At 35.9% G+C, this 243,268-nt stretch overlaps 17 protein-coding genes across 22 annotated transcripts in view; 12 read left to right on the top strand and 5 right to left on the bottom strand.

Annotated features, from left to right (window-relative positions):
• Positions 1 to 6,375: 6,375 nt before the first annotated feature.
• Positions 6,376 to 7,866, top strand: LOC136803103 (uncharacterized; the record flags this gene model as incomplete). The annotated part of the gene is given in 2 exon segments (XM_067059855.1): positions 6,376 to 6,498; positions 7,095 to 7,866. Coding segments are annotated over 2 exon segments (286 nt in total), but the record flags the coding sequence as incomplete, so codon positions are not given.
• A 26,862-nt stretch (positions 7,867 to 34,728) lies between these two features.
• LOC136803121 (DNA mismatch repair protein Mlh3-like) lies at positions 34,729 to 36,636 on the top strand. Its single transcript, XM_067059873.1, has 3 exons — positions 34,729 to 34,882; positions 35,384 to 36,258; positions 36,580 to 36,636. The coding sequence occupies exons 1-3, from the start codon at positions 34,729 to 34,731 to the stop codon at positions 36,634 to 36,636; spliced, it is 1,086 nt and encodes a 361-aa protein (XP_066915974.1).
• A 640-nt stretch (positions 36,637 to 37,276) lies between these two features.
• Positions 37,277 to 40,258, top strand: LOC136803102 (RWD domain-containing protein 4-like). The gene is made up of 3 exons (XM_067059854.1): positions 37,277 to 37,611; positions 38,698 to 38,864; positions 39,751 to 40,258. The coding sequence occupies exons 1-3, from the start codon at positions 37,419 to 37,421 to the stop codon at positions 39,943 to 39,945; spliced, it is 555 nt and encodes a 184-aa protein (XP_066915955.1). The 5' UTR covers positions 37,277 to 37,418; the 3' UTR covers positions 39,946 to 40,258.
• Positions 40,259 to 40,648: 390 nt separating this feature from the next.
• On the top strand, positions 40,649 to 44,922 carry LOC136803101 (uncharacterized). 2 transcript variants are annotated; one of them, XM_067059852.1, is made up of 5 exons: positions 40,650 to 40,944; positions 42,108 to 42,294; positions 43,240 to 43,336; positions 43,847 to 43,928; positions 44,168 to 44,922. In XM_067059852.1, exons 1-5 carry the CDS (start codon positions 40,727 to 40,729, stop codon positions 44,181 to 44,183), a joined length of 600 nt encoding a protein of 199 aa, XP_066915953.1. In that variant the 5' UTR covers positions 40,650 to 40,726; the 3' UTR covers positions 44,184 to 44,922. The 2 variants fall into 2 exon arrangements, with proteins under 2 accessions (XP_066915954.1, XP_066915953.1); XM_067059853.1 differs by lacking the exon at positions 43,847 to 43,928 and having other exon boundaries at positions 40,649 to 40,944.
• A 3,435-nt stretch (positions 44,923 to 48,357) lies between these two features.
• LOC136803100 (DDB1- and CUL4-associated factor 10-like) lies at positions 48,358 to 50,536 on the top strand. Its single transcript, XM_067059851.1, has 2 exons — positions 48,358 to 49,464; positions 50,037 to 50,536. The coding sequence occupies exons 1-2, from the start codon at positions 48,411 to 48,413 to the stop codon at positions 50,345 to 50,347; spliced, it is 1,365 nt and encodes a 454-aa protein (XP_066915952.1). The 5' UTR covers positions 48,358 to 48,410; the 3' UTR covers positions 50,348 to 50,536.
• Positions 50,537 to 56,661: 6,125 nt separating this feature from the next.
• On the bottom strand, positions 56,662 to 58,959 carry LOC136803098 (uncharacterized). Its single transcript, XM_067059849.1, has one exon. The coding sequence runs from the start codon at positions 58,663 to 58,665 to the stop codon at positions 57,655 to 57,657; it is 1,011 nt and encodes a 336-aa protein (XP_066915950.1). The 5' UTR covers positions 58,666 to 58,959; the 3' UTR covers positions 56,662 to 57,654.
• Positions 58,960 to 59,124: 165 nt separating this feature from the next.
• On the top strand, positions 59,125 to 71,287 carry LOC136803096 (probable serine incorporator). Its single transcript, XM_067059848.1, has 7 exons — positions 59,125 to 59,446; positions 65,090 to 65,315; positions 65,796 to 66,128; positions 66,496 to 66,567; positions 68,601 to 68,741; positions 69,040 to 69,241; positions 69,702 to 71,287. The coding sequence occupies exons 1-7, from the start codon at positions 59,234 to 59,236 to the stop codon at positions 69,838 to 69,840; spliced, it is 1,326 nt and encodes a 441-aa protein (XP_066915949.1). The 5' UTR covers positions 59,125 to 59,233; the 3' UTR covers positions 69,841 to 71,287.
• Positions 71,288 to 75,919: 4,632 nt separating this feature from the next.
• LOC136803090 (G-protein coupled receptor-associated protein LMBRD2-like) lies at positions 75,920 to 78,956 on the bottom strand. The gene has a single exon (XM_067059841.1). It carries the CDS (start codon positions 78,832 to 78,834, stop codon positions 76,777 to 76,779), a length of 2,058 nt encoding a protein of 685 aa, XP_066915942.1. The 5' UTR covers positions 78,835 to 78,956; the 3' UTR covers positions 75,920 to 76,776.
• A 388-nt stretch (positions 78,957 to 79,344) lies between these two features.
• LOC136803094 (E3 ubiquitin-protein ligase RNF10-like) lies at positions 79,345 to 99,785 on the top strand. Its single transcript, XM_067059846.1, has 16 exons — positions 79,345 to 79,860; positions 90,206 to 90,321; positions 91,667 to 91,836; positions 92,531 to 92,624; positions 92,918 to 93,037; positions 93,281 to 93,345; positions 93,476 to 93,548; positions 93,808 to 93,880; positions 94,114 to 94,229; positions 94,431 to 94,475; positions 95,143 to 95,274; positions 95,747 to 96,023; positions 96,309 to 96,442; positions 96,681 to 96,894; positions 97,349 to 97,624; positions 99,170 to 99,785. Exons 1-16 carry the CDS (start codon positions 79,719 to 79,721, stop codon positions 99,433 to 99,435), a joined length of 2,313 nt encoding a protein of 770 aa, XP_066915947.1. The 5' UTR covers positions 79,345 to 79,718; the 3' UTR covers positions 99,436 to 99,785.
• A 7,584-nt stretch (positions 99,786 to 107,369) lies between these two features.
• Positions 107,370 to 118,469, top strand: LOC136803089 (carboxypeptidase D-like). 2 transcript variants are annotated; one of them, XM_067059839.1, is made up of 8 exons: positions 107,370 to 108,901; positions 112,265 to 112,815; positions 113,626 to 113,726; positions 114,469 to 114,635; positions 115,092 to 115,694; positions 116,121 to 116,351; positions 116,599 to 117,059; positions 117,251 to 118,469. In XM_067059839.1, the coding sequence occupies exons 1-8, from the start codon at positions 107,494 to 107,496 to the stop codon at positions 117,803 to 117,805; spliced, it is 4,077 nt and encodes a 1,358-aa protein (XP_066915940.1). In that variant the 5' UTR covers positions 107,370 to 107,493; the 3' UTR covers positions 117,806 to 118,469. The 2 variants fall into 2 exon arrangements, with proteins under 2 accessions (XP_066915940.1, XP_066915941.1); XM_067059840.1 differs by lacking the exon at positions 107,370 to 108,901 and adding an exon at positions 108,923 to 110,212 and having other exon boundaries at positions 117,251 to 117,907.
• A 3,019-nt stretch (positions 118,470 to 121,488) lies between these two features.
• On the bottom strand, positions 121,489 to 149,124 carry LOC136803092 (chitin-binding domain protein cbd-1-like). Of its 3 annotated transcripts, XM_067059842.1 has the most exons (25): positions 148,864 to 149,122; positions 143,771 to 144,136; positions 143,186 to 143,575; positions 142,393 to 142,752; positions 141,048 to 142,151; positions 140,169 to 140,357; positions 137,915 to 138,103; positions 137,237 to 137,409; positions 136,682 to 136,859; positions 135,695 to 135,901; positions 135,195 to 135,389; positions 133,948 to 134,079; positions 133,114 to 133,569; positions 132,289 to 132,471; positions 130,647 to 130,754; positions 129,658 to 130,152; positions 129,206 to 129,388; positions 128,152 to 128,355; positions 127,472 to 127,651; positions 126,969 to 127,133; positions 126,228 to 126,422; positions 125,572 to 125,751; positions 123,205 to 123,396; positions 122,383 to 122,562; positions 121,489 to 121,967 (listed from the first exon to the last, which is right to left on the bottom strand). In XM_067059842.1, exons 1-25 carry the CDS (start codon positions 148,910 to 148,912, stop codon positions 121,915 to 121,917), a joined length of 6,306 nt encoding a protein of 2,101 aa, XP_066915943.1. In that variant the 5' UTR covers positions 148,913 to 149,122; the 3' UTR covers positions 121,489 to 121,914. The 3 variants fall into 3 exon arrangements, with proteins under 3 accessions (XP_066915943.1, XP_066915944.1, XP_066915945.1); XM_067059843.1 differs by lacking the exon at positions 126,969 to 127,133 and having other exon boundaries at positions 148,864 to 149,121; XM_067059844.1 differs by lacking the exons at positions 129,658 to 130,152; positions 130,647 to 130,754; positions 132,289 to 132,471 and having other exon boundaries at positions 148,864 to 149,124.
• A 371-nt stretch (positions 149,125 to 149,495) lies between these two features.
• On the top strand, positions 149,496 to 169,845 carry LOC136803093 (enolase-phosphatase E1-like). Its single transcript, XM_067059845.1, has 11 exons — positions 149,496 to 149,718; positions 163,546 to 163,661; positions 163,984 to 164,040; positions 164,725 to 164,832; positions 165,032 to 165,132; positions 166,002 to 167,267; positions 167,578 to 167,805; positions 168,042 to 168,117; positions 168,406 to 168,569; positions 168,819 to 168,982; positions 169,324 to 169,845. The coding sequence occupies exons 1-11, from the start codon at positions 149,595 to 149,597 to the stop codon at positions 169,518 to 169,520; spliced, it is 2,601 nt and encodes an 866-aa protein (XP_066915946.1). The 5' UTR covers positions 149,496 to 149,594; the 3' UTR covers positions 169,521 to 169,845.
• Positions 169,846 to 170,140: 295 nt separating this feature from the next.
• LOC136803088 (peroxisomal sarcosine oxidase-like) lies at positions 170,141 to 193,612 on the top strand. Of its 2 annotated transcripts, none has more exons than XM_067059838.1 (9): positions 170,141 to 170,393; positions 172,463 to 172,611; positions 173,257 to 173,476; positions 186,585 to 186,714; positions 189,813 to 189,865; positions 191,072 to 191,209; positions 191,838 to 191,981; positions 192,824 to 192,899; positions 193,219 to 193,612. In XM_067059838.1, exons 2-9 carry the CDS (start codon positions 172,547 to 172,549, stop codon positions 193,353 to 193,355), a joined length of 963 nt encoding a protein of 320 aa, XP_066915939.1. In that variant the 5' UTR covers positions 170,141 to 170,393; positions 172,463 to 172,546; the 3' UTR covers positions 193,356 to 193,612. The 2 variants fall into 2 exon arrangements, with proteins under 2 accessions (XP_066915939.1, XP_066915938.1); XM_067059837.1 differs by lacking the exon at positions 170,141 to 170,393 and adding an exon at positions 170,910 to 171,096 and having other exon boundaries at positions 193,219 to 193,430.
• Positions 193,613 to 196,789: 3,177 nt separating this feature from the next.
• Positions 196,790 to 212,306, top strand: LOC136803119 (uncharacterized). The gene is made up of 7 exons (XM_067059871.1): positions 196,790 to 196,841; positions 199,173 to 199,359; positions 200,061 to 200,136; positions 200,593 to 200,758; positions 200,973 to 201,135; positions 201,498 to 201,724; positions 210,789 to 212,306. Exons 2-7 carry the CDS (start codon positions 199,200 to 199,202, stop codon positions 212,304 to 212,306), a joined length of 2,310 nt encoding a protein of 769 aa, XP_066915972.1. The 5' UTR covers positions 196,790 to 196,841; positions 199,173 to 199,199.
• On the bottom strand, positions 203,206 to 208,657 carry LOC136803095 (uncharacterized). Its single transcript, XM_067059847.1, has 4 exons — positions 208,435 to 208,657; positions 205,208 to 205,990; positions 204,625 to 204,876; positions 203,206 to 204,203 (listed from the first exon to the last, which is right to left on the bottom strand). Exons 1-4 carry the CDS (start codon positions 208,486 to 208,488, stop codon positions 203,904 to 203,906), a joined length of 1,389 nt encoding a protein of 462 aa, XP_066915948.1. The 5' UTR covers positions 208,489 to 208,657; the 3' UTR covers positions 203,206 to 203,903.
• Positions 212,307 to 215,721: 3,415 nt separating the features above from the next.
• On the bottom strand, positions 215,722 to 217,239 carry LOC136803099 (LHFPL tetraspan subfamily member 7 protein-like). The gene is made up of 2 exons (XM_067059850.1): positions 216,757 to 217,239; positions 215,722 to 216,131 (listed from the first exon to the last, which is right to left on the bottom strand). The coding sequence occupies exons 1-2, from the start codon at positions 217,154 to 217,156 to the stop codon at positions 215,812 to 215,814; spliced, it is 720 nt and encodes a 239-aa protein (XP_066915951.1). The 5' UTR covers positions 217,157 to 217,239; the 3' UTR covers positions 215,722 to 215,811.
• Positions 217,240 to 235,679: 18,440 nt separating this feature from the next.
• Positions 235,680 to 243,268, top strand: part of LOC136803087 (superkiller complex protein 3-like) — a 61,039-nt gene continuing 53,450 nt past the window's right edge. Inside the window, exon 1 of the mRNA XM_067059836.1 lies at positions 235,680 to 235,853. Within this exon, the coding sequence (XP_066915937.1) occupies positions 235,773 to 235,853 (81 nt within the window). The 5' untranslated portion in view covers positions 235,680 to 235,772. The remainder of the gene's footprint in view (positions 235,854 to 243,268) is intronic.

Below are 243,268 nucleotides of genomic sequence, written 5' to 3'. Positions count from 1 at the left end.
CGTGGCCGAGCTTTGTAATAAGGGCAAAAAAATCTAACTCCATGGCGATGATTGTAATAGCGGGCCGCGTGCGGCCGCAGGTGGCGGGAGCGGACGCGGTCGCGCGCGAGATAGCAAATTTCCCGCCAAATTTTCCACGCGTGATAATCTATCGCCGTGGTCAGTTTTACTACTATAACACCAAACCTACACAATGCGTTTTTCCTTTAGTAAGTGAAACAAACACTGAAATTTAGAAAAATTAAAAAAATTTTTTTGAGCGCGACTGCCTGAAGTCCAACCATCCACACGTGTAGTGGAATGTTTAAAAAGTAAACCTTTTCCATCATGTCATGAACAGGTAGTTTTATGGGCAACTAATTGGACCTGGAGGATAATGGTGTTTGTTGGTATGACTATACTTCCAGTTTTGTCTTGATAGTTTGCTTTGGGGAGGGACTCTGATCAGTCAGGCTAATTAGGCTAGATTCCCCCGTCGGATCGGACCGATTGAGGCCTCTACAGCTCTCCACAGCCCCCATAGGCTTTCAGACCCCTTCGGATACCCTCTGCCTTGCTCTCACTCAAAGCAAGCACTCTCCATCAGTCATCCGAAGCCTTCAAAAGGCTTGGAAAAGCTTGGAAAGGCTTGAAAATTTGCGAAAATTCGTCAAAATTGGATAAAAACGGTACCGCCGCGGTCGGCCCCTGGGGGTCCCAGCCGGGTGTCCAGGGAGTCCGACCGGTGCCCACCGGTCAGGAGCATGTGAGGGTACACCCCTGCATCATTGGGGGTCCTTCAAAATTCCTCAAAGTATCGTCAAAAGCCGGCAAAAATCGTTCTAGGTCGCTCCGTGGACCGATTTTGGAACCTCCCGGACACCGAACGGGGGTCCCCGAACGGTCCCCCGGACCTGGGCTGAAAAGGGTGGCACACATGCTTTGCATGTCGACCGGTTTGGATGTCTGGGGGGTCCTGGGGGTCTCGCTATAAAGGGATTTCCGCATGCCCAAAAATCGCCATTTTGACCCGCTGGACGGCCCTGTCCGGGTCAGGACCGGGCCACCGGGGGTCGTACGGGTCGGGACTGATGCCCTGCGTCCATCCAAGCCCATCAGAAGATTAAGGAAGGCCGTCTGGCTTCAGGCGTGCCCTTAAAACCGGAGATTTAGAAAGTTGACATTAACGGTTTTCCGGATTCGTTCCGGACTTTCGCCGGGACTTCAGAAGACTCATCCGGGCTGGAATGGTCGAAGGCACCCTTCTGCTTTGCTGTCAGACCGTTTTCAACGTTAAGGAAGGCTTACAGGACTTTTGGGGGCCTCCAGACCGAGCTATGGTTACGGTACTCTTAAAAACGGCATTTCCGGACTTTCCTGAGCCGGGAAAAGCCGGTATAATGCCCCAAACGACCCAAATCGTCGGTCTTTATGCCCGGACATCTTTTCCACTTTTCGAGTTCATTATAACAAGCCTTGGGGGCCTTGCAGGAGCCCCCCAAAGCTTGCAGAAAGTCGCGAGTTCCGGAGGCTTGCCGGGGAGTTCCGGAGGGGTACGAAAAGTCCGGAACACCCGGATTGGGTCGGGCCACACCCAAGGAAGGTGTGGTCCAAATATGAAGCATAACGGACTAGTGGTTGGTGAACTACACATACCAGACAGGACAACACTGATATTCTAGGAATTATGTAGTATGGTTCCTACGCCGTCCGCATTGGCAATGGCTAAATTTACGGCACCGTATTACAACGCTCGGCCAAGGGGTTTGAAATTTGCCCTTATTACAACGCTCGGCCACGCGCAAATTTTTTTTTCAAAAAATTTTTAAAATTTTTTTTGCTATTACAATCCTCGGCCACGGAAATAGGATTCTTGCCGTTATTGCAACGCTCGGCCACGCGAAAAATAATTTTTCAAAATTTTTTTTAATTTAAAAAAAAAATTTTTTTTTTTTTTTTTCAAATTTTTTTTTTTTTTTAATTTTTTTAAGTTTTTTTTTTTTTTTTTAATTCAAAAAATTATTTTTATTTTCTTTTTTTTTAAATTTTTTAATTTTTTTTTTTTCAAAAAAATTTTTTTAATTTTTATTTTTCAAAAAAAATTTTTTATTTTTTTTTTCAAATTTTTTTTTTTTATTTTTTTTTATTTTTTTATTTTTTTTTTATTTTTTATTTTTTAATCTTTATTTTTTAATTTTTTATTTTTTTTTTATGTTTTTTTTCAAAAATTTACTATTACAACGCTCGGCCACCATACAAGTCTGGGATAATCCCTCTGATTGGAATGTTTTACTTAAGAAACTCTTCTAAACAGGGTTTCACGGTTTTAGCCTCTACAAAGGAGAGTTTTAGAAAATATAAAATCGTTCTGTAAATTACACAATACTATTATGCATTATGCAATATGCATTATGTTTTATGCATTTTGTACCTGCCGGATCAACAATACGCTTCTGAAACGGCCGACGTTGCCCGATCGACAAGAAGAATAGAGCGCCGTACAGATATTTATCACAGACGTTTCTTGAAAACATAACGTCTTCCGCCTCGAAAAAAGAACATCCTACTGGTTTTTACCGCCGGAGCTTGATTTAAAAAGAGACTCATGTACAAACTCACGAAATTGACCAAAACCGGCGTTAGACTTGAAGGAGAAGGAGAAAAATTACCGTTTTAACAAATATTTCCTATATAGATAGGAAATATTTAATAACATTATAACACCATCAATTCCCCCCTAGAGACAAACAAGAAAAATATGTTTTTATTGCAAAAACTAATAAAAAGCAGCAATGAAAAGTATCAGAAAATTCAACATAAACAAAAACTTGAGCAAACGGCTTTAAACCTTTAAGAGATGTAGAAAAAGAATCCCCTTGATGAAAATCATGTGTTTAATTTGCCGAGTTAAAAAAATTAAAAAAATAAATGACAGAAATTGAAGCTTGCAACAGATTTACACTGGAAATACTTTGGTACAACCATGGATTTATTATAGAGACTCTGGATAAACATCGAATGAAACGGTGGAGAGCGGAGTATTGTCTTTCTATTGTTTCAGAAAACAATCGATGTTCTAGCTTTGTCCGCAAAGGACAACTGTCATGGCGGCTCGAAGGACTGTGATTTTGAAAAATGATTAATACTCTTTATTTTTAAAAAGTTCTCTAACTTTTTCTGATCGTGCTTTTGCTGGCTAAAAGTTTGAAAATAAATGCTAGAATACCAAGCGAATACAATTATGAAATCTGATGTGAGAAAAACATCATCAGTCGAGTAAAATCAAACAAAATGCTTATAATGGCACGAAATTTTGAATTCGGAATATCTTTCCAATATATCTCCGAGAAGAGCTGAGATTGATATATATTAGACGTGAGTCTCATAGCTCCACTGTGGTATGAAAATCTTTTGGTGGCACGTGGTGGCACGGTGGCTTTTTTTAGGTTGAAGTTTAAAAATATCTGGTGTCAATATTCAATTTCTTATACATAGCATGTTTTTGCATCTTTCTCGAAATTTTAAACGTCATAACGAGGTATAATTAGTAATTAACTAAATGAGTTTGAATCTCGGAGGAGAACTTAAAGTCTCATTTGGGAATCAAATAATTGTATTTTGATGAGAAATGCAATTAAGATGCTACGAAAAATTATTTAATAGTGGAAGGAGGGTGAACAATAATGTCGTTACTGCGGACAAGGCTTGTACATGAGAAATTGGCAAAATTCAGCTCATTGTTTTTCCAGTGTCTATAATAATTCCATGGTACAACACTGACTTATCACATCTGACTTATCGCTTGAGCCGCCATCTTGAAACACCACAATGATCTGTAAAAACAACGCACGCTAAAAGTACCCAAAAAGTTAACCCGATTGGAAGAAAGTTTAGAAATCAAAGTGGGATCGGGAAATCGGATTTTTTTTTTGCCGTCTTATGATGATGGAAGAACTGAATTTTACCTGTTAGAATGCTCAGCTTAGGCTGACCAATAAGAAAAGAAAAAAAAACACATAACATAAAAAGAAGCCTTATAATTAATAATAAGAAAACAAATTCTTTTTTGCGTCATATCCAATAGTTAATAAAAGATGCTTTTGCATTGTAAATAAAGAGAGCTAATTATAGAGAAAGCATATATGGAGAAAGTGAGTATATCAAATTTTTTTTCCTTCGAATAATGTTAAAAGTTATATACCACTTGTAGACTATTTCTTCTATCTGGGTCTTTTATTATTGTCATGGAAAGAGTATAACAACAACGGAATAAATCTTTTTCACCGACTTCTGCTTTGGATACGGATTCCACTATGCACTGCTCTGTTTTCTTCTGAACGTTTCAAGCAAAGAGTTACGTTCTTTCAAGCTGCTCAGATTTTAACAAAGCCAGATTTCTTATCTGTACTTCCTATTAATCATTCTAAGCCTTCTAAGCATTTTGGGCTGACTTTCCAGCGCAGCTGGTTTATTTTAACTAATTTCAACAAATTTTATCCCATTTCTAAGAACTTTGTTAGAGCATTCAAGAGGCCCCCCCAGCGGACCCCAAATTCACGCCATCACGCCAATTTTTTTTCGATTTCACGCCATCACGCCTGAAAAATTTAGTTTTCACGCTCATATTCTCTGGATTGATTCAGCTTTATTTTAGACAACGTTTATTTACATTGGTATGGATAAAATGCCGCTATAAAAACTTAATTTTTGCCTATAAATATGTGTTTGATCGTCAATCAGTTTTTTGGCATTCTCATTCGCGTAAGTCAAGTATAAATATATCATTTTTCTTATCGGAAACACCCGATAAATCTGGAAGGAATTTGACCTGTTTTTCTATTTTTTCGGATTTTCGTATTTTGGGGAAATTCCCTTTAACCAAATAAGAAAATATAGCTTTTCTCAATGTTGACTCGTAATTTTTTTCTGATTTTTTGCACAATGATGCAAAATAGCAAAGCCCAAAATGTGACGGAGCCAAATTTTTAAGGAAATTTTTTTTGGGAAAATTTAGGCCAAAAACAGCTTAAAAGGTTTTTTGGAATGGTTTAAGTGATTTTCGTATTTGGGGAAATTCCTTTTTACCATTTTACATTATTCAACACACAAGCTTTATTTTTCCATTCTGAATTTTTGTACAATTATTTTCACTTTTCATCTGATGTTAATTATTAGGTAGGTCCATTCAGCATGTTGCTTGTTAGGGCTGAGGTATATTTGAGCAAATTGACAAAGCCCACCATGGTTGGGCAACGGAGAAAATTTTTGAATTTTGAAGGGTTCAAAGTGGTATTTTAGGACCCATTTCAATTCAATTTGAAAAATAATTCATGTAAAAATAATGGAAATCTTTTAAAAGTACAAAGTTTTTTGGTAAAACATGAGGGGCCATGCCCCCTCTGGCCCCCTGTTGACGGGACCCATGGGCATTAATTGTGAATTAGCGTGAATAGTTTTCAAATGGGGAACGGGGAGGCGCAACCATGGTTTGCGCCGACGGGAGAAATTTTCAATTTAATATGGCTACAATCGCCCTCGTTTACTCTCTTTTTTCCAAAATATGGTTTAAACATCACAGGATTCCTTTGATCAATGCCAATCTGCTCAAAATTACACCTCATAATAAACCTGTTGCTTCTTTCTGTTTAAGGCTTTGCTATAAATATATATTTTCCTGAAATAAAGGACCCGATGTCTTTGATGCTTCAAAGAATAAGCATCTAAGAAAGAGAGGAAAATGTTAGCTACGGAGGAAACGCAACCATGGTTTGCGCCGACGGGAAAATTTTTAAATTTTGAGCCTCTCTCTCATAGCATTCGACTTTATTTTGAAGACTAGCTAACAACTGCTAAAGACAATTGGATGTTACAAGGATAAATGGCAGATGTTTAAAACTGTTTGCACCGCTTCTTTTATGTTTTAAAATGAGAGCTATAGGCGACCAAGAAAATTTTGAAATTTAAACCCTCTAAATTGGCTAAAATGGACATTACGATTCAAATAATAAATATAATTTCCACGATCACGCTGAACTGCAAATTTCACGCCATCACGCCTAAAAAAGCTCGATTTCACGATCACGCCGGTACTTCATTTTCACGCCATCACGCCGTTTTTTTCAAAATTTCACGCCATCACGCCATGAAAAACCCTCCATCACGCCATCACGCCAACCGCTGGGGGGGCCTCATTCAAGCCTGAAAGATTCAAAAAATTAAGAACAGACCAGTCTGAGCCATCATTGACTGGTTCTTATAAAAAAGCGTGGATCTGCGTAAAATATCTATAGTCTCAGCCTCAGAGATTTCTATTGTAATACCCCGAAACAATCCCACAATGCATAAAAAACTCCGATAAGATCTATTGATGTGTTTCAACAATTTGATTCGTTTCAGCGTGGAAAAAGGTGGTTACTACTTGGTGGGTTACAAAAAGAAAAAAGGAGCTGATAATTGGCATTGGGTGGACGATGATGATGATGATAAGGCTTACAACGGCAATGTGTGGAACTTTGAAATGTAAGTACTACCAGACCATTTTTAGACGTTACGGTTTCGTATCGCTCCGCTAAGGTAATTGTTGCGAATAGGAGATGTTTATACTAACTTGGAACGTTTTGGTGCAACAAAAACGGAGCAGTTCCGTTCCGATGAAAAATTTGTTATGGATCGAGAGTGCGCATACTGATTTCAGAACGTTTTGGTGCAACGAAACGGAGCAGTTCCGCTCCGATGAAAATAGTGAAGCGAGGCCGTTTCGATCTGTTTTGCTTTGTATGGGAACGTTTTCTTTTTTAATGTTTTGAATTTTGACATTCGCACAGTGTTTCGGAATTGTTAGTGATAGCGGGTTTATGAGGTATTTCTAACTTAAGTGACGAGTTTTAGAAGTTCAATGGATACTCCATTTCATGATACAGTGAAGTCCCCTTAACTCGAATGTTTCCTTAACTTGAACAAGTTTTCTCCTCCATTCAGTTACATAACAATGCCTTATAAAACCCTACTCTATATCTCGAAATTTCCCATGTGCGTATTCGAATTATGGAGACTCCACTATATCATAAAAATAGTTTTTCTCATTTCTAGGTCATAATCTTTCTTTTCATTTCTAGACCATTGTGTTCTGGGGAAGCATGGTGGATCAATTCCAATAACAACACTGTCGAATGGTTCGGCAGGATCCGTCAGAAACAAGCTTGCTTAGAAGCGAGCATGGAGAGCAGGGGCAATTTCGTCTGCCAAAAAAAAACTATTAAAAGTTTTAGTTTTACATAAGTGTTCTCATCACATATCAGGCCAGTGTCTCACACCATTCCAGACAATTCTATCCAGTGCCATATCATACCAATCAACAATATCAACATTAACTTTTCTTGGAGCTTTATAAATGCCTCGGCCATATGTAAATTTAACATGTAGTGCATACCTCAGCGTATTTAAGAAATATCGAGCAATGATGTTCATTTATATATGGATAAATCGCACGTTCAGGAGTGAAACATTGTCAAAACAACTCAATCAAGAAAACAAACTGATCGCATTTCGAATTGAGGCGTTCCTCAACACCCAACAGCTAATCATCATCGATCAAGAAAGCAAACAAATCACGCATTTCTATTGCAAAGTATCTCAAAGGTAGGAGGGACAGTAACAGATTGCCTTAATTCTAAAACAAACTCATCATCACTATAATTAAACTCAAAATCATCTGCGAACCCCTGAGAACCAAAATTCTATCACAACCGCACCCTATTTTGAGAATATCAACCAATAAGATTCAAGCAGTGAAATCCCATTGTTGTTATAAACCAATCCGATCCAAACACACACCTAGCACGAACAATAACTATTATCTGCACTTATTGTAATATTAATAAACCAGCTGCGCTGGAAGGTCAGCCTAAATTGCTTAATATGATTAGAAAGATATGTTGTTAAAAATTGATATGATTTACTAAGACGAGAGTAAAAAAATCATCAAATTTACGTTTGTACACAATATGGATTAACGAAAATATGCCATGTTACAATCTGTATGACAGAATAATTATTTGTCTCTTAATTAGGATAGATATTTAGATATACAGATGAACAGCAACGAAAAGACTACATCAACAACAGATTCAAGAAAATAAAAATCCTTGCAAGGAAGTTAAATGCAAGTACTTTTCAAAAATCACAAAAAATTTATACACTTATTATTTTTTACCAAGCTTAGACTTATAATTATATTCAAGCTCAAGCTGGACAAAAAATCAAAAAAGTTTCAAAAACAAAGATGCTGTAAATCAGTAAAAGTTAAAATGGTGTCATTCTTATTCATCTTAACTGCAGAAAATAGTTTAGCTTAAAACTACATGTTTTTCAAAATTCAAAAATAAGGTTTTACACTGACATCTAAAATTTATTCAAATTTAAAGTTTTATGATTAGCATACCCGCTGTCGTCCCAGAAAGACTGTAATTATTGTACTGTATTTTCCCTAACCTGAGCCTAAATATATATGCTTAAACGTGCAATATTTATCTATTAAAAAATATTTAATCCATTTATATACATTTATTATTTATCATTATTAGTCCAGAATGTATAAATGTCCGCCATCAAATCACAGTGGAAAAATGAAGTCTAGAAAAACATAATTTTTGTCAATAATTTGATGAAGAATACTTCAGCCTTTCTGAAATTTACACAGGAGTTGCACTTTAAATACCGTAAGACGGGGTGATTCGGATAGATTTCGACTGTTTTCCAAAAATTTGTTCTTCCAAAATGAGTCTACCTCTAAATGAAGTCGTTTTATTTTACCACTGGGGGTCTAATTCGCGAGTGTAGAAAATTTCATTTTCAAAAGTTTCTTCTACGAGGAACAATCTTCAATCGAATACAAGAAAATCGAGTCACTCGTTTCGGGGTGAAGTGGATAGAAATTGACGGGGCGCCATTCGGAACATAAACAAACACTCTCTATATTCTGTGGTGGAGCAATACCATTTTTCAAAAATTACGTTTTGCCGAAGTTATTTGAATTCATGCAATTCTCACAAAGTAATTATTCATTAGATGGAGCGTCATAAAAATGTAATACTTAAGGGATATATATTTGGGTAGTACGTTTAGTATCATTGATAATAAAATTTTGATTAGTGTGCGCTATGAAAAGTGTTGGTTGAATGCACGATAGAAAGTGCAATGTAAGAAAATGAAACGTCTCTGAAAGGTCTGACTACATTAGCTAAATCCAAGTTTGTTTTTTTATCTAACGTTTGCGTTTCGTTCCAGATAAATTGAAAAGGGAGAAGTAAATAAATGATTAAAAAAGAAGGGCATTAGAGAAACTGGACAACTTACGAAAATATCAAATTTTTATCGAAGCATCGACCGATAGAGTCAACACAAACACATGGTCGTTATATTCCGCGGTTACGATAGATAGCATTGAATTTAAAAGCAGAAAAATATCATACCCAGCAGGTGCGTATTTCTTTTAATCCCAGAAGAGTCTAGCATACCCACACTTCTGTTTCACATTCACTGGCTAGGTTAGGTTAATAGAAAATTCGCCCGATAAAAACCAGTGTACATATCCCGTTGTTTTACGGACGTTATAAAAGAACGTTGTTTTGACGTTTAGCGTCCATAGAATACCCCTGTCTCAAGTATCCACTGAACTTCTACTAATGCCCCATGAAAAGCTAACTTTTTCCAGTTTCGCAGCAGCGATACTGGGTGTGATATAGCTGGGCCGATAAAAAGAGTAGAGAAAATTTACCTGATCATCGTATATTTTTGTTTTTCCGTTATTTCAGGTGGTACTGAACAATCTTAGATACTTGAGAGAGGAGGAAGATTATCAATAACGCTCTGGTTGACTCTAAGATTTGTCGACAAAATGATAAGAGAAAACGTATGATACACCCCTGTATCAGTGACCCGGTCACAGATCCCGTCTCGATGGAAACCGGTGAAAAAATTACAAAGAATAACCTAACTCTAACACGTTCACTGTCAAACCATTTTCAGAAATTTGACTTCATTGAATTTCATCGAAAGTTTGACTTTCAAAGGCTCCGGTGGCCTTGGTTCTGCTTTAAGTGCGTACCGATCGACGCAGAATTTAAGGAAGATTCCAAAATGCAAAAATACAAAAACGAAGCAAGCAAAAGTATCTGTATCGAAGGTTACGGCCCTTGGAGAACTGTCGGTATTTTGACACCTCTACTGCAACAAGGTCAACCCGGTCAAAATCGAAAAAAAATTATTAATGAATTCTAGGAATAATGCTTGAAAGTGAATTTTTCCATACTCCAGCGAGAATTGAGAGATTACAAATACAGACCAGGTGTGTGTGACGTTTTACTTGTTTCATAACTTCTCCGCTGGTCGATTTCAAATTTTCACTGAGTTACTGAGACAGGGGTGTTACAGTGGCACTTAAAGAATTCAGAACCAGCGTGGAATCGCCATGAACACAAAGATAGAAGACAGTATTAATTCTATATGGTATTCAATGCACAAATGCATAGTATACTCGTAGTTGGCAGCAAACTTTTTAAGCTTTTATTTGGAAAATATGTACTTTTTATTCTTTTCTTAGCGAAAGAAATTACTTTATAACATTGTCTCTCTCAGTGCCCGGTGAGAACTTTTATACCCTTTGGGAAAATGAAGAATAAAAAACGGTAAGGAATATACAAAATAAAAATTTCTCGTGTTCTTAAATATCTGGGGCATATTTTCTCACCGGGCCGATTATTTATTGCCAATTGTTCCACTAGGAAGGGGCTCCACCGTGTCATACTTTTTTGCCCCTTTTTCCAATTTCCGCTTGCAGAAATATTTACACCCCTGTCTCAGAGTCAGAGATGATTTAAGCCAGGGGATGCGAGACCTCCGAGAGAATGAACAGCATATGAACGAACGGAAAATTATGTCTTGCTTCATACTGTACCATGTCTCATTATCAAGCCTTTAGAAATAATCCCTTTCGTCAAAGATATTTCCTAGGAAGGACGAGAGATCGAGGCGTCCATTTCTTTAATAAACGTTCTTATCCTGGTGTTGTAAAGTGTCTGTAGCCTTACCCTTCCCACTATCTTCTTCTGGAAATAACATAACACATAAACTCCTAAATTATCACTATACAAAATATACAAAGACATTGTATTCATATGAACAACAATGAACAATGACTGACTATTAACATTTGAACATTTATTCCTAGCTACTCTGAACACTAACAAGCCTCTTGGGATAGTGTGGCAGTAATTAAAAATGACATGATGACGGCATTTGATATTTTTTAATTGTTGGTGGTTATTCTATATTCAAGTCCAAAATGAAAAACTATGTTTTCATGCTACAAAATAATGAGGTCTAGCATCATAGGTAAAAGTAGCCTGGATATCCAAGCTCAAAATTTTAGAAAAAACAAAATTTACCTCAACATACAAAGTTCTAAAATTATAGAGCTTGGTCTCCCTAGAGAATGAAAGTGAGAACCCATGTTTCCAAGCCAACCCAGGGCAGCAAAACAGAAATTAATAAAAAGCAGTCTTACAAGATCTAAAACTATTTAAAACATCCAAAGATTACACCAAAGTCCATAAAAAAGTTTGCATGCATTATCATGACCAACAATATTTTCTTGAAAAATGAACTTGCCTCTGTTTTCTTCTTTTTCATGTTTTCGTGTAACAGAAAGCCCTATCTTCACTAGCAACTGGAGGACTATCCTATTTTTGCTTTAGAATTGCTCAACGCCGTGTAGATTGGCCCTTACGGTTTTAGCGAAGTGAGCGCAAGCAAGCGGACTGCATTCTCTTAAAGAGAATGCAAATTGCTCTAGGGAGACCAGGCTGTAAACCAGAGCATAAAATATCAAAAACTAGACTGTGAAATAGTTTACAGCCTGGATATCCAGGCTAAGGTAAAAGAATAACTCACAATTCAGGAAAAAACTTGAGCAAATAAGTTAAAATCTTCATACTTTAAAGAAAAAAACATCCTAATAATCTAACTCCAGTGTTGTATCTTCCTTAGTTATAAGTTTAAAAGCCACTTCAACAAAATATAATGATTGTATATAAAATAAAAGCTGGCAAGAGATAAACAACGAACGAACGAAAAAGCACCGCTTTGGCAGCCATATTGAATTGTTTTTAACACATATCGGGAAACCAAACTTAGCCCGATTGGATGAATTGAAAGCGTATCCCAACCGGAACACTGCCCTAAAAAAGCTTGAGAGTAAATACACAGATCGGGAGACCAAACTTAGCCCGATCGGATAAAAACTTTAGAAATCGGAATAAAAAAACCAAACTCTTAAGCGGCGGCTGGAAAAAAGGGATTTGAAGGGTCATCGGGGCTGACCAATTAGCATAACTTATAAATAGTTAAAATAGTTAAAATGTATTTAAACTGCGGGTTTATGAATTGTAACTTAGTATTGTAGTTTTACCATCTTGAGATGGACATAAGCTGTAAATTAAAGAAAGTATATCACATTGGAGAAAATGAAAATGAAATTGTTCAAGTTACTTGCTAAAGTAAGCTAGTTGCCTTAATTTAGGTGGTTAATGATCATTGCTTTAGAACTCGAATATAGTTGAATTGCTTATTTATGTTTCGGACAAATCTTTATATTTCGACCTACATTCAAAAATAGCTCAAAAACCATAGAACGCGTGTATATCAGCCCAGATAAATACGACATGGAGGTTCAGACCCGAGATTCTAGCCTTGATAATTAACCACATTTAAGAAAATAATTGTTTTAGTTGGAAGTTGAATAAATTGTTTTGTTTCTTTCTTGTTTACTTCTTTGTATTGAGATTTATTTTCTAATCGTTGAACCGAAAATAACCTTATTTATTTACTAATCCTTTAGAAAAAACGCAAGTACTGTTAAAGGCCTTAAAAGCAAAATCTAAGAAAATGAAGAAAATGAAAACGAGATAATTTGTTGAGACAGGCTTGTACCCTTTTATTTAGTTTAGTAGTTAGGCGTTTCAAGGCTCTCGTGGGAAATAGGCCCGTGGCAACCTGGAATACGATAAAAAATAAATACTGTACGAAAAATTATTCTACGAAACTTACTCTACGAAATTATACACCTTGATAAAAAACACTACTTTCCTTTGAAATAAAATGTTACTTTTGCCTACTGTCAAAATTAAATAAACATCTTATTCTTTACAATAATTACCGATACTCGAGGTCCTAAAAAACCTAATTCTACGAAATTATACATCTTTTTCATACACCAATTTCTCTGGGATATAGAGAAATAAAATGGTACTTTGCCTACCGTCAAAATTGAAGTTATCGATAAAAGTTAGACAGCAGTTATCAATGTCAATATACTTGAGGTCCTAAATAAACCAAATTTTGATAAAATACACTACTTTCCCTTTGATATAAAACGCTACTTTCCTTTTGAAAAAATACCCTACTTTCCTCTTGATAAAAAAAAAAAACTACTTTCCTTTTACCAATCCCTGTGGGATCAATCCAATTAAAATATTACTTTCAAAATGGAATAAATACCACCTAATTTACATCAATAACCGATATTAAAAAATTGAGGTCCTCTTAGGCACTTCTTTTAAATTTTTTTTTTTTTTTTTTTTTTATATCAAATTCACTTACTTTGAGCTTTTTTATAGAAGCCGTTATCTTCATGCTATCTTGTTGACTTAGACAACGGATTGATCAAGTCCCCCCGGACAAAAACCTCCAGACCCCGGTGGTCAAAATTGGGTGCCCAGGCTGTCTCAAATTTTAGCTGGGCTGTCGTAGAGGAAACCGTAAGGGCCTCGAAAAATCCGTTCGGTGTACTCGACAAAGGTTTTCGTTTTGTAAGTGCCCGAAAGGAGTCTTTATTTACATAGAAGCTTTCTACTGAAATACTCATCAATGCACCCTCGCATTGTCATCTCTTGCTGCACCCTCACAGCATTACTCATAAATTCTTGCTGCACCCTCACAGCATAAGATATATTACTCTTGCCGCACCCTCACGGCGTAAAATATATTACTCTTACCGTACCCTCACAGCATAAAATATATTACTTTGCCGCACCCTCACGGCATAAAATATATTACTCTTGCCGCACCCTCACGGCATGAAATGTATTACTCTTGCCGCACCATCACGGCATAAAATATATTACTCTTGCTGCACCCTCACAGCATAAAATATATTACTCTTGCTGTACCCTCACGGCATAAAATATATTACTCTTGCTGCACCCTCACGGCGTAAAATATATTACTCTTGCTGCACCCTCACGGCATAAAATATATTACTCTTGCTGCACCCTCACAGCATGAAATATACTAGAGAATATACTAGAGAGCTTGAAAGACGTGTGATGAGTTCGGAAATAGCTACCATTTTTATTAGCACGCGAAAATCTTTCAAATTAGTAATTTACAGAACGACTTTCTCTTGACATGTCTTTCGGAACCGTAAATAAATTCACTTATCTTTCATTATAAAGCAATGTTGTTCCAAAAGTATCTTTTAGACTTCAAAGAAATAGCAAATTTTCATATGCATAATCTGTAAGTGATCATTTTGTTTCTACTTCAAATTTTGTTACGCAAGAGAGAGAGAGTGAGTGAAGAAGATTTGCCTTTATATTTGATATCATATTTCTCTCGAGCTTAAATAAAGACATTCCTCTGAATACCCGAGGAGTTGATATTCACGAAATGTTTTTATATGATGGCTCGAATTTCATTTCATGTTTCTGTTCTTAAAATGGAAACATGATATGAGAGGAGGAGGAATTGTGAGAATGTGAGAGCCAGGACAGGAAGAGTTGTGGGATTGCGTAATAAATTTTTATAAGAATATTACGGTCCGATTGACCAAGGCTCTGTTTCTTTCACATTGCAATGTTTCTATTAAGTAAGGCAAAGTATTTCAATCGAACCAATAGGTAGTGTTTTACATCTGTCTATGGTCCCGCAGGCGGAGACGTTAGATGGATAGCAAACACTGCGTGTTTGTTCGAATTCTTAGAGTTTGTACATATAATAAATGCTTTGCACAGGATATTACGCGCTGAGAGTGAGAGTTAGAGTTTCCCCAAATCAGAGAGAATGAAATTGAAAACCTAGGTAGGCTGTATGTATATGCCCGATTGGCATAGGTTCGCGGTATCGACAGATAACTGAGTAGAGATTACTTGGTTTATAAGCCTAATCAAAATGTAATATCAAATCAACGAGTTGAACATCCCGATGCGCAGAGTGATGTCAACGTAAAGGTTGAAAGGATATTGTATTTTGGTTCGGTAATTTGAATTCGCGGGAAAGATATGATTTTACTACGATGGTATCCCTGTCCGGAGACAGAGGAGTTGATTTTGTTTAAATACCGATATTACGAGATTACATTTTATACCGAATAAGTTACGCTATTAGAGAGAATTGTTTTATTAACCGATTTGTACCGATACTCGATGATGCAACGATCGAATCCACCTTTAATCGCTAAAATCGTGTACCTTCAAAACGTAAAGAAACGAATATTGATACCGCAATCACCATCTAAATCGTATCGCTATCCAAATCAAAATCAACCCAAAACGAAATCGAACCGTGATAAAACGATCCGCAACCAAAAGAGACGATTTGATGCAACCAAGACCATGGCAACAACAACAAAAACAACAAGAAGACGATGCACCACAAGATATGTACAAATTAATAATAATAAACAGTAAAGGAGTATAAAAGTTACAGAAGAAACTCCTAAGTAATAGCTGGCGCAGAAGTTCCAAGAAGACAACTTCTCAGCTACTACGAGTCGAGTCTGGGATTCGATTGGAAGAAGAAGTATTGAAAATTATATTGAAACAAACATTCGAGAACAATTGAAATTCGTAATAAAGCAGCTCCTGAGCCTCCTGTTTGAAATTCGTCGACGTCAGGACGCGTTACGATGCATCAAAAGAATCGAAAGAAATTTTTGTTTTTTTTAGAGATAGAACAATTAAATGAAAAATTATAGTATTGGAACCTTTAGATGAACCAACCGATTGACGAAACATCATTAGAAGAAACACAACAACGAACACTGAGAGCGATCCAAAATCATTTGAACATTCAAGAACCAGATCGAGACAGTGGAGGATTCCCATTGTCGGAAGAAAGACCGCCAGTAAATCTAGAATACCTGGCAGAATCTTCACATCCTACAGACTTAAAAACCATTCAAAAGGAGTATAAGACGCTTAGTTCCTTGAAAAAAGAACAAAAACAACTTATTATTGAAATAACTTCTGTGATAAACAGTCTTATATTGACGCAGTTTCAACTCATCGAACAGTTATCAATTACACTTTTGAACTTACCAGATCAACGGTCACCCAAGTTTACCAGTTTCAAGACAGAATAAGTCAAATAGAGGGGACACTTGCAGACTTAATTGACAGAGAACAGAGACACACCCCAACGTTTCTTGCCGAAAGAGAGAGTCTCCTCCAGCAGCTTTCCACTCTAAGAGAAGTTGAACTGAAATCCTTAAAGACTTACTTTCATCAAACGAACAGTATTCCTCTCAAGTATATGAGCACAAAGGCTTATTGAACGTATTGAATAATTGCGTTCAAGCCAACAAAGATTTTATCGAACAAAGAAGAAATCTTCTTGAACAAAGATTACGTGACAACACAGAGTCACCAGAGCCCATTGAACTTTCAACAAGAGAAATTTTAGAACATTTAGATCCAGATCTTCCAGACCAAGTACACCAGCAAGACCGGGAAATCAATTTATTCCACAAATTGTTCCAATTCACCTCGAGCAAGCAGAAATGGCCATAGCCGCAGATGAAGCCGCTGCAGCACAAATAGTTATACCTAGACAAATCGAGATATCTTCTCTACCTGTATTTGGACTCAGCCCGACGGATGACGTAATTTATTTCTTCAGTCAGTCTGAACTGGCACTCGGGTTTTATGAACTAACAGACGAGTTGAAAGCTAAGCTCCTTGCTCGATTATTGAGGGATAGGGCGCTCACCTTTTATCGTACCCTTGACCCAGCTGTCCGTGATGATTACGATAACTTAAAACAGGCACTCACTAACGAGTTTGACGTACCACAAATTAAGTACAGGAAACGTCAACTTTTACATCAGATCTCACAACAAGGAGACCCCGTCAGCACATATTTGAGCAGACTGGAGAAACTGTCCCAGAATTTGGAAGTCCCTGAGCAAACTAAGATGGACATCATGATTGCAGGCTTGGATACTGGTTACCGTAACTACATCCAAATGAAACAGCCGAATACATACAGCGAGGCTACTCATGCCCTACTGCTTAAAGAAGCCGTCAACCCGCCTAACGACGTCATGAAGGATGTGCTGAAGACGGTACAAGCGATCCATCAAAACCAGAACACCAAAGGAAAGCATAATGCTGACACCAGAAGAGTAATCGACAATCGAAGGAGCCACCAACAGGAAACTCAAAGAAGAATTGCGTGTTACTACTGCCAAAAACCCGGTCACGCTATGGCGGACTGCAGGAAACGTATCCGAGACGACTCCCGTCCTAGATTCATTCCATCTCAAGTAAACCGATACAACACACCAAACCGATACAACACACCAGATCCATATCAGGCTCCAAACCAATACCGAAATGCTGCTCCACCCGCATACAGCTCAAAGACAAGGCAGCCGAAACCTGAAGTGACGTGCTTCAAATGCAAGAAAACCGGACATTATGCGAGAGAATGTCCCGTTAACGTCAAGTCAGAATGACTAGGTAACCGAAAAGACAATGAAACTTTATTATTAGACATTAAAAGTAGTGATAATATACATAAATTGAGAAGTATCTTCTGGACCTCCGTAAATAAGCTCCCAATCCAGACTTTAATTGATACAGGCTCAACCGTTACCGCCGTATCCTTATCGACGATAAAAAGCTTGACGGAAGAAACACTACTTCAAGAAGCTGACATAGCCCCAGCAGAAGTTGAAGTAGCAAATGGGAATATCGACCGAGCAATTAAAGTAGTGACTTTGCCAATTAGTATTGGTTCTAACACGTATTTTCACAACACCCATGTATTCAAGACATTACCAGTACCGTTACTTATTGGAGACGACTTTTTACACGCTCACCAAGACACACTATCGTTCAATGGCTCAACCGCTAAATTGACTTTATTGAATGCTGTTGAAAATAATATCAAGTATATAAACAACAACCAAGTCTCCAAATCAACCAAACATATACAAGAAGAACAAAAGGATGATCCTATAGTCTGGAGAACTTTAACAAACCCACCAAATATTCCTCCAAAAACTTTGCAGAAAGTCACAATAAACGCTGAACCAACAATGGTAGATCAGATGCAGTATATGATTGAACCAGAGACCGAAGAAGATGAACTTTTTATCACCCTACCACAACTGGTAACTTGCAATAATAGAACTATCGATGTTTATATCGCAAACCCACATAATAACCCAACAAAAGACCTTGTACTCACAATGTCTGCATCTCCGATAATAACCGCCAAGGAGTGTACGACAAAACCAATATCCACTAAATACAAGCCGTATCCATTATCTCACGAACACAAAGAAAAATTAGATAAACTATTGTTAGAATACAGTGACGTTTTAGCCGATAAAAGTGACCCATTAGGAACAACCGATAGAGTACGCCACATCATTGACACTGGTAACGAGAAACCTATCCGGCAAAAACCGTACCGTTTATCGCCAAGTCAAAAGGACGCACTCGACAAAGAAATTGACCACCTTTTGGAGAAAGAAATAATACGCCCAAGTAACTCACCCTGGTCCAGTCCAGTAGTTATGGTGCACAAACCAGACGGCTCCATCCGCGTCTGTATCGATTATCGAAAGCTGAATCATATCACCAAAAAGGATGCCCATCCACTCCCAAAAACAGAAGAGATATTAGACCAGTTACATGGCGCAAAAATATTTTCAACAATTGACTTGTTATCCGGTTTTTACCAAATTGCAATGGACGAGAAGGATATTCAAAAGACGTCCTTCGCTACACATCGTGGATTGTTTGAATACTTGCGCATGCCGATGGGCTTATGTAACAGTCCAGCAATTTGAGCGTCTTGTAGAGCAAGTTTTCGCTCTAGAACTTTGGGTGTTTATGCTACTCTACATTGATGACCTCATTGTCTATTCAAAGACACCAGATGAACATTTGGAACATTTAAAAACAGTTTTACAAAGACTTAGGGACAACAAACTACAAGCAAAATTAGCAAAGTGTCGTTTTAGCATGTCCTAAGTATGCTTTCTTGGACATCTCGTAAATAAAGATGGTATCTTACCGCTCGACACCAATATTGAGGCAATCAAGAGCTTTGAGTTCCCGAAAACTCAAAAGGAACTCCGCTCTTTCCTTGGAATGACCAGCTATTACTGAAAGTTTATTCCAGGATATTCAAAGATATCAAACTCTTTAAACACCTTATTGAAGAAAGAGACTAAATTCATACTCACAGACGAAATGAAGGAAGATTTCTTAACCCTAAAAAGCAAGCTGGTAGAACCACCCATCCTCCACCCATCCAGATTTTTCAAAGGATTTCTTCGTGATTACTGATGCTTCGAAGAATGCAATCGGACATCTCATTGCACAAAAGGTAGATGGGAAATACATTCCAATACGCTACGGAGGACGAACACTCAAGGATGCAGAAATAAACTATGGAATCTCTGAAAAAGAATGTCTTGCCCTTGTTCACGCCATTCAAAAGAATCATGCCTTGCTTTTTGGCCGCCACTTCACGGTGTTTACGGACCACCAGCCCCTTCGATTCCTACTAACTACCCACGACCCCACAGGTCGTTTGAGTAGGTGGTTTTTGGTGCTACAGAAATATGACTATACCGTTAAGTACCTTCCAGGATCACAAAACTTTGTCGCTGATGACATAAGCAGATTAAACACAGTCTCTCCAGCGAAAGATGAAGAAGAAATACCAAGCGCTAATTTGGTTGATCAAGATGACCAACAGCCTGTTGCTCTAATCATACTACCAAACCCACACCTTGAAGAGGAACAAGACAAAGATCTAGACTTAGTCAAGATAAAGGAAGAACTTAGAACATCTGACAGCTCACCACTCCACGAGAAGTTTGTCCTGGATAACAATCTATTATTCCGAATCAACCCTGCTGACGTTGAACATGGAAAAAGACAATTTTGTTTACCAAGACACAAGCACCATCAAGTGATTGAAGAGTTCCATAAGCCAAACCATATGGGACATATGGGAATCAATGTGACTCTTAAGAAACTACAACAACGTTATTACTGGCGTTCGATGGCAAAGGACGTAGTACGTTTCATTAATAACTGTCTTACTTGCTGTGAAATAAAAGGCAAGACAACAAAAGCACCAATTTATTCCGTTCCCTTGACAAACGTCTTTGAACAAGTCGTGGCTGATGTTCTTGGACCATTTCCACCTACAAAGAAAGGAAATAGATATATAATTTCCTTCATGGACAGATATACCGCCTGGCCAGAAGCTTTCGCAACAAAATCGATCGAGACAGCTGTCGTCGCAGACCTACTTGTCGAGCAAATAATATTCCGTTATGGAACCCCAAGACAGTTTCTGACTGATCAAGGAACAAATTTCACTAGCAAATTGATGTCAGCTGTATGCCAGCGACTTGGGATTGAAAAGATCGAAACAACACCATATCATCCGCAAGCAAATGGATTTATCGAGCGAATGAACCAAGTTATTACCAAAGGCATTGCCCATCACATCAACCTTCACCATACTAACTGGGACGTGCTGTTACCAGGAGTGTTATTCGCGTACCGTACAACTGTGGTGAGAACTCGTAAGATGTCACCTTTCCAGCTCTTATTCGGAAGATTGCCAGTACTTCCACCTGATGTTGGCAACACGCCCATCGAAGTATTGACCACCAATCCAGATGATCATCTGAAAAGAATTTCAGCTAGCCTAAGTTACGCCAAAGAAACTGCCCAACAACACATGAACAGGTGTCAAGTAAAAGAGGATAATGACAATGAAAAGGAAGATTTCGAACAATACCCCTTATATTCTTACGTCTGGCTCACATCACACAAAAGAAAGAAAGGAAGATCACCAAAGTTCTTACAGAAATTTTCTGGTCCACATCAAATAATTGAGCTTATTCCGCCAGTCAATTATAGATTAAAGACACCAAACGGATCTGTGCTGAAAAGTCCTGTTCATCATGACCGTCTAAAAAAACACGTTGGCGAAGCTCCAGAACCAACGCTAACAGAAGCGCTGAAACCGATAGAGGAAGAAACGTGGGAGGAAGAGGATGATATATCATTAAAGGAACTAAAAAGGAGACTTAAGGAAGAAGAAGAAGACAACCTTACGCTCGCTGAGCTAAAACAAAAACTGAGGAAAGATTAATCGAAATTATTTTTTTTTAGACTAGAACAATGAAAAACTTTATATATCTATCAATAATCGTATCAATATGGTATCCAGCTTCGACGCAAACGTTGAAGGAAACTTGTTACACCGTTGGAAAATTAAGTAATTGCCAAACTATAACCCCTCTTGGCTATTATACCTTACCAAAGATAAAAGGATGTGCAGATATTGACAATAAACAAGACAGACTCGAAACTTTCAAAGGTAGAGTTCTGAGATATAAACCGACCATGACGACCTTTACTCTTTGGAAATGTAAATTAATTTATGTACGAACAGAATGCTCCGTTTGGGGAGAAACTTCTATTAAAACTCTGTTCACCACCGTCACAAGAAACGATTGCCATGACATGATCAAGCTGGAAAGAACAACTGGATATTATAAAGAAACACTCCACAAATTTGGACGCCACTATTACAAGAGCATGCCAAGGAAACCTGCACCTTGCCACACCTTTTCTAAGGCAAATACTCATTACGCAGCTCATTATGAGATCCAGGGATACACCGTCGAAGTAATTGGAAATTCAAGTATAATACAACAGACTATCACACGAGATAGACTTTATCTGGATAAATCGAATCCAGAATTACTAGACTTTCATGTACCTTCAGAACAACCAAAAGTAATGTTGGCCTGGTATCTTGCCAATGCACGAAGCCATGACTGGATCGATCTCAAACCAATTTCAGACCTTACCACCATCCAAAAGATTGGTGAATTCATCCACGTACCAAGCCTTGAAGTAGGTAGTCTAGCAAGCTAGACGACTAATTTATACATAGTAGAAATAAAGCAAAAAGTAATGAATGGAACAATTTTAGTCGTCTAGAAAACTTTGTGCACTAACTCCAAACAAAAGAAAAGTGTCAATATTTGCGATTATATTTTTTTCCTGCTCAAAATAATTCTTGAGAAAAAAAATATGTGTGGATTTGTGTATTGAAAGTTTTTCATTTGAGTTGATTTCGTTTTGAGAGTTTGTTGTTGCTTGATAAATTGTTTTCTCGCTACGCAAGTTTCTGCGTAGCTAGCCCCTGTATCTATAAGGCTGGAACACCGGATTCTTCCAGTCGTTTATACAAACTAAATCCCGTATTATTATTATTAGTGTTGGTATTATTAGTATTACATGCATTATAAACGACTCCAGTCTATGAAGTAGGAGGACAAATATTGTATGATCATCCAATGAAGCCAATCAACAGTCACATGAACTGGTTTGCGTTAGATAACGGTATCATCATCGAAGGAAATGGCAGTAGAATTGATTATCGGCAGTCTCAAATGAAAGAGATCGTTTAGCAAAGAACAAGGACTACCACTCATACAGGCACATCTTGTTGAGGGGGGGGTTCATGGTTGGCGGAGGAGCGGAATCGGCCCTTTTTTCGGACGGAGTGGCGGAATTTGGCGAAAATTTAGACGGAATTACGGATATTGGGTTCTCTGACGGAGACGGAAAATTAGACAATTTTAGTGCGGAAAAACGAAATTTAGCAAAAAAATTTGCGGAATTTCGGAATTGATAAAAGATTTTCAAAATTTGCAGAATTTTCGACAAAAATATTGAATTTCAAAGGAATTTTCGGTGACAGAATTTTGGTTCAATTTAAGACGGTTTGACGGAAATTGGAGACAAAATTGGCGGAATTACGGAATCAGGTACCCCCTGAAACCCCCCCCTGTTGAGAACCTGATTGGACCTAAAAGACAAGCGATCATCGAAGCCAAACGGACATGCTTTATTCAAATTGAGATTCGTCATATCCATCGATGGCTGTCCAATCATTTCTCTGATATAGTTTCGGAATTGGTATTTGGAAGAAGAGATATTGTTGCACAACCGGCAGGAGATGCTTATGCAGTTGGAGAATGCTTGACAGTCCATTATAGATGCATTAAACTAGATCGGCGAAACCTAAAAAGTACCGTAAATGACTCTTGCTTCCAGTATTTTCCACTTGATATACCGGATGCTGAAACAACGCAGTATGTCGAAATACCGTCACGCAGAGTATACAGCCATTCCCCAGAGATCAAATGCAGCAAATTACCACGAGAAACGATCGTTAATACTGAACAATCAACCATCGCGGTAAAAGCAGATGGAGAAGCAAGATTGGTTGAAAATCTCACTACAACGACCTTCTCACCGAAGTTATGGATGACACCTCTCAAGCATACGTATGGTTACAGTGCACAGATATTTGTGGAACTCCAAAACGTGCCGAACCGTATCCGTTATTAGGAACGATGGCCGAAATGCATAACGACTTACGGACGCTTCAAGACCAAATCGAACAATTATCTGACCGATCAAACTCTGGAATATTTGCTGGAAGTGAGCCGGTATAGAAACAATGCTAGAAAAGGCAGGTGAAGGAACCAGCAAGATTGTCACTGCCTTGGGAACAAGCTTAAAATCCGTAACCAAAGGAGTTGGTGAAATGTCGAAAGACGTTATTTCCAGTTCGGGAGATGCGTTAGCCGAAACCATTTCAGCCAGTGGATCCGCCATTAAAGATGTCGACGAGGGAGGGGCAGATGTTTTAAATAGTGTATTTGGAGGAATACCAAGAATACTTGGAATGTTATCCTTATTGTGTGTGTTTGTGGGTATTTGTTGCTTAAACGATTTGTGTTTAATAGACCAAAGGAGCCCGAGAAAATCACCTGCCCAATAGATGAGTGTAGACCTACAGCTCCACTCAACCCAGACAGCCCCAAGTCCCCAGTGAATTCCAACATGATTTATGAACTTATTCATGATAAAGAACTGCTTGGGGAAGTGGCATCAAAACTTGAAAAAGAAACTGAACTTTAAGATATTTTTTTAACTTTAATATAATTGGGATAACGTTTTCATTTCTTTAGAGACAACATGAGTCAATACAAAATAGGAGATAGATATATTATCCGTGACGGTTTTAAAATCGACGTCCTTGAGCGATTATTCGGAGAAATAGAATTATCGCCACAGGAAGAGGCCTTGAGGCCGGAACCATTAATTCCGTTCACCGAGGAAGATACGTACATTTACAATGTTACGGAGGACCCAACTGGTCCTCCACGCTCAATCATTCTTCCACAAATGACGAACTCCATAACCCCTGATGTACTAAAATTACTATATCTCTGCCATGTTCAAAGGGAATATTTCTTAAGGACAGGGAAGGCAGCACCAATGTGGACATTTGATAGATCGATGGATGTGTATTGTCAGGAGTTACTTTCTGAAATTAATGTTTGACTTATGATTTTTTTTTGAAGAAGACAATATATAACAAGTAACGTAATTATTTAAACAAAAACAATGGAAAATATAAAAATTGAACTTGATGACATTACAGTAGAAATTAAAATTGAAGATATTATGGGGTATGATTTTAATGATATGCCGAGCAATGGAGTAAACGGAGTTCAGCAAATGGTAACTGAGAAAATCGAGAACGAAATTGGAATTACTTTTAATTCGTCAGACCAAACGAACACTTGCAATGTTATTGTTAATAAACTCACAGACAATGAAATTACTGGTATAATGCAAAGACTATTGGATAAACAATATTATAATTTAAGGAGATCAAGGAGAGTGTCTGGCACATGAGGCTTGGTCTCTTTAAATATTATTTAATTGCACTTGCACTATCCCCACCCACTTTTGCAATGATGAGGACATCATTTTTATATCGCGGGGGGATGTGGAATAATTACTTGATTTTTATAAAAAAGGTGGATAAATCGCACGTTCAGGAGTGAAACATTGTCAAAACAACTCAATCAAGAAAACAAACTGATCGCATTTCGAATTGAGGCGTTCCTCAACACCCAACAGCTAATCATCATCGATCAAGAAAGCAAACAAATCACGCATTTCTATTGCAAAGTATCTCAAAGTTAGGAGGGACAGTAACAGATTGCCTTAATTCTAAAACAAACTCATCATCACTATAATTAAACTCAAAATCATCTGCGAACCCCTGAGAACCAAAATTCTATCACAACCGCACCCTATTTTGAGAATATCAACCAATAAGATTCAAGCAGTGAAATCCCATTGTTGTTATAAACCAATCCGATCCAAACACACACCTAGCACGAACAATAACTATTATCTGCACTTATTGTAATATTAATTAGCATAACTTATAAATAAGCTAAAATGTATTTAAACTGCGGGTTTATGAATTGTAACTTAGGATTGTAGTTTTACCATCTTGAGATGGACATAAACTGTAAATTAAAGAAAGTATATCACATTGGAGAAAATGAAAATTAAATTGTCCAAGTTATACTTGCTAAAGTAAGCTAGTTGCCTTAATTTAGGTGGTTAATAATCATTGCTTTAGAAACTCGAATATAGTTGAATTGCTTATTTATGTTTCGGACAAATCTTTATGTTTCGACCTACATTCAAAAAGAGCTCAAAAACCATAGAACGCGTGTATATCAGCCCAGATATATATGACACATTGTTTGAATGCCTTTCTGTCTACTACCACTACCAGGTATAAGATGAGGGACAGTAAAGCAGCAGAAAACACTCGATTCAAAAACTACCATATGTTTGGAAAGAAAAATAATTTGGGTCTCAAAATGAGACACTTGCAGTGCAAAAAAAATTTAGTTAAATCTCTAAGAACCGCACCTATTCTAACTCACCTACTTTAATCGTAGAAATTTTAGCAAGACTAATTTTAGCGTTTTAGCGAGTTTTCCCTATTTTCGCTAAAAAAATCTCGCTAAAACACGCCGAATCAACAGATCGCTAAAATTTATCCGCGCCAAATCTCTGGTTACATTGCCTTGATACATTTTTATCAATAGGAAGGTTTCAGTGCAAAGAAATGCTAGAAAACGAATTCAGTCAATAATGTTATACAATTATTCGCTAAAATTTATCCACGCGAAATTTTTTGAAATCGTGATTCGCTAAAAAATAAATCCAAAAAAAATCAAGATTTTTCTGACTCGCTAATATACGCTAAAATTAGTCTCGCTAAAATTTCTACGATTAAAGTACCAAAAGCGTCTACCCCCCCCCCCCCCCTATGGCAGAAAGACGACCATCTGAATGTAAGAGACAGGCGGGTAGGCTGCACACATCACCTCTGATATGTTTTGGTATAGGGGATGCTAATCGTATACAAAATTCCTGTCCGAGAGTTACCCCAAATTAGTGTTTTCGAGTTTTAGGAACTTGATTTGCTTGATTAGTAAGTTTTATATAAAGAATATTTAAATTTCATTACATTTGAATTGGAACTGAACTGGCAGTTCAAAAAACGTACTTTTAGAGACACAACAGTCTTGTCCCACACAGCTCTTGTTGTGTAATAGTTATCGGACAGCTGCAAGTACAACAATATGAGCAATATTCCAAGATTTTTCCGTACAAAATATACGGAAAATCCGGAACGATATTTCCATATTGTACGAGCAAATGTCTGATAACTGGTTTATCGGTCACCCAAAAAATGCGCACTTTTGTAGCAAAGTGACGTTAGATTGCTGCTACCGCTGCAATGCAATAACATCTTTTCGTCAATTTATATTTTGTACATGTAAAATACAAGATATTCATGATAGAGATTCATGAAGCGTTACCGGATACTCTATTAGTCTCAACCCAGAAGGTCCTGCTGTCAGTTGGAAGTCTAAGAAGCAGTCGTCTGTCGCTTTATCAACGTGTGAAGCTGAGTACATGGCTATATCAATTACTTGTCAAGAGACAATTTATCTCAATCGTTTGATCAACGAATTACTCCAATCAAAAACGCAACCAATTATTGTCAAAAATGACAATCAGGGTGCCTTAGCACTCGTAAAGAATCCTGTGAAGCATACGAAAGCAAAGCATATAGATATCTGCTACCACTTCATTAGGGAATGTTATGATGAAGGAAGTATTTTGTTAGATTATGTCCCGTCCGGGGACAATGTTGCTGATATCTTTACGAAACCACCAAAGAAGCAGTATCTACTCAAATTCGAACAATTTCTCTTTGGACAAAAGTAAAAAGGAGAAAGTTGCCCTCAAGGGGGGATGTCATCCACAGATGCATCGTGAATCGTTGGATCGCGCATCGTAAATTACACAAACCGTTTACTTTGAGGGCTGAAATTTTTCTAAAAGTTTATAATCCAGCAGAGTAACTTTCATGTTTCATATCGTTTTGAAATCTTTGAATCTTTTGATGGTCCTATCCTGCCTCTCTCTTTGTTGACTATGTTTTCATAGGGAGTCTTCAGAAGTCCGGCAGCTAAAAATCCCAACAATGCAATCAAAAATTGCGCCAGTTTTCCAAAATATATCTTGTCCGACAGTGAGTGGTGATGTCTGATGAAAAAAAAAGTGTTTCACACCCCGCAAAAAAACATTAGTAGCCTGCCTGAATAGCCAGCCAGCCAACCATGTGAATTGTTTATTTTATCACTTTGTTATTGTAACAGGTGAAAGGTCTAGGCTACGTCATATCTTCCTTTGTTTTGAGCGTAAAACTCCTACTCTTCAGGCTATGAGCACTGATGCTCTTGTTTTGAATATTGAAATTCTTTGAATAAATCGCATGCGCACTGAGGTTTTAATGAAATAATAGAGAGTTTCGAAACCCAAACCAATCAGCTGTGTTTTAAACACTCTTTTATTTGAAATCTTTATTTTTTTCATTTTTGGATATGTTGTTAAGTACAATGAACTGAGTAAAATCCCAAAATATTTTGGTCTGAAAATCCGTAATGGCGGATTTATGCCAATTTGAAGTTTTTGACATTTTTGGGCATTGCACTTAAAAAGTTTTTTGATATAGAACCATGCTTTCTCAAATCAAAATGAGGAATTGATTTTGGGTGATTCTGAAACTATGGCCAGTAAACTATACAATTTTCCAAAAAAATCAAAATTTTCAAAATGGTAGCTAGAATTGAAAATTTCAATAAGGGTACATGAAAAAACTCAAACGGGACTCAATGTGTGTTAAGTAAATAAAAACTCGTAGCGAATGATGATTCAAAGAAGTGCTTAGCTATCAAAAACTTTTTCCGACATTTTTCCGACTTGTCCGACTCAGGATTTATGTTTTGAAGTTGAGTCGGTCGGGCGACGCGAACGGAACATATTTTAGATAGCCGCCTTACTAGTGGCCGCATATAGCAGTGCCTATAGAAGGCCTAAAAGCCTGGAGCTGTCTATTGTGTAGACTGTGAAAGGTAGTTGTCCGTTTGGTTTTTATATACATTTTAAACGGCTTATCTCTAAAATAAACTTGTTGAACAAGTTGTTCTTTTAAGTAATTTGAAAATATTATTTGTTGGCTCACCAATTGCTAAAAGTTTAGGTGATTGTAAAAAAAAGTTCAAAGGGACTCCTCTCAGTGGAGAATTTTCCATTTCTTATAGATGCCTTGCTTTGGGGTTGGCCGCCCGTCAGACAAAAATATGACTCATCAAAGATCGTGGTGGGACTTAGCCTGGATATCCAGCCCGTAAACTTTTTTTGATTTTGATGTTTCTTATGTTACGGTCTGGTTTACCTAGATCGTCTGCATTCTCATCTGAGGATGATTATGCGGATATTCTGATTGGTTGGTCCAAGCGAATCAGAGATCTGAATGGTGGCGCGCGTATAAGAAATTATGCGAGCCGACTTGAAAGTGTTCGCCTAAATATTTAGGTGGACCGCGCGGGCGATCAGCAAGGCGCATACGCTGCTTTGCAAATCTCCCTGACTTTTCTTCTTCGAATCAAATAACAATAGAATATCTAATTATCTCCCTTTCCCTTGGGTGTTTGACCACGCATCCAAATAAAAATAACAATAATGGTAGGGAAGAAGTGTGAAGATCAAAACATGGGAATTTTTGATGTTCTGGTTGTTTTCTTTTCAATTAGAGTCCCCTGCCCAGTTGGCGACCGGTCTAGTTGGCGACCGAACGTCTTTGAACCCAGAAAAGTCATACAAAAACAAACCTCTGGAGAATTTCTTTTGTAGTTATCTGCCTTGACCTATTTCCCGTACTGTGTAAAAAAGGTTTTAGAAAAAAACGAGTAGAATCCGAAAGATCCAACTTTGCACGGATCCTGATCAATTAATATGACCTGCAATTAATATATACCAGCCTTGCTCGATGGAAGACCAGTGAACGAAAACGAACGTGAATTACTCTCCCTACCGGTAAAACTAGGAGGGCTCGGTATTACCAACTTTACCAGAATCGCTAAGCACGAGTATGACAAATCAAAGTCGTTGACACAGAAGCTATGTGAAAAGATAACCGACATAGCCCAACCCCCCGAAAGCCCTGATATCGTGACAACCAAACAATACCTAAAGATCAGAGCCAACCATCTACGTGAATCTATGAGCAGAGCTGACTTAAAAGCAAACGACATCGGACAGACAGACGCCTCCATATGGCTTTCCGCATTACCGCTCAAGAGTGAGGGATTTAACCTATCAAAGCGAGAGTTTGTGGATGCAATCTTCATCAGGTATGGGTGGCCACCAAATCGTCTACCAACCGAATGTATCTGTGGAGCAGCCTTCCATGTTGATCATGCTTTATGCTGTAAAGTAGGTGGTCTGATTACTCTACGTCACAACGAGATACGTGATGTCACTGCCGAGCTTTTATCCACCGTATGCAAAGATGTTCGTAAAGAACCACCAATTGACGAAACAGCTGATAATGACATGCGCGCAGATGTGAGTGCAAGAGGATTCTGGCAGAGAATGCAAAGGGCATTTGTTGATGTTAGGGTATTTTACCCATTCGCCCCTAGCTACCGAAACCAGTCTCTTCAAGCCTCATTCCGTGCAATGGAGAAAGAAAAGAAGAGGAAATACAACAAGGACGTGCTTCGTCAAAATGCCACATTCACTCCGTTGATATTTTCCTCGAATGGCGGCATGAGTAGAGAGACAGCCCGATTCTACCAGAGGCTTGCTGAGATGCTCTCAGAAAAACACTCGACATCTTTCTCCTGCACCTCATCCTGGGTGAAGAGGAAAATTATGTTCAGTCTAATTAGAACTGCGGTTGTATGTGTTTAGAGGTTCCCGTGGCCTCAAAAACATAAAGTTAGGCGACCTAAACGAACTTGACAATAGAGACAGAGGATGTGAAATCAAATAAATTTTATTTCTTGACGGTATGATATATATTTTAAGCAAAAACGAAAATGTGAATTTTATAAATACTATATATATATTTTAACTGTACATATAATGTATATCACGTTTTTAGACCCAGTCAACTGAGGCTCTGGGAAATATATTGTTTATACGTCTAAAAAAAAAATTAATATGACCTTACCTGCAAGTAGAGCACTGATTTTCTCTTTTTAACGATCGGTCGCAGACTGGTACGTCGGTCGGGAACTGGGCACTAGTACCGCTCGCTTCGAAAGTTTTTTATTCTAAGAAGATCGCCTCAAATAAAAAATCAAAACAAACACGAAGAACATGTTAAAAGTTGTCTAACCGTTGGTTGAAAAGGATTTTCAAAAAAGTTAAAAGTAAGTGAAAAATTTGAATCCAAAAATTTCGGTCGCCAACTGGGCAGGGTACTCTACTTGCTTAGATATTCTTGTTTTAATCTTCTTAATGACTTGGTTGCATCGTGTAAAGAACTAAAGGTATATCTTTCTTTTGCTTCAATTCTTCTTTTCTGTTTGCCAATTTTGTAGTGCTGTTTTGGGTTGGATATTTTGAAAAAAATTTTCTCCAAAATTTACTTTGCACTTTCTGTCTAACAGACTTTCCACCACACTGTCTATATTTTATGGTCAAGGATGCCATTCTAAATTGATTTATCACTGCTGGGGTACCATCTTGAAATTATGCATGTCATTATGTGCATATATTTATTTGCAGCCATGGGGTTCATGCAGGAAAATCTGTCAACAGGGGTTCACCTGATTTCTAGGTGAACCAAGCTCTATAATTTTAGAACTTTGTCTGGCTGAGGTAAAACTTATTTTTTCTAAAATTTTGAGCTTGGATATCCAGGCTAGGTGGGACTGTTTTCGGACAAAAAAACAGTCAGACAGTCAGAGTCGACAAATTTCCGTGCTGATTCCATTTTGGTGAGATGCACCTGTTTTCATTAATTCTTTCTAGTATGACAAGTTGGTGCCATTTGCTTGATCCTGTTTTATCCTTGTTTTTGTTTTCCTGTGTTTCTTTTTTTAATTCTATTTTACATTTTCTTCTCTCTTTTCAATCTGAGTGTACAGCCCCAAGATGTGACCCCTGCCCCAAGATGTAAAACCTGCCCCAAGATGTGACCCAATTGCCCCAAGATGTTAAACCTGCCCTAAGATGTGACCCGTCAGATAGGGAAACCATCCAGGATCCTGCCATTCTATAAGCCAGCAAAAACTAAATGACACTTGTAAACTTAAGTTTCTCATCATTTTCCGTTGAAAACAACCAAAAACATTGCTACTTCCCAAAGCCGGAGACCAAAACAAATTATCTTCCAAGATACCGTAAGATTGGGTAACTTGCATCAGTGGAGGCTAACATGCATAGCCCTCAAATGAAAGACCTGGCTGGTCATTAAAATACAACTACGCAGCTCCTCTCGCAGCTCTAGTCTACCATTTTTGTTTTGACTTAACTTTGTATTTTAATGACCAGCTAGGTCTTTCATTTGAGGGCTATGCATGTTAGCCTCCACTGATGCAAGTTACCCAATCTCACGGTAACTCTTAGGTGCCAAATAAACGGGCCCCCCCGCTTGTTAATTTTTCGAAAATTTTCCAACCCCCCCGCACCTTATTAGGACCCCCCCGTTTATTAATCTCTAAGAATATTTTCAGCTGTTCAAATAGAAGGCCCCTTATTTTGCTCTAAATAGCCTGATTTTAGCCTATTTTTACCTTATTTTTGGGTTTCAGAAGTACAATTTCCAATCCCCCCCCGGCAATTAGGCACCCCCCCCCCCCCCCCCCGTTTATTAAAATCTAGAAAATTTTCCAACCCCTCGTTTATTCGAACCCCCCCCCCGTTTATTTGGAACCTAAGAGTATGGCCCCTTTTGGATCTATTGTTAAGGCCATAAAATGGTGGAAAGAGTTGCGGAAAGACAAAGTTGTCCGCTGCTTCGAGGGTGGTAACACCAAAATACCTAATTATTATCTTCCAACAGAAGCGAGTTAGTTGACGCGCAAGTTACATCATGCACTCCACCGCAGCGCACAACAAAGCATGTTTCAATGAATATCGTTAATTATAAAAATATCTTATGTGCTTACCTTCAGTAAAACTGTGAGTGCTTCATTGAAAATGAAGAAGGTTTAAGAAGATAAAAAATGCGCTGGATAATTTTCATTGTAACAGTTTGGTCAATCATCACTGAAAGTATGAAAAAGTTTTTCAGACGCAAAAAAATTTTTAGCTGATTAAAAGCACAGTGTGCTTATACTTATTATGTTTATTATTGTTTATTTTTTTCCCCACGCAAGAAAACGTTGACATGCGAGAGAGTTGACAGCTATGCGAATGTTTTTTAATCCAAAAAAGTCATATTTACAAAAACAAACCTCTAAGGAGAATTTCTTTTAGTAGTTATCTACCTTGACACTTTCTGCTTTTCTCAAATAAATTTTCAATATCTATCATTTCTAGTCTCCTTCTCATAGTTTCAGTTGCCTCTCTGAGGCCCATTCTGTTAAGGTATCCTTTCCTTTGCGCTTTGGTATTCTTGTCCCTTTTTTGTGTCTTGTCTTCCTCATATTACTTACTTGTGTTACTTGTGTTGGTGTTCAAGCAAAGTGCTCAGGTTAGATTTTGGTGAACCGCGCCTCTATTTGATCAATCTGTCAAGAGCAAAGAATCTCAGCAGATATTTTTCAATTCATGTCAAGTATTGAATTTGAATTAGCTCTCCTGCACCCAGTATATCCATGAATTTGGAGTTCATCCGGGATCGACTTTAAGTGAGTGTCAAGGGCATTTTTAAATTTTTCAGTTGAAGTTTTTTTTAAAGTTTTTTTTGTTCATTGGCATTGCATTAAATAGTTTTGCACTTTGTATATACAGAAAGAGTACAATCTCTAAGCTTGGGTAATGAATCAACGGATCCTGCACTAATGTACTTCCCAGTTTTCTCAAAGGTAACGAATCGAGTGGGGATTGAACCCACGACCTCTCGCTTGCCGGGCAATTGCTCTCCCAACTGTGCTATCGCTATCTAAGCTTGGATTTTGGACTTTGGTGGTGCATAGAACCCCCCCAGAAAACGAAAACATTCTTTGTCCCCCTTTTGTAGATTCCCCCCAAAAAAACCCTTATTACCTTATTACCCTTATTGTGTTTTTGGTGTCTTGTCTTCCTCATATTACTTACTTGTGTTACTTGTGTCTTGTGTTGGTGTTCGAGCAAAGTGCTCAGGTTAGATTTTGGTGAACCGCGTGCCTCTGTTTGATCAATCTGTCGAGAGAAAAGAATCTCAGCAGATATTTTTCATGTCAAGTATTGAATTTGAATTATCTTTCCTGCACCCAGTATATCCATGAATTTGGAGTTCATCCAGGATCGACTTTATATGAGTGTCAAGGGCATTTTTAAATTTTTCAGTTGAAGTGTTTTTTTTTTAATTTTCTTTCACTCTTTGGCATTGCATTGAATAGTTTTGCACCATTTATATACAGAAAGAGTACAATCTCTAAGCTTGGATTTCGAATTTTGGTGGTGCATAGAACCCCCTCCCCCCCAGAAAATGAAAACATTCTTTGTCCCCCTTTTGTAGAATTCCCCAAAAAAAAGTATCAAAATTTTGTACAAAGTACATTTCCTCCTAACGTTAAAATGTTCACCCCTATTGCAGACCCCCCCCCACATTTTTCATTTTTTCTTTCCACTATCTTTTGCAAAAATTTTTCCAAGAAAAATCCCCAGCAGAAATAAGGGGGACAGGAAACTATGGCATAAGTTGGTTTTATTTCATCAATCCCGTCTTATCCTTCTTCAGAGATAAGTAAAATAGAAAAAGAAAAGATGGGCAGAATTACTGATCTAAAAATGATTGTTTTTCTCTTTAACCGCTAAGTAAAGAATTTAGTCCCAGTCATTGACTTCCTATTTCTTCCTATCTGTAAAAAAGGTTGATAGAAAAAAGAAAGGGTTGCCAAACATTAGACAAACTTAGGGTAGTGGTGCACTGAACATTTTGGAATGTTTTATTGGTAATAAGTTTCTTGATATTTTTCAGTGGATGATAAAATTTAAAAAAAGCAAATGATTCAAAATGACCAACGCATATTCATTTGACGGTGTTATTGTCCTTGGATTGTTGTTGATTTGCACATGTGCGTACGTTAGAAGAGTACCAAAACTTAAACAATTTTTCTTAACCGAAAAGAAAGGCTTGTGGGGTGTCTTTTACAAAGCTTCTGTTATTGGTATTCGTCTACACTGGTTGGTTGCTATATCTTGTATCACCATGGGTTTATATATTATGTTTTTAAAATAGATCTTTTGATTTAATCATCCCTGTTTTGTTTTTGGTGCTGGTTTACTGTGCATTATGAATCCATCACATTCTACACCCTCATCAGATACATCCATAAAACGAAAGACTTCTACACCAAATAGTTGTTTCAATAGCAAAATTGGAAAATTTGTTAATGTTAACCACTCAACCATTTTACCATCAACCTGCTCACAAAAAGCTTATCGGACCCATCAACCAGACTCTGCAGACAAGACTCCCCAAACTTCCAAGATTTCAATACATGACACTTTAATGCAGTCTTTTATAAAAAGACAAAGCTTGCACAATGACACCTCCACCAGATCTGATTTATCAGTAAAAGAAACAGAATCTACATGGTCTGTTTTTAGAAAATCGAAAACCCTTAGCAATGTCAATTGTATAGAACACATCAAACATTTTGATTCAGTTAACAACTCTGCTGACATTAGCCAAAACAAATTAATCAAATATAGACCAGGAACTACAGCTCCTGTAAATTCATCTAAAATTGATTGGGAGAACCCAATTCTCGGTACATCAGACCAGAGACTTCCAAGTGCAACTTCGACCAAAGTCTTATCAAGAAATAATTTTGACAGAATATACAGCTCTTTTCGATTCAATAAAGAAATGCTGCTTGGTGCTAAAGTGATAGGTCAAGTTGACAATAGATTTATAGCGTGTTTATTGCCAGATGATGCTGAGGCTGGTGAAAAAATTCTTGTTTTGATGGACCAGCATGCAGCACACGAGAGAGTTCGATTAGAAAAACTTCTAAAACAAATTGGATATTATGAACCAGAGACATGTCGACAGAATTTGAAATCGCAAATATGTTCACTCTCTCCACCCGCTGAAATGTTTTTCACTGATAGCAATATTGACCAGCTTCTTCATTTCAGCACAGAGTTCCACAAAGCTGGTATCTATTTCACCACTATGAAGACCAAAAACCACTCCAATACAGATCTTAGTCATTCTTATAGAGTACTGGTCTCCTCCGTACCATCCATCTTTGTCAATGTGTGTCAACCGCAATCTAAAGCTAGAGGTACATCCATCAATGTGAATCTCCTGAAAGAATACATACTTGAGCAAAGTAAAATGATGAGAACGTGCGCCAGTAAATGTAGTATAGTGTCACCAGTTATATTTAAGGTTTTAGCATCTTACGCTTGCCATGGTGCTATTAAATTTGGGGACCCACTTGAGCATGAAACTTGCATCAAAATAATAAACGAGTTGTCACAATGCCAGCTACCCTTTCAATGCGCGCATGGCCGACCTTCTATTGCACCTTTGGTAAGATTATCAATGCTGAAATCATTTCTTGATCGAGCTGGTTCCAAAGGTAAAAGAAAACCTAATTTACAAAATCTAAAAAGAAGAATGAAGCAGTGATGTCTTATTTGAATGAATTGTTAGCAATAATTTATTTTCCTCTTGACATCACAAAGGTTTGACCACATTTTTTTTTGAAACTTGGTTAAAAATGTTTTTCTAGAGTCCTTTCGATTTTGAGCTTTTTCAGATGATTGTTTTCGATTTTCTTCATAATTGGTAAAATGAGCTTTCTTTCACAGCAGAATTGAGATCAAACTTTTGAAATTAAATTTATTCTAGTTGGGTTTAGTTGTAGTTGATTGTAATGGTGGATTTTGTGTTTACGAAATACTTTGATATTTTATATTTATTGCCCATAATTAATTATTCCTATTTTATATATATTTTAATATCATAAAATGTTTTTAGAATATGAAATACGTTTTTTGTCTGTTTTTATAGATGAATAAAAAATTCTGAAATTCAAAAATGGTTTTGACAAGGGTCCTCAAGGCTGAAAAAAAAACAACAGATCTGTTTTGCAAAATAGGAGTTGATTAAGGTAACTTATGGGTTGGCCATGATAAGATTAAATAATGTCAATTTTCAATTCATTAAAATTGAAGATTATATATTGTATTCAATATTTAACGTGGATAGCCCAATAATCTAGGACTTTTAGGCAGTTTTTCAATCGTTTTCGACCAGCCAGCTCAGCTACTTTAAGTGGATAAATTTTCGCGTGGATTAATTTTCGCGGTTTTCGCGAATTTTGGCCCTTTTCGCGAAATTTAAATTCTCGTCTCGCGAAAATTAGTCCACGCGAAAATTTATCCACTTAAGGTATCTGAACTTGACAAGACATAAGAACTCCTTCTTATGTGGAATTCTGACCGTTTAGCCCTGATTTCAGGCACTGACCATTCGGTCATCACTCCTTATAAAGTTCGTTGTAAGCTGATTTTTAATTTTGTTTCCATTTTGATATTTTCATGACAGAAAAAAAAGAAATGATGACAATTAAATAATACAACAACAAAATACTGAGAAAAAGGATTCACAAAAAAAACCCGGCGAATAAAACCAATTTACCAAAACCACCAAACACACCAGAGAGCACCAACACACTCTCCCCCACAATGTCAAATTTCGAAGAAGAACAAGAAGAAGAGCTGGAAGTTTTGAGAAGCATCTACGAAGGAGATGAGAAATTCAATGAAATCAACACCAAATGTTTTCAATACAAATATGGCACTGAAGACAATAAGTCCATCCTCGTTGAAATCTCGTGGCCGGAAACATACCCCTCTGTTCTTCCAAATGTCAGCTTAGGTAATTTCCAAATCATTTTCATAGTTTCTAGAGGGGTCAAGGATGCTAATCAAAAATTAACCCCCGTTTTGTGACATTTTTTATGTCATCCACTATTTTGCTCATAGAATGAGGCCATCATGTGGCTTACATGTCAAAATACATCCATGGTTAAGCTGAATAATTTATCTACCTGTTGCAAAAAGAACAAAATTTTGTGGCTTCCTCTACTTAAATATATTAAAGCATGAAGTGTGAGTAAAATATGTGGCTGACAAAAAAGCCACAAAAAAGTACATTTAACAACGCAAAAGTATGTACATTTAACACTTTTTGGAAAATTCAGCCTTTCTTCTTTCAAGTCTAGAAGGTCTCGTTCAGAGATCACTTTTCAATATCGTGTGGCTTACACTTTAAAAAAAACTAGAATTTTTAAACAGCAGCCACAATTTTGACTCAAATAACAAAATTTTTTTTTTAATCATATCTGAGTTGATTTTGAGCATTTTTTACAATGTCACACTATTTTTGATTAGCATCCAAGACCCCCCCTTAGGTAAGAGGACCCCCCTTAAGTGCTTACCCCCCCTTTAGGAAATTAATTTAAAGTTTCACACCCCTCCCCCCCCCTGCCGCACGCAAACTTTATTGGAAAAGAAAAAAATTGAAATTTTGCCTAATTTAAGGAAGATCCCCCTTATCTAAGAAGACCCCCCCTCTTAGGTAAGAAGACCCCCCTCTTAACTGGCAACCCGGGGGGGGGGGGGTAGAAACTATGATTTTTATCATTTTGTGAACCACTCTCTAAAAACCGGCTGATGCAGGCTGATGATCTAAAGTATCAATTGACGTAAAATGAGCTTAGTAATAATAATAAAGTAAAGCTCAAATTGCAGATATGCTTTTAATTCGTCATCTATAATCGATGAGTAATCAGAAATTGCATCTTTCATTGTCCGCAAGCTAGGATATTTCTTATCATTCCTTTTCACTGGGAGTTCATTGGCCTCGGCCTCATTCGGGTAAGACCGATATTCCTCTAAATCTTCAAGTTTTATCAAATCTTTGGTTTTCGTGATTTTTATTTTGTTATTTTTATCATGACAGATTTGTTCCATAACAAGTACTTGCCGCCAGACTTCAAGAATGAAGTACGTGAGAAAATCCTGGAGCAAGGGCAAGATTTTCTTGATTGTGCGATGACGTACTCTTTGTTTGATTGGATGAACGAAAATGCTGACGACTTCATTAATCGAATCCCAGAGATGGAGAAGGTAATTGTTTGTTTTAGACCACAGCATGATGTGGTTTTCGTTTTGCCGCTCCGTCTTTGTAATTCTTCAAGTCCGTATTCAAGATCTACATAAGCAGGGCTATTATTGTGCATAGTTTACCGAATAAGTTAAGTCTCATTGTATTGCATTATGTAATAATAAAGTGGGCTGTGCAATAACTGATGTGATATTACACGGTTGTGAGTAACATTGACAATTATTATATACCTGTCAACCTTTTTCATCTTCCAGAAAATTTCTTACATAGGAGGGTAAACTAGCTCTGTTTGGGGGTAATTTTGAATGTCCAGGGGGTCAACTGATGCTTGTCCGGTGGTCAAAAGTCACATTTCCGGGAGTAAATTTCCAAAAAATGTTATATCCTCCACCCCCGTATTCAATTTTTTTCTGGAAAAGCCCAATATCACATCCGTTAGATGTTAGAATTTATTAGGTAGAATGTATTATTACACGCTTTGCTTCTTTGAATATCGCTCACCCTGAGTTAATAAATCGGAATATCTAATGAAAGGACATGCAATATCTGCTGAATATTGCACCATTACAATGGAGTAACTTAATTACCAGAGTAACTAATATCACGTTTATCGCTCCGTAGTACACTCTGTGCGCTTAATAAGAACATTCCGTACAGAGACCTCTGCGATGAAGTATAATTTATAAATAGCAACACTTCTCTCGTCGTCTCCCCTCTCTCACCAACACTCCATCGCATAGAAAAATCTCAAATGAGAAAAGACAATGATCACAGACACTCTACGGCAATGAATTTTGAAATCAACCGTAGATACTTGGTCTCTGTGTACTGAAAATATATTAGTTGGCTTGTAATTTTATAATCCTGCTCTGTAATCTTTCCAATCAGCGTCAACAAGTGGAGAAACCAGAACGCGATGAAAGCGATCAACCGGTGAAAGTTGAAAAACAGAGGAAAGAGCAATTAACGAAAGCACAGAAGAGGAGGATCACCGAACGAACCAATCACAAAGGAGAACGGGAACGAGGCTGGAATTGGGTTGACGTCATTAGACATCTATCGCAAACTGGAGGAGGTGCTTGAGAGTCTGTTTGTGTGAATCCATCCTCTCCTGTTTAAAACGTCCTTTCTAAAAGTCGTTCTTGGAATGGAGAAGATAATCTCGAGATTCTTTTGCGAGAAATCCGACCATCAAAATAGAAAATGATTTAGAGTTCTGACGTTTATGCTGGCGTAAACAATTTGTATGCTCATTTGTGACATTGTGACGATTTCCATGCAAACAGCCCATATATTAAATCCGGCGACTTATGCCTTGTACTATGGAGTATTTCTTACTTTTAATATACCTCGACTTTTTTTATACTTTTCAAAGTATTTTCAAAGTTTGGATTAACGGCTAAACGCTTTATTTACTTTTCTGATATTATAAACTTTTGACATCAAATTGATAAAAAAGTGCAGTAAACTATCTGTTTCAATTTTTTTTTCGTGTTTCTAGAGCTGTATATTATTAAAAGAGGGGTTTTTGGATAGAGGACCTTATTAATACGAATATATTTTTCGAATCTTAAAAAAACACGTAAACGTAGAAAATGTGTTACAGTTTCCGTTAGTTTTAATCACCTCAACTCGCAGCATCAAAAGAGGAGCCTTCGGGTCGCCTCCGACTGCAGTCGCAGACTTACTACTACTTATGTCGGGTTACGAAAACTCTACTGTGTTTCTCATAAAACTGTCTCAATAATCAATCTTTGGCAGAACAATGGATTTGAACTGTACAGTTGTATTTGTCTTCTATTTTCTCTTATTTTCCAGCAACAAAAAATAACGATAGAATATTGTGAAAGAAAGATTTTGAACCATGGAAGAATTATTTCAAAAATATCAAATGACAGAAGTGCAAAAGGGCTTAGTAAATGGCATTAAGAATATTAAGAATTTACCGACCTTCATTGAAGAGATGGATGATGTGGAACAATTGATTTGGGTCGTTGCTGTGGCAACTATTGACATGCCCAAAGAACCTACGGACAATGATTTGAAGTTTTATAAGAATGCTGTTGATGAAAGAGTTAGAAGGTTTGTGATGTTAACGTACCTCGGAAACAGGCTTTATTTTTTTGGCTCGGCCTCTCCATAAATCTTTTCAATGTTTACCACTACACTCTTTTTTTTCTTTACAAGCGTACGGCATGGTGGCCACGCTCCTGGAAATTCCTGGAATATCCTGGAATTAATGTTTTCTCCTGGAAAGTCCTTGAAACTCCTGGGATTTCTTGTAATTTTTCAAAATGTCCTGGAATGTCCTGGATATTCTAAATTCTTTGAATATATTTTTTTTTCAATCGACTTTTTCGTTTCGCATTCTAAAATTGGAAAAATCTTGACTGTAGTTGCATTCATTTTCCTTGCTGAGATAGTAATATTTTATTTTTTTATCCTGGAAAATCCTTGATTTTTTCTGTTAAATGCTATTTTGTCCTGAAATATCCTGGAATTTGATGATCTAAAGTCCTGGAAAAAGTCGAAATTTGTCCTTGAAAGTCCTTGAAAGTCCTGGAATTTGAAAAAAATAATTCTGTGGCCACCATGTACGGGAAATTCGGGCTGAGACTTATTATGCTTAGCAAATCTTCATTTTCAGCCTCAAATTATGTTTTTTCAAAACACGTTAATTTTGGCTGATTTTCATTTTTCCCTTATTATGAACTCATCCACTCTGATAGTCAAAACACTTAAAAGTTTTGTTTTTAAACAAGAGTGATATCGTTTACTTACTCATCAATTTCAATTTACAAGCTTTTTCACATTGGATTGACACGGATGTGGAGCAAGATTGGTCAGAAAGAGGAAAAACAAAACATTTTTTGCTTATATCAGCATAATATAACAAAAGGCAGACACTGTCCTGATATGAAATATGTGTCTGATATGAAACGGGAATACTTATGTAAAAATATAACCTTTAAGGATCATTGTTTCGTCTATCTCCCTGTATCATTGATAACATTTTCAAAACAAAATTTGAATGATGAATTTTCCTAGTTTTGAGCTACGCTAAGCATTTTTTCTGCAAATTTAAGCCACAGTATACCTTTAAACAATATGCTTATATAAAAAATAATTAGAACCAGAAAAAGGAGACTGAAATTCACAAATCTAATGTCCATAAAAAACATTGCAAACATTTAAAGCGTTGCGTGGACGTTGAAACGACTCATGGTTTTATCTTTCATTATTAGGCTTGAAGAAGCAGAAAGGCGTTACAAATGGTTTTCATTGGAGTGGAACAAAACATCAATGCGTCGCTTGATAACAAATTGGTTTTGTGGTATAATGGTCATCGACCCAAACCTCAAGACCAAAGATGGCTCACCAATGCAATTCGTTTATGAATATTACGGACCAGAATCAAAATATCCTGACAAGGTTTGATCCATTTTGACCCTTGGTAAACTTGACCTTAAAATGACACTCCTCTTGTTTTTCTGGCTTTCTTTCGTTATTCGACTTATACGTAAATAGAGGTATTGTACTATTCCTATTTCTCGGTTGAATATGACACAGATCTTTCTTGACTGAGAGGTCTGAGATAGACTTGCGTCAAATTCTCTGAATAACCCTCTCTCGCCAAAAAATATAAGATATGAATACATTTAACGTTTCTTTTTCATTGCCAAGTTGCAAAAACTTTCAATATTCAGATTCTCATCAACCATTGTATTTATCAAGAGAAACCCAACGGGTCGTCGGGTCGAGCTTCCTCCCTTCTTTTTCTTTTTGGGAGTTGAACAAGAAGTAGAAAAGAGAGAAACGTTTCAAGGGCAAGTCTGGGACAAAGATATTTTCTGAGAGGGACTTGAAGTTCAACAAAAAAAACATAAAAATAATGTGGAACTGGGTTAGCAATAGTTTTGGCAAATCTCATCACGTTAAAAAGATTGATTTGCAATTAATTGAATATTTAGCTTAATCACCTTTCGTGGTTTATTGGTAATGCTAGACATACCTACATATAACTCTTAAAAGAAATGACACTTAGGCTAAAAATTAGAAAAAAGGGACTAAATGGACGAGTGTTTTGGGCGAGACGTCGGTAGCAGTTAAATTTATGCATTTAAAGTTCAGTCTCCACTTTCGAGCAAAATGAGCGAAAACTTTTTAACGCTTTTGTAAGGTCATTGATCGGTTGAAAAATGAAGCAATTCCATTGGTCAAAATTGTTCGCGCGAAACTCTTTTATGACGTAATCTTTTCTTGAGGCAAAAAAATTTGATAAAAAAATTGTCACCCATTTCGCGTGAAATTGGAGACCAGCCTTAACTGATGTATGCTCCTCTTTAATGACTGAATTTCATTTTCTGTATTGTCTAGGAGCATCAAACAGATGCTTGGAAAAAAGAAGGGATTGACTTTTATGTGTTGATGGCTCGAAGCATTTGTAGAACATACCCTGAAGCTACTTCGAAAGGTCAGTATTGCAAAAGTCATGGGAATTAGCTTTTATCACGGAATTCCGTACTTTTATTCATTATATTCACGACGTAATGTTTTCTAAGGAAACGTGTGTGAACCATCCGGTGTCCCTAATAAAAATTCATTATATTAATCATAATGACATAATATTTTCTACGGACCCCGGCTTTTGCCAGTTGTGGCAAATTTGAGCTAGAGAGAATTGCCACTACTGACCAAATCCAGTGTCCTTAGAAAACATTACATAATGACTATCATGAATCTTTAGGAACACCGGATGGTGCACACGTTCAACAACAGGCTACCAGTCAAGGTTATGTTCAAATTAGCCGATCGTCGGTTGTTTAGCCGCAAAATACAACACAAATTTTTACCAATTATCATTGCTTTTCACGAAATAAATATGATGGACAGAATTCGTTTTACTTCACTAAAAAAGTGGTCAAATTGCCCAGTTTTCTTTAAATACAGACCTTTTTATTTCATAATACTCATTTATTTCCAGGTATTGTATCATTTTCCGACATGTCGGCTTTTGATTGGGAAAAAATACGACATGGAAACGAAAACACGTCATTCAGAAATCGGTTCGTTGATTCCTAACAAGTTAACTCGCATGATTACTGTGCGTCCCGACGATAAAATGAGAGGTTTTTATAAAGACATGACTCCAAGAGTAAGGAAAAAATTTGGATTTGTTGTTTATGAGGACTTTGGAACCGCCATCGAGGCTGAAGGTGATCTTCTACCTGGAGAGATGCCACATTTTGTGGGCGGTACATTGAGGGTGGATATTTTGAAATGTTTGAAGCATTTATTTTCACAGGAACCAGACGCTTTGAAATTATTGTTGGAAACTTTTGACGAGATGGAAAAAGCTGGTGAAATACCACACCCCAAACACATGGAGTGATTTTTTTAGCTAGCTACGTGATCATTCGGGGTTCAGACATCAAAGTTTCGATAACTCAGGGAAAATGGAGGAGTTAATTTTTTCAGATCACTCGCATATAACAGAATTGTTTGTAATTTAGGGTCTTGTTAAACTGATTTCATAGCCCTTTTTTGCTTGTTTTTTGTCGACTGTTACGCTTCTTATGCGCATCAAAGAAAAAGTTTCTTGATAAACATTGAATTTCATGTATGAAATAAAGGTCCGAACCAAACGATTTGAATTCGAAATCTTCTTCAACCGAGGGGGGGGCAATGAATGAAAAAGTACCTACGTACTTACCAGGGGGTATAGCTATTTGCGTACGCTTGCGTACAGGGTCTTTTGTTTCTTTTGCTAAAAATATTAGAAAAAAGAATTCAAATCCAGTGCCTTTATAACTGTCGATTTTTCTCTGTGTGGGTTCAATTTTGAGACCCTATTTTTCGTCTTAATTCTATTGCCCCTCCCTGGGGAACTATTCTATCCTAGTAGAGTATTTTTTGCTTCATTTTTTTTAAATCATCCTTTTTAAGTTTTTTTAAGTTCACTTATATATGTTTTGTAAGTCAAGTTTTATTTGGTATTATGAATTAATTTATTAATGTTTAATTGGTGTATAAATGTAATTATTATTTTACTTCTTTTGTTCCCTCCTTGCTTCTTTTGTCTTATATTTCAAGAAATGAAATCTCTTCGTCAACCTCGTCCCCATGACGATTTGCTTTTTATATAGGATGTAGCAAATGGATCTTTTAAAAGACATTGACCTTCTTATATATATAAGCCATTTATCATCTGTATGTTTCCTTTTTCTCATTTTTATCCAGCCCAATCTTTACCATTCACTATGACTTCCATTTGCATCAGCCATTTCTATCTTTTTAATTTTTCAACTGACGAGTTTCGAAAAGCATACAGAGAAACGTATAAACTCATCTCACAATGAGGTAATGTTTTTATCGATCCATGCATCTGATTGGTTCTTAGTAGCTGTGACATCAATGCAGTCTCTCTTTGTTGTGTCTCATGGGATTGGATATTGAGTAGATAAATGCGAGCGTAACTGTTCTGCTGTCCGTTGTGTGGTAGGTGTTGTTGACAGTGTTATAATAAGTAAGTTTATCATTCTCTAGTTCTTCCTTGGAAATTTGTTGATCATTTCCTTTGTGTTTTTGTTATTCATACAGTTGACGCTCTCTGATTCAAGTTTTAAGAGGATGTTACAGCCGTGTGTAGGCAGCACATAGGACGTAACATATTGGCACTCCTTCGCCATGTTCCCCCAATTGTTTTGTATCGATTTTTTAATTAGGTTAATTATGCCGCTAATTTTGCCAGTCTTTGTATAGTCCTTTGAGCATTGGGTCTCATTATCTCGCGTTTGGGCTTCTTTGTACTTTATTCTTTTTTATTGTCTATCTTTATTGATTCCTTAGCGTCTTTATTGGTTATGCCATCTCTTGGGATATTAAAGTTTTTTCTGTAGTGTTTTGACAACATTTCTGATTTTATTATGAAATTATTTTTTGTAAAGTAGCTACTGTCTGTGCATGTGAACTGACGTGTTGGGTGGTACCGTCTAGTGGTTTTTAGACAGTGATTTTAGTAAGTATTTTTGTATTTTTTTTATTTGCTTAGCTTAGATTATTCTATGTAACAGTATTTGCCCCCCAAAACGTAGCTCAAATTTAATATTGCTCTCAAATCTAGAGGAAAAGAGGTTTTACAAAAATTTCTCGAGATGTCTTTAAGATATGACCACAGCTTTTTCTATACATGAATGGGACTATTTTCAAAAGACATTGATTTTCAGACACTTGATTAAGACGTTGTTAAATCTAAATTGTCATTTTGAAAATTTCTAAATTTTCAGTTTGGACTTTGCAATATCGAAAATCTTGAAATATTTCATAAAAATCATAAATTTTACATCTATCGGGTCGTAAATTTAAGGGTAAACACAAATATGTTCATAGTTTTTCCTCCTATTACCACTGGGCTTAATAATTTGATTTTAACTACACCTCCGTTTTGGGGGCCCCAAACCCGCATTTTGATAACCAGGGGTATACTGTAAAAATTTTATCAAAAAAATTTATTTACAAAGCCCTCTAAATCACATTTCAAAACTATGGTCAAAATTTTGTATTAATATCTTAAAGATATCTCGAGAAATCGCTAAAATTGCAAACCTCCGTTTTGGGGGCCATTAGAAAAAAGCTACCTATCTTTAAGCGATTGAAAAATATTTTTGAAATTGAACATTTTGAAAAAGAACTGTCGGGAAATAAAGTAGAGATGTTAAAGTTTTGCATGCAAGAAAAATTTTTGTAAAACCTCTTTTCCTCTTCTAGCTTTGAGAGAAATTTTAAATTTGATCGCCGTTTTGGGGGCCACATACTGTAACTGAAACTGAAAATATTAAGCTTTAAAGGTATTTTTCTCCTATATTTTGCAAAAAAATCACAGAATTTGCCATTTTTACTGATTCAGCGAAAAAAAAATTATTTATTGTTAATTTTTTGTTATAAACTATTAACTCAAGCTGATAGGAATGGAATTCCAAAATTCTTTGCTGTTTCTCATATTCAGAATTTTCGGTTTTATCAATGCTGACTCAAGGGCCCCAAAATACTGGTTCGAAAGCAGCCGGCGAGGCGAGCTTTTTTTCCGATGTGTTCTGAGAGCATGTTTCAGCTAGAAATTTTGATCTGTTCTGATCAGATCTTCGAAAATTAATCAGCTAGAAATGATGATGTGTTCTGGTGAGACAGGGGTATAATCAAGGTCATCTACCGTGTTCTTGTTGTCTAGGTAACCCTAGAAACCTTCAGAACACATCTTTTAAGTAGACAGGGGTATAATCAAGAGAAAATTGATGTAATCTTGTTGCCTAATAACCCTAGAAATTGTCAGAACACATCTTTCGCGGAGCAAAACAAATATCGTACAAGTTTATCGAGGCAAACAGCTTTTCCTAGATTTTAGAACACATCAAACCATAAAGTAATGATAAGTTTAGGGAGACAAATAATGCAAAAAAGGTTTCCTAGAGATCAGAACACATCATTTATATAAAAAAATTGAAGGTCATGACATGTGCTCAAAATTCTGTTCTATTCGTTGGGTAGGGGCATCAACATAGGAGTTGGGTTTTCATTAGACAGGAGACCCGTCCTGTATTTTAATAATCTGAGAATGAGAAACAAGCTTGATGAAAATCCTGGCCTCGAAAATGTACAAAAGAAGGAAAGGAAAGAGATTTCGGAAAGTGGATTTTCTGGTAAAGTTTCTTTCTTCAAAGAAGTAAATAAACGTGAGATAGGCTACCGTATTTGTCCAATATCTTTATAATCTGATGTATACAGAGTGGTATGACCTGTGAGGCAGATTTCTTTTTCAAACTTCAGCGGTACACCTCCGTCGGTCGGCAAGGGTAGTACCCCCCCCCCCTTGGCTAGCACAATCATGGTCGTAATATTTGAGAAAACGAAATCTTATAACCACACCATAAACAATGAGGAAGCGCTCTAAATTAGGTTGGAAGGGTAGAGTTTTAACTCTGGATAAGACTTAGCTTAGGATCTAAGGGGCCAAAAGCTCAAGAATATATGGTCAACCCATCCCGAATTGAAATACTCGCATAAATTTATCTATTAGAATTAACCAAAAGCGACTTTCTTGCCCGAAATCCAAATTTCGAAAAACAAGAAAATAAGCTAAATTCTCAATTTATTTTGGCCATGATTGCAGCTTCAAATATTTCGGCTTTTTATCTCAATTTATGTCCAAAATACCTCAGATTTGGTATTCAAATACCATGCATGGGCCCCCCATGCATCTGTAGACATATATTTTAATGCCGAAAATGCCTCTTGTTTTATAGATTATTGGTTGCTTTAATTTGATTTTCATCACAGTTTTGTCAAAATTTTATTGATTATTTCATTTTATTTTATTGACTTAAAAACTTATGCCTAGTTTCGTTAAAAAAGCCAGTTAGTTAACTCGTTAACTGGGGGGTCCTGGCAAAATATCTGAAAAATATTTTTATCTCCATTGTTTGTTACCTCCGTAGTTTTTCTATATCTGGTATTTTGATCCCGCTGTCCAATATGTAAACATTCCATTCAAGATGGCGGACGAAAAAGCTGAAAAATCTAAAAAGTGTAAGAAACACAAGCTTGAGAATGATGAAAATCCTGGCCTCGAAAATGTACAAAAGAAGCAAAGGAAAGGGATTTCGGAAAGTGGATTTTCTGGTAAAGTTTCTTTCTTCAAAGAAGTAAATAAACGTGAGATAGGCTACCGTATTTGTCCAATATCTTTGAGTTATCGAAAGAAGATTGAATCCTCATTTGATTGGTTTCTTCCTATCGACAGTGTAAAAGGAACAATAAGTACCAGAAAAATAACTGGACATGGAGCAGTATTCAACCTTGAGTTTTCACCAGATGATAAATATCTTGTTGCTGCTTGTGAGATGCACTCTGCAATGTTGTTTGATCCACACAGTCAAAAGAAAGTCGGTGATATTATGCATGCTCACACAGATAGTGTAAATTGTGTTACCTTCTTGGATATAAGAACATTTGCTACCTGCTCAGATGATAAAACTATTTCTTTATGGGATATCAGAAATACAAAAAAAGATCTAATGACCTTAAAGGGACACAAAAATTGGGTGAAAAGTATAAATTTTTTTCCAGAATCAAAGCAATTGATATCTTCAGCATTTGATGATACTGTTCGTGTTTGGGATATAAACAAATTTCGTAAAAATAAACCAGTCAAAGGAAAAAAGATAATGAACATCCCATACTTAACAAGGACTAAAATTTCAGTTGATAAATTTGGAAAACCAAAGTTAATAGCAGCGACAACAACAGGTGTCCTTTTTGTGGTACACAATCTTTGTTTAAAAACATTGATGCTTGACACGTGTCTTTCAATGAGAGATTTGCACAGTGCCAACTTCAATGAAAATGATTTTGCAGAACTGAATCAAAACAACATTAACATGGGTGAAGAAAACAGAATAGAGTTTATACCAACATTTGCTCCAGATACTGTTCCATGGTGTATAGCTTCTGTACAAGTCCACCCAAAGATTGACTCCATTTTGTCGAGATATACAACAAGAGGTCAGGATAATGATGAATGGACAACTGTGCACACTTTGAAAGAAGGTAAGAAAAAAGATATACCTTTAAGGGAATATTAATTAGACAATTGATTGTTGACAAATCAGAACAAATGTATCTACTGTGTTTTAAAAATAAATCAATACACCTTTTTTCCTGAGTTTATTTCGACTTTTTGACTTTGTATCACCAAAAGCTTCAAAAGTATCAAGTTCTCGTTTCAAACTGGAGAGGTCGAAAAAAATCGATAAACTTGCGAAAGGTGTATTCAGATTTTATTGTTGTTATTGTTGACAACCATAAATTCTGCTTAACATCGAAATCTTCTGCTATGCCACTGATTTGTTTCAATTACAATTAGATCAAAATTTTGTGATTGAATAAATCAGATTGATTGATTTATTCTTAAGCTGACTTTTGGATTGTTAATCGTAAACACTGTACAATTTGTCCATTTTGATTGTTAAGTTTTATCTTTTAGTTCAAAGCTTTCAGGGTTGTTTAAATAATGTGAAATAAAATATGACAATGGATTATTAAATTAACCAATTGTTTGAGAATAAATACAGGTATTTATATCAAGAAATGAGTTTTATTTATGGAATTTTATTTTTTAGAAAACTCAAGTAAAGACGATGGGTTTTATGAACTCGAAAGCTATATTGAGGAGTCAAACTTGAATTCAGATTATATCAAAGAGCTTTGTTACAACAACGATGGAAGACTTGTATGCTCACCTTTTGGCAACGGTGTTAGAATATTATCTTGTTACAAAGATGACTTTTCAAACAAACAATCACTGAAAGAGATAAAGTATATAACTGGTCATCGAAATACTGTTTTGACTACAAAATTTGCAACACATCTGAATATGTTTGCATCAGGGTGTCTAGATGGGCAAGTTTCCTTTTATAAACCTAAATTTTAATTTTGGAACCCCTTTCTTTATAAAAAATTATAACTTTTTGTTTTAGATACTTTTTTGTATAATATTTTTAAGTCGTTTATCCATCACACTTTTTCCAGTTAAAACAAAGTACACAATTTTTTAAGAAACTAGTTTTATCAAGCAGCCTCAATGTTTCTAAAGAAATCGGCCTTTTGGACTTTAAATGTTTCTTACATGTTTCTAAACTTTTTGACATAATAAATCATCCTGATGGGAAGACTGGATTGGAAGGTTCTTAGAAAAACCGAATTAAAAAATGTTATTTTCTCATTCTCAGCCTCTTTTTTTTTTTTTTTTTTTTTTTTTTTTTTTTTCTTTATTGAAACATAAATCACAGGGTACATTACGAAAATATACTACAAAATACTACTAAACATTAATATAGTTCCTCCCTCCGCTAGAAACTTAAGTTATATCGCCAGAGGTAAGACTATGAAGAAAGGAAAAAGTAAAACAAGGTGTGACGTGGAGCTATGGTTGTAGCAGACTAAAATAACGCACCGCTGAACCTTCCAGATTCATGGATATATTCAGCGACAGAAAGAATTATAGTTTGATTTAAAATTAAAGTCAAGCTTACATCACCGTATAATAAAAGCTGACAAAAATAAGAAGGATTTAGTGGGAGGAAAACAATACCTAAGTATTGTAGTTTGTCGAATAGAGATTGTCTCGCATGGGAATATATAGAGCAGTGCAGAAAAAAGTGCTGAGTTAGTTCGGCAACCACAGAATTGACAGAAAGGGTCTAAAGTATCACGAAAACTATGCCTAAATTTGTGCTCGTTGAGATGACTGAACCCTACCCGAAGTCGATTTAGAAAGACTACACCTTGATTGTCAGAAACATAAAAAACACGAGATAGTTTGGGTCTCAAAAATTTTAAAATCGCTTTCTTAAAAGTCTTAACAGAAGGTAGATCTCTTATATTCACGTCCAGGATATTCCACTGTGATTTATTCAGCTCTTCAGATTCAGCCTCTTAGATGTTTCTTAGTTTTTAGGCATTCTGAGCCTCATGTTTCTTAAAAGTGTATTTCTTAAAAAAAATGTGTATTAGTTCTGACTGGAAAGTCTTCTAAAAAAACCTGGTTTTGCGATGCACTAAGGCTGGAAATTTTGATTTGCCGTCAACTGACCGACTCTTCTCTAAACTTGCCGACCTAAAAACTTTTGCTATTTCGACAAAAATATTTTTTTTCTTCAAAAATTACAAAATGTAGACAAAAATTCCATAAATGACCAAATTAAAAAAATTTCTGACCGACTTATACCTTCCTCCATGCAAAATCTAGGGTCGGGTGACAGCTAACCAAAAAGTCCAGCCTAAGGAGTAAGAGCTAGGTGACATACATTTATCTAATATAAGCATCTAAACTTCTAGAAGAAAGAGACGATTTTAAGGTTCTATTGTTCAAAATAAAGTATATTGATAACCATAATGAGTAATTATTTTACACGTGCAAAATTTTCATTGTATAATATGCGAAAGCTTATTCGTAAGAATTGGATTGGGTCTCATGGTCAAGCAAAAAAAAATCAAAAGTGAGTCTTTCCAGCGAGATTTTAAGCCAAAAAGTCAAAAAAAATGTAAAACAGTCCGCCAGATTTTCGTTGTTTTTGCCAGGTAAAAAAGAATGAAGCAATGTTATTTGGGTTTCTACGATGGCTCTGAAAGCGGTTTTATTCTCTTTTTCAAAATTTCTCCGTTCCTTTTAATGAAAAGGAGAAGTGAATATTAAAAGGTGAATTTTTTTCTCCTTTTAAATTTAACACAAAAGGTGAATTTTTTTCTCCTTTTAACACAAAAGGTGAATTTTTTTCACTTCACCTTTTGACAAAATGGAAATGGGAATTCTAAGGGAATGCGCACGTGTGTGGACAATCATTCGTGTTGAATATGAACAGTACTAGCTAATAGCCAGGCCATGGCATGATAACCTTTATTAGATTTCCCAGAAACAAAACGGACCGCATTTAGAGTGAGGAAGGGAAAAATGAAGTAAAGCCGAATGATAGAAGTGAATCTCCTATGTAGAATTTGAAGCAAATTGTTTTCTACATAAGTTGCGCGGGCCGCATGGTTTTCGTTTGTCTGTACACAAACCCAATATCTATGGCTAATTTCAAAATTCATTGGTACGCTACGTTAATCGTGAGATACACTCTGGTACAGAGTAGGTTTTCGCACAAACGCCAGATTAAAGATGGTCCGAAGACATCGGGAAATACTAAGCTTTTCCTCATCAACTCACGATTAAGGTTAAGGTTAAAATTCAAGGTTAAAATGCATGATGACTAGTCTAAAAATCCTAATCCAAGCGATAAAAAAATTCTCCTTTTGACAAAAGGCGAAAAAAATTCTCCTTTTGACAAAAGGTGAAAAAAATTCACCTTTTGACAAAAGGTGAAGTGAAAAAAATTCTCCTTTTGACAAAAGGTGAAGTGAAAAAAATTCTCCTTTTGACAAAAGGTGAAAAAAATTCTCCTTTTGACAAAAGGTGAAAAAAATTCTCCATTTGACAAAAGGTGAAAAAAATTCTCCTTTTGACAAAAGGTGAAGTGAAAAAAATTCTCCTTTTGACAAAAGGTGAAAATAATTCTCCTTTTGAAATTCACTTCTCCTTTTGTTAAACAATAGAACCTATTGCTTGTTTTAAAAGGAAAAGAGAATTTGAAATGGAGAGGAAATTCTCCCTCAGAGCCATCGTAGGTTTCAAACATTTTTTTTCTCAAAATGGTAACTTCGCCAAACGCTCCTAGTCTACTTCACTGGACTCAGCGTCATAAAAAATCATTAGAAAGCAAAGTTCAGCCAGAAGTAGACTCTAGTCTATAGAATTACCAGAAATAACCTAAAGTCAATTAGAAATATTTTTTAGGGGGGAATTTAACAGTGACAAGTTTACAAAAATAAATTTCGACTGTTTTTCCAAAAGATTAGTAGAGGCCACTATGTCTTCCCGTGTGCAGCAGCTTGTGCAAAGGGATTTTATGATTGAATATTGTTCCTTGAATGTAGAAGATCAAAATTTGAGAGGTGGGGCCGGGTGTGACTACCCGTTGCCATGGTAACTGACGTCATTGGTTACTATGGCAACCAAAATAAAAAGTCGTCAAAATTGAAAATTTTTTGTTTCAGTCGAAAGAGCATGAAAAACTGATAAAGAAAAAGGTCACAACCTATATCTGAAAATGAATATATCAGGAGATATTAAAGAAATAAGGCAAAATGACGTCATAAAACGATGACGTCATCGAAAAATAAAAATTTGCCAAAATCATTTTTTGCCTGTTAAAGGTTGGAGCTTGCCCAAACACATTACAGGCAAAATTTAAAAATATCAATTTTGGCTCATAGACTTCTTAAAAAGGATTTTCAGACTTTTTCGTAATAATATTTTTTGTCCACTGGAAGGTACTCTTTCCAAAAAACCAAAAGTTTTTGAATTTTGGCAAATTTTTATTTTTCGATGACGTCATCGTTTTATGACGTCATTTTGCCTTATTTCCTTAATATCTCCTGATAAATTCATTTTTAGATATAGGTTGTGACCTTTTTCTTTATCAGTTTTTCATGCTCTTTCGACTGAACCAAAAATTTTTCAATTTTGACGATTTTTTATTTTGGTTGCCATAGTAACCAATGACGTCAGTTTCCATGGCAACGGGTGGTCACACCCGGCCCCACCTCTCAAATTTTGATCTTCTACATTCAAGGAGCAATATTCAATCATTAAATCCCTTTGCACAAGCTGCTGCACACGGGAAGCTTTTTCGCTACATAGTGGCCCCTACTAGATGATGAATCCAAATATGGAGTTATTTTTGAAATTTTCTTCTACAATACAATGGTATAAAATGACCCAAAATCCATCATATTTCCTTTTGATTTGACTTAATTAAACATAAGCTATCCCAGTAAATATACATTCTTTTAAACCAGGCCCACAAGATGGGTCCTGAAACGTACTAACTAAAAATTATTAATTGTATGTTAATAGAGTTTCGTTGGCTAGAGGGAATGAGAGGGTAGGGAAGCATCCGAGTTAGGTTAATGAATTAATGGGGAATCTGTACTGATTTTACTTTAGCTGTAAGTGCATACAAACTTTTGCGAGCAGAAACTTTTACTTTACTCGCTTTTACTTCAGCCCTTTCGTCGCTAACACTAGTGACCCTAGGGGCCGTGCCGTCCACATAGTACGTAGTACGCATTAAATGGGGGAGGCGGGGGTCTTCTCAAAAGCGTATGCTTGAGTACAGGGGGAGGGGAGGGGTCAAAGAAAAATGTACACACGCAGAGAAAATTTTTTCATAGCCCTTTTTCGAATTTTGTTTTAATATCATTTAGGGAGTGGTCAGAAAGTATCTACTGTCTACTAACCTTTTTAAGAAAAGCTGAAAATACAGTGCTTTTAGCGAACAAAGTGGTTGAAAATTGAAAATTTTTTACTGACGGCGCAAACCATGGTTCTCTGATAATATTATTGCCTTTATTTAAAAACAACTCAAAATATTACTCATGTGATATTAAGATATCGTATATGCAAAGAAAAGAAAAACGTTTAAATTCCATATGATTCAGGCATTGAAAACCTCATTTCTGGGCAGAATCAGTTCGAAAAAGCGCTATGTTTGAAGGAAATCAGGAGCCCAAAATCGAAATTTTCTCCTGTCGGCGCAAACCATACTCACAATCTGGAAATTTACTGCAGTTAAACCCGATTTATATGTGAAAAGCCGCCCTTATCCAAAAGTAGGTATAAGTACTCTCGGGTACCTTAAAGCCGCCCCCCCCCCCCCGCTAATTAATTTTTCGAAAATTTTCCACCCAGGACATTCTTATTCCAACCCCCCCGCTTATTAATTTTTGGGAAAATGTTTTTGAAAGTTCCCTCTTTTGTCCTAATTCTGCTGTATTAGCCTCCTTTTCAAAAAATTTCCACCCAGGACATTTTTATTCCAACCCCCCCCCGCTTATTATTAAGTTTTGAGATTTTTTCCAACCCCCCCCCCCCCCCCCCCCCCCCCCCCCCCGCTTATTCCAACCCCCCCCCGGCTATTAGGTACCCGAGAGTAAGTACGATACATGTTTTTTTTATAAGCAAGTGTATGCTCCTTGGTTAGGCTCGTGTATGCTTAAGTTCTCAAAGCATCCAGGCATAGATCTGAGTCTTCGTATGCTTATAAGCGTTATGCTTATAAAAAAACATGTAAGTATAACCCTCACCTTATTAATCAGTCAATTCGAGTGCAGGGGAAAATATTTTAGCAAGGTAGCTCTAATGTCACTAGTCATAATTTATCAATAAGAAGCCATTATATCAAATGGTTTGTCATGGGTTTGTCAACAATTGATGTTTTACCAAATATACCTTAAGGGAACTTATTTTGGCGAACGAGCTCGAAATTCCCCAAATTTAGTTCCCACTGATGACCAATAGGGTCACTGATGACCCATTTTGAAAAGCTGTACATAGAATAGAAAAGCATTGAAAAGACCAGACTGATATTATACTCAAAAGAAATCTAAAAGCTCCTATCTGGATATTTAGAAAACTTTTGTGATAATTTCAACTTTTAAAAAGAGTTTGGTAACTAGTAAACTAAGCCAAAGTTTCAGCTATTTTTCAAAAGTTACATGACAAAATTGTGACATCACTAACAAAAAAGATTTTTATGAATGAAAAGGAAAATATTTTCAATATATATCAACATAAAGTTAGTTCAACATTTTTTAAATCACTTGGATGAAAAGTTATGGAGCCTCTAATATCCGGGTCACCAGTAGCCCGGGGTCCACTTTAAAGCTTTTTTTATAGACTGGATGGCGCGATTAAGTGGCCCGGTAGTATATGGTAATCTGCTTTTGCTTAGGCGGACTGTAAAACAGTCCGCCAGATTTTAGTTGATTTTGGAAGGTAAAAACAGCATGAAGCAATATTTTTATAAGAGAATAAGGGATCGCAAATCTGTTAATCGTGTTTGTTTCTCATTTTTGATTATATCTTTCAACTCCAAGTAGCTTTATTGTTATTTGGATTTTTATATATTTTTTCTCAAAATGGCGACCTCGCCAAATGCTCCTAGTCTACTTCACTGAACTCAGCGTCATAAAAAATTATCAAAAAGCAAAGTTCAGCCAAAAGTAGACTCTAGTCTAGGTCACCAGTGAACCAACTAAAGAGTTAAAGAAAACATTTTGTTGATAAACTAACAGTTGAAAAACAAAATCATTTGAAATATATCCGCTCTAATATAAAACATTGAAAAGATTTATGTTGAAAGAAATTGTCATGGATTATAATCCATATAATAATTTTTATAAAGATAAAATCTTAAAATAACAAAAGAGCAATAAAATAAATAAATAGTCCGGATTAACTTCCTCAAGTGCTGAGCGTTTTTGTTGATCATAACAAATTCTTATGCTTAAAAATTCGAAACCTAATTGATTCTACGTTGGAAGCATGTTTGTGCAAAAATTTAACAATCATAATTACATCATGAAAAGAAAAATGTTATTAAAAACGAAAAAAATTCAATCTAAAATATTAAATGTAAAACAAATATAATTACAATAAAATGTACAAAGAATTAAAACCCCTTTAAAAATTGAAATCAATAAGAATCAAAACATCTAGATCGAGTTACAATATTGACAAAGAAGCATACCTATGCAATACCATTTTCTCATATAAAATCAAAAAATACTGTACGAAAGATGAAGAATTTAAATAACAGTATTATAGTACAAAAATATACTTTACATTTAATTGTAAGAACCTAAGTTAATTGTATTTTAAATCCCAATGATTTTTAAAATGAATGAACTTTTCAGTATTGATGTATATAAATCAGTTTAATTGATTACCAAAATTGTATCTTTTGGCAGACTTACCAGAAATCCAGCAAAAAAGCCAAGATTTATTTATCTACCGACACAGACCAACACCAAATTAAATTCTCACCAAATCAGATTTCATTTAGTTTTTGAACTTTTCCAACTCATTATTTTCAATTTTTATTTCTGCCAAAAATTCTTGTATTGTATTTTTTTTCTTAAGAAAAATTCTTTTCCCCAATTGCAAATCACTTTGATAAATTTTCACATAATTTCAGTTATCTCCTAGAAGTTTTTTGCCAAAATTAAGATCTCAAATTTTTCACAAAAAAGTAATTTTTCATGAAGATGCCCAAAATTTGTGAAAATTGCAAAAATTAATTCACCTAAAACTTAATTGACTTTGGTAGCATGCCCTGATATTGATTTTTAAGCAAATCATTCTCTATTCTTTCTTTCTAGAAGTCCTAATTCTTTGATCTTTTTGTATTGGTCTGGTATTTCCATTAAAGCGTGAAGCGCAAATGTCAATTCTGGAGATTTGGTTGATTTTTTTGTACATTCACTGTAATCAACAAATTGAAAATTGTCAAAAAGTCGAGATGGTAGTTTCTCATCATAAGTCACCATATTCTCCCAAGGACCATCTCCCACCCCAACAACAATGATTGAAAGAGGATAGTACGATGCTCTAATAATGGCTTGCTTTGTGATATAATCTGCTTCTTCTTCAACCTGTCCGTCAGCAACAATAATCAAAATATGATATCCTTCGCACTTTTTTGTAATTGCAACAGCTTTTTCAATTATTGGAACAAAGCTGGTCGGGCCACTGAGTTCCACCATTTTTACAACATTTTCATAGCATTCTAAAACATGTAAAAAACCTTTACAAGGTGATTCATCAGGTGTGAAACTGAAAACAGCTTTATCTTTTGTGGTAACATCCCCAAAACCATACGCTGGAATCAGATTATCATCGTCAAATACACTTAATGTTGATGCTATAGATGTGATGACTTTTTGATATGGATTCTTTTTACTTTTGGATATTGTGTGAAGTGATTTACGATCAAATGAATTCCTCCCTTGCCACTCATTTGAAGCTGTGAAATCTACACCAACTATTATGTTGCTTGAATCCAAACCAGCAGCTTTGATGGCTTCTGATAACTCTGAGAAATCTAAAAATCTGTCACTAATAGCATCAATATGGGGAACGTCATGCTCTTCCAAATCTAATACCTTCAAGGTAGCTTGAAACAGACTGCTTGATCTGAATTTTTCAGAACATTTGTCAGCCAATTGCTTTGCTTTGCTTTCTTGTGAGCGAAGGAATGAAAAATGATGAAAAAGTTTGTCCCAAAATATGTTATCTCGAAAAAGAAGTCGATAAGATATCAATAAGATGAATATCAAAAAGAGGAATGTCAACGATTGCAAGTCCATGTTTTCGCTAAACTTCTGGATTTTAGCAGCTGTTTATTGTTGCTTGTTGGTTGTTTTCTTGAGACATAATCTCTTACAATAACAAGGTAATTCAGCGACAGTGTAAACGCTCAGCACTCAAATAATGCTTTTGGCATAAAAAGCAAGCAGACATGTATGTCTGAGAGTTTCCTATCCCCTCTCAGTTCTTCTTTCCTGCAGTTGCAGACCCAAAACCACCAAACACCGACTAGTCGTACTTTCGTCGCTTCCTTTTACAACAAAGTTTACTAAAATAATTATACGGAAGCCGAAGGTTAACATTGAAGCTTCCGTGGTTAGCTTAGGCAATGCCTTATCTATTCGTGAGCGTAATGTTAGAAGTTATACTACGATTCAAATTGGCCTTTAATTCTTAAGCTGTGTTTTTCGGCTTTCGGGTGATTGACAATTGAGAAAGGACGAACGAAAACAATTTTTTTCTGCTCGATCAGCAAAATTTGAGATTCCGAAGAAGTGTCTAATTTTTCCTAAAACTATCTTCATCGAAAAGAAGCTGAACTTTATAGTTGAATATCAATAATTCGAAATGGGCTGTGTTATTAGTGCAGCATCTTTAGCATGTTGCTGTGGCTCAGCAGCATGCAGCTTGTGTTGTTCTTGTCTACCATCCTGTCATAATTCAACATCAACTCGTATTGTTTACTCCATATTTTTGCTCTTCACCACCATCATTTCATGCATTATGCTATCACCCTCTGTCGAACAGCAACTGGATAAGATTGATTGGCTTTGTGGAAATGTAAGTATTACTTCTATTACACTTATAAACAGATTTTGCATAAATGAGGTCCATCTTTTTTACAACCTTATAAAACTTTACATTTCATTGCAGAACGCAGAGTACAGAGTATTTGTTCCCTTAGGACCCTGCCGACGCACCGGACTTAACGAACACCGGACACACGAAAGTCCGGTGTAAAATAAGAATTTTGTTTACCACCGGAAATCTCTACACCGGACTTAAGGAAGTCGGATGTCCGGTGTCGGAGAAGGATATTTTTTTCCACCGGACAATCAAAACACCGGACATGACCAGTCCGGTGCATCTGGTGTTTCTTAATTTTGTATTTCGTAAATGTCCAGCGTCCAAAATTCCCTGTATGCAACACCGGACTGACACCGGACTTATTGCATCCGGTGTAGCGAAAGGATACTTTTTGCCACCGGACAAATACACCGGACAGTCCGGTGCGTCGGCAGGGTCGTGTTCCCTTAGGGCAGGACACCACTTTTATATCGGAAATGTACTTAAGTAGTGTTTACCGTAAGTTGGTCTAATGTCGACATCCGTCTTCTAATTTCGACACCCTTCTTTAGAGATAGGAACAATAGAAACTGGGGAAGGTCGGAATTGCTGATTGACTTTGTTTGATTAGCGCGATTAGAGGAAAAATCTTTAGTCTATCAGTGATTTCGACCTTCTTATTATTTTGAACATTTTTGAACATTTTGAATATATTTACTACCCAGGTGAGGTAGAAGGGACACCCCTTTTAGAAACTTAATTCTAATAAACAGGGCTCGAAATAACGGTCGGACATCGGACATTGTCCGACCCAATTGCTGAAATGTCCGACCCAAATCGATTCTAGTCGGACATCATGTCCGACCCAATTACTTTTGGTGCCTTCGAAAAATTTGTCAGATGTGTTGTGAAATTTTCAAAAGAAATTGTAATTTACATACTGTAGAATTAGTAACTTCTTTATTTACACACAAAAACTCTCAAAGTTGCGATCATTAGTGTTAGATATTCATTTTGTGTGATGCTTTTTCTCAACAAATGAAAGCATGCTTCAAGTAAAAATCATGGGCTTCTGACCATTAATTGACATTTGTTTAGCTTCTTCGTGATCAATGTAAAATTCTATCAGAAGCTTGTATTAGACATGAAGTATACCCCACATAAAAATCAATCGGACATGTCCGACCCATTTTACTTTAAAAGCCTTAGGACATGTCCGACCCAAATCAATTTTTGATCGGACAGTGTGTCCGACCACCTAAATATCGTTATTTCGAGCCCTGATAAAAATACAGAGGTCGACCTAAGAAAAAATATACATATATAACCGTAAAAGCTATAAACTTTGTTTGATATTTACATTTAAAAAATAGCCTTATTAGCTACAGGATTTATAAATATAAAACCAGTTACATCTGAGAAAAAAAAAAATAATAATAATTAAATAATAATAATAATAATAATAACAATATTTCTAAATCTCGTACAAGCTCATGCAGATAACAAAAGAGAAATTTTTCAATTCTTTGAGTTTAAGTTCTGAAAGATTATCGTCGGAAAAGATACGTTGAAGCTCATTCCATTGGTTTGAGGAAATCCTTGTGAAAGAGTGCAATCCATAGTTAGTGTGTTGACATTGGGTCGAAAAAATTAATTCAATGATTTTATCTCTAGTTCCAATCTCATGTTGGGTTTTCATGAATTTTAAAGTGTTTAGGGATTCCAGAGGAAGATTTTGGTTGAAATATTTATGAACATACATAATGTTCATAACTTTGACTTGATCAAAGATATTGAGAAGTCCTAGATTAGCTAGAAGAGGATTGGCAGATACCATAGGGCCATTGAAGGTCATGATTCTGGCCGCAATATTTTGAAGAGTTTGGATTCTGTGGGTTGTTGTATTGTCACGCAAAGCCCAGATTTGAGCAGCATATCTAGCATGTGAGGCAAAAATTGCATGATAGACATTGACTAAGGTTTTTGTAGGAACATAATGACGTATTTTTGAGAGAGCTCCGTTTGCTCTGCGGAGTTTAGTAGCAACGTTCGAGACATGTTGCTTCCAGTTAAGATGCTCATCAAGATAGACTCCAAGATATTTAACCCACTTACTGGGTGTTAGAACTTGACCGGCCAGCTTGAGTCGGGGAATGCAATCAGGGCGCTTCCAAGGAGATCGAAAGATAACAAATTCAGTCTTACTTGCATTGAGAGATATTTTGTTGGCCTTGAGCCAGCTGACCAAAACCCTAAGATCTGCATTAACTCGTCCACACAAAGACCATACTGTACTAGAAAAGTTAAGAAGATGAGTGTCGTCTGCAAAGTGGTAGGTTTCAGATGTCTTAATACAGGAATGTAGATCATTGATGTAGAGTAGAAAGAGCAATGGCCCTAGGACAGAGCCTTGAGGGACACCATGTCTTATAGGTAGAAGCTCAGAATTGGAATTAGATAGAGAGACAAATTGAGAACGGTCAGAAAGATATGACTTGAACCAAGCATTTTCGATGCCACGAATACCGTAGTGATCTAATTTAGCAAGAAGAATTTCATGATCAACAGTGTCAAAGGCCTTCTGGAGATCAACAAACACGCCACAGGCAAATTCTTTATTATCAAGTTTGTTTCTAATTCGCTCTGTGATGTTTATAAGGGTATCAATGGTTGAGTGAGCTTTCCGAAAGCCAAATTGTTTTGAGTAAATCTGGTTATACCGATTTAGAAAATTTATTACTCGAGAGTAAGCTACCTTCTCGTAAATTTTTTCGATATTAGAAAGCAGAGATATAGGCCTGTAGTTAGAAACATCCAGAGGTGATCCTTTATTTTTAAAGACAGGAACGACTTTGGAGATCTTAAGAGATGAGGGAAATATTCCTGTTTCAAAGGATTTGTTGATAAGGAAAGATATTTGAGTGGATAAATCTTGGTTCAAAAGTTTAAGTATTCTGACTGGGATGCTGTTCGGACCTGAAGATTTAGAGGGCGAGAAGGAATTAATTATTTTAGTGATTTCTTCTGGGGTCGTTGGCGCAAAAAAATATTGAGTTTTGATTTGGGTTTTTCATGAAGCTTGAGAAATGATGGTTAGGTGGCTGCATCTTTTCTCTGATAGAGTCCGCTATGGAAGTGAAGAAATCATTAAAAGAATTAGCAACTCTTTTGGGATCAGAGGTTACAGTGTCCCCAACTGAGATTGATATAGGGCAAGTTGACTTACCTGATTTTGAAGAAATAATGTCTCTAACACCAGACCATACTTTTTTCATATTTTTTAGAGTGTCGGTTGAAGTAATTAGTAAAATGAAGGTACTTACTCCGTCTAGTTAATGAAACAATTGTATTTCTATAGGTGTTATATTTATTTTTGTAATTTAGTTTTTCTTCTGCTTTTTTAGTTTTTAAGTATTTTCGTTGATAAAAATCTCGTTTTGACATAGATTTTACTATGCCAGGGGTGATCCAAGGTTTGAGCTGTGATTTGACTTGATTTTTTGTAAGTTTGACTGTGGGAATGTGTCTCTCCAGAAGGTCTTTGATTTCATTATTAAAAACATCAAAACAAGCACTGGGGTGGAGATGAGAGGTTTCATAAAGAGCAGCCCAGTCAATATCTAAGTAGTCAAAATATTCCTATCTATAAAGAAGGATGTCGAAATTAGAAGACGGATGTCAACATTAGACCAACTTACGGTACTTTTCTCAGGCAGTGATACTGTAAAAAGCTCTAGTAACATGAAGATCAGCCTTGCAGCCATCGCAGAGGCTAATCAATTTTAATGACTTTTTTGACTAATGACCAAGTTAAAAATTTTTAATTTTTTCATATTTGAGTATTAAAAAGGCATACATTCAAATAATTAAAGGTTTAAAATTTTTCTCTGGGCTTGTTAGTAAAATATCTCAAATAGGCTCTGTGATGGAGGGCAAGGCTGAAAGCCACATGAATATGGTTCATCCTATAAAAGGAAGTTCATTCTATGGTGTTCATTCTATGGTGGCCTATCTTGAAGTGAAGGTTGTTGAACAAAATGTTTTTGGCATATTGATGTAACTGATAAACATCAATATATCATATCTAACAAAATTATTAACGGCACTGTCATCATTTTGAAATAACCGGTTTGAAATAACAAATGAAACAGATATATACCAAGTCTACGGATAAACAAATTCCCAAATTTTTATAAAATGAAGACTCTCTATAGACTGCCACTCTCAAAACAAAACAAAAACTGACAAAAAATATGGCAATATGTAGAAAAATTCTGGAAAAAGCATGCCGAAGAGAAAATTGGCTATTAAAAAAAAAAAGAATGAGTGAAAAGAAATTTAATCCAGAAAAGTTTTTTCATCATCCTGATCAATTCACCGCTTGCTTTGAAGGTTTTTTATTCTTATAAGATAACCTCAAACAAAAATCAAAACAAACATGAAGAGCGTATTCAAAGTTGTCCAAACGTTGGTCAAAATGGGTTTTCAAAAAAGTTAAAAAATTTTGGGCTCCAACTGGTCAGGGGACTCTTAACACAAGATTTTCTCTATATACCTTTAACTAGATGACCCACAAAACATTGTTTTGATTCAAACACTGATGCCCAGTTTTTGGCTCCAAAATCCTGGCCCGAACACGCTTAGAATATGCACAGACCAGATTGGGTCATTTTCAGAACTTCTTGAACAAAGTTCAAGTACTGTGCCTCGTTAAGCTAGAAAACTTTCAGAAAATTTCCAATTTCATGCTTGTTATCCTGGGAAAAAATAGCAGAAAGATCCCAGAAAAGTCAGTCAAATCTTAGTGCAGGAAGTTGAATCATATGCAAAATGACAAACTCACACAGCAGGCTTGTGAAAACATAAATTTATCTGATAAAACAAAGGATGCGACACCATTTGTCCATGCCATATAATTAAAAACTCTACTGACTTCAGCATCAAAACAATGATAACAAAATATCAAGTTGTGCTTGTTATTTATTGTTCTGGTGCTGGAGTTTTCAAAATGATAAGTCCTAAAGAAGGTCTACATATCAATCAACAGTTTCCTTCAATGGGGAGATGCATAGAAGAAGCACTGGTATCTTGAAGTCTCCCTGCAGGGAGAAATTTCAACAACAGTCATATCAAAATTAAAAATGGGAAAAGTTTTGGCAAAAAAGGGAGCTAAAAACTGAATGCAGGATTGTCTATTGGTAAATTGTTCAACTTATCAAGCAAATATTGGGTGATTGGCTATTTGTTAGCTATCTGACAGATGAATTTCTTAGGGTTCATCAAGTAATATATCCCAATAAGTATAGTAGGACGTCTGTTTGAAAAAGATATTTTGATCTTTTCATTAAAAATTGGGGATTGCATTTTTTAAACTGCCTCAGAATTTTAAGTCTTAGTTTGAGATGAAGTTTTTTTTACATGTATATGGTTTGATTTGGGTAAACCAGAGGTAACACCAAGTTAAATTTGTTTTTAAATTTTTAACCAAGCAATGAATTTCTTAGGAATTATTGAATTTGTATAAAGGATACTTTTCCCATCAATTGAAAATTTATTAAGAAGAATTTTTCATTCTTGAAAAGTTTTGTATTTGATTTCAGTTGAATGTTTTAACAATGTTATCTACTCTTACTTCAGGCGAATGTCGATTGTAAAGCAGTTGTTGGTTACATGGCTGTCTACAGAGTTGAATTTGGGACTGTGATGTTTTTCCTGCTTCTAGGACTTCTCATGATTGGTGTCAAATCTAGTCGTGATCCAAGATCTGGTATACAAAATGGTTTTTGGGCAATCAAGTTGGTAGTGCTGGTTGGATGTATTGTGGGAGCATTTTTCATTCCAAAAAGTGATGCATTTGTTCAAGGTTTGTTTGATTCACTCGCTATTAACAGGCTCGGATACAGAGGGAGGCTATAACCAATGGAGGAGAGTGAACTTTATTATCGTATTACCTTTATATGGAAACTAATTACTCTCTATGAATAAGATAGCCTACCTCCTGTATCCGACCCTGATTAATCCATTTACAGGCAAAACGGAAGCTTTTTAAATCTGGTACGGCGATTGAGGAAATTTAAGCGATTTTACCGACGAATAGAAATTTCGGGATTTTCTGAAAATCTGGTACGGCCGTACCTAGTGCCTGACTTAAGCCTAATAAAGTATAAAGGCTTATTTCGAACTAAAACAAGTCTTAATAAGGCACTCAGTTTCAAACACCAAATCATACATACATACCATCATATTTTAGTTTCCCTCTTTGGAAAGTCCATACAAGCCCCTATTGTGGGAAATGTTTGATATCGTCTTTTTCAAGGTTTCATCAATATTCTTCTTTATTCAGGTTGGATGATAGTTGGTTTGATTGGTGCCTTTATGTTCATATTGGTACAATTAGTGCTCTTGGTAGACTTTGCTCATTCGTGGAACGAATCATGGGTTGAGAAGATGGAAGATAACGACTCTAAATGTTGGATGTTTGCACTCTTATTTTTCACATTCGCAATGTATGGTTTATCCATTGCTGGCATTGTCTGCATGTTTATCTATTATGCTCAGTCTGACACTGATAGCTGTAAAATAGAGAAGTTTGTTGTCAGTTTCGAGTTGGTTCTTGGTATTGTCATTTCGGCCATTGCTATACATCCAAAAATTCAAGAAAGACAAGCTAAATCTGGTAAGTTTCTTTCAGATGTTCTGAAAAAGGTTGATACCGTGAATTCTCGTTAATTCAAACTTAACTGTTCAATTCAAATTTGTTTTCATCTGAACAAATTTTTCATCCTCGTCAAGGAGACACCCTCCATAATACTTTCTAAATCTGTGGTAAATTCTAACAAATTACCGTTTTTCGACTTTGATTTGAACAAGCGAGACGCGAACTGTATAAAGTATTAGACAACTTTTCACTTACCGCAACAATCTTTTTCTGAGAATAGCTTTTTGCTGACCTGTCCGTCTTTTGAATTTAAAAGTCTTGTGTTTTCTTTTCGAGGAATTTATCATTAACCAGCTAGTTTTCAACATTCTTTTTTGCATTTCAGGTCTTTTACAAGCGTCAGCCATCACATTATACACAACATATTTAACATGGAGTGCTCTTTCTTATCGATCAAGTAAGTTTTTAAATCACTTTTTTTGTCTCAAGCATTCTTCATATTTTGAATAAAGTTTGTAAAAGTGTTACAACTTTTCTGTTTCTAGACGAAATTCTTTCGGTTGAGATTTTTGGACCTACCTCGGAGGTCCTATAAATTACCGATGTCCGTTCGTCCGTTCGTTCGTTCGTCCGTCTGTTACCAGCTTTTCTCAGGATTGGCTCATTAGTTTTTTCTGATTTTTGGCACAAAGATGCAAAATGGCAATTCCCAAAATGTGACGGAGCCCGATTAAAAAAAAAAAAATTTCCTGGAAAAACTGTTTTTTTGGCATTTTCTCGAGATTTTATCATTAGTTTGTTCTGATTTTTTGCTCAAAGATGTCCAAAACATGGCCGAGTCCGATTTTTGAGAACAAAAATTTTCCGGCCGGAAATATGCCGGAAATCGCCGTTTTTCTGGATTTTCATTGGACTTTTTCCTTATAATTGGTTGTTTTTTCATTCAATAGCAATGCTCACCATCAAGCATGTTTCAATTTTCAATAAAATTGATTTTTGAAGCCGGAACTATTTAAAAATCACCGGAACAACCTATTTTCGCCGGAAAGACAGTATTTCTTGAATTTCTCGAGCTGTACATTATATTGCAAAATGATGCAAAATGACAATACCTAAAATGTGACGGAGCCCGATTTTCGAAAACATTTTTTTCCGGCCGAAAATGACGGAAATATGCCGGAAAAACCGGTTTTTTGGCATTTTCTCGAGATTTCTTCATTAGTTTTTTCTTTTTTCACGCAAAATCATTATTTATAACAATTCCCACCATCAAGTTTGGTTCAATTGTCCATAAAACTGATTTTTGAAGCCGGAACTTTCTAAAAATCGCCGGAACAGTCGAATATCGCCGGAAAAATGGATTTTTCTTGAATTTCTCAAGCTAAAATTTACATTTTTTCATGAAATTTTGCACACTGATGCAAAATGGCAATACCTAAATTGTGACGCAGCGTGATTTTTGAAGGAAAAAAAATTCGACCAAAAATGCCGGAAATATGCCGTCAAAACCGGTTTGTTGCCATTTTATCGAGATTTCATTATTCGTTTTTCCCGATTTTTGCACAAAGATGTGTATCAGCAATGCCCTAAGTGTGGCCGATTCGGATTTTTGAGAATCATGTTTTTCCGGCCGAAAATGCCGGAAGTATGCCGGAAATCTCCGTTTTTGCAGATTTGAATTTGGCTTTTTCCTTATATTTCTTTGTTTTTTCACTTGAAAAAATTATTGATAACAATGCCACCATCAAGCATGATTCAATTGTCAATAAAACTTTTGCAATTTTGCAACCGGAACTTTCTATTTCTTTTTAGCCTACTCTCCCTCCCCCCCCCATCAACAATCAATGATGAAATTTAATGCATTTTGGCTAACCGCTATATTTTCTTAATGATTGTTTTTATTTTTCTCCTTATTGCTATCTAAGTTTCATCATCAGGTAGGTCCATTCAGCATGTTGCTTGTTGAAAGAAGACTTTCTTCCTTCTTCCTTATTGGGGCCACTCGCACATCGATTTTTCCCACGACTAACGTCAAAATGACGTTAAGTTCAGACCCCTCCACCCCCTACCCTTAGCGTCAGCCACCGAAAATCGATGAAGTCGTAATTTTTTTATTCACACATTTACAATTAAGAACTTGCGTTAACAATTGTAACGGTAATTGCTTTCAAACTTCGCTCAATTAAATTTCGAAAATCGATTGGCTTGTCTCGTCTTGACACTAATTCTTTGTGTAAAAACCATGTAAGATAGATGAACCAACTATGCGCAGCGAGAGGAGTTGACGAAATAAAAAATTATCTGACTTACCTGTTACAAAAATTCGAATTCAATGAGCTCCGAAAGCATTAGCGTCACTGCCTCTGACCCCCACCCCACCCCCTCGCGGCAATTTGACGTCAGTTGTGCGAAACATCGATATATGTAATTGACCCCTAAAAGTGATTCATAAATTACAATTTTCTGAAAAGTCTTTTCCTTTTGCATTAGCTTCGTGCAATCAAGTGCGTGGAAATTATAAAGACAAGAGTCTTGAACCATCAGTAGATTCGCAGTCCATTCTGGGTGTGGTCGTCACATTTGTGCTGGTCATTTACGCTTGCATCAGAACCTCATCTTCATCGCAAATTGGTAAGGTTGGCTTTGAGCTTTCAAAAATCCCCAACTAGCTTTTAAATAGGGATATTTCTAGGGCTTTTTTCATCCTCTTTCTTTTGAAAAAAATTTTTGGACATAATTATGAAGTATAATTATGAAGTATAAAGGTCTGCGGTAAATTGTATTTTAAGGAACATAACTTGCTTTAGATAACATTTATTTACGATTATTGAAAAATTTTTTCGAAAATTCGAAGTTGAATCTCGTGATAATTACAATGTTATTTGATCAAAGAAACCAAAAAATGTCCCAACTTTTTCATCGATTCCAGGAAAACTCGGTTTAAACACTGACAATGATGGCAATGTGGAACGGGCTGTTCTCGATCAACCAGCTGATCAAAACGAAAGCGCGATGGGACAGCAAGTCGTGGATGACGAAACGGAAAGTGTGACGTATTCGTACACATTCTTCCACATGACCATGATTTTTGCTTGTCTTTACCTCATGATGACGATCACTAACTGGTACAAGTAAGTCCAGATCAACGCAATATATCATTTCTATTTGGGTGAAATATATAGGCAGACTATATAGACTATGACGCTGCAGCTAAAATTTAGTCCTTTACGAGCGATTTCGTTTTTGAAAAAATGTCACAAAAACACAGGCTGCAAAATTAAAATCTGAAGACAAATCACGCTTTTACTCGAAATTTGTCTATGTGCTTGTTACATGACATTTATTTCTGATTGGCTCGAGTTTATTGACACTAATAAAGTTATCAGCTGTAATTTGTAAATCAAGTAACAGTAACATGAGAATAAAATCACGTGAACTTTTTCGAGTAGTTACATGTTTTGACTGCATTGATATAATTTTGCAGCCTGTGTATTCACGAAGTCGCTTCACAATCTCTCGAAAATTAGTGTTGTCAAAGTTTTCATCTGGATTTACTCTAAGAACTTTTATACTCTGTTTCTTTCATCTTAGGCCGAACAGCAATATGAACGAATTGAGTAGTTCTGATGCTTCGTTTTGGGTCAAAATGTCTTCGAGTTGGATTTGTTTTGGTTTGTATATGTGGACCCTCATTGCACCCATCGTTCTTCCTGATCGTGATTTTGATTAATTTGATTGGTCAACGTTGACATAATGTATGACGTAATGATAATTAAGTTAACCGTGACTTAGCCCGGGGTCCACTTAAAGCTTTTTTATTGACTGGATGGCGCGATTAAGTGGCCCGGTAGTATATGGTAATTATGCTTTTGCTTAGGCTTTTGCTTAGATTTTCGTTGTTTTTGCCAGGTAAAAAAAGAATGAAGCAATGTTTTTATTATAAAATAAGGGACCCAAAATCTGTTATTGATTTTGTTTCTCATTCTTAATTATATTTTTCAACTTCAAGTACCTTTTTTGTTATTTGGATTTTAAACCTTTTTTTTCAAAATGGTAACCTCGTCCCAGTCTACTTCACTGGACTCAGCGTCATCAAGAACTATTAGAAAGCAAAGTTCAGCCAGAAGTAGACTCTACTCTAACAATGACTAAGCTAATAAATCTCATGGAGTCGTTACCTTTCTAACCTCTGGATGACGTACTTTTAAAGAATTTGGAGATAGGACAGACACCATGACAGGTTTGTATTCAATGAGTTGGTCCTAGTTAGCAGAAAAATTGAATAAAGTTTTCTATTGAAAACTCCTTTGTATTGATTAGGTCGTTCGAAAAAATTACCTCGTTCTAGAAATTGACTGGTTTCTATATGCTATGATCATTAAAAAAGTGGATTGACGTCTTTGTTTTTGCTTGATCACTCAAATGTGATGTCTGACCGATTCTTTTCACAAAAGTGTTACTAATCCGTTTCGACTAAATTCGGTCAAACCTCGGGAAAAGCAGAAATAAAAAACAGATTAAATCATTTACCTCATTGCCTTTAGGGTTTTTTCGCTAGGAAACTCTGAGCAAGAGAATTTAGGCATCTTTTGGTTTGAATGAGGTATTTCCAAAATATGAGCCCCTAAAGTTTACGCTTAATTAGACTCGAAACAAAATAATTTCCTCACAACACACTAAATATGCAGATTTTTGACAAGCTGAATTTCAATTTTCTTTTTTCAAGACTTTGTTTTTCCATCTTTTTATACTCTGTTTTCTGTTTTTAAAGAAGATTTTATATAAATCATAGATCGTTCATTATTTGTTCAATTTTTGTTCCCTATTTTTTTAAATACTGATTCTTAAAACTTTTTGTTGCTTAAAACATTTGGAATGTGTTTTTCAAACACTGCGCACTCAAAAACGTCCAAAACTGTCTTATTTCCAATAGTTTAACTCTGATAGCTTTTCACGGTAGTTCTTACCTCGCAAACGCAAAGGATTATCTGGAAATCGGATCTTTGATTTTGTTTTGGGATAACGTAAATTATTTACTTCTATATGATACTTCTTCATTCTCATTTTTAAAGAATTTCATTTCAATATATTTGTAGTTTTATTGTAAATTTTTGCGTTTTAATTTTTTTATATTATTTCTTTGTATCATAAAAATGAAACTCCACGGTGAAAATGGACGATGATTTTAATCTGTTCTGATTCCCTTGCAACGCCCCTGTGTCACAGACCCACTGGGACCCCAGCCCCACTTGAAAGATTGGCAAATATTTCGTCCCCGGTGGGAAAAACCCCTGAAATTTCAAGCCCATTGCGAAACTGACTTTGGTTTCGTCCCAATTCGAAATTCCATGTTTAAAGATTGCACCCCAAAACCATCCCCACTAAATTTTTTAACCTTGGAACAATAGAATTTCTATCCCCATTGGGATCTCAATAGAAATTTTTATCCTCGCTGAGGAAAAACGTTCCACCGGGGCTGTGAGACAGGGGTGTCTTGCGTGTTGTACCAAGCAAAACAGGATTAAGTTTGGAACAGTCTCTTTGCTTTGGAAAAGTGTTTTGCCTTAGGACTCAGTGAGCGTTGAGATTTCGACTTTAACTTTTGATGCTGGTCTTTGCTTGACATGAATCAAAGATAAACTGTTTGAAACATATCAAGATTTGAAAGCATTGCAGATAGGGAAAAGCTCACAAACCCAATTTTCAGCGAGGCGAAATGGTTTTGCTTAGCTACCGAAAGGACAAAGCCTTAGACATTTTTGTAATACTGGAAAGGTTTATTATTTTTCTAAGAAAATTTTGGAACTGAAATTTTGATGTCGTCATCCCAAAAAACTTGCTCAGCAAAAAAGAATTAAAAATTCTTTAAAGATTTAGGAATTTTTTACTATTTTTACTGCAATCATGGTCGAAATCTATTGAGAATTTAGCTTATTTCCTCGTTTTTGAAATTTGGAGTTCGGGCGAGAAAGTCAATTTTGGGCCATCTCTCAAATTTAATCGGATATTTCAATTTGGCTCGGGTTTACAGACCTGGTCAGAGTTAAAGGGATAATCAGATGGTCTGAGATATTTTGCCTGCAGATAGCTTCTAGGATTTTAGGAAAAACCTCTAAATTTTTCGGTGTACTTATTTTCCTAACTCAAGCTATGCCAATTTGAAATCTCGAAAAATGGGACTTTTCAGGGACTTTTTACACTTTTTTCTATTGTTTTCAAGCAAAGGTTCAAAATTTCAAAGTGGCATAACTTGAGTTAGGAAAATAAGTACACCGGAAAATTTAGAGGTTTTTCCTAAAATCATAGAAGCTATCTGCAGGCAAAATATCCCAGACCATCTGATTATCACTTTAAAATTCTACCCTTCCAACCTACTTTAGAGCACTTACAAATCGATTGTGGTTTCAAAACTTCCCGGTGGAATTCCTTTTTTTCTCAAATATTACGACCATGATTGTGGTTCCTAAAACTAAAAAAAATTAAATTTAAATTAATTCCCTTGAGGACTCCCTCTCTTACGATCTCTTGCTAAATCTCTTTGAAGTAGAAAAGTCAAAAAATAAATTTGATATTGAACCGTCCCCAAGCCTGGGGACACGAGAAATTCTTTTTTGCGTTGGTGCAATGCAGCATGCTCCATCCCACCAACCTTAAATGCTTTCTTGTGTCTCCGCCCCATTTTCTTTCTACCAATAAAAGTGAAATCTCACTTTTGTCCCTGGGACAATGGAGCAAAACTGATTCAAATCAATTTTGCTCCATTGTCCCAGGGACAAAAAAAGAAACCATGGGGCACGCACTTTTTTCTTGTGCTGGTGGGATGGAGCATGTTGCATTGCACCAACGCAAAAAACTTTCTCGTGTCTCCAAGCCTTAACATCAGATGTAACGGCAGATCTGTCTTATTTCCCGGCGCTCAGGCAAGATACGTCGTACGTGCAGAAACACAATAACACAGAACCGTTTAGGATTTTTTCAGCCTGTGCCTCATACATGTCCAGATTTGGTGATGGTATTCTGTTCTTCGCTAGGGATGTCGGCGTACTTTAGGGGGATATGATAAGATTTTTTATGAGAGTTTTGATAGATCTGAAGATGCTCTATCATAGAATAGAGAGAAAATTTATCAATGAAAATTTTTTTGTTGTTTCTAAATATTAAAGTTCTAATTTATAACACAGGAAAAAATAATTGATTCCCAAGCCTAGGGAATGTTGATTTTATTCGATCACATTAGTTTTGGAATTTCAAGTTCGGGAAAGTTAGGAAACTAGGGAAACCAGTTTTCCCATGCTGGAAGCATATTTGCAATGTGTTAGTGATAACGGATTTCCACACGTGGATAACTAATATTTTTAACTTTATAGTTGCCCATTCAGAATTGCTTCGGGAAATTAAAAATCCTAAGTTTTTCTAAAATGATTATGGATGGGTCGGGAAAAGAGAGATCAGGAGCTTTTTATATGACTACTCTCTACAAGTTAAGGAAATGAAATATTACGAGCTCTAGCCTTGCTTGGTTTATTCTATTCCCTGTTTCTGGATCGGGAAATGTGATTTCTCGAATTAGGGAGATTAAATTTCTCCGATTGGGAAATGCAAATTCCCGAACTCGTTAATCCTTTCAACACTTAATTTTTTCAAACCTTATTCGAATAAGACAATTCAATCAAAAATTTAAAACTGTCACAAGTTCGAGCCTGAGTACGGGAAAATTATTTTCAGGTTAGGGAAAATTGATTTCCCTAACCTGTATTACGCATGCGTGAGAAAATACCACAAGTGATTTTTCACTCAAAAGTGTTCGAGTCGTATGTAAACCAAACCATTATAAGAATGTATTCGATCAGTGTGTAACACAACGCCGCTAAAGGTGAGGCGTCCCGCAAGGGTGGCCTCAATCGTTCGCAATGGACTTGCGTCGCAAGGGCTCAGTGGATCGGTGAGACGGGTTTGAGGTAATTAAGTTGGCTCTCTAGTGCAGCTCCATTGTTGTGACAAAAGTGCCGGGATTCCCAAAGTAGCCCAAGTACATGTCAGAACGAATGAGAGCTATCGAACCAATGCTCACAGAATGATCGAATACATTTAATTATTTTACCAGCTCCATAATTTACCGAAAGAAGGATTTAATTCGTGAATATGGGTAACCCTAAGGGGTTTTATTGGGGTCAGCTCGAGAAAAGCATTATTCAATAATAGGGAAATTGAACATCCTTAGGTAGTCATAAGCTCGAGAAATTTCATTTCCATAACTAGGGAGCTGTTGCACCTTCCCTAGCTAGGGATTGGCTAGGGAAAAATCCAGACTTCCAGATCTGGAAATATACATTTCCATAGCCTACGGAATCTGAAATTTTTTCCTGTGTAAGTAGTTAGAACACCCCCTTCTCACAGACCCACTGGAAAAATTGGTCAAAATATCGTCCCCGGTGGAAAATTATCCTACAATTTTTGTCCCCACTGAAAATGATCAAATAACCAATCCTCACTGTGAAATATTTGCAATTTTTCCCATCCCCACTGACTAAAAAACAAAAAAATACATAAATTACCTCACGGATATCACTTACCTCATATTCAAATAATCACCATGGCAATTATTTCAAAATGAGGCAAGTGATGTTCATAACGTAATTTATGAAAAGGTCTTTTGAAATCTCCAGCCATAAAAATATGGGAATAAGAATCCCCATCGAGTTTTATAAAATTGCTTTTTAATCAAACCCCTTAAGAGCAGTTAAGAACTTAATTGCAAAAATGACGTTATGAACTTTAAAAAGACGTTGATAATATGTTGCATCACCTTCTTTCATAAAAAGTGCTAAGTTTTAATGGGTAATTAACCTTTTTGTTTCGAACTTTTTCCAAACTGTCCGCAAAGAATTGAACTATTTTAAATTTTGCGGAAAATTTTTCTAAAAAGATGTGTCAAAAGTTATGACTGTTTTTTTAAGCAAAATCCAGATGCAAATTTGATGAAAAACCACTATTTTGAAGATTTTGAGACAAAGAAACATTTACAAAAATTTTCCGCAAAACTTTTATTGTTCGGTAAAAGATACACCATCTACTGCGAAAATGTTTTCAAAATATTTTTTCTTCGCCGAAACTAAGCTCTTCAAAGTTGAAATACTCTTCCTCGCAAAAGTCTTCATTTTCTTCTTCATCAAATTTTTTCAATGCAATTTTTGAATTTTCAGATTCAGGAATAGTTTGTCTAACAGAAAATGTATAACATGCCATAGTTTTGTTGGTTACATCAGTCAGAAAACACATTTTAAACACGGCAAATATGAAAAATTCACTATGGTCAGAGCCCTTAAAGGAGGCCCCCTTATTCAACCCTCAACTCACGTATTCACGCACAAAATTTTGCCTAAAAAAGTCCAATTCACGTATTCACGCCAGAAAAAAAGTTCATTCACGTGTCACGCCAGCCCCTGGGAGAGCCCCGCTAAGGAAGCCTTTGAATGAAGAATGAAGAATAAAGAAAAATGAAGAATCGCTCCTTAAAGGAGCGTTCGTGTCAAATCCTGTAAAAATATTAAGCGATATATGGATAACAACTGAGAAATGCAGGATTCACCCTCCCAAAAACCAGACTGACATGGAAAAAATAGATTACTTGTTTCAAAATATCTGTAGATGCATCATAGATACACTTTTCAAATATTTTCCCAAACACCAGAACAGACACTGGTCTGTAATTTTTGGGTATGCTCTTGTCTCCCTTTTTACAGACAGGAACCAGAGTAGATTCAGGAAAGACTGTGTGAAGAAATCGAAATCGAGACAACGTCAAGGAATAATTGTAAATAATTTTATTACCGTAAAATGCAATTAACCTTTTTATTAAATAAAGATTGTATTTGTCAATATTGTTAACCATAAAAAGAATAGAAAAAATAAAATGCTTCAATACATAGTTAGCGTAACAAAAAATTATTGAAATAAAAAACACCTGTTAACCCAGAGCAAAGAAAACTTCACAGCCGAATGAAACAATGAAACTTTTACGTCAAAATTACGAAATACAGGTTGAAATGTTTAAGAGAGCGACAAATTTGGATGTTATCATCATCTTCAGTTCAAGCTTATATTTACTATAACATCACGTAGGTTGTTGCTGGGTGAAATAAAAAAAACCTGAACGTCATTACTAAAACACGCAGTTTAAATAAATTGAACAATTAAAATTTATATTACATAACATCTAAGTAGAATAATGCTAAACTATTTATCCTCGTCTCGAAAGGGGCCATCCACATAGTACGTACGCAGTGAAGGGGGACAGAAGGGGTTAGCAAAAGCGTACGTCTATTGTTTAAATGATATCTTTTTCTATTGTTCTCTGTGTACAAGGGGGGGGAGAGGTATCCAAGATTTAGAAAAATTTTGCGTACGTACTATATGGCTGACCCTAAAACTAAACACCTTTTAGGTGGCTTGATCAAAATAATTTCTCAAAAAACACGGTGCACGATCTAAAGCGTTGATTACCAGAAAAAGAAGATTAACCCTTAGCTTATTTGCTCCTAATTAATTCGTTAATGAAGATAATTCTTCGAATACTTTATCATATTTTATTCCTTTTTCACTTGTATCAATATTGCTGTAAAGTATTTTGTAAATAATTAGATATTCCTTAATAAAGATTTTAGTCCTATGCATCATCAAATATATTTCTTGGAACTTTTGGTCGATTTGCCCCAGTAATATTTTCATAACCTGAAGCTGTAGTTTGTTCAGGTTTATAACCGATATCGACTCGGGCATCATTCTCAAATTGAGTGTACTTTGTTTTGTTATTTTGATTCAATTTCGATTTTGGTGTTTTAGAAGGATTTATAAGGGAATCATCATCTGAGTCGTCAATTCGAGAATCAGGTCTTGTACCTCTTGCACTTGAAGAACTACCAATCGGTCGCTGTGTATATTTTTCCTGGATTTTCTTCGATCTTGTACTCCAATCACCTCGACCATTGATCTCTCTTTGGGCTTTACGTTTTTCTCTTCTCACAATTTCCTTTCCTTCACGAACATAATCAGCTGAAAAATCATCTTCTGAAAGGAATTGTTCGATTCCGATCAAATGCAAACAACGTTTTCCAAGGCTGAAGAAAGTGCAAATGCAAACTAAGAGCACAATCATCGGGTAGTAAACATTCAAGCCTTTTGCAACAAATGATAACAGATCCATGTGTCCCATAAATTTTGTGAATTGTGTTTCAATGACTGTTTTTACTCCCTGTGAATGTTCATTTGTTCCAGTAACATGACCATCAAGATGAATCATGGCTAAGAAATTCAAACACAACGCATATGTAAGACGGCAAAGAAGTAAGCCACTGAACATGAGACTGTTGGCATCAGTTTGATGGTGTGGTGCGAAATAATAAAAGTTGAAAATCTTTATTTTGAAGACGGTATAATAGGTGCATGCACACATGTATGCAATTGTGAGGCAAGATACAACTTCAATATCAAAATAACGATAGCTTTTTCCAGATGTTTCGATTAACCAGGCGAACATAGATAAGGTTGGATCAACACTGAAAAATGTTGTTTCAGACCAAACAAGCAAAGCACTGAAAACAATTAAAGCTAAACATAATAGCTTGAAGAAAATAGGTTTCAACTGGATTTCCCAAAACCAGTGTAACTGAAGCTTTACTCGACTTGTGGTGTAATGGTCTGAAAAAGAACTTTTAAAAATCCTTTCTGGGTTTGTCCTGTTGGTCTCTACATCTTCCAAATAGAAGGCTAATTTCAATTTGTTGTTCCATTGGACCTGCGTTCTGTGAGCATTGTGAGTTGTGACAATAACTTTTTTATGTAACTTCATCAAGTTTTTGAGAGACAAATCTGTTCCCCCTCCAGTTGAATAGTCAACAAAATCATCAGTTCCTTTACTGAACAAATCATTGCTCCCTTCTGGACATTTGTCAATTATTGTATCAATATACTTCCTGTTGTTTGCATTATACCTGATCTCTTCTGAAGCTTTTCGCACTTCTGTTAAAACATCTGCTAGCTCATCGTCAGCATCTTCCTTTTCAGTACTCAATTTTGACAAACGAAAATAAATTTGTTCCAGCCTCAATTTAGGTTTTGACATATTCCAAGCATTACGTGGAAGCTCCACTAACCCATACCCCATTAGAAAGACAAGAAGCAGTAGTCCCCATGTATTAGATGCTGTAATACCAATAAGTTTCAAATTTTCAGCATTTAGTGTCAATTCAGGTTTTACAGCAACATAGATCAATAAAGCTCCAAAAATAAGAAGATAGCTTCCATACCACAAAGCATTTTCATAAAGGGCAGTTTTGATTTTTCCCCATACAGTGAAATCTCCAGCATAAACATAAGATTGCATTATAGGAAGTAAAAGCCATGATAGAATTTGAGATGACCAGTACACTACTCTCCACAGGTCAGGAAGAAAGTATGATGGCATATGGCTCCAAGGCACCACACAACCACTATGGGTGTCATTCGAATTATTCAAGCCTTTGAAATGTTCTTCACATTCAAGGTAGTAAGTGTTTGAAACGTCCAAAGGGAGTATAAAAATGATTAGAATTGAAAAAAACCATGAAGTGAAAACAGCCAAAGAAACCAGGAAATGCTGCTTTCTTAGGTTTCCATATTGATGAAGTACTATAAGAGTAGCTATAAATACTACTACAAACTCTACTGCAAATGGTCCAACCGACATTTTGACTGTTGATGTCGTCAAACAGTCAAAGAAGTCAACCTCGGCAACCTGTTGTTGTCTGTCAGTCAGATATCTCCTTTCTGAACTTCAACAAAAATCTGCCGCTGTTCAAGTCCACCATTATGGATTACAATGTTTTTGTTTTTGGTGACGTAAACATTCGAAATGTATATAGTTCTCCTTCTTGGATACTTTTTATGAACAGCCCTGTAATACCTAAGAGATTCAGAGAAGTTTAAGTTTGAAAAAATTTGTAATTCAATCATTTTGGATTTGGATTTGAGAAGACGCAAGTAAATCACATATTCTTAAACCCTATAAAAAATTAAATCAGTATTAATGAAAGAGGATCCAAGGGGAAGAGACCAATGTCCCTTTAAATTTTGTGTATACATTTTGAAGCGGTACGTTAGCAGTATGGACGCACTCGCCAGCATATCTTATCATAATCGGATATATGACCGAGGTTATTTGTCGTCTGACCAGGAACAATAATGAAAGCTGTATATTGAAAACACAACATTTTGGAAACTTGTCTCGGACTTTTCTCGCCATCGAGAAGTTTGGAAGTTTTTGGACACTTTAACCTGCCAAAGTTTTTGCTAAAGAAGCTCAAATCAGCCATCGACTGGAGCTATTTGCTTTCCAGTCTACCTTCATACACTAACGCACTACCTTAATATCACCATTATAACAAGAAAAGAAAGCATTGCTGAAATTAAATTTATTTTTGGATTGGTTATCATCATGGAGTGCTAAAATGAGCCAAATTGAAGATAATGCAAAGATTTGTTTTCATGTGCCTTTTCTGGCTTCATTAAATTTACAAAAGAACTCATCAAGTTCTCATTTCTGCCTGTTTTGGCTTGAGAACTTGTCATTTTATGGTAGACAACATTCAAATCGGGATGATGCAATCTACCAACCAAACAAATCCAACCCAAAATCAAATCCAGAGACGTGTTCCTGGTGGTATGACGAGCTTGCAACATGACGTTGAAAAGATAAAAAGTGGAAGCAATGGAGGTATTATTGCTTAAATCAATCCACAAACTAGGCTAGAGTGTGTGGAGTGCATACAGTTGTTAAGACCAGACAATGTCAATCGAACGGAATCGAACGAAAATTTCAATCGAACGCAATCAAACGCAATCAAACGCAATCAAATGATTGCTATTCGATTGCCAAACGCAATCGAATATCAATCGAACGTATAATTCTGGGTAAAATTCGATTGATTCGATTGATATTCGATTACGTTTGATTGATATTTGATTACGTTCGATTAATATTCGATTACGTTCGATTGATGTTCGATTACGTTCGACTGCGTTCCAATTTACCTCAATTCCTTTCAATTTCGAGTGCCTCTTATTAGGGAGGTTAAGTATTGATACGATAGATAAATCAGGGATATGTTATAGCGGAGCTGGATGAAGGACGAGAATTCCTTAGCGGATTGCTTCTTTGTCTTTTCTATTGTAAACTGTTCATAATAGAAATCCATCTCTGTCCCCTTGAGTGTTCTGTTTTTATAAGAAAAATGAAGCAGACAAAGTATTCATGCATATATTTTGCTATGATGTTCCCGCTTTTCATCAAAATAATATTTGCAAAAGATACCCCAAAAGCTTCTTTGTAAATGAAATCTAATTTTATCAGCAGTGCGTCACAAACAGCCATATAAACAAAACTCAACATTCTCACAAAAGTTGTCTTTTTGATTTCCCAAACATTCGTCTAAAGCGTTCACTTCCACAATAATAATTTATGTAATTGCAATTTCGTTCAGTCCACAGTCGGCTTCAACATATACACATGTTTTTATTTACGTGACCGAAGTGCCTACTAAAACAATCCGGGGGTAAGTGGCGAAGCAACACAGCAGATTATTCGTAAAGTAAAGAAATATCTTTTGGCATTGACAATAATCAAATATAATATTATATCTATATTATAATACGCTTAAATCGGAACTCTCCCATTCTCGCATGAGGCTTTTTCGCTAGCGATTTTTAAATACACGGCAATTTTTTTCGCGCCTTTTTGATTGTATATTCAATTCTATTCGCCAAGTGCACTTCCATTCAAGAGAGCACATTTCTCCTTGATGGAGAAACACAACTGACTGTGCAATAGCACTATCAGCATAATTTATAGTTTTTAAAAAAAAAGTTTATGTCGGTTATGAAATAATTTTGATTCACATGGGAATACGTCGAAGATAAAATTTGAGTTTTCAAAAAGACATCATATTTATGATTACCCTTGAGATTAATAAAGCTCCGATGACATTTCCCTTCTATTTGATACTCTGATAAAAACATTTCAATTTAATGGACTTGACAATATGAGAAAAGTTGATGACTTATTCCCAATTCAATTATGAAATTTTTTAATCAATGTTTGCTATTTTTTGTTCTATTGAGATAGCAAAATGAAAACGCTTTTACTTACGCATTGAGTTTAGTTGTTAAATAATTGTTGACTCTGTTAAGAGGTATTGAAAAAAGGCACTCTTTATATTCCACCGTAAAGCACTGTGGTCTTTGGAGTGATCGGTGTTGCCAAGTACCTCTAATACTGAATTTGAATTTCTATTTGTTTTTTATCTTCATCCTTGCGTGAGGAAAATAATAGTCTTTCTTCTCCCAAAAACCCAAAAAAAAGCACGTTTTAAAGTATGACCGATTTCTCGCGAGAAATTTTTAACTCAATTTTCACCAATATTTGCATGAGCATTATTTTTAGCGAGTCAAGAACATTATTGTTTGAAGGTTTTCAACAAAAGAAATTATGACAAATTTATACAATTTAATAAGGAGAAGAAAAATCAAAATTCAACTAAAAATACTTTCACCATATTTTTTAATGTGCATTAATTTTAGTGTCCCCTTAAAAATTTTAAACATCAATTTTTACGAAAAAGGCCTAAATTTAAGAACATTTTTTCTCGCAAAATAAGTACATTTGTATACAAATCCCTACAAGTTTCTGAAAAATAGAAAAGCGAGCGAAGCGAGCGTATTAAAAGGAGTAAGAAGTCGTCTCGGACGACGCCGGGACGGCTAGTATATTATATTTTCTAAAATTCAAAAATCAAAAATTCATTTTTCATTCGCGAAAAAAAAAAAAAAAAGTAATGAATTAATATTACATACTAAGATCCCCCGTCTTTTACTCTCGTTTAATTTCCGATCTCGGAACGTGCAAAACGCCCGTCCGCCCAATATCCACCCAATCAGCTTAAAATTCACTTTAATTGTCCTTTGACTTTCAAAAAATAGTATTTAAAAATTATGAATTTATAATAATTACAAAAAACAAAAGTTTGATACTTCATTAGGGAAATATTCAATAAATTCCTAGTTTCAATTTTCAGTGGGCGTTTTTTTAGGGCTTCGTTTATCGCGCAATTTTTGCGTCACGCTAACTTTCTCGGCTGCTCGTAATAATTATGCATTGCCAAATTTGGTTCTCTATTGTCAAGTCAGGATCGATGGTGACGTCATCTAAGCATAAAAAAGAAAGGATTTCGTCAGTTTTATGCATATATTAATTTGCAAGATATTCTATTCGCCGCGCGAGCGCACTTTTCGTAGACTAGTCGGAATACTTTCTTTTACTCGCGGGATTGATGGTAACTTTTCATCTTCGTTATTTTTAAAATGAAGCACAACCGAAAAAAAAGAAACTTCAGAAAGTTGCGTATTTCCAGTGAGTAACCGATTCTGACAATTAACAAAATTGATGATGATGATGATTTTTTTTCGGTCAGGCAAATGTCTCGTATTGGGGGTTCTAGTCTTGACCCCTAAACCTAAGCGAGATTGAAGCGTTTGGGCAAACAAGACAAAACTCTAAAAAAGCTGGTGTTTTGAAGCGCTTCCGTGCGATCGAAATATCGCTGTTTGTGACGCACTGATCAGCGTGTGTTATGAATTTGAGAAGCTTTCATGATTTCTCTTTAAAAATTTCGGATGTAAATATTTTGACAAATATTGTTTCAATTGACTTGAAATTTTTTCCATAATCAGACATACCGACCTGCTATCTGAAAATATCAGTTAGAAAGTGAGGCACCCCGCGGTGTAGCGCGGTATTTCAAATGAAAATAAACCAGCCGAGGCTGGAAGGTCAGCCAATAGAGCTTAGCTAGATAGCTTTAATAAGTGGGTTAACAGATGTAAGAGATGTACTGAAACAGAGTAGACTAAAAATGTTGAATAATGTACAAAATGTGAAACATTTGATAACTTGATTTACAATTATTTAAAACAAGCCTGAGAGCTCCTCCAACCCCCCCCACCCGCCACGAGAAGTTCAAAGTATACTTCTTTTTATAGCATTGTAGCACTGTTTCTATGACATCAAACAATTAAGCTATAGTTCATTACTGTAAAATAAAAGAGAAACATAGTGTAATTAAACTTTTTGTTGATTTGTTAATTTCATTACCAGTCAGTTATGATACATTTTTTCTGTTGGATGTAGACAATATCCATATCTGACCAAAGTGTTATGCTAGAAATAAATAAGAAAATGGCCAAAACGTCAGAACCAAAATAAAGATATCTACTTTGCACTTGAAGCAAAATCACAAAATCTTGAAAAACACAATTTGCATCCAGTCTGCGTAAATAAATTTTGTAGTTTAGTACCGTCAAGTTACACAACATGCACACAAACCATCTTGAAGACTTTGCTGGTCACAAATGATAATGGAAAGCAAAACTTAAAATTCATAACTTTGCGGGGAAGCTCATTTTTCCCCCGTTTTGCTTTAAACTCGCTTTTCATTGGTCTATGAATTTGGGCGATCGCTTTACTGCCTTGGCGGAATAAGCACACGAGCATAATAAATAAATTCAACAGGGCAGCGGAGTAGCAATTAATTTCAACTGGGAGTCCTCTCTTCTGTGCCAAGCACTGGCAGTGTTTTTTAAACTTTAAAACAATGTTAAATGAAGACCAGATGGATCTGTTGTTGTGTAACTTGGCGATATAATTCATTAAATTCTAGAAACCATTTTTCATAACTTTCTGCAGTCCGCTTTCTGCAAGTCTGATAAGAGATATGTATAAACTGTTATCGCCATTCATTCCATTCCATTATTCGGTCAAAACGTGCGCCAAGGTTAGGAACGGTTAGAAAAACACAATCTGCGTCCGGAACTGCATGAAAAATAGTTTGATCAATATTTCAATAAGAACTGTATATATTAATATTAATATAATTGATCAAATTCCAAAGACCATTTGTCATAATTTTGCAAGTCCAATAATAGGAGATATGGGATGTCATCATTTGGTTCCCGTCATTTGACCGACCCTGATTTACGGTCAGCAGGTAGAGTTGGAGAGTCGGAAAGCTTTTCCGCTGCTTTGCTGGATTTCCACTGTCGACCTCTGCACGCTCTGTGTTTACAAGTTTTCAAATCGAAGTAGCGAGCCACATGCTAATGGAGAGTAAACCGAAAACCAGTTTATCCACGGTTTCTCAATTTCTTAATTCGGATCAGTCCACACGACAGATTCCCTTTCAACAAGATGTAGCTGCTTCTTAAAAGAAAAATATTTTCAACCGAATGACCGAACGACCCCCACTTTTTAAAGTAGAAATGACGGGAACCAAACATAATTTTTTGCGATTTGCCTTAGTCCAAAAAAGCACAATTCCATCCAGTCTTTATCAAATTTAGACAGTAGCTGTACTTTTGTAAACTTTATCAAATTCCAATAACATTATAACACCATCAATCCCACCTAGAGGCAAACAAGAAAAATATGTTTTTATTGCAAAAACTAATAAAAAGCAGCAATAAAAAGTATCAGAAAATTCAACATAAACAAAAACTTGAGCAAACGGCTTTAACCTTCAAAAGATGTATAAAAAAGAATCCCCTTGATGAAAATCATGTGTTTGATTTGCCGAGTTAAAAAAATAAATGACAGAAATTGAAGCTTGCCACAGATTTACACTGGAAATACTTTGGTACAACACTGACTTATCACATCTAACTTATCGCTTGAGCCGCCATCTTGAAACACCACATTATGATCTGTAAAAACAACGCACGCTAAAAGTACCCAAAAAGTTAACCCGATCGGAAGAAAGTTTAGAAGTCAAAGTGAGATCGGGAAATCGGATTTTTTTTTTGTCGTCTTATCATGATGATGATGATGGAAGAACCGAATTTTACGGATTTGAATGCTCAGCTTAGGCTGACCAAAGAGCTATTTATAATCTTACAGAAGAAATTTCTTATAACTTTACTAATGAAAACAATGTTTTCCATTTTTTTAAATTGTCATTCACCAATGTTTTACAGACCCTCTTGATAATTAAAAGTTTTTAATCGTTAACAATAAATGCAGCAGCAGAATTATTGGCTAAAAAGTAATCCAATTTTCACGAATTTGTAATTAAAAAAGTGTAATTTCATATCAAATTTTAATGTCAGGGACAGAGATAGAACAAGGCTTTTTCAAATGTGCGTTATCCAGCTCCGCTATAACATATCCCTGGATAAATCAACGCAACGAACGGGCTTTGACACACAACCTGCAGTAAACATGTGGGCCTGCATGATCTGCATTTTCTAGAATCCAGGCTAAAATGTCTCTATAACGAAACATCGTGAAATCTTTGTTGTTGAGCAAAGTAGATATAACATCTACTTTGCTACCCTTACTACCCTTATCTTGCAGAGAAAAGCCTGTTCGTCGCGTTGATTTGTCTTCGATACTTAACCTCCTTATTTTCAAACCTCTAATTCTAAGACCTTTAATTTCGCGCACCTCCTAAAATTTCCGTGTCGTGTACGCTTTAATTTTCGCGCGCCTTTGATTTTATCATTTTATCAAAGTAGTGTCATTCTTTCAAATTTTAAAATAAAAAAAGACGAAAGTTAAATTCAGCAAAAACACTTTAAAGTGTCTTAAATGGTTTGACTAAACAAAACGATAGGAGAAAGCAAAAAAAGAGATAGAAAGGATAGAAATTAATGTTATTTCATTTGACTTTCTTGTCTCCAAAAGTTTGGTTCTTCTTGCTGGAGACAACAATCTATCTCGGAATCAGATATGAAATGCTCTTATCTAAATTGGAGAAAAACAATACACACATACTATAATAGGAGAAATTTTAGCGAATCACCATTTCAGAAAATTTAGCGTGGATTAATTTTCGATTTGCTGTCTTTTAGTGAGACTGATTTTCGCGAAAATGGCATCACCTTGCTAAAGCGCTAAAATTTTGTTCGAACATACTCAGTGAAAATTCCATGCACTTTTCTGTGGCCGTTATACGGCCAGAAAACTCAATTTTAAATTGAGTTTTGAAACTCAATATTTGAAGAAAAAATTTTTTTTGAGTCATAAAAAGTCAGAAAAATATCGACAGTAAACTATAGTAAACAATAGTCAAAGTTATTTACTCTATAATCAAAGGTAAGCTCAATTTCTCTCATTCTTTATATCTTTCAACAATATAATATCTTTTCTTCTCTCTTTGTGTGTTTTTCTCTCTTGCCATTCTTTTGACGAAATCAACATCAAAACATTCGAATCGAAGGCTCATTAGAAAAACATCAAAACATTTGTGTTTTTAGGGCCATTCTTTTTATTGTTGCCTACAGTTTTATTTTTTATTCTATTGTAGAGTAGAATTATTAACCGTTTCATTGATTTACGAAGAAGGCCGCTAGAAATATGTCCCAATTTTTTGATCAATTTTTCCTTTATATTCACTTTTAAAACTCCAGATTTGTTAGAATAATATCGAGTGGAAAGTACATTCCACAATGTTTGCTCCTTTTTTACTTTGAAATCTTACTTTAATAAATAAAGCTTTGTTTCTTTTGTTCTTGAAGCATTTCTTTTGTTCTTCAAGCATTTCTTTCCATCAGGGGCCGTAAGCTTTAAAAAAGACCTGTTTTAACCAGTCTAGAAGGGCTTATTTTCAAAAATTTTCTCCCTCCTTAGACACTAATTAAGGGACACTAAACTACAGCCCTATCATCCTAACACCTACCACTTTCAAAGTGGAACCGCAGCCCCTATCCATGCGTGGTTAAAGTGTATTCTATTATAGTTACTAGTAAACGATAATTTTGTTTATGTTACGAAAGAAAAGTAATTATTTTTGTTGCATTTTAATTCTTGATATCATTAATAAACTCTTAACTAGGAGTCCATTAGGGGGGGGTCTCAGATAATAGCAATGGCATGGCTGAAACTCAATTTCTAAATAAAAAAACAGCCAGTGGGAAAAGTGCTTGGAATTTTGCCTGATACTATTCCTTATAGTGTTACATAGAAGCCCCTCTGTCTGTCACATTTTGTCTGATAATACTGGATAATAGAGGATTTTTTCCCGTCGCAATTCAATTTCTTAGTTTTTCAAGACAAGTATGGTGACGAAGAGAAGCGCGTTGATCGAGTCCGCCGCCGCAACCCTTGTCCCGCAAAATCTAGTAGGACACTCAATAAGCTGTTTGAATTGAGTGTTCTTGTTTACATTTCACTGCCGTTCCTCGACCCCCCTTAACGTATCGTAACATCGCAACAGCCGAAGCTATAATTAGCGAACACCGACGGGAAATTTGAGCAATCCGCCTTGAATGTCACTGATACTGGAACGAGGAAAATATCTGTTAACTGATCACATCTGCCAGCCTTTATCAGCCGAATTTTATTAGCGAGGTTAAGTTAAGAAGCAAGATTAATAGGGGAACGACGGTGATATGGAAATCGCGAACCAGCCAAACAGCCATCGTAGATTTTGCGGGCAACGTGACAGACAGTCGTCTTTTCTTCGATTCATATCATCCCGTTTTAACGCTTCAAATGTTGAACGAGAATCAACGTTAATCAACAGAATCAATTAGTCGAACCAGTCGAATGCATAAGCCAATCGAACGTAGTCGAATCAATCGAACGCAATCGAATCAATCGAGACAATCGCGGTAATATTCGATTGGCATTCAATTGCGTTCGGCAATCGAATTTCAATCATTCGATTGCGTTCGATTGCCTTCAATTGATTCGGCGTTCGATTCGTTCGATTGACATCGTCTGGTTAAGATTGCCACTTTCTCATACTAAGATTATTCCAATACCATTTTTCATGCCCATTTTGTTTGGAAAATGACCAGGACTCCGGGTAGTTTAAAAATGGGCTTCAGAAAGTTAGACAGTTAAACAGTTTTTATAGGACCCTGCCAACGCACCAGACTGTCCGGTGGCAAAAAGTATCCTTTCACTACATCGGACTCAATAAGTCCGGTGTTGCATACAGGGAATTTTGGACGCCGGACATTTATGAAACAAAAAATTAAAAAACACGGGATGCACAGGACTGGTCATGTTTGGTGTTTTGATTGTCCGGTGGAAAAAAATATCCTTCTCCGACACCGGACATCCAACTTCCTTAAGTCCGGTGTAGAGATTGTCCGGTGGTAAAAAAAATTCCGGTGCGTCGGCAGGGTCCTGTTTTTATCTATGTAAACACAAGATAGATTTTCCTACCCTTAAGAAGAGAAAAACCCTTTCCTATCTAATTCTGATTATCCTGGACCTGGGGGAAATAACAAAAAAATCTCAAAAAAGTCAGTGGAGTGGAATCTTAGTGCGGAAATAGGAATGTTATTGTGGTCCTGTTATCATAGTCATGCAGTTACATCAATATGTCCAAATCTCGCAACCTCTTTACCTAAAGGAAAGATCGAAATTAGAGTTTTTTAGCGTTCCGAAAAAAACGCATAGCTGAAATTTTTTCATCTTCACAGGATTATCAGGATCAATTGTCGACAACAAAATACATCTTTTGGTGTTTGGGTTTGTTTCTGACGTTTTTCCTTCAAAGAATATTGATTACTTTCCTTTTCCCCGTATTCCAAATGATAAACTATGTCGTTCTGTAAGTGTTTATTTTCTGAGAGATACAAATAGTGTATTGAATATTGTTAACGTATTTATTTAAGTATTTTTGAGCGCAAATTTAAATATATGGTTAGAGAAAAAACAAATGATAGCAGTTCAGTTTTTTCCTCAAACCCCCAGGAAAAGTTTTTTGCCGACTTAGCTATTTTACAAATCTCGGAAAAGAATTCCCATAGGAGTTCCAATACATAACCCGATTGTTTAATTTCGGAACGGCTTTCAAGAAAGTCATAATGGCAGATAATTTTAAAAGTTTCTGAGGAAATGTGTGTAATTTATCGATGTTGATGGCTTGTTGATTCTTTAAAGAAAAAAGGTAACAGGTATAGCTTTTTCTAATTCTGGAATATTGAGGTTTTAGCTACACTGATGTGGCTTTCAGCCTTGCACTCCATCACAGAGCCTATTTGAGATATTTTACTAACTCGCCCAGAGTAAAATTTTAAACCTTTATTATTTGAATGCATGCCTTTTTAATACTCAAATATAAAAAAATTAAAAAATTTTAACTTGGTCATTAGTCAAAAAAGTCATTGAAATTGATTAGCCTCTGCGATGGAGTGCAAGGCTGAAAGCCACATGAATATGGTTCATCCTATAAAAGGAAGTTCATTCTATGGTGGCCTATCTTGAAGTGAAGGTGGTTGAACAAAATGTTTTTGGCATATTGATGTAACTGTCATACAAGTCAGAAAAATCAGTGGATCTCATAATCAGTCTTGCCAACTTGAGTTGTTAATTTTGTGTCAGAAAAATTGGAAAATTAGATAATCTCAAAATTTGAAAAAGCAATAGACCAGACAGTACTAATCGATAAATTCTATTGTCGAAGTATTTGATAATGATCGAAGTATAATCGAACAACCATTTATCGGTTAACAATCGAATGTTTAGTACCAAAATTTCAAAAAATTGTGAGTATTCGATCACTTTCTTAACAACCCTCGAAGACTCAATAATCATTCGAGTACTTTGATTGTTATTGTTTACTTTCGATAACTTTGATAACTTCGATAACCAATTACTATGATATATCTTTAAGAAAAACGTGAATCGCGTGTTTTAATTGGCCGAAGTAAACTTAGTTTCAGATTATTTTGTTGCGCTGCTACTGGAAACATATTTGATAAAATCGAAGGCTGGAAAGTACTCAATATAATCGTAGGTATTCAATATGATCAAAGGTAATCGAAAAGTAATTGAAATGATTGAATAAATTGAAAATGGTCAAAGAGAATGTCAATATTAAGTAATTTTGAGATGATTTTCCCAAAAGCCCCTAGGAAAATGAAGGTTTTAGCACCTTTTCAGGAAAATTTCATAAAATGGGGGGGGGGGAGTCATTATAAAATTCAAGCACAAAAGAGTACTTTAACTGAATTGATTGTAGTAAGTCATAGAATGTTTTTCATCTTCTTACTTTTAGGTAGTAAACCATTGAGCAGAAAAAGTGGAAGAAATAATAAAGGAACATCCTGGAATAATAAGCGAGAACTTTCAACAAAGGCTTCAAAGAAAAATGGTTCCAAATTCGATCCAGAGGTAATATTTTATAATACCTTGACATGGCTCCGACTGGGGTTCTAGGTCCCCCCGCTAAATTTAGGTCCCCCCTAAGAACAAGGCCCCCCCTAAGAACAAGCCCCCCCCAGCCTGATAAAATTTTAGGTCCCAGTATAATAGGGGAAAAATTTTTGATGAATAATTTTTTTTCAATGTGAATTTTTACCATTTAGTCAATGAAAACACAAGTAAATAAACAGTAAAGTAAACTAGTAGTAACTTAACATTATACAACTTATGCACCCTTGAGTTCTTAAAATTGCCCTCTGAAATAGTGCCAAGAGGCAGTTTCCAAGATTAATTTTCCCTGACTTTTGGTTAAAAATCCACCCTTTTCCCCTGACAATTATCATGATTATTTGGAGGACCCACCATGGTTGGGTCCGACAAGAAAAATTTTGAAAAGAGGAGATTCCTATATTGGCTAAAAATCATCAAATTCAAGGCATTCTGGAAAAAATTCCCTGACTTTTCCAGGTTTTGCCTGACTTTTTCTAAAAGCAGTCCTTTTTCCAGGTTTTCCAGGTTTTCCCTGACCGCTGGGAACCCTGCAAGGATTTCCAAAGCTCTATTTACATGTGTGTGCATTTCTAAGGATCAGATCACACTTCGCATGAAGACATAAAGGTTTTTTAGAGAAATTAAAAACAGTAAAGAAAAATATTTAGGAAGTGTTATTTAGCCCCCAGAGTTACATAAAATTATGCAGGTCCCCCCAAGATAGAGCTCCCCCCGCCTGTCAGGAAAAACAAACAGCTCCCACCTCTTATATGGCAAATTTGAGGTGTAGCTCCCCGCGCTCAGGCGGGGGGGGGGGTGCGAGCCATGCTTGATCACTTTTCAGTTTCGGAAATTGATACATGCACATCCATTTTGGTCAAGTTTTATTTTACTAAGCAACATACAGACATAATAGTAATCACTACCGTAAAATTGGGTAACTTGCATCACTGTCGGAGGGAAACTTATATATACCTATCAAATGCCTTACCAAACAAAGCAGCAAAATTTCAAAACAAATATAACAATGCAAGAACTACACAGCTTCACTTGCAGCTCTACTCTACCATTTTAGAATCAAATTTAATAATGATATTAAACATAGTTATGCATGACATCACTTTTATGATTAGGAGATATACATTTTACAATCAGTAAATCTTGTAAATCAGATTTGTTTTGATTTAACTTTGTATTTTAATGACTAGCCAGGTCATTCATTTGAGGCTATGCATGTTAGCCTCCAATGATGCAATTTATCTGATCTCACGGTAGAGGATACTTAAGAATTTCTGTTGAACTATCTTGTGAACTTTTGTTTCAGGACAAACCATTCCAAAAGAATAGCTTTCAATCAGCAGAAAGTTTGTTGAATTTTCATTACATGCCCTTGAGAACTCACAACACAATTTCTGGTCGCACAAGTTCTTCATATCATGGCTATAGAAGAAAACGAACGACCACATTCAACAAGGAAGCATTTTTACAAGCGAAGTAAGTTTATTGAAATATTTAAGCCTGACACTTGATGTAAAAGAGTCAAATTTTGTCCCTTCAATTTTGGCAATAAGGTGGAGAATACAGTAAAATTCTCCATGGTCACAAAATTTATCACCTCAAGTCAAAAGTCAAGTTTTCTTTCTTTTCAACTGTGATCCAAAATCTTTAAACTCTAAAAAATTTGGAAAAAAATAACAAAAGCACTGAAAAATATTGCAGATCCTTTCAAACGGGAAGGGTCAAAGCAAAATTTCTGCCTCATTATGCATTATGTTTGCTTTAAATACATTGAGATTTTAGGTTAATCTTTGCTCTTTCACATAGAGAAAATTTTTTTGACCTGTTAAATTTAAGAAATATCAATAATTTCTTCTTTTTTAAGATTTTCTTTTTATTATATAAATGAGGCACACCTCTAAGATTGAGAAAGTACAAGAAATAATTTCTCAAAATTTGTGCTTGTGCGGCACAGCAGGAGGGAACACAAAAAAGTTAACACAAAAGTACTCAGTACAAAAACAAATCTTCTATCAAATAATTTGTTTCCTGGATGGGCTAAAAATGAAACAATAGTAAATGTAAATTGATTATCATCAAATGCAATGTTTGGAGAGCTTCTTTAGTTTCATTAGGTAGTTATTGACTTATCAAAAATTTAACGAGCAACTTTTGCTTTTTCCAACTTTAGTTGCCAATTTGTTGTTGATTATGATGTTGAAAAATACTCAATTCATTCAGCGGACCCTGATGTTTTGGTTGATTGGAATGCTATTCAATTGGTGGTAAGTTGTATATTTAGAAAATATCTTAAAGGTGAATTATCCTCCCAATCTTACAAATGTCTCAATTCCCTTATAATATGATTTAAAAGGGACATCCGTGATAATAAATGAAGGCATCAGACTTTTTGCAATTTTTAAAAATCTTTGTTCATCTTGTCTTCCTACATTCCTATTGTATTTGAAATGTCTTAATCTGGAAGCTATAGTTTTTTGTATTTTATTTACATGTTTTGTAAACATACCTTTTTGAAAACAGTGTCTCGGGATCTCAATCTGTTTGTGCAATTTTTTAGTATTTTCCAATGCATGAAGAACCAAGTTGTCCCATCTGCTTGTATCCGCCAACAGCAGCCAAAATGACAAGATGTGGACATGTTTATTGCTGGTCTTGTATACTCCACTACCTATCACTTGTAAGATATTTTGAACAACCAGAGGGACTCGTTCATCTAATTTGTTAACTGAGAATTTCCTTACAGTGGAAAAAAAAAACAACTAAAGAAGAAAATTTCACATTTCTGGCATTTGTTTTTATGCTTTTAGTGCATTCTAACAAAATTTTACTTCACAAACGGAATTTAAATCAAGATTCTACCACCCAAAGCGTTACTGTGTTTTTATGAATTGAATACTGATAATCTTTTATTTTCATTCAGAGTGAAAAATCGTGGAACAAATGCCCAATATGTCATGAAGCTGTACATGAAAAAGACTTGAAAAGGTGAATTTCTTCAAAATTTCTTAGTATTTGCTTAGATTCTTATAAAGTCTTTTCAAATATTTTCAATACTTTGTTTGAAATACTCTAATTGCAACAGATTGCAACACTGTGGTCATTCATTAACTTTTAGCGTGGTACCAGTTGTCCAGAACAAGTTTTCAAGGAATGGCACCATCAAAATGAAACTCATGAGACGACCAAAGGTAAAATCTTTAAATATAAATGCTGTGCTGAAAAGAGCTTTATAATATCTGCCAAAAATACTTTAATTATAAAATGTCCTCAGGAATATTTTGCCCCAAAATCCTTACACTATAAAAAGACATGCTCGTGATGTTTCGTGTGTTATCCAACCCAATCACCTTCAAATTGAACTTCATTTGATTTCTTAAATGTCTGTTTTGAAAAGTAGGGGAGAAAATAGGGTATGCCTTTAACACTTGCATTTTGTTTGGTTTTCAGAACTCATTGATGACATACAATATGGAAAATGAAGAATCAAATATTGAAGAAAACGAATTCTCTATCTGGAAAGGTATGTATATTCAGTACAGTCACTTGGAATTTTTTTGAACAGATTGATTTGTTCTTTTTAATAATTTCGACATTTTAAACATCGTAGAACAACTTCCATCCATTGTGTCATAGAAATTTTGATTACTTTGAATGTTCTTTCAGTGTTCAAGGTAAGGAAAAATTGATGCCAGACCAGACAGAAAGAAAACTCTCATACAAAACTTTTAATCTAGGTTTATTTTCTTTGTTTAGGTGAGATACCATCTTTCAAGTTAACTCTGGCAACACAGGACATGATGATTGATAATCTGTTGAATCGTGAACGAATTGAACTTCTTGCCCAATTAAGTGAAGCTAAGCAAGAACAGGTAAACACTAACAAATAGAGAAGCTTGGCTTACATAAAATCTGACGCCTGTTTAACAGTGTGGATGGAGTTTAAATGCTAAAGATGTTTGCAACAATATTAAAATACAACACACATGGTTCCTTGTCCCCATATTATTGAATTTAAAGCCCTTTATTTTCACTGTTGTGAAATTTTGTAATTTCCTTTATCCAAATTTCAGTCTGGTGAAGAAACATTCATTGAAATGGCGATATCAAAAGTCGAGGTAAGATTTTTAAACATACACCATCTTCCAGCATCTTTTAATTTTGACATTATACTTCACTCGGTGTATAAAATTTAAATCTTATACTTTGATTGTTTTGGTTTTATTTGTAACCAGTTGCAGTTGTAATGCAGCTCTTCAATTTTGAATTCAAACCAAATGTTTTTTAAGCCAAAGAAGTTTTCTTAAGGTATTTTTTATGGCGAGGCTAGTTTTTGTCACGAATGCCTTAATTAAGGCGTACAGATTTTTGCGAGCAGAAACTTTTGCGATTTGTGCAAAGTTTGGCAATTTTCGCGAAAGTAAATGTCTTTAAAAATTCTAGGAAGGGCCATTCGCGAAAGTTTATGCTCGCGAAAAATTCTTGACAAAAAAGAAAATCTGCAAAACTTCAAACTTTGAATAAAAACTTTTTAGCCTGCTAAAAGAGTAATAAGTCAAAGAACAAATGTTTCAAGCCAATTCAAGAAGTATTTGTCCCTCTAAGTCATTTTTTCATGTGAAAATTCTCAATTTTACGTCTTGATTCGCGAAAGTTTATGCTCGCGAAAAATATTTTTCCGTTAAATTCGTGAAAGTAAAAATGTCGTGAATTTTGCGACTTCTCGTCCTCGCGAAAGTTTGTATGGCTAAAGTCAGATTCGTTTTAAAATTTCTCATATTTTAGACCAAAATCCAAGAATCACGACTTGAACAAGGCAAAAAACTGGCCAAGATTGAACAAGTTGCTCACCAGGGAGCATCTTATCCTGGGAGATACGAAGGAGAAAGCAACCTTGCCAACTTGCTCGCATCTCAGGTATCTCAGGGCCTCCTTTTACTACCTTGGTTAAGAGCCAGTTAACCTGTCTAAAAAGAATAACATGACACCCTCTATTTAGCCACAGTTCTCACTGAAACATCTGGCATGTAACAATTTTATGGGATTGCATAGCTCAAATTACATGTTTTTATAAGCGTACAAAAATCCAAAAACTGTCTCTGAGATGCTTAGATCGAGAGATTGACAAGGCTGATAACTGATTGGGGGATGCCTATATTTCATGGGCAAAAATACCAGACAAAAACAGCTGTAATCAGAAAATTCAGGCTCATGTAATTTAATATATGCTTAAATGTTTTCCATAAACCTAGATATGCTTAAAAGTGTAATGCTTACAGTATAAAAAACATGTACGTCATTTTTCAGTTTGATTTAAATACAAATTAGTTCTTTGAAACTTGCCTTACAAAGTAATAAATATTACTAATGATCTTGTAAATGATTTCAGGTTCCAAATCAAAGAAAATTGGATGCTTTTTCTGATGATGAGCAGGCTGACGAAAAGGAATTTGTAATTGAAAAGGAAACTGAAATACCTGAAAGTCTTCCAAGCCCATCTCCTGTCAAGTCAGAAGCCAGTGCGCCAGAAGAAGATTCAGAGAGCATTGACGATGATGAAAGAAAGTCTCGAAATTCTGCATCTTCAAGCACAGATGGAAGTGTGGAGGGACAATCTGATCTAGCAACGTACCCGAAGAATAACGATTATTATTATTTCTATCAAGGTATGTTTGTGGAAACGCTACTGAAAATTTTATTTCTACTCCAGTTTATTTATCTTCCAATGATAAGCTGTACTTTTGTTAAAATCTAAGGGCCCGTCTAACGGGTAGACTTAGGTTTCGTTTCCTTGCACTGAAAACATTTGACTTTCAGATCAACCCCTCTTCATAGGATGATTTCAAAATTTTCTCTTCCCTTTGTGCGTATTTGTTGTGAAAGCCAGACTCACAACATTTTGTTCGTATGGTGTCACTCATTGCTAAAAACTTTTCTTTCTTGCTTTCCAGCTGAGGATGGTCAGAATATTTTCATCAATTCACTTAACGCACGATGTCTTATCGAAGAATATGGCAGTCTTGAAAACTCACCAAAGAGAATTATTGGACAAATCCTGGATTTCGAATCTCACACAATGACTCGAGTATGGTGACTTTCTCTATTATTTTGATTATAATGTTCTAACACTAAAATTGATCCCAGAGCTCTTTTTGAGTCTTTCGAGCCATTTCGCTTATTAAATAGGGGAAATAATTTTAGCTACTATCCTAAAAGATCTTGCTTTCAGCCCCGATTCTTCCTTGATTTGATTTTCCTTGAACACCTTGAACAAGTAGAAGTTCGATCACGTTAGTTTCTAGCTTGACTTTTTCTTTTTATAGGAGCTTCGAAAACGATACCGTTATTTGAGTCATCTTCCGGTCTCTTGTGAATTTGTGATTTGCGAGTTGATGCTTCGCCCGCCTGTCCTCTCAAAGCAAACCATACATAACTTCATGGGTGAATTCAAGAAGAGAAGGACTGCCCGTTTCAAAAAAGTAGAAGAACAACGCAAGCACGATATGCGTGCCAATGCGGAGTTGAGTCGAGAAGCAGGTACGATAATTGGTGTTTTTAGGTTGCGTGTTTTTCCTGATGAAATTTTTGGGACTTCTTCATTTCGAACATTCGCTTTTTTGAAATCTTAACATAACCTTCTACCGTCGGTTTGAGTAAGATTTCACTTGCTGGACTAAAATTTCACTATCGCGGAAAAGACGAAAAGTCCCGGTAATTGAAAAATGACCAAACTCGACACAAGCTATTCTGCGTACCTCTATCTTCAGCCGCCTATACTAGAAATGAGAGCGGAAAATCCTTGAAAAGTCAGCGGAAGCTTATTGTGGGAAGTGTAATCTTACCCGTAACGACAGTAACACATTCAAGCTTTATTAAGCGACCTTTGGTAAAATTTAGGGAATTCTTGAGCTTGTAATTCGAAGCTTTACTTCTCTGCACTTATTATTAACTTCGACACCATGTTTTAGTATATTTCTCGATTCTCATCCAGGTTTTCGTGTGTACAATGATTACACTGAGGACATTCAAATTGATCTATCCGATCTTACTGATTTCCCGTCCAATCTGTCACCGGACGAACCTCTCATTGCGAGCGCATCTGTTGCTACCAGCAACAACAATTACATCGAACAGTTTCCACCCACCAACGCTGGGATGGATGTCGACAGTGAGAGTGCTTCCTTTGCACAGAAGTTGAGAGTAGCTAACTTGTCTCCGCCATCTACTACAAAGACTTGCTGGGGAACAGCTTCACCCAGCAATAAAGGTAATTTAATTGATATATTTTCTATTCGCTGAGACAAGAAAAGAAAAGACAACTATTGTCCAGCTTGCTGCTGGCCGTTTTATGCAACTTCGGTGACAATCTCCACGCAACTATTGCCATTTCCCTTAAACGTTTTGTCAAAAACATCATCAAAAACATCTTGGTCTCATACTTGATCAAAAGCTGGCCTTTGACCGTCACCTTGATGAAAAAATAAAAAAAGCTAATCAAGGTATTGGTCTTATTCGAAGACTTCGTAAGTTTCTACCCAGGGAATCTCTTGTCACTATATACAAAACCTATGTTAGACCACACCTAGATTATGGAGATATCGTATATGATCGTCCTGGTAATTCTACATTTTCTGAAAAACTCGAGTCTGTTCAATATGATGCCTGTCTTGCAATTACTGGATGCTTCAGAGGAACATCCAGAGAAAAAATATACCTTGAGCTAGGCTTTGAAAGCCTGGCAGACAGACGGTTAATTAGAAGACTCGTATTTTTTTATAAAACAATCAATGGCTTTGCTCCTGCTTATCTTACGAATATTCTTCCTCCCCAGAGAGGAGAGGAAGAACGCAATGCAGGGCGAAGGATAAAACCACCACTCGAGGCACCTTTCTGTAGAACCGGGCGTTATAGTGCCTCTTTCTTTCCTTTTTGCATAAATGAATGGAATAACCTCGGAGATCATATACGAAATCTTCCCACTATTAAGTCTTTCAAGCAAGCAATTCTCCGATTTCTCAGACCCAGTGCTAACTCAATTTTCAGAGCTAGTGACAACGATGGTGTTGTTCTCCTTAACCGATTAAGGGTTGGTTTCAGTCATCTTCGTGAGCATAAGTTCAGGCATAATTTTGCAGACACAGTTGACCCCTTCTGCAACTGTCGACAAAATTCAGTAGAAACAACACAGCATTTTTTGATGCATTGCTCTGATTACTCTAATGACAGACTTGTGATGTTTGACAGCCTTCTTCAACTTGACATAACCTTATTTCCATTTAATCCCAAAACATTGTGTAGAATACTTCTTTATGGCGACCCCGATTTTAGCATTGTCCAAAATCACGATATATTGAGTATAACAATAAAATTTATCCGTGACACAAGCCGTTTTGGGGGACCGTTATTTTAGTCTTTTACTCTAACTGCTCTCCAAGCTCTTTTTGTTTTTGTTTTTGTTTTTTATTTTTTGTTAGTATTTATCCTCTGTAGTAAGTTTTTTTTTCTCCATGCATTTATCAATTGATTTATTAATTTATTGTTAGCTTAGTTTGGGTTCCTTCCTCCTGGCGGTATGATCTGGTGGTCCTTTTGCGGGAGGTTAGGAACCCTTAGTTTTGTACTATTTGTTCGTGTTTCATATACTATAGATAAAAAAAAAAAAAAAAAAAAATGTTTGTTTAATATAATAAATTTATTCCGTGCAATTTTCGGCTCTTTTTCAATTGATCATATCATTATTTTGTATAACTGTTCTATTTCACATTGTCCTTTCTTTCATATTTGATTGAAATTTCTCCCCTCTTTCTTATAGTTGGGACTGGTATTTACACTCGTGACTTGAAACAAATGTCATCTACTGCTTCAAGAAACGGCCCCAGTGGAAATGATGACGAGGACGGCCCGGATCTTGTTGCACCATCTTTGAAAGAAATGTTTACGGCTGCTATGGTGATGCAATCAACGAGTGTGGCTGGAACAGATGAGAAGAAGTCTTCTTCCAGCAAGAAGGGAAAGAAAGGCAAAGGTGGAGGCAAAGGAACTTTGTTGTTTGCAACTGGTGCTCAACGCAAATATTGAAACTGTGTTTTTTGTTTGTTCAACTTTTATTGAAAAAAACTTTGAAACTCTTGGCAACTTTGATGGTTTTTCGAATTTTCTACGCCTCATGCCTCATCGAGAAATGTTCCGAAAATGTCGAGTGAATAGATTGAATGAATTATAAGTTCACGTCGTTTTCCAGAAGAAAGAGTTGTATCATATTGTACGTTATCGAATGCGCCTAGACTTATATGGTGCTATGATTCGATTTCAGGAGTTGTTTTTAGAGACTTTGGCATGACGTTCGATCAAGTCACATTTGATTCGAGAATGAATCGGTGAGATGGACAGTCATCACATTTTAAAAAACACTATATAGTTACAGTTGACGCTCTCTTATTCCACGTTCTACTATTCGATAGGCTCCCTTATTCGATAGGCTCCCTTATTCGATAGGCTCCCTTATTCGATAGGCTCCCTTATTCGATAGGCTCCCTTATTCGATAGGCTCCCTTATTCGATGAAATTTAAAGTCCCGTCAACAAAAAACTATCATAAACGACGCTCTCTTATTCGATAGGCTCCCTTATTCGATAGGCTCCCTTATTCGATGAAATTTAAAGTCCCGTCAACAAAAAACTATCATAAACGACGCTCTCTTATTCGATAGGCTCCCTTATTCGATAGGCTCCCTTATTCGATGAAATTTAAAGTCCCGTCAACAAAAAACTATTAGTTCGAGAGCTGTCGGCCTTTTTATTAGGTCATAAGCCTCAGAATTTTAACCATCCTCAACGTGTTCGCCGTATCGAAAACTGTCAAAAAAGTTTTGTCAGATCGAACACTAGCGGTCTCTTTGATCTCCACGAGCCCAAAAAAGAGGTCAAAAAAGGGCTTAAATTTAGGTCATGAGCCTCATGGCTAAAATTTTACAGGTGATTAATACAACCCTTAAGGACAATGAAAATCGAAAATCTAACCAAAAAATCCGGTTTCTTGACCTGGTCAGATGCCCAAAAAAGAGGTCAAAAAAGGGCCTAAATTTAGGTCATGAGCCTCATGGCTGAAATTTTAAAGGTGATAAGTACAACCCTTAGGGACAATGAAAATCGAAAATCTAACCAAGAAATCCGGTTCCTTGACCTAGTCAGATGCCCCTGAAGTTGAAAAATTTGAGAATTTTCGGGGGGTCGAAAATGACCCCCCTCTTAGACAAAACTTTCTATAGCGTTTGATCTACTAAATATTTAGCGATGAAATTTGGACAGTGTGTCCATAACATCCAATTACACTTTGTGGGAAAGTTTATGTCATTTTCGATGACGTCATTGTGTCGTGATGTCATCATCAGTTGCTCAAAATGGCCAAAAGGGGAGTCATTTTAAGTTCATCTTATTTTTTACTCATTTTTTCATAACAGATAACACTTTTTCGTTTTCAAGTGTGTCCATAACATCCAATTAAACTTTGTGGGAAATTTATGTCATTATTTGATGACGTCATTGTGTCGTAATGTCATCATCAGTTGCTCAAAATGGCCAAAAGGGGAGTCATTTTAAGTTCATCTTACTTTTTACTCATTTTTTCATAACAGATAACACTTTTTCGTTTTCAAGTGTGTCCATAACATCCAATTAAACTTTGTGGGAAATTTATGTCATTATTTGATGACGTCATTGTGTCGTAATGTCATTATCAGTTGCTCAAAATAGCCAAAATGGGGACTCCTTTTAAGTTTTTCTTACTTTTACTTATTTTATCTTTTCCATTCTCCTGAAATCTTTGAAGTTATAAAGAACAGGTTGTTTACATCGTTAGATACGGATACTTTACGGAACAGATCATAAATTAAAGTTTCAGAATTTCACGGGTTAAGACCTATGATCGTGAGAGCTTCTTATCATTAAGGTATCTGTAAATCTTAGTCGTACAATGAAACAATTTATTATGATGTGCACAGTAATTTTTACCTACAAGTTACCGTAAGCTCAGCTAAAAATTAGACTTGAAAAATCAGACTCGAAGCCATTCCCTTAGCTCGCTCTTTTGTGATTCTGATAGCGCTCACGATTGTACCAACGTCTGTCGTTAATAAGTGATTAAATTAAGATTACTTTAATTTACTTCAATTGGAGGCCCGAAGGGCAAGTAAGAAATCTCTTAGGTGGGAAAATGAAGCCACAAATTTCAAATCTCAAGCGCGTGACCCGCGACAGACAAACGCTGGGTTGATCCCGACAAACTACAGCGTAGATCTTAAGGCGATCTAATGGCGATATAATGGTGATCTGTCATCACAGTGTAAAATTCATACACCATGATATTCACGGCAAGTTCTTCTAGTTACATTAAGATATAAAAGGTGTATTGTGGGAGATTAACAACCCTGTCTAACAGTCCCAGTGGAACATTTTCAAAAAGGGGGAATAAAAAGTTCTCTATCGAAAGCCCGACAAGGATAGAAATTCTATTATTCTCAGCTAAATCCGTTGGGGATGGTTTAGGTGACGAATTTTTACATTGACTTTCGAATGAGGTTGTATTCAAAAGTCAAAAACTGGTAAAACTTTGTTTGATCGTCAATTTTTAAGTGTCTTAATAATTAGTTCCTCTGGAACCCTGTGTACTAGCCAAATTTGTCCAATTTGTCTCTCCAAATCCATATAACTTAGCTAAAACAGCAGCTTCAATGTAATGTTACTATAAATCCTCGATTTGATGATTTTCTTTTAGCCTTATTTGCGATTTTCACAAATTTGGGCGTCATTTACGGCATAATTAGCGCAATGATATCAACTCATAGATTGGCGTACGCCTATAACTAAAAAGCTATATACTCTAGTTAGGCATTGGGTAAAATGTTGTGGGACCCGTAAATTTAGAGTCACTCCATTACACTCCACGACGACTTGAAAATGCTGTAACCCAGAGATGTATTACACCAATCCTAGTCTCATTTTCAAAACAACTCGTAATGAGGAATCTTTATAAATTGAAAGATGCTCCCATTATTTACCTTAAGTGGTTCGCAGCTCAAAATTCGGAATTTTCGCGTAATTTAATTTCACGGTTAAGATAATTTTTGTTTACAATATGGCCTATTTTCTCGTTAAAAGACCAATTTTAGTGGTGATTTTTAAATCTTGAGGATATTAGTGTTCGGCGGAATTTAATAACGTGGATTTGTCAAAAAACCGCGAAATTAAATTCTGCAAAAATTTCTTCAATTAAGTAGAGGTTCTACTTAATAATAAGGGAAGATTTCAAAATCAAAGAAAAGAAACAGGTAAGAGAAAACAAAATACTGAATCACTGATTCAAAACTCGTCTGGCGTGTAAGAGGAAACCCAGAGCACCACTTCGTCTCTCAAACAGGCTATTTTTTACAAGCCCAAAGAGATAACAGGAGAATGAAAAAGGGGTATCTAATAAAATAGGTAAAAGTAAGAAAAACTTAAAAATGAGTCCCCTTTTGGCCATTTGGAGCAACTGATGAGCGACTGATGAGCAACTGATGACGTCATATTAACACAATGACGTCATAAAAAATGACATAAATTTTCCTAAAAGTGTAATTGGATGTTATGGACACACTGGAGAATAAAAAAGGGAGCATCTGATATATAGAAAAATTGAATTAAAATGAGTAAAAAGTAAGAAAAACTAAAGATTTTGGCCATTTTGAGCAACTGATGACGACATTACGACACAATGACGTCATCAAATAATGACATAAATTTTCCCCAAAGTGTAATTGGATGTTATGGACACACTTGAAAACGAAAAAGTGTTATCTGTTATGAAAAAATGAGTAAAAAATAAGATGAACTTAAAATGACTCCCCTTTTGGCCATTTTGAGCAACTGATGACGACATTACGACACAATGGCGTCATCAAATAATGACATAAATTTCCCACAAAGTTTAATTGGATGTTATGGACACACTTGAAAACGAAAAAGTGGTATCTGTTATGAAAAAATGAGTATAAAGTAAGATGAACTTAAAATGACTCCCCTTTTGGCCATTTTGAGCAACTGATGAGCAGCCGATGACGTCATTACGACACAATGACGTCATCGAAAATGACATAAATTTTCCCCAAAGTGTAATTGGATGATATGGACACATGGAGAATGAAAAAGGGAGCATCTGATATATAAAAAAATTGAATTAAAATGAGTAAAAAGTAAGAAAAATTTAAAATTTTGGACATTTTGAGCAACTGATGACGTCATTACGACACAATGACGTCATCAAATAATGACATAAATTTCCCACAAATTTTTCAACTTCAGGGGCATCTGACCAGGTCAAGGAACCGGATTTTTTGGTTAGATTTTCGATTTTCATTGTCCCTAAGGGTTGTACTTATCACCTGTAAAATTTCAGCCATGAGGCTCATGACCTAAATTTAGGCCCTTTTTTGACCTCTTTTTTGGGCATCTGACCAGGTCAAGAAACCGGATTTTTTGGTTAGATTTTCGATTTTCATTGTCCTTAAGGGTTGTATTAATCACCTGTAAAATTTTAGCCATGAGGCTCATGACCTAAATTTAAGCCCTTTTTTGACCTCTTTTTTGGGCTCGTGGAGATCAAAGAGACCGCTAGTGTTCGATCTGACAAAACTTTTTTGACAGTTTTCGATACGGCGAACACGTTGAGGATGGTTAAAATTCTGAGGCTTATGACCTAATAAAAAGGCCGACAGCTCTCGAACTATATCATAAACGACGCTCTCTTATTCGATAGGCTCCCTTATTCGATAGGCTCCCTTATTCGATGAAATTTAAAGTCCCGTCAACAAAAAAACTATCATAAACGACGCTCTCTTATTCGATAGGCTCCCTTATTCGATAGGCTCCCTTATTCGATGAAATTTAAAGTCCCGTCAACAAAAAACTATCATAAACGACGCTCTCTTATTCGATAGGCTCCCTTATTCGATAGGCTCCCTTATTCGATGAAATTTAAAGTCCCGTCAACAAAAAACTATCATAAACGACGCTCTCTTATTCGATAGGCTCCCTTATTCGATAGGCTCCCTTATTCGATGAAATTTAAAGTCCCGTCAACAAAAACTATCATAAACGACGCTCTCTTATTCGATAGGCTCCCTTATTCGATAGGCTCCTTATTCGATGAAATTAAAGTCCCGTCAACAAAAAACTATCATAACGACGCTCTCTTATTCGATAGGCTCCCTTATTCGATAGCTCCCTTATTCGATGAAATTTAAAGTCCCGTCAACAAAAAACTATCATAAACGACGCTCTCTTATTCGATAGGCTCCCTTATTCGATAGGCTCCCTTATTCGATGAAATTTAAAGTCCCGTCAACAAAAACTATCATAAACGACGCTCTCTTATTCGATAGGCTCCCTTATTCGATAGGCTCCCTTATTCGATGAAATTTAAAGTCCCGTCAACAAAAAACTATCATAAACGACGCTCTCTTATTCGATAGGCTCCCTATTCGATAGGCTCCCTTATCGATGAAATTTAAAGTCCCGTCAACAAAAAACTATCATAAACGACGCTCTCTTATTCGATAGGCTCCCTTATTCGATAGGCTCCCTTATTCGATTAAATTTAAAGTCCCGTCAACAAGAAACTCTCATAAACGACGCTCTCTTATTCGATACGCTCCCGTATTCGATGAAAATCCAATTCCCCTTGAAGATCGAATTAGAGAGCGTCAACTGTATTTCAAAATAAAAATGACAGTTTATGTTAGATTATTATAACGAAGCTTTATTTTTTTTCAGACGTATTTCGTTTGGTTTTATCGGCTTGAGTCTATGGGGATTGATTTTTTATAATGTTTTGAAAATTCATTTATTTATACATTGTCAGATCATGGAGGTATAAAGAAAGACAGGAGAAGTATGCTATTGTAACCAAGCTCGCCCTACGATTAAAAAAGTTACGATGTATGCATGCTCATAATCTCATATCGTGCATTTTTAATGAGCTCTTTTATCCATAGGTTAAATCTTATTGGCTCATTTAAGCTTTAGAAATTAGATGAGACGAGATTCATTGTTTCTGACATCAGTGTAAGAAAATATTTGGACTAAAAAAAGGCCTGTAAACTTGGCAATCCTTCATCAAATGATAAGATTTTTCGATCAATGTTTTCTTTCAGGTGAACTCTATTGCTTGATACTTTCCTCCAAAATTCTCCAGCGACTTTATGTCTACAAATTGAGTCTGAAATCGTGTGTGCTTATAAAGAACTTTTCATTTTCTGGCTTGAGAAAATATCTTTCCAAAACAAAATTGAACGGATAGCGAAATGGAACATAAATTTGTTTCGTGGACGAAGTTTTATCTAATTTTCGTATATTAAAAGGCTAGAATCTTCAATACTGATTATTAGAATGTTCAGAGCAAACTTGAGTTCTACTAAAAAGTCTTATTTCATCGGGCGAGCTTAGAATTTCTTTTGATACATTTTATAAAAGAAATCAAAAGACTTTAACGACCAATTACCGACACATTCAACTCCTGTTTTCTTTATACCTCTATGGTCAGATTGACATATCTTGATGTAATGTTACTAACTTTTTACGACAAAATGTTTCCTCAGATATTTTGCAGAAAACTTGTAGAACAAAATATTGGAAATGAATAATTTGTTTGAACCTGATTTAAATCAAATTCAGTTGTTTGTTAGAATCTTATTTCAAATAAAGTTCCCCAATTTTAGCATTAAAATTTGCCTTGTCCGGGAGGAAAATTTGCTCTGGGGGGCCAAAAGTCACTTTGTAAATCACTGAAAATTGTTATATCCTCCACCCCCATATTTAATATTTTTTTGGAAAAGCCCAATACACAGGTTTTAAAATTAAAGCCTGAAGACAAATCACGCTTTTACTCAAACTTTTTATGTGCTCGTTACATGACATTTATTTCTGATTGATACGAATTTATTGACGCTAATGAAGTTATCAGTTGTAACTTTTAAAGCAAGTAACATGAGAATGAAATCACGTGAACTTTTTCAAGTAATCACATGTTTTGACTGCATTGATATAACTTTGCAACTCGTGTGTTTGATATTTTTTCGAGGAATATTTTGTCAGCGTCATAAAAAATGCGGCATGTAAGTTTCCCCGTCGGGACTTAAAAAACACATATTGGAAGTCTGCGAGCAGAATTGTGTCGACATTTTAGTCGAAATCACAGGTATACGTTTCGCTGGTCTATTTATTATCCGGCCAAATTTAATCAAAATCTTAAAATTCAACCAATCAGATTGATTGAATTGTTGATTAGACTTATTCATGGATAGACAACCTTTGCGCTAGACGATGAACACCAGGGAACACTTTTGTCTTAGAGTAATTTCAGGCCCCTCTATTCCAGTTTGTTATGCGTACATTAATCTTAAATCAGCGCTTTTTAATCAAATGTAACATCCATTTTTTATTTGATAACAGAAAAATCTCGGTTTAATGGATTGCTTTTTATTGATACCAAGAGAGATAATTGTCGTTCTTGATAGATCGTTTGCTCTAATTAACCAATTTCCGAGGTCGATTAAAATGCAATCTCGAAGGGTGCCAAAGATTTGATTTAATAAATGTGTGGGTTTGTGTTTTTGAAAAGCACAGAATACTTCTTTCTATCGATGTCTTGCTGTGCCAATTGGATTATATGTTTTGTCATGAATTTTATTGCTAAACTCGTGCTTTTTGATCTTTTTGTAGGGTAGGCGTTTAGCGGAGGGGTTCAAATAATAACTCCACCACACTGTCTATATATTGCTACGTTTCAAGTGCGCGTGCGCGCCAAATGTAAACATGTTCTCAAAGAAATTCTGATTTATTGATAGAAAGATTTTCCTAGGAACAAAACCCGGATTTTCTATTTTGCTCTAAAATTCGAACATATTTTCGTCTTGGTTTCATTCTAGAGGATATTGTTTCTGGGAGAAAATGAAAGTGATGACGCTAAAATCTTGGTGAGAAGTGAAATCAGTCGTCCAGTTGGAATTCTCAAGTTCAAATCCAAAGATTTTATGTCAAGAAAGCAAATAAACAGAATGAAATCAAGTGTCACGAGTGGAAGGAATTGAGATTTCATTGAACTATGAATTGGCTGAATATCAAGATCTTGTTTTGTCTACTGGTCTTGTTCTTCGAGACAGCTTTTCTTCATGCCAAAAATGGAGCTTTTCAAAACAATCTTCGTTTTGATTTATTACAAAGAGCAAGAAGATCAGCCAATACAACAAATGATTGTCAAAGTAGTGATATGATACATTATGAAAAATATGATGAGCTTACAAGAATACTGAAATGTTATCATAAGAAATATCCTGATATAACAAAGATGGGTTCCATTGGAAAATCTGTGCAAGGACGTGAACTTTGGTACATGCAAATCACAGATAAACCAGGGGAAATCGAAGAGGGAGAGCCTATGTTTAAATATGTTGGAAATATGCATGGAGATGAAGTTATTAGTAGACAAATTTTGATATATTTGATTCAATATTTGTGTGATTCATATTCAACAGATAGGCGAGTAAAGAAAATTGTTGATTCAACAAACATTTTTATTCTTCCATCTATGAACCCTGATGGTTTTGAGCTTGCAAAAGAAGGATCTTGTGGCTACATGTACACCGGTAGGGGTTTACCTTCAGGAAGAGAAAATGCTAATAATAAAGACCTAAACAGAAATTTTCCTGATCAGTTTACAAACTGGGACAAGTTCAAACTGAAATCTGCAGAACCAGAAACTAGAAATATGATGCGGTGGATCTATAAAAACCCTTTTGTTCTATCTGCTAATCTGCACGGAGGCTCTGTTGTTGCAAGTTATCCCTTTGATGATAACAAACAAATGAAAGACAAAGTTTACAGTAAATCACCCGATGATGCTTTCTTTCGACATCTAGCACTATCTTACGCCAAACATAATCCTATCATGAAAACTGGAAAACCAAATTGCCCTCACTCAAATGGAGAATCCTTTAAAAATGGTATAACAAATGGTGCAAAGTGGTACAATGTGCCTGGAGGAATGCAAGATTTTAACTACTTGATTTCAAACTGTCTTGAAATCACTGTTGAGTTATCCTGTTGTAAATATCCTCATGCTAAAGAATTGAAAAAGGAGTGGGGTAATAATAAAGAATCTCTTTTAACATATATTGAACAAGTTCATCGAGGTATCAAAGGTAAAGTTGTGGATGAAAATGGAAAACCTGTCGCAAAAGCTTTAGTAAACATCAAAGGTATTGACCACCCTATAAAATCAATAAAAAACGGTGATTATTGGAGGCTTTTATTACCAGGATCTTATTTAGTCAATGTTTCAGCCCATGGTTATGAGACAGAGGTGCGTCAAGTAAATGTTGGTGAAAGACTAGCAACAAAGCTTGATTTTACGCTCCAAAAATCTGTACCCACCACAACTGTTGTTACAACCTCAGAACGTTCTACAAGAAGTATAACTGCTTCAACAACAACACCATTAGCTTCAACAACAGGTAATGTTTTTATTCCGTATACAACTGAACAAATAAAGAACATATTTAAAACATATAAACAACCTAAAGAAATTAAACATCATAATTATGATCGAATGACTAAATTCTTAAAAAATATAAATACTGCCTATCCATTAATAACTAAACTATACAGTATTGGCAAAAGTGTCGAAGATAGAGAACTTTGGGTTATGGAAATTTCTAATCGGCCCGGTTTTCACCAGCATGGAAAACCAGAGTTCAAATATGTTGCCAATATGCACGGTAATGAGGTTGTAGGAAGGGAGTGTTTATTGCTACTTCTTCAGTTCCTATGTGAAAACTATGAAAACTCTATTGAGATTCAAAATATAATAAACAATGCTAGACTGCACTTTATGCCTTCACTCAATCCTGACGGTTATGAAAGAGCACGTGAAGGTGACAGAGAAGGTATCCAAGGAAGAAATAATGCTTTGGACGTTGATTTGAATAGGAATTTTCCAGATCAGTTTGATCCTCCAGGAACAGTGAATAATATTCAACCAGAAACTGAAGCCATAATGAGTTGGATTAAAAATAGTTCATTTGTAATGTCAGTTAACTTACATGGTGGTGCTTTGGTAGCTAACTATCCTTTTGATAATTCACCAAATGGGAAAGATATTTATACTAAGACTCCAGATGATTTTTACTTTAAATATTTGACTGGCATTTATTCTGATGCACATCCTATGATGCATTTTGGGAATGGTTGCATAGAAGCCCCTGAAGAAACTTTTGATCACGGAATCACAAACGGTGCAAGATGGTACAGTGTTTCAGGTGGTATGCAAGATTACAATTACCTTCATTCTAATGATTTTGAAATCACAATTGAGATGGGATGTTATAAGTATCCACCGCAAGACAGACTTCAAAGCTATTGGGATGGTCATAAAATTCCCCTTCTTAGGGTTGCAATGGAGATATTTAAAGGTCTGAAGGGAACTGTCAGAGATATTTCTGGTAATGGAATCCCTTCTGCAATCATATCAGTCTTAGGTATTGACCACAACATTCGAAGCTTGAAAGATGGAGATTATTTTCGACTTTTACTTCCTGGCTCATACAAAGTAACTGCCAGTGCTAAAGGTTTTGTGAATTCTACACAAACTGTAACAGTATCCCAGGGACCTGCCACTGTTGTAGATTTTGCAATGGTAAAATTAACTTTAAATGATCAAGTTAAAGAAAATAACACCGTAACTTTATACGTTAAAGCACCTTCTGTAAGCAATGATAATCTTCTAAATCAATTATTTGGTGATAACAAAGCAACAATAATGAAAGGTATGATTTTTTTGGAGTCTTAAAATTCTAATACTTATTGCCGACCCAAAAAAATATTAGCGTTTTGATTGGTCGAGAGCATCGAGATATTTGCGATATTTCATATTTCTCTAGTATGGAAATATGACCGCGTTGACTTTTGGGGGACTGGGTAAGCGGCGGGAGAAAAATCAAAACAAAACAGCCGAAAAGAACTGACTTTCGGAGAAACTGACTCATGGGAGTCAAAGGGAAAACGCAACAAAAATATTTTCAGATTAACTTTTACTTTGGAGTTCTTCCATAAAAGACACTAAAATCAAATCTGATGAACTAAGAAATTATAAAACTAGTTGAGACCACCCAAATATTTTCAGCTTTTGGTATAAAATTCGTTCGTGTGATAAAACCAAACAGGTTTTTATCCATGCATACCCCGGGGGGGGGGCAGCTGGGCAAAAGGACTGACGGGTATGTGTGGGTCCTAAGGGTACCTTTTCCAACATGTTTAAAATGCACTGTAAGGGTCGGGAAAACTAGAGATGCACTGTAAGGGTAGAAATTTCAGAAAATTTCAGAAAATTCTTGAAAAACCTAGATATTTTGACCAAAAATGCTAGAATTTTGACAATTTTTTGCACGAAACAGATCGAAAATTTGGGGGAAAATGCACTCTAAGGGCTGCTAAGGGTATGATTTTCACTGATTTTTGCTGCACTGTAAGGGTGCAATTTTAAAAGCCAATTTTTGGCCCGCACATACTGTCAGTCCGCAAACCCAGTGCCCCCCCGGGATGCATACATACAAAAAAACTTGAGATTCTTGAATGTTTGCCAATAAAATTTCTCATAACATAGCAAGGGAAGTGAGATGTGTTGTATTAAACCAAATGACGAGTGATTTTTATAAAAGTTCTCTCCTAATTCTCGTTCTCGACGAGGGAGGTACGTCCTTGAATTTTCAACTCAACAATCATTACATCTTCCTTCTAAAATTCAAAACATTTAAAGCTTGACGATAATCAAGAAAGTATCCAAATTGTATTGCTCTTGAAAAAATGTTGTTCTATTACAAGCATACATTTCCATCATGGGACACCTTTCTTCTGCTATTCTTTTCCATGCATCGAAACAAAAACATAGAAAAAGACTGAATGTTATCAATCTGATTAATCCAATGATGAAGGGTTTCTTGTCTATCGAAACAATACTGTACACCATCTGCATTTTGAATTATCAATCTAGAAACTTTCAAATACATCTCTGAAAAATCTGCAACTCTTCAAAACAAAACTTCTGGATCGAAAATGATCGAAAAATGCTTAATTCTGTTTAGTTTTTGTGTGAATACTTTCTGCGGGAACATATCGAATTTTTTTGTTCGAATCTAACGTTCGAATTAGATTTTCGAATAAAAACATTCGAAACTACACAGAAGAAAGAAGCAAGGCGGAAGTAAGTTTTAAAACAAAAACAAAAAGAGATTTATATCAGGACAATTTTTTTGAGTCGACAATAAATTAGTTATCACATGACTTCTCTTGCAATACTCGATATTTTACTCGTTCCGAGATTTTACCGATATTTTTCCTCGCCTAAAGGCTCGGAAAAATATTACGGAAATATCTCGGCACTCGTAAAATATTTCTCGTATTGCACTCGAAGTCATGCGATAACTAGTACTAATTCAAATTAAACCATATTAAAGATTTATCATAAATTTTAGAAGAAATTTACCCTAATAAATACATAGGCCAAATAAACAAATCTATTTTGACTGATCTTTAACAATAAGTCATTATTCTTTTATTCTAATTTCTTTTTAAAATGTTTTTGAGTCAATAGTCTTTCCCTCTTAAAAGAGCCCCTTTAAAAAAAGTTTTTCTGTTTCTTTGGGTAGGTCTATTTATCAAGTAGGCTAAATAGTTCAAAATACTTTTTATGGAAATATTGAATAGATTAATCACAGAAATATTTTTGAAAAACTTCAAGAAGAAGAATTTGTATGATCATGAATAAACTTCTACTAAATAGGTTTTCATTGGAAATCCCTCCTTTTTTCTTGCTTTACCAGCTGTGGAAAAGACTGTTGCACAAACAGAAGAACCAACTGCTGCTCCAACAACTGTATCCCAAACCACCTCCACATCAACAACCAAACCATCAACCAGTCCATCCCCTACCAAGAAGCCATCCAATCCAAGTGGCTTCAAATACCACGATTATGATTCTATGACGAAATATTTCTTTCAACACCAAGAAAAATTTCCTGATTTGGTCAAAATTCATAACCTTGGAACCGTCAAAGGTCGCAATCTACGTTGTCTTGAAATTACCAATGATGTTGGTAAATCAGACCCAACGAAAGCTAACATTGCTCTCATAGCAGGTCTGCATGGATATGATGCAATAGGGCGTGAAATTCTTATGATGTTTCTGCACTCTTTGACTAAAGGACATACAGAGAAGAAAGCAAGAGTGAAAAAGCTTTTAGAATCAACATCGATTCATATTGTTCCCATGGTGCTTTCAAATGAGATGGACTTAGCTGTGGAAGGTGATTGTAATGGTGAAAAGTTCCCCGAAAATGCTCATGATGTTCATAATAAGTTCAACATCAACAAGGTAAGTAATATGGTTTTTTCACTGAAAGAATCTTTAAAGTTTTACCATACAAAGAAAAAGTTAGGTCACATTTTCTCAATCGATAGAGATGTGTTTTTTAGGCCTTATTTATCACTACCAGTATTTTAGTTTTTTTGGAAAATAGACATATAATAGACTTTATTTGAAATTGGTTCAGCGCACAATTTCATGCACTGAGAGAGGAAGATATTAATTAATTTCCTGTTGGTTGCCAGGCTTTTGAATTCTTATGTATATTGGAATCCGTTTGTTAATTTCCTCTTCTTCACGATTCGAACATTGTTTTAAAGAGTGAATCAAGTTTCAATATTCTCTCAAAAAGGGCTTTATTTCGAGGAAATTTCGAAACTACAGAAATTTTAATCCCAATATCGATCGAGAGAGTTCCCTATTCTATCAACGAATGATACTTTGCGATTTAGAATGAGTAAGGTCAATCATGGTTGTCTTTTAGGTTTTTTCAAATCATCTCATCTTTAAAAGTATCTTTTACCATTGAAAGACACAACAAAAATAACTGCTTCATCCGCCTCCTGCGTCACGCGTAAATTTGAACAAACTGTCAAATCTCTCTAATTCGAGCTATTCAAACTTTCTATAATTCGAACTAAATCATTGGTCCCCTTAGCTGGAATATATCATAAAATCCTCTCTATGTTTCGAATCTTTCTCTAATTGGAACAAAAGTCTTAGTTTCTAGAAGATTGAATTAAAGTTCATTCTGCTTTGTCAGCATAACTGGCGCGCCTGCTTTATAAAATCTTGTAAAAGATTGTTCTTTTTCTTCAGAAGGGAGACGATCCAGCAGAAGTGAACATCGTCAAAGACTGGATGAACAGTAAACCGTTCCTTTTCTCTGCCGTCGTTGAAGGAGGTGATATGGTCGTCACGTGAGTCTTCTATCGAACTTATACGCCCTTATTGGCGTCGTGGACGAAATAAGGACCGGCGTCAGGGGATGGAGTTAAATTAGGGCTGCACAAAAAGGGAACAAATTGAGCTTTGGCGTAATAACGGCTGGTGCCGGTGCCAAATAAGTTTTGATAACATACTTCTTATTCTATTGTGTATAATATGTGCTTATAAAGGTGTATTATACTAAATTATCCGCTTGTTAATTTTTCGACTTTTTTCCAACCCTCCCGGGACTTATTACAACCTTCCCGTTTGTTATTTTTTGTAAATATTTTCAGTTGTCAAAAGAGTCTTTTTTTACTCTAAATAGCCAGGGGTTAGTCTATTATTACCTTATTTTGAGGTATTTAAAGGTACAATGTCTCCTGTTTGGTCCCCTCGTTTATTAAAGTTTTTTAATAATCCCCTTGGTTATTCAAACTACCCCGTTTATTTGGCACCTTAAACACAAATACTAACCATTTCTAATTACCTTGAAATATTTAGCAACAACACTTTGAAAAACTAGACTCACAATGAATTTATGTATTCCGAGAAGAGCGTTTCAATAGCAAATACTGAATCTATCTGATATTCCGATGGCGGTTTGGCGGCCGCCCACCACCGCCCACCAATTTGAAAATTTTCCCGACCTTCAGAGCTTTGGCGTGTCGGATGTAAATTTCACCATCTGGTTGCCAGATAAATACTGAATTATAAAGCCATGCTCTTTTTTAGATATCCTCCAAACACAGAAGTGTTCGGTGACCATAGGATCAAAGGTCACAAAACTATTGATGATGAACTTTTAAGAAGTTTGAGTGTAGAATATTCTGTTCACAACAAGAAGATTTATTCCGGTAAAGGTTGCAACGGATCCGGAAGAAACCGTGGTATAAGCTCAGGTGAGTTTTTGAATACACAATTTTAGGCCCTACTGGAATAATTGGCAAACAATCTCTCGTCCCTGGTGGAAAAAATACCCTGAAATTTCTGCCCCACTTGGAAAGTCCCCTATGATTTATTTATCTCCACAGGAAATTGAATGGAAAAATTACACTGGATCTTCTCTTCTCATCAGGATTTTGATGGAAGTTGTCATCCCTAGTCCGAGAAAAATTTCCAGCGGAGCACTGGGAAAGTGATAATAATCAAAAGTTTTTTACATTTAGCAAGAAAACTTATTTTATCGACAGAACCGTGCAGGACCCCATTTATCGATTGCGACTTTGCAGATTTTACAAGTTTAAATCGGTACCGATTATCCAATAACATTTTTTTTTCAGTATATTTTTCATAGCGATCCCGACCTCTTCTTAAAAACTTAACAGTTTTTATTAAAATTCTTGATTATTTTTTAGGAATTGATTGGAAGAACGAAAAGAACACGCTGGGTGATTATTTATACCGAACCAAAGATAGCCTGTTGGTCAACATCCATTTGTCATGTTGTCGAAATCCACAGCCTAGTGAAGTCAATGGCATATGGAATGATAACAAGGAAAGTCTAATGCGTTTCGCCGAACGTGCGTTCTCCCGTATTTACGGTAAAGTCGTCAATAGTAACGGAGCTGATGTGATTGACGCTGTCGTCAAATTCTCTGGTACCAAAGTCGTCGCTAACGTTTCGGCCATAACGGGCCATTACCAGAAATATCTGTTACCACGGCAATACGTCGTAACTGCTGATCATCATTCGTTGGATATGGTCTCGCATGATGTCATGATCACAGGGAAAACCCCTGTACGTCAAGACTTCACGTTGTATGAAAAACCGCAGTATAAACACCACAAATATGATGATCTGGTGAAACATTTGAACGATTTAACTCAACAATGTCCAAACATCACGCGTTTGTCAAGTATGGGGAAATCAAGAGAAGGCAAAGACTTGTGGGTACTCGAGTTCAGTGGAAATCCCGGCAAGCCGCAAGCTGGAAAACCCGAGTTCGCATATATTGCAGGTAAGCCAAAGAAAATTTCATTTACCCTCTTTAACATTCAAAAAACGTTACATGAACGTTACATGAACAAACGTTCATAGAAAATCCTTCAGTATCCATTCACCCATAAATGGGCGTTAAAAAAGCGATATCTGAGTTCGCCAGTTTTACCTTTTTCATTTCAGCAAACCTTAAATATTTGAATCGTTATCCATATTATTACGAAAACCAACGTTTTTTATACTCGGATTTGAGAGTTTTCCCCAAAAGACCGTTATTGATTTGATAAAAAAGCGCCAACAATAATTATGTCTAGTGACGATAGAGTATCTAGGCAAACTTTGAAAATGAGGCTGGCGATAAGTTCATGCTTTTTACGAAGTGTTTTGAAAAGAACCTTTAGAATATAATGGGAAAATGATCTTGTTATCTCATGCTACTATTCAGGTATCCATGGGAACGAACTTGTTGGTCGCGAACTGATCCTGCTCTTAGCGCGTCACCTCTGTTTGGGCTATGGGAAAGAAGAACACATCACCCAGTTGGTCAATCATACGCGAATCCATCTCATCCCTTTGATGAACCCAGATGGCGCAGAAAACGCGGTCGAAGGAAGTTGTTCGTCTACTGTTGGACAAAACAATGCAGCTGGTGTTGATCTTGCAACTGACTTCCCCGGTAAAGATATCTTCCACTGAAAATTGATTTCATTCTTTATTGATGTTTATACTACGTGACAAAATTCAGCAAAATTCATAAGATATGGAGGCTTTTCATGTTATGTTAAGTTACGTAACTGTCGCCATTATGGAAGCAAACGTTTGATTTGCGTAAGGGATCGTCTGATTTGCTTGATTTTTTGTCTAAACCGAAAATTTTGCCATGATCACCGCAGAATCTTATAATTTTCTTTCTTGCTTTTCAGTTGATAAAGATGATCATTCGAAGCCCACCCAACCTGAAACCAAAGCTCTCTTCAAGTGGCTCCAAAACAAAACATCACTCGTGTACGCTACGTTGCACAGTGGATCCCTTGTTGTCGGTTATCCATATTCCGAACGTTGGTCCGTTGATTCCGATTTCTCCCCTACTGCTGACGATGACATTTTTCGGGCTATCTCTCAAAGTTATTCTAAAGATCACCCAACCATGTCTAACGGTGAACCTTTTTGTCCTGGAAAAGAAGTTCATCGGAAATTCAAAGATGGCGTCGTCAATATGGCCACGTGGAAAGGCCATTCAATGCCCATGCTGGATTACAATTATGTGACCAATAAAGGCATCGGGTTTGCAATTTTCACTGGTTGTTGTAAAGCTCCAGGCTCAGAGCAGTTAGATCGTATCTGGAAGAATCATAAGAAAGCAATGCTCAAATTTATGAAATGGGTAAGATCAGTTTACCGAAAGTTCGTTTTGAATTGAACATCCCCTGAAGAAAAAAAACTGCAAATTCCTTTATACAGTACGAGTTTTTGAGTGTTTTAATAGAACTGTTACATGTGGTTTTATAGACCTCTCTATTTTTGGATGTAAACGACTAGTTATTTGATTACAAAGATTTTGTCTTTTCCTTTTAGACACATCGTGGTGTAAAAGGTTTCGTTTACGATCGTACCTCGAAGAAAGCATTAGAAGGTGCAACCATTCAAATCAAAGGACGAGATTTCCAAACGACCACTTCGAATTTCGGTGATTTCTGGCGAATTTTGACGCCTGGTTCTTATAAAATCACTGCTCTAGCCGAAGGATACCAACCGAAAAATTTCGAAATCAAAGTTGATTCCGATGCAGAATCTCCGACCGAAATTGTGTTTTCGTTAGACAAATCGGGAATTGTTCGGGTTTCTGGTATTATCTTTTTGGCGCTAATTGCATCTTGCGTTTTGGTGTTTTTGTTGATGTTGTTTTTATTATCACGCGTTTGTCACTGGCAAAAACGGGGACGTAAATACGGGAAAAACGGATTCATTCCGTTAAGTGACGTAGACGAAGATGAGAAACCCGGGAGAACGAAGAAATCGGGAAACGGTAAAATCGGGGGAAATGCTGTCTTTTTGGAAGAATCGGAATTATCGGATGATGAGGAAGAAGTTGTTTTTAGCGATCACGAATTCGGAATCATGAAATCTTGATGAAAGGGAAAATGTTTTTTGGTGCATGTTTCTATGTTCTTGGAGCAGGTCTTCAATTCAAAAAATTGTCTTAAAAGACACGCAAGATATCATTCATGACTTTGGAACAAAAGCCGAATTATTGAGAATTATGAAATTTGATAATTCCTGGTATTCATTTTGGATAAGGGATAGTTCTACTGCACTGAAGAAACTCCGTCTTAAAAAGTAGCGGAAATTTTCCGAATCCCAGTCAAAATGATATTTCTTTCCGGACAGCCTCAATTTGATAGGCGAAGCAAGCAATCACCTTTTAGTTGGTACATAATATATATGAAATATGGAATTTTGGTGTCATTGATTGAAGTTCATCGATATTTCGATGTCAGTTTTTATCGGATGGGATGTCTTGTGGTGATTTCTATTTACAACAATGGAAATATTTTTTTAAATAACACGGTTGTCTATTTTTTGTGATCTATACACCGGTGTAATTGGAACAACGATATATTTGTACATTTTGAAACCTCGTTTTATTTTTGAAACAGTTTATAATCATTTGATTTTTTTTACACATGACTATCATCCATATCTCTTAAGCTCATGATCCATATTTTGATTACGTAATTATTGACGCAACATGACGCGACTGACACAATTTCATTAAAGGTGGAAGATTGAAAGTAGTCCGGCGGCGATCCAGGATTACCCTTACAATTAGTAAATATGGGTTTTTATTTTATTTTCCCATCATATGGTACCTTGGGACCCCAAAACCAGTTTTTGCCAAGCTGGCAAAGTCGGGGAAAATTTTTTATGGGGGCTTGAAGGGGGTAGGGTCATTTTAGCCTGGGGGTCCTTAGAAAGTCGATTTTTGAAGTTCTCATTTAGCTAAAACTGATTGTGCCATCAGATAGAGCTTGAAGAGCAGATCTCCAAAATGGGGTCATTTGTCTCATTTGGCGGACTTAATCTCCCGGAATTGGGTGATACGTCTTCAAAAATGCAATATTTTATGCTGACGTCAGCATTTTTGAGAGAATTTCCAGCGAAAGATACCCCTTTTAACAGATGCGTCTTGAAGAGTACTATCGATTAGAGGGGTCATTTACAGGGTTTCCTAGGCTAGATCATGAGATATTTGAGTTTGAAATTTTGCTGACTCAGCGTTTTCACGTTTTTGGCCCTTTTCTGCTGAGTCAGCAAAATTTCAAACTCTAATATCTCATGATCTAGCCTAGCAAACCCTATAAATGACCCCTTTAATCGATAGTACTCTTCGAGACGCATAATTTAAAAGTGGTATCTTTCGCTGGAAATTCTCTCACAAATGCTGACGTCAGCATAAAATATTGCATTTTTGAAGACGTATCAGCCAATTCCGGGGGACTAAGTCCGCCAAATGAGACAAATGACCCCATTTTGGAGATCTACTCTTCAAGCTCTATCTGATGGTACAATCAGTTTTAGCTAAATGAGAACTTCAAAAATCGACTTTCTAAGGACCCCCAGGCTAAAATGACCCTACCCCCTTCAAGCCCCCATAAAAAAGTTTCCCCACCTTTGCCAGCTTGGCAAAAACCGGTTTTGGGGTCCCAAGGGACCATATAATGAGAAAATAAAATAAAAACCCATATTTACTACTTGTAAGGGTTGATGCAAAAAAGCCCTTTTCGCCGCCGGACTAAAGTTGATTTCTTTGAACGGACTGTTTTTTGTTTTTTTGCATTTTAACAGAACTTTTACACGTTTTTATTAGACCGAACTATAATAACATAAGGCTTCGATTGCCAAAATGTTAATAACAAGCTAAGAACATTTTAATGACCTAAAACACCCAATTTCTTAGGAAAATTGTGAAATTAAGAACATGTTAAGAACATTTTAAGGCTTAAAACTCAAAAAATTAAGAACATCCGAAGGCTTCAAAGATTTTGGATGTTCTTATGAAAAAAACTCTTATAAGAAATCAGGTACCAGGAACACGCTCAATTTTGCGGCCACAATACTTAAAGAGCAAATCAAGAGTATACTGAACATAAGATAATATTTAAGCTTAGAACATAATTTACTGTCTATCCATACTACAAGAGTCTTTGATACTTTGATTTGAGGATGTCAGTATTTTTGGATATTTTTTCATGTAGGTCGTAGCAAAATGAAGGAAATATTATTTTTGTGTTTATATTGTATTGTGATCTAGAAAATAATTTTTTGTAGTTAGAATATTCGAGAACTAAATTTGGTTAAGATCCGACCCCAGCGCCTGAAAATCACAAAACTCTCAGAAAACAAAAATTTGATAACACTATGTTTTAGAACCTTGATCCACTTAGAACTCATATGGAATTATGGGACATTTTGTTTATGTTATAAACGCTTTCGATGAATCCAGGCACTAAGCCTTCCCAAAGATGAAAAGTTTCGATCGAATGTGAGGAAGATTATCTCAGGTCTTTGACTACTTCTTGTATAGACCAGAGACACCCGGCGAGGGAGGGGCACTCGATTCATAAACAGCCGTACGTGCGGCCTTTGAAATCGGACCCTTACAGTGCAGAACTTTAGCCAAGTTTTAGTAAATTTGGGCAAAAAAGCGACCCTTACAGTGCTTTTTTTTGAAATTTTTTGACCATTTAAAGGTAAAATATGGTCAGATTTTCTAAATTTTGCACCCTTAGAGTGCACTTTTCTCGTCTTTGCTCAATTCGACCCTTCCAGTGCACTTTGGGAAGCTTTGAAAAATGACCCTTATGGGCCGCACGTATGCTCGGTCGTTTACCTTGAGTGCCCCCCGGGGAGAGACAGAGTGCGCATTTGACTCCATTACTTGTACCAAATTTGTTCGTTGAAGAAGATAATATAAGATATTCTTAGGATATTTTATTTTAATGTAATATTATTTATTTGAATTGGATTTTTGCTTTAGTATTAACATACGGAAAATAAAATCAGTGGGGAAATATTGAAAACAGCAATAAACCGACTCATTCGTTATCCAAACCAAGCTGCCCCAAACAGGTCATAGGGCGCAAAAATTAAAATCTTTGAGAAATTGTTGAAAGGGTTCCCTTTTTCTTGGAATAATTAGTAATTTGACCACGCTTAAACATTAGCAAATCGATGACTCGACCAATTTTAAAAAATTTGTCCGGAACATTTTATCTTTTAACTTTTCTACACTGTGGAAGTTGACAACCTTAAGGGAACTTATTTTGGCGGGGGCAGCAAAAATCCTAAAAAGAATTAATTTTGGCGGGAACTTATTTTGGTGAATAGCGAAATTCTTAAATTTTGGCGGGAACTAATTTTGGCGAATGACAGCGTAAATTTGTTCTATTTTGCCTTATTTTGAGCAACTTTGATGAATTTCAGGGTTCATTTAGGCAAAAAAAACAAAAAAATTAATTTTGGCGGGATCTTATTTTGGCGAGTGACAAAAATATTTAATTTTGGCGGAAACTAATTTTGTCGAAATTCGCCAAATCCGCCAAAAATAGTTCCCTTAAGGTAACTTCAATCGAATTATTTCGGATTTAAAAAAAGAAAATAAAGTCAAGTTGGAAGGAAATATTTAAGCATGCCAAGACTTTTAAACAGGATGCTGCAGTCGAAATGGATCTTGCCGGAGTGTATGAAATTTGACTGGGTTCCTTTCCATATCTCGTCTGATATCACATTGTATCATTGAAACAAAAAAAGAGTCCAGTTGCAACTTTTTAAATTCTAGATATATTCTTAAAAATATTTTGAAAGAAAATTTTACAAAAATACTATATATTTAATTTCAAAAAAGTGCCCAAAAATCAATTTTTTACAGTATCAAATGCGTAAAAAAATAAAAAAAGTATCAAAATATTTAAAACTAAGACTTCGTAGACAATTACAATAGTTTTTTATTTCTCAAAATTTCGAATCAGATCCTCAGATCCGCATTGTCCGCTATATTCGTTGAAAATTAGCTTTAGATGGCGTTATTGTAAAGAATCAAAAAAAAAATTAATCAAAATGAACATAAAAAAATTATATTTAAACTTAAATTATCACTTTCAGGAGCAAGGTTCCAAACAAAAGGGCGTTTGCGTTTTGTGCGTGGTGTATAGCCCCTTTTGCTTTGGTGATGATGGCGCTCAAAAAACGATGAGTTCAGCTTCAATGATCTCTGCCATGATGTCTTTTGGATCTGAAAAAGAAAAAACGAAGTTAACAATTACATTTTTTAAAGATTTTCCAGGTGACACAATTTCTGTCTAAGTGAATACAGCTAACGCTCTCTAATTCAATATTCAAGGGAAATTGGATTTTCATCGAATAAGGGAGCGTCGTTTATGAGAGTCTCTTTTTGACGGTGACCTTCAATATTGTATATTGTTAACCGGTTACTTTTTCAGAGCGGGCTACACGGCTTTTTAAAGCCCTCGCTTAACCAGTCATTATTGTATTAATGGAGCGTATCGAATAGTAGAACGTCATAATGGAGAACGTCAACTGTATATCAATGCAACCACTACAGGCACATAGAGTCAATTCTTCCCTGTAAACTCCCAACCTCAGTCTCACAACACTTTAACACAGAAACTATAAAGTATAAGACTTACTTAATTCTTTGCATGGGAAGAGAGCTGGCTTTTCACATCGGTCATGATAAGGGTCATAGTTCAGCTCTACGTGAACGTCACACTCTCTATCGAAACTCTGTGCACCGTGACACGTGATGTAGTTGTGACAATCCCATGGGTTACGGAAATTGCTCTCTCCACGACCTTTGCAAAAGGTAGCTATAAAAAAATGAGATGCTATGAATATCATGAAAGTCTTCGTACAGAACAATGGTCGCTACTACTGAACTAAAATTTATGCTATCTTTGAAATGAGTTTCTTTGAAGCTGGAACCATCAAGGAAGTCATTGTAATGTCGGAACCTAGCCTAACGTCAAACGAGTATTCGAGGAGAAGTTGGTCTCGATGTATTACACCGTTATCAAAAGATTTTGGTTGGCCGGGATCGAAAAACTGGCTCCATGGTTTAGTGGCAGTTACTGAAGGTCCGGTTAGTACCAAACATCAAAACAACGTCACTCTAACGTTCATAAAAAGTCCATGAAACATTTCAACTAATTATTACAGGGGGATCGGAAAATATCTAACTTCAAAATATTAACTAAAAACTCTTTCTAATAGTCTAATGGTAGGACATCGATTCAAGAAGGATATCTAAAAGAGTTTGGCTCGGTAGGAAGATGTATTTGACAATATGGAGGCTATTTATGATATCAAGCTAAGATTACGTCACCTTCCTCACATCAACGGCCGAAATTCTGGATAATTTGTTCATCGCTTCAAATGACGACATGCAAAAGAGGTAAAGGTGTTTCTGATAGAAAAAAAAAAAGTATATCAAGCAGGATTAATTCACTTACTCAAATCAACCTTCTTTCCTCTGATACATCTTCCAGCAACCGGACTGAAATATCGACCGTCCTTGCAATTTCTTAGGGATGCTTTTCCCTTACGGCATCTCAAGAAACGGAAGACGTCGCGGATTTCATACACGCCATCAGCTTTTCCGTCACACGGATTTTCATCTTTGATAGGCGATGGAGCAACAGAGGCTGTTAAGAAAAGAAATAATCATAGATATAATTATCCATAGTAAAAAGTGGTAAAAATGATAAGCCTAGGTCCGATTTTACATGATTTTAAAAAATTTAGCGAATTTTAGACCCTGCCAGCCAGATTTTTTGACCTGACTAGCGAGACGTCCCGTACTGGCTAATAAACACACCAGCCTTTGTTAAAGCTCTCCTACATACCTATCAAACCTAATAAACATAAGAAAACCAAACCAAAATTCATATTTTGAGACTGTGTTTGAATCTCTCCTCTATCAAAAATAAATCTGATAAAACATGTGACATTTTTATAGCTTTGCAGAACAATACAATGTCATGCTGCTAAGCTACTTCAGCAGAATTTGACACTAACAATCCTAAAGAAAGGTCTCTGAGGTTACCGAACAATCAAATGAGACAAATTCTGATCATTTGTTTGTTATTTTTTAAAGATTATATTTCACTTCAAGGAAAAGAGTCCGTCAGAAAGATTCATGCCTAGAATTCTGGGTCACAAGAATAAATAAATATCAGGCGAGTCATTCGAATTCATGTTGCTTTTTTTTAGACTAGTAAACAAACAAAAGTAGAGACAAATTATAGCTTATACAAGCTGATATTATCCTGTAACAATTATCGTCTTTATCTTAGAACACCCATATTATTGTATTACGCGGATATAATCGACTCTTACGGAGCTTGTGTACTAATCTGAGTCTGCATGGAGAGTTGGAGAGTTGGAGAGTATTCTGCAGAACGAAGAATTTTCATCCAAGAGGGAATCAACAAACAGAACGAAATATTAAAAATATCATAACATTGTTTCGTTTTCGCTTTCAATGATATCTTTCCACTGTTTGCACGTGATTTTGATTGTTGTGAAAATGTAACCTTCACGGTAGGGTGTCAGATGAAAGAAAAACCGATTCAGTTTCAGCTCCCATGCCATAAAATACACAGGAAAGAATGAGCAGATAACCTGAAAAAAGCACCACCATTAAACGTGCAAGAAACTCCCCTGGTTGGGAAATAATTCACGTTCCCAGGTGTGAAATGTACTTTTCCCACTCGGATGATTTTTCCTGTGAAAGTCATGGATTTTTGAGTTTCTTTTCTTATAAGCGGTAAAATGTGATTGGTCAAAAGTTATATTGCACACGCCTTATCCGTTAAATTGAAAACAATATATGAAAGTGTTTGGAAGTCGAATTTATCGATTTAGAACGCCATGATCACATCGAATGATATCGCTGGGGCAGTGAAGTTCTCACGTACAATTATTAAACAACTTTGTCGCTTTAAATGCCCCTTTGTGCTCTGGGGTCGATGGTATTCTATGGGTAAGGCTTTGTGTAGCCATAACTAATCATAGCCTATGCTATACGGCATGGGTTTTTTTCTACACGATGAAGTTTATTCCACTACCCAGGTTTTCGGGCTCCGAACATTCGTTTTTTTAACGTCACTTTAAACTTTCGAGTACTTGCAGTAGGGAAAAAGTCGAAGTTGCATCAAGACACTTGACATCACAGACACATCAATATCAACAATATCATCAAAGTGTAATGGAATGAAAATTCCCGGTTTTTGGCGAGGTACTCGCTAAACTAATCATCGCAATGAGCTAATTACACAAAGTAATCCAATGAAAAAATGTTGTTTAAACATCCATCTAGTGTTCATGTAACGTCCAAATAAGATATGAATTAGTGTAAACAGGAAATGTATCGAATGTATCGACAAATTTCCAGTAAGATTAGGAGACTGCTACATTTTTAAAGCAACATGTCGTTTATACAGTGAAGTCTCTCTAATTCGAACCTGAACGGCAAATCTTATTGGTTCGGATTACAGAGAAATTCGGATTTGACCTGATGATGGGACTGGGGAAAAGTTCGAATTGTAGAGAAATTAGAAATATAGAAAATCGAATTAGCAAGAGTTGCAGTATCGTTTGCTTACTCATCAATTTTAATTTACAAGATTTGTCACATTATTTGATGATGGAGCAAGAGTGGTCCGAAAGAGGAAAGTAAAACAATATTTCGTTTATTCAGCATAATATAACAATAGGGAGAGTCTATCCTGATATAAAACATGTGCCTGATATGTAACGGGAACATTTATGTAAAAATAAAACCTTTAAGACCTATAGAAGTAAACAAAACAACTTACTGATATTTTCACATTTGTATTGGGATGGGAATTCACACAAATCATCCAAAGGAGAATAATTCAAAGTTGTTTTGACGGAGCATGGTCTGTTGTACGAGATATGACCAACACATGTGAAATAGTTGTGACAGTTCCAAGGATCACGATAGTTCCCTGCTTCACGACCCACGCAAAATTTCTCTGTTAAAATATAACGAGATAACATTTGATAATTTCAAATTTATGGATTGAATTAAAATCTACAATACACTACATTGCCTGAAGATTGGGCCAGCATGAAACACCGTGTAGCAATTGTAAGTTAGTTCTTTATTTCTTGATATTTTTCTTGAATATTTTTTTAACTAATGAAGTCATTGAATGCGATTATTAACGCGAGGGATTGCCCTGTCGCAGGCCTTGACTAGGTTTAAAAGCGTCTACATTTGACACACCTGAAACTGAAAAATTTGGAGCGCTGTGTTTACTTTAGATTCCTTGTGAAGTGGAAAACACAAATTTGTTTGAATTATGGAGTTGTAGTTGCCAAGCAACTTGTTTGAAATAAGGAGACACTTATATCGACTTTTCGGATTATATTCCTTCATATATGTGTGGGCAAAATCGAACGCATATCCAAAAAGAAATGCATTAAAACCAGAAAACAATATTCTTACCTTTATCCACTTTACCGATCGGAACACATTTGGAAGTCGAAGGTGTGAAGATTTGTCCTTTAGCACATTTTCCTTCTGAATCAACCTTGTTCTTGCATATCAAATATTTCGCAACATCGCGTACCGCATAATTTCCATCGGGGAGTTCGGCACATGGCCCGTATGCTTTGAGTTCATGCTCAACCAACGAACTCGCTGAAAGAAATATAATTATCACGAGTTAAAAATTTTCAGGAATTCTGAAGGCTACTTTTTGCGTTTTTTAGTGGACCTGTGTCGCAGGTGAGCCTGTTTTCTTCATGGTACATAAGTCAGTCCAGCAGCAAGGGTCGAAACTGAGCTACTTATGTACCCTTACAATATTGGTACCGGATTTGTCATTTTATTGGATTTGTCTTTTATACTTTGTGTGTCGGATGGAAATAGAATTAAGGTGTGTAGCATTGGGTTGATGAATGTGTACTAAATGGCAGTTTTTACATTAGGCTCGGATAGTGGCAGTATTCGAGTATTTGGTTTGAACTATTTCCATCATTTGATTTTTACCATTGGTTTTGCCGCATCGTTTTTTCCTTGGATTGTTAGTTTTTTTTTAGGTTCAGGCTGTCATACATTTTCTTTAGGAAAAGTGAAATTTGGACTTCATCAACAGATCTAAACTGCTTTTTTCATATCCTTTATCAAATTTTTACATTTCTTTACAAAGTGTTATGTATCGAACAAGCATAACATATACAATACCTCGAAATATTGTAAAGTTATTTTTAGAATGGTAACACCAAGGTCCAGTGCTGCCTGGATGAAGGGGTCTCCAGCAATATCTTTTAGCCTCACATTGACCTTGCGTGATTCCACAGTAACCGCAATCTATCCGCTGACTAACAGGCACTGTGCATTGGTATGTAGCTACGAAGCAACATGCATTATTTTCATCAGCCCACGCATATAACATTAACGATATCTCGGATGAAGACAATGTGTTGCATAAGTGTGCAATAACGACAGATATTTTAAGCCCTCAAGCCCTTACAAACTCTTAGAAAATCCTCTTAGTTCTTGATATGGGTAAGTCTTTTTTCTAATGGAGACACCCGAGAAAAGCCTGCTGTTACTAAAATTTGAAACACAATATTCGAAATTTCGGGTGCTTCCGTTAGGAAATATGACGTCATCTTAACTGACACATATCAAGAATACAGGTTTGGGCTATAAGGTTTAAATAAAGGAGGGTAATTTTCACTTACTGATATTCACGCATTTTTGTTTGTAGGGATATTCGCATAAATCGTCTTTTGGTGAATAATTCAGAGTGGTTTTGATTGAGCAAGGTCTTTCGAATGCTGATGGACCAACACATGTGATGTAGGAGTGACAATTCCATGGATTGCGGTAATTCCCCATCTCACGTCCGACACAGAAGTTTTCTGAGAAAATAAAATGGGCCATTCCATCAAATTTCCATACAGGGGGGAGGTGGACGAACCTTTTCAAGTCAAAAAAACATTTCTTTGAAATGTGTGGATACCCCCTGGACGAACTAAGATCAGTCTTTTATCCCCTTGAAATTTTAGAATAATAATTTACCCCCTGGAAAAATGAAAAACACTCTGTTAGGCCCCTGGAAATTCTGCTCGAATTACCCCCTGGAAATGTTTGTCCAACCCCCTTTATGGATATAAAATGGAACGTTTATGGACATCAGATGTACGTCGCAGTAACATTTAAGTATAAGGCTAATTCAATCTCAGTCAACATTATAAAAAAACTAAAACTGTGCATCTTCCATTGCAGAGAAAAAAACTTCATAAATATTCACTGCATGAAAACTTAGAATATATGTTATATGTTATATGTTATATCCCACAATACATCGCTGTTTTAGAAAAATCGATAACTCCGATAAGGTCTATTTTTCAAGACTTACTTATATTGACTTGACCGATAGGGACACATTTAGAATTGGATGGTGTAAAAATTTGTCCTTTGTCGCAACTTCCTTCTGACGCTTTGTGGTCCTTGCAAATCAAGTAAAGGGCGACATCTCGTACGGCGTATTTTCCGTCCACGCGTTTAGCGCATGGATTGTCATCTTTCACAGGTTTATGTTGGACTAATTTGTTTTGCTTTGCTGAAAGAGTGAAGAATAACATGTTTTAGCACAAAACTGTGGCTTTTCGAGGACTTTTATTGGATTCTTTAGCACCTTGGGGATATCTCGAAGCATATTTCCTGTGAAAGTCGACAAAAAAGTTTCACTGTACTCGTTAAAAAGTTTTCGCTCATTTCACTGTACTCGACAAAGAATCTGATTTCGCAATTCATTTATCATCTTAAAGATCAAGCTAAAGGATCCGATCACTGATTGGGTTTCTTCCATTATAAAAAGTTAACATTGAAGAAGAGGTAACAAAGAAGAAAAACTCTCGGGTGGATTTTTACAATGTAAATCGATGTAAAAATGTTACGAGCGTGTCTCACGAAAAAAAAAAACTCGACCACTTTCCTAATAGAAAGATATTTGATTATTTGATTATTGATAGATATGATGAGGACTGTCAACTTTATTATAGGCGAGACCAATTTAATTTGTTGTTCTACGGGCCCGACCAACACTATTTTTGCTAAAATCAAAAAAATAATAATATGAATTTCCACTACAATATATTTTACACACTAATTATGTGTAAGAATCAAATTTGAATAAAGCTGAAAATTAATTCAAGAAATTGAAAAATTTAGAAAATCAAGCATTCCGTACACTAAGATTTTATTATGATCTTCATCGAAGATAAAAAAAGTGAATTTTTGAACCAGATATTTTTGGAAAACATTTTTGGTACTTTACCAATCCTGATAAATGAAAAATTTATTCTTATTTTACCGACCGACCGACCCATATTTTGCTAACGATCTGACCGTAGAACTACAAATTAAATTGGTCTCGCCATATATAGTAGATTTAATTGAAGTTTACTTACGACTTTTAGGGCAAGCGATAGCCAAAGGAGATTCACAATTATCGAAAATCGGGTCATAATTTAATGTCACAAAGTAATTACAGACTTGTTTGTGAATCCTTTGTCCGGAATGACAAACGTAGTAAGTGTGACAATCCCATGGGTTTCTGTAGTTTCCTTCAGGCCGTTCTTTACAGAAGTTGTCTATAAGAATTGGAAGAAAACACATTACTAGTTTTAATTTTTCTTTTGACAATCATAAAACTTTCATGAAGCCTTTTTCGCATGAGGGGAGGGGGTTATAAGTTTAAGTGGCTTGATACTGGATTTAATGGAGAATAATGGTGGTCTACAAAAAAATATACCCGGAGGCTTCATGGCTATTAACTTGTATCATTAATTTTTTCAGGCATTTTATGCTGTTTTAGGAAAGTTTTCTATCAACTTTTTTCCTGTGTGTCGTATGTACTCACCTTCATTGATAGTAGAAGAGTTGGTGCAATTATTTCCGGACACGTAAATGGTATCTTTAGGACAAGCAATCCAGCTGCTTGTCCCATTCTTGCATTGGAAGATTTTTAATGTTTCTCTGGTCGAGTAATTCCCATCTTTTAAACCTGTACAGATATCCTTAATTTGCAGTTTCTCAGGGACGACAGTTAGTTCTGAGACTTCGTGTGGTAGTTTTGAAGGCATGATGGATTTACTGTACACAGTTTGGCAAGGAAAGGAACGTTTGCATACATCATTATAAGGATCGAAAACAAAACCGTTGATGAGACAAGGTCGAGCTAAACTTCTACCACTTTGACATAAAACGTATCCGTGGCAATTCCATGGGTTTTGCCAATCACCGTCTGAGCGTCCTTGGCAAAAGCTTGGTAAACTTGTTTTAGTGATGCTTTCACATTCTTTGGTACTTGGGAAGAAGATGGAGCCTTTGGGACAGTTGACAATACTGGCTTTGCCTTAAATCAAATGACAGAGAAAGGATGATTTTGATTTGAATTCTTCTGAGGGGTTTTTATTTCTCAAAACTGTATCCTGCTAATGTTTGAGCTCATTATACTAGTCGAGCCTTAAACTGTCTAAAAACAAAACAAGACTACCCGAGGTTTTATAGAGGTTTGATTTGGAGTTGAAATTTACTAGGGGCTTTCGTTTCTTCAATTCTTAGAAAAGGCTTAGTGCAAAAATCTTCTTCTTTTATCATAGCTGGAAATATTTTCAACAGTAATATACAAATGGCGTAGTAATGTACAAAGGGCGAAGCAATTTTCCACCTGGGAATAATATTTTGGATGGATTTTACGTACCAATGATCTCGAACTAAATAATGAAAACATTTGCTATTTCGAAAGCGAAGAAATAAACTACCATGTAGGCTAATCCGAAATTAAATTTTTATGTTTATGAGTTAAGTTTTACGAGAGACACACTCCAAAAAAATTAAGCTGTTTACCTTTCTTGCATACAAGATAAGAGAAGACATCACGTAATGGATACGTTCCGTCCGTTTTTCCTTTGCATTTGTTGTCACCAACGTTGTGCGATGGATCCATTGATTTGCCTGTGTTTGGAAGAGAAGATGAACATAAAAAACACCTAAAGCCAGATTGACATTATGTTTTCCGAGGTCTGAATCACTGCTTCAAAAACGCTGAGCTTGCATAAAGGTTGCAGTTATTCAACTGTTCAACCAATCATCAAAACAAAAGATAGCGCGTGACGTAACTTAATTGTTCGATTCAACACTGCAATGTCTTCACTTCAATATAACATTTCAATGACCAGAGAGTTTACAATGTTTTGACTGTGGGATGTTTTTGCAGAATAAGCAAACAGACTCAGGAATAGATATACTGGCCTTAAAGCATCATTTCTTTGTAATAAGGTAAGAAGCCTAAAGTACTTTTATTTTGAACCAAAGATAAAAACAATTTCAAGCTCAAAGTGTCAAGAATTAAGAACAGCCGAGCCTAAAAAAAGTTCACTGTTTTTTAATTAAAGTTCAGGGTTTTATACAAGGAATATAATGAACTAATGTTAACCTTTCTAGCGCGCTACATTTTTTGTGAAAAAAAAATTTGAAAATTTCCAACTTTTATTGGAATCCAAAACTTTTCAAACTGGCATAAAAGCTTGTAACTTTAGAGTTAGACAATGGCTTTAGTACATTGGAAAAGTATTTTTATACTCTTTCTAAAACATTCTGTTCAATCACTGTTTTAAATCTAGCCTGGGAATCCAAGCGTTAAACTTTTTTCACAGTCTAGTTTATGATATTTTTGCTGCTGGTTTAACGCTTGGCGCAGGTAGCTCGCCTGCAGGGAGATTTTTCCCTACAATGCAGGTTCGGCCTGATTGGCCAGCTTTCGGCGTATTACTTAGCAGTACATTCGCGCGCATTTTGATTATTTCGATGTGCGCGCATAATTTATGGAAAAAGCTGACTCTGCAGAAAAAAGGAAAAAAAGTGAAAATGAAAACATAGATTCATTTCAAAACAAAATGGCTGTTGGCTGGAAGTCTAAATACATGTGGCTGATGTTTTTATTTGGTTTTTAGTAGCTTTGAAAGTCTTTATAGATTGTGGAGGAGTTTTATGGTAAGTTGATTATGTGTGTTTGCCTGGGTTTCCAAAGTTCAGAAACTCTGTCAACAAGGGTTCACACACAGACTGTTTATAACATTCTGTGTCAGACTAATCTACCTGCACCAAGCTCTATAATTTTAGAACTTTGTGAGGTGAGGTATTTTTTGTTTTTTCTAAAATTATGAGCTTGGATTCCCAGGCTATTTTAAATCAAGTGGTCAGGAGATATAGCCTTAAGTCTGAGATTCGGTATATTGGCGAACTTAGAACGTGTATACACGTCACTCGGGTTTGAAAGGGTTAAGTACACATTACTATTTCAAGAAACATTATACAGCTTTTCTCGGAAACTGCGATTTATAAGATCATGTTTGCACGTGACGGTTCCGTTTCGCTCTAAAACGGAATGAAGCCATTCTATTGGTTAGAAGTGACGTAAAACTTGAATGTAACCAATAGAATGGCTTCATTACGGCTTGAAGAGGAATGAACAAAACATTTTACGTACCAAGTTGTTTGCATGGCATTTGAGCAGGGTATTCACAGGTGTCATATTTTGGATCATAATTCAATGTCACTATGATGTTACAGACTTGTTTGTGGATACGTTGACCGGAATGACAAACGTAGTAAGTATGGCAATCCCATGGGTTTCTGTAATTTCCTTCAGGGCGTCCCGTACAAAAGTTGTCTATAAGAAAGAAAGAAATGTCACAGCGACGGGTTGAGTCTAGAGTGGAGTCTCTTTAACTCGAACCTCTATAACTCTATAAGTCTTGTTAGCTCGAATGCCTCATATACACTTATTTCCCATATTTCCTGTTCTAGTTATGGAGACTCCACTTGATCATCAAGGGATGAAGTTTTCAGGGTTGTAGTGTACCGTAAGTTGGTCTAATGTCGACATTCCTCTTCTAATTTCGTCACCCTTCTTTAGAGATAAGAAAATAATAGGAAGGTCGGGCTCACTGGAGTGACTCCTCAACTGATTGCTAAGCAAAGAAAATTAATTTTAATTAGCGATTCCTCCCTTCCTACTATTCCTATCTCTAAAGAAGGGTGACGAAATTAGAAGAGGGATATCGACATTAGACCAACTTACGGTACCCATTTTTATGTCATTAAAGGGTGTCATAACAGACTAATGAGAAGATTAAGATTTACAATACAAGATAATACTTTTCCGAAACCAATAGTAGAAATTGACGTAATTAAAAAACGAGTTATTGGAAAGAAACGGAACGAAACAATAACACTACTTTCGGGCATTTGTAAAAATTCCATGGTTTGAGGAGTAAAAACCTTTCCAAAACAAAAACAAGTTACAAGTTACCTTCATTGATGTTCTTGGCTGCCGTGCAATTATTACCACTGACATAAATGGTGTCCTTAGGACACGCAATCATTTTGGAAGTTCCATTGGTACATTGCAAGAATGACAACACATCTCTGGTCGAGTAATTTCCATTGGTCAAGTTACTGCAAATGTCTTTAATTTGTGGCAACGAAGATTTCAGAATGGCCGGTACTTTTGGTGTTGGTCCTGAGCGAGCGCCAACGGTGTAACAAGGATATTTGTTTGACCTGACGCAAACATCATTATACGGGTTAAAAACAAAACCGTTAATGAGACAAGGTCTGACAATACTTCTACCACTTTGACATAAAATGTATCCGTTGCAATTCCATGGGTTTTGCCAATCACCGTCCGAACGCCCTTTACAGAAGCTAGTCAGTGTAGTTTTAGTGATCGAATCGCATTCTTTAGAAGATGGGTAAAAGATGCTACCTGTAAGAAGGTAATGTTAAACGTAGAGAGTAACTTCTCAAGACAACCACGGGTCTTAGGACATTAATGTTATTTGAAATACGTTCGTTGATTCAGTGATTATGAAAAATCAAGAACATTTTTTAATCTTACTCTCAGATCCCGGAGCTATTCTTGTTGCCTGCTGATTGATGTTTGGTGGACCAACAGGCAAATTTTAGACCATAAAATGCTTCTGTTAGAGAAGATTGCACGAGAAGACTCGCAAAATTTGTTATTAGGGCGTCAAAGATCGGGTTGTGAGCTTCAAAATGTTCTTATAATAAACGTCTACCTGTATAAGAAGTTCTTATAAAATGCGTGTACAGGTTTAAGAATGTTCTTATGAAGAGTATGTACCTGTAGGGCAATTTTTGGGGGTGGATTTCCCTTTCTTGCAAGATAAGTAGGAGAGCACATCATGAAGAGGGTAGTTGCCATCTGCTTTCCCTTTGCATGCATCGTCATCGCTGCTGACTTCTTTGGAGGAGGCTGTCAAACAAAGATATGATTTACTTCTTTAAAATACTCACCAAATACAACATATTATTAAGACCCGCCGATTTCTGTTTCTTGGAGATTATGATTGTTTTACGTAGTCTTTCGAGTTTTACGGAAATCCGTCAAATATCAGGGGAAATTTTAAGTTCGAAATTCTGGAGATGCTGTGATCCTAAAATTGTTTAAACTCAAAGAGGTAACAGTCTTCAAGTCGGATTTTGACGTCCTTAATGGAAAGAATGTTCGAAAATGATATTAGTACTTTTAAGGTCCAAAACCTCCTCAAATTGACGGTATTTTCTAGATTTATAATCACCTTGTATGCATTTCCATAAGAAGGAGAAAAATTTCAATTCTAGTGTATAAGACCAACATATAAAGTTTTTTCATTAAGCTTTTGGACCAAAAGGTCTGTTTTTTACACGTTAGTGGATTAGTTATGTTGCAAAACAAATGAGGTATTAGTAAAAATGAAAGAAAAGCCCTTAATGTGAAAAAGACGTGTGTGCATTATAAAATTAAACATGCTTTACAAGAGAAATTATGTGTCTAAGGAGGGGGCGCTAGGGTTAGATGGTGTGACAGTATTTGCCATTTTTTCTATCGCTGTTTGAGGAAAAAAGCCATGAAGTGAATTTTAGTATTTTTTGGCTGTCAGCGTCGACGGTGACCAAAGAAAAATGAGTCTTTCTTTCGGTGTCTAAAAATTAACTCCAAAATTGCAAATAACTAGTAAATATCAAATTGCAAATTCAACTTTTTTAATTTGAGACTAAGCTGTCTGTCAACTACCTGTCTACGTCCTGTTAATCTTTCTGTCTATCCGTCTGTCTATCTGTCTGTTTATCTTGATATTTGTTTATCGCATGCAGTGTGTGCATTGTGTATTTAATTATAGTAATTTGTGCATTGATCAGTTACAACATTTCATTTCATTTTTCCCATAGAAAGTCACGTGATGTACTTTTTAGACAATAGATAATTTTGAGCGCAATTAGGCTATGGTTTAACTCGTTAACAATTTGTTTATTGTGCGCTTTCGGTGAGTTGACACAGTGCTCTGTTATGACGTCACGCGGTGGCATAGAATGATGGGGGGAACTTACGAAGCTCTTTACAGTCGTGAGTATCAAATTTCTGATCTACGGGATCATAATAAAACCCTTTGGCTGGTGTTGGCGAGTGATGGACTTTGACATCTGATTGACAAAACAAACATTCGCTGCAATTCCAGGGATTTAAGAACCAAGATTCACACCCATATATTCCAGAGATGTTAACACGGTCTTTACAGAAGTTGTCTGAAATGCAAGAAACGGATAGACATGATAACAAGTTGCTTAGAAACTATTGACTTTTTGGGAAATCGTTTTTGTTCAGAATTTATTTGGCGAGGATTAGAAATCTCAAGAAAATTCTTAGAATTTATCATAGTAGAGCATGATAAAAATTAATATTACACTACAAAAAATAAAATTGCAAATCACACCAATATATTATAAAAAATGGCGCATAATTGTTCTGTTTCACCTGGGATCATGAGTGTTTTACACGAGATAATGCTATGGTCGGAATGAGATCAGTCCTAATGAAAAGAATCACATACCAATATTATACTGCGCTCCATCGACACACCTTCGTCCGGGTATAAAAATTTGATTTGTGTCGCATGTTACCAATGATGCATGTCCATCGGAACAAACCATGTATTGAAATGGTGAAGGGGTGTAAAAGACATAGTTGAAGAATTGTGCTTTATCCTGGCATATTGTATCGTTTGCTTTGGCGAACACCATATATTCATTCTTTTGAGCTGTAAAAAGTGGAGTCGAGAAATAAAATTCAATATATGGTATTTTACTCTAGTGGATCATTCGACCAAAACCATTCTTACTGAGGAATCGCAATACAAGCTTAATGAACAATTTTTGTTATAATAGAAGGAATTATCTTGAAGTTGAGTAGCCAATTCCCTCCCACAAACCAAATTTTTTCTTTGTTTTTTTTGTTAAATCGCGATAAAAAAGCGGTTTTCGTCTAACAGGCTAGAAGTTGAGTGACTCTGGGAGAAAAATAAGTTCACCGCAAAATACCGATCAATAAACCCAGACATAATATCGCAATTAGAATAAGGTCTTCTTTTTCGCGACACAATGCGAAAAATGATAAGGGATAAAGGCAAAATGAAAATGTCCTCATTGTGTATCGCTTATTCATTTTCACCCCATCGCAAATAAGTTAGATAGATATGACTCCCCCGAATGTATTCGAAATCAATTTGAGTCACAACGCTGACAGACACTGCGACTTGACAGACGCGAGCTGTCAAGCCATGATGTATACAATGACACTCGAACAACACTGGGTAGGTGATGCTCAAGCGAGCCCGAACCTTATGAGTACCGCAAATAAATAATAGATTTTTAAATCTCAGATAAATGTCTGGGTCTATTCATGCCGACAAACAAATTCGCCACAAACAGCATCAGAAAATTTCAAGTCAAAAGACCAAGCTGACCCAGCTCTAGAAGGAGGGGTCAGAACCACCCCCTTGGGTGCTCTCTCGCACTTTTTCACGAATCATTCAACTTACGATATTGGGTGCATTCTTCTTCAGACTCGCTGACAAATTCACACAGGTCATTGTGAGGGTTGTACACCATATTCAAGTAGGTGCATTTACGCATGTATGCTTGTTGGTGCTTGCATTGGATGTATCCATTACAGTCCCAGGGGTCACGGAAATTCCCATCAGCTGCCACGATGCAAACCTAAAAATGAAGAAAGAACTTCACGTTTTTTTATAAGAACCAACTATGTAAGAACATAAGGCTTCGACGGCCAAATTATCAAGAATGAGTTAAGAACATTTTAGGGCTTTGCAGACTGTAAAACACTCGATTTCTTAAGGAAAATCGACAAAAATACTCACATTATGGTATGGTGAAAATAAGAACATGTTATGAACATTTTTAAGCTTAAAAAAAGTTGGGAAACATTCAAAGGTTTTGAAAATTTAGAGTGTTATTATAAAAAACACGGCCTATCATAGCCGAGAAATCGGTAAACTTTTACTAATACGGAACAGAAAAGACTTATTTACCTTAGTAATGAAAACTGCAAAACCTGAAAAAACTGAAAACCTTACCCTCTCCGGAGACATATCATCATTAGGAACACATTTGGAATTGACATTTTCGTAAATGAAGCCAGCAGGACATTCGATGACAAATGATTGTTGGAAAGAACATCTCAAGTAGGAGAACAAATCACGGATTGCATAATTGCCATCCATTCTTTGAGTGCAATCCAATTCTCCAGCTTGTACCATAAAGAAAAAGTATAATAATCAACTTTTTAATTAACCTTATTCGTACTGGGAGGGGGGGGGGGCTTTTTCTGTTTAGTGGTGGAACTAATGTTAATAACTCCTGGAATAAGAAAGCTTTTGACATGACATTTTCTGTAAATTACTAACTTTTATTTTTATTGGATTGTTAGTTTTGGAGGAGAATAAGTTAAAACACCCTGTAAGTAATATTGTGTATATCCCTTTTTGGTATAAATGAAAGAAGTGAAATTATGAGTATTTTGTAAGATGATATTATTGTGAGATGATCTCAATGAACTGAGAAATCATGGTTGGTCCCAAAGGAAGAAATCTTTGAAAATCAAGAACTACAAAAAACTACAAGAAGTTAAAAGAAGTTCTATAATGGGAAGTGAAATTCCTTAAGTTCTTGGAAATCCTGTCATGCCTTGGTTTCTCTGGGTCTGCATTGAACCTGAATAAATGTTAAGAGGGCACATAATCTAATGAACTTACATTTGATGTAGACACATGGGTACTTGTCTTTTGGTACACAATGATCAAGACATGGATTGTAGACCATACCGTTGACTGTACAAGGTGTATTGACATTAACCCCATCGGTGCATACCATGTATCGACGACAATACCAAGGGTTCATATAGTTTCCATTAGCACGATTTTTGCAGAAACCATTTACATAGCCTGTGTGTGAGTAAGAGAATAGAAACCACTCAAATTGGCTCTCGATTCAACAATCCAAAAGCTTAATAAAATGTCTAATCGCACGATGGGTTATTTTTTCTTATTTGGCACGCCCTCAAAGAGAGCAATTAATCGTTAATTGCATTCTGTAGAGAGCAATTAATCGTTAATCACACTCTCCAATGCCGCGCCAATGTTTACAAAATTGATTTTAATGATTTTTCTTACATTTTTTTTGCATCGAACGTCTTAATTGCATTCGAAATTTATTTTGTGAGAAAGAAAATCAATAAACAACAAGCGATACTTTTATGGACCTACCTGGTTATCAAACTAAGCAGTGAACATTGAAACAATGAAACACATAAGACATAACTGGTCAAAATACAAAAAATAAAGAAAATGAAAGATTTTTGAAAAAGAAATAAAAAAGCTATTAAACGCTTTTCTTTATAAAAACCACTATCAGACAGAAAAATGCACAGCTTAATAAATAAGGTTTCCAGAAAACTCAAACAGTCGCACTCTACCGTGACATTTTCTTGAAAAAATGAAGGAAAACCGTTTTACGCCGGTTTTCACCTGTTCCGGCGATTTTTAAGGAGTTCCGGATTCAAAGGATGATTTTTTTGGAAATCAAACAATGCTAAGTTTTGGGCATCATCATAAAGAACATTTTTCTGTAAAGAAACAATTAAATAAGTTGAAAAAATGTGACGGAAATGTGAAAAAAACGACGATTTCCGGCACATTTCCGGTTCTACAGACCGGAAAAAATCTTTTTCGACAAACGGTTTTCGACACCTTTTCGGCAGTACTAATGTGCATCTATGTGCAAAAAATCGCAAAAAACTAATGAGAAAATCTCGAGAAAATCTCAAAAAACCGCTTTTTTCGGGACATTTCCGGTTCTAGCGGCCGGAAAAATTTCTTTTTCGAAAATTGGGCTCTGTCACATTTCGGGCATTGCCATTTTACATCATTGTGCAAAAAATCATGAAAATCTGTCGAGTATAAGTTGAAAAAATGAAGGAAAACCGTTTTACGCCGGTTTTCGGCTGTTCCGGCGATTTTTAAGGAGTTCCGGATTCAAAGGATGATTTTTTTGGTAATCAAACGATGCTAAGTTTTGGGCATCATCATAAAGAACATTTTTCTGTAAAGAAACAATTAAATAAGTTGAAAAAATTTGACGGAAATGTGAAAAAACGACGATTTCCGGCACATTTCCGGTTCTACAGACCGGAAAAAATTTTTTTTCGGCAAACGGTTTTCGACACCTTTTCGGCAGTACTAATGTGCATCTATGTGCAAAAAATCGCAAAAAACTAATGATAAAATCTCGAGAAAATCTCAAAAAACCGCTTTTTTCGGGACATTTCCGGTTCTACCGGCCGGAAAATTTTTTTTTTCGAAAATCGGGCTCCGTCACATTCTAGGGTTTATAGTAATGCACCTTTGTGCAAAAAATCGAATGAGCCAATCTCGAGAAAAGTTGGTAACTAACGAACGAACTAACTAACTAACGAACACGGGTTAATTTATAGGACCTCCACCCCACCGGGGTAGGTCCAACAATAAAAGAAAGACAAAAAGAGAAGAGAAAAATATAAAAACTTTAAGTGTAATTTCTGTGATTTACTTTCCTAACTGGGAAAAGGTAGTGACAGCCATTGTGCGATTAGCTCGTAATCACATAATAACTTGTACAATTCGAAAATTGCACTTGTGATTTTTTTGTTTCGAATTTTCCTCGTCCTTTCGGACTCGGAAAATTAATAACAAAAAAATCACTCGTGCCATTATATTCGAATTGCACTCGTTATCATGTGATTACATATACATATGAAGCCTATCTGTAATTAATTTTAGTTTTGAAATTGACATTTTTCCTTCGAGATTATTAGAAATACAACTTTAACAAAAAAGTTGCAATTTCTGACAAAAACAATTGCTCCAAAAAAAAAGAACGACCTATGGAAGAACTGCTCATTTCTCCTAGGTCTCCGGAGTTCTATGGAACGAATAAATTTGATCTCTTATTTTACTAAAAGTTAAAACAAACCTCCTGAATGCTTTGTATCTTTGCAACTTTTGTAGAGCTCCACAAAAAGCATATCGTTGGGACAACACATCAATTGTGGTACCTTGTTGGTGCACTGAATGTATTTGAACACATCTCGAATGGCATATTTACCATCAGACTTATCTTTACAAAAATTGAGATCCGTATCTGCTACCTGCGACGTGTTCCCTGAAACAGACATATCAAGTATCCAAATCTAAATTCTAATTCAAGTATTCAAATCTTACTAAACTCCAGATTACATTTGGAACCTGTTTTTTGCGATAACTAATTTTGGAGAATATGACATATTTAGACGTATTCACCAAAATTAGTCCTGGTTTAAATATAAAGGTCTGGTCTGACGGGGAAGGGGGGGGGGTACTTTGGCAAAATATGTGCTGGCGGGTATGTGCCAGGCATAAGGGTCCCTTTTTCACACGCTTGAAAGTCCATCAAAGGGGTACAAACACCATTAAAAAGCAATTGAGTCTCTGTAAATTACCAAAATAAAAAATCGACTCCCTCTAAGGGTCATAAATTTTGAACTTTTGAATTTTCTAAATTTGGCTCGGCTATACCAGGCATCTCGCAAACCTAGTACCAACCCCCTGGTTCTTGTACCTTGTCAAAATAACCTCTAAAATTCATAAGTAATGATTATTTAGCCAGTTTAGAAGTTGGTTATCCCAAAAAATAATTCAGGATTTATGCTGCTTGTTCAACAGAGTCTTTTACTTTTACAGCATCTTTGCATCAAACAATACTGTGACGATATATGATTTGGTTTTATGCATCAATAGATTTTTCAACAATACCAATAAAGCAAAAAAAAAATCACCAATAATTGTAATTGTAGTTAAAAGTCAGAAACCTTACCTTGTATTTCAATTGGACTCCATCCAAGCCAATTACAATAAGGGTCAGAGCATTTTGTATCTTGTAAGGGTTCTTGTTCATCAATGTTATTGCCAGTGCTGAGCATAAGCGTCTTATCAGGAGATTCGAATCTGTCGACCACTTGCACCCAATCCAATTTGTTCTCATGAACACCAAAAGACTTTGGATTGCTCATTTCACTGTCATCATCGTTGTTGGGTTCCATGTTTACATTATCAACACCTGTGACTTGGATGCAAGGATACCGTCCTGGATAATCACAATAATCATGGTAAGGGTCATAGTGAAAAGAAGAGTCTTGACAAGCCATGACATTTGTAGTATGGTTCTCTGCACAGCTTATATAAGTGTGACAATCCCATGGATTGGCCCAATCATCCAGTCCTCGATTGGCACAAAATGTTTTAACATATTGTGTTTTGATGTCAACACATTTTTTGATATTTGGATCAAAGATGTAATTTTTACTGCATGGTATGACTGTCCCAACCTGATCTTCGCATTTGAGATACTTGAAGACATCTCTCAGCGGATATAAATCATTGACCATCGTAAGACAGGCATCTTCCGGTTTTGATGTTTGGTATGAATTTGATTCCTCACTAATTTTGTTTTGATTTTTCTTCAAATTAATTTGGATGTACGAACTTATTTTCTCTTTAATCTTACTGTGTACAATTTTGCCTAAACCATTCTCTGTCGAGACTGAATCTACTTGGATACATTTATAGTCTCTTTGGTAAGCACACCAATCGTGATATGGATCGAAGTGACCTGTCCATGTTGGGAAGATGCAAGTTTGGTTACGAAGGTGGTTCCAGAAACATTGGATGAATTTCTGACAATTCCAAGGATCTGCCCAGTCATCATTTTCACGATTGATGCAGAAATTTTTGTAAGATTTAGTTTTAATGTCAACACACTTTTCAACATTGGGATCTGGATCATAAATGAAATTATGCGGACAATCAATGACATTTCCAACCATTTCTTGACAGTCAAGGTATTTGAAAACATCCCGTAAAGCATACCTTCCATTGATCATATACTTACAGGCATCTTCAGTTCGTATGGTTAGTGAAACTAAAAATTGGAAATAAATGTAAAAACGATGTTTTAATGTAAGGTAAATACCCACATAGCTATGTATATCATATTCATCGATTTCTTTAGCTTTGTTATTGTTTGAAAAGTTTGATAGACGGATAATAATATAGCCACCACTTCCTTCAGGAAGAATTTTCTGATAATTTTGACGTTCAAATTGACTGACATATGTACGGATTAGAAGTTGGAGTAATTGAGTGTAACTCTAAAACTTTACCTTTGATCGATTTGCATGGATAATCCTTCTCAGAGACGCATTCATCTTTGTATGGATCATAAACCATTGAGTTCAAGATGCAGGGTTTATTCAGCGGCAGTTCATTGGTGCATGAAATAAATCGGTGACAAGTCCATGGATTCATCCAATTACCATCCGTGCGCCCATCACAAAAATTACTAACCGCAAAATACTTTCCGCTTACACATTTTCCATATTTTGGTGCAAATATTTCATTCTCAGGACATGCCAATACAGAAGAAACTCCATTCGAACACTGTATATACTTGAAAACATCCCTTATTGCATATACTCCATCCTTTTTCTCATCACAAAAGACTCCTTGTGCTAAGTTTACCTCTGAAAATAAGAATTTTTTTCTTGAAAACTATTCTGGGCTTTTAAAACTTACATGCTTCAGAAGAACCTTTTAACATACTTGACAAAGGCTTTTCAATGTTAAAACTACGTAGGGTATGATCATTATTAAAACTTCTAAACCTTGTATAATATCTTTTTTGCACATGCTTATAGGAAACACATACCTTATGTAATCTCAAAACAAATTCAAGAAGGTAACACATTCATCAATAGCATATCTTTTGAATGAATATTTTAATTATTATTCTTTGATATAATTTTCTGTTGAATTTTACATCAAATTAAGGTAAATTGAGAATAATTTTGAATACCAGTCATGGAAGCTAATCTATTAGCATTATTAGTTGTAAAGGAGATTGACTATATCAAAAAAGGTAAGGTTTTAAATGGAATAGAATTCAGATTCACATACCTCTAGTTTTGGTTTTTCCTTGTTGCTCAACTTGTTTACATGCATACTTTTCTTTATAATTACATTGATCAGTGTAAGGGTTGAACACAAGCTCAGGCAATTGACATTTGAATTGATGTGTTGTGTTATACCAACATTTGAAAAACCCATGACAATCCCAAGGATTCACCCAATCATCATTTGTACGACCCTGGCAAAAGGTTTCTGGAGTCTTTGTTTTGATATCAATACATTTCCCAGCCTCTGGGTCAAAAATTGTGTTCTTTTCTTCACAGGGGACAAATGTTCCTTTATTGTCTTTGCATTGTAAATATTTGAAAACATCTCTGATAGCATAGTTTCCGTCTGTTAAGTATTTGCAGGCATCACCATCTTCGATGGGTGACCGCACTATAAACAGAATGTGATGAAAAATTATAATTGTATAAAGATTTTGGAAAGCTTATAAAAGGGTCAATACGAGTGGATTCTCTGCTAATTCTTATTCTAAATTTCATATCTAGAATGATTGACTACAGCTTTTCTTTTTGTAACTGATTGATGTTAATGATTTTGCAACATTGAAACATTTGTAAAAATACTTACAACTGATTTTTTGACAACGAAGATTATCTCTACACATATCAAGGTACGGATCATAGACAAGACCATCTGCTTGGCAAGAGATGATATGTGCTTTTTTATGGACGCATTGAACAAATCGATTGCAATCCCAAGGATTTTGATAATTCCCATCTTCCCTGTTTTTACAGAATGTTTTTGCAGACAGATGGTTTCCATGAACACATTTTTGCGATTCTGGATCGAAAATCTTGTTATCTTTGCATTTTAAATATGTAGCTTCATCCCTAACACATTTGATGTAAGCAAACAGATCAGCTAATGGATAACTACCATCTGCTAAATCCAGGCATGGATTTTTTGTATCATAATGTGAGAGCCATTTTGCATCTAAAACAAAACAAGCTAGATGTTGTATGGACCTGATGATGAGAGTTAATTAGCAATGAGGAGAAAATGAAAAAAATCGTCAGAAAATATAACGTTTAGTGAAAATGCATAACCCATTAACCTTTTCAGTCCCAGGGGACCGCACTGCAGTCCCTTTGGACCCGTCGTTTTTTTCCCAGAGGACTGCACAGCGGTCCCTGACTTCTTTTTTAAATTGTGATGTTTTGGCGGGAAATAAAGAGATGTCTTTAAGTAGCTTTCAAAGTAGATAAGATAGCGCGTTGTGTGCAAAAGACCGCGTAAAAAAAGTTTGTTTGAGTAAAAAGTTTTGTTTACAAAAGTATTTACAAAGATTTTTGGAAGCAAAATCTGTAAGGCCCAAAATGGGATTCTTTACAACTTCTTTCAATCATTATGATTGTTCTATGAGGGCGAATCAAACAATTCTTTTTTCAGTTAGTAGATACTGTTTGTGCTAAACATTTATCACAAGAATGAATGGGTTTAAACCATTTTTTTGATAAAAGAAATTCTCATTGAATGGCAAAAACTTGCTGTATTCAAATTTTTTTTTGCCTTTCTCTGGTCACGTGACACGCTGATGATGTCATTTTGCAAACTTCTTTCTATCAAAATGATTTTCATACTATAAGTGAATAAGGGTGAAAACTTGAGAGGCCTAGGTTTAGTGATTCCAGAGATATTGAAGCATAAGTAAATGCATTCAAAAACTCATTTTACGGCTCTGGGAAAGTAGCTGTGAAAACTCCGGTACTGAAAGGGTTAAATTCATCATTGATTGCTGATGGGCGGAAAGGGAAGGGGAGTAGGGAAAAAAGAAATAGAAAGTTCCGGTTGCAAAAAATCAGTTTTATCGACAATTGAATCATGCTTGATGGTGGGCATTGTTATCAAAAATGTTTTTGTGTGAGAAAAACAAAGAAATATTAGGAAAAAGTCCAATGTAAATCTGCAAAAACAGTGATTTGCGGCATTATTCCAGCATTTTCAACCGGAAAAGAATTTTTCTCAAAAATCGGACTTGGTCATGTTTTGCTATTACACGTATCTTTGTGCAAAAAATCAGAAAAAACTAATAATGAGATTTCGAGAAAATGACAAAAAAACGGTTTTGCTGGCATATTTCTGGCATTTTTGGCCGGAAATAAATTTTTTTGGAGAATCAGACTCTGTCACATTTTGGGCATTACCATTTTGCATCTTTGTGCCAAAAATCAGGAAAAACTAATGAGCTAATCTTGAGAAAAATTGGTAACAAATTAACGAACGAACGAACGAACGTCAGTTAATTTATAGGACCTCTACCCCACCCACCGGAGTAGGTCCAAAAAACCATCATTTTTAATTAAAAAAAAGGATAAGATGCCATAATTTTGGTATAATGTTGTCTTTTATTTACAAGAAAAATCAAAATTTGTTTTTCTATCTTAATCCAATTAAAGTTTCTCTTTGAGGTTATTAAAATACTGGATTTTCCTGAAAGTCTCTGTTTTTGCAGTTTTTGAAGTGATATTTCTTCACTTCTGTCATATATTTTGATGTTTCCATTATTTTGTATAAACTCACTTTTGAGGAGTCATTTATTAATTTTGATCCATCTAATTTGAATTGTCTGAAATTGCTCAAAATAATCCAATCTGTCAGATTTATTCTAAATTTAGACAGTTATTATTATTTTTTGTTGATTGTTTTGATTGCAAATATATCTTAGGAAGGAGAACCTCTAAATAATTTCAAAATTTAACAGCACTAATGGAATGGAACATAAACTTGCTTAGTAGGGCTAGTATTTATTCAATTATCTGACCCCCTGTCACTTCCTCTTCTGCCAAATAATTTTTGGAAAGAAACAAAACTTTAAAGACCCGAAATGACTTTTCCTCTAAATGTGTTTTCGCGTTCTTTTGCCTTGTTAATATTGAAATCCTTCTTTCTTTCCACGGGAAAACATGTGGTTTTGAGCCTTATGATTTGACTTCATGAGTCAGGGCAGTGTCATCATAAGAGGGAAAATTTTTTTTAAGACTTTGGGACACTGCAAGAAGCTTCCACTGCAATTTTTAGAGTAAGGGGTCACATATCGATCCTTTCCACGACTAGGTTAGAGTCTGTGACCCTAAGAAATAACAATTTTTGAGACGTTTATTCCATGACAAAAGTTACTTTCCATATTTCTTTTCCTCCTTCTATATTTTGCTTTGCTACTTTACAGTATAGAACAATTTTAACCAAAATAAACAACCTGATGTTTATGTCTCGTGTATCTTTTGTTTAGACAGTCCGCGCGGCCCTTGAATTTTGCCAACGGTCTGTCCTTTTTGTGAAATGCCGCTATTCTATTGATAATGATTACGGAGACAATTGATTCCGCCAACTTTGCAAAAAAAGTTTAGAAAGTATCTCCATTATTTTTAAAATGTAAACTGAGCAAGCCGTAGCGAAATTAAAGATGGCTGGACAAAACAACAATGAAAGTGAAGGAGAAAATTTAGACTTTCATCGATTTTTGATAGTTTTTCAACTGATATTAAGAGGTGGGGGTGGGGGTTTTCAAATTAGCGCCAATTTGACGTTAGTCGTGGGAAGAATTGCTATGTGAGTGACCCCTAATATTTACAAATTGGGGAAATCCATTGTAATTTTAGAATCCAATTGGCAACGAGTATTGTAAAGTGTTGAAATTTTCACTGGAAATTTGTTATGTTTTTCATTATCGAAAAAAGGAAAAATCCTTTCCTGAAACATCATCAATTTTTCTTCACACCCAAGATTGATTTTTTTTAAATCCAATAATTCCAATTAAAGATTGCTCTACTCTCACTGAAGTCGATCATTTGAAAGAATTCTTTTTTTCGAAATTCTGATTACGTCTGCAAAGAATAGGATTTTTCCTTTTTTCCTAATTTCTGCTGACGTTATGAAAATTTTGAAAAATTTCTTTTTTCAAATGATTGACTTTAGTGAGATACATCTTTGGTGAAAGTTTGAAGACAATTGGATAAACAATTTTTGAGCAATTTAATTTTTAGTTTTTATGATGTCATTGATTATGACGTCATAATCAGTTTTTACGGTTGTTTCGCAAAAATCAGCGAAAAACAATTAGGTTACACATCAGGTTAGAAACTTCATCATAGTACCCTTCATGTTCAGCCATTTATTTGGTCATTTTCTGTCGACTAATGCAATCTAAAAATTATGGTAATTTTCAGTTTTTCAGGCATGCCATAACTTACTTACCCGAGCAATGTCGACAGCCCCTTCAACGCTAGAATCTTTTAGAATACCGTTAGTTAGGATGTTTAAAGCAAACTTGAGTTCTTTTCATTAAACAGGGGGTTGGTGAATGTCTTGTTATTCCAAAAGGAATTTTATAGTTATTCTGATGATTTTAGCATTTTTTAAGTGCTGATTATTGCTGACTTCATCAACCTTTTGATTTTTTTGGAAATGAACATCCTACTCAATTTCCATGTAAAATTTGAGTTAAATTGGATAGATATTCCTGGAGGGATTAACATTTTAATTTTATGCTGACATCAGTAAAAGTATTTTCCTCTATTATTTAAGTCCAGCAACTTCTGAGATAACATTTATGTAAAGAGTTAAAGTTGGCTAAAACTTTTGCAGAAAAGGCCGTCACTTGTCTTTATTTTCAATTCAATGGTTTTTGAAATGCTGTAAACTTGCCTGAGAAAACCCTTTGAAAAATTAAAGATCTCTATCTCTGGAAAAGGTCATAAAAATCCCTGGGAAATAGCTTATTTGGAGAACGCTACGGCCTATTGAATACTAATTACTCCACAATTGTTACCTAGAAACAAGATGATTTATCACGTTTTTATTGGCTGAGGGAAAGTAATGTATGCAGAGTAATTTGTTATTCAATAGGACGTCGCATTCTCCAAAACAACTATATGGAAATGGAAAAGCCCAATAATCCAAAAAAACTAGACAGTGTCAATCGAATAAGTTTGTACCAAAATCGGGATCGAACAAATCAAATCCAGTGTGGAATCTATGCAAAAGCCACGCCGAAGATATTTTGAGGATCAAGAAGGTTACACCCAATTGAGGACATTCTCACGCCGAATATATTTGGTGTACTGTGCATGAATTCCAGACTGGAATCAAATGTAATTGAACTCGATATAATAATTGTAATTGGATTGTTGAACACAGTCAAATCTCAATTAAACGGCCAATTCCTGGGTAATATTCAATTGTGTTTGATTGTGAATGTAATCGAAGCAATCAATCCACAAATCCTGGGTAATATGCAACTGCATTCATTAACATAGGCACATTTTAAGCCGTCTTTGCCACTTTATACTTCATGTTAAAATTTTAGTTTTTGAGCATAGCTTATATCAATACTTAAATTTTATTCAAAAGTATAGGTAGGTATTATTTAGAACCTTTATATATCTATTTGAACTTTTCAGCTTAAGGAACAAAACATTATCCTTTTTATCTCTGCCATTTTTTTGGTGATATTTTTAGAAGATATTTTTTAAGATATTTTTATCTTTAGAACCAAAACCCAAAAGGGTTGACTTATGTTCATAGACATATTTCGGAAACTTTTTAGAAAAGAAATCATACCATTATCTGATTATATCATATCATCATCAGAAAAACAACGACAGGATTTACGATTTAGTAAGTTGAAATAAAAAATTAGAAATTAAAAAAAAATGTCTTACCTGAAAATGCAAAAGCAGCACAGAAAATTGGTAGCAAAAACAGCCTCATATTGTTCTTTCCATCAAGAGGGTCATGAGATGAGTGATAAGAATTTTTCTCTCAAACTATTTCAGTGCTGCAATTTGTTTGGATTTGGAAGTGGTTTGACTGTCTCCTGCTTAAAGCATGATAACTAGGAGGGAAAATTCTTGCGAAATTGAAAGTCACATGATGAACTGGGACGAGATAAGAGCTGAAAAAACCGGAGGTCAGTTTTCATCTTATAATGTCTACTAAAAAAGAAAAATTTCAAAACTAAAAACATCTCAAAAGAAAATACTCATTATCAAACTTTTAAAACTATATTTATGATAAAATCATTAAAATAATTACAGGAACTGCTATAGAATGACAAATCTTCATTCTCCCTATTACCCCCTGAATAGCTTTATTATCTCGAAATTCTCGGAAATTTAGTTCCATTATCCCTCCAGGGGGGGATAACTCTTGACATAGATGTGATCTTACTTGACTTTTTGGCCTATTGATACAGTGATTGTTCAAAAAAATTTATCAATTTATAATTTCTAAGTAAATCAGCATTTTTTCAAAACTTCTGTGTGTCATCGAAAACAAGAATAAACACCACAAAAGATTAAAATGCACCTTGACAATAGTGACGTCATCATCAAATCAAACAAAGTTTAGCAAAGCGAGCGCCAAGAAATTTAGCGCGCAAATAGGATTCAAGATGGCGTCAAACGAAGACCAAATTTTAGATTCGTGGATTTTAGAAAAAATCGCACATAAAACTTGTCAATTTTACACTGAATCGTGTTACTCCTGTTTAGCCAGATGTGTGACAATATGGAAAAGTAAGTAAATTCTTATTAAACGGCAATTCTTCAAAAAAATATTGAGTTCAAAAGTATAAATATTGGGGGCCATTCCAGAAAATTTTTGTATAACACCCCAGGCGTCCGCGCTCGATAGGATCGATCATCGGAACGGCTCGATGACGGATCGATATGTGATCGATGGATTACTTATCGATCCGGATAGGAGATCGATGGAAGATTCAGCCATTAAAAAGTCTTGAGTATCGATCCTTCGTTGATCCATTATCGAGCTAGTATTTCAATCGAGTATATCGATTTGTCATCGATCGTTAATCGATTCGTCATCGATCGTTAATCGATTCGTCATCGATTATAAATCGATTCGTCATCGATTATAAATCGATTATGCATCGATTATAAATCAATTATGCATCGATGACGAATCGATTAACGATCGATGACGAATCGATATACTCGATAGAGTCGATAGGGTCGATAAGATCGATAAAAGATCGATGATAGATCGATGATAGATCGATGATAGATCGATAACTAATCATAAGCTTAAAAAAATCTTGAGTATCGATCCTCTATCGATCTCTTATCCGGATCGATAAGTAATCCATCAATCACATATCGATCCGTCATCGAGCCGTTCCGATGATCGATCCTATCGAGCGCGGACGCCTGGAACACCCCCTGTAGGACGGGTTGGCAAACGATATCATCCACCAGGATGCATCCTCTCTTATTTTCCCCCTATTTTCCTATCTTCTATCCTGATTTTCTGACTTTCTCTAGTGTTTCTAACTGTTTTCTGTTTTAAGTATTTTTATGAAATTTGACCGTACCGGTGAAATTTGGTCTCCGACTACCCCGGCTCGAACCACCAAATGTAAGCTATCTTGGTTTACAAACCCAATGCCTAACCGCTTGCATCAACGAGCCACGGCAGAATGTTGTCATTCACAAATACTTATAGCGTGTAATTTACAGACCTCTATTAAGAAAGCTCCCAGCCCTACCGGTGCCCCTACAAGGATCCCTACGGGATCCTAAGTTAGGTTACAGGGTACAGATGCCCCTAAGAAGGCCTTCGGTCTTATATTGTGACTCTCGAGCTCCAACCCTAACCCTAACTGATAATAACAGAACCCCCGTCTAGGTCCGCAGATTGAAAAATTTCACTTGCATCCTGGTGGATGATATCGTCTGCCAACCCGTCGGACGACGTGCATTTTTTAATTTTTTCTAGCCTCGGAAATAATTTTTCTTTTCCAGTGGTGGTCAAAAATTCCGATGAAAATCTATGTACTTTTGCAAAATGCATCGGAAATTCCACTCTATTTTGTTAGGGGCCGTCGACATTCGACTTTCGAATTTTTTAACAGCATTTGGCCGTTAAGGGGGGGAGGGGGTCGACCATGTGCCATTAAGGGAAGGTCGAAAATCTCTTTATTGGTCAACTCACCACATATCAATTCTTTTCATCAGAAAATATTGATTTTTGAGACGTTTATTCCATACAAATGTTACTTTCCATATTTCTTTTCCTCCTTTTATCAACTAAGATCTGCTAAAGTCACATACCTAAAGTATTCACTTCGCTATTTTTTAGAATAATTTTAACCAAAACAAACGACCCGATGTTTATGTCTCGTGTTCCATTTGTTTAGACGGTCCGCGCGGCCCTTGAATTTCGCAGACGGTCGGTCTTTTTTCTTTGAAATGCCGCTATTCTTTTGATTATGATTACGTAGATAATTAATTCGCGCAACTTTCAGAAAAAAGTTTAGATATTATCTCCGTTATTTTTAAAATGTAAACTGAGCAAAGCCGTAGCGATATTAAAGATGGCTGACGAAACAACAATGAAAGTGAAGGAGAAAATTTGGAGTTTCATCGATTTTTGACAATTTTTTAACTTTAGAGAATTTGATGGCTGTTAACGTAGAGGGGGGGAGGGGGTCAGAACCATAACGGCCAAATGCCGTTAAAAAATTCGAAAGTCGAATGTCGACGGCCCCTTTTGTTTTTTTTAGTTCAATTGCCTTGGAAATTCATACATTTTCTTCTCTCACCTTGGAAATTTCAAATTTTGGTGAAAACCTTTGCCCTCGGAAATCCTGTGTCGTCCGCCCCCCCTGTTACAGACAAATTCTTGAATGGCCCATTGAGCTTTATTCCAAAAAAAATTTTACAGGGGTATGGTATTGACGAACTTTTTTCACTAACACTACAGACTTGAATCTTCATACAAAAATCATGGGAAATGCATATTTGGAATTTGCACTTAAGCACTTAAGCACTTTTTGATAAATACCGTGAGTTGTCCTAAATCCGACAGCCCTGCCTAAATCCAATGGGGCGTTTCAAAGATACTAACTAGATAAAAACAAATCTTTCACTGTGACGCAATGAAGATACCAAAGTGTCAACTAAACTGAAAGATTTGATACACTGAATCAATTGAACCAAATAACAATAATTGCTTCTTATATAAAACATAAATTTTCACTACAAAATTGTTAACGTTTTAAACACGAGCAACAGATTCGGAATAATAGAGGTAATTATTTTTTTACCACTCACACTTTTTTGATCACATTAATTGACATCTTGACATTATAGTCATCTTGTTAGCTGTTTTGTTTCCAGATTACTTGCAATAGTTTATTGTTCAACTTGGAGTGGGAATGTTTGTAAACATATAATTTTTTTTTTCTTAGTGGTTAATTGGGGGGTCGGATTTAGGCAGGGCTGTTGGATTTAGGACCGCTCATGGTAACGAGATTGCTCACGGGAATTTTTTGACCAGCATCCCTCCGCGCAATCATGTTTAAGCGCCCACGTGTGTACGCTCTGTGAATTCTGTCTGCTGTATATGGGTACTGTATGCAAGAAAAAGCTCCTCTCCTCAGTCTTTTGAGACTTTAAAGAGATTGGAGAGTGTCCTACAGTGAAGTTGGAACTTCGATTTTTGAGGATTACAATTTTTACCAGCTTTTTAGCAATTTTTGCCTCGCTAACCCAAATCTCGCAACCTCTTTACATTAAAGGAAGATCGAAATTAGAGTTTTTCAGTGTTCCGAAAAAAAGGCAAAGCAAAATTTTTTTCATCTTCACAGGATCGATTCTCAACAACAAAATACATCTTTTGGTCTTTGGGTTTATTTCTGACATTTTTCATTCAAAGAATATCGATCACTTTCCTTTTCCCCTCGAGCGCGCAAGAAAAAAATGATTAGCTCGCATTCTCGCGCGGGCAAATAAAGATGAGGCGACAATCTTGCACTGAGGGTGTTTCCGCCCTATTTTGCGCCCACAATAGAATGGTCCAAATACAGGGGTATTCCAAATGATAAACAATGTCGTTCTGTAAGTGTGTATTTTCTAAGAGATACAAATAGTATATTGAATATTAATAACTTATTTATTTAAGTATTTCTGAGCCCAAATTTAAATATCTGGTTAAATAAAAAACAAATAATATCAGTTCTGTTTTTCCTCAAACCCCCGGGAAAAGTTTTTTGGCTGACTTAGCTATTTTAAAATTTCGGAAAAGAACTCCCATAGGAATTCCGATACATAACCTGATTGGTTCATTTCGGAACGGCTTCAAGAAAGTCATAATGGCAGATGATTTTAAAAGTTTCTGAGGAAATGTGTGTAATAAACCTGTTTCTAATCCTGGAATATCGAGGTTCCAGCTACACTGTCCTAACCCATCACATGGAAATTCTAATTTTACAGGCACTAGCAGGGTTTACAGCCTGTTTACTGCAGTCCTACTAAAGAGTCCTGCAAATGCCCTGAAAATCTTGATGAGTGATTGACTCCCGCATGTTGGAAATGATCTAAAATCGTTTGTTTAAGAAGATAATACCTTGACAGGACAAATAAAATTATACAGGTCATGGCAAATAAAAGTATGATATGCTTAATAATTGTTAACCTTATTTCTAAATCTTGAGTGGCTGAGTGGATAAGGGGGGAACTGGCAAAAATAAGCAAGTCGAACCGTGAGATCGGGTAACTATCATCAGTGGAGGCTAACATGCATAGCCCTCAAATGAATGACCAATCAAAGCAGCAAACTTTCAAAACAAATGAACTACACAGCTTCGCTTGCAGCTCTACTCTACTATTTTTATTTTTATTTAACTTTGTATTTTAATGACCAGCCAGGTCATTCATTTGAGGGCTATGCATGTTAAACTCCACCGATGCAAGTTACCCGATCTCACGGTATTTGAGAGCTCAAAACCTATATGGTGCATTGAAGTCTGTGTTATTTTGTCAGCATTGACCAAACTTTTTCTGGTTTTATGAGCTCTTATTAATATTTTTGAAAAATTCCCGTTATAATTTTAAGAAACAAAAATTTTCTAAGTAGTGTCACCTAAGTGCAGTTTGGCTGAAATTTTGCACACTTGTTCCTTGGGTGAATATCTGGGGGTATTTTTTTATTTTTCAAAAATTTTGATTTTTGGGGCCTTGGGACAAGTTTTTCGCCAAAACTAGGCTAAAACTTTGGGGCAGTCTGGAGAATCAGGCCATTTTTCATGCTTTTTTAGCGTCTGGTTATCGGACGCTGCCCCTCCTGAAATTACTAAAATATTGGTAAAAACAGCCTTTTTTGTGGAAAAACACTGAAAAAAATGTCCTTTTTGACCACCAACGGACGCTGCCTTGCCTTTCTAAAATATGGCCTGAGAATTAAAAAATTGTACGATTTGGCTGAAATTTTGCACACTTGTTCCTTGGGTGAATATCTGGGGGTCTACAATTGGGCCTATGAATAGTTTGAAGCCATTGAAGTTTTGAGCCTAGTGCGTCCGTTGTGCACGTTCAACTACCTTTGATGGTAATTTGTTCCATAAGTCAATGGTGAAGGGAAAGTATGATTTTATATACTTTCAACTGGGCAAGTTGTCATTTCTATCTAATATTTACACAGTATTGACGTGCTGTTAAGGCATAAACCTTAGTTTTAATCCATTTTTGGTCAATCAAACACTCTCACCTTTTTCAGTGTGCAGCCATTTTGTTTGCTTTTGTTTGGTCTGCATTTTATTTCACTTTTCCCACCATTTTGGTTATTCTGCATTTTTCTGTGTTTGATAAGCATTTGGTCAGTATTTTATTCATTCAATTTATGTCAATTTGATATGCATTTCCTTTTGTTATAATTTATTCCAATTTTTCTCATAATTTATTTTGGTCTGTAAATTAGACTTTTTGATCTGCCTATAAATGCCACATCATCACTCAGACCTCACTTCAACAGAGACTTCAAGGAGTGAAGACCTCCTCTGACATGATGTCAACTCAAATCAAATGAGATCAATCAATAGTCTCTTTAGTTACTCACATATACAAGCACATTCAATCTTCATTTTCACACAGTTGGTGTTAGTCTTGACACACCCTGTGTTCTGCTGCCTGCTTACAGCATTCTACCTCAGGCCAGCTGGTGAGTTTTTTGTTTCTTTTCTCTGTCTCTATTTGTGGCACCTAAGTTAAGTTAAGTTAGATTTTCTTTTACATTATATTAGTACTTCAATCATTCATTTATACATTTGCTGTTTTCTACTTCTACTTTTGTTCTCATAGACTTACATCCTTTTGTACCTAAGTTAGATTCATTAGACTTAGTATTTTTCAATTTTTATTTTCAGTTTGAACACTACATTACTACACATCAATAAATTAATGCACTGAACAGTGTTACAAACACGGCGTTATTGTTTATTCAATCTCATCCTGACGCTACATTCAAACAGGACCGTTCAATCAACATCACTGCTGTTTGTGGGCGCGATCAATGAACACGAGGAAGAAAAATCGTATTGACTATCGCATCCTTGCATCAACCGGAGAAAAGGTTATCGCTCATCCGTCGTCCGACACTTCAACTCGTCCGTCGTCCGACACTTCAATTCATCCGTCGTCCGACACTTCAATTCGTCCGTTGTCCGACACCTCAACTCATCCGTCGCCCGACACTTCAACTCGTCCGTCGTCCGACACTTCAATTCGTCCGTCGTCCGACACCTCAATTCGTCCGTCGTCCGACACCTCAAGTCGTCGACTCGTCCGTCGTCCGACACTTCAATTCATCCGTCGTCCGACACCTCAACTCGTCCGTCGTCCGACACTTCAATTCATCCGTCGTCCGACACTTCAATTCATCCGTCGTCCGACACTTCAATTCATCCGTCGTCCGACACTTCAATTCGTCCGTCGCACGACACCTCAATTCGTCTGTCGTCCGACACCTCAATTCGTCCGTCGTCCGACACCTCAATTCGTCCGTCGTCCGACACTTCAATTCGTCCGTCGTCCGACACTTCAATTCGTCCGCCGTCCGACACCTCAATTCATCCGTCGTCCGACACCTCAATTCATCCGTCGTCCGACACTTCAATTCGTCTGTCGTCCGACACTTCAATTCGCTCAATGGCAGAGACAGAAATCAAAATCATTTTGTTCTCAGCCTCAGGTCTTGAGGATCAGATACTTGACATCATCCAAGACTATGCACCAGATGACATCAAAGAGTCGCCAGAACTCATCAAATCGTGTGCTACCAAAATTGAGACACTTCGTAACCAGTTCAGAGAGAAACATAGAGAACTTCGTTTTCATCTTCAAGATCAAGATGGTGTTTATGAGCAAAGTTATAGTAAACAATTGACATTAATTACATCAAAAGTCAGTGAATATGTGAAATGTCTCACAAAATATAACATCGCCATTTCTGCTACATCTCAAGCCACACAAGAGCACAAGTCAGAGTTTGCCATAGACGATCTCACTCAGTCAATGAAGCACTTGAAGACCACCATCACGTTCATTGCTGGAAAGTGCACCAATGAAGACCTCAAGCAACGTAAGAAAGATCTATCGTCCGTCAGCACAGAATTCAACAGTTTATCTCTAAAGATGAAGGAACTCCTCGATCTCAACATCAAACCAGACAAGTTTGCCAGCCTGAAGAAGGATTACGACATGTTGTTAGAGCTTCGATTGTCATACCAGAGCAGTCTTCAAGAGGAAATCAAAACCAGAGAACTTGATAAACTTGATAACTTTAAAAAGAGTCAGCTCAATATCAAATTGCCTACGTTCACAGGCTATGACTCGCACATTGACATTTACACCTTCAACTCGGAGTTCAATAAACTGTTCTCAGACATTCCAAAATCGTACCAGTCTGACTTACTGAAAAACAATCATCTCGGAAAACATGCCCTGGAGCTTGTCAAGAACGTGACCGACATCCAAGATATCTGGACAAGACTCAAAGATGCGTTTGGTGACAGACGTCTGCTCCTTTCCAACAAGCTGTCCAAACTCAATTCCATTGACTTGAAGCACAAGGACTCCATCAAAATCACTGAATCGTTAAGCAAGGTCATCAACGTCATGCGGGACTTAATGCATCTAGCATCCGACCACAACATCGAGAACGAGTTATACTATGGTGACGCCCTAACCCACCTGTCGAACAAACTTGGTCAAAGTCGAATGATGAGATGGCTGACATTGACCTGCGAAAGTCCAAGAGAGGGAAAATACAAATGGAAACAGATGATTGAATTTCTGGAGAAAGAAATCAAAGTACAGCAACAAGTCACTGTCATCCAGTCAAATACCAAGACATCCAACTTAACCAATGACAAGGAGAAAGACAAGAGGAAGTCTGGTTCGTCAACTTACTATGGCTCGTCAGATGGAAAACCCCAACACCAACAACACCAAGAGCCAATATGCTTCATCTGTGGCGCAACCAATCATATCAAATCCAATGGTCCGAGAGGTACAAAGTTAATTCAGTATTTCTCATGCAAGAAGTTTGTCGACATGACAACCAGCCAACGTTTCAAGTTCCTCCAAGACAATGGACTCTGTTATCAATGCCTTTATCCCGGAGCACAAATGGATAGAGGCAAACACGCCGAAGGAAAATGTCAACGAGACTTTATCTGCAAGAATCCGGCTCACAACTCCGAAATCACGAAGAAACATGTACTGGTATGTGACGATCACAAGTTTGACCAGACCAACAAAGACGTGCTCGAACACTACAAGAGCCGATGCATCAGAAGACTCCCAGTCCCTACGTATTCCAAGGATATAAAGATCTTCCACACTTCATTCAAATCAAGCCATTCAACTCCAACAGACGACTCCAACAGTGCTATCTTCATGCTGCAGTCCATCCAAATCAACAAACGAACGTACACCATCTTTTACGACTCTGGCTGCAGCGATTTTATCAGTCGCTTCGAGGCAGTCAGGCATCTTGGATCCAACGCAATCAAGCAATTCTCTGGGGACATCTCAATGGGTGGTGTTGGTGGATCAGTCAATATCACATCTCACGGAGTATACACCATCTCCATTCCTCTCAGCCACGGAGTTAATGCCATGATGACTGGACCTTGCATGGATCGCATAACCGAGACTTTTCCAAGCTACCCACTCCAAGGAAGGGTCTACGAGGACATCAAGACTCAATACTTGAAAGAAGGTAATAAACTTCAATTTCTTCCTTCCGTTCCTAAATCCATTGGAGGAGACGTCGATTTTATGGTGGGCATCAGATATCAGCGATACTTCCCAGAACCCATCTTCCAACTTCCATCTGGACTGACGATATACCGATCTCAATTCATCAACGCAGACGGTTCCACTGGTGTCATCGGAGGACCTCATGAGGTCTTCAACAATGTTGGCTCAAGTCACCTCTCCACACACTTCATCTCCAATCAATTGGCTCTCTTTCGAAATGGCTATCAAGTCAACCCAGATGTGCGCATGCTCGGATATTCTGCAACCATCGGTGACGTCACTAGCAACAACACACTTGACGAAGACGATGATGTTGATGTTCAGAAGCTCATCACATTCAATGAAGCGGAACGTGCTGGCAGCGAATGGTCATTTCGCTGTGTTAATTGTAGAGGATGTGAGACGTGTCGCAACCAACCAAACGAAATCATGAGCATCAAGGAGGAAACAGAGCAGCAGATCATAAATGATTCCGTCACAGTCGATGTACAAAATCACCAATCAATTGCCACCCTCCCACTGATGGCTGACCCAACACACCGTTTGCAACCAAATCGACATATCGCACTGAAGGTCTACAACCAACAAGTTCATCGCCTCGCAAAGAACACCAAAGATAGAGAAGACATCCTCCATTCGGAACAAAAACTTCAGAAGCTTGGATATGTAGATTACGTCAAAAATCTATCAACAGAATCTCAACAAATCCTCAAAGAATCACCTTACCAGAATTTCATACCATGGCGTGCCGTTTGGAAGGAGAGTTCGGTGTCAACGCCATGCAGAGTGGTATTCGACGCCTCAATGCCCACCGACACAGGATTCTCTCTGAATGACATCTTGGCAAAAGGACGCAACAGTATGAATCGATTGGTTGATATATTTGTGCGGTGGAGGTGCCACTCTGTGGTATTCCACACTGATGTACAAAAAATGTATAACTCCATCAAATTGGACCAATGTCACTGGGGACTCCAACGATATCTCTGGCAAGACTCACTGGACCCTTCACAGCCCCCAGAAGAGAAGGTCATAAAAACACTCATTTATGGAATCAAGTCAAGCGGCAACCAAGCGGAGAGAGGATTGCGAGAGACAGCCCGAATCCTCAAGGACCGATATCCTACCGTCCACAAGATTGTTTCCGAAGATGTGTACGTGGACGATTGTTTGTCAGGTTCATCAGGCATGACAGAAGTCCAATCAATAGCAGACGATCTAGAAGTTGCTGTCAATCACGGTGGCTTCGGCCTCAAAGGCTTCACATTTTCATCAAGACCTCCTCAAGAGTCTCTATCTGCTGATGGTCAATCGGTTGGAGTGGCTGGACTCAAGTGGTTTCCACTCAAAGATCAAATCTCTCTCGATGTGCAAGAACTCAACTTCGCCAAAAAATCACGAGGTCGCAAACCAACACTTGTATCTACGGTACCTGAGAACCTAACTCGACGACAATGCGTGGCCAAGGTAGCTGAACTCTACGACATCACTGGTTTAATCACACCGATTGTTGCCACCATGAAACTAGATCTTCACGACCTTGTCACTCGGAAATTGGATTGGGATGATGCTCTTCCCGATAACATCCGGACCATTTGGCTTGACCATTTCGATATGATGAATGAAATCAAACAAATCAAGTATCAAAGAGCCGTTGTACCAGAAGATGCTGCAAGTTTGGACATTCAGACGCTTGACTTTGGGGATGCAAGCAAAAGCCTCATTTGTGTCGCTATATATGTTCGATTCAAGAAGAAGGATGGATCATTCACCTGTCAATTCATCTTTGGTAGATCCAAACTCATTTCAGATGAATACACTCAACCACGTGCAGAGCTATATGCAGCGATGATCAATGCACACTCTGGTCATACAATCAAACAAGCCCTGAAGGATAAACACAAGTCGAGCATCAAATTTACAGATTCTCAGATCAGTCTCTATTGGATTTGTAACCTTAACCTGAATTTAAAGCAATGGACAAGAAACAGAGTATCTGAAGTCCACAGATTTACAGACACATCCCAATGGAAATATGTCAGATCAGAGGACATGATTGCAGACTTGGGCACTAGAAGATGCACAGCCATCCAAGATGTTGACCAATATTCAAAGTGGATCAACGGATATGAATGGATGAGAAGCAACCCTTCGGACTTCCCAGCCATGACTACTACTGACATCTCACTGACAGCGCAAGAGAAACAACATCTTAAGAAAGAGTCAAGAGAAGAAGTACACAAGGAAGGTATCGAATGCTACATATCTTCAACCAAGTCAATGATTCCAGAAGCCGTTTCAAATCACTACAAATACTCAAATTATTTGATCGACCCCAATTGGAGAAATTTCAACCATGTAATCAGAGTGATGGCTTACGTACTTAAATTCATCAATAGCTTCAAAAAATTTCACAAACCAAATCCCTCAGCTTCTACCAAGGAAAGACACCTACTCCTAAATGATGCGGATATTGAACGAGCCAAATCCTACTACTTCAAAAAGGCAACCTCTGAAGTCAAACAATTCACCAACAAAACGAAGTACAACAAAATACGCTCCTCTTGTCCTCGATGTCGTTATCTATTAAAAAGGAAATTCCAAGTCATAATGGGACCACTCTCAGAAGACAACCTAAAGATTGCCCCTGCCTTCTTTGTCGCCCAGACTGATCTTGCTGGACCATTTCAGTCCTATTCAGAACATCACAAGCGCACCACTGTGAAGATCTGGCTACTCGTTTTCTGCTGCGCTACAACCACAGCTGTCAAAATCAAAGTCATGGACAGCTACAACACAACGTCATTTCTCCAAGCATTTACACGACTAGCCTGTGAGGTTGGTTACCCGAAAAAGCTTCTCGTTGATGAAGGAAGTCAGCTCGTAAAGGGTTGTGAAACAATGCAACTTAACTTCGTCGACCTACAACAGCACCTTCATTCAAAAATGAATATCGATTTTGAGACATGTCCTGTTGGTGGACATAATGTCAACGGACGTGTAGAAAGAAAGATTCAGGAGATCAAGAAGTCGATCGATAAAACTGCCGGAAATCAACGTTTGTCCATTCTTCATTGGGAGACACTGGCATCAACAATCTCGAACTCAATCAACAATCTGCCATTGGCCGTTGGCAACTTCAAGGAGTTCGAGATGTCAGATTTGATCACCCCGAACCGCCTACTCCTCGGCCGCAACAACGACCGCTCACCCTCAGAGCCCTTAACAGTCACAAATGACACCGACAAGATTCTACGAACCAACAATTTGGAATCGTTAAGAGCATCAATAAAGGACGTGATGGAAAGATTCGGGATGTTATTGTGCAGTATCAAAATTCAACCGAGAAAGTCAAACGTGAGACCCATCGATCAGTTTGTTCGTTGGTTTTGATACGTGGTGTGGATGAAATAGATTTGATGAAACAATTGGATAACTCAAAAAATTAAAATTTTCTAATATATCAAAAAAAAAAAAAAAAAAATCTTATTTTTCATTCTGTTGGGGGAGTGTTAAGGCATAAACCTTAGTTTTAATCCATTTTTGGTCAATCAAACACTCTCACCTTTTTCAGTGTGCAGCCATTTTGTTTGTTTTTGTTTGGTCTGCATTTTATTTCACTTTTCCCACCATTTTGGTTATTCTGCATTTTTCTGTGTTTGATAAGCATTTGGTCAGTATTTTATTCATTCAATTTATGTCAATTTGATATGCATTTCCTTTTGTTATAATTTATTCCAATTTTTCTCATAATTTATTTTGGTCTGTAAATTAGACTTTTTGATCTGCCTATAAATGCCACATCATCACTCAGACCTCACTTCAACAGAGACTTCAAGGAGTGAAGACCTCCTCTGACATGATGTCAACTCAAATCAAATGAAATCAATCAATAGTCTCTTTAGTTACTCACATATACAAGCACATTCAATTTTCATTTTCACACAGTTGGTGTTAGTCTTGACACACCCTGTGTTCTGCTGCCTGCTTACAGCATTCTACCTCAGGCCAGCAGTTTTTTGTTTCTTTTCTCTGTCTCTATTTGTGGCACCTAAGTTAAGTTAAGTTAGATTTTCTTTTACATTATATTAGTACTTCAATCATTCATTTATACATTTGCTGTTTTCTACTTCTACTTTTGTTCTCATAGACTTACATCCTTTTGTACCTAAGTTAGATTCATTAGACTTAGTATTTTTCAATTTTTATTTTCAGTTTGAACACTACATTACTACACATCAATAAATTAATGCACTGAACAGTGTTACAAACACGGCGTTATTGTTTATTCAATCTCATCCTGACGCTACACGTGCTGGCTTTAATTGATCGTCCACAAATTTTGAGTTATTCTTGATGTCAAATAGTAACTTCAGACATGCCAATTTAGATTTTTCGTTATGGTTACGCCAAGGTACTTTACTTGGTCAACATTGTTAAGTTGGACACCATTTTAACACCGGAAAACTCAACACCAGACTTGAGTCCAGTGCGTTCGGTGTGCATTATTTTTTAAACTCACGTGTCCCTTGTTCAGAAGCTCAAAACACGTTCGTTTACATAGGGTAAAAACGGGAAATGCTAAATTTATTTTTTTGAAAAATGATCCTACAGTGGACATTTGTAGACATTTATTTTTATTGTCAAAGAAATTCTCACCAGAAAAATCAATTTTAGATAAGTTCATTCCATGCTGAATGTTACTTTGCCATGTTTCTTTTTGATCAACTCAGCTGTTTTGAAAACCAAAACAAAGGCCCAAAGTTTATACCTCGGGTTCTCTTTGATTGACAGCCCGCACGGTCTAGAAACTATTGTAGACGTCAGTTTTTTTTGCCACTTTATATTATGGAGATAATAACTTCCGGGAATTTGGGTGAAAAAGTTTAGAAATTAAAACTATGCGAGTCGTAGCAAAAACTAAGATGGCTGATGAAGCAGTGATGGAATATTTACAGCGAGCAATGAAGGGTTGAATATCTTGAGATTAAGTTTGATTGCCAAGTTGACATTGTTTGAAGGGGGTGGGGTTCGTAAACGTGGAACCCAAAATATAGCGATCAAACAGGTCTTTTTGCTTTGGAAGATTGTAAATTCTGGTTGATTTTGAGGTTTTCACTTATCTTCTCTCATTTAATTTAATTATTAGAAGCTTCTTCAATCTTTGGGTAAGGTGCCTCTATAAAAGTTATTCATTTTTCATTGGAAAAAAGTGTTTAAAAAGGCATTTTTTGTGTTCAAGGTTTCTTTTTCTTCATAAAGTTTTGTCTCAATCTTAAATAGATGAAACGAACGAACAAACGATTCCACGTCTGAAAGAATATGCAGTTATTATTGATCTGATTAATCAAAGTTTTGAACCTGATGATTCCTCTTCGCTTCAGAAGCTGCTTGGAATGGTATGTTGTTAAGATTTGAAATTGATCTTTTACTTTTACTGGATATTACAATCATTACTCTTGGGTACATAATAGCTGTCCTCCCCCCGCCAATTAATTTTTGGGACAATGTTTTTTAAAGTTTCCTCTTTTATCCTAATTCTGCTGTATTAGCCTCATTTTGCAAAAAGTTTCCACCCAGGACATTTTTATTCCAACCCCCTGCTTATTATTAAGTTTTGAGATTTTTTATACCCCCCCCCCCGCTTATTCCAATCCCTATTAGGTACCTGAGAGTAGGTAATTTTAACTCAAATATAGCATTTACTTTCTTTTTTTACAGATAAATGATGAATTCAAGAACAGCAAACATTCAGAAAAAATTAAAGAATACATAAAGGTAAGAGTAAGGTTAGGTCATTTCCATCTTATTTCTCTACATCATGGTAATTTTGCAAGTAATTTTATGTGCACTGGACTCTAAAGGTCGTTGTCCACTTCTTAGCTTTTATTGCATAAATTGGATAAATGGATCCTATAAGGCTTGACGCTGTGAACGCTTTTTTGAAAGTTGAAAACTTTGTGCGCAAAGCTGTACATCTCATCTATTGTAAACATACTAATTTTGTGTTTGTTTTCATCATGTACAATTGTTTTCGAAAGAAATCAAAGTAAATCTAATTTTCAATGGAAGGAGAAAAGCACTCAGCGATCAAATCGCTTGAGTCGTGCGCGTTTATCTGCGACCAAAAAAGGTAAGTAGACAACAACTTCAAAAGAAAGACTGTAAATTCCATCTGCTACGAAAGCTACCATCTCATATCAGTAACATACTACGCAATCTCCTCTAGGCAAAACTGCCATGTTTACCATTTTAAAAAGAGACGGGCTTGTTTTTTTATATGGATGGTGACGGTTATTCACTTATTTGTTGTGTTACTTTTTTCATTTTTTTTTTGTTTTTTTCATTACTTTTTTTTTTCTTCTGATAGAGTTCAATAGAAGATAAAGAGAAGAGAGAGGAACTTTATTGAATTTTATTCTGATTGAGTTAAATAACATTGCTAAAATTATTTTATTTTAGATTGTATCATCAGCAGAAAAACAAGACAACGGCAATATTCAGTCACATTTGAAAAAGCTTGTAAAACAATTCTTAAAAGAACAGCAAAAACCTAAGTTAGACACCTTTGTAAGTCAGATTCGTTTTTTGCTGAAATTGTTCTTTCTAGATATGGTATTGTCATCTTGTTATTGACAAAGCCTATAAGACTATGGGTGACTTTCAGACTTTAAACAAAAGAAAGCAACTTTTTCACATTTGAAAAATTCTTTTGATAATTCTACCGTCTCCCTTTCATATTCAAATAATAAAACATTTTACTTTGCAGATGTCAGTTCTCTTGGATGAAAGAGAGAAACAAAGATCTACCCAGCATGGAGGTGTTGAAGAGGGAAGCCAAGAAGCCATCCCGAAATCTACTATGAAAAGGTTAGTATAATTCGTTGTTTCTCTACATAACATTGGCTACAGTTAAATACTGATTTTTTACTGACCAAAATGACTATATGGCTGAAAGAATGTTTTATTAAATTGGTCTACTTGTCAGAAAAAGAAGCAAAATATACCAAGAAATAGTTTCACTGTTTGTCAGTAAAATACACATCCCTTTCAGGAATACAGGAGTACCATTGATAGGTCTTAAAAATCTGAGATTATTTGCAAAAATTGGCCAAATGCAATTGGTCGCTTGTGCTGTTGGTATTTTGCAGATCAGTATTTTCGCTAAAAGTGAAACTTGTACCATTTTGCTGAAATGGCGAATATCTAGCACTGGTCTAAATTTCAAGTCAATAGCATTTATCAATCCTTAATAAGCCGGCGTGTAAAATATTTATGTATGTGACAGATGGAAAATATTGAGACAGTGCCTAAAGTTTGTACAAATAGAGCTACTACACAAAGTTTATGCAAAAAATATTAAAGTGGAAAAAAAGTTGAAAAAAGAAGGGGTTCTATCTATTTGTGTTGTAGCTACGCATTTCCTTATTTACACATTTTTATAAGGTTGCTTACAGCCCATTAACAATTTATTAAGCATCAATGATTTTTTTTTTCACTCATTTATTTGTACGCATCAATCGCAACTCTTTTTTGACATTTTGTTTTTGCTCAAGTCTATCTAGCTACTCAATATTACAATATATTATTTTACTGAAATCGATGAGAGAATCCATCACATTACAAAATTGAAGTTTTCTATCTTTCTTATTTTTCTGCTTTTATTTTGGTGTAAATTTCTAAATAAATTGCACGAGTCTGCAAAACCTTAGAATCTTCTTTCTTGTTTTTACTTCCAGGAAACGAACTCGATTGATCTCACAATCATCTTCTGAAGAAGGTGGAAGCGAAAGAAACTCTGGCAATATTTCATCTCAAACATCCAAAACGAAAGCTGTAAATAATGAGGATGATGATGATGAATCTCAATCTATGTCACGTGATGAAGGTCACACTAGAATATTGCGCTCAAGGCCTCAAAAGATCCAAGGTTATCAAAACAAAATCAGAAAACGCAACAGTCGAAGTTCGCCAAAACCCACAAATACTTTAGAATCCTCTAACCCATCAGACGCAAAAGAAACATCCAAAGAGATTGGTACTCAAAAAAGAACACTTGTAAATGACGCTGATCAACAATTGATAGAGGAAAAGACTGCACGCAAAAATAGTTCTCATAAAAGATCTCTGCAAAGAAATGCGCTGCAAGAAATAGCAGGAACAGATGTAATTGATGACAGATCACCTAAAAGATCTGCACAACTCATAAACAAAATGGATAAGGAAGAGTCAAATCAGAAGGCTACCCAAAAATCACCCAAAATTCGTTCGTCGGAGGTTAATCATGATGAGGGAGATAAGTCTGATGATGATGAGGACCTAATCTCCCTACACCACCTCCAACAAAACCTCCAACAAAAAATCGCTTCAAGTCCATCGAATGGGCAAGTCAACCCGGTAAATCAAAAACAGGATCATCAAAAGTCCTTAGAGGACAAGGTTGATGAGAATTCGTGTGATAGTTCTCTGAGAGGTGATCGACAACCAGTCACTGAAGATGTGGACATATTGTCAAACTCTCTCATGAGTTCAAATACTACCCAGAAATCATCTGATGAGATGTCACCCATCAGCGTCAGCCAGCAACACGTCACAGAAGAATCGAATTCAAGTTCTACACAAAGATTACTTGTTGAGGTCTCAAGTACTAGAACTCTCAGAAGTCGTCGGCTACAAGACGCAGAACAATTAAATGCTAAGCCTTCGCAGAATCCACCCGAAAAACTTTCCTCGGTAACAAACGACGAAATTGATGACGATGATGAACAAGAAATATTGCGAGAAATCGAAGACGAATTGAACTCTATTACTACATCCATGTTTTCGAAAATGGGTGAACATTTCAATGAGGATCCACGGGATATCGAGGCCAGATTTAATGATGCAGCCAAAAGAATGTCGCCTTATATTAATGCATCAGAAGAAAATGATGTTAATGCCTCAGCCGAAAATGATGATAAGAGACAAAAGAAAAATGCACCAAATGGAAAACCAAAAGCAAAAAGGTAAAGAAAGAAAGAAAAAAAGGAACGCCATGTTTAATTCCATCTATATTTAATCATTCATTAAATGTCCCTTGTTTTTTGTTGTTTTTACAATACCTAGATTGAAAGATATTTTCAAAACTTCTTTTTACTGGTCCAGCTGCAATGACTTCAACATACGAATTTTTTCTTTTTGTCAATTCTTCCGAAAAACCAGCCCATGTAAAAGTGATGTAATGCTGAGCACTGATCTACATTTTTTGATTACAATGGGTATCAAATTGAATGGATAATGCAACAAGTAATCAACTATTTTTTTTTTCAATATCAGTGATCAAACTAAACAGCGTCAAACAATGGCAGTGCAACCGATCACTTACACCAGCAAACGAAAGTCTTTGTATGGTTCGCCAAAAAAACTCTTGCTTACAACTTCCAACAACAAACCTTCATCACCCAAAAAGAAAAGACTTCAAAACACATCAACACTGGAGCTTTGTGATTCTCAAAAAGAAAGCCCTTCTCCGAAATCTTCAACAAAATGTTCTGAGAGAGAAAGGTTTTTTTTTATTTCTTTGATAAATTTTTCTTTGAAACCCTGATTTTTAGATAATACCATCAATCTAGCAACTCGTTAAAGAGAGCACGAATAATGCTAAATCATCAATGCAACGACTTCTTGGCGTCAGATCGGAACCAGTCCTCGCTCTTTTATGTAACTTGTTATTGCAATCAATTACAGAATTCTCCTTATTGACTCTTTTTTTATATATATCCTTTGCTTGCTCTCAATAGAAACTCGTCAATCATAAAACGGAAAACGAATTGTTACCATGGTGATCTGGATCATGCTCTCACACAAGATGAACAGGTATGACTTTATCTGGTGTATGTTGTGGAAAATGAGGAACTGATTATCACTCGCCAACACGAGTTCTCGTCAAAATTCTTCAAAACAGCCCCTCTTTAATTTTGACAAGAACTGATTCAAAGTTTTCGTCAAAAGTGATTCTCATATGACAATCTATAGATTCATCAGTAGTTATATCAACAAAAGTTGTTTAACAAAAGTTTTCCCCATCTTTTTAAACTGTAAAACAGTTCAAAAGCTAAATGTAAACCCATGGAAATTTAAAGCTAGATATTTTGCAATTCACAGGACACAGACGCTGGAAGAAATGCTACATCACGTAATCAAAATAATTCGCCAGTATCCCTAGCAAGAACATCACGCAAACATGATAGATACGTATCATATACCCGATCACCCAACAAACGTAAATCACAGCCGGAATCATCGCCAATATCAAGCAGGGGCGGAAGGTAAGTGGGCGATATTTCAATAACAACAGAACAGTTCCGCCCCGCTATTTTGCCTTTTCTTTATTGGTGGGATTGGAGTTCTTTTACCAAAAACGATATTTAGATGATAGCTGATACAGTTATGTTTTTTCGTTTCTATAACTATTTTCTCTGTCTGGTCTGACAAGAGTAATCTCTCTTTTTAAAAGTGTTAATTCTTTTCAATAATTTGGATCCATTACCACCAAATTTTTAAAATCTTCTCTCTAGAACTGGTTCCCAACCCTCCAGCTCAAGGGAAGATGTAAACAACACTAGGATGGAGAGACATGAAGAAATGCAAGAAGAGGGAGAATCAGTGCAATGGGACTCCATCGTTGTTAATGACGATGTTGATGATGATAATAATCGAAATAGAAGAGTCGGGAATAGAGGTTGGTGATTTTGCCTGTCTCTTTATTGTATGGGACCTGTTTTTAGAAATGAGTAAATTCAATAATATCAGTTGTCTCGGGTTTGGTCATCCTTTTTTAATACTGTTTTTCTATGTTTGTTAGGCTAAGTTTTTGTTTGAAGAAGAAAATTTAGAAAAGTTTGTATGAACTATACAATGTAACCAACGTCTTAAAATTCCTCCGGGAATGTAGCCTGGAGTATTAAAACTTGAGAGAAGACTTTCTAAAAAATCTACATATTGTCACTTTTTAGCATTGTAACCTGGAAATAACGTAAACGAACTGTTAAAACATTTATTTTCCTTGTTTTCCCAATTTAGATGTTACATTTAAAAAGAAGAGCGCGCGTGTGAAATTTCAAGCATACGAAGAAAAGAGTCTAATCGCAGGTATCGAACGGTTTGGTGTTGGCGATTGGAATAACATTTTGAAACACTTCAAATTTCATGAATCAAGAACGAACGTTGCGCTCAAAGATAAATACAGGACTATGAAGAGACAAGGGTTGATACAATAATGTTTTCGTATTATGTAATACACTTTGGACGTGGATGAGGATATTTTCATCTTCATATGCCCATGAGAAGACAGAACCAGCCATTTAAAATCTCGTAAAGTTTAATCTTATGTCGCTTTTGTTTAGCTTCGATCATTCTTGAGTTTCTGACTGACCTCTATCGAGTTCTTCTCATATTGGAATTTTTCTTAAATTTCTTGAATTTTCTTTTGTTACAAATTTATATAATTTTTTCCCATCATCAAAATTAAGAAGGTATATTGAATGTATATTGAATGTAAATGTAATGAAACTTGATAATAAACTAAACTCTATGTAATTTGAACCCTGATTATTTGAATGTTTCTGTAATTCGATGAAAATAGGAAGCCTCACTCCTTCTCTAAGTCGAATAAAATTATTTCTAGGAAGAATACACTTCAACTGTAATTTGTTCTCAAACTGCTTCTTTGCTTCGCGTCTAGTCGTTGCATTTATAGAATCTTTCTGATCTTATCAGGGAAGAGGTGTATGCTTTTAAATTCTTTTGAATTCATCACAGTAAAAGTTTTGTTCAAGCATTTGTTTGTCACATGCTTGTATAACACCAAGTTTCATAACACCCTTTCATATTTCAGAATAGAAAATTGTAAAAAATCAAAAATATAAAAAATGGAAATGGCCTGTCCAGGCAATGACGGTAGAAGTTGTTGTAAAGAAAAGTGGTGGATTTCAAAGGGCAGCCAATCAGCATTGAAGAACCAATCTAGAAATATCCCAGTCGTTCTAAATGTCGTGGACGTAAGGATGGCTTGTTTGGATGTTGTTTGGACGTTGTTTGGATGTTGTTTGGATGATAGATTGATGATTTTTTACTTCCAACAATGATGCAAAGTAAGAAAGATCTTTTATGAAAACTCCATATTTAGAACTACGTTATGAAAAGAACTTTCGTTTACAATCAAAATCATTCCATAATATTGTTCCTTATGGGGAGAAATGTTAAGAGAAATCATTTAACGAATTTATTTTTGACCATTTGCTTACACACTATATTTTAACAAAAGCTTTCTACCGCTCCCGCCGTGCCCGCGAGCTCAAAGTACAAATTCTTTTGTTAACACTGCCTCACAGGGCCAATGGTGAGTGGAAGTGTGAGACTTTATTTTTAGGCTGTATGGAGCAGAGCCCTAACGGAGCTCGGATATACTAACTGTGGCGGTTTTGTGGAGGTCTTTGATTCGGATTGCATCAGATTTTAGCTACATGTCAGTTGGTTTGGTAACACGAGCCTTGTGTAAAAAAACAATTCTCTGTTTCCTAAATAAACAGGATTCATTTTTATTGCTCAGTGAATCAATGTCTATTCTGCAAGGTTAATATAAGTAGAATTTGCAGTCGTGTAAAAAATTCTCTGGCAGTTCTCATTAAGTTAGTCATTAGTGTTTACTGACCTTCGAGTGTTGCGGAACACATACGATACTGTTTTCACGAAAATATGTATGACGTCATTGTTATTGGGGCAGGAATAAATGGCAGCGCAACAGCTTATGAGCTCAGAAATAAACAACAAAAAAATGTTCTTCTCTTAGAACAGGTTTGTATAATTCCATTCTAAAATATCTTTGTAACGACTCATTATGAGCTCAGAAATTAAAAACACAAAAATGTCCTACTTTAAGAACAGGTTTTCTAAAATATTTTTGCAAATAATTTCGAGCTCAGAAATAGCCAACACGAAAAAAAAATGTGTCTCTTGTAGAACAGGCTTTTAGAAATCCACTCTAAAATATCTTTACAATGAATTATGAGCTCAGTACAGATAATCAACACACAAAAAAGTTTTTTTTAACAGACTTTTAAAAATCCGTTTTAGAATATCTTTACAATGAATTATGTGCTCAGAAAAAAACAAGACAAAATTTTTTTTTTTAAACAGGCTTTTAAAAATCCACTTTAAGATATATTTACAATGAATTTTCAGCTCAGAAAAAGCCAACACGAAAATGTGTCTCTTGTAGAACAGGCTTTTTTAAAATCCACTCTTAAATATCTTTACAATGAATTATGAGCTCAGTACAGATAATCAACACAAAAAAGTTTTTTTTTAACAGGCTTTTAAAAATCCACTTTAAAATATCTTTACAATGAATTATGAGCTCAGTACAGATAATCAACACAAAAGAGTTTTTTTAACAGACTTTTAAAAATCCACTATTAAATATCTTTACAATGAATTATAAGCTCAGAAAAAAAAACAGCACAAAAATGTGTCTATTGTAGAACAGGCTTTTTTTAAATCCACTTTAAAATATCTTTACAATGAATTATGAGCTCAGTACAGATAATCAACACAAAAAAGTTTTTTTTAACAGACTTTTTTAAATCCACTTTAAAATATCTTTACAATGAATTATGTGCTCAGAAAAAAACAGCACAAAAATGTTCTTCTTTTCGAAATGGTAGACATAAATCCACTTTTTCATTTTAGAGAGTATCACTCTTGTGTAACTATTCACGATAAATGTTTGAATTATTGAGCACATGGCACACTTACTAAAAACCCTAGTAATGTCATTGGGTAGGCTGCTGGCATCCACCAACGGATTCGTGCTCCTTATACCCTATGAGCTCCTATACTACTTGGGGTTTTGTAGAGGTCTGCGATTCAGACTAGTCATTGGGTAGATAGAGCAGTAAAGTAATTTCGTGAAATCATCAGATGAGATGGAAATTTTATAAGATATTTTAATAATTGGTCATTTGAAGTAATAAAAATGACGCGTTCTTTAGAAAAAGTAACAAAATTGTTTTATTACTCGTTAATGACCAACCGAATCAAATAAGAGCTTGTAAAAAACCACCTGGTCCCGAAATTGCATTGCTTGGTGCTTATCATGGATGAAGGTTTTGAAAAATATTGACAATTCTACAATTTTAAATCTTGTTATTTTCATGTTTAGTTTCCACTACCTCACACCCGTGGAAGCTCACATGGTCATACAAGAATCACAAGATGTCTGTACGCCAAAAAGATTTATTCGCAAATGACTCTCGATTCATTTCCAATATGGAGAGATCTTGAACAACAAACTGGAGAGCGTTTATACATGTAAGTTCTTTCAAGTCCCAAAGAACAATTTTGACGACGACCGTTAACCATTGCCTTTGAAAAGGGAGTAGCCTCAATTTAACCAGCTACGCTGTATCATATCCCTGATTTAACCAGGGTCTTAAAGACGTCAAATTAATACAAATCTGGGCGTACTCACAAATATAAAAAAATTTCATTAATAAGTTAGAGCCCAGTTCCCTTTGTAACATTACATATCGTTTATAAGTGTATTCTGGTGGCTGGCAAAATTTGGAATTCTGGAGTTTGGATCTGATTTGGATCTGATTTAATCCCCTGATCTCCATTATTCTGATTTTTCGAAAATAACATTGACGCTTGTAAATTGACGAAGATTATTCTTCATTGTCGATTATCTTTTTCAAAACTGGGGTTGCTGAAACCTCCGGGGCTTTAGGAGTCTTGTATTACACTTACAATAGAGTAGACTCTCGCTTATTCGAACTTCTATTTGTCAAATCTTTCCATAATTCGAACTTATATCCAGTCCTCCAATGTGAAACCCTCTTGATATACTTTTTATAATTCAAAACTCTCTGTAATTCGAACAAATAGGATATTCCCCATTCGAGTTCAAATTATCAAGAGTCAACTCTAAGATTTCTTTCCTATTCAAAATTTCAGTAACAACGGTTGTATACAAGTATTTGACGAACATCTTGAACAAGAAGAATTACAAAATGCTCAGCGAATATGCGAAGAGTTGAAAGTACCACACGAGATTCTAACTGCAGGTGAAGTGAACGAGAGATATAAACCGTTCCATATTCAACAACATAGTAAAACATTACTCGATACATTTGGTGGAACGTTAATCGCAAGTAAATGCTTAACCGTTTTGCAGGTACGTTGCCGTTCTTAGAATTCATTTTAAAGTCGTTGTAAGAACACGTAGTTCGTTTTCTAGGGAGATTGCATCTCTAGGATCAGGAATTTTCCCTTAAAAAAAATGAAGAGTTCTTTGGAAATGAGGAGAGTCAACATAATTCTTATTTTTTCTGTCAAATTTATTTCGTTCAATTCCATAGTTTTGAAGGGGAAATTCACATTCTAATTTTGAGGTTCATTTTAATGAGGTATGAGAGCAGCCCAGGGGGGGTCTAGGGTTGGTAGATGAGGGGTATGGGTGCGGATGGGATCTCCAAAAACTGACTCTCCAAAAGACAGATTTTTGCTGAAAAGGTGACCCTTAGAGAGACTTTTTTGAAAAATTTTCTTCGATTTGTGAAAAATTTCCTACCCTTAGAGAGACTTTCTTACAATTTTTTCACTCTAAATCAAAATTCTTTTTAAAAATTTTCCGGCACAGACGGGTTTCTGTAAAGAGGTTTGTGCGTCTCAAATACACAAATCCGGAAAACCCTACTTTGAACTCAGGCTAATGCGGTAAAGAAAGAATAAAAAAAGAATTTGAAACCGTTCTCGTGACATTTTTGCCTATACTCAAGGAATGCAGATTCTAGAAAAAACTATTTTGGAACCACAAACTTGCATAACTTAAACCTTTTTGATAATTATGTTCCCATACATTAGACCACCACAATTAACGTGTGCAATTAGAACAGATTAATTAAATTGCTATTGTTAATTGAAATACAACATGTTCCAATTACTTTCAAAACAAGATAGTCATCGCTTTACGAAAATTGAAAATACGAAAACTTTTCCTTAGAAACCCCTTAGAAATGAAGAAAGTTTGAGATGAAGTAACCCAGAATTACATCAAGATACGTAGGCTATTGTTTTAACATCTCCTATATTCGTAATAGAAGGTTTTTGAGATGTAAAGAAAGGTGTGTCACTATGCAGAAAAATATTTTTAAAATGGTTTGCTTTATTTTATGCCTTCGTTGTACGATGTTCTACACTTTTTTTGTATAAGAACAAATTATATAAGAACTATATTAAGCTTTAATTGTCAAAATGTTAAGAGCAAGTTAAGAATATTTTAAGGCTTTGCAGACTTGAAAAAAACCGATTTCTTAGGTAAATGGGTAAAAAAGGTCACAAAATGTTGAAATTAAGAATATTTTAAGGCTTAAATCCCAAAAAGTTAAGGACATCCAAAAGCTTCAAAAATTTTTGAATGTTCTTATAAAAGAAAGTGTATATTCTACACAACACAACTTTTTCATTTCAAGCAGGAAATGCGATGATTATTTTTCTTGGTGATGATTGTGGGACGACATATATGATAAAAGAATTATAGTTCAGAAATGAACGGAGAAACTTCTGATTTTTTTCCTACTTAAAGTTTCGAAGTTTCCTGCTCTTTCAAGCGTTCGTCAGTTTTAACGACATATAAGAATTCTTTACAGACAACGAACCCTTTCTTATGATCATCCTTCAAAGTAATCAAAACCAACCCACAAAAATACAAAATCAAAATAATTCTAAAAAGGACATTAAGCTGAAATTCAGCTCAAACCTTTGAACATCATCCTCAGACTTCATCAAAGAAAAATCCTTAAGTTTTAAACCTATTTTGAAGCAAATAAGCATATTAATAAATTAGAAAAACTAGTGCGGGCTAGGCTAGCCTAGTTAACTAAGCCCGTATTCACAAGGCTAGGACACACGGCTTATGGCAATATAGCGTTTTTCGGCGCTTTAAAGATTTTTTATATTTACGGATTTTAAGTTTGCCTTGGAATACTAGTTATTCAGTCACAACTTAACCATCAGAGTTATCCCAAGTGACTGAATCAAACTAGCTTAGATTTCTAGGCTAGGGCTAGGCTTGGTAAAAGATTGAAAGAAAAGAAAATGGATTTCCTAGTCTAGCATGCTAGACGACTTAACTCAGTAAAAAATAGGAAGTAGAAAACTTGACAGGAGCATCAATATATTTATAGTTTTTTTTACCATATTCCGACATAAAAATTCCCCGCTTTCAACAAAAACGTTATAAACGACTGGATTCCCAGTCTATGGATTTCCAGGAGGTTAGAATTGTTTTCTTTTACACACCAAAATGATAATGACTGAAAATATACAAACTGAAAGAATAATAGCGTGTTCAGAAATATACGATTGTACCAGCGGTGCGAATAATCCCCCAACAACATACGAGATATTGACCATAGTCTTTCGGACACCAGCTGCAAAACTTTGAGTATTTAATGGTATAATTTTACCGAGTAAAGCCGCTAAGAAAACTTGATCAACAGACCATCCGGCTCCTGTTGATATTGAGAATAAAACCAACATTGATATTCCAAAAATCTTAAATTGATAAGTCACCACTGATAAAGAAATAGCTTGTAGGGCGATTAAAATTGAACATAGTCCAAGAATGATAAAATAAATTTCACTGCCACCATGATCGAATTGGTTACTTATGAGCATTGTAATACCAAAGACGCAGGCGTTTAGGGTGTAAAGAAGTCCAACGAATCTGACTTGAATGTGATATATACTATTCGATATGATTGGTATATAGATGGCATTGAAAACCATTGAAAAATACCCACACAGGTAACTGACAAGTAGGATATAATTAAATTCGGTTATTTTCAGTAGATCGACCAGGGATAAAGGGTTTTCATTGTTTCTCAGTTCTGTCTTATCTAATACTTTTCCTGTATCACTAAGGTTGTTATTCTCCACAGTCTTTTTGTTTTTCCATAAAAGTTGGTGAACTTCAGACTCTTTGGACAAGTCGGCAACGAAGAAAAAAGCTGTCAAAAATATCAAAACCCATATCCCACTCACTAGCAAGAATGGAAAATTATAAACTGTAACATCCATCCCAAAAACATGAAAATCTACACCACCGCATATTGTTATAACCAAGGGGCTTCCAATGTATGCCGTATAATAGAGCACCATGAATGTTGATAGCTTTTGTAATTGCTCTTCTCGAGAATAATTCCTTATAATCTCACCGAATAAAACCGAAATCAATGAATCTGCGAATCCTTGTATAGCACGTCCTAACATGACAATTAATTGATGCTTAGGTGTGGCATATATTATGTTCCCGCATGCTGCAAATAGACTAGTTGCCAATAAGATGAGACGAATGTTTTTAGTGTGGTCTGCATATTTGGTGATGGTTAAACAGCCGATCATAGAAGCCAGAGGATAAGTTGATGCTATGATCCCGAACCACAATTGAGGATTTGGTGCTTTCACTTCGTCTTTGATATAGCTGAGGAGAGTTGGAATAGATAGACCGTATTCTAACCCCAAAACAAGAGAAAATAAACAGAACGCTCGAAAAGTTGTTCGACGTTTCTTTTCCCATAATTTGATCCTTTGAAGTTGTTCTTGGTGGTCAAGCTCAACGCCCTGCATTTCACTTGATTACTTTATTCCTATCAAAACAAAGAAAATAGTTTAGGATGGCCAAACTTTCTCATGTTTGGCGCGTTTCCAGGACTTTTTCGCTGTTTCCCCGGGAATGAGAAAGTTTACCCTTTCTACGATAAACATACCCGACGCTCGCTTATTTTTCCTAAGTGCCAAACGCCCCCCCCCCCCCCCCCGGTGCCACGCTACGATAAACTTTAAATATCTCAAGTGCAGTACACGTTTTTTTTTTTATAAGAACGTTGAAAATTTTTGAAGCCTTCCGATGTTCTAAACTTTTGAGTTTTAAGCCTAAAAATGTTCTTAAAATGTTCTTATCTTCACCACTTTGTGAGTATTTTTGACCATTCTCCTAAGAAATCGGGTGTTTTCGAGTCCACAAAGCCTTAAAATGTTCTTAACATGTTCTTAATATTTCGGCCATCGAAGCCTTATGTTCTTATATACTTTGTTCTTATAAAAAAAAAAACGTGTACATTTATAAAAACTTAAACACACATCTTTCCGCAACAAACGATCTCAACAAAATAAAAAACACTTTTATAAAACAAATTCTACCACTTTGGGTGCATTCACACTGTTGCTTGAAAGTTGCTTGAAAATATGGGACAAAAAATCTTCTCCTTTGTCTCTTATTATCTAACTTTGCACAAGCGCGTGATCGTATCTCGAGCAAGCTTCGAGCCAAAACCATTAATGATCATGTTTTAATGGTAAAAAAAAAAATACTTTTCTCAGTGAGAAGACAACCATGAAGTGTGTAGATCAACGTGAATTCTTTTTACAGAGTTTTTTTTTTAACGTAGCACATATGATGAGAGATGTCATATTCTCCACGGAATCTAATCTATACCTACATACCGGCCATTTACACTTGATTCGGGATGAATGGAGAAAAGTTATAATGGCTCTTTAAAGGCGGAAAACTTACATAATATACCATATATGAATCATAGTATATCACTCAGGTTGACATTAATTAATCAAAGCCATTAACTCAAGGTGTGCCTGTCAAGTCCTAATTAACTCATCTGTTATGTCTAATCGCACCCTTTATTAACAAATTTTTACTAAAAGTTTCACTAGTTATTCGAAAAGTTATTTTGCATTTTACAGCTCTATCCCAAACTCGTATTAGCTACTCGCTTAAAGTTACTCTGGGTACGAGAGCTATCCCTGAATTACTGCTCAAACTATGTTTGAAGGTATCCCGGTTGTTAGAGCTTCACGCACGTTGGGTCAAAAGAATTATCTGATAAAACAACTCAAACTAGCCAAGAATTTCATATTATTTAGCTATTTTAGTTTTCTTTTTGTATTATGCTACATGGATTTTTTACGACATCCATATTCCCAGGTCAATTATATCTAACTTTTTGTCATTTATATACAGTGTGTTCCGCAAAAAGGTATACTCAAAAAGTAAAGTGTAGCCCTGAAAAAACTATCTATATATCGAGCTTAATTTTTAAACCAGCTAAAAGCATAACCATTAAGCTTTTTGCGGTCAAAAAATCATTGCAAGAGAATTTCCGATTCAAGAGATATCAAATCATAAGTAAGCAAAGGTATAGATTAAGTAAATTTTCTCATAATTACTTCACTAAAAAGTAACGTTAATTTCAAATTGAAAGAAAGATGAAAAAATCTAAATTTTTAATGCAAAAGAAAGCAAAATCATTCTTCTTTCCACTGCTGAAAGAATTCTTTTGAAAAGCCTTTTGTTAATGAGATAATTGATTTCCAAGCTGCATAGGTCAAATTGACATAGGTCAAAGTGACAAAAAAACAGACCTGTCAATCAAAAATTAATTAACTCTTTGGTGATAAAAATGATGCATCTCGACTTTTTTTAAACTCCAACAGGGTGTAGTAAAAGCGTCATATCTCACTAAAGAAGAATTTGTTCGAAATGAGATTTGGACAGTAGTTTTAAAGATTATTCAAACCAGATCATCTCGTCGGTCAGATAGGTGAAATTTTCGTCTCCGGAATTTTTGTATCCTTAGACATCCTAGTTTTGGAAAAAGTTGGTCGACCAGATCAAATCGGTAGCTTAATGTGATTTTCAGGCCCAAATGTGTGGCTCGGTGGTATGAAATACAGCAAAAAATTTGCTTTTCTAGGGGGTCTGGCTAGCTTGATTCTGCTATAACTTTTGATCTAATAGTGTTTTGTGCTTGAAATTTGGAGGAGTTTTTCATCATTATATGTTAAATTCAATGGCATTGGCAAAATTCATTTTTTTCAAAATTTGTGGTGGGGACCTACAACTGGCCCTTCGAGGCCAGCAAAGACTTAAAAATGAAATTTTCGTACATGAGCTATATTTTTGAGCGTATATCATGATGAACTGGCTGAAATATCTTGAAAATGCTTTGAAAGAGCTCACAAAAGTTCACTAACATGAAATATATTTAAAAAAAATTATATACTGGTCCTAATTAGTCAAAGGTAAGGAAAGATAGAACTCAAAATTCTCAAAAAATTACTTTTTTAGCATTTTCTAAACAAAAAATGTCATATCTTTTCATTGAATGATCAAAATCACTTGAAGTGTTAAAGAATGTTTTCTTTACTGAACCCAAACTAGAAAAAAGGGGTAGGGTCCCAAGACTGGCTCTCAAACGCCGTCTGAGGCTAAAAATGCTATGTTTATTCCTGATCCGATTTTCAAGTTTTCAGAGATATTTTGAATAGTCTCAAAAGCAAAGAATAGTTTATATATAGACAAGTAGATAAAATAAATCTGAAGGAAATGTTTACAGTACATGTTTTTTTTATAAGCATACAAAAATCCAAAAACAGGCTCAGGCTGAAAAATGCTTGAGGGGATGCTTAAATCTAAAGAATAAATTTAGGGAAATACTGAAAATCCGTAAAATTCCAGCCAAAAAAAGCCAAAATCAGGAAAAAAAGTAGGCTCAAGTAATGCTTATGCTTAATTTTCCCCATATCTGAGCCTAGATATGCTTATAAGTGCAATGCTTATAAAAAAAACATGTATTGTCCTCAGGGAAGCTGGTGAAATTTAAGTTCAAAAACCATCTAATATAACGATTTTATCGACTTTCTGTATGATGTTTTGGTTTCATTTAGTTGAAATATCATCACGAGTGAAGGCAAAATATTTAACTGTACTTGGGAGCATTATAATGATACTGTATCAATATCAAAATTGGTGACGCGAGATAAAAGTGCCGAGGGTCTTGATTACACTCGTTACAACACGGAAAATGGTGGAACGATAAGATTTGTGCCGAATGATGGACATATTGTCTCATTGGTTGAAGGAAATGCAAGGTTCTTTTCGAATAGCAGCGATAAGTCTTTGAGTATAATTGCTCCAACACATATTTATATCCCAAAAGAATTCGGAGCACGATTGGAATTGAAAGGAAAATGCCAGTTGATTCAAATATCTGCTCCTGGTGAGCGTGCTCATGGAAAAAAATTGATCGTACGAAATGAAAAATACGTCCGTGCAGTAAGATACATTCTTACACCTCAATATCTTAGTCGAAGAATCTTTGTTCATCGTGATAAGACCTTATTGTCAATTCAAAATCAACCAATATCAATATTTCGGACTACTATGTTCGACACAAAGGGTCTTTTATTGAATTACGAAAATAAACCCGTTTTCAAGATGGGATATGATTATCAAACCGAGCCAAATATTTGTTATAATGTTATTGGTAATGCTTCTGTCAGGTTTGCCAAACATCCGTATGTTACAGCTGATAAGCAGCAATGGAGTGAATGGTGTGTTCTTGATAATAATACATTGTATTATTTGAACGAGACTACCGATTGTGATGAAACCGAGTGGCGTACTGATCCTGATACATTGGAAAAACGACCATTAAGAAATCGACATGAAGTGTTTATCAATGAAGGAGGATCTGTAACGTTAATTTGTTTATTTGACCCAGCCCCAACAGGGTTAGAGCAACACATGCCTGGAGAGTATAGCTCCTATACGCCCGTCTGGAAAACACTTGGTACAGAAGCATATGATAAGTTTTTAAAAGAAGCTGCGCAAGAGGAAGAAATGATGGATAACTTGTCATTATTAGAAGCAGAAGGGGGATTGAACGAAGACCAAATGGAAAATACGAAGGTCTGGAAAATCTACAAAGATTGCTTAAGGGCTCTGACCATAGTCAGAAAATTGATTTTAGTATCTGAACATAAGTTATGTTTTAGATTCTTTAACACTTTTAACAAAGAATTGCCTTTATAAATTGCTTTTTAATCAAATCCCTTAAGAGTAATTAAGAACTTGATTGCAAAAATGACGTTATGAACTTTAAAAAGACGTTAATAATATGTTGCATCACCTTCTTTTATAAAAAGTGCTAAGTTTTAATGGGTAATTAACCTTTTTGTTTCGAACTTTTTTTCAAACTGTCCGCAAAGAATTGAACTATTTTAAATTTTGCGGAAAATTTTTCTAAAAAGATGTGTCAAAAGTTATGACTGTTTTTTTAAGCAAAATCCAGATGAAAAATTGATGAAAAACCACTATTTTGAAGATTTCGAGACAAAGAAGCATTTACAAAAATTTTCCGCAAAAAATTTTATTGTTCGGTAAAAGATACACCATTTACTGCGAAAAAATTTTCAAAATGTTTTTTCTTCGCCGAAACTAAGCTCTTCAAAGTTGAAATACTCTTCCTCGCAAAAGTCTTCATTTTCTTCTTCATCAAACTTTTTCAATGCAATTTTTGAATTTTCAGATTCAGGAATAGTTTGTCTAATAGAAAATGTATAACATGCCATAGTTTTGTTGGTTACATCAGTCAGAAAACACATTTTAAACACAGCAATTATGAAAAATTCACTATGGTCAGAGCCCTTAAACAAGAAGATCAACAGCGATAAAGTGTTGTACGAAAAACTCAAGTTGCTAGGAGAAGGACGTGAAAGTATCATTGGGTTATGGATGGTAAATGAACAATATGTAGTTTAATCTAGTACATACTATAACAAAATTTATATGACGTATGAAGGCATATTAGATAATGAAGGTAAGATGTTGATTTGGACATCAAAACATGATATTTTGAATTTGTATTCACCTACTATCTTTTTGGGATAATTTTTTTTAACGGTTTAGTATCAAAAAGCAAGGAAAAATAAAAGTGCATTACTGTATGAAACACAATCATTATTGAATTCTGTAAGAATCTTGAAGGCCTAGCTTAAAATACTATTGCTTAAAATCCTATAAGCTATAAAACACTTGGAAAATATTTCCAGTACTTCCTCATAATGTCAGGTATGTTGTTGCTATTATAAACCGCGAGTATCATGAAATTAGAGTAATTTACAGAACAGAAGATCGCATTACAAATTTATTTATTTACATATTTTCTTATCCCTTTTCCTTATTCGTCAATGTTATTATTATTATTCTTTTTGGACCTGTATCATCAGAAGATCAATATCCCCGCGATAGAGTGGCTCGACATTCCAATCATAAATCCAATAAAGCCTATCCATAATAATCTCTCCAAGCATCTGCTCCTATTTATATAGTTCTCTCTCTCTCATAAAGACCTGCCTACTCGCATTCTTGTGAAATATCGACGAATTCGTCAGCAGTACTTTTTCTATAACATGATATAGATTGAGCATATCATAGTTTCTTCGCAAGGGAATAAACATTCTAGCCTAGTTAACTAAGCCCGTATTCACAAGGCTAGGACACACGGCTTATGGCAATATAGCGTTTTCGGCGCTTTAAAGATTTTTTATATTTACGGATTTTAGGTTTGCCTTGGACTACTAGTTATTCAGTCACGACTTAACCATCAGAGTTATCACAAGTGACTGAATCAAACTAGCTTAGATTTCTAGGCTATGAACATTCATCCTCTTCTGCCACAAAGATATCTATTTCTTGATACAAAAATTTTTTGAGTAGGATACATTGTTTTTGGTATTTCTTTAGAACATGAGGCTCAATCCTATCTTTGCATGATTCGTATGTGTCACCAATTTTTTTATTAATCCTTTCATGCAAAATACAGTATGTTGACATCCCTGTAAGGAATATTTATCTGGAAAAATATATATTCTATTCCTGTTGCTACATTTTAGTGGAAATGGTTCGAGTAATTGCATAAATTTTGATAATTGAAATGTGAAACACCGATATCATCAATGGCTGCGTTTAGACCAGCCTGACATTTGTAATTGCTTGCATTATTCTTTTGAATTCTATTGTTCCGCGCAATTGTTCGGTTTGTCAAATGCCTAATGATGCCAGTGTGTTGGCATTTCGTTGGCATTTGAAATGCCATTTTGAGCAAAGGAATCCCCTTTTCTGGCATTTCAAATCAAACAAAGGAACCAAAACAAAGTGAAAAAATGACATTTTTGATTTTTTTAAGTATTTGCACGTTTTTTATTCAGTTCTTTCTATAGATTGTAAAATTTGCAAGATTTGCCATAGCCTAGCCCTACGGCAAAAAGTTTCAGTCTTAATGACTGCAGTTTTTGAGAAATTCCTTGCTTTTCATTGTTTGATCTGTCAAAGTTGAACTTGAGGGAATCACCTTTTCAGTAATGACTCTAAAAAGACGATTCCTTAAATGCCATGACAGAAAATACAATGGAAAAGCTATTAAAATCGAATCCCTCATGAGCAAAAGCCAAATTACAAATGCCAGTTGGTCTAAACGCAGCCAATAATGGAGTAAATCTCTGAGTCGTGAATAAAGGATTTGAATATTTTTGTCTTTGGTTTAATTGAGAAAACAAATTTATTTCCGAAGTTATACAAGTTGCCATCTTTATCGATAATGACGTAATCCCCTCGCGAACTATATAACGTTCTGAAAAAGCGTAACAAATTTGTATTTATAATTTTTACTTCTAAACATTTTTTATCGACTTTGATATCAAAAGCATAGTTGCTCTCTTATACACTTGTATCATATCATTCAAAATAAGTCAGTGGTGACTTGCGGATTCTCTTGGGTTAGTTAAACCAAGAACTCTGTGACAAACTGTCAGTTATTAAAATATACTTACTTTTAAAATGTTATCTAAAGTCTTCCAGTGGGTGTATGTATTTCCACACTTCAAATGATAGTATATATCAGGGTAATCATCCGTATATATTCCACCATCAGCAGTACGTTGAATTTCTAACTCATAGTGTGCAAGGGGGTTCCAGGTCCCACCTGAAAATTCAGGTTCCACCTTATCCTAAAATTCCCACCTTCAGCCCAGACTCCCAGATCCCAGCTAAAAACAAAAAAAATATTCTAATCCGAGGAACAAAACAAAATTTCTTTACCGTAATATGAAGATGCAATATATTACATATGATATATTAATATGTCTATTATATACATTTATGAAATATATAAAAAAATATATCATAAAATCTGAAAATAAGAAATTTTACTTTAACTTTTTCCAAAACACCCAAAGTCCCACCTAAAGAAATTAACCCCCCCCCTCTTGGGGGGGGGGGGTGCACACTATGTTTTAACTCCAATACGTTTTCATCGTTTCGAATTCGAGCGGCTTCCAACAGTTTCTTCCATGTTTCAGAAGAGGGTAAGTCTTCGCTAGAGTCCGTAAAATGTGTATAAAGTAAGATTCACCTGCGTAATTGGATTTCTTCTTTGCAACTACCCTTTTCTTTTTGCCTTCTGGAACCCAATCTTCTTCATCATCCTTTTTCCTTTTCTTACTTGTTTGGTTAAAACATCTTATCTATTTATTAAATTTCATTTCAATCTGAAATAATAAGAAGTATCTTTAATCGATTATAAAGAAAAACACGAAAAGCCAAGATTTTGTGGATCGAATATAAATGTCTAAAATTCAGCCAATCAAGAAAAACATAACCGTAACGTTGTTAGTCTTTACACTGTCACTAGTTATAAATATTGAGACCATAATTTGATTGTAAAATATGAAAGTATCCAGGGCGTGTTTCCCACACAAAACATGTTACAAAATCGACTGCACTGCATATAAAACGTGTTAATTGCTGTGATATTATTGTGAAGAAAAAGAGATAATGGACGATAATTATTATGATAAAAATGAAGTGATCTTCTCTAACCAGCAGCCCTATTCCGCCTTTGAGGGCCTGTCTTGGGACCCTACCCCTTTTTTCTAGTTTGGGTTCAGTAAAGAAAACATTCTTTAACACTTCAAGTGATTTTGATCATTCAATGAAAAGATATGACATTTTTTGTATAGAAAATGCTAAAAAAGTGATTTTTTGAGAATTTTGAGTTCTATCTTTCCTTACCTTTGACTAATTAGGACCAGTATATAATTTTTTTTATATATTTCATGTTAGTGAACTATTTCAAAGCATTTTCAAGATATTTCAGCCAGTTCATCATGATATACGCTCAGAAATATAGCTCATGTGTGAAAATTTCATTTTTAGGTCTTCACCGGCCTCAAAGGGCCAGTTGTAGGTCCCCACCACAAATTTTTGAAAAATAATTTTTGCCATCGAATTTAACATATAATGATGAAAAACTCCTCCAAATTTCAAGCACAAAACACTATTAGATCAAAAGTTATAGCAGAATAAAGCTAGCCAGACCCCCTAGAAAAGCGAATTTTTTGCTGTAATTTCATACCACCGAGCCACACATTTGGGCCTGAAAATCATATTAAGCTAACGATTTTATCTGGTCGACCAACTTGTTCCAAAACTAGGATGTCTAACGATACAAAAAAAACCACCTTAGGATTACTCCCATTCCGGAGACGAAAAACCGAATTTTTAGGTCCTAGCTGACGGACTAAAAAAGTGTAATCACAACCGTGATCAATAAGAGGGTGACGTTAGTTTATGAATAAAATCAACAGAACTAGCAATACTTTATAAAATATTGTCAAAAAGAGAACCACAAAAAAAGTGATACCATAATATAGAGAAAGAAAGCTATTTTGTGTTCTTCAATTTTATCAAAAAAACCTATACTCTTTGACTTCATGCGAGCCACGACATTGCACACGCTAGGGTTTGAAAGAGGAATAACAAATGAAAAGAGATTGTGGACTCAATTTACAAATCAAATCTAACCTTTGGTTTAAAAAAGTTTTTTCACGATTTCGTCGTAGCGTTGATATTCCAGCTGTAAACTATTTTTACAATTTTGATGTTTCTGCTGTGACTCCTATTCTAGATCGCGAATGAAATAATGATTCAAATTGATGTTTTTCAAATACCTTATCGGGGAAAAAAATGTCGGAGTTTTATTTAATTGGGGTTTTCTTTTGTCGGGGAAAAACTTCATCACCTAGAGGCATTTTCGTCACTTTTGCCCGACCTGAAATTTCAAATTCGTCACTTTTCCCGGAGAACAAGAAAAAAAAAACTAAAAACGAAAATTAAAAAAAAAATGCAAAGCGTAGGCACGTCCCTTGATTGACCACCCTCCCCTAAATCAAAATTCGGACATTGGGAAGTAATTTTACAGATTGTTTTTCTCCTTGTACCCTATTGTTACTTGCCGTGAGCATCACAGTATAAATATTACACTGTGGCGAAAAATAAAATCGGGCCGCAGCGAAATAAGGAGTTGTTTCGAGTTTAACTGTAAATATAATTTTTGAACCTTTCAATTTTCTTTTCATTATAACAGCGATTGTTTATGAAAGCAGGAGGCGTATTGAAAGACGGGGAGCAAGTAAAAAATATTCGTCCAGGAAAAATATGCACTGTCAGCACTAATAAAGGAGAATATGAAGCTAAAGCTATCGTTATTACACCAGGTAAAAAATACATTTATTTGATTGGAAACCGTGAAAATAACATGCTAAATCATATCCCGACCTGTGACGACCAATCGAGATTCTATTCAGCGCGCAATCAACGCAGAGAAGAGTAACGACAATCCAAGATCTTGGATTGAGTCCAAAGTTGATATTTTTATTTGCGTCGTTGAAAGGGACGAGATGGAGTTTTTACAAGCTCTTATTTGATTTGGTTGGTCGTTAACCAGTAATAAAACAATTTTTTTACTTTTTCTAAAGAACGCGTCATTTTTATTACATCAAATGACCAATTATTATAGTATCTTATAAAAACTCCATCTCATCTGCGTTGAAAACACACAAACTCATTTACGTTGAACAGTTAACAATAAAGAATCTAGACGGCGGTCTTTTATAATGACTATGATTCCATTGAAGTAACATTACCATGATTGATAGTTTAGTAATTACGGTTATACATTTGGGAATCATGTAGAAAATTTCTTTTGAAAGAAACCATGACCATATAAACAACTGGACATCTATCTTTTATTGTCCCTTTGAAGTGAGCTTCGTTGCCCCTGTATTTTAAATTCGATACTAAATATCCGACATAACTCAGTAAAAATTTTTTTCCTTAAATTTCGCAATTAAAAACTTTGAATCAGCTTGAAAACACTTTAATATAAGTTTGCAAGAAATTTTGTCAACATTTTACAACGTTCATCTGCAGAATTTCTACGGTGCGTAGTCTCTTTTATCGTTTGAATAAATTTTTCCTTAGCTTAAAAAAATGGCATGTGAAAGTTCAGAGCCTGTGTTATAAGAATGTCTTTATGTGAATCCCATACTCACTAAAATATTTCATACTTTTGAGTCGAAATTTCAAAATATTAGCCGGAGTTTTAACAGGTTGACGAAGTATTTTGCTTCTCTTATCTTCCTCATAATGTAAATTAAAGATTTAAAAAGAGTTGAACCATTGAGGATTTTGTCGAAGTTTTGTCATCGTTAGTAAAGTTTTCCCAAGAGGTATACCATCAGAATTTATTGCTTCATTTTATGATTTTAACGAGGCGGCAACGAAGCTAAAGTCTGTCCAGATATAATTGGCAGTGGAAAAAAGAATGCCTGTAACTTTTGATAATCAAATATAATTATGGAAATTTTTTTTGCTTGTTTTAGAGAATCAAAAGCGCTATATTAAAATGTATTTTTGGTTCAAAAATTCGCGATTTTTAGCGGTTAAATTTGCGATTGCAAAAATCGAGCTTCTTTTCTACTTATGCTATAACGTTCATTTTTACACCAGTGGTAGTTCAACCTTAGGTTAAGAAGTTTGTTAAATTTCAAGGCAAACAAAAAAGTCCTTCGGAAGATATGGGACCTGAAATACCCCTTGGTAGCACTTTTCTGTGAAATATCAAATCTCCAACTTATTACTAAAAACGGGGGTTATGTTATCTTTTTTGAACAGTGCAATTAAAAGTTGGAAAATGTTAAGTGTTGGTGCATTGGTATCATTGATTATTTCGAAACGAAGTGATTTTATTGAAAAGATAAGCATGAACTTATATTGCCTTTGTTATTTTTAAGTCATTAAAGAACTTTGCTAATTCCCAAAACACTAAGCACAGTTTGGCTATGAGGTCATTAAAGAGATCGTAAAATGTGTTATGATAGAAAAACTATCACTACCCCCGTTTTTAGTAATAAGTTGGAGATTTGATGTTTCACAAAAAAGTGCTACCAAGGGGTATTTCGGGTCCCATATCTTCCGAAGGACTTTTCTGTTTGCCTTGAAATTTAACAAACTTCTTAACCTAAAGTTGAACTACCACTGGTGTAAAAATGAAAGTTATAGCATAAGTAGAAAAAAAGTTCAATTTTTACGATCGCAAATTTAACCGATAAAAATCGCGAATTTTTCAACCAAAAATACATTCAAATATAGCGCTTTTGATTCTCTGAAACAAGCAAAAAAATTTCCATAATTATATTTGATTATCAAAAGTTACAGGCATTCTTGTTTCCACTGCCAATTATATTTGGACAGACTAGTGCTATCTTCAAAAAAAAGAAAGGAGATGGGTGTTCCAATATGTTCGTGGAGAAACTCATATTAATTACACTAGGAGGCTTTTGAGGGAATTCGTCAATAGTAAACATGCATATAGATTAGAGTCTACTTTTGGCTGAACTTTGCTTTTTGATAATTTTTATGACGCTGAGCCCAGTGAAGTACACTAGGAGCATTTGGCGAGGTCGGCATTTTGAAAAAAAATGTTAAAAATCCAAATAACAATAAAATTACTTGGAGTTGACAGATATAATCAAAAATGAGAAACAAACACAAATAACAGTTTTGCAATCCCTTATTCTCAAATAAAAACATTGCTTCATACTGTTTTTACCTTGCAAAAACAACTTAAATCTGTAAAACAGTCCGCCTAAGCAAAAGCATATTACCATATACTACCGGGCCACTTAATCGCACCATCTAGTCTATAAAAAAAACTTTAAGGGGACCCCGGGCTAACATGCATACTGATACAGTCTGCTAGACATTAATATAGTAATATTTGCTCTTCATCTTTGATTCTTCCTACAGTGATTCTAGATTAACACGTGCGTGATAAATTCTTTTCAATTGGTCGTCAGAAGTTGATATTTTCTTTGAAAACTCGGCCTCTGACTACTGCTGAGGTAACAAAAACTCTTAAGGTATACTTACAGTATAAATCTTTATATTCATGACGTAATGCTCCATAAGGAAGTACCCAAAAAGACTTGTTTTTGCCACTAATTTTGAATTCAAGCAATAACGTCCGGGATTATTTGGGAGCTTCCGTATAAAAAATTACGTCACGAATATCATGAATAATAGATATAGCTATTTTTAGAGTTCCGTCCCTGGGCAGTCTTCATGTTTTGACAACGTAGGTAAAATGAATTCCTCAGGTATTGTCCACAGTCTCATTTTTAGCCGTCAGATTTCCCAATGATTGTTATTGTTTGGTTTAAACAAAAAAGTTATGTTCAGTTTTGACTCTAAAAATCTTTTGATTAAATTCACAAGTTAATTATAGGCAATGATGAATATATCTATTTTGCAGGATCTTTTGCTTCAAAGATTTTACCCAAAGTTGGATTGAATCTACCTCTTCAGGTAGGTCTGGTTATTTAAAAGTTTATTGAATGTTTTTACTGGAATGATATCATCATAGTGATATGGACATAATAGTACTTGCGAAATTTGTAAACAAACTGTATGCAGCGGATACAAAATCAAAACAAATGTCACATGTCAAAATAAAAAATCAAACCAAATATGGCTAAGTTTGATTGTTCAATTGTTTTACAAGTTTGTTTTGGACACGTGATTTTGATTGATCTCTTTAATGACACGTGGTTCGCGCAATGTTTACATTTTACTACTTTAATGTCCATTTAACCCTTTCCGTGCCCACGGTCGTTTTTTTCTAAGTTCTTTTAAGAAAATCGCTAGTTCAAACTTTAAAGGCTTATATTTCCGGATCTAGAAGGAGTTAGAAGCTCCTTCATAGCTGCGCGAACCTGACTGAATGATAGAAAGGTACCCAGTGGTAAAACTTCAAATCAATTAAAATAATAAAGTAAAACAGGACCAAATTTGGAGGTTCTTGGATCACTCGTTGACCAAAAATGTTCAAAACACGGTCTCAAAGTCTCAAAAAAGTTGGATTTTTGTCAAATTCTTTTAAAATCTCTCTGGAAAGACTCACTTTTAACATATATTTTACTTGACCATAAAGCCCAATCCAACATCTACGAGTTAGACCAAAAATGACTATTTCTAACTCAAACTGGGTATTACAGGAGGGCTTCAGCTTCCTATACAGTCCATGTCAAATATACTCGACATTGGCACTCAAAGGGTTAAGAAAATGTCCTACACCATGAAGGGATGTTTTGGGAATAGTAGAAAATTATAGAAAAAGGGAAATATTTATTTATCAAACAGAATCATCCACGAATGGGCTCTTACAGAAAAAATCCGTTCATGGGGGGTGGAGGATATATTATTTATTTCATGAACTGGACATTTTGATTTTTAACCCCCTGGACACGGGTTATACCCCTGGACAAACATCAAATCAACCCCGTGGACACAAATAATTACCCCTGGACATTGGGATTTACCCCCTGGACATTGCAATTTTTTGGTATTTTTTCAATACCCCTGGACAATTCATCCTCCACCCCCCGTGTTAAGGATTTTAATCAAATGCAAGGAGCCTCGGCAAATAGATTTGATTTTTACTCTGAATATGGTCTTCAAAGGCTATATTAGATAGACTTAGTATATGTCTGATCGACATCTTTCTCATTTTAGCCAATCAGAACTCATTTATGTTTTTGGAAAGTGTTGAAGGAGAAGGAAGGAACAGTGGAGTCAGGCTTTCCTTCTTTTATGATGGACAAATACCATGTCTATGGAACTGCTTGTCTCGAATATCCTGGACTACTAAAGGTAATCGGTGTTCTATGGTTGATTAAGAGACGTATGTTATACTTACTACCTTTTGCTTAAATAAAACGAAAAAACAATATTCTCCCCTTCCCTTGCTGAACAAGCACAAATTTGTTTCAGTATAAAGGTTCCTTTCTATATCAAAAAAGAATTTCTTAAATTTGAACTTCTTTCATTTTCTGGTTTTTCGCTTACATACACACGTCAATTTTGTTAGCCGATTTTCGAGGAAAATATTAATCTTAACTTCAAATTTTTACAAACATGTAAAAGAATTTCAGCCAGAATTCTTTTCCGATCTAAAGGGCGCTCATCCTTCACTGGTAGTTTTAGTGTGCAACATTGTGTTGTTGACATTACATTATTTTCGGACGTTGCGAGAATGAAGCTATTTACGACGTTCCAATTATGATGCGAGTTTTGATTAACAGCTTAAACAATTCACCCCAAGTACTTTCTTAGTTCCAAATAGATGTCTAAGATGTAAGTTTTGGCAATTTCACACCACAGATTTTGTGCTTTTTAGCCCGTAACTATCCAAATAGCCCGTAAAAACTCGTAAGAAAATCCGTACGTCGTAGTTGCATTTCTATAACCTGATAAATAACTCTTTCTCTTTTTTTTAAAGATCGGTTTACACGGAGGAAAACAAGTCACGTGCGATTATCCCGATATTGAAAATCCGGATTTTGAAAATCAAAAACGGTTTATCCGGGAACAAATGAAAGGTGTTGAGTGTAAACCGTCCATAGTGGAACCTTGTCTATACACAGTAAGTTTAAGTTTTTATTTTCTTAAGTGTTCTCGTTTCATATCAGGACGGTGCCTATTGTTATATTGTGCTGAATAAACAAAAAATTGTTTTTCTTTATCCTCTTTCGGACCGATCTTTGCTCCACATCCGTATCGATTCAATTTGAAAAAGTTTGTAAATTAATTTTTTGATAATTTTGGTAATCGAAATCCACTGCAATTCAACATCGCCCTACTTTACTATTAACTAACCCTACATGGCCCCTCTACATGCAAAAAGGGATTGGGTCGGCTTCACTTGGCTTCACCAGAAAGGAATTACGTCAAAATCTCTATTAACCTATTTCATAGGATTCGTGTTTTTAGTACATGATATTTTTCTACGTCACTGCAGTAATCATAACTTTTTATGGTTAAGCATATTCTTTTGCGAATTGAGATATAAGTTTCACAAAGACAACAACAATAGAAAATAGCATGTAAATGTAACAGATGCATGAATCCTATGGGCGACGTCAATCCTATCCTCAGTTTTCAAATTTATCCCCGCCTTCTAAATTATTCCCCTTTTAGTGACCTTTATGTAGACGGTAAGATTGTCCAACAAATTGATAAAAAAATCGCGTTGTGAGATAGTATAGGCTGACGGAACAGTCAAATTTTACTGATTGGAACAACTGCTCAATTCAATTTTCACCCGGGAGAAAATTTTGTAGAAAATATCTACAGTGCAATTAATAACCGTGCCAGCTCGATTCAATCGGCGAAAGTCAGAGCGGAGAAACCTTACAGGTTGAATGAGAAAGAGTTGTAAACTAATTGGAACAACCTGAGAATAAGTTGAATTTATATTTCCCATAGGAGACTCCTGACCAAGATTTCATACTTGATTTTCATCCGAAATATTCGAATATCGTTATCGGGGCTGGCTTTTCTGGTGAGTGACATTCTCGATTTCCCGATTAAAAATATCAAGTCGATCTACCATATATTAAGTTCGAAAACCCTGAAAAGCTCACACTGGAAATGATAGCAGACCCTCCAAGACAATCATTTCGGAACGCCTGCTTTTGTTAAAAACAAATTAGCTCAACGTGAAACTATAATCAGCTTATTTAAATAAATTCAAAAATTTGATAGGCTCTTGGAATGTTTTTTATTTTTCCTCCGCTAAGTACACAAAAACTTTGAAATAATTCACTTATTTACAGAGTGTTTATGTTATGAGTGAAGGTTTCTTCTTATTTCTTTAAAAGGTACCGGATTCAAAATGGCACCCATAACAGGAAAGATTTTGGCGAATATGGCACTTGATCAGAATCACGGATATGATATATCGGAATTTAGAATGACTAGATTCGAAAATATTATTCAAACTTCGTCTCATCTTTGATGGTGACAATACCTCTGATATGGACAACTCGTGAACTGATTTTTTACACTGAAAATGCTTCGCCGGTTTCGCGAATTAGGGTATCATCCATTGAGCTCGAAAATCCCGAAGAAGCTAGAATTGAAACTCTTGGATGGTAAACGAGTATTAAAAAAGTGGCATTTAATGCTAGACGCACATATAAAAGAATTTTGATTGTGACGTTTTTTTGTCGCTTGAAAACTAAATAAAACGGTAGATTCGATTCGTCATTTTAAGATTTACATTCTTTACATTATAGTTGACTGTCGCTAATTCGAACTTGAACGTAGAATTTAATTTGTTCGAATAACAGAGAAATTCGAATTATAGAGTATTTTAAGAGGGTTTCTCTCTGACAGAAACTGAGAATAATAGGTCCGTATTAGAGAATAAGTTCGAATAATAGAGAAATTCGAATGAACGAGAGTCTACTGTATCTGCCGAGATGATATCAGAACTTGTTCAAATTAAAAGAAAGAGACTTTGATTTATTATTTCGAACTTTAAGAATTACATATTTTTTAAATTTCATTTTGAGTTTTTTTTAATCAATGTATAGTAATGAAGTCAGAGTACAACCGTATCAAGCACGGCCAAAAGAAAAGAAAATCACTACGTGTACGTGCTTTTTTCTTCATTTTCCATTTGTCATTTCAAAATTTCCTTTTTTATGATGTTTTTAAGTTCAGTAAGCTCATAGACCATCCAGAAGTATTAGAGATCCTCGTTTCTTTAGGGTTCCGTCAGTATCACAGCTCTATTAAATATTTTTTTTGAAATCTTTTGATTCTCGGGCTGGTATATATGAGCCAGGCCTCTATCTATTTATTCAAATCTTTGCAGCTCTTGTTTTTATATACGTCAATTACGCACCCCATTAAACTTGTTTTTGGGATTTCAGCGCTCAATGCCCCTTTAAGATTTCCCGCGCAAAATTCAACATGGTCTACATTTTTTTTTGGTCCAGAGTCACAATGTCAGCTACAGCTTGAACAGTAACAAGTTAAATCACTGGCATAAGTGTACAATAGGCCCACATGTATGTCAGTATGTAATACTTCTTTTGCTTTTTGGTCTGGTTTGTTGTTTTCGTCATAGGTGCCAACTCTCAGGTATTCAGTGATTTCATTCAGGCTTTGGACATCATATCAGGCAAAAATAGCTGGCTGGGTACTCGGTATATATATAACTATAAGTGTACAGCAAGCACAAGACTTGGTTTTTGTTTTTTTTATTTACAGAAAACTGAGTCTAACCAGTGCGTCACAAACAGCCATATAAACAAAACTCAACATTCTCACAAAAGTTGTCTTTTTGATTTCCCAAACATTCGTCTCAAGCGTTCCCTCCACAATAATTTATGTAATTGCAATTGCGGTCAGTCCACAGTCGGCTTCAACATATACACGTGTTTTTATTTACGTGACCGAAGTGCCTACTAAAACAATCCGGGGGTAAATAGCGAAGCAACACAGCAGATTATTCGTAAGTATTTTTTGGCATTGACAATCAAATACAATATATTATACTATATTTCCTTAATTCAAAAATCAAAAATTCATTTTTCATTCGCGAAAATAAAAATAAAAGAATAATGAATTAATATTACATACTAAGACGCCCCCGTCTTTTACTCTCATTTAATTTCCAATCTCGGCACGTGCAAAACGCCCGTCCGCCCAATATCCACCCAATCAGCTTAAATTCACTTTAATTGTCCTTTGACATTCAAAAAATAGTATTTAAAAATTATGAATTTATAATAATTACAAAAAACAAAAAGTTTGATACTTCATTAATGAAATATTCAATAAATTCCTGGTTTCAATTTTCAGTGGGCGTTCTTCTAGGGCTTCGTTTATCGCGCAATTTTTGCGTCACACAAACTTTCTCGGCCGCTCGTAATAATTATACATTGCCAAATTTGGTTCTCCATTGTTGAGTCAGGATCGATGGTGACGTCACCTAAGCATAAAAAAGAAAGGATTTCGTCAGTTTTATGCATATATTAATTTGCGAGATATTCTATTCGCCGCGCGAGCGCACTTTTCGTAGACTAGTCGGAGTACTTTCTTTTACTCGCGGGATTGATGGTAACTTTTCATCTTCGTTATTTTTAAAATGAAGCACAACCGAAAAAAAACGAAACTTCAGAAAGTTGCGTATTTCCAGTGAGTAAACGACTCTGACAATTAACAAAATTGATGATGATGATTTTTTTTCGGCCAGGCCAATGTCTCGTATTGGGGGTTCTAGTCTTGAGCCCAAAGCCTACGCAGGATTGCAGCGTTTGGGTAAACGAGACAAAACTCTAAAAAAGCTGGTGTTTTGACGCGCTTCCGTGCTCTCGAAATATGGCGGTTTGAGACGCACTGCTAACGGGTTTGCGCAAAATCAAAACATAGAAAAGTTTCATTTTTCATTGCATTAATCATCAAATGAAAAATTTTCTATGTTTTTTTTTTTGCGCAAACCCCTGTAACTATGGGCGAGTACCTTTTGCTAAAATGATGGCTTGAAATAGAAAATGAAACCACTGAAAACAAAACCCGTACTCGAAATCCCGTAATCTTGATATATACGAGTTACCTAAGTCTATCTATCTATCTATCTATTTAATTAAGTAGCATCATTAGGCGTGAGCCCATATTCGCCACATATAAAATTTAAGATTTAAAATAAATATTATTGTTATAAAGTACAAGTTTTATTAAAATTAAGGGAAAGAATATAAGTACTAGAGCAAGAGTTAAACAAAGGGACTAAGGCTATAGTACTTCATAAGAAAAGTGATATGAAAAATGAATTAATGTGCTAAGTAAAAATTTTTATTGATATACAAAATAAAGAAAAATAAAACTCCTTCCTAGTATTGAGTAAAGCTCAGAGATAATGCAAGAGATTAGTAGATGCTAAGCAGGAATGAATGAATTAAGGCACAAAGATTTTTCTAGGAGAAGGTCAGTCTGGGAAATCCTCTCAATTGCACGCTTATGTTCCGAGGGCGTAAGCGCGTAATTGCATGGTTATAATTTACGCCCGCTCCCGCCCCGGTTGAAATTGCTTAGGGATTTCAAGGGGTTCAGAATTCTCTAATTCGGGCGAAGGCATGGTTTAACGGGCAATCCATTTTTACGGAATCTTCTTCTACAATAAATTTTGAGTAAAACTGCCCTAGGCTTTTGAAATTCAACAGAGCTTTCGGAAGGAATTACGTGTCAAAAATATAGGAAATTTTAAAGCGTGCAATTACACGCTTACCGCAAAAGCCGTCACCCGTCAATCTTGCTTAACGCTTACCGCCCGTTTCAGAACAATTTCGATACGCGTGTAATTACACGCTTAAAAATTCTGCCATTTTGATAACCGTGCAATTGCGCGCTTACGGCCTCGAAACATAAGCGTGCAATTGAGAGGATTTCCCAGACTGAAGGTGCTAAGACTTGGCACAAAGATTGTTCTAGGGTAAGGTGCTAAGACTTGAAAGTGGAAGTAAAGATTCATTGTAAGGCTATAGCTGTAAAAATATATAGTTAGGATAAATGAGATTTAAATATGTTTTAGTAGTTCGTCAGAAAATGTTGTTAAGTTATCATTCATGGTCACTTCATTCGGAAGTTCGTTCCACCAGTCAATGGTGGTAGGGACAAAAGAGTTGGAATACGCCAGGACTCTACCATGCACTTGTTGGAATTTGTTGTTTATTCTTGCTCGTTTGGGCAAGAAGTCTTTTGGTAGGGAAATTTTTTCATTAACAATTTTGTGAAGCATGAGTAAATTGTTTTTCTTACGACCGAATTCAAGGGATTCCCAGCCAAGATCGTTGATCATAGTTGTGGGGCTGGATTTCCAGGACCAGTTGGAGTAGACGAAACGCGCAACTTTTCGTTGGACTTGCTCCAGTTGTTTAGCGAGGCTTTCGTTGTTGACTGGATTCCAGACGGAGGATGCATAATTAAGAATGGGTTTCACGTAGATCTTGTATGCATGGGATTTGATCGTTCTGTTGCAGCCTCGTAGGTTTCTCTGTAGGAAGTTGATGATCTGGTTCGATTTTTTACATATGTTAGCCACATGAATATTCCATTTTAGTTTTTTATGGATTTCGACTCCAAAGTATTTTGCAGAGTCAACTTTATCGAGGGTTTCATTGTGAATACTGTATGATGTTTTCAAGGGTTTCGTTTTGTTTGTAATTGTCAAGACCTTGCATTTTTTGGGGTGAAATTCCATGTTGAAATCTTTTTCCCATACTTGGAGACTGTTAAGATCTTGCTGAAGGATGAGGGCATGGTAAATTGATTTGATAATTCGATATAGGTAGGCGTCGTCTGCGAATAGTCGAAGCAAGGAGAGAACAGCTGATGGCATGTCGTTAATATAGACTAGGAACAATAGAGGTCCTAAGACGGTTCCTTGTGGGACTCCTGAGGTAACATTTGATTTCTCTGAAAATTTGCCATTTAAGATTACTTGTTGAGTTTGTCCTGATAGAAATGATTGGATCCAATTGAGGGATTTACCCTTGATACCGTAGTGGGCGAGTTTGAGGCAAAGTTTTCGATGATCAACTTTGTCAAAAGCTTTGCTGAAATCTAGCAATATGGTGTCCATCTGATCCCCGTTGTTGAGAGCTTTGGCAAAATCATTGACAGCGATAAGCAGTTGCGATTCGCATGACCTTTTCTCTCTAAAACCGTGTTGGACCTCAGTGATGGCATTGTGTTTGTTCAGATGTTTAATGATGTTGCTATATATAATGTGTTCTAATATTTTACATGAAATGCTCGTTAGTGAGACTGGTTGGTAGTTCTCTGGCGAGCAGCGGTCTTTGTTTCCACCTTTGTAGATTGGTGATACGTGGGCATGAAGCCAGTCTTTTGGAAGTTCTCCTTTTTCGAGTGAAGTTGAGAATATGAGTTCTAAAGCAGGTGTAAGTTCCTCAGCAAACTCTTTCATGAATCGTGAAGAAATGTTGTCTGGACCAGGGGCTTTATTTGGTTGCAGTTTATTTAGAAGAGATTTGATGCCATTAGAAGAAAATCATTATGTCGCGCATTGTATCTTTGATCTCTGGTGTTTCAATTTTTGGGTTGTTATTGTCGGGTACTGAGAATACACTACAGTATTGCTGATTAAGGACATTAGCTTTTCCTGAATCGTCAATAATAAAGACCCCCTTGTTGTCCTTTAGTGCTGATATTGAAATGCTGTCTTGACGTTTGCTTTTCATGTATGAATAAAATTTTTTAGGGTTAGAGTCATCATCAAATACTTTTTCTTGTAAGAATTTGTCATGAGTAGCCTTGCATTCTTTCTTGTAGTCTTTAAAGGCTGTTTTGTATTTGTCCCAATCAGTGTACATTCGAGTTCGTTTGGCTCTCCTGTAAAGTCTCTTTGTTCTTTTTAGTAAACGGTTGCAAGTCCTGTTGAACCAAGGTTGGTTGAAACGTGGTGAGCTTAATTTTGATGGGATATCATTCATAGTTGATTCTACGATACCTTTGAAGTCTGACCATTGGTTTTCAACTGTGTCGTTTTTGAAGTTTTCACAGAAGAAGTTTACTTTTGTAACAAGTGTTTCTTTTAGATGTTGAATGTTGGCTCTCCCCCATAAGTAGATGGTTCTAGGTGTCGATATCTGGTAGGTTAAAATCCCCACCAAACCAAATTGAAGGCATGAAAATTGTTAGCGGTCTGGGTATAAAGGCTACAGTGTAAAAAGAATACTTTCTTCAATAAACTTAATTCAACATCCATCCAAGTTTATTTTTGTTAAATTATTTTTCATTTTAGAAAATCAAAGAAGTTTAAAACAACATAATGTCAAACTCTACCAAAGCTGAAAGTCTTGTTGAGGGTGAAACATTTATTGGAGATGATCTCATTACTGAAGGTCTCAAAGTTTTGGCAGAAAAATGTGAAAAATCAATGGCTGATCTGTCAAGCAACAGAGGGAAATTCAACATTGGCAAAGCTGCAGGTAATTTAAAATTGCTTAGAATTTCAAAGATGGGGGTGAATTTACCTAAGGTAACAACAGCAGTGTAGAGCACCGTAAAATCATAACTCTGTAAAAGCATAACTCTGTAAAAGCATAACTCCATAAAAGTCCTATATCTGTTCTTTCCTATCTAGTGATATTTTTTCACTTTAGCGAAAGTTCTTGAATTTAGTTTATCTCTTTTGTTATTTTTACAGTCTCATAAAACAGCAACTCTATATTGACCTGATCTGTGACTCAATTAGCTGAGGAAGGATACTTGACCAATGTCACTTCTTTATACAACTTTTTATTTGATTAGAACAGCTTTTCATTTGATATTTTTTATTCCGATTACACATTCTTTTATTTGAAGAAGATATTTTTAAGGTCACTATGAAATTTTCGGTAGATTCCAAAAGTTTGCTTTGTTTTACATGGTTTGTCTGTATCTAGTTATTTAGAGAATACTTTCTTAGATAGTAATAAAAGTTATGTTTCAGAGTTAAGAGCCAAATTTTTTCTTCATTGTTTGTACTGACGATGGCGTAGCTGGAAAGCTTTTACTATGTAATAAATTTTGATTCTTTAATAAAACTATGGCGAATAGATTGAACACAGTCAAATTTGTCCTTCAGCGAGTCTTTATGTGATACACTAATTATTTGAAGAGTTTTTCAGATATCTTTTTGTTATTTTAGAGTTGATTTTTAACCTTTGTCAGAAATTTGAGTTGCCAGTTGAAGTGAAGTATGCAGCTATTGAGTTATTCGATCAGTAAGGAACTTTCATTCATTTCGATTTATAGCTATATTTTAAGAATCATAGGATTTGACTTACCGTAGGTTTTCAAAAATCTAAGATAGATGAGTACTAAAAGGGTTTTCATATATGTACATCCACTCCAATTTAGAAAGTGGTATCATCTCAGTACACATGTAACTACTTTTTGGGCCATTTTGACATAGAGACCACCCTAATTTTATCTTCATGGAACTCAAATAACTCAATTCCTCAAAGATATTGCGATGTTTGAAAACTTCATTTTTTGCACAAATTTTTAAATTTTGAACAAACTTTGATACTTTGACATAACTGGAAAAATAATTGGAAAATTTTTAAATTTTTGATAAAAATCACTACTTTTAATTGTAGTTAAAAATTTGCAACATTGTAGTCACTTGATTGTATAATATAAAAAGTGAAAAATTCTTGAACAAATTTCTTCCACAGATTTATGACAATTCATATCACTGAGCTACAAGAAATAGTGCGAGCGTCATCCAGTGCGGAGAAGCAACTTGATTGGTCCTCTGTTGAAGCTCGAATCAAAGATCAAGTTGTGCTGCGTGCTATGACCTGTGTACAAATTTCTAGTAAACTTGTTTCACATTACAAGGTATGATTTTCTTTACATTCCTGTAAGGTGTGTGGTCACAAGTTTTCTATAGATATCTATTGTGGTAGAGAATGTTTGTGCCAAGTTGTAACTCCATAGCACCTCTAGATCAAAAGTTATAGAAGGTGTGGTAGAAACAACCCCCTATATAATAGGATTCCCCTCCAAAAAAGGCTGGATAATAATAGGGTTAATCTTAATTTTGTCTTTTTAGGCTGTCCACCCATCAAAGGTTAAACGATATTTGTCCGCTTGCAACCTCCATTATTCCATGTCTTCGGTGAACAAATCAGAAATGAGAGTTTTAACCACCGTCAACTATCAATTACCTTTGACCACACCCATTGTTCACATCGAAATGTTGTTGGAAGTATTCAGTAAGAGTATGATATGTACACGTTCTTTTTATAAGAACAAACTATATAAGAACAGGCTTCAATGCGAGGCCAAATTTTAAAAACAAGTTAAAGCATTTTAAGGCTACACTGACTCTTATAGCTGCAAGTTTCTTAGGATATCGCACAAAAAGACTCGCATAATGTTATCGTGAAAATAAGAACATTTTAAGAACTTTTTAGCCTCAAAACTAAAAAAGTTAAGACCACATGAAGGCTTTAAAATGGTGGATGTAATTTAGTACAGGGTTTGTAAAGTTAAGTGTGTTAAGCTTCTACTTCACGTAAATGATTATCAATATATATCAATTCAGTAGTGACAGTTTTCTCCCACTCTCTCATAGAACGTAACTGTGACGGCGTCAACGTGGACCTCATACTCAAAGCCGCGATCAATATCTTAGACGTCTCTTATATCTCACGTACGCGATTGAAAGATTTGCTACGTTACGCATCCACTGACGACGGTGAAGAGACGTTAAAACGTCGTTGCGTATCCAATCATTTTTTGTTGGCCGCTTGCGTCATCGTTGCCGCGTCATACGTCATCGATTCGTCGACCAATGATACGGTAAGTGGTTTTTTCTTTTTCTATTACTTATATTTGGTTGAGTTTGGGGAGGTTATGAGGCGCATTTTCGCAGTTATTGACGCTTTCAATGAGCAAACCGTCGTCACTTTGAACAGACTACCCCCTCACATGGCATGGTTGACACGAGCGAAGGCTCATTTAAGTCCAAGTGAACCGCTGCGATTGGGAATCGAACCTTAGACGCCCGTGCTGCAACCAAGTTCAATGACCACTATGCTATAGCGCCACTTCCACTACCATCCAGCCACTTTCAAAACAGATATCGTTCGACGTTCGAATCCTGTATTAGTATGCTAACCAGAATGGAAGGTGAGGGGTCAGTAAAAACATTACACGTTTCCGTGGGTATCCACTCATAGTCAATTATAGATAATTAAAAATAGTAGATATGCTTTCAACGATAATCCTACGAGGTTGAGTCGAAGAGGCGGTTTATAACTTTTGTTACTTTCGAAAAGTCAGACTCGCAAGGGACCGAATTATCTGTTCGCGATAGAGAAAGTTCGAGATAAAGAAAGTCTGATATTATTGGATCAAAGGATGCAGCATTTATTTTCTTTAGTAATTCCCCAAAAATCAATTTATTTAGGTAAGCAGAAAGCTGGGTTGGTCTTAGTTACTTAAGCTTTTTTCACATGTACGTAGAATCTTACTTTAGACCTTACAAAAAATTGTGCGTAAGGCTGTCTTTTGGGAATTTCCCCGCCCTTAAGTACAGTTTTTGTCCTGTAAGAGGGTCTTAAGTGACTTTTCCTTCAAACTCTACTTAAGGCCTTAAAACGCTACGTAAGCTTAGGGAAATTCCCCATTCCTGAAGGTCTTAAGTAAAATTTTACGTATATGTGAAAAAAGCTTATAGCATTTTAACAGTTTTACGGTATTTTCTTGACTATTCCACCATTTTGTTACATGCAAACGAAAAATTTGAAGATCAAAATTCTATAACTGACATCATTTAATAAAAGTTCGAGCTAGAACAAGGAAATTAGCCTAAAAATGCATTCTAGGGACCAGATATTTTGTTTGAAATTCGAGATATAGGGTAGTCGAGATAGAGGGTAGTCGAGATAGATGGTAGTCGAAATAGAGAGATTCCACTGTAGTATCAGCGACCAGATAAGCATGGCTTAGTTTCGATAAAACAATTAAATTGCCAACAAATCCTACCAAAGTTGCGCGGCATTGAGCGACCCGCCTGGTTTTTACACAAATGACAGATTGAAACTAAAATTTAACGCTTAATTTTGAAAAATATATCACTCGAAAACAAAGGAATTGCTAGATTCAATCCGTCATCAAAAATACGGCGCATATTTTAAGGCTTCAATTTTTCTTGCCTGAGAAAGGTTAGAGATTGACCTCTAGCCCTTCGGGCTTGAAACTCAATGGTAAAACTCCTACTCTTAAAAGCCTGGAGCTGTCTATTGTGTAGACTACGAAAATAGAGCCTTTTATTAGCATTTTGTGTATGTATAAAAATATAATTCAAGTGAACAAACATAAAATACAACTCAGTTTAAAAAAAGCTTTTTTACAAATTTACAGACGCTTTGGGCAATGCATTTCCAAGGAGAATTCAGTATCAGAAGTGTTTTCATTATGCTCTAGTTTTTCCATGATGTTGAAGTGAGGGCTTTTCGTTGAAAAAGACCATCACAAAACGATTACCATTCCAACACTGCATTCCCCTTGAAAAACATTTATGTGTTAATTTCGAGGCTCAGGCACTTGTCATTTTTCATATGAACTTAGTTTTAGTTGGTATAAACTTTCTTTGTGTTTTTCAAAATAAAGCTTTTGGTGCGAGCATGAAGATGTTGAAAAAAATGCACTGATTTTGTTTTTAGAGTAGCGATCGCAAAATTACTCGAGGGCGTATTCAATCCAGAGCGGCAGGGGCGTGAAAAGATAAATTTCAATGGCGGATCAAAGGGAGGTTTAACAGTTATGGCGAAGGTGTTTCTTTTCATATATAAAGAATATTGATAAAAAACACACTGTCATAAGTCCTAAACCTCTCTTCGACCCGCAATTGAAATTTACAATCGTGCCCCGTTTAAAATGCTTTCAACAAAAAAATCATTTCAAAAAGAAGCAAGGAATTCATATGAAAATAATCATATGGAAAAATGACAAGTGTCCAAGCCGCGAAATTAACTTACATGTTTTGTCTTTGTTGCTCCGCTGTGGGTGCGGAGCCGCACCATTTTGACGGTGACACCAAACGGCGGAAGAAGCGGCCACATCTACTGGTGAATTTGTTGTGGCGAATCTCTCTGAGACGTTCTCGGTAACCATCAGATATTTTGGTTAATTCTCTACACAACCCTCTTGACGCGTCATGCTTACTAACCATTGCTTCGAGATCAGCCGAAGCCTTTGTTACTTTCTCATTTGCCTCAGTGAGGCTTGCTTTAGTCTGATCAAGCTCCAATGCTAAGTTAGCTATTGTCTCTCCCTGAAGAATAATGAGAATGGAATTAAATAATGAAAGAATTGAAATTGTTAAATTTTCCTTTGATTGGTAAATTAGGTTTCACCAAGTTCGTGGTAGTGTGATAGAAAAATATGTTTGATCATGCCAAAAGCATGCGACTGTTGTTTAAATGACGTCATTTCTATTTCTATTGTTCTCTACGTACAAGGTGAAGGGGTGGCAAAAATCTGGATAACTTTTTGCGTGCGTACTATGTTGATGTCCCCTATGAAGTTGCTTCTCGAATTTATGTAATTTTAGTATAAAAAGACATTCAATTGTCGAATGAAACAATTACCTGACGTAGCGCGCGCTATTTTATTTAGATGATTCGTTTAAAAAGCTGCAAATTTTTCTTAGCGATTTTATTATCTGCAATAATACATACTGCATGTCAACTTACCTGGCGCGTGCTTGTTTCGTTCAACTCCTTCATATCTTTGCGGTACTTTCGGATAAGAAGAGCTTTACCGCCATTGACGAGCCATAATTTGGCGTTTTGGCGTTTCAAATCCTGTTCCATCTTGTTGAATTCATACTGCATGTCATCCTTCTCCAAGAGCAAGTTGTCAATCATCTTTTGTTGGTAGAGTACGCGATCTTCCAAAGATAAATTGGCGAGGATAATCTCTTCAGCTGCCTCTTGGTCCTGGTCCTGCAATAGAATGAAATCATACATGATTTTAGCTTCTAAAAGCTATTTTTGTGTACGTCCCTCTTGATAATGCTTAAATCGGGTTTATTTTCGAGAGATTTAATGTTTGGAAGCGTTGATTCGCATAAATAAATCCAGAAAACTTTGAAAATGTTAGACATGCGACTCATACCTTAGCCTGAATGTTGACACCTCACCTACGCCGCCCCTTTAAACAACGACGCTCCATAATTGTAAATTTAGTAGTTTAAGCACGTGCCTTCTTTAATTCCCTTTTCCAGTACTGGAAACTTTATATTCTTACAATCAATCAAAAAAGTAATTCTCTTACCTCTGGGGCAACATTATCAGTAATGTCTTGGCTATCTTCAGCAGTTTTGCCATCTTTTTGGGAAAAGGTGACTCCTTTACCCTTCTCCTTCTTTGGGGTTGTGGAGGTAGCCGGCTCCTCTGACTCAGTTTGTGAGGTCTGGACCGGGGCCTGACTATTATCGGGGAGTGTAAGGTCAGATGTGGTAGGTGGTGAGGCAAGTTTAAGCTCATCGACGGATCGCTCAGTCTGGACTAAGATGTGGGGTAACGATGGCGTGGCAGATGGGGTCACCACTGAGACTTGTGTTGACAAGACAGTCAACGACTTGCTATACGATCGTAGCTCGTAGTCGGCTAAAGAAACAGTGGCCCGTGGTCTGTTCGTAGGCTCAGGAGTAGTCTCCCCAGGTGTGGTTGGGGTGTCTGCTGACAAATTAGCGGTAGTTGAATCCTGTGGGTTATCAACGGCAAGTTCGATATCCTCGACGGACACAGGGTCGCTCTCACTGGCATCACCGCCCTCATCATGCTTCACATTGGATGAGGTAGGTGGCTGCTCCATGGCGTTGGCGCCCTTGGTGGCGTCAGTGGCGGAAGGTTCAGCTGGGACGGCAACCTCGATGGTAGACTCCACAATAGTGTCGACAAGACTTGGTGCGGCTTGTTTGTTGAGTTCATGACCTGTAGAAGGTTTAGTGGATTTGGCTTCGGACCCTGCCACAGCCAGTGGGTAGACCGACGAAGGAGCCTGGATGGAAGCCATAGAGGCCGGCGCATTTTTTATCACTTTGGCGCTGTTAACCTGAAATGGGAGGGAAAAGTTTAAGCTTAAATCGGTTTGCTTAATCTTCTTCTTCACTACAATCATGGACAAAATACTTGGCACAAAAGGGAAATTCACCGGGGTGTTTTGAAACCACAATCGATTTGTAAGTGCTCTAAAGTAGGTTCGAATGGTAGAGTTTTAACTCTGAGTTTTAACGCTAGACTTAAGACTTAGGACCTTAGGATCTGAGGATCCAAAAGTTCAAAAATGGTCCAGTAGGGCTTGAAATATAGCCTAGAAACCAATAAATCCCTCCCAGATCGAAATACTCGATGAAATCAAGTTGAAGGCAAAAAAATTGACATTCTCGCTCGAACTTCAATTTTCGAAAAATTGTAAATTAGCCAAAAGTGCCAATATATTATGACCATGATTGTAGTTCGTTGTGAGTAAATTCAGTAAACACAGTCCGACACAGAAAATCCGTACTGTATTATCATGATACCAATGAATAATTAAATCAGTTAACAAAACTTGTAAAACAATAGAAACAATTGGAGAGTTTTAATTCTGTTTTTTTTTTGACATTTTTGTTTTGATCTGTATCACGCTGGATCCAGTTATTTTTTGAATCTTGTAACTACTTTTATGTTTCCTTAAAACGAACTTAAAGTTGCGCGAGAATGAAGGGTGCTCTAGAAACCAAGTGTCAAGGTGTTTGAGATTTAACTTTTTTTATCAAAAGAGAAACCTTGAGGTTAAATGCAATGTCTGCGATCGATCTCAATGAATGGATTCTATTTAGTGCAGTCTGTTAGTCGGTTATATTAGTTGGTGATAGCCCTGCATACACAGATGACTTTTATAGGTTACTCATGCTCTGGAATCAGTATTCACGAAACAGAAAGTACTTAACAATTGAATTAAACATTTTCCATCTTGGATACTGATGCCAGTGCATCGACGTCTTTGGGAAGGGTGAGAAGTAAAGTTTTCTACGTTGTGACGGTACTGAATTATTGTTTGAGATGCATTAATTTCTTTGAGAATTAGAGGTCTTTTAAATGCAAAGGACTAAATAGATTAAAAGATCTTTCAAATGCAAAGGTCTAAGGAATGTAGAAGTCTAAGAGATGTAGAAGTTTTTGAAACGCAATAGACTAAGGGATGTAACTAGGTGTGATAGATCTAGAGGTGTTTGAAATGCAACGGATAAAGAGATGAAAAAATTTAACAGCCGCCTTAACTTTACCAGGAACGAGAAGGAGATAAGATAAGAAATAAATAAGATCAATAGACCGTGACTTATTTATAGGTAATAGCTATTCCCTACATCAGCCTCAAGCGAAACATAATACAGGTATAACTTAGATAAAACAATCCTAATCTTAACTTTGCCTTACCTTCGTCTTTGACGAGGTAACATAAGTATAATCGATATAAACAGGCTTAGCACAGATCGCTCAGCCCTGACTAAGCTCTAGTTTAGACGGCCGACTTTCTGCCCTGCCTATTCTAATTGTTAGAGTAGGCAGAAAGAGGGCACAAAGTTGGTTGTTAAAATCTTTGCTTGGAAAGGTTTGAAAGAAGACATTGCATTGACGTCAAAAGAGGGCTATGCATCGACTTTAGACAGCCCGCTTTATGCCCTCTTTAATTTGCAATTAGAATAGACAGGGCTAAAAGTGGGCCGACTAAACCAGAGCTTAGCCCTAAACAAGTTAGTGTTAGTATAATTTAAATCAACAGCCAAAGTAAAGATAACTTAGCCCTAACTTAACATAACTTAACCCCGAAAAAGTGTCAACTTAATTAACATAGTCTATGAAAGTTAACGAGGACTTATTTTAGCCTAAAACATTGAATGCTTAATTCATTAGGCCCTAGTATAGGTAATTTTGCTTGACCTTTTCCCTAGAATATAACTTAGAAAAGCAGATCCTAATATAGATAAGTTTGTATATCTTAGCTTGAAACAAAATATCAAGATAAAACTCAGATAAATAGACGCGAATATTGATAATTCAGCTATATCTTAGCGTTGAATATGATGGCATAGGTATTAGCTTGGATAAATAAGCTTTAATGTGATGAGTTAGTCCTATTTTAACCCTAAACAAGATAGCATAGGTATAACTTAGATAAAATAGAACCGAAAATAGACTTCTTAGCCCTACCTTTACCCTAAATACGATAACGTATGTATAATTTAGACAAATAGTTCTGAACGTTTAAAAATTTGACCTACTACGTTTCTAAGAAGGCGAATAAAGGCATAACATTTGTCAGAATTTGTAAAAAAAAAGATTGACTTCAAACCTTAATGTTAGTAACACAGTGAAACATTTTAGACCTTAAACTGATAGAAGATTAAAATGTATGATGGAATATTGATAAATTATAACTCGGAACAGCCTTAATTCAAAACATAAATCGACTCGAGGAATGAGAATATGTTAGAAAAGAAAAATAAGACTTACCTGAGCGGTTTGAGCGGCAGTTTTTGTCGTAACGTTAGCGTTCTTCGATGCCATTGTGTATAGAATGAAAATGATCACCAAAAAGTATTTAGGAGTTGTTTATGTAAGATGTAGTTATCCTTTGGAATGAATGAAGGTTGAGCGATTGGATTGCAAAAAAGTGCGGTTGTACAGGAACTGTGTGGTGATGCGAGGTAAAACAAGCTAAACTGTTTAGTTGTATGAAAAAAATTTGTAACGCTCTTTAATATGTATAAGATATTTTAGAATAACTGACGTCAAATATTGTTTTTGTTTATATGTGACGCCAATTATGTTACCATTTTGAATATGTTATGATCGCGAAGCTGAGCTCGAAAGTGAAACCTGGAATGGGTTTCATGAAAATAATACCGTAAGCAAACAGAAGTTTGGTATTTCCGAATTTTTTTCATTAGTTTCTCCAACACGTTTAGACTTCAACCTTTGTTTATTCAACTCGGTCGTTTTCATCGAAAGAAATTAGCACACCGGCTTCTTTTTCTTTCATCTGAGAAGAAAGTCTTTCCAGTTTTAATTCTATAGGTCTGTGACTGTTGCTAAGGGAAAGATTTTTATAATAAATGACGTCATCGATGATAGTGTTTACAATGAGTGGAGGAGAATGCGGGCGGTCTAATTTTTGGGCGCTATCTGTGGAAATATTAATGTTTTTTTTTTATTTGTCTCTGTGCCTTTATTTGGTAACAGACTTTTCGATATGTTTACGTTCAACTTAGGGGAAATTTTAAGGTCTTAAAGTTTAGTGAAATTAAATTTGTCACCCTGACTGTACCTTCAGCTTACGTTGCCGCCATTATGCGTTTTTCAGATATATTCGTGTTTCAGAAAGATCTAAGATAGGGAATTTTTAATTTTGGAAGAATTTTCAACAACTAAAAAAACCTGAATACAGATCGCATCCGGATTTCACAACTTTTAAAATCTTTGAAATTTTGTTGATTTTTTAAATTAACTGAAATTGAAAATCACAAGAAATAAACTCTTCATTAAGAAATGGCGATTATACTTGAAAAAATTAATATCTTGAACCTGAGAGAAAGATTTACAAAGGGAAAACCTTTCCGGCTTTTTGTATATATGTGTGGTATAGCTCACAGGCGCATTTCTTCAGGCACATCTTTCTTTATAGCAGAGAGATGTTTTGATATTGAAGTTTGATAATGGCGACGAAAAAATCGTCCAGTTTTGTGAATTTGATTTTTCTTACTTTCGCTTTTTACTCGCATCAAAACATTGCACACGCTAGAAAAAGGATGACACTTCATGTCGTTGGATTTCACTCGCTATGTAGAAACTTTCCAGAAACGGACACTCAAACATACCCTATCGTCGAAGACCGTTTGATTTCATATACATTCCACACGAAATCGAATTTTGAATATATATCATATGATGTTTGCAACAGCACTGAAGCACTTACCGAAAGATTCGTCGATATGATGTTATCCTACCAATTCACAATGAAACAAAAAAAGACCGGTAAAGCTCGAAGTCTAACTGTATCTCTCATTATGGCTCACTTGAATTTGCAAATACAAACGCGGTTACTTTGTGAACTTCTTTCCACCACCAATATACCCGTCATACTACTCAACCGGCGTTTTCGGGCGCCTCGATACGTCTCCCGGTTATCGCTCTTCCAGCATAAAGGGTTCTACGTGACGTCAACGTACGAGGTACGCGATAAAGATTCACAATCAATTACTCAGTTATTAGACCTTATGAGAATATTTGATTGGAAACATATTGCAGTTGTTTTTCTCAGTTCAAGTTCAAAGTATCATCAAACCTATCGGACGTTAACAAAGAGGTTCATAGATAAGTTGATCAACAAGAAATATTGTTTTGTTCACTACAAAGTCAATGCTGATAGCGCATCTCAACTTTCGAAAGGAATTGCAACACTAAGGAAGGATCAAGCTTTAAAAGTGGTTTTCCTGTTCGGTCCACCCAAGGAAGAGGTATATTTTAACCACTGACTTTTATAAACCCTGGACTAACAACTGACCTTTATGTATCCCTGGACTAAGCTTTTTCCGCCATTTTGATCGGAGTTTTTAGAGAAGTAGCTGGGTTGAGAAACTGCCTCCATGGTCTATATAAAGCTCAGTTATCTTCAATTTATCAGCTTTTAATCTTTAAACTATCACTGGATTCAGTATAAGCCGAGTTGAGATTTTGGCCCCTTCACTAGGTTTAAGCAAAATGTTCAAACATCTTGTGCCAGCTGGGAAGTGACAAAGTATATACTCGTTTGTTTTCTAAAAGGTGATTTCTATCTTTATATTGACCGAGATATTTTTTCATTCCAGACTGCATTTTTGAGGAGGTACACCAACCAAATGAAGAGTGAAGATACGTCACCACAAAAACAATGGATAGTCCATGATCTAGAACACCCAAACTCAACCCAAATCATCTCAACTATGGAAAACAGTCGTCGTTTCAAAGCTTACGAATTTAGAGACACGTTGACAACTTTAAATGCGTCCACTGGATTCGTTATCAATGATATTAAAAAAAGAAAGCTTAGAGACGTTTATAAAGTCATTGTTTACATGTTAAAAAAGTTTGCAAGATTGGAAACAGCACAATGGCGTAATGGAAAGAGAAGAGACCAAATCAGTATGATTTTGAATTCATACTTTAATTCCAAACTAATTTACCGAGATGCGAACAACGTTCCAAACCATACTGGTATCTCAACACCCAAATCAAAAGCCAGGCTTAAGTCAGCATTCCGCCATTTCAATTCTACAGAATGTCCAAAATCTGTATGCATTGCAGGCCGTGAAGCAAGATATAAGAGCTTTGAAAATAAGTCTACCGAGTATACTAAGGAATATGGCATTGCTTGCAAGCAATGTGCACCAGATATGTTTAAGAGGAGGCCGGGAAATCATCATTGTAGACCATGTCCTCTCTATCACACCAACAGCGAAAAACATCGCACTTGCGTGGACACTCACACCAAGCATTACTTAACCGTATACACTGCCCCTGGTTTTAAATCAATAATTTGCTCCTGTCTTACAGGACTATATACTCTTTTCTATGTTGTGGTTTTCGTTAAATACCGAGATACGCCAACCGTTAAAAGCTGCGATCGTGTCTTAACAGGCATTCAACTGTTAGCCATCCTTGGTGTCCAAATCACCTTTCCATTGCTTTTCCTTGGAGAGCCTACTCAAGGGACATGCGCAGTAAGACCTATCAGTATTTCGACCCTAAACGCGATCATTGTATCGACCATGGTTATTCGAACACAAAGATGTTTAAACGCATTCGCCAACAAGATTCGTATAACAAAATCTGAAGTGCGCAATTCAAAGTTGGCTCAATTCTTCTTTGTTTTGCTCATGTTGGCGATTAATATAGCAATATACTTTGTTGCTGTTTGGAAAGAGAAACCTAAAGTTCTATCACATAGAAAACCAGATTTGCTCCAGAAAGAAATTATGTGTAACACTAACACACATTTCCATTTAGGCCTGGCTTACACCATTATCCTCTATCTGATATGTGTAAAACAGGCTTACCATGGCCGTAAAGTCCCAAGCGTGTTTTTCGAAGCTACAACCATGTGTTATATTTGTTTTATCGCTTTCTTGAGCCTTGGACTCCTCTTCCCGATAGAGTACTTTCAAAAAACAAGTCTTCAAAAAATTACTGTTCGCTGGATTGGGATTTCGTTACATCATTTGATTCTGGTGTCTTTATTGTATGGGAAGAAGGTTCATGTTATCATCTTTAAGAAAGGTAGAAACACGAATGAACATTTTCGTTGCAAGATATTTGAAAACATTGAAATGAAAAGTTTTGAAGTCTAAGCTTATGATCTTATTATTCGGAGGTTTTATTTTGTTGCTGTAAAAGGATATTAACTCTGTATAAACTACAGTAACGCACCTTATTTTCTTCCCGGCCGGAACGAAACGTCAAAATGACCAGATTCATCTGTAGCACTTTGTGTCACTAATGGATGGAAAAACATTGAATTTCTACCTATATTATTGTAAAGTTTTGATTTTGAATGGACTTTCTGGTTGACAATTTAACTCATGTTCTTTCCTCGCTGACACAAAACGACTCCAGTCAAAGCCATTCCCTCTAGCTTTCTAGAGATTCCGGCTCCAACTGATGTTTTCCTGAAGATAATAAATCTGAATAGATTTATCAGGAAAAGAATAAAGAAATACGCGTGGGCATCTTGCCTGAAAGCGTAAATGACCAGGTCCGATTTATAGCGTAACCGGTAAAGTCATTGTTCACCCACAATTAAGATGAGAACTTAACAAAGATACCACCAATTTTGTAAATCCGCTTTCAAAGCCCTACACAGTGCAGGATCTGTTAAAAAAATGAAAAAAAACGAACGTAGCGAAACCAATAATTCCATTTTCTGTGCAGAAAAAAGGTCGTCGTGTCTTAAATACAAAACTGCGTAAAGAGGAGAGGAAAAACGTGTATAAGAAAACTCTCATCTTTGTATATTGGATTGCTACTTTTTACTATTTATTTCAGCAAGGATTCTCGTATTAAACTATGTATCTTTCTAATACACGTTTCCGCCGTGCAGTTGTCTTAAATTGTGTTTAAACAACTCGCGCTTAATACAATCCTAACCTTTAAGCAAGCCTGTCGTACTCTCACCAGTACAACACACACTTTTGACCTCAGATCAGTCGAGACTACCCGCTGAATTTAAGCATATTAAGATGTCTACAAAGATATCAAGACCAGAATGGGTCTCTAATTATATGTATGTTTATTTTGCAGGTCATTGAACAGATTGCTTTGATCACGTGTCTAGATGAGAGTGATATCATCATTTATTCCACCATTCTTGTCAAATTGGCGCTTCATTTGGAGTGAGCAAATGTAAAGAGGTAAATGTTCTTTTATTAGTAGTGCCGAAAATGTTCTGGAGAAAAATCTAGGATTGGTCATCCAAATTTTCTCGGCGTGCCAATATTTCTTTATTTGCAAAAAAGTGAATGGATCAAGAAAGAATCTGAAAGAGCCTTATCTGATATCCTGATGGTGGCGGCCTTAAGGAGCAGGCCAATTTCCCGTCGGAGAGGAATGGTAGTTAACCTTGTGTCGCATCCCAATTTGGGCTCAACGGCCCTTGCGCGTAAGCCTGAAAATATTTTGGTTGGACCCCCAAATCCCCAGATAGCGAGGAATGGGGTTCAGACTTCCCACTTCCATTTGCTTACCGCAGTCTGGTGGAATTCCGCAATCTAAACCTTGAAAATTTTCCCTACCTTCTGAGATTTAGCGTGTCAGAAAAAATTCTACATCGAGTGCATGCGAAGCTTTATTTCCAAACTTTTTTTTAAAGTAAATCTTTGGTTTAATGAGCTATTATTCTACTGACACACAGAATTTTCGGTTTATTATAACGAGTGCAATTCGAATATAATTGCACGAGTGGTTTTTTTGTTATTAATTTTCCGAGTCCGAAAGGACGAGGAAAATTCGAAACAAAAAAATCACGAGTGCAATTTTCGAATAGTACGAGTTATTATGTGATTACAATTTAATAGCACAATGGCTTTCACTACTTTTTCCCAGTTAGGAAAGTAAATTACAGAAATTACACTTAGAGTTTTATATTTTTCTCTTCTGTCTATATCTTTCTTTTATTGTTGTTTATTGATTTTCTTTCTCACAAAATAAATTTCGAATGCAATTAAACGTTCGATGCAAAAAGAATGTAAGAAAAAACATTAAAATCAATTTTGTAAACATTGGCATCGGCATTGAAGAGTGTGATTAACGATTAATTGCTCTCTACAGGATGCAATTAACGATTAATTGCTCTCTTTGAGGGCGTGCCAAATAAGAAAAAATAACCCATCGTGCGATTACTCCTGTAAAAGTCCCTGCGCGAGTCTGTTGGCATTTAGTCAATTTTATGGTAAATGGGGTGACAAATCAAAATGTCGAGGGATCAATCGTTAAAAATTAATGTGCTTTCCCCGCTATGTCGGTTCAATCTTATATTTCTTTCCTGATTCTTTTACTTACGTCATGGATTGAGTAATTCAAAGAATATTTGGCAAATTCGGCGAATTTCCTCAAACATATTTACCAAGTTTCGAGTTTCTGTTCATTTGCCAAATCAATTCTCGCTAAATTTAAAGTTTTTCTCAATCGCCGAAAAGAATTCCACCAAGTTAAACGAAATTGGCGAGTTGGTTTATTCGGAGCCGTGAAAATTTAAGGTTTTAAGAAAGTGCGACTGTAAGATGTTCTTAAATAATGATTTAGTTTTTCTTTTTTCGTTTGATAAAAGTTTTTACATGGTAAAATTTTAAGCTATCTAGAACAAAAGGAATATTATATTTAACCCTTTAAGTGCCACGCTGCGTGGACCTGCCTGAATGATAGAAAGGTGACCAGTGGTAAAACTTCAAATTAATTTGCTGGATTCTTGTCAAGTAAAGCAGGGCCAAATTTGGAGGTTCTTAGATCACTCGTTGACCAAAAATGCTCAAAAAACGGTCAAAATCGGAAAAAAGTGGATTTTTGTCAAATTTTTGCATTTTTTTGACTTTTTGGCTTAAAATCTCGCTGTAAGACTCACTTTTGATTGTTTTTTTGCTTGACCATGAAGCCAATCCAATTCCTACGAGTTGGACCAAAAATGACGATTTTTAACTCAAACTTGGCATTACAGGAGGGCTTCGCCCTCCTACATAGCCCATGTCTGATATATACGACATTGGCACTTAAAGGGTTAGCAACAAGCTAAATGGAAAATAGAAAGTATATTTAAAAACACTATTCTGGCTCGTTCTTGCCTCTCGAGTTTTCGTCTACTTAAAACTGTAGTAATTACTGAAACCGAAAGCAAAACTTTTTATCGATAATTGAACCAGAGGATTTCATATTCGACTCATGTCCAATATGCAAAATAAAGTTGATATCATATATATGTTTATATTTTTTAAACTAAACACCAGAAGCAACTCTTGTCAGTTCTGTTACATTTGATAACTCCCATAGAGCAGGTTCATTAATATCACTTTTTGATACCAACTCAGTTGGTATTCAAGAGTCTTGGCTTGGTACAAAGGACCTAGGCTTGACAGAATGTATCTTTTCTTCGAAACGGTATCGAAACTCCACCATAAAATCAATGCAATGCAACGACTTCAGACTTCAGACTATCCATACTTTCAGGGTTGATCAGTGTATTGTCCTTGACTTGACAAACCAAATTTCGCTACACGAAAGAGAACGCCAAATTCTTGAAGACTTCGGCCGTTCTTAAGTCTTTCTTACCAACCATATCCAACGACACCGAAACTGTCTTGGCAACCATTATACAGTCGTCATGACTTTACTTCTGGTGCTTGTACTACTGGTTGTCAAGGAGATGACCTCACTCTTTTGGTAATCATACTCCGAGTACGTCCCAGTCCCAATCCCCTGTCGATAAGTCTCTTTATTCTCTGTCGAATATTTTGCCAATATGGGACAAAATATCGTCAAGGATACGGACATGATAGCAAGAACGTATCCCCAAGCTACTTGACATTCACCTGATACAAACATCTTTGCTTCTAGACCGCACACGTCACGGGCGAACGAGGAATCAAGCCCGAGCGGAAAGATGAGTACAGCGATAGCCAGGAAGCCAACTAGAAAAGAAGAGAAAATGTATGTTTGTTGCAAGTGTTCCTTTTCACGTAATAAGATGGCGATAATGTGAGAGGCTGAAAAAGCTCGTTTATCAAATGGGTTGAAACACCATCATTTAGTAAGTCTCCTTTTATTTTATCTATCTTTTTTGTAAAGATTTCTAAGAATTGTATGTACGATAATAGATATTTGAATGTTCGAATTAATAAATTATGAACTTAAAATTGTAAACTCCATTCCTTTCAGCTTTAACATTTTGCTCATTTTGAATCTCTCAGATAACAAACCAAAATTCCGCTAGACAACTTTTTTGGATTTAAGCAAAAAAAAATGTTTTCGTAATGTTTTTAAAAGAATGTTCTTAAATCGTTAAAGAGAATATTTTTGGTTTCGAAAAAGCACTTTCTTCAACGTTTTAAATTCTCAAAAGGTGATGAACTAGCGTGTGGAAATCATTTTAAAAGGGCATTTTTCTAACAAAACCAGTGAAATCTTCAAAGAAAAAAAAAAATTTCAAGAAAAAAAACGTAGTACCCCCCCCCCCCCGAATTGACCTTATTATTCACGATTGTTCGTAGCCCTTTTCAAAGTTTTGGAGCCTTCCTGATTCAATAGATTACTGACCTCCGATAACTTGAATGTATGCTGTTGCAACTTTCAATTTATCGCTCATCGATCTTTTCGTACAAATTGATATGAACGCCATGATGACAGATACGATAAAAAACACACATCCAATCGCATAAATAATTGCACTGACCATCCAGGCTATACTTGGCATGTCTTTCAGGCTAGTGAAAAATCCACATTTCTGAATAGCCTGTGATAGCTGATAACGGTGACAGAATCGTATCATTCCTAATGCGACTGGATCATACTGATTGGAGATTTGCCTCGATTGCCCGACCACCTGTTTGAGTTCAGCCTCGTTTTGAAACCAAACAGGCGAGACGAATGAAAAACAAATTGCTAATGTGAAAAGTATGGTCAAAACGACCCAAAACACTGTCACACATTTTCCCATTTCGATGAGAACTTATTGTTCCTTTGGCTTTGTTGTTGCTTAATTTGTTTGATCTTGCTGAAAGTGAAAGTGTAAATTAATTGAAAGATTGAAAATTCTTTAACAGATTGATGAGTTAAGGACGGACAAAAGAATCATATTTCTGAGGATGTTGGTTGAACCTATCCAGACATATCTATAACTGATTTAGATATTTAAATACAAGTGAAAATGCCTGCAATTTTTGAACCTTTGAACCCACTCTACTATAAATTAGGACATTAAGTCCTATATAGAGAGAGAATAAGTTGTTGTTTCAAAGTTCATCTAACTTCATTTAAACCTTAACATACATCAGATCGTGCAGTTTTATGTCAGCTGAGTTGACCTTAAATACTACCATGCATAAAACATCTCTTTTAAACATATCTACCTCTTTCTTTCGCTGCATATCAAATCAGAAAGCAACAACATCATATTAAACTAAGGTATGCTAAAAAGATTAGTTTGATATCATCATTTTATAGATTAACCGATAAGTCGTAGTATAACAGACATATAACAGACTTGATATATCGTTTTAGCAGACTAGAGGGTGGATTAATTGAATGAGGACAGTCAAAACAAAGTGATTTAGCTGGATTTAAGTAGTTTTAATCGCATATGCAGTTATTAAGTAGGTAGTTCAGGTTATTTTACTTTACCTGAAGTATTGATTATATTTGATGACATGTCAAACGGAAATTATTAGGACCTTAAGCTGTCTGACAGAAGTTACCAGTCGGCTTTTCTAACTTCACCAGTTTATAGATACCTTTTGACGGACTTGTCAACTTACAACTTATATGGTGCAGAAGACCTTACTACTAATTTCTTGAGAATGTCACATTACCTCATAAATGAAATGAAATGCAAAGGTTCAATACCTCATAACCCGTTCAAATGCTCAAATCACAGATGTTAAAGATTGTTAGACTAGTTTGCTGTCAGATGGAACCAGTTTGCTGATAGCTGATAGCTTTTGCTGATTTCATGAATCGTATACCCCGCTTTTACCAGAACACTTTTCTGTATAATAGATTTAAGATATCTACTCCTTCACAATTTTCCTTTCATAAAATTGAGATTTCAGCGCAAATTGAATGTTCTACTTTCGATTTAAGAATTTGTAGCTGAATATTTTCTATTTTCTATTTCCTAAAATAGCATATTTTTCCTCTGCTAACCAGTCAAATCGAACTATAATAATCACACATTAATCACAGTTAATCGAGACTATAAAAACATTCCCTGCCTCAACTCAGTAGGAGTTCAAGCTAAAAATAAATGGCCTTCTAACTGTGAGTTTTGGCATTTCACTAAAAACATATGAAAATATATACATCATAGAGGCCCCCCCAGCGGACCCTAAATTCACGCATTCACGCAAAATTTTTTCGCAATTCACGCATTCACGCAAGTTTTTCTCGAAATTCACGCAAACCCGATTTTTTGGGAAATCGGGGAAATTTTCGGAAAAATCGGGGAAATTGTCAAACATTTCTACACATTTGGGTGAAAAGCCAGTTTGCAGAGTCTGAATCATCAGAGAAGTCGTTTGTTTTTGTTAAGTAGTCGAGAGTGGGGCAGACGTTAGACATTGCAATCTACTATAAATGGTAGAATGCCCTCGTATACGAGGCGCCCCAGCGGAACCAAAATGGCAAGGCTGCTACACTCGAGATTTTTTGACCGGATCTGGTCATGCACTTGAGAAAAACTTAACTCAGTAGTGATTTTTTCCTGAACACCTGACTATAAGCACATTAGCTTAAAGCGCTACGTAATTTTGTAACTTTAATCACATGCCATCACGCAAAATATTTTATTCTTCTAACATGTCACTGTCGTTTAGAAAAGGTGAAACTTCTCCAGTTAAGGTAACGCGATAGTAAGTGAAAAGATATGCGCCGCAGGCGAATTTTTGTACAAAAAATATCTTAATCATTATCAAAAATAGGTCAAACAAACTCCAGGGTGACACCATAATGCTTAGCTAAGGGGTAAGGAGGCGCAACCATGGTTTGCGCAGAGAGGAAATTTTTTGCATTTCTGTCACCTCGCGGTTGGCTAAAAATGCTATCTTTAACACCATTGAAAAATGATGTAGTATAAATTCGTTAAGAGGCGATGTACGATCGCTTGATAGTTTGCAAAATGAGGTAAAAGGATGAACATTTGTTGCGAGCGAAGCGAGCAAACAAAAATTTTAAAAAGAATAGTTTTAATCAGGGCTCGCGTCTTGATTTCCTAACGTGGAGGGGCCGAAAACATAGTGAGTAAGGGAGGCGCAACCATGGTTTGCGCCGACAGGGGAAAATTTCTATTTTCACACTCTGATGTGCTTAAATACGACTCCATTTCAGACTGATTTTGCCAAGAAATGAGGTTCTCAAAAGTCTGCATCATGGGTATTAAATATTTCTTTGAATTAAAAATTTGTGGTGAGGCCTGACTAAACTATACATGTTTTTTTTTTATAAGCAACTGTCTGCCCCTACATCAGGCTCGCATTATGCTTAGCATTCTATTGTTCTCAAACAATAGAGCCATTGTTTAGTGACCAAAAACTGAGCCTGCATATGCTTATAAACGTTATGCTTATAAAAGAAAAAATATGTACTTGCACTCGACTTTTTGCGAGTGCTGCACTCAAAATCTCGAACAAACGTGCCACGTTCTGCAAACTGGGTGAAAAGGGAAATTCCCCGAGTTCACGTAAAAAACAGGGCAGATTCACGCATTCACGCAATAGAAAATGGATTTTCCCGTTCACGCAAGTTTTTTTAATTCACGCATTCACGCAATTTTTTTTCAATTTTCACGCATTCACGCAACCAAAAAAGCCCATTCACGCATTCACGCAAACCGCTGGGGGGGCCCCATCATAATGCTTCAGCTGTCAGGTTATGAAAATTTGCGAGAGAAATTTCGAAATATCTCTTCGAGGTGAAAACAATACATGAAATTAAAGTAAATTTCCATTGTATATCGCGTGAGAAAGCTCTAACAAAACCTTCTTTTTGGATAATTTTTACAGATTTTAACTTTAAAATCTCCTTCCTTTTATCTTTTACTTCGTGTAAAACTGACTACACTAGAGTATATCGTTATATGTATGTTTAGCACGTATGTTCAAAGGACTGGTAAATATTGTTTCGTTGAATTTGTTTTCTTAAGCTTGAAAACATGGAAACAAAATTTTAAGACGCCACAATTTTGCCTTCAAAAGAAGATGAAAACAAAACAAAGAAAACACACATCTATCTTTCAGAAAATTTGCTCAATGTTTTGATTTCTGCGGAACTTTTACCGATATCAATCAGTGTTTAGCTTGTCGTTTGATTTAAAAATCCCTGCCATTTTCTTGTAAACAGAACAGCTTGATGTGAACATACTTTCTCTTAACTCTATCTCTGAATCGAACAGTTTTTTGTGGTAAAGATAGTTTCGGAATGTACATTGACGTGCAATATTAATCTTCTTACAGACTCTTACTACTGCGCGCTGGCACGTATGTCATCTAAAGACCATGGCTTCGCAAGAGAATCTTTCAGACTGACGAACCGCTCTGATCTTCAATCGTTGTGATTGGCTAGAGCAAACATATGACGTATTTTTGTGTTTGACGAAAAAAGTGACGGTAGTTTGGTGTCAACTTGCATGTGGTCACAAAAGCGACAAAACAAGGCTTTTAACAATTGTTGTTGTCGGTGTTGTCGGTGATTCAAGAAAAATGCGTCGGTATTTCGGTGTTTGTGACCCCCGTGCGTCGGTATTTCGGTGTTTATGACCTCCGTGCGCCCCCACACTTTTAATGAGCTCAACTGCTGTATCATCTAAACTTTTGGAAAATCTTTACAATCTTTGGTAGTTAGTGTCCGTTCACCAAAATCTCCTTCACATCAAACATATTTTCTCTCTTGTAACAGTTCCTCGTCATCCCTCTAACTTTTTTCCATCTCCTTATTGTCTCCAAACCCCTCTTTCTCTTACACTCTCCCATACTAAAACCAAAAGCTTTGAATAACTGTAAAATACGAGTTGGTTACAAAAAGTATTTTTGTTGAAATATTTTAATCTTGTAAAACATACACATGTCTGCTTGAAGTAAATCCCTATGATTGATATCAAAAAAAAGTAAAATGAACAAAAATTCTTGTGGGGTTTACAGTTTACGAACCACTCCAAAATTGCTGAGTCATCAGAAAAATAATTCAAATGTTTATTTTAACCCGATTATATTTTTAAAACTGATTATCAGGGATTTTTAGAGATGTTATTTAGAAGCATCCTTTTTATAACTGTCACAATATTTGTGTTTCATGAGAAGTGTGCCTCAATATTTAATATTTGGGATCATCTGGTTAAATCGTTTTTTACTCAGCCTACTTATGTACTATTCATGACGTATGAACATATCAAAGACTCTTTGTCTTTGGTATGTAAATGGCAGAAACTCTTATAACTATAGAAATCAAGAAAGACGGACAAAAGTGATTTCAGTCACTAAGAGCCTTGCAAATGTAAACCCATCTACAATGATGCACGCCCCCCGTCAATGATATCAGTATTTTCTAAATTAGGAAAAGTAAATCTGGCCAGTCAGTGACTTACCCTCGGGTACCTGATAGCCGGGGGGTTTGGAATAAGTGGGAGGGGGGAGGTTGGAAAAAATCTCAAAACTGAATAAGCGGGGGGGGGGTTGGAATAAAAATGCCCTGGGTGGAAAATTTTTGAAAAGGAGGCTAATACAGCAGAATTAGGACAAAAGAGGAAACCTTCAAAAACATTTTCCAAAAAATTAATGAGCGGGGGGAGTTTGGAATAAGATTGTCCTGGGTGGAAAATTTTCGGAAAATTAATTAGCGGGGGGACGGCTATTAGGTACCCGAGAGTAATGAACCCACTTGGAGCAGTTGAACACCCCCAGCTCACAGACTCGGTGGGATATTTTCAGCTAATGGAAGTAAAATTAACTCATGTTGACTTATATTCCCATGTTTTTATGGCTGGGATTTGAATGCCTTTGTTTTCAAGCCAGAAAATTTAGTGGGGATGCAAAAACAGCATAATATTTTGCAGTGAAGATGTGTTTATTTTATTATTTTCAGCGAGACAAAAATTGAAGTATAGTTTTCCACTGAGGACGATATTTTGGCCAAGTTTTCCAGTAGGATAGGGGTTTCCACCGGTTCTGTGAGAAGGGGTGTAGTTGATTCCAGCTAAAAATAAAAGTAACACCCCTGTATCCCCTCTCCCCTGGGAAATCCAACCAAAAGATCATCGCTGGTGTCGATGGGGAAAATACCCGAAAGTTGCATCCACAACTGATTTTTTTTGAGCTGAAACCAACAGATTCTAAAAATTCCCACTTGATTTTGATTGAAATTTTCATTCCCCATGCTGTGAAAATGACGGAGCATTGCAGGAATTCTTCGTAACAGAAGATGTGAAATTCAATACCCTACTGTATTTAGTGACAAGCTACACTTTCTGTTACCATGGCAACTAAAAACAATAAATTTCCCCAATAGAGACTTACTTTATATTACTAAAACATAATCTCATTATAAAGAACTTCCATTTAGTTCCATATTCAAGACTATTTCAAATGACCTTTATATTTATATTATACAAGCTGACCACTAAGCTAACCTGAAACATTCTGATAAATAACGAGATTGCTCACGGGAATTTCTAACCCGCACGAGCAAACCCGCATCCGTCAATCATCTTTTAGACCTGTCAATCATTTTTTAGCAGCATTTTCTTTCAGTTTTGCTTTTCTTTTCACTTGTGGTTCTGAAAAAAGTGTTTGTAAGATAATAAAAAAAGACGAAAGTCGATTTTTATGCATTTTTTTTAATTAAACGTTTTGGAATACTGGATTTTCAAGAGAAGGGGAAGGCATGACTCTTGACTCTTGACTCTTGACTCTCCACACGCTAACCAACCTGATCCATTTTGAAATACTGTACTTGAGTCAAACTGCACTGAGGTGATACTACTTAAAAAATTTTTGTTTCTTAAAATTATAACGGAAATCTATCAATAAGAGCTCATAAAACCAAAAAAAGTTTGGTCAATGCTGACAAAATAACACTAACTTCATCGCACCGTATAGGATTCGAACTCTCAAAAACAACTTTCCACCGCCTTATCCACTCGGCCGCTGTGAAATGTAGTAAATGATTAACAATGATTAAGAATACCATATTCTTATTTGCTATGACCTGTAAAATTTTATTTACTATGTCAAGGTATTAACTTCTTAAACAAGTGATTTTAGATCGTTTCTAACATGCGGGAGCAGATCACTCGTCGAGATTTTGAAGAGTGACTCTTCTTAACACTCATTCCAATTCTGTAAGGGGACTGTAGCAAACGGGCTGTAAACCCTGCTCGACCCTGCTAGTGCCTATAAAATTAGAAATTCCATCTTGGGGGTAAGGACACTCTCCAATCTAGTTAAAGTCTCAAAAGACTGAAAAAGGAGCTTTTTCTTGCATACAGTACCCATATACAGCAGACAGAATACACAGAGCGTACACACGCGGGCGATTAAACACGATCGCGAGAAATGCGGGTCAAAAAATTCCCGTGAGCAATCTCGTTATTTATCAAAAAGTAGCTAACCTCCAGTCCTCTCCAAAATAAAATAAACGAGGACCCTGCTTTCGTCCCAAGACCATATCACATTGTTCTGACTGACTGACAAACGAAGAAAAATGAAAACTTTCTAATATCGGAAAGTTTTACAAATCGTTATGACAGTTCATTTTAAGTTGATATTATGATATCAAATTTATGATAGGAATGACACATTGAATGTCTCAAGTAACAATCAAATAGTTTTACCCCCATAAAGGTCACCTCGACAAATATTGTTAAAGGATTACAGAAAAGCTATTGGATTACCTTCAATGATTTGAAAAACTTTCAATGATTTGAAAAACTTTCAATGATTTGAAGCATATGATTTAGTTTACACGATTTTATTATAAGAATTCAAACTATATAATAACATAACGCTTCGATGGCCAAAATGTTTAGAACAAGTTAAGAACATTTTAAGGCTTTGCGGACTATAAAACACCCGACAAACTTGAACCCAGCTCCTTTGTTCGCTTTTTTAAAGATTATCTTAGCTCACGAAAGGCACTGTACCTCAGTTAATAAAAGTTCATCAGCTGATTCAAAATGTGGTGTTAATGGCTCTGGATATATGAGTTTGCAAACTGACTCTCCTTGAATTCGACAACAGACTATTTTGCTGAAGCCATCGTTCATTCATAAATGAGAAATATCGCATTCAACATTATGACATAGTTTTCAAGTATTGTGATCGGCTGAAATATCGCCGCATTTTTCTTGAATCGCTGTCTACAGCGGCAGCGAAAATCGAAAAAATCTTTAATCGCAAGCGCTGTTTCTTCTGGGATAACCACAACAACAGAAGAAAAGCTCTTATACATATAACGACTCCGGATAAATTGAGCACTGGCTTCCAAAATTTTCATATTCCAACCCAATCATCCCAAGACAAACCCTGTTTGACAGACCAGATCTATCCAACATATTTCACACATTGTCGCAAACTAACTTAACCAATAAATGATAACCATTGAGAAAAAAATTTGTCAACAACAAAAAATGTTCGATATGATTTGTTAAGATAAACACTTCATGTCAACAATGATGTCAACCTTTGAAACAATAATAATGACGTTTCGTGCTCCTCGTGGATGAAAAAGTTCTCTCAATGAAATCCTCTGTTTTCAATAAGAGCCTAGAACCGACCAAGGTACTCACAGATGGTAGAGACCCAAACCGGCGCTTCTTATCCAACCATCATCAGATTTTATGCCTTTATGTATCATGGTCGCGAAAAAAGAAAACTGTCAAAAATTCTTCCGCTTTTGAATGACCCCCTTTATCAGAATAGCGTCAGCATTTCTCCTATTTGAATTCATTTTCAAGTTTAACGCACCATGCGATGGACCATGGACCACGGAATTTCTTGCAAATAAAAACTGTCAAGATGACTGTCTCATGTCAAGATGAGAGAGAGATGCGAAGGGAAGATGTTTTCATTTACTACGTTGCTGCTAACAGAATTCAATAAAACTTATGAGAGAAAGAATTTGATTTGATTCACAATGTCATGCTAATCACACTTCCCATTCAATCAGGATCTCTTTTTCGCAGCCTCGTTCTGATTGATAGTTCTCTCCAACTAAGGCGTCATATTATGATTATTCATTCGAAGTTTATTGATGATTTATAAAACTTTCAGTTACAGATATTGTATGTATACAAAAACTTTGCGCTATAGGCCATTTCACTGTCGCAAAGCGTAATGGGTAATTAGGATACACGTTTTTTTATGTAAGAACATCCAAAATTTTTGAAGCCTTCGGATGTTCATAACTTTTTGAGTTTTAAGCCTAAAAATATCGGGTGTCTTCGAGTCTGCAAAGCCTTAAAATGTTCTTAACTTGTTCTAACCATCAAAGCCTTAGGTATAGTTTGTTCTTATAAAAAACGTGTAGTAATGTTTTCTTCAGAATACGACAGTACACGACCTGTTCACAGCTCAAATTCTGAAGTTTCGGGAAATTTAAATTCGCAGTTGAGAGGATTCTTTGAAATATGGCCTAAAAAGACCAATAATGTTTTCTAGAGACAGTGTATTTCTATTTTGATAAAGGGTTTGAAATGACATAAACGAACGAAGAGTTTATCTACCAACCGCAAAGGTACATTAATAGTACGTAATAAAGATCTTGTAAACATATACCTACGTCACATCTAACCAATTTATCTTCTGCGTGAAAGTGAGCTAAAGGATAATATACAAAGTTCAATAATTACAGACAGATTGTTTTGGGTCAAACCCCTTACTGCCTTTTAGCCTTCTCCCCCTCGAAGGTAGAAGCAAATTTTAGTTCTGAGTGGCGCAAACGGTATGTGGAGCATATTGCGTGTACGGCCTGCCTTAAACCACTAATTATACTCAGTCATTTGTTTATAAAGCCAAAACTGAACTTATAACCGATATCTAACTCATAAACGAACTTGGAAATTTAAGTAACCATAGTATAGTAATCTGTCACTGTTGTTAGACAGATTCCATTCCTTATCCAAACAATAATACGGCTAGTTTAGTTTAATGACCTAGATAGACATCAATAAGCAGATATTCAATGGGTAAAAGTTGGTTATTGAGATTTATTAACCCGAGGTGATGTAATATTCAACGAGGCGAAGCCGAGTTGAATATACATCACCGAGGGTTAATAAATCCAATAACCAACGAAAACCTATTGAAATATATGTTTTATTATACAGGGTGTCCCTAATAAAAGTATCGAGTTTGAACATGCGATTGAGTAGAAAAGTTTGTGTGTGTTATCGCTAAAATATAATAACGTTCACATCACATAGGCTCATTACAAAAGGTATAACTGACAAAGAAAAAAGAGGGAGAGCTTAAAGGGACATTACAGTAGTAAAATGTAAACATTGCACAAACCACGTGTCATTAAAGAGAACAATTAAAATCACGTGTCCATAACAAACTTGTAAAACAATTGAGCAATCAAAATTAGCCATATTTGGTTTGATTTTTGGACCTACCTTGAGGTAGTCCTTTAAATTAACCCTTGTCCGTTCGTCCGTTCGTCCGTTCGTCTGTTGCCAGCTTTTCTCGGGATCGGCTCATTAGTTTTTTCTAATTTTTTGTACAATGATGCAAAATGGCAATACCCAAAATGTGACGGAGCCCGATTTTCGAAAAAAAATTTTTTCCGGTCGCCAGGTCCGGAAATGTCCCGGAAAAAGCGGTTTTTGGGGATTTTCTCGAGATTTTATCATTAGTTTTTTCTGATTTTTTGTACATAGAGGCGCGTTAGTACTACCGAAAAGATGTTGAAAACCGTTTTTCGAAAAAAAATTTTTTCCGGCCTGTAGAACTGGAAATGTTCCGGAAATCGCCGTTTTTCGTATTTCCGTGACACTTTTTCAACTTATTTGACCGTTTTTTTACAGAAAAAGGTTCTCTGTGGTGATACCCTAAACTTTGCATCATTTAATTTTCAATAAAATAATTTGTTCGATCCGGAACTCCTTAAAAATCGCCGGAACAGCCGAAAACCGGCGTAAAACAGATATCCTTCATTTTTTCGAGTTATACTTGACAGATTTTCATGATTTTTTGCACAATGATGCAAAATGGCAATGCCCAAAATGTGACGGAGCCCGATTTTCGAAAAAAAAAAATTTTCCGGCCGAAAATACCGGAAATATGCCGGAAAAACTGGTTTTTTGGCATTTTCTCGAGATTTTATAATTAGTTTTTTCTGATTTTTTGCTCAAAGATGCGTATTAACAATGCCCAAAACATGGCCGAGTCCAATTTTCGAGAAAAAATTTTTTTCCGTCGAAAATGCCGGAAATATGCCGGAAATCGCCGTTTTTCTGGATTTTCATTGGATTTTTTTTCTTATAATTGGTTGTTTTTTCATTCAAAAACATTATTAATAGCAATGCCAACCATCAAGCATGTTTCAATTTTCAAAAAAATAGATTTTTGAAGCCGGAACTACTCAAAAATCGCCGGAACAACCTATTTTCGCCGGAAAGACAGTTTTTCTTGAATTTCTCGAGCTGTACTTTATATTTTTTTATGAAATCTTGCACACTGATGCAAGATGACAATACCTAAAATGTGACGGAGCCCGATTTTCGAAAAAACATTATTTCCCGGCTGAAAATGCCGGAAATATGCCGGTAATCGTCGTTTTTGCAGATTTTCATTTGGCTTTTTTCTTACTTCTTTGTTTTTTCACACAAAAACATTATTGATAACAAATCCCACCATTAAGCATGATTCAATTGTCAATAAAACTGATTTTTCCCTACTCCCCTTCCCTCTTCCCCCATCTACAATCAATGATAAGATTTAATATGTTATGCATTTTTGCAAAGCGCTATATCGTCTGACTGATTGTTTTCATTTTTCTCCTTATTGCCTTATTATTCAGCTTTCATCATCAGGTAGGTCCATTCAGCATGTTGCTTGTTTATTTTGACATGTGACATTTGTTTTGATTTTGTATCTGCTGCATACAGTTTGTTTACAAATTTCGCAAGTACTGTTATGTCCCTTTAAAATACAATTTTGTAAATACACACTTAAAACTTTCTACTCAATCGCATGTTCAAACTCGATACTTTTATTAGGGACACCCTGTATAGCTAGAGGCAAAAAGGAAACATTATATATGTCAATTGTTAAACGTTTCACATAAAACACTCCCATATAATCGAACGTTCGAATGTTTTTATTTTTTAATGATTTTCTTAATTACTTGAGTCATAAAATGTGTTCATGAAATTGACAATAGATTTATTTTAATGAATTTCTTTGATATAACAACAAAAACGACAAAAAAATCAAACTTTGAAAGCAAAATTTGAAAAAAAAAAATTCACCGTGGTATAATAGCCATGGTATATCAGGAATTATTCAATGGCTGTTTTTGCCTACATGTACCAGTGGATACCCCTTAAAACCACATACCCCTTAAAACCCACAATGTTGCATTTTTGGCTTTCATAACTACCAGATTTAATTTTATGTGGTATTTTTCACTTTTTTACAACCTCTTATAAATGTTCTTTCATAAAATACCAAATTTTAAGGATTTTAAAGATGCTAAAGTATCTGAAAATTCGAAGTTATTCAAAATTTTATCAAAAATCCCTTCAAAAAATCAGGTTTTTTGGACCTAGAAATTACACAATTGAATTTAAGGTCATAAAACCTATACTTTTTAGATACCTATACTTATGGTAGGTTTGAAAAAATCATTTTCATCTTCGTGAATAGACCCCAACGAAAATGACAGGCCCTTAAAATTCTACTTTAAAGCACTTTATGGTGATGATCAATAAAATCTGAAAATCGACTTTCTCAAAACCTGGTCATGTTGCATACCAAAATGTCACAAATTTGATGGAGATTTAGAAAAACATTAGAACCATAGGTCAAAAATGAAGCGAATGAAGGTTTTGGCCTTTCGTAGCCGTTTTTGACGAAAAAACCACACACAATTGCATTATGGGCATGAAATCCTGAAAAATGAAAATATTGTTGTGGGAATGAATTTCTAGCAAGTCTTTGAACCATTGAATCACGAAGCAACACCAAATTTGTATCCATCAGCTTGAGTATCCCGTTAGCAAGGGTCGGACTTTGTGGTTTTTAGCCTTATTTTTGTAGGTTTTAAGGGGTATTTTGATTTTAACACATATTTTTGAGATCAATAAGGTACTAATGGTATATTCATAACATTAGTAACTTTACAGTGAATCACTGTTCAAAATTTGAGGTCAAAAGAACTTTTTTGTAAAAAGTTATTCGAGAAAAACCATTTTGTAGGTTTTAAGGGGTAAATAGCTAAAACTGCACTTTTTCACTTCCTCGTGAAAAGCTGAAAACTGTTTTCTACAAAACATCACTGCTAGGGAAGACAATCATAGACAACGTACTTTCAACACAAAAAGTTTCAGCCTTACACTCCAACTAAACAATGAGATAGAGGGTACCACTTTTTATTGTGGGTTTTAAGGGGTATCCACTGGTAATTGACAATTTATAATTGAAAATGTTCTAAAAATAGCATTCTTAGCTTGAGTAGCAAAATTCCATGATTGTGATATTCTTAGCATTATTCTAAATTTTTTTGCCATTTTCATCATGGACATTCTTATAAAGTGTATTCTTATAAAAAAAAGCGTGTACTCCACTACAGTTTAGTCCCTAGTTTGATCTGTTAAGCTTGACGAAAAGATTTTCACTCCTTCGAAAAGAATCCAAATCTTCATCTGTCTTTCTACACAACAATTTTAAAACAACCGCCAAAACTGCTCTTTAATTCAACCAAAGAGAATCGCCCGTAGGCTCAATATATCCACGTTTTCCAAAAACAAAATGTAGCCTTGGCCCCGCAGTAATCAAGAAAGGTCGAAAAAGTAGATAACGATAATATAAGGTGGAAAATAAATAGAATCCAGAAAACATAATAAAAGCTCAGTCAGAAATCTGTTCTTTCCCACGACGAATAAGTTATTTTACTTTTTAATATTCTCCCTTCTTCTTCACCTTCCAAATTCGTATATTATATTCTTATTTCCATTTCTCTACATCTCTCTGATCTTGTAATTTTCTTTTACTTTCATTTTACATACAGATAGAAAAAGAAGTAAATAAAAAGAGAAAGAAAACGAAAATATCAAAACCTGTTTCAGTCTGTTTCACATTTCTTTTGTTCCATGGAACATTTTTCATCTTCGTTTTGATGACGTCATTTTTGTGAAAAATGCTTTTCTTTTCAGTTTCGTTCGTAGTTTCTGCCGCCGTTTTTCTTTGATTTGATTGGTTGAAAATGATGTCATGAAGATAACATCCACAAACGAAAGCACCCCCGCCCCGCCCAATTCGGAATTTCTATTCCTTACCAAAGACACAAACACGAATAAATTTAGCTATTTTAGGAAGAAAAGATTTCACACGTAAAAAAGGGGGGGGGGTTTGTAGGGGTTCGAAATACCATTTTCCCGTCAAATTTTTTGCTGAATCCCGTAATCCCGAAAATTGAAAAAATAATAACACCGTCACACCGGCTTGTACAGGGCAAAAATTTACCTAAATACCGTCACCGTCTGATTTTAAAATACCGTTTTCCCGTCTCTTTTTTCGTCAAATCCCGTAATACCGTACTAAAAAAGGGCCAATCCCGTCACACCGTAAAAGTACAAACCCCCCAAAAAAGTTATTTCACGATTGAGTAATGTTTAGTTAAATTGAGTGCTAAATTGCTGATTTTTTTCACATCCATTAGCCTAATATTTATCTCAAAATTACTTTTTAAAGTTGCTTCAGCGAATTTTCACGGGATTAACTGTCGCTAATTCGCTGAAATTTCGCGAAAACTGCGAAAGTTTTTCCCTCAATATTAGTTTGAGATGGCGTTTGATTTTGATGTAGTATTTAGGGAGGTAAAATTACGACTTTCTCTTCCTCAGCACACCCCTTCAAAGTATAGGACAACTAGACTTTTGAAAAGCTCTGTAAAAAACATTCTTCATAAATTCTGCACTACATTTTCTATGAGTATGATAATTCGCTTATAGCGTGACTCAGGAATAAGCTTCACACAACAATAAGAGGTCATCATCGTAAGCTTGCGATCACGAACTTCATCTTTTTAACGCCTGTTTGACAAGACTGTCAACATTAATATTCTATTTTGCCGTGTAGTGATCTGAACTACGCAGATTCTAGAATGACGTGGGTCAAAGTAAAACACCCCCTTCTCACAGACTCGGTGGGATTTTATCAGTCAGGGAGGGTAATAATAACGGACTGAACTCGATGGGACACCCCTGTCTCACAACCCCGGTGAAACTTTTCTCCACAGTAGAGATAAAATTTTCTATTGAAAACCCAATGGGGATAAAATTTCTATTGTTCCGGTGGGGATGGTTTTGGAGTTCAATTTTTAAGCATTCAATTTTGAATGGTAATGCAATCAAAGTCAATTCCTCAGTGGGATGAAATTGTAGGATATTCTTCCCACCTGGTACAAAATTTTGGCCGAATTTTCCAGTGGGGCTGGGGTCCCAGCGGGTCTGTGACACAGGGGTGTGACGAGGATTGATATTCCCATGTTTTTTATGGCTGGGATTTGAATTCCATTGTTTTCAAGTCAGAAAATTCAGTGGGGGTGGGAAAAATATAGCACAATATTTTGCAGTGTGGATTAGCTTATCTGATTAATTTCAGTGGGAACTACATTGGCTACTTTTGTGCCACTGTTTTTATAACTTACGCATTATGTCTTGGAGTCTGCACAAAAACCCCACGCTGATTACAAGCATGTCTTTTCACTGGAAACATCCCATTATTCATGGTATTCACAACATCTAGACACACGCATTTTACTGCAAACCAGTAATTCATTTTTCCACACAGTCAAAAACTACAAATATACGTAGTATACAAGTATACGTAGTACATGTTTTCGTTAGGTTTATGAAATACTATAAATTCTTTCCTATATTTTTATAGACTGTATTTGAAACCAGAAATCTGATATTAATAATAAGAGAATGGTTTTACACCGTCATATTTTTAACCACAATTTGATAAGTTGTGAATTTTTTGCATGTCAAGTTGTGTTGTCGTGTAAAAATCTCTCTTTTACATCTCTCGAATCAAATGTAAACTTTGCCAGCGGAATCTTATATGAATCTTATATGGATGTTATATGAATGTTATGGGAAAATAAAACTTACTTCATTAGAGGATCAAGATTGAACACCTTTAAATCCCTAACCTATCTTCAGTTTAGAATTCGATGCACCAACTCACCCCGTCTTATTAGCCCGTTGGGATCTCTATTCACTGGAAAACTTAGGCTAAAATTGCCCCCATTTAAACATTTTTCTTATCTCAATGGGTCGAAGATCAGTGAGATGGGTTTGTAAGAGGCTCCCATCCTCATCGGCACCTCGTCACGCCAAAGCACAAGAAAAAGCTCCAATTACACAAATCACTGGGGTCTCTTTTGAAAGCATCCAGTTTTATTCAGTTTTCATCCTTTTTTATAAATATCAATCATTCTTTCCATCGATCGAAAATTTGGATCAACATGTACCTACCTTACGAATTTCAATCTAATTTCTGAAATGAAGATTTTTCTTATCGACGATTTCAAAGATTTTACAACATGATAATGTTTTTCTTATCTTAATCACTAAAAACCCGGACATGAAAATTTAAGCTTCGAGGATTTCTTCATTTCTCTTTCCATACAAAGACTACAAACAGAAAGAAGGTTAGATATACATCAACGCAGGCGACTGAAATAAATCAAAACTATGGTCTCTTGTTTTACTCAACGCGAACGAAATGCATCGTAACGATTTTTTAGCTTCAAACTTTATATATTCTAATCATTTAGCCTCGTACTCCGCACCCAGTGAGCTTTATGTAAACGGATATGTGTTTGTGTAGGGGGAGGGGAGTACTCAGGCGAAATGTGATACGGAGACGTGTCTGACAGGTACCCTTGTCCCCATGTATCCTGGGCTTTATTTACGTTGCTGATAGACGCCAGAGAATTATCTAGCGCTATCAGTAGGTACCAAAAAGTTGACGCAGGAAACAAGGTTATAGGGTCCATATTTTAAACTCCAGCAATACGTTTCCGTACCTATCAATGTAAATTTGAAATTTCTTATCATCCAACTATTTTCAACCAAAGAAATATAGTTGACGCTCTCTAATTCGACGTTCTACTATTCGATTGGCTCCTTTATTCGATGAAATACACTCTTCTCGAGATGCATAAATTTATTGTTGTCCTCGTTTTCAAACAGATTTCATTGCTATAAAATTACATATTCACAATGATAATTGTGTTGTTTACACCTCATGAGACATTTTAAATTTCAAGTACTTTTGTTTTAGAGTTAATGTTTGCCTTTTGAGAATTTAAATTGATTTAAATGTATAATTTCATAGCAATGAAATCTGTTTGAAAACGAGGACAACAATAAATTTATGCATCTCGAAAAGAGTGTATTTAAAGTCCCCGTCAACAAGAAACTCTCGTAAACGACGCTCCATTATTCGATAAGTTCCCTTATTCGATGAAAATCCAATTCCCCTTGAAGATCGAATTAGAGAGCGTCAACTGTATACTTTACCATATTCTTCATTAAGCCTTTCCTTTGATTTTCACAGAAACAAGAACTTTAAGTTTTTATGATTTCAAAACTTTCATAAATATCATTTTTGTGCAAGCCTTTTTAAAATTTCATACATTATTACGACTATATCAAACCATATAGCAATATAGTTTATTTCAAAAGTTCAAAAAAAAACACTTCAAACATATAAAGCAACTATTTCGTAAGTCCTTCTGTTGTCTAGCGAGATATACCTGCTCATTAAGGTTATCGAAAGCTGTGAAAAATCATTATCACTCTAAAATTAGTCTGATCATTTTAATGAACCCTCTAATCTCTATAATTACTAATACCTATGCCAAAATTATAAATCGTTTTTAATCATCAGTCACTTTTATAAGAACGCAAGTCAAAAATCTACGTTTGATTCTTGCTTCAAAGTAAACCGTCGAACAGTTAAAGTTTTTCTCATATTCAGAGGCCCAAACGTTGCGCTGGGTACCAGAGGCCAAGTATTGAGATCGATACTCACAAGTATAAAACTTCTCTAAAAAGTAAATTAAAGTCTTTGTCGGATAGAGTTTGTTTTTTTATGACGCTTTACACGTTTGAACTTTTTCTTTGCCAAACTGTGTCTGTCATTTCACTACAGCACTGCGTTTTGACGTCACTTTTCATGATATCATTTATTATACTTGTGTTTTAATCAACTGAAACCCCAGAGGTGGGTTATGTTTAGTAGACTAACCCCGTGGGAGGGGTACTCGATTCAAAAACGACCACCGTATGTACGGCCCCTTACAGTGCAGAGAAAATTTAGCCAAATATGGTCAAATTTTCCAAATTTTACACCCTTAGAGTGCAATTTGTCTCATCTTTGCTCATTTCGAACCTTACAGTGCACTTTGGGAAGCTTGGAAAGAGAACCCTTAAGGGCTGCGCGTACGGTAGATCATTTACCTTTTAGTGCCCCCCCCAAAAAAAAAACTGACTTGGCAACCTACACAGTACCCCGTCATATATTTGACCGCGACACAGCAACACTAAAAAGTGAGCTTAGGGACGGGTTTTCCGACTGTGAACTGCTCCTGATGTTATTCACAGCTCAAAAATTTAGAAATACTAAAACAACTACAAGATGTCTGTCATTTGAAGTTAGGTTTAGATTAGCGGGTTTGTAGGTATATAAAAGATTTTTTTGGGGGCGGGGGGGGGAGAGGGTGGTCAAGTGTAAATTGTCCATCCTGCCTCGCGGCCCCTGAAGATACTTCCGGAGGGAACAACGCTTTTTCTTGTTTGACAACGAATTAACTCCGGCTACTCTCTTGTCCAAGAACACTTGGTGCATGATCGTTCATCATGTCATTAATAAATACAAATTTTAATTTATTGTAAGCTTCTATAAGGATCAATCAAATTCTTTGGTGAATGCCAGGAACCTAGAATCCCCCTTCCCGGTCTACGGATTTTTGAAAATTGTACCCTTAGGAAGGAATTTTGGCGGGAATTTAATTTGACGGATGGCCGAGAAAGTTTTTTCAGAGGGAATATAATTTGGCGGATGGCTGGAAAAATTAATTTGAAGGGAACTTACTTTGGCGGGTTTTGGATAAACCTGCCAAATCCGCCAAATTTTCTTCCTCAAAACCGCAAAATTGGTTTCCACGAAAGTAAAGATAGTTAGTGTGTGTACACCTTTAAAAACTCATTTTGAATTTTGATAGTGTAAGTAGAGCCTTTTGTAAGCAAAAATGGTACCTCAGTTGCGAAAAAAAAATTTCGAGAAAAAAGGTCAAAGGTGAGGGGATTTTCGTGTCAACGTACGTTGGACTGAATGGATATCAAATCAGAGCTGAAGAGTGCAAGAGATTGCATAAAGAAGAAAGAATACAAGGAAGCTGTAAAGCATTGCAAGGTAAATCAATTTTTTAAATTCTCATATTCGTCCATCACTGCTTTCTGTAGGACCCTGCCGACGACGCACGTGCGCACCGGACTTAACGAACGTACGCAAAAGTCCGGTGTAAAATGAGAATTTTTTTTTCCACCGGACAATTTCTACACCGGACTTAAGGGAGTCGGATGTCTGGTGTCAAAGAAGGATATTTTTTCCCACCGGACAATCAAAACACCGGACATGATCAGTCTGGTGCGTCCAGTGTTTCTTAATTTTTTGTTTCATAAATGTCCGGCGTCCAAAATTCCTTGTATGCAACACCGGACTGACACCGGACTTATTGCGTCCGGTGTAGCGAAAGGATACTTTTTGCCACCGGACAAATACACCGGACAGTCCGGTGCGTCGTCAGGGTCCTCTTTCTGTCAGTCTAAGCTTATAAACTCCTTTATACCAGACCCGATCAATCGAACTTGTCGAACCAATCGAACAATCGAACTACTCAAACTCCATCGAACGATCAGTCAGGCACATCCTGGCAAATGAACGGGGTGAGCATTTGCATGGGGTATTCGTCACCCAGTGTAAATGAGATAGGACGTCTCAGGTAGCCATTCCGGGTTTGCTTGTTTTTTATTTGACGCTTATCAAAATCTTCAATTTTAGGTCAAACTTTGAAAAGCAATTGTTCTTTGTGTAGTTGAGCTATAAAATTAATTATTTTTGAGTAATTTAGAGCTTTCTTTTAGCTTTCCAACCATATATAATACGCAGGTGTAATATTCTACACTTTTGTCTAAAAATTCGTTTCAACTAAGGCCATTTTTAGAAAAATTAGATCTGCGGGACACAAAAAATTTCACAACTCATCTTTGATTTCAAAGCGCTGCGGAGGAAAAAATGTTCAACGTGAACACTTTTCCATATTTATCAGAAAATACCTGAGAAATCCAATGGTGCTACTCTTGAAAATTAATTCTTTCATGAAAAGTTATTATTTTTTACTTTTCATAGTTTGGCAAGCATTTTCAGCCTAAAAATGAGGACTAGAATTATAGAGAGTGATACCACTGAAAAATTTGACCCTTTTTTAGCCTAAAACAGTTATTTATATGCCATGGGGAATTTTTCCTCCGCAGCGCTTTGATTACAAAGATAGGTAGGTTCAGCAATTTTAACTTCCGCTTTATATATAACGTTTTTATCGTTTTTTGCAATGCAATGTCTTCTTTTTCAAAAAAATGTCTTTTCATTTCTTCCTTGAAGTGTTAGCAAGCCATTACAAAAAGAATTTGATAAAAGTCTGCAGTCAAAATGAAGATATCTGGAATACCTTGACTCAATACAAAAGCTTGAATTTTCAATTTTCGCAGCATATTTTGGTGCCATTTTATATGCCGTTTCCGGGCTAAATTGTCAACCTCAAATGTCTAAAAAGGTGCTATTTTAGCGGAACCAAAATCTCAATATCTCCGGAACCGCTTATCATTAGGAGGTGTATGACCCCTCATTTTTTTTCTTTTTTGAAGCTCTACAAGATGAACTAGGTTTGATTGCCACCAGAATAGTTTCAATTTGACCCTGGAATGGCTATCTCAGGCTAAAAGCGTGAAAATGAATAAAAATGAACTTCAAACTGAAAAAGGGAAAAAGGAAGAAAACTGGGAACCTTATTTTTTCGTTAAAAGTTTCTTCAATCTTCGAAGACAAAATTGACCCATGGAAAAAAAAAATTCATCTATGCAGTTCTTTGAAATGAAGCAAAATATTTCCAACCCGGTTCAATTAAACTGGGTATTTGGCGCTATTACGTCACTTTCGTTTTCGACCCCGTTCATTTGCCAATGGTTGCAAGTGAAAAATACCCCGTTCATTTGCCAGGATGTGCCTGACTGACGATTAAAGTTCGATTAAAAAATTAATCGAGAGTGTTCGATTAAGTTCGATCAATGGGTTTCGGTTCGATCAGTTCGATAAACCAATTTTGTTCGACAAGTTTGTGCTGCTCCGCCACCGTATATTAGCTTCTTTTCAAAGCCAAATTCGGAATGTAAATTGGGAAATAACTTCCGATAACGGATTACACACTTTTCCTGTATCCTTATAGCGCCAGACGCAGGGTTTGTTGGGGCGTAGTATTCCGCCACTCGGCCGCGCGCGAAATCGCAACAGAGGGGCTACGGGCTTTATTTCGGATAGACAAATATCCGGGTACAATAAACATCAAGCTGTTAAGTCCGGGAACTGTCGAAATGGCAATCGCGTGCCAGGACAAAGTTTTTGCAAGCGAGGGAAGATACATGAGGATTTAATATCATCGAACTAATCAAACTTTTTACTGACCGAACTAATCGAACTGCTATTGCTTCAAAACTTGTGAGTGTTCGATTAGGTTCGACTAATTTTTTTAATCGAACTTTAATCGTTCGATGGAGTTGGATTAGTTCGATTGCTCGATTGGTTCGACAAGTTCGATTGATCAGGTCTGGTTTATATCACCAGCCACCAGGTGGTGTCAATCGAACACCTATCAAACCGGGAAAAATTTCATAAAGTTTGATGACTGTTCGATTATACGATTATATATAGTTCGATGAATCCGATTGAGGTTCGATCAGCTCGATTAAGATTGATGAAGCTCGAAGTTATTTATATTCTGAGGGCGTATTGGCCATAGTTCGGAAGGGGGTCACTACCCCCCCTACCCTAGAGCTACCCCCCCTACCCTAGGTTCTTCCCCCTTTTAAAATTTGATGCTACCCCCCTCAAAATTTTAAAATCCTACAAAAGAAAATAGAACACACTGCATTGCGAAAAAAATAGAATCATTTTGAATCGAATGTTTCAAACATATATACTAAACAATTAATAAAGGAGACGTTGCATTGTAAATTAAAAATAAAACTTCTAATCTGGGAAAACACAAAAAAAAACATACCACTGACATCTTACCCCCCCCCCTTTCTAGATGAACCCCCCCCCCCTTTCTAAAAACTTCCCCCTTTCTAGAAAAAATCCCTTTCTGAGATTTTCTGAACATCGCTACCCCCCCCCCCTTTATAAGGGGGGGGGGTGCGAACATGTATTGGCGGCCGCCCACTGGCCATTCTCGCGGGCCATCCTATATCTATCCCATCAGATGGGACAAGCTGGAGATTTTACAAGCTCTTTTACAATTTAGTTGGTCGTTAATTTGTAAAAAAAAAGATTTAAATACGAAAGTATCATTTCTATTTTACTTCAAATGAGCAATGAGTGAAGCATACAGTGACTGCGTTTTGATTAAACAATCTCGTAATTTTCTGAAAGGTAAAGAAAAGTAGAAATCGATCCGACACAATCATCGAACCACATCAAACTTTCATATTGAACCACATCGAACTTAAATCGAACCGGTAGTGATCCTAAATCCGACAGCCCTGCCTAAATCCGACCCCCAAAATAACTGCTATGAAAAAAAATCCTATGTTTACAAACATTACTTCTCCAAGTTGAATAATAAACTATTGCAAGACCTCTAAAAACAAAACATCTAACAAGATGACTATAATGTCAAGATGTCAAATATTGTGTTCAAAAAAGCGCAAGTTGTAAGAATAATTACCTCTATTATTGTGAATCCATTGCTTGTGTTTTAAAACGTTTTAACAATTTTGTAATGAAAAATTATGTTTTGTATAAGAAGCAATTATTGTTATTTGGTTCAATTGGTTCAGTGTATCAAATCTCTCAGTTTAGTTGACACTTTGGTATCTTCATTGCGTCACAGCGAAAGGTTTGTTTTTATTTTAGGGGTCACTCACATATCAATTCTTCCCACGACTAACGTCAAATTGACGCGAAGGGGTGGGGGGTTAGAGTCTGTGACGCTAAGAAATTTCACCAGAAATATCGATTTTTTGAGACGTTTATTCTATGACAAATGTTACTTTCCATATTTCGTTTCCTCATTTTATATACCTAAGTATTCGTTCGTTTCGCTATTTTATAGAACAATTTTAACCAAAACAAACAGCCCTATGTTTATGTCTTGTGTTCCTTTTTTAGACGGTCCGCGCGGCCCTTAAATTTTGCAGACGATCGGTCTTCTTTTTGTGAAATGCCGCTATTCTGTTGATTATAATTACGGAGATAATTACTTTCGGCAACTCTCCGAAAAAAAGTTTGGAAATTATCTCCATTATTTTTAAAATACGACGATCGGTCTTCTTTTTGTGAAATGCCGCTATTCTGTTGATTATAATGACGGAGATAATTAATTTCGGCAACTCTCCGAAAAAAAGTTCAGAAATTATCTCCATTATTTTTAAAATGTAAAAACTGAGCAAACCGTAGCGAAATTAAAGATGGCTGACGAAACAACGATGAAAGTGAAGGAGAGAGTTTCATCGATTTTTGATAATTTTTAAACTTTGACGTTGAGAGAGGGGGTGGGGGGTTTCAAATTAGCGTCAATTTGACGTTAGTCGTGGGAAGAATCGATATGTGAGTGGCCCCTTAGTTTGTATCTTTGAAAGACCCCATCGGATTTAGGCAGGGCTGTCGGATTTAGGACCACTCACGGAACTCATCGAACATCCATCAAACTTCATCGAACAAAGAACACTCATCGAACAAAGAACACTCATCGAACTAAATCGAACTTACCAAGAAATTTTCGTAAAGTTCGATAGCTGTTGATCGGGTTCGGTAATCGAACAGCCATCGTTTGATTTTGTCAGATAAAGTTTGATGGTTTGATTACAAAAATCGGTTTGATAGGGTTCGGTTGACACCGCCTGGATATCAAGATTAGAACACTAGGCTAGTCTTACCTCTTATATCTTTCCTGTTTTACAACAATACAATTCTGACAAGTTGACACAACACATTGATAAGTAATCCCTGTGACAGAAGTTTATATCGAAATCCGTCAACTGCTCTAACTTGGGAGGGACCAGTCAGGGCCTCCTTGGTCTTTTATAACATTAGTTCGAATATAATAAAAACATACCTAATCAACACAACCAAACCTTCTGTCTTGCATTTACTCTTTCCTTCCCAACAACTTTCGTTTTTTATTATGTAGGTTTTAAAATCCACAAGTAATGAACCTCTTATAGCTTTATCTGATTAAATCTCGTTGAAAACCTTCTGATTGCATTCAAAAATAGAACCCCAAAAAGTGAGGTTTTCAATCACAGCCACTTTTTAGCCCACAGCCTTGACATTCTTGTGGCTGCTGTGTAGTACAAAATTCCATAAAATAAGGAAATTGATGAGCTTTCCAAAAATGTGGCTCCCTTTGAAGTTGAGTGATTCAGTCTTGAAATATAAGATGGCAAAGTGAGGGCAGGTTTTGTGGCTGTATGTCACTGTGGCTCACTCAACAGGTTGGCTTATATGTGCCGTCCTGCTTTAAGACTTCAATATTTTTTAACCGTTTTTCTTGGAATTGGTAGTTTAAGGTCTGATAAAGATACTTATGGGTTTAATTTGTGGCTGCAAGGTTTTAAATGGGCTTAAAATGTGGCTTCAATCACTAATTTATCAATTTGCACATTCCAGGTTGGGTTTTGTTTTCGAAACATGAATATTTGCAAAGCCTAATGCAAAACAAACACAATCTGACACAGTCTGACACAATACAGTGTTGTTATTTTAAGAAAAAGTGTACATTTTGTGGCTGCAAATACCATTTTTTGTACATATAACCTTCTGAGCTGTTACATAAAAGTATTAGTTTGCATTTTTAGGGTTGGCTTATGTGCTGTCCTGCTTTAAGACTTCAATATTTTTTAACCATTTTTCTTGAAATTGGTAGTTTAAGGTCTTAAAAGATACTTATGGGTTTAATTTGTGGCTGCAGGGTTTTCAATGGGCTTAAAATGTGGCTTCAATCAAAGCATATATATGAAAAAAATCGTCAACTTTGAGCTGCAATTCTAGCCCAATGACCCAATAATTTTGGTTCTATTTTTGATATTTTGTGGATAAACCTTTTTGCTACGAGTTTCATCTGAAAAAAATGATTTTTGCTCATTGAACAAATTTGTGGCTGCCTTTTTATCAACTTTTTCTTGATTTGTGCCGCAATTTTGGCCCATTTTACAAATTTTTTTTTTTCAACCTTCTTATATCACCTTTAGAACCAATATTATGAAGTTTCGTTTGAAAAGAGTTATCGACCGCCCTGAAGGCGGTCCCACCAGTTTTGTATACGGTGAAAAATCTCATTTTCTCGAAATCAGAAAAATTGCCAATTGTCGCATATGAGTGCAATACTGAGGAGATAATAACAATTTCGATTACCTCCGTAATATATTAACCGCGTGACCAAATTTAATAAAACGCGGAAAAGAACTTTTGCAAGTCACTCAATAGTTTTAAACGTGTAATACTCTCGGGTATCTAATTACTTTTGATTGAAAACAATTTACCTTTCGGTAATTAGTTATTATGAAGTAAACAAAGGATGGCGAAAAATATGAGCATATTATATTTTCTTATAAGCATCTACTTTATAAGAATAGAATCAAAAACTCTTGATTAAAGGCAATTTACCTTTCGGTAATTAGTTATTATGAAGTAAACAAAGGATGGTGAAAAATATGAGCATTTTTATTTTTATTATAAGCATCTACTTTATAAGAATCAAATCAAAAACTCTTGATTAAAGGCAATTTACCTTTCGGTAATTAGTTCTTACAAAGTAAACAAAGGATGGCGAAAAATATGAGCATTTTTATTTTTATTATAAGCATCTACTTTATAAGAATAAAATCAAAAACTCTTGATTAAAGGCAATTTATCTTTCGGTAATTAGTTCTTACAAAGTAAACAAAGGATGGCGAAAAATATAAGCATATTTATTTTTCTTATAAGCATCTAATTTATAGGAATCAAATCAATAACTCTTGATTGAAAACAGATTACCTTTCGGTATTTAGTTCTTACAAAGTAAACAAAGGATGGCAAAAAATGTGAGCATATTTATTTTTCTAATAAGCATCTAATTTATAAGAATCAAATCAAAAACTCTTGATTAAAGGCAATTTACCTTTCGGTAATTAGTTCTTTCAAAGTAAACAAAGGATGGTGAAAAATATGAGCATATTTATTTTTCTTATAAGCGTCTAATTTATAGGAATCAAATCAATAACTCTTGATTGAAGGCAGATTACCTTTCGGTATTTAGTTCTTACAAAGTAAACAAAGGATGGCAAAAAAAATTAGCATATTTATTTTTCTTATAAGCATCTACTTTATAAGAATCAAATCAAAAACTCTTGATTGAAGTCAGATTACCTTTCGGTAAATAGTTCTTACAAAGTAAACAAAGGATGGCAAAAATTATGAGCATATTATTTCTTCTTATAAGCATCTACTTTATAAGAATCAAATCAATAACACTTGATTGAAGGCAATTTACCTTTCGGTAATTAGTTCTTACA

This window comes from Clytia hemisphaerica, unplaced genomic scaffold, assembly GCF_902728285.1.
Source record: "Clytia hemisphaerica strain Z4C2 unplaced genomic scaffold, Clytia hemisphaerica genome assembly, whole genome shotgun sequence".
NCBI classification, from domain to species: domain Eukaryota; kingdom Metazoa; phylum Cnidaria; class Hydrozoa; order Leptothecata; family Clytiidae; genus Clytia; species Clytia hemisphaerica.
The sequence above is the reverse complement of the archived record's forward strand: the minus strand, read 5'-3'. Positions and strand labels throughout refer to the sequence as shown.

Excerpts from the sequence above, each read along its gene's own strand:
- LOC136803102 (XM_067059854.1), top strand. The coding sequence starts at position 37,419 with ATGTCAAATTTCGAAGAAGAACAAGAAGAAGAGCTGGAAGTTTTGAGA. Across the intron at positions 37,612-38,697 it reads TCTTCCAAATGTCAGCTTAG|ATTTGTTCCATAACAAGTAC; the intron begins GTAATTTCCAAA and ends TTATCATGACAG. Across the intron at positions 38,865-39,750 it reads GAATCCCAGAGATGGAGAAG|CGTCAACAAGTGGAGAAACC; the intron begins GTAATTGTTTGT and ends CTTTCCAATCAG.
- LOC136803088 (XM_067059837.1), top strand. The coding sequence starts at position 170,998 with ATGTATGACGTCATTGTTATTGGGGCAGGAATAAATGGCAGCGCAACA. Across the intron at positions 173,477-186,584 it reads AATGCTTAACCGTTTTGCAG|CGATTGTTTATGAAAGCAGG; the intron begins GTACGTTGCCGT and ends TCATTATAACAG. Across the intron at positions 192,900-193,218 it reads TATCGGGGCTGGCTTTTCTG|GTACCGGATTCAAAATGGCA; the intron begins GTGAGTGACATT and ends TTTCTTTAAAAG.
- LOC136803093 (XM_067059845.1), top strand. The coding sequence starts at position 149,595 with ATGGCGTCAAACGAAGACCAAATTTTAGATTCGTGGATTTTAGAAAAA. Across the intron at positions 164,833-165,031 it reads AACCTAAGTTAGACACCTTT|ATGTCAGTTCTCTTGGATGA; the intron begins GTAAGTCAGATT and ends TTTACTTTGCAG. Across the intron at positions 168,570-168,818 it reads ATATCAAGCAGGGGCGGAAG|AACTGGTTCCCAACCCTCCA; the intron begins GTAAGTGGGCGA and ends TCTTCTCTCTAG.
- LOC136803094 (XM_067059846.1), top strand. The coding sequence starts at position 79,719 with ATGGTAGACAACATTCAAATCGGGATGATGCAATCTACCAACCAAACA. Across the intron at positions 93,038-93,280 it reads TACTCCACTACCTATCACTT|AGTGAAAAATCGTGGAACAA; the intron begins GTAAGATATTTT and ends ATTTTCATTCAG. Across the intron at positions 96,895-97,348 it reads GGAGTTGAGTCGAGAAGCAG|GTTTTCGTGTGTACAATGAT; the intron begins GTACGATAATTG and ends ATTCTCATCCAG.
- LOC136803100 (XM_067059851.1), top strand. The coding sequence starts at position 48,411 with ATGGCGGACGAAAAAGCTGAAAAATCTAAAAAGTGTAAGAAACACAAG. Across the intron at positions 49,465-50,036 it reads TGTGCACACTTTGAAAGAAG|AAAACTCAAGTAAAGACGAT; the intron begins GTAAGAAAAAAG and ends TTTATTTTTTAG.
- LOC136803101 (XM_067059852.1), top strand. The coding sequence starts at position 40,727 with ATGGAAGAATTATTTCAAAAATATCAAATGACAGAAGTGCAAAAGGGC. Across the intron at positions 40,945-42,107 it reads GTTGATGAAAGAGTTAGAAG|GCTTGAAGAAGCAGAAAGGC; the intron begins GTTTGTGATGTT and ends TTTCATTATTAG. Across the intron at positions 42,295-43,239 it reads AATCAAAATATCCTGACAAG|GAGCATCAAACAGATGCTTG; the intron begins GTTTGATCCATT and ends TGTATTGTCTAG.
- LOC136803098 (XM_067059849.1), bottom strand. The coding sequence starts at position 58,665 with ATGGACTTGCAATCGTTGACATTCCTCTTTTTGATATTCATCTTATTG.
- LOC136803095 (XM_067059847.1), bottom strand. The coding sequence starts at position 208,488 with ATGGCATCGAAGAACGCTAACGTTACGACAAAAACTGCCGCTCAAACC. Across the intron at positions 205,991-208,434 it reads CTGCCGCTCAAACCGCTCAG|GTTAACAGCGCCAAAGTGAT; the intron begins GTAAGTCTTATT and ends CTCCCATTTCAG. Across the intron at positions 204,877-205,207 it reads CTGATAATGTTGCCCCAGAG|GACCAGGACCAAGAGGCAGC; the intron begins GTAAGAGAATTA and ends ATTCTATTGCAG.
- LOC136803090 (XM_067059841.1), bottom strand. The coding sequence starts at position 78,834 with ATGTCGGTTGGACCATTTGCAGTAGAGTTTGTAGTAGTATTTATAGCT.
- LOC136803092 (XM_067059842.1), bottom strand. The coding sequence starts at position 148,912 with ATGAGGCTGTTTTTGCTACCAATTTTCTGTGCTGCTTTTGCATTTTCA. Across the intron at positions 143,576-143,770 it reads TCGTTGTCAAAAAATCAGTT|TGCGGTCACCCATCGAAGAT; the intron begins GTAAGTATTTTT and ends TTCTGTTTATAG. Across the intron at positions 123,397-125,571 it reads ATACAAATGTGAAAATATCA|CCTCTGTTGCTCCATCGCCT; the intron begins GTAAGTTGTTTT and ends TTTTCTTAACAG.
- LOC136803096 (XM_067059848.1), top strand. The coding sequence starts at position 59,234 with ATGGGCTGTGTTATTAGTGCAGCATCTTTAGCATGTTGCTGTGGCTCA. Across the intron at positions 66,568-68,600 it reads TGCTCTTTCTTATCGATCAA|CTTCGTGCAATCAAGTGCGT; the intron begins GTAAGTTTTTAA and ends CTTTTGCATTAG. Across the intron at positions 68,742-69,039 it reads CTCATCTTCATCGCAAATTG|GAAAACTCGGTTTAAACACT; the intron begins GTAAGGTTGGCT and ends CATCGATTCCAG.
- LOC136803121 (XM_067059873.1), top strand. The coding sequence starts at position 34,729 with ATGACCAACGCATATTCATTTGACGGTGTTATTGTCCTTGGATTGTTG. Across the intron at positions 34,883-35,383 it reads TTACAAAGCTTCTGTTATTG|TTAACAACTCTGCTGACATT; the intron begins GTATTCGTCTAC and ends ATTTTGATTCAG. Across the intron at positions 36,259-36,579 it reads GACCTTCTATTGCACCTTTG|TTGGGTTTAGTTGTAGTTGA; the intron begins GTAAGATTATCA and ends AATTTATTCTAG.
- LOC136803099 (XM_067059850.1), bottom strand. The coding sequence starts at position 217,156 with ATGGGAAAATGTGTGACAGTGTTTTGGGTCGTTTTGACCATACTTTTC. Across the intron at positions 216,132-216,756 it reads ATACATTCAAGTTATCGGAG|TTGGCTTCCTGGCTATCGCT; the intron begins GTCAGTAATCTA and ends CTTCTTTTCTAG.
- LOC136803089 (XM_067059839.1), top strand. The coding sequence starts at position 107,494 with ATGAATTGGCTGAATATCAAGATCTTGTTTTGTCTACTGGTCTTGTTC. Across the intron at positions 112,816-113,625 it reads ATAAGTTCAACATCAACAAG|AAGGGAGACGATCCAGCAGA; the intron begins GTAAGTAATATG and ends CTTTTTCTTCAG. Across the intron at positions 113,727-114,468 it reads GGAGGTGATATGGTCGTCAC|ATATCCTCCAAACACAGAAG; the intron begins GTGAGTCTTCTA and ends GCTCTTTTTTAG.
- LOC136803119 (XM_067059871.1), top strand. The coding sequence starts at position 199,200 with ATGTCAAACTCTACCAAAGCTGAAAGTCTTGTTGAGGGTGAAACATTT. Across the intron at positions 200,759-200,972 it reads AACTTGTTTCACATTACAAG|GCTGTCCACCCATCAAAGGT; the intron begins GTATGATTTTCT and ends TTGTCTTTTTAG. Across the intron at positions 201,136-201,497 it reads AATGTTGTTGGAAGTATTCA|AACGTAACTGTGACGGCGTC; the intron begins GTAAGAGTATGA and ends ACTCTCTCATAG.